The 248471-nt window shown below is 47.9% G+C and overlaps 1 protein-coding gene across 1 annotated transcript; it reads left to right on the top strand.

Moving 5' to 3' along the window:
• The first annotated feature begins 19529 nt into the window (after positions 1 to 19529).
• tmtc1 (transmembrane O-mannosyltransferase targeting cadherins 1) lies at positions 19530 to 194650 on the top strand. The gene is made up of 18 exons (XM_038780874.1): positions 19530 to 19707; positions 38598 to 38671; positions 43750 to 43926; positions 92037 to 92118; positions 96822 to 96925; positions 102103 to 102292; positions 123125 to 123246; positions 128281 to 128448; positions 136557 to 136670; positions 137711 to 137854; positions 161591 to 161699; positions 165647 to 165749; positions 168015 to 168150; positions 182753 to 182897; positions 186936 to 187073; positions 189177 to 189299; positions 189750 to 189827; positions 194062 to 194650. The coding sequence occupies exons 1-18, from the start codon at positions 19552 to 19554 to the stop codon at positions 194221 to 194223; spliced, it is 2325 nt and encodes a 774-aa protein (XP_038636802.1). The 5' UTR covers positions 19530 to 19551; the 3' UTR covers positions 194224 to 194650.
• Positions 194651 to 248471: the final 53821 nt, after the last annotated feature.

Below are 248471 nucleotides of genomic sequence, written 5' to 3'. Positions count from 1 at the left end.
CCTCGTTCCCCACTCCCCACCCGTGTCCCCCCCTCGTTCCCCACTCCCCACCCCGTGTCCCCCCTCGTTCCCCCCTCCCCACCCCGTGTCCCCCCCTCGTTCCCCACTCCCCACCCCGTGTCCCCCCTCGTTCCCCACTCCCCACCCCGTGTCCCCCCTCGTTCCCCACTCCCCACCCCGTGTCCCCCCTCGTTCCCCACTCCCCACCCCGTGTCCCCCCTCGTTCCCCACTCCCCACCCCGTGTCCCCCCTCGTTCCCCACTCTCCACCCCGTGCCCCCCCTCGTTCCCCACTCCCCACCCCGGGTCCCCCCTCGTTCCCCACTCCCCACCCCGTGTCCCCCCTCGTTCCCCACTCCCCCCTCGTGTCCCCCCTCGTTCCCCACTCCCCACCCCGTGTCCCCCCTCGTTCCCCACTCCCCACCCCGTGTCCCCCTCGTTCCCCCCTCCCCCCCCGTGTCCCCCCTCGTTCCCCACTCCCCACCCCGTGTCCCCCCTCGTTCCCCACTCCCCACCCTGTGTCCCCCCCTCGTTCCCCACTCCCCACCCGTGCCCCCCCTCGTTCCCCACTCCCCACCCCGTGTCCCCCCTCGTTCCCCACTCCCCACCCCGTGTCCCCCCTCGTTCCCCACTCCCCACCCCGTGTCCCCCCTCGTTCCCCACCTCAAGCCCCCTTCGTTCCCCAAGCCCCCTTCGTTCCCTACCTCAAGCCCCCTTCGTTCCCTACCTCAAGCCCCCTTCGTTCCCTACCTCAAGCCCCCTTCGTTCCCCACCTCAAGCCCCCTTCGTTCCCCAAGCCCCCTTCGTTCCCCAAGCCCCCTTCGTTCCCCAAGCCCCCTTCGTTCCCCAAGCCCCCTTCGTTCCCCAAGCCCCCTTCGTTCCCCAAGCCCCCTTCGTTCCCCAAGCCCCCTTCGTTCCCCAAGCCCCCTTCGTTCCCCAAGCCCCCTTCGTTCCCCAAGCCCCCTTCGTTCCCCAAGCCCCCTTCGTTCCCCAAGCCCCCTTCGTTCCCCAAGCCCCCTTCGTTCCCCAAGCCCCCTTCGTTCCCCAAGCCCCCTTCGTTCCCCAAGCCCCCTTCGTTCCCCAAGCCCCCTTCGTTCCCCAAGCCCCCTTCGTTCCCCAAGCCCCCTTCGTTCCCCAAGCCACCTTCGTTCCCCAAACCCCCTTCGTTCCCCAAGCCCCCTTCGTTCCCCACCCCCCCTTCGTTCCCCACCCCCCTTCGTTCCCCACCCCCTTCGTTCCCCACCCCCTGTATCCACCCTTCTTCCCCACCCCCCGTATCCCCCCTCCTTCCCCACCCCCCGTATCCCCCCTCCTTCCCCACCCCCCATATCCCCCCTCCTTCCCCACCCCCTGATGTCCTCCCCTCCATTCCCACCCCCTATGCCCCTCACCCCCCGATGCCCCCTCACCCCCCCAATGCCCCCTCACACCCCCCCCCCCCATGCCAAAAGGCAGATTTGAAGGGATGCCCGCAAGGAGCAGAGAGATGCGTAGAAAGGACGGAGAGGTTTGGGAAGGGAGAGGTTTGGGAAGGGAGAGGTTTGGGAAGGGTACTCCAGAGCTCGGGAACCAGGTGGCTGAAGGCATGTCCTCCAACCACAGAGTGATGGGCCTGGGGGATGCCAGCCTCGGAGGAGCGCAGCTAACTTTAGCTCACTGGGCTGGAGGAGGCCAGAGCTGGGCTGGGCTGGAGGAGGGTGGGTCAAGGGCTTGATTTGAAGATGAGGATGAGAGTTTTAAATTGGAGGCACCTTTGGATCCGAAGCTGACAAATGGCAAGGTGGACTGAATTAAAAGATTGAACTCCAGGATATTGCTTTGACGAGTACCTGGGTGAAAAATTGAAGGGGGCATTCAAAATAGCACATTAAAAATAAATGTATTTGAACCCTTTTATTTATTAGTTCCAAGAGTATTTGGGATGGGGAAGTGCAAAGGCAGTTTTTAATTGTCAGGGCTGTTAGAGATCTCTCCAGAAAGGCGAGCCAGCAGACTTGGCAGTGACGCATCCCTTCTACCAAACCTCAAATGTGGAGCTGAGACTACAGGGTCAGGACAGAAGGTCAAGCTGTTGAATAAAACATTTATTGTGAAGTAGGTTGGAGGTTTTTTTTTTCTTTCCCCGTCCGAGTTTTATTAGCTTTAAATGAAAAATAAACAAACTTCAGATTCAAAGTCCAATTCCTGTAATTCTTTTTGGAATATTTTTATAGTGTAACTTGATCCAATTAAAATCAATCTTCCTTAAACCCCCACCCGTGGCCCCTCACTTTGAAATCAATCTTGTCCGTTTGTGACGATAAATTATTATTCCAAGTGTGAATGTTGTGCTGCTTTAAAACCATTCGACCACCCTGTACTTTCATCAATGAGGGATTATTTTTGGCTAACGCTCCACTTGCTTTTAAAGAGTGAGAGACAGACGGGTAGGGGCTTCCTTGCTGTGTGCTCGGGAGGGAGCTGGGGGGAATGAAAAATGTTACGCAGCAATGAGACAGTTTGATTGTATTCGTCACCTTATTAATTATTTTCTATTGCCCAAAAGCAGCTGTGGAAATCTAGGTTGGCGATTAAATGCAGATGTTTTAACCCATGTCGGTAGGGGCTAGTTTTCCATGCTATTGTGTACGTGTGTGTCTGCGCACATAATTATACTTATACAACATCTCCAGTGAATTGTTTCAAGAAAATGTATTTGCAAAGCTAGTTCCAGTATTCTCTAGTGTCTGTGGTAAGACTCCTAGTATTCTCCCAAGTGGGCCTGCTGTTAAAGGCAGTGTGTCTCTCAATCGGCTCACAGCCTGTGGAGCTACATCAAGCGGTTCCAATCCCTGGGTAATTTGGGATTGGTTGGGGGGGGGAGAGTGGGGCGAACATAATCCAGGATTTCTACCCTTTGTTTCGGCCACATTATCGTTCAATTTCTGTTTTTAAAACTTATTTCCCAATTAAGGGGCAATTCAATGTGGCCAAGGGCAGCACGGTGGCCTAGTGGTTAGCACAACCGCCTCACGGCGCTGAGGTCCCAGGTTCGATCCCGGCTCTGGGTCACTGTCCGTGTGGAGTTTGCACATTCTCCCCGTGTCTGCGTGGGTTTCGCCCCCACAACCCAAAAATGTGCAGAGTAGGTGGATTGCCCCCGCTAAATTGCCCCTTAATAGAAAAAATAATTGGGTAATCTAAATTTATTTTTAAAAAAAATTTAACGTGGCCAATCCACCTCGCCTGCACATCTTTGGGTTGTGGGGGTCAGACCCTCGCAGACACGGGAGAATGTGCAAACTCCACACGGACAGTGACCCGGGGCCGGTATTCGAACCAGGGTCCTCGGCGCCGTGAGGCAGCAGTGCAAACCACCGTGCCGTCCCTCACATCATCATCATTCAAGTGCAGAGTCAGACTTGGCTGAGGTATCTCACAGCACTGTGGGCAGCTTGCAGCTCCTGGCTCACATTTCAAGGGGAAAGAAAAGAACCAGGTTGGCGTGAGCCTTCAGTACCAGCGGGCGTGTACATGAAGATCAGCCGATACGTCCTTTGCTTTGAGAAGGAAAGGGGTGGGGGAAAAAATGTTGGTTTTAAAATATTATTTCGTGGAACGTGGGGGCTGCTGGCTGTGCCAGAATTTATTGCCCATCCCTAATTGCCCTTGAACTGAGTGGCTTGCTGGGGTGAGGGGGAGGGGGGCAGTTATAAGTTAACCACATTGCTGTGGATCTGGAGTCACATTTAGGCCAAGTCAGATAAGGACAGCAAGTTTCCTTCCCTAAAGGACATTAGTGCCCAGGTGAGTCTTTGTGCCAATCAATGATAGTCATCCATGGAATGTAGCTCCAGAATTTTATCAAATTCAAATTTCACCATCTACCATGGTGGGATTCGAACCCGGGTCCGCAGACCCATTACCCTGGGTCCACGGATTACTGGTCCAGTGAAATATCACTCCGGTTCAGAGGAGGTATACTGGATTGAGGAAAGGTGGTACAGGCTGGGTTGGTTTCTACTGGAGTTTAGAAGAGTGCGGGGTGACTTGATTGAAGTATATAAGATCCTGAATGGTTTTGACTAGGTAGATGTTGAAAGGATGCTTCCTCTTGTGGGTGAGTACAGAACAAGGGGCCACCGTTGTAAGGTTAGCAGTCGCCCTTTGAGGACAGAGATGAGGAGAAATCTTTTCTCTCAGATGGTCGTGCAACTTTGGAACTCTCTGCCTCAGCGGGGGATGGAGGCTGGGGTCACCGAATATTTTTAAGGTGGAGGTAGATAGATTCTGTAGATGGGTCATGGGGATTCGAAGTTAACTGTTTCTCCCCCTCCATGGATGCTGCCAGGTCTGCTGAGTTCATCCAGAATTTTATGTTTCTATTTCAGAATTCCAGAATCCGCAGTATTTTGCTTTTATTTTATTAATAGATATGTTCTTGTCAGGCAAAGGAATCAATGGTTATCGGGGGGGGGGTGGTAGATGGGAATATGGAACTCAACACAAGCAGATCAGCCTTGATCTTATCAAATGGCAGAGCATGCTCGAGGGGCCGCATGGCCTATTTCGTATATCCGCACCACCTCCTTAAATAAGATAATTGTGGAGACAGTCCAAAGATCATAGAATCCCTATAGTGCAGAAGGAGGCCATTCAGCCCATCGAGTCTGCACCGAACCTCTGAAAGAGCACCCTCCCTCACCCTACCCTCTCCCCCCCCACCCTATCCCCTTAACCCCACCTAACCGTTGGGACACTAAGGAGCAGTTTAGCATGGCCAATCCATCTAACCTGCACATCTTTAGACCGTGGGAGGAAGCCAGAGCACCCGGAGGAAACCCACGCAGACACGGGGAGAATGTAAAAACTCCAATCACCCAAGGTCGCAATCGAACCCGGGTCACTGGCGCTGTGAAGCAGCACTGCTACCACTGTGCCACCGTGCTGCCCATGCAGGTTAGGAGGATTGGCCGTGCTCAATCACCCCTTGGTGTCCAAAGATCATAGAATAGAATCATAGAATACCTACCATGCCGTAATAGGCCATTCAGCCCATCGAGTTTGCACCGGCCCTCTGAAAGAACCCCGACCCTATCGACATAACCCAGTAACCCACCTAACCTCTTGGACATTAGAGGCAATTCAGTATGGACAATTCACCTAACCTAAGGACTGTGGGAGGAAACTGGAGCACCCGGGGGAAACCCACGCAGCCACGAGGCTAAAGTGCAAACACCACACAGACAGTCACCCGAGGCCGGAATTGAACCCGGGTCCCTAGCGCTGTGAGGCAGCAGTGCTACCCACTATGCCACCGTGCCGGTTAGGTGGGGTAAAGCGATTATGGGGATAGGGCAGGGAACTGGCCTAGGTGGGGTGTTCTTTCAGAGGGTTGATCCAAACTCGATGGGTATAATAGCCTCCCTGTGCACTGTAGGAATTCTATGATAGTCTAGCTTGGTTGGTATCATACTTCCTGTCCTGTTTTCATACAGTGAGGGTGGTTCTCTTTATATTGTACACTGGCCTAGTCTTTGTATTGTGGAACTGGGCCCAGTTAAAAGCAAGGCATGGTATATTTTGCCTGACCAGGCAGTTATTTGCTGGATGTGCTGTTTGTAACTGACTGCTTTTTGTATTGGTGTGTGTGTTCACGTGTACATTTGATGCCGAGTGTGTGACCACAATGGAATGTTGCAACATCTGCAAAGCTAGCGATTGAAACATTGCGTGCGTTTGAGTAACTTTGATTGTAATTTTGTGTAAAACATTACCAATGTAGAATCATAGAACCCCATTAAGTACAGAAGGAGGCCATTCTGCCCGTCGAGGCTGCACCGACCCTCCGAAAGAGCACCCAAGCCTCGGCCCACACGCTCACCCTATCCCCGTAACCCAGCAACCCCCCCCTAACCTTTTGGACACGTGAACCACTTAAATGTGAAACGTGGCACACTTTGTTTCTGTCTATGAGAGGTAGGGAATGCTTCAGCAGCACACAGCATGGGACACAAAGTGGAGACGATAAACCTATAAATACCAGAAGTTTTAAATTTTAAAACCCTAGAAATGTACAGCATTTACAGAGAGGAAAAAATAGAACGGTTATAGTTTTGGGTGGAGACCCCTCATCAGATTTTAAACTGTATTAATTTCCCCCATGTTCTATATAGTCGCTGGAACCAACATAAATTGCTGTCGATAATTACTCCTGCTTATCCATTGTTCTCTGCAATTCAATGTCAGATATCAAGTCTCTATTTTCTTGTCATGTACTCCCTAAAGAGTACTTCTCCTCAGCTGGTTTTGGCTGGTATATCACCTCAATGATGCTGAACATTAAAGGGAGTGGACACATACCCATGATTCTCGAGTGTGGATAAATTGTCCCTACTGAACAGAGACTATAGTGTTTCCTTACAGAATAGGGTGTGGAGGGGGGGGGGGGGGGGGGAAGAGATGTAATATGAGTGTGGGGGAGGAGAGGGGCGGGGAAGAGAGGAGTCAGGAGTGACACAATGAATGGGTGGCAGGGTTAGTTAAAGGATGACGTGACCACGATAAGGCTGCACCGATTTTGCTTGTGCCCTCTTACATGTGCAAGTTAAAATTCTAAATGGATTAAATGAAGCCGATGCGGAGGAACCATTTCATCCCGTGAGTGATTCCTTAATAAAGTCATAAGTAGAGTCAGTCCATGTGGGACGGTTATCGGGAAACACTTCTCCACACAAAGGGCAGTGGGGCGGCAAGGTGGCACAAGTGGTTAGCACTACTGCCTCACAGCTCCATGGACCTGGGTTCAATTCAATTCAGGTTCAATGCTTCGGGTGACTGTCTATGTCAGGGGTGGGCAAACTTTTCCGTGCAAGGGCCACATTCAGAAATTCACAATTCACAAAGGGCCGCATAGTATATTAAGTAAAATAATTACTTCACCCGGTTATGATTCTGGGCGCCTCATATAGAACATAGAACAGCACAGAACAGGCCCTTCGGCCCTCGACGTTGTGCCGAGCAATGATCACCCTACTCAAGTCAACGTATCCACCCTATACCAGTAAGTAACCCAACAGCCCCCCCGCATTAACCTTAAAAAAAAAAAAAAAATTTTTTTTAAAAAAATTTTTTTTTTTTTTTTTTAATGACTTGGTGGGCCGCAGAAATACCTTTGGCGGGCCGCATGCGGCCCGCGGGCCGTAGTTTGCCCACCCCTGGTCTATGTGGAGTTTGCACTTTCTCCCCGTGTCTGTGGGTTTCCTCCCACAGTCCAAAGATGTGCAGGTTAGGTGGGTTGGCCACGCTATGTGTCCAGAAAGGATAGGGCAGAGGTGTGGGATTAAGTAGGGTGCTCTTTCCAAGAGCTGGTGCAGATTTGATGGGCTGAATGGACTCCTTCTGCACTGTGAATTCTATGATTCAGTGGTGTCCTGAAAACCTGAATCCATTGGGCTGTGGAATAAGATGGAAATCGCTAGATTTTTCTTGGGTACAGGTGTTCAAGGGAGGGGGAGGGGTGGAGCAAATGGGGTTGAGGTACAGGTCAGTCATAATCTAACTGATGACAGTACAGGCTCGAGGAGCGGACTGTTCCGATCGGTGTGAGGCGTGGGCCAAAAATTAACTGTGTTGTATAATGGAGAGGAAACGAGGGAAAGGGAATTTGAAGAACATAGAACAAGTTACTTTTGTCATGGATACAAAGCAGCACAGCCAACTTCAAAAAAGATTGCTGTTCCAGACAACATGAACATTTCTAATCCAGTACAGATGATGTGTCTGAGGGGGTTAAAAAAAAAGACTGAATATGGAAATGAATTCTGGGATCTCTTCTTGAGTGTGATTTTCTCTCTCTTGTGGGTACACCAGGTATGAAGGTGTTTTGTTATGCTCTTGACGATCATAAGCTGCTTCCTTGATGTGCACTCTGACAAAGGAAGGTTCAGACTTGGAGATAGCTTTAACACATTTATTAAGCTGTTCTCCTACTTGGATTCAACTCTACTGCTAGTCCTTCTATAGCTACTCAGACTGACGAACCAGTCTGCTACAATCCACGCGGTGGGTGTGACGTTCAATCAACTCTGTGTCTGTACTCACTGAGTCTCTCCACTGGAAAGAGGAAGATCATGTGTGCTGTGTCCTTTATATATTGGTTGGCGTAATGCCCTCCTGTGGTGGTGTCACCTTTGTGTGTATCGTGAATGCCCATTGGTCGTGTCCTATCTTACTGACATATTGTTTGAATGTCTGTGTGTCAAGTCTCTGGTGCTACCTCTAGTGTCTAGTTAGTCTACGTTAACCCCTTGTGTATCTACAGTGATGCATATCACCACAGAAGGTAGACGTGCATCAGGAGAATTATTGAGACAGCATTTGCAATCAACAAGGGCAAAGCTTAATGTTGGATCAGTGGCCACTATATTTCTGCAGATTGTGGTTGTAATGACCTAGGAAAGAGAAGGGATGGTGTGATATTCAATACAATAAGGGAGGAATTCAGGAGCTATTTCTTCACTCCGAGTGGTTAGAGTATGGGAATGGCTACCACACATGGCGTGGCTGTGATGTTGTTTTATTCAATCATGGGATGTGGGTGTCGCCGGCTGGGGCTAGCATTTATTTCCCATCCTTAATTTCCCTTTGTTACAACACCCTGGGCTAGTGCGCAGCCAATTCCTAGCCCCACGGGCCTCAGAGTCCCAACATAATTAACCAATGAGTTTGAGATCTTTGAACCATGACTGCTCTGATGACCTATAGACACCAGATTTGGAAGTGAAACACAATAAACAGTTTATTTGTTACATCAATAGAGATAAGACATATGATGATTATCATAGAATATTTGCCAGCAAATCTTCTACTTTCTCTTCTCCCCCCCCCCCCCCCCCCCCCCCCACTACACTTTATCATCCCACCCTCTACCCAAACACCCACAAGACAGACGAGCACACAGGGGAAAGGGGTAAAATGATGGGGATTAAAATGGAAGAAAGAGAGATTAGTGTCCTTATTGCTTATATTGAGATTGTTGTAGCCCGCTGTCTTCCCAGGGTGCAGAGTGCTGAAACTACCAGCTGATTTGTAACTTCTGGCTGGAACATTCAGGCCGGACTCTCAGGCAGTGGGATCCCCTCTGAGGAGTCACTTTAACTTGTATTGGCCTGGGCCTTCACAGAGAAGATTCCCCTCAGGACTGTTCAATTCTAACTTTTTTCCAACAGAATAACTAGCAGCCCCACTGAGATAAGACTAGAGTTCTCCACATGAGAATTTTAAAAGGATTTCAAACAAACCCCTCTGTCTGCAGGGTAAAATGACTGTAGAGAGAAAAGCCTTAATACTGGACCTTCAGGAAGAATCCAGCAGGTGAGAAAGAAATCAGAGCTTTGGCCTTCTAGCTTAATCAAAATGAAACTGACTACTTGTCAACAGTCTCACAGGTTGTGCCGAGAGAGAAAGGTCTTTAATCACAGGCCATCAGATGAGAGCGAGAGATCTGGCCTGTGGCTCCTCAGCTTCTTGATTCAATGCAAAACTAACTCCTGAGAACAAGCCTGTGGAACTGCCCACACCAATCAACATCGAGAGTTAGTAAAGTCCAGGGAAATTAAAGTAGCCAATTGGCTGCCAGCCAAGTCCATCAAAATGTCATTACTGGACCAAACTAACCAACACATAGTACCAGGAGTGTCCAGAGGCCAAACCAAACAGCACATCTGGCTGGTGGGGTTTCAGTAACTGTCCAGATACAAAAATCGTAATAGCCAAGATAACAGAAAATCAAGGGAATACATAAGGGAAACAAGGTTTATTCAGAGGATGCTTACACCTTGAGCTGAGTTAGGCCATTTCAGAGCCCCTATTTTAAGAGTCAACCACACTGCTCTGGATCTGGAGTCACATGACCAGTTAAGAAAGTCAGACTTCCTTCCCTCAAGGACATCAGTGAATTACAACAATCGACAATGGTTTCATGGTCATCATTAAACATTTAATTCCAGATTTTTATTTAATTAGAATTTCACGAGCTACAGTTGTGGGATTCAAACCTGGGTTCCCAGAGATATCCTGGATCTGTATTATTAGTGCAGCATTAATACCACTGCCCCATCACCTCCCATTACAGCAGCACGGTTCGATTCCCGTACCAGCCTCCCCGGACAGGCGCCGGAATGTGGCGACTAGGGGCTTTTCACAGTAACTTCATTGAAGCCTACTCGTGACAATAAGCAATTTTTATTTTGTTTCATTTTCATATTCCCAACAGATATATCCCATTCTCAGTTGTAGGTATGTTCCTGAAAATTACAACATTGATCGAAGCTATACTTGTGTGTATATATATACAGCAAAGCAAATTTAAATATACTTAATATCAGGTGATACAATCCCAAGCCAAGAATTTCAGCTCCAATACATAAAATGAAACAAAGTGTAATGTAAATAAATCTTTTGCCTTCCCAGAGATGTGGCAAAGAAGCAAAAAGGATAGCAAAAAGCAAAAAGGTGGGGTAGCATGGTGGTTAGCATAAATGCTTCACAGCTCCAGGGTCCCAGGTTCGATTCCCGGCTGGGTCACTGTCTGTGCGGAGTCTGCACGTCTTCCCCGTGTGTGCGTGGGTTTCCTCCGGGTGCTCCGGTTTCCTCCCACAGTCCAAAGATGTGTGGGTTAGGTGGATTGGCCATGCTAAATTGCCCATAGTGTCCTAAAAAGTAAGGTTAAGGGGGGGGTTGTTGGGTTACGGGTATAGGGTGGATACGTGGGTTTGAGTAGGGTGATCATTGCTCGGCACAACATTGAGGGCCGAAGGGCCTGTTCTGTGCTGTACTGTTCTAAGTTTTGTTCTTTTTGATTACTCTATAACGAGCTAACGAGCCACGATCTTAGCCCCATTCACCTCCTGATTGTGAATACTTGTTATGTTACTAGACAGCTTCTGTATCTTAGCTGTCTTCCTTCTGCGGAGTCAGTAACCGCTCTGTAGGTGATGAGGAATGCCAGTGGTGCTTGAGGTCCTCATCGAACCCAGGCGATCCACAGTGCGGTGGTGGTGACTTGGGGTCAGAGCCAGCAGGCTTCTGTCGAACTTCCTGGGGGCCTAACTCTCCAAGCCGGAGATGTGGAGGTGAAGCTGTGGGGGCTGCTGCTGCCATGGAACATGCAGAGCACCCAGGAGGAAGAGTGTCGGCCACAAAATACTCCTCAATTTGACCGCAAGCAGCCAGCTGAGAAACCAATGGTGATCTTTCAAGTGGAAGGAGACCAAAATCTGAACCAAATGTTCCAGAGAATGGGGCAACAGCCCTTTCATTGTTTCACCCACCAGTAACTACAAGGTGCACTGCAGGAACTCACCAAGGCTCCTTAGGCAGCACCTTCCAAATTTATGACCACTACCATATAGGAGTTAAAGAGCAGCAGATACCTGGGAACACGGCCACCTGGAAGTTCCCCTCGCCATCCAGTCGTGGAAATATATATTGCCATTCATTCATGGTTGCTGGCTCAAAGTCCTATAACTCCCTCCCTAACAGCACCGTGGGTGTACCTACACCACATGGACTGCAGCCGTTTAAGAATGTGGCTCATCGCCACCTTTTCGAGGGCAATTAGGGATGGGCAATAAATGTTGGCCTAGCCAGCGGTACCCACATCCTGCAGATGAATTTTAAAATAACTATGCGGACACTTGTATTAAAAAAAAATTGGATCAGGTTTTCAAATAATTAATAACGGGATGTGTATTATGTGCAATAGATAAAAATGTCATAATTTAACTACTCAATGATGAAACTACATTGTTCAAAACTACTTGGAACGGGTTATGTGTGAGTTGAAGCTAGGTAAGTTCGTGAGGGAGAAAGGAATAATGGGTTTACTGATAGGATGTGATGCAGTAGAAGGGAGTCCATGTGGAGTATAGATTCCGGAAGAGACTAGTTGGGTTGAATGTGTTCAATTCGATGCAACGTCTGAGGGATACAGTATTCACAATCCTCAGCAAGGCCGTTATGGGCAATAGGTGAGTTGTTCCTACCTGTATTCACGGAATTTCAGCAACTTTTCGATTACTCAGACCCAGTGATCTTTTAGTTTTTTTAGGCAGCTGCACCCACTACATAGATGGACCTGTTCCAAGCCAAACAAGGGGTTTTGGTTTCTCTGGGGCTATTTTCACTCTACAGAAGATGTTAAAAGGAAAGCCGGGCTACTACTGTATAGGCACTGTAAATAATTTTAGTTTCAAAAATGTATCCAATTTGTAGGCTAGAAAGTTGTTACTTTGGTGAACAAATATTCGTCAGGGAAGGAAGGATGCCAAACCTACCCAGTCTGGCCTACACATGGCTAGTCCACTGTATGTGACCTCTGAAGTGCCCTCAATGTAACGGGATGGGCAAACATGTCTTCACAAGGCTGCTCACATCTCAAGAACAATAAAAAAAAAATTAGGGTCGGGAGGAATCTAGTATTTTTCCCAAGTTGTATTGTTAGTGTTTTATTGTCAACAATGCCATTTTGTGCTCAAGTGTTGAGTTTCACAAAAGGTTTCTTGGCATGTGAAATTTTTAAAAAAATGTTGGATTCGCATGAGTTGTCAGCATTTAGAAAATAATTAATTGAGCAGAAGTGAAGCATGAATCTTGACAATGCTGATTGTTAATTTATAAAAAAACAATGATAGAATCTTTAAAGGGGCACCAACCATAGCCAACCTTTTGGTGCTAAGAAGTCAGCGGATGGATCAAACACACTCTCGCGGTGGCAAAGAATAATTACCATTTGTGTCAATTGTGCCAATGGGACATTTCAGAGCTGCGAATGACAGAAACCTGATTGGAGAGAGTCAGACCAAGGGGTTGATGGATCTGAGAGGTGGCGACGTGGTCAAGGACCTTGGAGAGGAGAGGAACTCGGGCGTGAGCCAGTTAGAGAGGACAGAGGGAGGGAGTCTCTTGTGAGGAGAGGGGATGTTGACTACAGTTTTTCGAGGGAAGTGGGGTGTTTGAAAAGAGGGAACAGTGTACAGTGTTGACTAAAATGGTGGGTGTGAATGGGAGAGTTAAAGGTGGGCCATTTTTGTAGAAAGGGTTGCAACAGTTTTGGAAGAGAGAAGCACAAGGGAGAGAGAGATTGCGCTTGAGAGGAAGCCCTGAACAAACCAGCTCGCTTGGGGAAGTTTCATTGAACACACTGCTGGCATTCATCCTCACTGAAAATCCTCGCGGACAACGGCTCAACCCTGCGAATCTGCCGTCTAATTAAACATCGCATTGTGCTGAGGAAGATAACAGAATTCTGAAATTTGTCTTCCCTCCATAAGTTAGAGAGGACAGAGGGAGGGAGTCTCTTGTGAGTAGTCTCTTTTTGTAGTTAATTTGAATAAACAGTAATTAGTCAAATTAGAGAAGGATGGATGTATTGTAGCTTTTATTGGCAGTTTTCGGTGCCTGAGACCCTGTTTGTAGTACAGAAGTGGTTCTGTAAATGTGCAGATATCCATTGTTGTTGACTAGTCCTGCTTGTAACGCATTGAGAAGGCAAGGTTACAAGGATTTAGTTAAATGGAAAGTTGATTCATCCTTCGACTATGGACATCGGTAACAAAGCCAGCATTAATTTGGGGCGGTACGGTGGCACAGTGGTTGGCACTGTTGCTTCACAGCTCCAGCGATCCAGGTTTGATTCCCAGCTTGGGTCACTGTCTTTGCAGAATCTGCACGTTCTCCCCCTGTCTGAGTGAGTTTCCTCCGGGTGCTCCCGTTTCATCACACATGTCCCGAAAGACGTGCTTGTTAGTTGGATTGGATATTCTGAATTCTCCCTCGGTGTACCCGAACAGGCACCGTAGTGTGGCGACTAGGGTTTTTCATAATAACTTCATTGCTTACTGGTGACACTAATAAAGATTAATTTCCCTTCCCTAGTTGCCCTGGATGGCTTGCCTGCTTGAGCCTCTGTAGTTCATGTGTCGTAGATGCTCCACAATATAATTAGGTTGGGAGTCCCAGCTCTGATCAAGGAATGTCAATATATGCCCAAGTCTGGATATTGCCTGGTCTGGAGAGAGCTTGGAAATGATGATGTTACCGTTCACCCTCTCCCCTTGACGTTCTCGGAAGTCAAGGTCAGTGGTTGGGAAGCTGCTGCCAACAAGCCTACACGAGTTGCTGCAGTGCATACAAGAGGTGGTGCCAGGTAGACTGCCCATCAGGCTGACTGTTATTCGCTTTCTAGTGATTACCAAGTCATTCAGACAAGGGGGTTGATGGATCTGGAAGGTGACCACATGGTAAATGACCGGGGAGAGAAAGAGCGGAGGTCAGGCATGAGCCAGTTAGGGGAAACAGAGGATGGCCTTTCCCCTGAGAAGAAGGGATGATGACTACAGTTTTCGAAGGGAAGCATCTGAAAAGAGGGAACAGGCTACAATAATGCCTAAAATGGTGGGGCTGGTGGGTGTGAATGGGAGAGTGAAGGGTGGGCTATTTTATGGACGAGGTATTAATGGTAGTTTTGAGAGAGAAGAGAATGAGATGGTGCTTGAGGAGAGGAAAGTGTTACAGACGTCTGGTCAGCCATCAACAATGGTGAAGATGCTGAATCAGGTTCCATTAACCTTTTAAAGTTTTAATGTGGTGCGGAAAGATCAATTCCTTCCATGAGTGATAATATAAGAAATAAGGCTTGGTTATATTATAAACAAACTATTAAAACAAAAGAAAACAATATTTAAACTTTTACTTGCGCTCTTAACACTGACACATTATATGCTGTTGATTTTAACACATTAGTTCCCATCAGACAATGGGTCCAATAATCATACAGCTCTCACTCCACTTACATAGGCAGTCACAGATGATACTTGTATTTACAACGCAATTTCCTGCTGTAAGTCAGGTTCCTTTGGAACCCTTTTCAAAAGTCTTCAATCTGGAGCAGCTTCCTTCATGACCTATCTGGTGACCTCCACAGCCTTCTCCTGTAACTGTTCATTTCTCCCTCACTCCCTCTCTAAGCTCCACCTTCTCCCTCAAACAAAGGTTCTCCCCTGAGGTGGTCAGACTTGAGTCCCTTATAGTTGTCTTCGCTTAGCCCACTCCCATTTATGCAAAGGAACAGACCTATGCCATTCATATGCAACTAATCTTTCTTTGACTCACAAATAGATCATCAGACTCTGTGATGGGCTACTGGCTGGTCAAACAAGGGTATCCTGAATGACAATGGATCTTGATTGGATCATCCTGGCTGAACCGGGGCATCCTCTATATTCCCACTAATGTTAAGTCTGAATGGGACAAGTAACTCAGGCTGTGGACGTATCCCTCTAACTCTGTTGCTAGCAGTCTTTTCCTTCAGTCTGTTTAACCTCTAAATTGCCTGCTACATCTTGGACCCCATTTCTGGACCCAAGTTCCTAATATCTCCCTATTATGATAAAAGCATTAACAATGCCAACTCGCATGTAATACAGACAGTGCTGGGGGAATCAAACATACATCAGCAGTGGTAAAAATACACAGCAGGCAGCCAATATCCAGATTTGGCACAAATATGTGACTCCAAACTGTGACCTTTTGTGCCTTGCCCCAACAGCCCTTGCTATCAAAATAAACTGACCCCGTGCTTGCTGCCGTTCCAGGCAGTTACCTTGATACAGAGCCAGAAATATAATAATAATAATCTTTATTGTCACAAGTAGACTTGCATTAACACTGCAATGAAGTTACTGTGAAAATCCCCTAGTTGCCCCATTCCTGCGCCTGTTCGGGTACATGTAGAATTAAGAATGTCTAAATTACCTAATAGCATGTCTTTCGGGATTTGTGGGAGGAAACGGGAGCACCCGGACGAAACCCACACAGACACGGGGCGAAGGCGCAGACTCCGCACAGTGAACCCCAGCCGGGAATTGAACCTGGGACCCTGGTGCTATGAAGCCATAGTGCTAACCACTGTCTCATCTTTGTTTCCAAATCCCTCAATGCCCTCCGATTTTGTCTGACAACGCTCCTGTGACCCAATTGGGAAGATGCTATATAAATGCAAGGTGTTGGACGAAGGACAGAGTCCTGAGGTGCAGCAGAGAGGATCATGCGAGCCTGAGTGAAGTAAACGTTTGTGATTGGATTGCGTTGGGACAGCTGTAGAGTCGCACAGTGGTGCCAAGGATGCAGCTTGCAGATTTATTTGTCGTCTTGGAGCTTTGGAATGTCTTGCGGCATCTGCTCCAGGTTCTGTGTCTGCTGGCACTTTGCAAAGATTGGAAGACAAGCAATTGCTTCCATGTCAAACAATTGATCACATTCTCCAGCTAAGTTTTACATTGCTGGCGTCTGTCACATGGTTTTAATAATGCCAGATTTTTTGGAAAAAGAACACAAGCACCCAATAGTCAAACGCCTTTACTAAACCAGCTAATTAACGTCTGGCAGGAAACGCCGATGAACAGGCTGGAGCCACGGTGCCAACTCGCAAGATAAAACTTTCTGTTCGTCAGCTACAGATAACACGGATTTTCTTTATCTCTCGCCCTCATAAACCAGACTATCTTTGCCTTCACTGCGTTTCGAAAGTTCCACTCTGCGGCACTGAGTCTGCAGCGGTTCAAGAAGATGGCTTGCCACCACATTCTCGAGGGCAATTATGGATGGGCAATAACTGCTGGCCTCGCCCCGTTCCCCTCAATTAATTTTTTTTTAAATCTTGATTTTCGCCAAACGTATTTTGGATTCTCTCAGTTGTCACACCTGTGGGAAACTGGAGCTAGTTAATAATTCAAGAGGTTTAAAGCAATCATGTGGGTCATATTTCTCTGAAACCTCCCCGGTATAACTCAGGATCCTTTACAGTTGCAGAACGAGGCCATTTGGCCCATCGGATCTACACGCTCCAAAGGAACACCTTCTCCAGTCCACTCCTCCCATCCTATTGCCGTAACCCCCTAAGCCCATCTACCCAGCACATCTCTGGACACTGAGGGAATTTACATGGCGAATCTACCTAACCTGCATCTCTTTGGACTGTGAGGAAACCGGAGCACCCGGAGGAAACCTACACATGCATGGGGAGAACGTGCAAACTCCACGCAGATAGTTACCCGAGGTTGGAATTGAACCCGGGTCCCTGGCCCTGTGAGGCAGCAGTGCTAACCACTGTGGAATGATGATGATCCCAATTGCCTGCTCCCAAACACCAGGATTGGCAGCAGGAGCAGAATGGATCAATGCCAGTTGACATCAAGAGTTGGAATAAATATATCTCAACTACCATTGACGTTTCTGTGCCTATTACTATTTGGGGAAAAAAAACTTAGTTGAACAACAGTCCATCTTTCAACAACCACAACAGCCTGTGTTTATGTAGCACCTTTGATGCAGTAGAAATTTTCTAAGATGTTCCACCGGAGTGTTCTCGGTTTAAATGTGACACCAAGATAGTTATGGAGATATTAAGACTGGTAAGACTGGTGATCTAAAGTTTGGACAGAGAGGTAGGTCTTCAAGGAGGAGCGCGAGGTGGCGAAGTTTAAGGAGGGAATTTCTGAGCGTAGAGTCCAGTTGGTGAAGACCATTATAACTCATTTCCCATTCACTGTGTTAGGGAGGGATCTGGAGTCAGCCTTCCTTTAATATCGCTTTATTCACAAAACGCAGACACAGACTCTCTTTTTCTCCCCCTCACATAGCTGGAAACCAGTTCATACATTTACTTCAGAATAACCTATGCCCGAACATTTCCCCAATTAGCACCAGCAGCTCTGACTTGCATCAAGAGCAGGGATGGTGGGGGGGGGGGGGTTTGAGAGATCACAGCCGTGGCTATTGAATTAATTTGTGATGGTCTCGTGTTCAGTCCCGGCCACACAGATTTATTGAAAATCATTAATGTCGTCCCCGTGAGTCTGTTTCTGATGCGACCCAAAAGGACCAGCAAGAGACTAAAGCAATAGAGGGGGGCTTTAGCAGCTGCTTTTAACCAGTGGGTGATTTTCCCACGACAGTCAGTCTCCTGGGTGTTTACTCATGTCTGGGGTATTGGATGATGCAGTCCTGTCAGCTGGCCAGAGATACAGAGAGCATTGATAGACCCCCCTCTCCTCCCTCCGGATCACCAGCAGGGATAGACTCCTCCCTCCAGGATCACCAGCAGGGACAGACTCCTCCCTCCGGATCACCAGCAGGGACAGACTCCTCCCTCTGGGACCACCAGCAGGGATAGACTCCTCCCTCCGGATCACCAGCAGGGACAGACTCCTCCCTCTGGGACCACCAGCAGGGATAGACTCCTCCCTCCGGGATCACCAGCAGGGATAGACTCCTCCCTCCGGGATCACCAGCAGGGATAGACTCCTCCCTCCGGGATCACCAGCAGGGATAGACTCCTCCCTCCGGGACCACCAGCAGGGATAGACTCTGTCTCCTCCCTCCGGGATCACCAGCAGGGATAGTCTCCCTCTCCTCCCTCCGGATCACACGCAGGGATAGACTCCCTCTCCTCCCTCCGGGATCACCAGCAGGGATAGACTCCGTCTCCTCCCTCCGGGATCACCAGCAGGGATAGACTCCTCTCTCTGGGATCACCAGCAGGGATAGACTCCTCCCTCCGGATCACCAGCAGGGATAGACTCCTCTTGCCGGGATCACCAGCAGTGATAGTCCTCCCTCCGGGATCACCAGCAAGGATAGACTCCGTCTCCTCCCTCCGGGATCACCAGCAGCGATAGACTCCTCTCTCCGGGATCACCAGCAGGGAAAGACTCCTCTCTCCGGGATCACCAGCAGGGATAGACTCCTCTCTCCGGGATCACCAGCAGGAATAGACACCTCTCTCCGGGATCACCAGCAGGGAGAGACTCCTCTCTCCGGGATCACCAGCAGGAATAGACACCTCTCTCCGGGATCACCAGCAGGGAGAGACTCCTCTCTCCGGGATCACCAGCAGGGATAGACACCTCTCTTTTTCCAGAAATGAAGAACTGAGTGAGGTCATTCTGGTCACGTTGAATATGTAACAGCAGGAATGTAGTCTTATAGTGGTAGAATTATGCTGCTCCCCCCCCCCCCCCCCCCCCCCCCTCACCCCAAATAGCTAGGGTGAACGATTTGAATGCAGCTTAAAGATGAGGAAGGCTGTGAATGCTGAGAGCAGTGAAGCTTTAAAAACTGAGAGTGATAGGTATCCGCTAGCTGTGATTTTAAGTGCAGTTGCAATGCAGATCAGTTATGACGTGATTGAATAATGGAACAAGTTTGAGGACAGAATCACCTCCTCGCGTTCCCCAAAAAATTAAGAATGAGAGGGATCTGTCCGAATAAGTTAGCGGTCAGTAAACCTTTAACCAGAGAGTGGTGAAAATGGAGCACTTGCTCCCACGTGGAACAGCAGCAGCGATTGCCGCAGCTGCTTTGAAGCAGGGCGGCAGAGCATAAGCACCAGCATCGACCAGTTGGGCCGAGTAGCCTGCTATCGCGCTGTGAAAGTCAATGTGATTCTGTGGAATAAGTCTCTTTTGCTTCGCCCCTATTTTGTTCCAGGTTGAATATCTTGCTGGGTGGCATGACTCCGTTGTATTTCCACATGGTCAACCTGGGCCTACACTGTGCTGCGACGTCGCTGCTGCTCTACACGTGTGACAAGGCCGTGTTTGGAGACAGACGCCTGGCGGTCTTGGCGGCTCTTCTCTTCGCCGTGCACCCTGTTCACACCGAAGCTGTAAGTAGCTGTCTGAATCTTTGGAAGCTGCATTTGAGTGTGGGTTTAGCACAAACATTCTGTTTATTCCTGCCTTAATAGGCCTATAAAAATTTACAGCACAGACGTTGTGCCCGTGCCAGCTGCTTGTTAGAGCAATCCAAAGCCGTTCGTTCTCTCTCTCTCTCTCTCACTCTCTCTCTCTCTCTCTCTCTCTCTCTCTCTCTCTCTCTCTCTCTCTCTCTCTCTTTCTTTCTTCCCATCGCTCTCTATCTTCCTCTGCTTTGAGCATTTGTCTACAGTAATAAAGCAGTTCAGGCAAAATCTTTTTGCTCAGATTGATGAGACTATAGTGCGCACTGTCACATGAGTAGTTGAGGCGTGCAGCATGGATGCATTTAAGAGAACTTAGATAAGCACATAAATGAGAAAGAATAGGGTGATATTGTGAGATAAAGTAATGAGGGGGGGGGGGGTTGCCTGTGGAGCCTAAGCATACGCTCTTGACGTGCAGCTGAATCACATGCACTGTGAATAACCTCTCTCTTCCGTCATTCTACCAGTTTGTTGCTCAAGCTCTCAGTCTACAAGGTGGCAGCGCCCATCGAGCTGCACAAAATGTAAAATAGTCTCGGGTTTTACCGCAGGTTAAGTCAAGAAAGTAACAACAGAGGGCAGGAATTTTTTTCAGTTGCAAAGACAAGATGAATAATTCGGATGGATGTGTAGATTGAGGTGATAAATGTTTGATAAATTCTGTGTGGAATTTGGGTGGTGGTATTTAGGGAACGGCGCACACGAGGTGGCGCCCGCTAGGGATCTGTATTTTTAGGCCTTTTCGCCCAGTTTCTGGGGGTGCATTTGCTTAAAATGCCAGCTGATGGATGGTATAAGGGGCCCACATAAGGGAAATGCCCAGAAGGAGCAGGGCAGAGAAAGTCGAAGAAAGAAATTGGTTGACTGAATCGGAGGCGTCATGGGGCTCTTTGGTAGAGAAAATGGCGGAGGCTACTGCTGGGACTCCGCCCACTCCACTAACGCTCAAGATGCTTTTGGCGGTGGAATTTGAGAAGCAATGGCGGATTGTGTCAGTAAGTCGAGGCCCTGGCTCCCATTTGGTCGGTGTTGGAGAAGACCAATGAGACGGTAAAAGCGCATGGCGCTGCGATACAGAGCATGGAGGTGATTTTCTCCAGGCACAGCGACCAGATTGCCCCTCTGGCAGCTGAGGTGTCACCAATGGGCGGTGTGCATGAAGCACTGAGGGCCAAAGTGGACGATCTGGAGAATTGTTCCAGCAGGCAGAATTTCAGAATCGGGTTTGCCAATGGGATTGGTGGGCCCAACGGCCACACATTACTTTTCGAAGATATTTGGGAAGGTGGTGGGGGACGATCGATTCACGCCCGCTCTTGAACTGGGCGATCCCCCTATTACAGCGATCCCTGTGAGGGGAGGCCCCTTTCCCAGAGGTCCCTGTGGGATGGTCTCCCGATCACAGAGGTTCCTGTGGAGTGGGGGAGGAGTCTCCCTATCACAGCGGTCCCTTGGTATGGGGGTGGGTCTCCCTATCACAGAAAGTGCTGGGGGGTCCCCCCAAAATAGTCCCTGGGGGGGGGGGGTCTCCCTATCACAGAGGTCCCTGTCGGGAGGTCTCCCTATCACAGAGGTCCCTGTGGGAGTGGTCCTAATCACAGAGGTCCCTGTTGGGGACAGGGGTCTCCCTAGCACAAAGGTCCCTGTGAAGGCAGTACCCAAACTGCCACCCGAGTCCCTTATTTGCATAATCTCCCAGGGAGCAGCCTGCTGCCTCAGCTGATGAGCTGAAAGGCAACTGGTCTTCTCCCAGTGTTCCTAAAATGCCCTCCTTGACTGCCGCAGCTGGTTCAACGCCTTACCTGTTGATAGCAATTCAAATAGCGCCTGCAGCTTTGTCCTACACACAAGGGAAAGGGTAGGACCACCGCGAGGATGGAGGCCACCAGCCTCTGTCACTTCACCCTCGCTGTCCTTTCTATCTGCACTTTGTAGAAAATCATCTCCCCTCCCCCCCCCCACTGATAACCAAGACTCCCCACAACATGGAAGGTGAGATAGACTCACTGCCATTAAATTTAATGGGCTGGATTCTCTGTCCCAGGAAGCCAGAGGATTGGGGAGCCTTTAAAAGCAAGCAGAGGACCACTAAACCAGCAATAAGGAGGGAGAAGATAAAATATGAATGTAAGCTGAATGTAATATAGAAGAGAATTGCAAGAGTTTTTTTTTTGATGTATAAACGAAAAGAGAGAGGCAGGAATGGACATTGGAGCACTGGAAATGAGGATGGGGAAGTAGTAATGGGAACTGAATAGGTACTTTGCATCAATCTTCACGGTGGAAGACACCAGTGGCATATCACAACTTTGGAGGGGGGGGGGGGGGGGGGGGCAGCGGTGAGTGTAGTGGCCATCACTAAGGAGAAGGTGCTGGGGAAGCTGAAAGGTCTGAAGGTGGATAAATCACCCGGACCGGATGGACCACACCCCAGGCTCCTTTCATAGAATCATAGAGTGCAAAAGGAGGCCATTTGGCCCATCCAGTCTGCACCGGCCTTCTGAAGGGGCACCCTACTCCTGCAACCCCATTAGGAGCAGTTTAGCATAGCCAATCCACGTAACCTGCAGATTTTTGGACTGTGGAAGAAACCCACCCAGACACTCTGAAGTAGCTGAGGAAATTGTGGAGGCATTGGTGGTGGTGATCTTTCAGGAATCACTGGAGTCAGAGAGGGTTCCAGAGGACTGCAAAATGGCAAATGTAACACTCCTGTTTCGGAAGGGAGGGAGGCAGAAGACGGGAAATTATAGGCTGGTTAGCCTGACTGGTCGTTGGTAAGATTTTAGAGACCGTTATTGAGGATGAGATCGGGAGGGACTTGGAAGTGCATGATAAAATAGGGCTGAGTCAGCACAGCTTCGTCAAGGGAAGGTCATGTCTGACAACTCTGCTAGAGTTTTTTGAGTAGATAATGAGGATGTTAGACAAAGGAGAGCCAGTGGATGTGATCTATTTGGATTTCCAGAGGCCTTTGACAAGATGTCGTTCAGGAGATTGCTAAATAGGGGAAGAGCCCATGGTGTTAAGGGTAAGATCCTGGCATGGATAGAGGATTGGCTGACTGACAGAAGGCAGAGAGTGGGGATAAAGGGTTTTTTTTCAGGATGGCAGCCGGTGACTAGTGGTGTTCCGCAGGCGTCGGTGTTGGGGTCACAGATGTTCACGGTGGGCAGCATGGTAGCATAGTGGTTAGCACTGTGGCTTCACAGCGACAGGGTCCCAGGTTCGAGTCCCTGCTTGGTTACTATCTGTGCAGAGTCTGCACGTTCTCCCCGTGTCTGCCTGGGTTTCCTCATGGTGCTCCGGTTTCCTCCCACAAGACGTGTAGGTTAGGTGCATTGGCCATGATAAATTGCCCTTAGTGTCAAAAAAGGTTAGGGGGATAGGGTGGAAGTGAGGGCTTAAGTGGGTTGGTGCAGACTCGATGGGCCGAATGGCCTCCTGCACTGTATGTATGTTCTATGATGTACACTGACGATCTAGAAGAAGGAACTGAGGCCATTCTTGCTGAGTTTGCAGATGACACAAAGATATGTTGAGGAGGTGGGGAGAGCTTGGGACAGGCCGCGAAAGGCTTCGGAGACTGAAACACAAAGGGACTTTAGGATTCGTGGTTCAGGATTCTCTTCAGGTTAACATGCAGAGGACTTCCGGGGTCGACATCTGGGTGGAGGTTGCACATTGATTTTTGAACTTTTATTCTGGGCCTCGGGCAGTTTTTGAATGAGATGGAGATGTTAGCATGCATTTCAAAAGGACTAGATTACAACAGCAGGGATGTACTGTTGAGGCTGTATAAGGCTCTGGTCAGACCCCGTTTGGAATACCGTGAGCAGTTTTGGGCCCCGTATCTAAGGAAGGATGTGCTGGAGGGGTCAACAGGTGGTTCACAAGAATGATACCATGAAGAAGGGCTTGTCATATAAGAATGGTTGAGGACTCTGGCTTTCTACTATGGAGTTCAGAAGGATGAGGGGGGGAATCTCGTAGAAACTTACAGGATACTGTGAGGCCTGGATAGAGTGAATATGATGAAGATGTTTCTACTTGGGAGTGATTAGAAATTGAGGACACAGCCTCAGACTAAAGGGAGGATCCTTTAAAACTGAGATGAGGAAGAATTTCTTCAGCCAGAGGGTGGTGAATCTGTGGAACTCATTGCCGCAGAAGGCTGTGAAGGTCAAGTAACTGCGTGTCTTTAAGACAGAGATAGATAGGTTCTTGATTAATAAGGGGATCAGTGGTTCTCGGGAGAAGGCAGGAGAATGGGGATGAGAAACATATCAACCATGATCAAATAAAGGAGGAGATTCGATGGGCCGAATGGTCAAATTCTGCTCCTACATCTAATGGTCTTGTGGAGTGTTGGTTAACTGAGGAATAAAAATTGGTCCTGGAAACCAGTGGGGAGGGGGAATTGGATGTGGGGAATTAGTGGGGTATGGGGTGCAATTATAATCTTTATTATTGTCACAAGTAGGCTTACATTAACACTGCAATGAAGTTACTGTGAGAATCCCCTAGTCGCCACATTCCGGCACCTGTTCGGATACACTGAGGGAGAATTCAGAAAGTCCAAATTATCTAACAGCACATCTTTTGGGACTTGTGGGAGGAAACCGGAGCGCCCGGAGGAAACCAACGCAGACATGGGGAGAGAGTGCAGACAGTGACCCAAGCCGGGAATCGAACCTGGGACCCTGGTGCTGTGAAGCAACAGTGCAAACCACGGTGCCACTGTGCTGCCCATATGGGGAAGGAGGGTGAATTAGGGACATGGAGGGGTTGGGGGGGTGGAATGAAGCGACGGTTTAGAAAACCATTGCTGCTTTTTGAAGTAGAGCGGCAAAATCTCTTTTAGCCAACTGAGAGAGATTTAGGTTTCTGTCTCACCGGAACAACTCCAACAATGCAGCACTCCCTCAGTATCGCATCAGAGGTAAGCCTACATTTTGTCCTCGAGTCCTAAGCCTTTGACTACCTTGACGCCGAAGCACGTGTGTATCAGAGCCCGGGCTGATATGTCATTCCCACTACATGAGCTGCCGCAACACTTCCTCAAATTGTTTGCTAAAATGCCCGGGTAACAGATTTGTCACATTAATATGAAACATGCATGCGCTTCCATCTTCAGTTCTTCAATCCGAGTGTGAATCCTGTGACCACCAGATCTCCTGGGCTCTTTTCCCTTCTTTCTTCCCCCTTTGCTGTTTTGTACGAGATTGGAACCGAGCAGATTGGTTGGAATCTGCCTCAGGACCCGCAGGGAACTGGCCGCTGAGTTAACCATCAATTGTTTTGCGAGAGACTCACTCGGAGATTTGCAATGTAATATCGACGAGCTTCGACGATTCAGGTGAACCCAGATTGGAGCCTGAAACTGTACGGACTGAGCTCTGTGAAGCAGCTGACTGAGAGAAGACTTTCAGGAGTTAAGTCCTGCAACTTCAAATTGCTTGCTGAGTGCACTGTAGTGTGAAGTTTGTGCATGAAATAGGTTCACCTTCAGAGAGACGATATAAAAAAACATCCCGTGTACAAGGTGACCCTGAGGAGCTGTGACTAGCTGTGTAAGAGAGGGGGTGTGGTAGAGGCTTAGACAGACCATAAAGGGGGGGGTGGAATTTTCAGCAATTAATTTTTGACCTCCTTCTGAAGATTGAGACTGGAATAAGCTGCTGCGAAGAGAGCTTTCCCCCAGGGAGGCTACTTCCAGTTTAGATGAGAGACCGATGCTGCAGGATTTTGCAGTAAAATTGTCACGTATCTCGACATAATAGAACTTTCAAAATGGCCATTTGATCTCCCCCCCCCCCCCCCCCCCCCCACCCTCTCCGTGAGACCATGATCTCTTTCGCCCCATCCTCTCTGCATTTCTCATTTCCCCGCCCCTTCCCCACCCTCTGCCAGCTTCTCTGTGTCAAGAGGAGGCGTAGTCGTATTGCCACTGGACAAGTTATCAAGAGGCCTAGGAGACCCGGGTTCGAATCCCACCACAGCGGGTGCTGGAGTATGAATTCAGTAAAACATCTGGATTTAACGATGACCCTGAAATCTCTTAGGGAATGAAGCTTCCGTCCTTACCCCAGACCCACAGCAATGCGTTTGATTCTTAAATGCCCCCTGAAATGGCCGAACAAGCTACTCCGTTGTTTCCAACCGCTACAAAGTGTACAAAAAGGGAATGGACCACCCGGCATTAACCTAGGCACCGGGAACAACAACACCACACCAAGCTCCGCCCACCCGGCAAAGTCCTCCTCACTAACATCTTGCCAAAATTGGGAGAACTGACTCGCAGACAAGGCAAGGTACATACTGATGGAATCATACCTGACATATAACATCCCAGACACCACTACCACCATCCCTGAGTATGACTTTCCACCATCCGGACAGACCCAGCAGAGGTGGCGGCACAACTTGGAGGAAGTGCTGAGGGTGGCAAGGGTGCAGAATATGCTCCGGGTGGGGTATTTCAATGTCCATCATCAAGAGTGGCTCGGTAGTACCACCACAGATTGAGCTGGCCAGGTCCTAAAGGGCATAGCTGCTAGGCTGGGACTGCAGCAGGTGGTGAGGGAACCAACAAGAGGGAAAAACCTACTTGACCTCATCCTCACCAACCTGCCTGCTGCAGATGTATCTGTCCATGATAGTATCGGTAGAAGTGCCCACCACACAGTACTTGTGGAAACAAAGTCCAGTCTTCACATTGAGGATACTCTCCATCGCGTTGTGTGGCACTACCACCGTGCTAAATGAGGTAGATTTCGAACAGATCTAGCAACCCAAGACTGAGTAACCATCAGACACTGTGGGCCATTAGCAACACCTAATTGTCCTTAACCACAATCTGTAACCTCATTGCCTGGCATATCCCACACTACCATTACCACCAACCGGGGGATCATCCCTGATTCAATGAAGAGTGTAGGAGAGCATGCCAAGAACTACAACACAGGACCACTTACTTACTAAACAGCATAGCAGCAAGCGGCTAAGCAATCCCACAACTAATGGATCAGATCTATGTTCTGCAGTCCTGCTACATCCAGCCGCGAATTGGAGTGGACGATTAAACAACTTGCTGGCAGAGGAGGCTTTTTTTTTTTGTTCATGGACTTTGCGGATGACTGCACAATGTAGAACACCATTTGCGACTCCTCAGACTGAAGCAGTCCATGTCCAAATGCAACAAGACCTGGTCAATATCCAAGCTTGGGCTGACAAGTGGTAACATTTGAGCCACAGAAGTACCAGGCGATAGCTAACTCCAACAAGAGAGGATCTAACTATTGCCCCTTGACATTCAATGGCACAAACATTCACCCCCTCTGCCACTAATGTACAGTGGCAGCCGTGTGTACCATCTACAAGGTGGACTGCAGGAACTCACCAAGGCTCCTTAGGCAGCACCTTCATGCCCACGACTACCACCATCTGGAAGGACAATGGTAGCCGAGGAACACCAACACCTGGAGTGTCCCCTCCAAGCCACTCATCATCCTGACTTGGAAATATATCATCATTACTTTGGTACCATTGGAATTTTCTTGCTAACAGCATGGTGGTTGTACCTACACCACACTGACTGCAGTGGTTCAAGAAGGCAGCTCACCACCACCTTTTTGTGGACAATTTGGAACGGGTTATAAATGTTGGCCTAGCCAACCCAAGCCCGCATCCTTAAATGAATAAAAAATATAGATTTGTCTGAAGACCCTTGAGTAAGGTTCCCCTGCTCCCCCAATGGAAAAGTGACCTGAAATTTGAGCTTGCCTTAGAATCATCTACTGTCTGCAGGTCTTAATTGCACCCATATCTTCACTGGAAATCAGAAAGGAGTCCTTCACAATTAAGTTATGCCAGTGACAAATATGTTAGAACTTTCTTCCCCCTCACCTGTCACAAAGTGCTTGATCAATTGGAACTTTTGAAACTGGGCTTGATCTTTGTAGGTAAGGAAAACAAGGGATCTGGAACCAGGGCATGTAAATGGAGTTGAGGGGCAGAATGGCCTACGTCTGTTCCTTTGTTTTTATGTTATGTGGAGCCCTCATCTTAGCCAAGTTTTGGTGCTCCAATTACAACTCACTGCACAGGTGCGTCCCAAACAATTTTCTAATGTGACCCCCCAATTAACATTTGAAAATTAAGTGACCTCCGATGCTAGCAAGAAAACAAACAACGAGGCAGCACTGTCATTAAACTTTACTTTTTATAGATAAAAGATTGTTTCTAAAGTACTTGATAATAAATTGTTGTTTTATGTACTCACCCATCCATTACTCCCATCCGAGCTGCTCCAGCTCATGACCCTTGGCTAGGAAGCAGCCGATACAATTGATTTTCATATCTGCATTCAGTGTTACACATGTATAGGAACATCACACTGAGGTTCCCTTGAGGCCACCTTGACATTGTTGCTTTGAATGTGAGATTAGTAGAATAAATTTTTAACTTCCTACTAAGGATTTCAACTGACATGAAATAACATTCATTTTTCCCTGTCAAAGACAGAATTTTATGTATTTCCTTGCTGCCAATGATCGCAGTGTTTTGTATATGAGCTGTGTGTTTTTACCTACCCCCAGAGTGATTGTCCCACATTAAATAATTGCAGCAGCAAGTTTTTTTTATGAGTTTAAAAATAAATAAGGTTATTTATTATCCCATACTTGCCTCGAAGGTTTAAAATGCAACACGACTTCTCACAGCACGGTAGCACAGTGACTAGCACTGTGGCTTCACAGCGCCAGGGTCCCAGGTTTGATTCCCCGCTGGGTCACTGTCTGTGTGGAGTCTGCATGTTCTCCCCGTGTTCTCACTCAATCACCTCTATTATGATCCTGGAATGGACTCTCACAGTTGCTCAGATACCAGGCACAAATCTCAATATTTTAATTTGAAAGACTGCGAGGAAAAGATATTTCACTCCAGGAGTGATTTCATACACAAATAAGGATATAGTATCTTGAAACAAACTTTGTTACTAACACAGTATTACTAACTTTTAACAAAAAAAATAAATTTAGTGTACCCAATCATTTTTCCAATTAAGGGGCAATTTAGCGTGGCCAATCCACCTAGCTTGCACGTTTTTGGGTTGTGGGGGCGAAACCCACGCAGACACGGGGAGAATGTGCAGTATTACTAACTTTAACCTCATAAAGAAAATAACTTATAAGAACCAGTTAAACAATGCTTAACAAAATCATGAAACAATATCTCCTAACTGCTACCTTATTTCTTCACTCAAGCAAAACCCATTTCAGGTGTTAAATACAGTCATCCAAACCAGGAATACTTGTTGTAAAGAGGTGCCTTTAAACCTCTTTGAGAAAAAAAGATCCTTCAGGATTCTTGCCCGAGTCAACAACTGTTTAATCTACCAGAAACTGCTGTTCTGGTCACGGGAAAAATCTTCACAACTAAACTGTTTTGAGAAAAGGTGCTGATCTGTCCAGAGTCAAATCTTTAACTGAACTAAAACTTAAAACTGAAACTCAATACCTGACAGCTTCAACCCCTGGCTCATCCCATTAACTATATCAAGCACAATGTTTCTAATTATCTACTCTCCAGGGAACCTTCATATAAACAAAATTCAGTTTGCCCAACTTTTACGATGCTTTAATTATCCCTTAGCCAAAGTGCCTTTCTTTTAAAATAGGCCTTTTTAAAAAGGATTACTGCAGCAGTCATACTACCCCCAGGCTTTTAACCCTCAATAAACCAAATACATGTAATACAATATATCTGACATTCTCACATTCATCACACCTCATGCACGCCACAAAGATCAGATACAGTTGAAAGAAAAAACAATACAATTACATAATATGTATGTATCAATCTCTCTTTTCTGGGCGGCTTGTAGTTTCTTATGACTTCAGCTTCAGAACCGCCTGGAGCTAACACTGCCACCGTTGATGTATTTTTGTTCAAAATGTTAAATTGCCTGAACATTCACCATATACTGGACTGCGACAGGCATAAAGACAGCAGTTTTATTGTGGATACTGCTACACCCAATGCAGCTTAAAATAAAATAGACTTAACCCACAAGGTAAGCAACTCGCCTAATTGTGGAGCCGTTCTCCTCCCAACCCAGGGCTGGGCTTTATGAGGAAAGTGGAGTTCTTCTGAACAGGGGTAAAAAGATAAAAACTAGCCACAGATGAAGCCTTCAGCCAAGCTCTTCACGTATACAGTACCAGAAGACTCGGCAATCCCCTGTTTCTCCCCAGTCCCTACCGATGCACACCCCATTTGTTTCCCCCCCTCCCCAAACACGTGAATGGCACATGGGTCAGCTAGTTGCGGGCAGGTAGCCAGGAGGTTATCGGACCCGACAGTGTGCGACTGTGAAGCTGCAGGACGCCATTTTAAAACTATATTGAGGAGAAAAATTAAAACTGGAAAGTAAGTTACAAAAACGTTTGTTAGACTTGCAGAAGGGCAATAAAAGTCCTTGTACGGGCATGATGGGATTAATTCTCGTGATTCATTTTGTCCTTGTACATACCTGCTGCCCAAGGCACGAGAAAGGAACATCCCATTTGATCCTATCTTATCTCTGACTGCTAGGGCAGCACGGTGGCGCAGTGGGTTAGCCCTGCTGCCTCACGGCGCCGAGGTCCCAGGTTCAATCCCGGCTCTGGGTCACTGTCCGTGTGGAGGTTGCACGTTCTCCCCGTGTTTGCGTGGGTTTCACCCCCACAACCCAAAGATGTGCAGGCTAGGTGGATTGAACACGGTAATTTCCCCCTTAAATGGAAAAAAATTAATTGGGTACTCTAAATTTATAAAAAATAAATAAATAAATCTTATCTCTGACTGCTTAGGTGCAACAGTGAATTGGACGAATGGTTGAATGAGGTCCGTTGCCACCACCAGTTTTGAGTGAAACTTCCACATAAATGTTGAAGGATTCCTTCACTTTCATGAAGACTTGCATAATCAATAACAGTACTGAAGCCATGTGTTTCTAAAGAATTGCGAACCTAATCATGAATGTGCTGCTCAAATTTGCCATAAACGTTTGCGCCGCATCATGATATCGTGGCAATCTAGATTTGCCGCCATTGACGGAAACTGCAGGTATTGAACATAGCAGCTCGGGCAGGTGAATTCAGCTTTACTGACACCATGGTATATACCGAGAACACTGTTGTTCCAGGTGCTGCTCCTGGCGCTCTTCACCCACCGCAGCACCCGCTCCTTGTCCATGAACCTGTGGAACCTGATCACCATCGGACAGGGGGGGGGGGGGGGGGAGGGGAGGGTGGGGGGGGGGAGGGGCGTCCCCCCTGTCTCGCCTGCACTCTGTATGCCCCCTCCAGCTCCGGCGGTCGCGGAAAGGCTTCAGCCCCCATCAGCTGCATCAACATGTCTGCCGCAAACGCTGCAGCATCAGCTCCCTCAGCCCCCTCCGGGAGGACGATGATCCTCAGATTATTCCTGCGGGCTCTATTCTCCAACTCCTCCACTCTGTCTCGCTGTCTTCTTTGCCGCTCCTTCAGCCCGTCGACTTCTAACGCCGCAATCGTCTGCGCATCCGCGCATCTCCTCCACCGCCTCTCCCAGCTCCTTAATTTTTACATCTTGACCATCAAGCCTCTGATTCAGCTGATCCACTGCCTTCTGAAGTGGGTCCAAGTTGTCCTGCTTCAGCGACTCAAAACTGCTTTTCATCACTTGTAGCATGTTATCCAGCGCTTGCTGGATTGCTGAGACTGAGGTCCGTGTGTCCGCCATCTCAGGTTCCAGGTCAGCTTCCCCTGCTCCTTGCCTCTGTCCCTTTCTCTCTCTCTTCCTCTGCCTCCTGGACTCCCGCTGTTCCATGCACTGCAGCACGCTTCCCCCGCACTTCCGCGGAGGCCGCCTTGCCGCTCCGCAGTCCCGCTATCGTGGAGAATCAGCCCCTAAAGCCCCGCCGGAGTGAGTGCCCGCCGAATGTGCGGCTCACTCGATCATCGCCGCCACCAGAAGTCTTGCTGACACCATGAATACCCAAATAGATGGCGACACCATCGGTTCCCCTCAAGGGCCAGCTCTTGCTGACATTTCCGGCGGCTTCAGTGAAAAATATGTTTTCCATGAATGATCCTAACGTCCCAGCACTTGGATATTTCTGATGACGCGTTTACTATATTTGAATCTGCAGCTGAAATGAAAATGAAATGAAAATCGCTTGTTGTCACAAGTAGGCTTCAATGAAGTTACTGTGAAAAGCTCCTAGTCGTCACATTCCGGCGCCTGTTCGGGGAGGCTGGTACGGGAATCGAACCGTGCTGCTGGCCTGCTTGGTCTGCTTTAGCGATTTAGCCCAGTGAGCTAAACCAGCTGCATGTAAGGATTTAATTACATGCCTTCATGCACCCTATGTCACACACAAATTCACCTTTGAAGGAGTAGTCTAGGGAGCTCCCTCTCTTTGATCTTTCTTCTACTGTCTACTGCAAGCCTGGTTCATGATCCAGAGCGAGGCAAGCAGCGCAGGTTCAATTCCCATACCGGCTAAGTTTCTTCATGAAGAAACTTCTTAACCTTGCCCCTTGCCTGAGGTGTGGTGACCATCAGGTTAAATCATCACCAGTCAGCTCTCCCCCCCCCCCTCAAAGGGGAAAGCAGCCTATGGTCATCTTGAGACTACGGTGACTTTACCTTTTTACTGTAAGCCTGCCTTCCCTAGCTGATATACACGTTGGGATTCCTACAGCTCCTTATTCAATAAGATTGGCCTCATCGCTAGCCACTTGCTAACTGCAAGCTTGATGCTGAAATAGGGTGCATCAGAGCTGTCCTGTGGGCTACCCTGAACAGATGACTGCCCAGTATGCATCGTGCATACTCCTGAATGGGCCTGAGGCTGCCATTATCAGAACTGAATGTTGCCCAGTCTACCTTGTGTTACTCTGAATGTGACTATGTGAAAGCAGCTGTTTTCCGCTTCTACTATGCAGCAGCAACACAAATAGTATTTTCCACTAACGGTGCAGCCATCAAGCCAGAAAAACCTTCTGCCTATCACACAAATTATTTATGTGGTGTATGAATTGCAGTGCCAGTGTGATACCTGGTATGTAAGCCGTACTTTGCAATGACTGGCTGGCCGTATCAAGCAACGTGTCCCTTTGGCTGTTTGCAATAGGCAGAGGACTGACTGTATTCAAACAGCCTGTGCTTGCAAAACTCAAGAGCACAACATCTAACATTAGGTGTGATTCTGCGATTGGGCAGCACTTGCTGAACAACCCTGAGTGTGTTATTGATTGAACTTCAGATTATCTGTCGGGCTAGCATTGTTGCTCACTTGCTGGAAATGACATACATTCATACAGTGGGACCTAGCCTCTGCAGGCAAAATTAATTTGTTGTAATGATGTATCTTTTTGAATTAAATGAAAGCATGGGGGGGGGGGGGGCACTTACCTGCCATGTTCTCCATGGCAACATATTTACTAATCAGAGCCAACTTGCTAACCAAACAGCGACCATTTCACATGCAGTATAAATTGTTACTCCCTTTGAAATTTGGCATTCTCGCACCTGTCCAGATGAGTGCGTGATGAAAAACTTCAACAGCATGTCTCTTTTCTCAGCAGTATTCAAGTTCTGTACTACCAAATGTCTGTTAGAGAAAAAACTCCTGAGACTGAGAGACAAGCGAGGCAAAGGCAGGGTTGGGCCCTGGTGCAGGGTGCAGCCTTGGAGGAGACGAAACCCGTGATCCCAAATGCTCTTTGTGATTGTGACCTCCCCTAAGGTTGGAGGCTGCCGGCCCACACTCTATCATTCTGTGCCACTTTTTGGGGGCAAGGGCAAACCGAGGTCCTTGATTATCGGATCATCATCAAAGCTGAACACAAAAGCCATGAATAAAACCTGGTGGCCCAGTGATCAATTATTCCTGCAGCCCAGTCTAGTCGACGCTTGTTTTATCCTGACTGGTTTTGTTGCGTACCTTCACCTTCCACAAGTAGCTGCTTATCTTGTGTGAATCTCGAAGGGCTGAGAGCAATCTCCGGAATCAAGACCAACTCAACTGAACCTTTCCTCATCCAATGTCTTCTCCAAGGTGCACCTGACAGGCAGAATCCGTGGGGATTGGGAACTCCTGATAGGTTTTCCTGGCCCAGTTTTAGAGCCCCAAAGTCTGTCCCAGCACGGAAGTGATCTCCCTATGGAGTGAAAATGGAGATGATGCCTCTGGATCTATTCTTGGCTTCGATCAGTAACATTGGACGATCTAACAACTCAAACACCAAAGGCTATTATCAAAGCGGTTGTCATGAAAGTTAGCAGCAACAAGAAGGAACTGAGCTAGTTGAAGGTTTAATGACCCTACCAGGCAGTACCCACCTCACTCCGTTGGAGCAAGACCTTGAAGCTGTGGTGGAAATTGTATTATTTTTGCACGTGAGAAGTGGTGAATGTGGCCCTTCAAGTGTCAGTCATCAAACATTCCCAGGGCAGGTACAGAATACGGTTCAATTCCCGTTACAGCCTCCCCAAACAGGCGCCGGAATGTGGCGACTAGGGGCTTTTCACAGTAACTTAATTTGAAGCCTACTCATAACAATAAGCGATTTTCATTTCATTTTCATGAGTGTGGCCAAGCTTAATCAGGGACCCTCCAGGTATTGGCATTCCTCAGAAATGCTGCCTCACTGCAGGGGATCAACATAGCTCACCCCACCCAGAGAACACCTGCACCATGGCCATTGAAACCGTACCTAAATTATAATCTTTTATTGTCACAAGTATGATGTTACTGTGAAAAGCCTCTAGTTGCCCCATTCTGGCACCTGTTTGGGTAAGCTGGAACGGGAATTGAACCTGTGCTGCTGGCCTTGTTCTGCATTACAAACCAGCTGTCTAGCCCACTGAGCTAAACCGGTTATCTGCCGGTTAGCAGCACCCCCACTCCTCTGGATCGCCAGCTGCCTCCTCCTGGTGTGGCTGTTGGTGCTGACTGCCTCTGCCATCACCTCTCAGACGGTGTTCAGGGGGGCAGGCTTGAGTCTGCGGCCCACCCTGGGGAAGAGGTATCACTCCTCTCCTCACTGATATGGAGCTGTGTGTCCACCTCGGACTCCCGACCTCAGGAGGGCAGGTGGGGGATTGCAGGTCTTCTGTGAACCATCTTCGTGGCTGGTGTGAGTGTGTGGTAAGTGGAAGCGCTTAAAATTGGCTCCAGCTGTCAGGCTCTTTAGCGCTAACTCGGGCCCCAGCAGTTAGAACAACCGCTGGGCCGGGAATTGCACTGAATACGCGCCCGGCAGAGTACTGGCTTATCCTGACTCGCTTACCGAATAGTGTTCCCAACGGAAACGCAAAATTCAGTCCTGGCAGCCACACATATTTCCCCCAAATGGAGAATCCTGTACTGACTGTGCCTGCTAGTACATGGCCTTCAGTGCTAAACGGCAGTAACTTTTTAAAAATAAATTTAGAGTACCCAATTCATTTTTCCAATTAAGGAGCAATTTAGCGTTGCCAATCCACCTACCCTGCACATCTTTGGGTTGTGGGGGCGAAACCCACACAAACACGGGGAGAATGTGCAAACTCCACACGGGCAGTGACCCAGAGCTGGGATCGAACCTGGGGCCTTGGTGGCGTGAGGCTGAAGTGCTAACCACTGCGCCACCGTGCTGCCCAAACATCAGTAACTTGACTTTAATGTTCTATCAAACCTGACATTCCTACCTTTCCCTTTGTGCCTCATCATTCAGTCATTTGAATTTGGTTATCCATCTCATCCTTACCGGAGAGTTAGGGCATCATGAGTTTTATATCTTGACCATGCCTCCCTTTCTCAGACATTTGCCATCAAAATTGTTCCCCGCAAAGTACGATACACAAGAAATTTCAGAGACCTTCAGCCAGGAAAGAACCTTCTTGTGCTTTGCAAGTGCTTCGATTATAATTAATTTATTAGCTCAGTGAATAGCAGGAATGGATCAATTTTTTCCTGCAGCATTTCATGTGGCTGCTTCCCGAATGGAATTAAACTGGATGAACATGCCATGTTAAAATAGCTTAGCTACTGCAAATGCTTCCCCATGCATCTTAACACCCATCTATCTCAATTATTAGCCACGCAACTGAACATTAATTTATACAGCTTATCCCCCTGCATTTTAACATCCATTTAATGAAGCTTTCATGCATTTTCCTTGATCAGGGAGGGCTTGTGGCCATGAGGAGATGAGATAATTTGGGGAGGCAAAGAAAAAAAAAATGACGAGGGCATTTAAAAAAAAAACAGCAATATTTTCTTGAGGCTGAGTACTTAATTCTCCCTCTCAAGCCATGCCTTATTGGCTTAGTAAGAAAATGTACAGCCAGGTATGGCACTGAGTCTTACCTCAGCATCAGGTGCTTGGTATCGATCCCTAAGTCAGGCCTCAATTAACCAGAGCTGAGTCTGGAACTTTATTTGATTTGATTTATTTATTGTCACACGTACCGAGGTACAGTGAAAAGTATTCTTCTGCGTACAGTCCTGACAGATTGCTCCATACATTGCAACAATTAATAATTATACAACATATTATAATAAGGGTTATAAAAGATGTAGGAAGAGGATCTGCGGGGGAGAGCTCACAGAGAGTCACCACACTCCGGCGCCATCTTGGAAATTTAAAAAAAATGTTTTTTTAAATCCAGCTGCGGCCTGTTGTTTTTTGTGCCCGCTGTCAGTCAGGAAGAAGAAGAGTGATGGAACCATTCACCACAAAGAGCTGGTCCGATTCCCTTGTAGTTGGCTCAGTATTGGTGTTTGAACATCGCAAAATGCTGCACGGTCAATGGAAGTATTTTTAAAAAAATGTCGTCACTGTTGAGATAAACACAGCAGCCAATCTGCACACAGCAACCTTTCACCATCAGCAATGTGGTAAACCACCAGATGATGTGTTACCGATATTGAGGGTTGAGGGTTCAAGACGGGACATTGGGAAGAACTGCCCTGCTGTTCAAAATAGTGCCACTTGAGGGGAGCAGGCAGAGACTCGGGTTAATGCTTAATCCGCATCTTTGACCGTGTGGCACTCCCTTCGTACTGCACTGGGTTGTCAGCCTCGATTTTGTGCCCATGTCTCTGTGAGGCTGGATTGCAATTCCCCTGCCAGCAGTGCGTTTGAGGGTTGTTGGGGTGGGGCAGGGGTTGTGGAGGGTGGGGTGATGGTGGCGTGCGGGGGAGGGGAACCTAGTGGAGTAAGACCATAGAGTGCCCTCCGACAGGATCAGTAGGCTGTTAGGCTGGTGTTGAAGAGGGGAGGCACGTAAGATCCTGCAGGCAGCCTACCACCTCCAACGTACACCTACTGCAGTTATACTGGTGCTAGCATCTTGTTGGGCAACATGCTTGCCAAAGGGACAATAGGGGCTCTTAATTTGGTAATTAATGCCGATTTAAGGGTTTCATCCCACCCCAACGTGTTAACTAGCTGCAGGAGTGGCCCACGTCAAGTGGCCAACCCAGTTGGTTTCCCTGTGCAGGCTGGTGCAGAGGGTCCTTCTTTAAGAGGCCTACTGATCCCGTGGTCACAATTTGAGGCGATAAGAACACAAGAAATAGGATCAGGAGTAGGCCGTTTGGCCCCTCGAGTCTGCTGTGTCTTCAATAAGATCATAGCTGATCTTTATTGTGACCTCAATTCCACTTTCCCGCCAGCCCCCATAACCCTCGACTCTCCTATAGATTAGCCATTTTTCTGATTGCGCCTTGACCATATTCAGTGAACCACACCCACCGATCACTGGGGCAGTGAATTCTGATTCATGACCTTCTGAGTAAAAAGCAATTCTTTCTCGTCTCCATCTGAAATGCGAGATCTCATATTCTGCATCTATACCCCCTAGTTCTAGATCCCCTTCAGAAGGGAAATGGCCTCTCAGCGTCATCCCTGTCGAGCAGAATCTCGGAATCGCTCATTCTTAATTGCAATGAGTGTTGGCCAGACCTGCTCCACCTCTCCTTATAAGACAACTCTTCATCCCAGAATCGGCCTGGTGAACCTTCTGAACATTCTGCAAGTGTTTCCCTCCCTGAGTAAGGAGATCCAAACTGCATGTAGTACTCTGGGTGTGGTCTCATCAATGGCCTGGACAGCTGTGCTAAGACTTTCCTACCTGGGTCCTCCAAACTCAATGCGATACGGTTCAAGATTCCACTGCTTTCCCAATTACTTGCTGTGCCTGCACGCCGACCTTTATTTGAGGACACCCAGATCCCTCTGTACCGCAGCATTCTGTAATCTCTTTGTGTAAACAATATTCTGCTTTTCTATTCTTTACACCTGAGTGGACAACTTCACATTTTCTCATAAAATCACACAATCTCTGCAGTGCAGAAGGAGGCCGTTTGGCCCATCGAGCCCAAACCAACCCGCTGAAAGAACACTCCACCCAGGTCCATTCCCTCCATCTACCATGTAACCTGACCTGCACATCCCTGGACACTAAGGGCAATTTAGCGTGGGCAATCCACCCAACCTGTTCATTCACATCTGCCATATTTGTTTGCCCGCTTTCTCACTTTACCTGCCTGCGTACCTTCGGAGATTTCTTGCTTGATCCTCAGAATGGGGATTTGAGAGATGGGACTCTCACTTGGGTCGCCTAGCTCGTCCTTGCACAGGTTTACGGGGCGAAGAGGTTTTGGAGGCCCGCAGCCGATAGTGGGACGGTTCCTACTTGCCGGGAGGGATGTGGGAGGATTTGGGAGAGGAGGTGAACTCTTTTCCTGTGATTCTGTGGATGTATTCTCATGTCTGTGGTTCTTATTTTTCCAGGTGACGGGGATTGTGGGTCGAGCAGATGTGTTAGCTTGCGTCCTCTTCCTGTTGGCTTTTCTGTCCTACCTTAGGTGCGTACAAGCTATGTCATTCCTCTGTTAAGCTAGTGAACTGCTTGTAGAGTTGTAGGATTTTGTTTCAATATGAGGTGGCTTTTTGTTTTTGTTTTGCTCGTATTTGTCCATTGTGTTTCAGGTTTAATTTTTTTTTTTACCTATCCATCCTGGAAGTGATTTGGTCGTATTGAATTATATGATATTTTTGATATGAAACCGCATTCAATGTTTCGAAGATTAACCCCCAAAATCACTGGAACAAGGGCGGGATGGTGGCCCAGTGGTTAGCACTACTGCCTCACGGCACCGAGGTTCGATCCCAGCCCTGGGTCACTATCCGTGTTGAGTATGCAAATTCCTCCTGTGTCTGCGTGGGTCTCACCCCCCACAACCCAAAAAGATGTGCAGGGTAGGTGGATTGGCCATGCTAAATTGCCCCTTAATTGGGGGGGGGGGGGGGGGGGGGGAGGGGAAAGAAGTGGACACTAAATTTATTTAAAACAAAGAATCACTGGAACACCACTGCCCTCCAACAGGAGCTAGAAACATATATAGAAAATAGAAGCAGGAGCTGGCCATTCGGCCCTCTGAGCCTGCTCTGCCATTCATTACGATCATGGCTGATCATCAAATTCCTCCACCCCATATCCCTTGATACCTTTAGGCCCAAGAGCTATATCTAAATCTAGGCGAGCCATTAAAACTGCTCCTCAAATCAGTTTGAGAAATGGAAGTCATGAACAGATTTGAAAACAGTCTCGTTAGAAGGGCTCAACTGGGATTAGTTGTCCGGGAAGTACAAATGTAGGAGATAGTCAGCTCGACTGTTACCTCAACTGACTAATCCTTGGGAGCCGAGTTGTGGGTAGGCCAGAGGTCCAACCTTTTGATGTCCAGTCAGCTGAGGAAGCAGAGCACAAGTCTGTAAGAGATGGTAGAGAAGCTCTCTTTCCCATCGAATCCCGGCTGATCATTTCCCATAGAATCCCTCCAGTCAGGGTAGTGCGGTGGCGCAGTGGGACTACAGTGCTGAGGACCCCGGTTTGAATCCCGGCCCATGGTCACTGTCCGTATAGAGTTTTCACATTCTTCCTGTGTCTGCGTGGGTTTCACCCCCACAAATGTGCAGGTTAGGTGGATCGGCCAGGCCAAATTGCCTCTTAATTGTGAAAATAATAATGGGTTCTCTAAATTTATTTTAATAAAGGGGGAAAAAAATCCCCACAGTCCAGAGGGAGACCATTCGGCCCATTGAGTCTTGCAGTGCTTGCATGATTCAATTCATGGAGGGTGCTAGCCTGGAGTCGGAGTACTGATCGGGGGCAGTGTGGCGTGCAGTTACTTTTCTACATTATGAGGAATTGCATGAAATTAGTTGATTTGTGCTTGAGCTGTTAATCCGTTCACTCATTAAAAACAATTAATTGCCTTGTTGTTGTGCAATAGGTCTGATCTGGAGTTTAAGATTAGGGAGGTTATACTGCAATTGTATAAGGTGTTAGTGAGGCCACACCTGGAGTATTGTGTTCAGTTTTAGTCTCCTTACTTGAGAAAAGACGTATTGGCACTGGAGGGTGTGCAGAGGAGATTCACTAGGTTAATCCCAAAGTTGAAGGGGTTGGATTACGAGGAGAGGTTGAGTAGACTGGGACTGTACTCGTTGAAACTGGATGAGGAGTGATTTTATAGAAACATAAAATTATGAAGGGAATAGATAGGATAGATGTAGGCAGGTTGTTTCCACTGGCGGGTGAAAGCAGAACTAGGGGGCATAGCCTCAAAATTAGGGGAAGTAGATTTAGGACTGAGTTTAGGAGGAACTTCTTCACCCAAAGGGTTGTGAATCTATGGAATTCCTTGCCCAGTAAAGCAGTAAAGGCTCCTTCATTAAATGTTTTTAAGATAAAGATAGATAGTTTTTGAAGAATAAAGGGATTGAGGGTTATGGTGTTCGGGCCAGAAAGTGCAGCTGAGTCCACAAAAGATCAGCCATGATCATTGAATGGTGGAGCAGGCCCGAGGGGCCATATGGCCTACTCCTGCTCCTAGTTCTTATGTTCTCATATCTCACTACAGCGTGGAGCACTTTGTACTACTGAGTGGGAATGGGTGGAAATGTGAGATTGCAGAATGTGGTTGGTAGTTAAAAACTACCAAATCCCATCCCCACCCAATGCTCTTCCCCCACACACTCCCAGGTCAGCTAATTAGACATTGAGCAGTGAAGTTAATCATAGGGACGTCAAAGCCACTCGCAGTTGAGAGACTGCAATGCTGAACCCAATAGAAGGTTAGAGTTAACTCAGATCCGAAATCTATACCTTTTTCATTCCTTTTTTTAAAAAAATCATCAGAATTTGAAATTGTGATGAATTTGATGGCTGATGAGATGGTTGATTAGTCCTGTACGATGTCCATGTTACATCCCACTGGTTTGAGAGTTGTTGATTAAGGATTGCGTGTTTCGTCCAGGGCCTTCAGCAATTGAAAGTGTTTCTTGGATGTGCGGCACGGTGGCACAATGGTTAGCACTGCAGCTCCAGGTTCCTAGCTTCAATTGCGGCTTCTGGTGATTCTCTGTGCGGAGTCTGTACGTTCTCCCCATGTCTGCGTGGGTTTCCTCCGGGTGCTCCAGGTTCCACCCACAGGCCAAAGATGTGCAGGTTAGGTGGATTGGCCACGCTAAATTGCCCCTTAATTGGAAAAAAAGTTAATTGGGTACTGTAAATTTATTTTAAAAAGAAAAGTAGGGGGCTCTTTCCAAGGGCCAGCGCAGACTTTATGGGCCGAATAGCCTCCTTCTGCACTGTAAATTCTATGATAATTCTATGTGGGCGTCGCTGGCTGGGCCAGCATTTGTTGGCCTTCCCTAATTGCCCTTGAACTAAGTGGCTTGCTCAGAGTCAACTGCTTCACTGGTTGGGTCTGGAGTCATATGTAGGCCAGACTGGGTAAGAATGGCAGATTTCCTTACTTGAAAGATATTAGTAAACCAGATGGCGTTTTCACAACAATCAACAATGGTTGTCATTAGACTTTTAGTTCCATATTTTTGTTGAATTCATATTTCACCATCTGCCATGGTGGGATTAAAAACCCAGGACCCCGGAGCATTACCCTGGGTCTCTGGTTTATTAGTCCAGTGGCAATACCACTCCCCACCGCCTTGTGTGATCACTTGTCCTGAAATTCAAATTAACCAAATACTAAAGCAATTAGAAAGAAATCTTGTCATTGGGACAAAATTATGTAATAGAAACCAAAAATGTTAGACGTATACATGTAAAGAGAAGAGATGGGTTCATAATGCATCAGAACTGATGGCTGGAAGGACTTGCTTATTTAACAGCCTCCTGTCCATTTCTGTTGATTTCTAGCATGGTTGTAAAAGGAGACATGCTATTGAAGCTTTTTGTTTTGCACTCATCACGTGTTCGTAAGAATACTAAATGTCTTGGGAACTATAATTTATACTGAGAAGAGAGTGCTGATTGGTTGGCAAATGTACCCTTATTGATAGAGATGATGCCAGGGAACATTTAACTGCCAAGCTTCTGTTGAAATTCAAGCCAGGCCATAGAATTTACAGTGCAGAAGGAGGCCATTCGGCCCATCGAGTCTGCACTGGCTCTTGGAAAGAGCACCCTACCCAAGGTCAACACCTCCACCCTATCCCCATAACCCAGTAACCCCACCCAATACTAAGGGCAATTTAGGACACTAAGGGCAATTTATCATGTCCAATCCACCTAACCTGCACATCTTTGGACTGTGGGAGGAAACCGGAGCACCCGGAGGAAACCCACGCACACACGGGGAGGATGTGCAGACTCCGCACAGACAGTGACCCAAGCCAGAATTGAACCTGGGATCCTGGCGCTGTGAAGCAATTGTGCTATCCACAATGCTACTGTGCTGCCCTCAAGGCCGGTCAATTCTGATCAAGGCATTGGCCTGGGGAATGAACCAGGGAATGGCGATAACTCCCCCCAAAAGCTTTTGTTTAGTTGAAAAAGATGCAATATATGGACATGTTCATTCTATCTGCAAAGGATAGGGTGCTTTGTGTGAATTTATGTAACATACAGCACCCATAAGTGGAAATCTGACTGATAATCTTAAATTAGTTTTCAGTGTAATTTTTAGTACAATCAGGATTGCTTAGCAAGTGCTGTCCAGTCGCGGAATCACAGCTAATGTTGGACTCTTTTTGAGTTTGGTGAACATAGGCTGGTCGGGTACAGCCAGTACTTTGCGAGTTGTGAAATAGTCAGAATAGTGATCTGGTTCAGGCATCACGCAGGCACAGTCAGGCTTGCAGTGTGCTCACTTACGTGTACTGGAAGCTATATATATCCACATGGAAGGTCCTATCCTTTGCCGACAGAAGGAGGATGTTAATGCTTTGTGCTTTTTTCGACTCCGCTTGGGGGATGGGGGTGGGGGGGAGGGGGGGCAGCTATTCCCTGGTTCATTCCCTATGCTTTGACCAATCAGAGTTTGTTGACTCTGGTTTGAATGGAAACAAAAGCATGGCAGTTAACTGTCATCTGGTGCATTCTCCATGCTAGCATCTCAGCCTAACAGAGTCTATTTGCCACCCAGCGAAGCGGTTGACTCTTGGCAAGCCACTCAGTTCAAGGGCAATTAGGGAAGGCCAACAAATGCTGGCCCAGTCAGCAACGCCCACATAGAATTATCATAGAATTTACAGTGCAGAAGGAGGCCGTTCGGCCCACAAAGTCTGTGCTGGTCCTTGGAAAGAGCAGCCTACTTTAAAAAAAAATTTACAGTACCGAATTAATTTTTTTTCAAATTAAGGGGCAATTTAGCGTGGCCAATCCACCTAATCAGTACTCTCTTCTGGCACAGTATAAATTGTTGCCTTTATGCTTGCAAACCTATGCAGTTGAGTGCAGCACGAAAAGCTTCAACAGTGTTTTTTTTATATAGCAATTCTCGAGTTCTATATTACCAAACGGCTTCTCCAGAATCTGCAGCATTTCTTTAGCTTTATTGTAGTGCTGGAGATGATTAGATAATTGTGAATAACTGTTGCGCCTGGTGTCTGAAAATCTTTCTCTTCTTTGCAGGAGTGTGAACTGTAGCTATATTGGGAAATGTTTTCCCCCCACCAGCTCTCCATTCTTCCTGTTGTTGAGCCTTTTCCTTGGTACCTGTGCGATGCTGGTGAAAGAGACGGGGATCACCGTCTTTGGAGTGTGTCTTATCTACGACCTTCTTGTTCTGTGCTCGAACAGACTTCTCATGTAAGTTTCAACGACGTGAAGCAGGTACTTTGCATTTTTAAAAAAAGGAGATAGTTATTGACAAAGCTGAATACGCTATTGACCGAGCTACTGCAACCGAGATTGACCATCTTTGCTCAGCTCAGGAACGGTCTTTCGTTTGTTTTTGATGCAAATTCATTGTAACTGGTAATAATTGTGCATTATTTTCTGCGACACACTGCATTTGTCAAGGTGCACACCATTATTTCTGGCGGCAATATCGAGGAACCGCACGGGAATTGTTAGTTGAACAGAATCTGTACTCAGCCTCGTTCACCTTCCGCCATTCGGATAGAACAGCAGTCATGTTGTTTTTTTAAATAAATTTAAGAGTACCCAATTAATTTTTTCCAATTAAGGGGCAATTTAGTGTGGCCAATCCACCTACCCTACACATCTTTGGGTTGTGGGGGCGAAACCCACGCAAACACGGGGAGAATGTGCAAACATTCTCACTGCCTCACAGACAGTGACCTAGAGCCGGGATCGAATCTGGGACCTCGGCGCTGTGAGGCAGCAATGCTAACCACTGCGCCACCGTGCTGCCCTAGTAATCGTGTTGTTGACAATTTGTCGCAATTAATCTCTTTGTTTAATCTAGAACAGACAATTTTGAATAACTTAAAAGTGGTAAATTAGAGGACAAAGTTCATATTTCTTGCCAGAGGTGGTTGTACAACTATCGCTGTTCCTGCTCATTGCCAACGAGCAATAACTGAGGATATAATCCCTGGTCCCAGATGAGGAATGTTTAGTCGGTGTTTGCCCAGTGTGCGGTGTGATTAAACAAATGCCTATGATATAAATCCCGGTTTATTTTTCTTCCAATATCTGCAAATGCAACAATTCTTTTTTTTAAAATTTAGAGTACCCAATTCATTTTTTCCAATTAAGGGGCAATTTAGTGTGTTCAATCCACCTACCCTGCACATCTTTGGGTTGTGGGGGCAAAACCCATGCAAACATGGGGAGAATGTGCAAACTCCACACGGACAGTGACCCAGAGCCGGGATCGAACCTGGGACCTCGGCGCCGTGACAAATGCAAGAATTCTGAGTATACCACCCTTTACACTGGCATTCTTATAATTACCCTCTTGTATGCAAGCCAAAGATCTTCGACATGTCTCTTTTCCAGCGTTGCAGAATGAAAATGTTGATTCAAGGGGGTGGGTAGCTGAAAGGAATCTTGCTGCTATTGAATAATTTAGTCTCCAAGATCTGTTCTGGCTCTTTGATTATTTCTGATCAAATGTTGATGGTGATATAACCACCTTCTGTTGTCAGGAACGTGCCTTCTGTTGTCAGGAACGTGCCATCTATTGTCAGGAATGTTCCTTCTGTTGTCAGGGAACCTTTAGTGGCAAGTCTTTGTGGCCCACACACTTTGGGTTTGTGATCAAAACACTGTCTAGGACATCTCCTTTGAAGAACATCTGGGCATAATAACCCTCAGGAATGATCAAAGGTGGTCAGGTCTAACGAGCCACACTTTTGTTTTTGTTTTGCCTTTGTTCCATCCTGTACACACTTTCTGAACATATCCCTCCATCTCTCCTTTCCTGTCTCTAGAATGCTCCATCTACTTCTCCCTGACTCTGCTTCTTACTCACTCCTTTCTGTGGCGCGATTCAGCGACCACATTGCACCTGACGTGGATCCGGGTACAACGGGTTAATTGCGCGAGTGCCCCAAATTGGGTTCCGTGGCGGGCAGATCGCGAATCACCTGACTCGCCCTGCCCGGCGCGATCTGGATCTCGCCCTTGCTGGGCCCTGGGGATCAACGGTCGCGCCTGCGAGAACTCACCAGGGCCCCGTTGCGCACTGGTTTTCACAAACGTGGACCAGACGTGATGGCAACTCGGGCACGGTGGGGGAGGTCTTGCAGGCCTTTAGAGATCCCCAGGTGGTTGGTGACAAGGCAGGGTGATACCCTGGCACTCCCCCGGCACAGTGGCACTGCTAGGGGTCTTGCCCCTTGCGGGGGCGGGGGGGGGGATTCCAGGGGTCTCGACAAGGTTGGGGGGGGGGGGGTGCAGAGATCGGGCCGCCGGCCAAATTGGCGCCCCGACCTATGATGTGCTGATCCTGGTGGCGAGCTCAGCTCCAGCCGAAAATCGACTCAAGTATGGCCTCAGTGGGGGGAAAGGTCCTGAGTCCCAAACAGCCAGCAGAGTGCTGGTGAATAGCGGCATGAATCCCGTCGTTGCAGCCACCGGAAACAACACACGCAAAAGCAGACCAACCTCTCTGCGCTGAATCCCCCCCCTAACCTTAGCTCAGGTTTTTAAAAAACTACTTTTTAAAAAATAAATGTTTTTATTGGGTTTTTGAATAGGGTATAATTACCGTTATGTACACAGAATAAGAAACATATATATATATACACATATTTAGAAGAGAAGGGCACACCCTAACATAAAATACAATAAAATATGAAATAGAATAACTGGTGGGGTATTGTGCACCAGATCGACAGCGGCAGCTCTGTACATCTGGCAAAATTATTTACTCCACCAAAGTAGGCGACAGTTTGCGAAGGGGGGTGGGGGGGAGGAGAGGGGAGGGGGGAGGAGAGGGGCGGAAGAGGGTGGGGGGGAGGAGAGGAGGGGAAGAGGGTGGGAGAGGAGGGTGGGGGGGAGAGGAGGGTGGGGGGGAGAGGAGGGTGGGGGGGGAGAGGAGGGTGGGGGGGGAGAGGAGGGTGGGGGGGAGAGGAGGGTGGGGGGGAGAGGAGGGTGGGGGGGGGAGAGGAGGGTGGGGGGGGAGAGGAGGGTGGGGGAGAGGAGGGTGGGGGGGGAGAGGAGGGTGGGGGGGGGAGAGGAGGGTGGGGGGGGAGAGGAGGAGGGTGGGGGGGAGAGGAGGAGGGTGGGGGGAGGGGCTGAGGGGAGGGGAGGAGGGTGGGGGGAGGGGCTGAGGGGAGGGGGGGAGGGGAGGAGGGTGGGGGGAGGGGCTGAGGGGAGGAGAGGGGGAGGGGGGAGGAGAGGGGGAAGGAGGGGGGAAGGGGAGGGGGGGCAAGAGGGTGGGGGAGGGGGGAGGAGAGGGGGAGGAGAGGGAGGGAAGAGGGTGGGGGGAAGAGGGTGGGGGGAGAGGGGGGAAGAGGGTGGGGGGGGAGAGGGGGAGAGAGAGGGTGGGGGGGGGATTAGGGAGGCAAATATACATTTGGGTGCTGGGGAGTTAATTACAGTGTGCAATACTTTTTTAAAAACTACTTTTAACAGTATGCCTGTATCAAGTTGTGAGTTCCTTTCCCAATCGTGAGTGCTTCCAACCTTGACAACTTGACTTTTCTAAAAACAAAAGAGCTCTCAGTTGCAGCACGTGGCAACAAGATGAATTGAGCCAAGGGCCTGAAGATTCAATTATTTGATGTGAATTCCTGTTGTCCTGAATAAAACTCTGAGCACAGCATCCAAATATGATTGCATGGGTCCTTCTAGTTAGTAAAGTCATCCTGTTTGTTGTCTAGAGTCTACAACGAGTAAAATGGGTAAATTATCATGGTCGCTTCCTTGGCTGAAATTGTTTCTTGTCACCTGCCAGGACAGAGTGTCATACCCCAGTTATATTACAGAGCCACTTCCTACCAGCATAATGCCCGTTGCTGGCCTGGTAAGATCAGAATGAAAGGACAAGCCCCAAGTTGGAATATCCCACAAGCATGTCTACAGTAGCTGCTGGAAGCACTCTGAGCAAACCCCATTGGCAATGAGGTCTTCACTGTTTGCAAATCAGACCCTGGACCTTTTACTACGGGCCTACTACAATTGGGGGAGAAAATTTGGATCTCTGGTTCCCAAAGCTCTCCACCCTTAGTGTTGGGTGGGGTTATGGGGATAGGGTGGAGGTGTTAACCTTGGGTCGGGTGCTCTTTCCAGGAGCCGGTGCAGACTCGATGGGCTGAATGGCCTCCTTCTGCACTGTAAATTCTATGAAATTACCACTGGAGTTCTCCTCAGGTCATGTCTGGTCTGTTGTCGACTAATGGATAGGGACCGATCACTATGATAAGTCAATAACTTTGTTATCACTGTAACATGCTGCTAACAGAGCGATAGAAGCTGAAGTGGATGGATTGTGGTCTGAATTTCTGAAGCACTCACTTAGCAAATAACGAGACAACCGGTAACGGGCACAGTGTCTCTCGCTAGCCTCTCAGTGTTATACCCCACCAGGTTTGTGCAAACTGATACAATGCAAAATGATGACCACAGGACCATCGATTCAGCCAGCTGGGTTTTACTCCTGTATAGATCAGTACTTGATGTTCCCATAGCCAGTGCCCCATCATCTCCGTCCAGTGCTGTTGCCCAAAACAAAACTGGGGCTGAATTTTCTTCCAGTGAGTTTTGGATCAGTGTGTGGAATTTTGGTGAATGAGCGGCAGAGACACCCTATCTCAGGGGTGGGCAAACTACGGCCCGCGGGCCGCATGCAGCCCGCCAAAGGTCTTTATGCGGCCCGCCAAGTCATTCAAAAAAAAAAAAATTTTTTTTAAGGTTAATTGGGGGGGCTGTTGGGTTACTTACTGGTATAGGGTGGATACGTTGACTTGAGTAGGGTGATCATTGCTCGGCACAACATCGAGGGCCGAAGGGCCTGTTCTGTGCTGTCCTGTTCTATGTTCTATATGAGGCGCCCAGAATCATAACCGGGTGAAGTAATTATTTTACTTAATATACTATGCGGCCCTTTAAAATTGTGAATTTCTGAATGTGGCCCTTGCACGGAAAAGTTTGCCCACCCCTGCCCTATCTGCTTGCATCTCTGTTGGATAGCGTTGGATGAATGGGGGGACCTTGCGAAGAAATTCCCTATTCCCCTTTAAGGGAAATTTGAGATCGCTCCTTGCATAGTTCATGACCTCAAACATAATTGAAATATGCTTGAAATGCTGTCACTGTCATAATGTTGTTTAATAGAAGCCAGAGGTGATAGGAGGATAATACATCCACAAAATGATGGAGGAGTCCAGTCCACTCATTGCGAAAACTAACTGTAACCCTGTTCTGAGAACTGACTCTCAGCACCTCGGAATGACATTGCTTTCTTGGTAGTGCTTTAAGGCAAACTTTATCTATCTCTCTTCCTTTACCTCTCCAAAGTTTTGACTGCAGCAGTGAAGTTTGATGGTATATGATGTCTTTCTACACTTCCTGGGAAGTCAATTCCCCTTCTCCCATTGCACTGTACACGCCCAACTTCCTCCAGGTGACTGAGAACGGGTAGCCTGCATCTTGCTACACTGTTGGAGAGGTGCTGCTGAAAATATACGTGTTTTCACACACCGATAAATAAAGCCAGATGACTATACACTGTTGGTTGCAGTTACCTGGGTGATTAACACCCAGTGGTCTCCATGTCATGCATTGGACAGAATAATTATCATAGTTATTGGCTGGATGAGAACAGAGGCACTTCTTTTTATTCATTTACGGTGTTTTGCTAGGGTTTGGATCCAAAGATGTGTATTTGAACCCTGCATGCATGTACACCCAGCCCCTCGCCCTGCTACCCCGTTCCCTCATGTTCACCTTATTAAAGCAGACCAAGGCAGGCCAGCAGCGCGGGTTCAATTCCCGTACTAGCCTCCCCGAACAGGTGCCAGAATGTGGCGACTAGCGGCTTTTCACAGTAACTTCATTTGAAGCCTACGATTTTCATTTCATTTTTATTGACTTGAAGTGCAAGGAGTTGTTTTTCATACCTCTGGATTCTTCTTGGCTTGCAGAACAGTTTGATGGAGGGGGAGGATGAATGAACAGGCTGACCGGGAGCGGCAGCATCGCTCCGCATGTGGCCGGAACCATTTTAATCTCAGCCGTTCAGGTGGTTACTCCAACATGGTGTGCAGGGTATTACAGACTCCCACAACCCTCACTCACCGAATGTGAATGTCTGAGAATTTAGAGCCGCAACTCTCCTTGGAGCTGGTAACTGTCTACAGTGGGGTTAGAACCTTACTACTGCTGCTTTGGGGAATGGCCTTGGGGGTAGGTGGCACTAGGGAGTTGGGGTCGGGCGTGCATCTTACGACTTGGCCAAGTTGGTTAAAAACTTGTTTCTTGTCTCTGTCAGCCACTAGCAAGCATACAGTGAGGATCCTGTGACTTTGTTGTATGATTTAGCCTTTCGGACATGAAAATGAAAAAATGAAAATCGCTTATTGTCACAAGTAGGTTTCAAATGAAGTTACTGTGAAAAGCCCCTAGTCGCCACATTCCGGCACCTGTTCGGCGAGGCAGGAGTCGGTGTAAGCCATTCAGCGCCTTGAGCCTTTTCCGACACCGAATCAGGTCATGGCTGCACTCAACTTTGCATACCTGCTTTAATTCCATACCTGCAGTGGCTCAGTTGGTAGCGCATTCGCCTCTGAGTCAGCAGGTCGCGGGTTCAAGGCTGATACGTCCAGTGCAGTACCGAGGGAGTGCTGCACAGTTGGGAGGGGCTGTCTTTCAGATGAGAAGTTAAACTGAGGCCCTGTCCTCCACGTCGGGTGGAGAGAAAAGATCCCATGACATCTTTTCAAAGAGGGCAGCACGGTAGCATTGTGGACAGCACAATTGCTTCGCAGCTCCAGGTCCCAGGTTCGATTCCCGGCTTGGGTCACTGTCTGTGCCGAGTCTGCATATCCTCCCCGTGTGTGCGTGGGTTTCCTCCGGGTGCTCCGGTTTCCTCCCACAGTCCAAAGATGTGCAGGTTAGGTGGATTGGCCATGATAAATTGCCCTTAGTGTTGGGTGGGGTTACTGGGTTATGGGGATAGGGTGGAGGTGTTGACCATGGATATTTAGATTTAGAATTTAGAACAGTACAGCACAGCCCTTCGGCCCCCGATGCTGTGCCGAGCAATGACCACCCCACTCAAACTCACGTATCCACCCTATACCCGTAACCCAACAACTCCCCCCCCCCCCCCCCCCCCCAACCCTACTTTTTAGAACACTACGGGCAATTTAGCATGGCCAATCCACCTAACCCGCACATCTTTGGACTGTGGAAGGAAACCGGAGCACCCGGAGGAAACCCACGCACACACGGGGAGGACGTGCAGACTCCACACAGACAGTGACCCAGCCGGGAACCGAACCTGGGACCCTGGAGCTGTGAAGCATTGATGCTAACCACTATGCTACCGTGCTGCCCCAAGGTAGGGTGCTGTTTCCAAGAGCCGGTGGACTCGATGGGCCGAATGGCCTTCTGCACTGTAAATTCTATGATAATCTATGATAAAAATAGGGAGTTATATCGTGGGGAGGGGGGCAAATGACGATGCGGGTGCAAAATCCCAGGAGAGTTAGAAAACGGGAATCTTGCTGTCGAAATCTCGTGTTGTGATTTCAGTTGGACAAGTGTCCACAGATGATGGGAGAGGTCAGTGGATGGCTCAGTTCTGTTTTTTAGGTTCTGCCCCCTTGTTCTGGACAGAGAGAGAGAGCTACTTTCCTTTATTGAAGGTACTCCTGTGAACCTTGCTCTCATTCTTGGGGACCTGTGAGTGGTTGGTACATTGTGTGCTGTGCAGAGCTGCTTTGACCGATTGCCTTATTCATTCTTGCAGCAGGCAGTATTTTCAGCATGAGTGCACTGCTGAATGCTGCCTTCCTCACGGAGCCCTGTGAAGGCTGCCGAAGTGGAAATTCAACGGACAGTCTGTATCCCAGGCCGAGAGACCTCAGAATGTAGAGCTTCAGTCAACTAACCAGAGTCAAAGAAAGCCTGTCCCATTTCCAGAATGTCTTTCGAGACCACTGGACATCCCAAACTGATCTTAACCCACAAAGTTGCCATTTTGTCGAGGGCAATGCATCAGCCACTGTGTGCACAGCAAGATCCCAAAGACAACATTGAGCCGAATGATCATTGCACCTATTTTTCATGTTGTTGGTTGATTGATCAACGTTGGGCTGGGCATGCTCCCCTGCTCCCCTTTGCAGTGTCGTGGGACTTTCACCGTTGTCAGTTGAGAGGGCACTTGGGGGTCTCAGTTTGTGTCTCATTTGAAAGATGTCACTTTGGGGCCAGCACGGTGATGCAGTGGTTGGCACTGCTGCCTCACGGTGCCGAGGACCCAGGTTCGATCCCGGCCCCGGGTCACTGTCCGTGTGGTTTGCACATTCTCCTCGTGTCTGGGTTTCACTCCCATAACCCAGAAAGGTATGCAGGGTAGATAGATTGGCCACGCTGAATTGCTCCTTAATTGGAAAATAAGACGTGGGTACTTTCAATTTATTTTTAAAAATCATTTGAAAAACGTCACCCCTGACAGTGGCCAACTCCCTCAGAACTGGCGCAGGAGAGCCGCCTTCGACCTTTGTGCATTTGTGCCTCTGGTGCCTGGCTTCAACGCACAGCCTTCCGGTTCACAGACAAGAGTATCACCAACTGAGCCACTGCGAATCTGCAGAACATTGTGAGTGCAGAATCACTTGATAAGCCAGTGGTTCTCACCTCACCCTGGGCTCCCAGGTGTGAGCCCCTCACCTGGCGACTGCCCGGCTCTTGCAGAGAAATGGCGAATTGGGGAAGGTACATAAACCTGGTGAAACTCACCTGACGTAATACATGTGGTGACTGCTCTTTGGAGGGCTGGCAAGGCCCGGAAGCTCTCAGACAATTGTGTATCGCCCTGATCGGCGTGCATTCACTCTAACCCAGGCTCCAGGACCGAAGACTTCATTGCAAACTCACCAGATGTGTCTGCTCATAAAAACAAAATCAGGTGAAAGGGGTTAATGCAGAAATGCAGCAATTTGACACAGGAAACCTTCTGTCTCGTTCTCATTGGGATCAGCTGACTCGATGCAGACCCCATAAATCAGACAAGGCATCTGGTCTGTACCAGTTCGACAAGAACTTTGACGAAGCTGAAGTAATTACATTTTCAGGCTGCATGTTTTGCTTGGTTTATATTTGCATATTATATGTTTACGGGCTATGCGTTTCTGGGCTCTCTGTTTACCAGCTATACAATCTGTATTTGCAGCTTGTGTATTTTCACGGTGGAAAGGGGAGGGGAAGAAATGGGCAAAACGGAGAGAGTAGCTTCCAGACTGGACAGAGGTATACAGTGGTGTTCCTTAGGCGGGGTCTGTAATTGGACCCTTTCTGGTCTTGCTACACACTACTCTGGACTGACACAACGCATCATTCTCGAAGTCTGCCGATGTCACAAAATTTGGAAGTTTAATGAACGTTAAGGAGATTGAGAGGAACTCGGATGGATGAAACACGCCAATGCATGTTGGATGAAAATTTAACACCGGGAAGTGGGCAGCAGCATGATGGTAGGAAGAATGAGGAGGAGCAACGTGAACTAAATGGTCTGATTTTAAAGAGGATGCAGGAACAGAGAGACCTGGGGATGCATGTACGCAGGCATTCTCAGGTGACAGGGCAGCATTCAGAGGTGACACAGCAATATGCGCCTACTTTTTAAACTCATAGAATCTCTACAGTGCAGAAGAGGCCATTCGGCCCATAGCGTATGGACCGACCCTCCGAAAGAGCACCCTACGTAGGTCCGCTCCCTCGTTCTATCTCTGTAACCCCACTTAACCTAAGGGACACTAAGGGGAAATTTAGCACGGCCCATCCACCTAACCTGCACGTCTTTCGACTGTGGGAGGAAACCGGAACACCCGGAGGAAACCCATGCAGACGGGGAGAACATGCAAACTCCACACAGACAGTCACCCAAGACCGGAATTGAACCCGGGTCCTTGGCTAACGGCGTACTGTGTTCATTTCTGGTCACTGCACCGTGTCAAGACCTCAGGGAAGAATGCAAAAGAGTGGTACAGGAATGGTGCCGTGGATGAGGAACTTGAAGCTATGTATATGAAATGCAGAAGATGGGGGTTTTGGAGCAGAGCGGGTAAAGAGAAGATTTGACAGAGGCGGTGATTAATTCAGTAAGGAGTTGCTGTTTTCAGTGGCTAACTGGTGGACACAGATTTAATACGATTGGCAAAAGAACACAGGGCGAGACGAGCAAGAAGGTTTACTCAGCAGGTTGATGTGACCTAGGCTGGACTGTCTGAAAGGGTGACGGAGGGGCTGCACGGTGGTGTAGTGGTTAGCACTGCTGTCTCACGGAGCCGAGGACCCGGGTTCTATCCTGACCCCGAGTCCCTGTCCGTGTGGAGTTTGCACATCCTCCCCGTGCCTGCGTGGTTCTCAACCCCACAACCCAAAGTCGTGCAGGGTAGGTGGATTGGCCACGCTAAATTGCCTCTTAATTGGAAAAATTTAAATCTAAAACATTTTTAAAAAGGAAGTGGTGGAGGTAGATTCAATGGTAACTTTCAAAAGAAAATTGAAAAAGTAGTTGACGCACAAACGTTTTCAGGGCTATGGAGCAAGAGACTGGACTAATTGGATAGTAATGTTGGTGAATAATGGCCTTCTGTGATGCATTATTCTATGATTCTGTGATATGAAGGCTGTATATTTGCATAACGACCTGTCTTCACGTTCAGCCATCCCACTGAGTGTTAAACATATATTGAATACCACAGACGTGACATTTTATTATGATTTAATTACAGTTAATTGCCTTGCTGCAAAGCCGTGTTGCCTTTCCCCTGCTGCGCACAGCCACGTTGAGAAGGGGCGTGAGGGAAATACTAGAGATTGTTTCCCTGCAAGGGGAAAAGAGTAAGGTCAAACATTGGAAGCAGTGTTGTGATGTGTGCTGAGTCTTGTGCTGGCGAAGGCCAGGCTTGGAAATGTGCCCAGAGTTTCTGACAGGCCAGTTTGATGTTTTTGATTCTCAGCCCAGGGCCTGACAGAATCTCCTTGTGTGCAGCTACTCGAGCATCAGTTCCTAGAATTCAACATTCAAGTGGGTCTAAGAACTGTGAATGTTGGTATGACGTAGCTTGCTGGTTGTAATATAAACGTATATACATGAGCTCCAGCTGGGATTGTTTTTAGTCTTGTACCTGTTGGTCTGTTTGTGTAAAAGTTTTGCAGCACTCCACAGATCCCCTTCTTCCACCATTCCCACTTGCACTTTCCCCCCGCCCTCCCCAACAACCCTACCCCTGGACAGTTTTCCAGAACTGCCTGGCAGCTACTGCAGGTGGCCTGTTAATTGCAATTGCATTGTTGTCTGCTCATTTCTAAACTCGCAAGCTTCGCTGCAAGATTTTATGAAGGGAAGTGAGGACTGCTGAATGTGATGCGTACTCCGGCAGAGGGAAGGGAGTTGGAGACGGTGGTGGCGTTAGATGCGGAGAAGGGGATTTTGTGGCGCTGGAGAAGTTTGGGATTGGGCCTAGGTTCGTGGCAAGGGTGAAATTATTATACAAGGATCCGACAGTATGTACGCGGGCGAATGATAGGAATTTGGGGTACTTCCCACTATTTCAGGGAATGAGGCCGGGATTCCCCCATGTTCCCCATTTCTGTTTGCATTGGCAATTGAGCCCTTGCCTATTGCGCTGAATGGTTCGGATTTATGGAGGGGAATAGTGAGGGGGGTAGAACATGGGGTGTCTCTGTACGCGGATGATCTACTGCTGTACATTTCGGACGCGGGCTCATCAGTGAGGGATATAATGGAGTTGCTAAGGAAATTTGGGGCGTTTTTGCGGTGTAAATTAAATTTGAGGAAGAGTGAATATTTTGTGGTGTCTTCTCCAGCTGCAAGGGCAGGTATGGGAGGATTGCAATTTTGGGTAGTGACAACTCACTTTAGGTATTTGGGGATATAGGTGGCGTGGGACTGGGCAGGATTTGGTAAGCTAAATTTCACGAGCCTGGTGGAAAGGGTGAAGGATAGTGGGATAGTCTCCCCTTGTCGTTGCCAGGGCGGGTGCAGCAGTGAAAATTAATATTTTGTCACGGTTTCTGTTTCACTGTCTGCCGATCTTTTTGACAAAGTCATTCTTTTGTGGGTGGACAGGCTGGTCTCGTCGTTTGTGTGGGCAGGGAAGGTAGCGAGGATAAGGAAGGCGGAGCTCTAAAGGGGGCGGCAGTTGGGGGCTTGACCCTTCTGAACTTGTTGCTCTATTACTGGGCAGCGAATGCGGATCAGGTGCAGGGTAAGGAGACGGAGGCTTCGTGGGTGCGGATGGAGGTGGGTTCTTGTAAAAGGTCGGGGTTGCGGGCATTGGCAACGGCGCCGCTACTGTTCCACTCCACCGGGGAAGTATTCGGGTAATTCGGTAGTGGTAGCCACGCGGAAGATTTGGGTGCAATTTCAACAGCAAGTTGGGGGCAAGTGTTGCACGTTTTACTTGAGTGTATTACGCGTTTATTGGAGTGTATTAACACGCCTCCGTTTAAAGGCCGTGTGCTTAACACTGCTACAGCTCTGTGTGTGTATTTTCAGCTCGGAGTCGCCAGGTGCCGTATATAGACACCTCACAAGTATTTCAAGGTCAGGTTCAAAGTAATAAAACTATACACCGATTAGTAAGTTCCAACGATCAATATTTATTATACAAATATAATAAATACGCATGCACACGCTAAAGACTAATACCTATTTCTACTATTAAACGACTAAATACTTATCTAAGTGGGAACCAGCAAGGTCAGGGGACAAGGCCTTTGTTCCTTTCTGGGCTGCACCTTCTGTTCGTTACTAGTTGATTAATGTATAGGCAAGGCTGGGTTCACGTAGCGAGCATCGTTTTGGCACTTACTGAACGATGGCTGGTGCTCAACGGCTGGTGATGGAAGACAGGATCAACGGCTGGAGTCAGAGTCAGGATACAACAGCAGATCTGGGCCAGAGTCAAAACAGCAGTCCAAGCCGGAGCACAAAAACAGCGGAGCCGGAGCAAAACAGACAGAACCATGTGCGGGGTCTATCTTTATAGGGCCCCCAATGTCCGTGCCTTTTCGGGGCGGGCCTTTACCTGCCATGTATCGATTGGATCATTTCCCAATCGATGTCTTACAAATCCCCCAATCTGAGGGTCTCTTCTCGATGGGTGGGGCGGTCTCTAGGGTCTTTTGTGATGGATACTTCTGGTGCCGTTTCGTCTGGGCGTCCACTCAAAGTATCCATTCAAAACCAAATGTTGCTATTGTGTGTGCCCAGATCTGGATTGCCTCATTACTATGCAAAGCGTTTTGCTATTTACACCTTTGGTTGAGATCTTGCACCTGGCCATAAACTAGTTTTGCTACGTGCAGAATGCTAATTAGCCTTTGCAGACTGCTTGGCCTGGCTAAACTGTTTTCTCTATTTTGTTAGCCCAGTGTCCATCTTAGGTGGCTACACAAGGTCGAGGGTGATGCCGATAAGAGGGAATCATGGGTTTGAGCCAGGGAGGATGGATGCAAGGTTCCAGGGATGGGCGGAGAAAGGGGTGAAAGAGATGAAGGAGGGGCAATACGCAAGCTGGGGATGAAGTATGGGCTTCAGCATGAGCAGGACCTCCAGTGTATGCAGGTGTGGATTTCGCAAGAAAAGTTCCCCTGAGCTTCGAGGTCCATCTCGTGCACGAGCCTGGTGTTGATTCAGTTAAAAGTGGTGTACAGGGCACACTTAACGAAGGCAAGAATGAGCTGGCTGTTTGAGGGGTTGGGGAATAGTTGCGACTGGTGTGGGAGGGGCCCAGCTAATCGTGTCCATATGTCTGGTCCTGCCCGGTTGGAGAAATATTGGGAGGTTTTCAATACAATTTCCAAGGTTCTGTATGTGGAATTGGAGCCTTGTCCCCTGGAGGCCATATTCGGGGTGTCAAACCTGCAGGAGCTGCTAAGAGCAGGGGCAGACATTTTAGCCTTCACCTTGTTGATTGCCCGCAGGTGGGTCCTGTTGGGGTCAGCTTCTCCACCGCACCCCCCCTCCCAGTGCCTCGACGTGACTAGGGAGAAGATGAAATTTGCTCTGTGTGGGGCGGATGAGGAGTTCCATCAGAGATGGGGCTTATTTCCACATCGGGTGGCTCCCACCTAGAATGTGGTAAAAAGACTGAAGTCCGGTCCCAGGGAAATTCTGGAGGGATACAAAAAAGAAGAGAAAGAAATTTTAAAGAAACTTGGTGAAAGTTTTTTTTTCTTTTTATTGAAGGAAGAATTGTTTGTTTTGCTATTAAATAATAAAAAAAAGAATGAAGATGGAAAGAAGGGTGAAAAAAAAGGAAAAATAATAAGTCGTTAACAGATGCGAAAAGCAGCATCGAGGAAGGGAGGAAACGCTGGCTCGCCGTTGAATAAGAGGACCAGCAAAAGTGCTGACAAGATGGCGGATGCCAAACCGCATGGTGGGGCCGCACTACTTACGGTGGAGAAGATGACCGAGGTGATGGCGGTGGAGCTGGAGAAGCAGTTTGGGAGGCACATGGAGGCTTTGAGGAAGGAGATGGCCGTCGCATTGGAGTCATTGGTGGAGGAGGCAATCGCCCCGGTGAGGGTAGCTGTGGCAAAGACATCGGCCGAGGTGAGAGAGTAAGGGCGAGAAGATGAAGGAAGTGGAGGAGGCTGTGTCGCAGCACAGCGACCAGCTCACCTCGATGGGGGATGAGCTGCGGAGGGTGGTGCAGGTCAACAGAGGACTCCGAGCAAAGCTCGAGGACTTGGAGTATCGCTCGAGGTGGCACAATCTGAGAATTTTGGTAATTGAGGAATATGTAGGATTCAATTGTACGGTTGACGTGTCGAAGGCAGTTGTCTGGGAGGCTTGAAAGACGGTGGTGAGGTGATTTTGTTTTAAGGCCAGGGTGGACAAAGAGGAGAGGTTGGAGCAGCAAAGGGTAATAGATGAGATGTTGGAGGTTATGCAGAAGATGGGGACCCAGCGAAGCTGGAAAAGAGGAAGGAACTACAGGCGAGCTTTGACCGACTATCTACCAGGAAGGCGGTGCGCCAACTGAGATGAGCAGGGGGTGCAGTTTATGAACATGGAGATAAAGCCGTATGTTAGCAGGTCAGCTCCGGAGGGAGGCAGCGGTAAGGGAAATTCTTCAGGTGAGGGATAGGGCAGGAAAGTTGGTGGTGGTTCCGGATCTGATTAACAAGGTTTTTGAGGAATTTTATGAAAGGTTGTACAGGTCAGAGCCACCTGGGGGAGACCGTGAGATGCAGGAATTTCTAGATGGGTTGGAGTATCCGAGGTTAGGGGAGGGATTAGGGCTACATTAGAAGGAGCAATAGTGGAGCAGGAGATAAAGGATGCGATTGGGAGGATGCAGTCGGGGAAGGTGGCAGGGCCGGATGGGTTTCCGGTGGAATATTATAAAAAATTCAAGGATAAGCTGGCACCCCTGATGGTGGGGATGTTTGAAGAGGCAATAAGGGAAGGGGGTGTTGCCACAAACCTTGGGGCAGGCATCGATTTCCCTGTTACTAAAAAAAGATAAGGATCCGATGGAGTGTGGGTCGTATAGGCCCATATCACTTCTGAATGTGGACGCAAAAGTATTGGCGAAGGTACTGGCGGGTAGGCCGGAGGAGTGCCTACCGAACGTGATAGGTGAAGATCAGACGGGGTTCGTGAGAGGGAGGCAGCTCTTTTCAAATGTTAGAAGGGCATTGAACGTTGTTATGTCGCTGGCGGAGGGGAAGGGAAGGGAACAGAGGTGGTTGTGTCATTGGACGCTGAGGAGGCGTTCGACTGGGTAGAATGGGGGTACTTGATGGCAGTTCTGGAGTGGTTTGGGATTGGACCAAGATTTGTGAACTGGGTAAAGCTACTATATAAGGAGCCGAGGGGAGTGTCCGCACAAACAACATCAGGTTGAGGTACTTTTCTCTCCACCGTGGGACTAGGCAGGGATGTTCTTTGTCCCCCCTGCTGTTTGCACTTGCGATTGAGCCGTTGGGCATTGTATTAAGAAGTTTGGGGGTATGGAAAGGAATAGTTCGGGGGTGCGGGGAATAGAGCATATTGGTTTACCAGCCAAATAATGACCTGCGGCACTAAACACCCGTTAATAGAAGTGAAGCAGAGACCCATCACTACCGTGCCATTTATATTAAGCCCCTTGACAAAGTGACGCCCTATGCTGCAGAGTTTATGGTGAGACTTAGTTTATTGATCTAGCACCTGGAAGAGATAACTTGCCTGGTCGGGTTACCTTGGAACTTTATTGTCACTATGGCACCGTACGTTTGTTGGATGTGCGGCGCGGTTTGAGCCAGACATCCAACTTGGTGATGTTCGCTTAGTGGTAGAAATCCCAATATCAAGTTGTTAATCCGTGCAGTGTAGTTGATATAATCTGGTGTAAATGCTAAATATTCTGGCTCTATTTTTTTCTCTTCTGGCTTCTTGAAAAAATGTATTGGCAAAAACAATATGCACTGTACTTGACTTTCATTAAAATAATGTATAAAAGATGACGGTCCTCCCGAGATTCCTGTTTGTATTTCAGTGTCTCCCCATCTTTATTCCGCGGTCCTTTTTTAAACGAGTCAACAAAGTGATCATGGGCTTTGTATGGGCGGGCAAGACCCCGCGAGTAAGGAAGGTAATGCTTGAGAGGAGTCGGGGAGAGGGCAGGCTGGCGCTGCCAAATTTTAGTGACTATTAATGGGCAACGAATATAGCCATGATCGGGAAATGGGTGGTGGGAGAGGGGTCGGCATAGGAGCGTATAGAGATGGCTTCATGCAAGGGCACCAGTCTGGGGGCATTGATAACCGCCTCTGCCGTTCCCGCCGGCACGGTACCCCACCAGCCCCATGGTGGTGGCTGCCCTGAGAGTCTGGGGGCAATGGAGGAGACATGTGGGAGCAGAGGGAGCATCGCTCTGGTCCCCAATCTGTAATAATCACCGGTTTGCCCCAGGAAGTATGGATGGGGGGTTCCAGATATGGCGGAGAGCAGGGATTGAGAGGATATGTTTATAGAAGGGAGCTTTCCGAGTATGAGGGCGCTGGAGGAGAAGTTTGGGTTGACGAGGGGAAACAAATTCAAGTATCTGCAGGTGTGGGACTTTCTACATAAACGGGTGTCAACCTTCCCGCTCCTACCGCTAAGGGGGATTCAGGACAGCGTAGTTTCCAGAGGGTGGGTAGGAGAAGGGAGCGTCTCTGACATTTACAAGGAACTTATGGGGTCAGAGGAGACGCAGGCCGAGGAGCTGAAGCGCAAGTGGGAGGAGGAGCTGCGAGGAGAGATAGAGGATGGTCTATGGGTGGATGCGTTGAGGAGAGTCAATGCGTCCGCAACATGTGCCAGGCTCAGCCTGATACAATTCAAGGTCGTTCACCGGACTTGCGTGTCAGTGTGGGATGGGGGGGTGGGGGGGGGGGGGGGGTTTAGCTTAGCATCTGGACATGTCTGAAGCTTAGGGGATTTTGGCAGGGGTTTGCAGATGTCATGTCCACGGTGTTAAAAACAAGGGTGGCACCGAGTCCAGAGGTGGCGATTTTTGGGGTGTCGGAAGACCCGGGAATTCAGGAGGAGAAAGAGGCAGACATTCTGGCCTTTGCTTCCCTGGCAGCCCGGAGACGGATATTATTAGCTTGGAGGGACTCAAAACCACCGAAGTCGGAGACCTGGCTATCGGACATGGCTAGCTTTCTCTGTTTGGAGAAAATCAAGTTCGCCTTGGGAGGGTCACTGTTAGGGTTCGCCCGGAGGTGGCAACCATTCGTCGACTTCTTCGCGGAAAATTAATCGCCAGCAGAAGGGGGGGCGGGGTTAGTTTAGCTTGGAGTAGGGGGGTTATAAAGGTGGGACCTGTAAGGAAGGGAGACGGCTTTTGCACTATGTTTATAGCTTCATGTATATTGTTTATTTTGTTGTTGTTACAATACCAAAAATACCTCAATAAAATGTTTGTTTAAAAAAAATATATAAGTATATATAGAATTTTTAGATACAAAGTACAATTTAAGATATTTTAAACCATGTTCTCACAGACTCTGTTTGCTTTGCCTTGCTAAAATATTTTGGCATTGGGCCGTTCTCCCATAAGTAAATCCTGTGGCAGTGGGGCTGTTTCTTATCAAGTTGATGGACGTGGATAACAGGAAACAGATTCCAGGTTGGAAGTATAAGTTGAAGCATTTCAGCTGGCAAAAGGCTGATTCTTTCATGAAGGTAATCTGGAAAAGGTTATCCTCTTACGCAGGTTAATTATACACGGAAATATTTTGCCCCCCCTTTTTTTTTGCTCTTCAAACCCCTCTCATGCAATCTGTGATTTGTGACACGGGTTTCCACAGCAGCACACTTGGCCCCTGCCTGACTAAATTACTCTTTTAAGATAAGTCGGTGACGGGGGGGGGGGGGGGGGGAGGAGGAATGTGATTTACGTATCACTTCAGCAAACAGGGAGAAACCCTGATGTTTCCTTTCGCTTTGTTTTATCTTATTTGTCCAGCAGGAAGCAATCGAGTAAAAAGGAACCCATTGAGACACAATATCACATGGAGTGAAGTTGAATTCTCTTCTCATGCTCAGTGCCTCCTATTACAATTGTATGGTTAAAAATTTGGTAGTGTTTCAGAATGGTTTCTCTTGGGAGGCGGGGGGGGGGGGGGGGGGGGCAGGCAGTGAGGGGGGCGAGACGGGGCAGTGAGGTGTGCGGGACGGGCAGTGGGGCGGGGCTGGGCGGGGGGGGGCAAAAAAAAGAATGGTTTCTCTAAACATCACATCATTTCAAAATAAATTTTGATTTGATTTATTATTGTCACGTATTAGCATACAGCGAAAAGTATTGTTTCTTGCATGCTGTACAAACAATGCATACCGTACATAGGGAAGGAAGGAGAGACTGCAGAATATAATGTTACAGTTACAGCAAGGTGTAGAGAAAAGATCAACTTAATACGAGGTAGGTCCATTCAAAGGTCTGACGGCAGCAGGGAAGAAGCTGTTCTTGAGTCAGTTGGTACGTGACCTCAAACTTTGGTATTTTTTACCTGACGGAAGAAGATGGAAGAGAGTATGTCCGGGGTGCGTGGGGTCCTTAATTATGTTGGCTTCCTTTCCGAAGTAGCGGGAATTGTAGACAGAATCGATGGATGGGAGGCTGGTTTGCGTGATGGATTGGGCTACATTCGAAACCTTTTGTAATTTCCTGCCGTCTTGGGCAGAGCAGACTCCATACCAAGCTGTGATACAACCAGATAGAATGCTTTCTATGGTGCATCTGTAGAAGTTGGTGAGAGTCATAGCTGACATGCCAAATTTCCTTAGTCTTCTGAGAAAGTAGAGTTGTTGGTGGGCTTTCTTAACTATAGTGTCGGAATGGGGTCCAGGACAGGTGATCTGGACACCTCGAAGCTCTCGACCCTTTCTACTTCGTTCTCATTGATGTAGACAGGGGCATGTTCTCCACTAGGCTTCCTGAAATCGATGACCATCTCCTTCGTTTTGTTGACATTGAGGGAGAGATTATTGTCGTCGCACCAGTTCACTAGATTCTGTATCTCATTCCTGTACTCTGTCTCATCATTGTTTGAAATCCGACCCGCTACGGTGGTGTCATCAGCAAATTTCAAAATCGAGTTGGAGGGGAATTTGGCCACACAGTCATAAGTGTATAAGGAGTACAGTAGGGGGCTGAGGACACAGACTTGTGGGGCACCGGTGTTGAGGATGATCGTGGAGGAGGTGTTGTTGCCTATCTTTACTGATTGTGGCCTGTGGGTTAGAAAGTTCAGGATCCAGTCGCAGAGGGAGGAGCCAAGGCCAAGGCAATGGAGTTTGGAGATGAGTTTCGTCGGAATTATGGTGTTGAAGGCTGAACGGTAGTCGATAAGTAGGAGTCTGACATAGATGTCTTTGTTATCTAGGTGTTCCAGGCTAGAGTGCAGGGCCATGGAGATGGCATCTGCTGTGGACCTGTTGCAGCGGTAGGCAAACTGTAGTGGACGAAGGCAATCCGGGAGGCTGGAGTTGATTCGTGCCATGACTAACCTTTCTAAGCTCTTCATGGTGATGGATGTCAGAGCCACTGGACGATTTCTTAATTTGAGAAAAAAAAATCTAAAACAAACGAATGGATTTCCTCCCTGATCACAAAGCCTACCAGAATATAACCCGGGATATGTGTTATAAGACAATGGTGTAGAGATAATAGCCGCGATTTACCGGCTGCGTACCGCTGGAATCGGGGCGGGACGCAGCTGGTAGACTCCGGGAGTAGCCTTCCGCCAGATTCCTGATGGCCATTACTGTCTAACCTGAGGATTCCCTTATGGATGAGGTTGGACATTGTGGAGGGCTGGGGTGGGGTGGTGGGGGAGGTTCGGGGTGGTCAGGAGATTGAGGTGCCATTTAAAGATGGCGTCTGATCTCTTACTGCACTGAGGAGTACTGCACTGACACCAAAATTTGGGAGAGGGGGGGTGGGCTTTGGGGCTTCCCTGCTGGGGCCTGAAATAGCAACAGAGTGCCATTAGATGGCGGTAGCGGCGGGGAACGACCCCGTTAATCCCAGAACGGAGTCTGATTTTGTTTTGGTCAGATCACACCCAATGTCACTGGACTAGTAATTATTACAAATACATTCATAGGATGTGGGTATCTCTGACTGGCACTTATTGCCCATCCGTAATTGCCCTTGAACTGAGTATCTTAATAATTTCTTTCAGAGTACAGTTCAGAGTCAACCTCATGTGGGTCTGAGGGTCCCATGTAGGAAGATTTTCTTGCCTAAAGGACATCAGTGGACCAGATGGTTCTTAAACATTTTGTTTTTACAACAATTGACAGTGGTCATTAATCTTTTAATTCCGGATATTTATTGAATTTAAATTTAAATTTCACTATCTGGCATGGTGGGATTTAAACCCAGAGCATTATCCACAGAGCATTACCATGGGCCTCTGGAATAATAGCCCAGTGACAATACTTCTATACCACTGCCTCACATAAACCCAGAGGCCCGTGCTAATGCTCTGTGGAGAAGGTAAAATCAAATACTAATGTTTTGTGTTTAAACAAAGGAGATTACAATGGGATGAGAGAAGAACTATCTAAGGTAGACTGGGAGCAAAGACTTTATGGTGGAATAGTTGAGGAACAGTGGAGAACCTTCCAAGCGATTTTTCACAGTGCTCAGCAAAGGTTTATACCAACAAAAAGGAAGGACGGTAGAAAGAGGGAAAATCGACCATGGATATCTAAGGAAATAAGGGAGAGTATCAAATTGAAGGAAAAAGCATACAAAATGGCAAAGATTGGTGGGAGACTAGAGGACTGGGAAATCTTTAGGGGGCAACAGAAAGCTACTAAAAAAGCTATAAAGAAGAGTAAGATAGAGTATGAGAGTAAACTTGCTCAGAATATAAAAACAGACAGTAAAAGTTTTTACAAATATATAAAACAAAAAAGAGTGGCTAAGGTAAATATTGGTCCTTTAGAGGATGAGAAGGGAGTTTTGATAATGAGGAACTGAACAGGTTTTTTGGATCGGTCTTCACAGCGGAAGACACAAATAACATGCCAGACTGATAGAAATGATGCTATGACAGGCGAGGACCTTGAGAGGATTGTTATCACTAAGGGAGTAGTGATGGGCAAGCTAATGGGGCTAAAGGTAGACAAGTCTCCTGGCCTTGATGGAATGCACTCCAGAGTGCTAAAAGAGATTACCAAAATTCACTAGACTCTGGGGTGTTCCCGGTGGATTGGAAATTAGCAAACGTGACACCACTGTTTAAGAAAGGAGGTAGGCAGAGAGCGGGAAATTATAGGCCAGTAAGCTTAACTTCGGTAGTAGGGAAGATGCTGGAATCTATCATCAAGGAAGAAATAGCGAGGCATCTGGATAGAAATTATCCCATTGGGCAGACACAGCATGGGTTAATAAAGGGCAGGTCGTGCCTAACTAATTTAGTGGAATTTTTTGAGGACATTACCAGTGCAGTAGATAACGGGGAGCCAATAGATGTGGTATATCTGGATTTCCAGAAAGCCTTTGACAAGGTGCCACACAAAAGGTTGCTACATAAGATAAAGATGCATGGCATTTAGGGTAAAGTAGTAGCATGGATAGAAGATTGGTTAATTAATAGAAAGCAAAGAGTGGGGATTAATGGGTGTTTCTCTGGTTGGCAATCAGTAGCTAGTGGTGTCCCTTAGGGATCCGTGTTGGGCCCACAATTGTTCACAATTTACATAGATGATTTGGAGTTGGGGACCAAGGGCAATGTGTCCAAGTTTGCAGATGACACTAAGATGAGTGGTAAAGCGAGAAGTGCAGAGGATACTGGAAGTCTGCAGAGGGATTTGGATAGGTTAAGTGAATGGGCTAGGGTCTGGCAGATGGAATACAATGTTGACAAATGTGAGGTTATCCATTTTGGTAGGAATAACAGCAAACGGGATTATTATTTAAACGATAAAATATTAAAGCATGCTGCTGTGCAGAGAGACCTGGGTGTGCTAGTGCATGAGTCACAGAAAGTTGGTTTACAGGTGCAACAGGTGATTAAGAAGGCAAATGGAATTTTGTCCTTTATTGCTAGAGGAATGGAGTTTAAGACTAGGGAGGTTATGCTGTATAAGGTGTTAGTGAGGCCACACCTGGAGTATTGTGTTCAGTTTTGGTCTCCTTACTTGAGAAAGGACGTGCTGGCACTGGAGGGTATGCAGAGGAGATTCATTAGGTTAATCCCAGAGCTGAAGGGGTTGGATTACGAGGAGAGGTTGAGTAGACTGGGACTGTACTCGTTGGAATTTAGAAGGATGAGGGGGGATCTTATAGAAACATATAAAATTATGAAGGGAATAGATAGGATAGATGCGGGCAGGTTGTTTCCACTGGTGAGTGAAAGCAGAACTAGGGGGCATAGCCTCAAAATAAGGGGAAGTAGATTTAGGACTGAGTTTAGGAGGAACTTCTTCACCCAAAGGGTTGTGAATCTATGGAACTCCTTGCCCAGTGAAGCAGTAGGAGCTCCTTCATTAAATGTTTTTAAGATAGATAGTTTTTGAAGAATAAAGGGATTAAGGGTTATGGTGTTCTGGCCGTAAAGTGGAGCTGAGTCCACAAAAGATCAGCCATGATCTCGTTGAATGGTGGAGCAGGCTCGAGGGGCCAGATGGCCTACTCCTGCTCCTAGTTCTTATGTTCTTAATGCCCTGGGGACACAGGTTCAAATCTCCCCACAGTGGAAGTGAAATTTTAATTCTGTTAATAAAAGTACATAATCGAGAGCTAGTCTGGGTAATAGTGACTGTGAAACTATCATTCATTTCCTTAAAGAAACCATCTGCTTCACTAATGTCTTTCAGCGAAGGAATCTGCCGTCCTCCCCTGGTCTGGCCTACATGTGACTCCAGACCTCACAGTGATGTAATAATAATAATTGCTTATTGTCACAAGTAGGCTTCAATGAAGTTAATGTGAAAAGCCCCTAGTCGCCACATTCCGGCGTCTGTTTGGGGAGGCCGATATGGGAATTGAACCTGCGCTGCTGGCATTGTTCTGCATTGCAAGCCAGCTGTCTTATCCCACTGTGCTAAACCAGCCCCTGTGGTTGACTCTTCACAGCCCTCTGAAAATGTTCAAGGGCATTTAGGGATTGGCAATAAATGCTGGCTTTGCCACCGATGCCTAGATCCCAACAAAAGATTTTTTTAAAGACACTGGCTTCTACATGCAAGGATGTCTGGTGATTTCTTTGGATGCTCTGGTGATGATGGGAGATATAATGTCACAGAATTGTTACTGCTCAGACGAGGCTAACCAATGCACTCCTGGCTGGTTTCCCACATTTATTCTTCCGTATGCTTTGATATCCAAAGCTCTGCTGGTCATGTCCTACTTTGTACCAAGACTTGTCTAACTATCACCCCTGTTGCCCTGACCTGTAATGGCTTCCATCTTGGTAAAGCCATGATTTTAAGATTCCCATCCTTGTTCTCAAATCCCTTCATGGCCTCGCCCTCCCAATCTCAGTAATTTGCTACAAACCATACGACTCCCTGAGATCTCGGCTGTCCTCCAGTTCTGGCCACAAATATCCAAAATTTCAATCCCTCCACTAAATGGTATTCAATCTTTCGGGTGTCGAGACTCGAAGCTCTGCAGTTTGCTCCGTAAATCTCTCCCCACCTTTTTACCTTCTGTCCTCACTTAAGATGCTCCTGAAAGCCTAGCCTTTCAGCGTCTGCCCTAATATCTCCTTGCTGTGGCTAGATGCTTGAAGTGTGTTGGCACATTTTACTATGTGAATGGGGCTATCGAAATGTAAGTTGTTGTAGGTGGAGAATGAGAAAACAAGGAGCTGTGAGGTTTGCTTTGTAAACGGCCAAGTCACAAAAAAAAAGGCGAGAGTGTCCCGCAGTAAGAGAACAACCGGCAAAGGCTGAGAGAGGGAATAGGTTGAGGAGGATAGACAAAGGGCCAACTTTTAAAAGGTTGGAGAGTAGGATCTAAAAGCAGAGGGACAGTTAAAGGAGCTTCATTCTATGTGAGGAAGATCCCAGCAGATGGACTGTGACCGTGATTTAGCTAAATCTTGCGAGCAGCCAAAATTGTGATTTGTGCCGACGTGATCTTATTTTCAGATCTTCGCCGACTCCCCTGGTGACGTGATCAGGTTCTTGCCTTTTCTAGGTGTAACCTACTTCAAAATATTAACATAACTTCACACAGTATTAAGGAGCCCGGGAGCATGGAGGTGCCTGTAGGCTTCGGAGGGTTAAGGGACAAGGCTGGGCATTGCCCCAGCAGTGCCCAGGAGGCAGTGTCAGGGGTTCCGACAGGGGGTGTTACCCTCGTCCATTGGAAGGGGAATTTGAAGAGGGGAGAGTCTTCATCCCTGTCAGGGTGAGGGGATTGCCCTGATGCTGAGCTTCTGGTGGTTGGGGGTGGGGGGGGGGGGGGGGGGGGGGGGGTCCTTTTACCTTTGAAATTGGAACATCTGTTAAAAATGGTGCCCTGATTTCAGAATCCTGGCATTGTCGGTGTTTTTAGGCTCCGCCCCTCCAGCTGGCTGTGTGATCCTCTCCAACACTTTGAAATTGCAGAGTGCTGTTTAATCAGGTGAGAAAAGGTTCCACGTTTCACTCAGCATTTCCTGCCTGATCCATCACTCTGTGTAGTGTTGGGGAGATTGCAGTATTGTAATAGGCTGGGTATTATGTAACGCTACTGCCTGAGTTGGTGTACGTTTGAAGTGCTAGCGGATTTTCCGAGAAATATATGCCTCTGATGAGCATAACTGTGCAGGGCCAAGTGGCTTTTTATTATCCTGCCAGACCTGGATTGGCCAGCTAAAGGTGTCGCAGGGTTGGGCGAGGGAGAGGTGATGGTGTTGGGAAATGATTAGAGAGCGTCAACACATCGCACAGACCATGGAAGGGGGAGGGAGAGCTGACAAATGGGGTTCAGGACACTGTTTTTTAAAAAATCTGTTCATTGGATGTGGGTGTCACTGGTTATGCCAACATTTATTGCCCATCCCTCAGGGCATTTAAGAGTCAACCGCATTGCTGTGGGTCTGGAGTCACATGTAGGCCAGACCAGGGAAGGATGGCAGATTTCCTTCCCTAAAGGACATTAGTGAACCGGATACGTTTTTACGACAATGGTTCCACGGTCACCATTAGACTTTTAATTCCAGATTTTTGATTGAATTCACATTCCAGCATCTTCCCTGGTGGAATTTGAACCTGGGCCCCCAGAACATTACCCTGGGTCCCTGGATTACTAGTCCAACCACTACGCACCACCTCCCCATACCGGAACATCGGAGCATACAGGATCGTGTTTTAAACCTGCAATCTGCAAAAGAAAAAATAAGCATGGTGGGGTGAAGTAAAGAGAATCTTCTGATGTGATTAAGAAGAAGGAATACACTTCCACATTTTTCTTCTTTAAAAAAAAATAAATTTAGGGTAGCCAATTATTTTTCTTTTTCCAATCAAGGGGCAATTTAGCGTGGCCAATCCACCTAACCAGCACATCTTTGGGTTGTGGGGGTGAAACCCACGCAGACATGGGGAGAATGTGCAAACTCCACACGGACAGTGTGACCCAGATCCGGGAGTCGAGCCCGGGTCCTCAGCGCTGTAGACCCAGTGCTAACCACTGCGCCACATGCTGCCCAACTTTCACGTTTTGACTGGTAGTTACTGACTCCATACCAACTGCTTTCCACGGCAGCAGCTGACCACTTCTTAACTTCTGAGCAACATCTTCGTATTGTTGGCCATCCTCTATGTGAAGAGAGAATTCTTCAGCTTGCCAATCCTAATTGAAATCTACTTCCCCTTGACCTCATTAAAGCTGCCAACCTGGCTATTCTGTTAAATGCTTTGCACCTCTCTAAAGAAGGACGCACTTCGATCGTGCCATTTACAATCTCAGGATGTCACAAAATGCACAACAACCAACGATGCGCTCTCGTGAGGTGTATCCGCTCTCGTGAAGTCTATCCACTCTCGTGAAGCGTATCCGCGCTCGTGAAGCGTATCCACGCTCGTGAAGCGTATCCATGCTCGTGAAGTGTATCCACGCTCGTGAAGTGTATCCACGCTCGTAAAGTGTATCCACGCTCGTGAAGTGTATTCACCTCTCATAATTGCTCCTATTTCTTATGTTCTTGGATTCGTTCCTATGTAGGAAATGCAGCAGTTTGTTCACAGCAGGGTGTCTCAAACAACAATGATATAGCTGTCCGAATGAAACATAAGGTGGATTCTGTAAATCTGAAATACTCTGAGTTGCTCTGATGGATGGTCATGACTGAAATGTTAGATCTGGCTCCTCTCAGCACCGACCTGCTGAGTATTTTGTGTTTTTACATTGAGGTGGTCGTACCAGGTGAACTGTCCGGCCCTCTCTGAGAGGGCAGATAGGGCCTCGAGTTAATAACTCACCTCAGCAATGACCTCTCCAACAATGCACCACTCCCTACATGTAGTGCACTGGAGTGTTGACCTAAATTTTTTGTCCTCCGGCCTCTGGAGTGGGATTTGAACCCACGGCTTTCCAACTCGGGAGTTTCTCCCTGAGATGCCCCCCTCCCCTCCCCGTCGGATGAGCTGGCTCGGATATTGTTCATCACGCATCCCACCAACATCTGGGATTGCTCTCCTCCTCGCCACCTCGGGAACGTAGGCCTTTCTTGCGGTGGTGGGAACTGTACACAGATGTTGTCAGAGCAGAGCATTGTGTGACTGCCGGGGGATTGGAATTCCACTCATTTGGCAGTGGGACCAAGTTGCTCTGTTTGTTGGCAGCTCCCACTATTTGGACAAATCCTTTCCTCTTCTCCCTTGGCAGATTCAAGGGCCACCCATGGAGCCGTTTGGATCTGCAGATGTTATTTCGAATCTGGACAATGTGAAGTATTTTGATTAGTGTTTTAAAAACGAAAAGGTTTTGTGCAGCATGTCTATTTTTTCGGGGGCTGCGGGAGGAAATAAAAACCCCAGCATCGAACCTCGTCATGGAATGTTTCCCACCAATCAAATTTCCACTTGCTCCTCTCAGGGTACTGGTTTTTACAAAATGGTTTTAATTTAAGGTATGGGGGGCCACTGGTGGGGAGTAGATTTTTTTTCCTTATCTAATCTTATCTGCGTTCCCAGGTATAGCAGGGACTGTGTGTCGGGTAAGTCTATCTCCAGAGAAGTGCCCATTCCTCGACCCCTCCCCATGTTCACAAGAGAACGCTTGAATTTTCCACTCTCTCCTCAACCCTCCCCTCCAAACTAACGACCAACCATCCTTGCTGACCCAGCGAGGTGAGCGCTTTCTAAGAAGAATTCAAAGTTTTTCGACAACAATGCAAAAACGTTTTGATGTTCATGATCGGTATTTAAAAAAAAGGTCTTAACTCTGCCAGGAAGGTACTTTTTGCAAGAAAATCCAAAATTTAAGAGAGAAGCAACTCGAATTTTCAAACACATTGAAAGTAGTGGTACATCCGCAGAGCGTGCTGTCTGATTTAATGTCACGCTTCGCAATCCTTCGGTAATTGGCATGAGACCCCTCCAACTTGGAAAGCTTTGAATTCACACAGACAGGTGATACTGCCTCTGGTGTCTTGGCCAACACGCTTTCCCTTCGCTTCAACCGATATAATCACAGCAGCAAATTAACTCATCCATTTTACTGTTGTCTGCGGGATCTTACTGTGCGGAAGATGGACAGCGCTTTTGTCGTCATGGCGATGAGCGCTGCACTTTGAACTGTGTAATTGCAGTTGCAGCTTTGTGAGATCTACCTGAGTCCCTGTTCAGTCCCCAATAAACACGATTATTTATTTTTCTTCCAATGCTGTTATTAACGCCAGCTGAGTTGTTTTTGAGGATAATCTTTTTTTTATTATTGAAGATCAATGTTAATATACAGCCAGGAGATCCCAGAGATTGCATTTTATGATGTTCCGGCATAATTATGGGTCGCAGGAGGAGCCCGTGGAAAGACTCCCAAGAGGATGTCTTTCTCACGGTTTAAAATTAAAGGCTGCGTAGGCTGACATTCCTGCCCTTTCACTCTGTTGAGTGATTTTTGTTTAGCCTCAGGCTTCCTTCTTCAATGTGACGTTGCTGATGTAATCTGGACATAGCTGTGCTGCAGTGTTCAAAATACGTGTGGGCAGCAGGCACATTTGCCCTCGGAAGGCACCAAACCACCCGGGAAAATTGACAGCAAGATTTCACTTCACTCTACTTCCCTAATTAGAGCAATGAGGGGTCCCAGCGGCCTCAATCTATCAATTTGGGCTAGAGCTGGGCACCATTCAGGAAATGCCACGGAATGATTTGTGGGTCACACCTGTCTGGGGTCTGTTGAAACTGCAAATAGAGTAAGGACATTTTAAAAATAAATTTAAGAGTACCCAATTATTTTTTTTCCAATTAAGGGGCATTTTATCATAGATCATTGAATTTACAGTACAGAAGGAGGCCATTCGGCCTATCGGGTCTGCACCGGCTCTTGGAAAGAGCACCCTACCCAAGGTCAACACCTCCACCCTATCCCCATAACCCAGTAACCCCACCCAACACTAAGGGCAATTTATCATGGCCAATCCATCTAACCTGCACATCTTTGGACTGGGGAGGAAACCGGAGCACCCGGAGGAAACCCACGCACACACGGGAAGGATGTGCAAACTCCACACAGACAGTGACCCAAGCCGGAATCGAACCAATCGAGGCTGCTCCGCCATTCATTATGATCATGGCTGATCATCCAATTCAATAGGTTAAATCCTTTGATCTCCTTCGTCCTAAATTCGATATCCAACTGCTTCTTGGCAGGATTTACCGACCACCCCACCACATGTTTTTCAGTGGTGGAGACGGCGTGGCAGCAGGATCTACTGGCCCCGTCCTTCTCACGGAGGGTGACAGTACCCTCAGTCAGCGGGAAACCCGTGCGTCGGCATGGAACCGGAACTTCCAGCCAGTAAATCCCACCCACAATGTTTTGGCCTCTGCTTCCTGTAGTAACAGGCCGACTTCTGTCTTGGTGAAGAAGTTTCTATTCATTTCTGTCCTAAATAGTCCACCTTGTATCTTCTGACTGTGACCCCTGGTTCTGGACACTCCCACTATCGGCAACATCCTTCCTGCATTTACCCTGTCCAGTGCTGTTAGAGATGGCTCTTTGTGTGCAGAGCCAATTTAGATTGGTCATGCTAAATTGCCCGTAGTGTCCTAAAAAAAAGTAAGGTTAAGGGGGTGGGTTGTTGGGTTACGGGTATAGGGTGGATACGTGGGTTTGAGTAGGGTGATCATTGCTCGGCACAACATCGAGGGCCGAAGGGCCTGTTCTGTGCTGTACTGTTTTATGTTCTATGTATCTGTCAGTTATTTAGCAAAACACTTTTGCCTGTTGTCTTGTGCCAATTTAAATAGTGTGGTGTCTCGGAAATTAATGTTTTCCTTGTGTGTTAATTGTTGCGTTAAATTGAATGGAGGGGTGATGATAATTGAGGATAATGATGAAATTCTCTATACCTGATTCTGTACAGGTCCAAAAACCTCACATGTGAACACATGTATGGAAGGTATTGTTACTATGTGACTACATCACCCAATAAAGGAGTTAGTGAGAATGAGAAATGGTAGCCCCCGAGAAAATCTCGAGAATAGGCCTCAAAACTAAATTACTTTGACCCCCTGCCGTGTGCCGCTTCTATACAGAATTCACAGCATCGAAACAGGCCATTCAACCCAACATCTCAATGCTGGTCTTTATGCTGCAAACGAGCCTGCTGCCAGCTGTGGCTCAGTTGGTCGCATTCTCGGCTCTTGAGTCTGAAGGTTGTGGGTTCGAGTCCTGGTCCCGAGACTAAAGCACAGAATCTAAGCTGAATGTAGTGGGACGGTACCGAGGGAGTGCTGTATTGCCAGAGGCAGTATCCAGGCACTGTCTGCTGTTCTCTGAGGGGGACAGGAAGGGTCCATGGCATTATGTCAAAGAAGAGCAGCAGCGTTATCCCTAGTGTCCTGACTAATATTTACCCCTTTATCAACATCACAAATACCTTAAATTTCCTGGTCATCATTGCATTGCTCTTTGTGGGATCTTGCTGTGTGCAACTTGGCTGTTACATTTCCTACTTTCCATTACAACGGTGACTGCACTTCAAAAAGTACTTCCTTGGCTGTTACCTTGGCTGAGGTGGTCGCTTCATACTGGGGGTGCCGCGGCCAATTGCTGACCGGCGTCAGGAAGGCACTGCTGGCTGCCAACTAGGACGTGCTTTGGACCAACTCACGGGTGAAGCAGGCCTTGTCAGTGACACCTCGCAGACAGCGGGCGCCGGGGGTCTTTCATGATCAACCAGCAGCACCTGGAGGGCCAGAACTGCCTGGCCACCGCCCCCAACTCGCAAAGCCCAGGTGAGTGGCCTGCAGCAGCGGAGACCGGACGCCTGCCCCAGAGTCAAGGTGATGAGGAGCCCGGCTCGGGTGAAGAAGAAGAAGCCAGGAGGAAGAGGAGGAGGAGGCGGCGGCGGGAGGAGGTAAAGTGACTGGCTTCTGGAGGCTGGATGGGCGGCTCCGGAAAGCGGGCAAAGGAGCTGGCGCCAGGACGTGATCAGGCCGCTGGGCAGGATGGTGGAGTAGAGGCAGAAGCAACTTAGAGAGAGAAACTTAGGGAACAGTTGGGCAGCAAATGGGCAAAATGGTGAAGGAGGAAAAATAAACTAAGAAAAGAAACAAAGGCAAGTATTCCATATGCCTTCTGAACCACTTTATCTACCTGTCCTGCTGACTTCAGTGATCTTTGGACATTAACCACAAGTTCCTGTTTAAAATTATACTTTTAAGGGCAGCAGGGTAGCATGGTGGTTAGCATAAATGCTTCACAACTCCAGGGTCCCAGGTTCGATTCCCGGCTGGGTCACTGTCTGTCGCGGAGTCTGTACGTCCTCCCCGTGTGTGCGTGGGTTTCCTCCGGGTGCTCCGGTTTCCTCCCACAGTCCAAAGATGTGCGGGTTAGGTGGATTGGCCATGCTAAATTGCCCGTAGTGTCCTAAAAAGTAAGGTTAGGGAGGGGGGGGGGTTGTTGGGTTACGGGTATAGGGTGGATACGTGGGTTTGAGTAGGGTGATCATTGTTCGGCACAGCATCGAGGGCCGAAGGGCCTGTTCTGTACTGTTCTATGTTCTATGTTCCCTCTGGCCCGCTGTACTTCCTAGTGTCCTGCTGTTCATTGTATGATCCCTTGCCTTGTTAGTCCTCCAAAAATGCATCACACTTTTCAGGATTAAATTCCATTTGCCACGATTTTGCCCATCTGACCCTGTCTAGGTCATCCTCCAATCCAAGGCTCCTCCTCGGCTATTTCCCACACCACCACTGTGGTATTATGTAAATACAGGTTTGTCTGTCGTTCTCAATTTACCAGTCTGAAGGGTACAATAGTATAGTGTTTCTTTACTGGACTAGTAACCCAGAAGCCTGGACGAATAATATGCAGGTGTCAGGTCATTTATGTCTGTCTCTCTCGCTCTCTCTCTCTCTCTCATTCTCTGCTCCACTGACTAGTCAAGCAATGACTTGCCATCGGTCTGATTCTGTGAGTATGAATATTATTAGTATAGCCAGTATCCCAGACTCCTCCATCAGCATGCCTATGTATGTCTTGTCTGAATGCCAATTCCAGCCTACCGGAGGCGGCGACATAGCGGGAAGTAGTTAGGTGGAACGGAGCTTTGAGTCTCAAGAGTTCACTGCGGACCCCACAAAGCCTCATGGTATCATTGCCTGGATTCAGCAAGACCTGGCCAACATCCAGGCTCGAGCCGATGAGTGACATGTGGCTATATTTCCAAAATATTTAATGGGCTGTAAAACACTTTAAGATGTCCTGAGCTTATGAAAGGCACCATATAAATGTAAGTCCTTCCTCTAGTTCCTTTTTCTACATTCACACAGGGGCTCGGTAACTCCAGCTTCAATGATTGTGTGAAGTGAGTCTCGTTGCCAGGTAACAAACCATTAAAAATTGTGTGAAGTGCTTTATGAGGAACCCTTTGATTTCCCCCCTCATTTGCACAATTGCTAAATAGCTTCCCCCCCCCCCCCCAGCGAGTTGGCTCAAGGAAGCAACTCTGTCACTATCTTTAATTTAATAAGTTAATTACCAAGATAATTTTCATCCTCCTGAAATTAGCAATCACTGTCTCTCTCTCTTTCCCCCCCCCCCCCCCCCCCCCCCCCCAAGACATCAATATAATCATTTTCAATACAAATCCATCAATACATTGTTTTGTTTTTTTTAAATAAATTCCGAGTAACCAGTTCATTTTTTTTCCAATTAAGGGCCAATTTAGTGTGGTCAATCCACCTACCCTGCATGTCTTTGGGTTGTGGAGGTGAGACCCACACAGAGATGGGGAGAATGTGCAAAGTCCGCACAGACAGTGACCCGGGGTCAGGATTGAACCCAGCCCTCGGTGCTGTGAAACAGCAGTGCTAACCACTGCGCCACCGTGCTGTCGTAATACATTGTTTCGTGACATCATCTAGGATAGGTTTAGGTCCAGAAATTCATTTGGATATCTCCAGCTGTGATTGTATTGGATAATCCTTGTTTGCATAGATATTTTGTGTAGAACGCCATTTCAGTGAGTGCAGGGTGAATCTATGGAACTGACTCCCTCGTAATATATTAAAAAGCACACTCTAAATGTCATAAAATAAAAGCAAATTACTGCGGATGCTGGAATCTGAAACAAAAGAGAAAATGCTGGAAAATGTCAGCAAGTTGGCAGCATCTGTAGGGAGAGAAAAGAGCTAACGTTTCGAGTCCGATGACTCTTTGTCAAAGCTAAAAGACAGAGAAAATGGGAAATATTTATACTGAGGAGTGAGAATGAAAGATGAGTCATAGCCACAGAAACCCAGGGAAACCGGGTGCTGATGGCCACAGAAACCAAGGGGAAAGAGTGTTAATGGCAGTCCCCAGAGAGAACAAAAGATGTGAAAGGCCAAACAGCAGAGAAACTAACATCAGAGGGTGAACTGTGATAGATGTGGGGGGAGGGGAAGGGAGAAGCAAAAAGGAGAAAGGTTAAGGAAAGGTGGATAAAATTGGGGGGGGGGGGAATTAAATATATATTAAGAAAGAAATGGTAAATAAAAGACAGTTAAGATGAAATGAAAACAAATGGGTCGAGGTGGGGGTCGAGCTGATCATCTCTAAATGTCATATTTTGTTGTAAGCTCCAAAATAATCTTCGAAAAAGACAGAGTAACAAAACCCGTTCCTTTCGGACTGCTCCTGCCCTGATCTGAAGATGGGAAGAATTTTACAATTTGCAAACCTTGCGTGACTAAGGCATGTGTTTACCCCATGATAGGTGCGGCACTAAAGGGGCACCTTTGCTGAATTGTCCAGTATACATTGCAGGGTGAACCTGTTCCTTTATTAAGCAGCACACCCTGGGACTTAGCATGATCAATGCCATAGGAATGTTGCTGAGATGTTGTGTAAAAAATTAACCAACCCAGATTATGGCACCAAGACTGGCTCCGGATCTCAAAGAAGATCATTATTCCAATAGTAATCAAGTTGGCACTAATACAGATCTTGATTGAAAATGATAATATTCAATAATCTAGATTTTGATTGAAAATGCTAATATCATCATAGAATCATCGAACTTACAGTGCAGAAGGAGGCCATTCGGCCCATCGAGTCTGCACCGGCTCTTGGAAAGAGGACCTTAAGCCCACGCCTCCACCCTATCCCAATAACCCAGTAACCCCACCTAACCTTTTTGGACACTTAAGGGCAATTTAGCGTGGCCAATCCACCTCATCTGCACATCTTTGGTCTGTGGGAGGAAACCCACGCAGACACGGGGAGAATACGCAGGCGCCGCAAAGACATTGACTCAATCCGGGAATCGAACCTGGGACCCTGGTGCTGTGAAACAACTGTGCTAACCACTGTGCTACCGTTCTTACAAATCCAGCGTTATAATCCTGATAAAGCCAGACCTTCAGATCGTCCAGCAGGAGATGAGCAGAGTGTAAGCATATAGTGGCAGGCGGTTAAAAATGATTATAATCTCGGGGATGGTGTTGAAATGTGCAAGCAGGACCGAATCGCCGAGGATGTTAATCACTCTGAGGGTGTCCAGTACTTGCTGAGAGGGGTGGGGGCCAAGATTCTGGGTTTCAACTGTGTTTCTTCAGCTTGTGATATAACTGGGTTCGTTAGCTTCCTTCAGGGGGGGTTTAACTGTTAATCACAAAGACATGATGTGCCTTCCCATGATTGGGAGAGGAGATGATGGGCAGCAATATATATCTGCAGTGTTATGACGTTTTGATGAGTACGCTCACCGGGGGATTCTCAGATTGTGGTGAACTGGGCTATAATTAGTGTTCATGTTTCCAAATTGCATAAATGAATGAGGAGGTTTAAGTGAAATGCTACAGGCACCTGTGGATATGGTTGATGAAGGAGACGTGTGCACCGGGGAAGGTGCAGAGAAAAACAGGTTGGAGGTTTGGAGGGCCCCATCTACCTGTAAAACATTTCAGGAAGGGGAGCTCTTCTAACCCTAACCCTAACCCGATCAATATTAATAAGTAAAGCAACCATAGTCCCAGATGACCAGAAGCCGGTTTCCCCTTCGAGGGGGAGAGCTGACAGGTGGTAAAATTTAGAGTACAAAATTATTTTTTTTCCAATTATGGGCCAATTTAGTGTGGCCAATCCACCTAACCAGCACTGAGGACACGGGTTCAATCCCAGCCCCGGATCACTACGCCCGTATAGAGTTTGCACATTCTCCCCGTGTCTGCGTGGATCTCACCCCCATAATCGATAAAATGAGCAGGGTAGATGAATTGGTCACGCCAAATTGCCCCTTAATTGTAAAAAAAAGAATTGAGTACACTAAATTAAAATAAAAAAAATCTTTGGGTTGTGGGGGTGAAAACCATGCAGACACGGGGAGAATGTGCAAACTCCAGTGACCCAGGGCCGGGATTCGAACCTGGGTGCTCAGCGGCATAGTCCCAGTGCTAACCACTGCGCTACGTGCTGCTCCGACAGGTGGTGGTTTAACCTGAGGGTCACCGCACCTCAGGCGAGGGGCAAAGTTGAGAAGGCGGGCCCTTCATGAATAACCTCAGCTGATGTGGGAATTGAATCCGCGATGTTGACCTTGCTATGCATCACAAACCACTGTCCAGCCAACTGAGCTATACCGGCCTCTCCATATTATCCCTCAATCCACATCCCTCAAAAGAAAAACAATTATCTGCTCATAATCTTATTGCTTTCTGTGGGATCTTGCTGTGCACAAATTGGATGATGCGTTCGTCTGTATTACAATAGTAACTTCACTTCGATTCCATTGGCTGTGAATCATTTTGGGGCTTCCCGAGGTTGTGAAAGATGCTACATAAATGCAGGATTTTAAAAATCTTATATTAAAGCAATAGTTTATTATAGGCTTGGGCGATACTGTGTAAACTTCAACATGATACAGCAGGTTTACCCAGCGGTCAGTCAGGGGTCAGGCTGTGTTTTGCTGACGTCGGCCAAAGCAAGTGTGGGTGTGGCATTTGGCCGTTGCGTTGCTGGGTGAGGGGGCAGATGGCCAGAATTCCAATTCAAAGCTTTGACAAAGGGTCGTCCAGACTCGAAACATTAGATCTTTTCTCTTCTTACAGATCCTGCTGTGATTTTCCAGCATTTTCTCTTTTGGCTAAATGATAGCTAATCATTTGCGTTTACTTCATATTTCATGATCGTTCTTGTTATCACTGAACAGTAATCCTGTTTACATTTACAAACCTGGTGACGGTAATTAATGGTCAGCCAAGGGCTGCAGACTTTGGGTATTTTTATAAGAATTGTTGGTTAACTCACTTGCGTTGTGACTCTGGGCACGAGGGGCATGTTAATAGGGCACGTGACCACACACTAGCCCAGGAACCCCAAGATCCCCTAGAACATAGAACAGTACAGCACAGAACAGGCCCTTCAGCCCTCGATGTTGTGCCGAGCAATGATCACCCTACTCAAACCCACGTATCCACCCTATACCCGTAACCCAAACAACCCCCAGCTTAACCTTACTTTTTAGGACACTGCGGGCAATTTAGCATGGCCAATCCACCTAACCCGCACATCTTTGGACTGTGGGAGGAAACCGGAGCACCCGGAGGAAACCCACACACACACGGGGAGGACGTGCAGACTCCGCACAGACAGTGACCCAGCCGGGAACCGAACCTGGGACCCTGGAGCTGTGAAGCATTTATGCTAACCACCATGCTACCGTGCTGCCCCTGTTCCTCTTCGCTTCCTCGCTTCCTGCCACTCACTGAGTACTCTTTATCGTGTTCTTCCGACCAAAGTGCGTCCTCTCAGGGTTAAATTCCATCTGCCACTGAGCTCGTTTCCTTTCGGTGTAGTCACCGTTTCAATAGTGACCATCCAGTAGCCAACCGGAGCACAGCAAGCACCCAGAAACAGCAGTGAGGTAAATGAATGGATCATCTCTTTTTTTCCCTGTGGTGGTGATTGAGGAGCACATGTTCCTCTGGACATACACGGTGGAGATGAAAACATTGAACAGGACAGAGCAGTGGGGCTGAGCGGATGACTGTTTCGGGGAGCCCGCATTGACGCAATGGACCCAGCAGTCATTTTGCGCAGTGTGTGATTGCAGCCTGACTTTCCAGGATCACCCATGTCTCTTTACACCGTGCGGCAGATAGATTTAATAGACCCGCTGAACTGATGGAAATTATGGGGGCTGGTTTATTTTACAGATGATATGGATTTAGTGGTTCGCACACTGGGGTCTAAATTGTGTGCACGCCCAAATCACGCGAGAAGACATTGCGCACGCAGCCAACGTCACTGCGCCCTTGTGCGATATTTTGGTGGACGGGTGAGTGGCAAGTGCCACCCGCCCACAATCAAGAAGCCAATATCTATTCAGTAAAGAGCAATTGACTGGAATTTTGCTTGGCCTGTCTGCCTTTACGATTGGCGGGTGGACCGATTGGCCGGGCAGGTTTAACCTCAATCCGGGGAGAGATGAAAGATCAGGACCCAAATAAAATTAACTGTGCCGGGAAACAGAGGTCTGTGCATAGTTTAACATCGGTATTTATTTATTTTTTTTACAAGTCAGCAGCCCCCTGAGACAACTCCGCATCGGCGGCTCCCCTCCCCTTGAGGAAGCACGTTAGGCAGCCCGCACCCTCCCTTTCCTTGGCACCTGTCCTCCTCCGATCATCCCCGGTACTGCTCGGCCTTTACCAGAGCACGTTCCTTGCTGGATGGCCGTTAATTGGCCGGCCAGCGTAATATCGCGATAACAACTGCTACTAACAGCACCGGCCTCAGGCATGCCCCGAATGTTAATAATAATAATAATAATCGTTATTATTCTCACAAGTAGGGTTACATTAACACTGCAATGAAGTTACTGTGAAAATCCCCTCGTCGCCACATTCCGGCGCCTGTTTGGGTACACTGAGGGAGAATTCAGAATGTCCAAATCACCTAACAGCACGTCTTTCGGGACTTGTGGTAGGAAACTGGAGCACCCGGAGGAAACCCACGCCGACACCGGGAGAATGTGCACACTCCGCACAGACAGTGACCCAAGCCAGGAATTGAACCTGGGACCCTGGGCGTGGTGGAGCAACAATGCTAACAACTGTGCTACCGTGCTGTCCATGTAAAATTCAGCCCTGGATTTCTACACTACAGAATTGACCATGATGCCAGTGCATCCCTTGCTCGACCTCAGGACAGTGTTGTGTGAAACTTGTTTCTTTTCTGGAAGTTGTTCTGATGTTTGAGAGTTTTTGTGTTGAGGTCAAGTAATGAGCCTGCTGTAAAAGTATTCCAGCAGTACTTGCACTTTCTTGCTATACCAAGTAATTGTGCTGTGCTGGTGAAACGAAAGGCACCTTTCTATAGAGTAGCTACCCTATTGTTGCTTGGGTTTTAGACTCTTTAATCTGCTTGCGTGCTGCTTGTGGATTAATTTCTTTGTTCGGTTTCAAAGGTTCCTGGCCTGACGTTGCTTGCGAACTAAGCAAAGCTTCTAATTAAACCATTTGCTTCATCCAGGTGTGAGCATGACTTCATTTCGGAAACCCTTTGAGAAGCACGGATGAATTGTGCTTGGTGGTTTTGTTAAATTGCAGTGTGGCTGCCAATGAGGGAGGAGACGACAAAAGAATATTCGGAGCTTTGGCTATTTCGCTTGCTGTTTAGGGGGGAGGGGCGGATAATGAAGTTGTCAAATATCCTTGCCGAGTCTTGTTTGTTAATGGATTTCTGCCACTCAATTAGCAAGGTGGAATGCAAAACGTGTTCTGTTCCCAGGGAGAGTAGCTTCGCTCATCAGCAGACTGGCACTATCGATCCAGACCTTGTACCTTTTATACACCCACTTGTATAGTGGCACTCACCCCCCCATAGTGGCCCTTTTAGTCCATGATGTGGACTGGGGTGAACACAGTAAGAAGTCTTACAACACCAGGTTAAAATCCAACAGGTTTGTTTTGAATCACTAGCTGTCGGATCGTTGCTCCGTCCTCGGGTCAATGAAGAGATAGGTTCCAGAAACATTTATATAGACAAAATCAAAGTTGCAAGTGCTCCGAAAGCTAGTGATTCGAAACAAACCTGTTGCACTTTAACCTGGTGTTGTAAGACTTCTTACTATTGGTCCAGACCGTGTACCTTTTATAGACCCAGCCCCGTACTTGCACAGTCCATCCCTGGATGGCACCTTCTGCCCACACTGTGCATCTTTTTCACACCTGGCACCTTTCACCCACATGCTGGCACTCGATCCTGGCCAGGTGCTAAAAATGCTCAGGATTCTGCAGCGATGGGCCCAGTTAGTACACCGCTGCTTATCCTGTGACTTGAGTTTTGTGTGTGTGTGTGGTAAGGACGCATTATTCTGGCAGGTCAAGAACATTGTGAAGTGTAACGTATAGTGGGTGTCCCTTTACAATTACAAGTTTGCTATTTTGTTATGTAGAGCTGAATTCCTTCAGCTGTCACATGAGTGACTGCACACAATCTGGCTTTGGGTATTTTGTGCTCCTGACGGCTCCTTTGGTTTCTCCAAAGTGTGACAATGAAGTGTGTGAGAGACAGGAATTTAGACCAGTTGTATCACTTAATGATGCAATGGGTCATGAATGGATAGCTGTGGCAGCATTTTGAAGTTAAACATCTGAAACACAATCAAATCAAAACTTTCTGTTACATATTCATTAAAAAAATGTTCCAATTAAGGGGCAATTTAGCGGGGCCAATCCACCTACACTGCACATCTTTTTGGGAATCGCTGGGTTTGGTAGCAAAGAGGCAATGGCAGGGCATTTGATTCCAAGGTTTTATATCCCTTGTGACACGACAGCAAATAAAGAGATTTGCACTTGCCATTTTTCATGAACTCAAGGCCCAAGGCTCTTAGCAAACAATGAAGTGGTTCTGGGGCATGGTTTTCTTTTTGTATTGCCAATCCGACAGGGGATTTAATACCTCAATCGAAAGGCCACACCTCAGATAGTGCAGCACTCCCTCAGTATTGCCCTGGAGTGTTTGTCTAGATTTGGTGCTCAGGTTTCTGGAGTAGGTTTGTGCAACTCCACAACCTTATGGATTAGGCAATACCACAGCTCGCTGAGCTACAGCTCATTAAAAATCAACTGCAGCAGACCTTGTGCTGCAAGTGGCTGTCGTGCACTGGTAACTAGGGTTACCAAACCTCCACGATTGGCCTTCAGTCTCCAGGAATTGAAGAGTGATCTCCAGGACACTGCTGTGTGCAGCATTGGAGGAAAATCATTGGAATGTCGGGGGGGGGGGGGGGGGGGGGGGGGGGTTGGGGGGAGGCACGGTGGCGCAGTGGCTAGCACGGCGCTAAGAGGACCTGGGTTCGATCCCGGTCCCGGGTCACCGTCCTTGTGGACTTTGAACATTCTCCCCGTGTCTGCGTGGGTCGCAGCCCACAACCCAAAGATTAAAAAAATAAAAATAAATTTAGAGTACCCAATTATATATATATTTTTTCAATTAAGGAGCAATTTAGCATGGCCAATCCACCTAAACTGCACATCTTTGGGTTGTGGGGGTGAAACACACGCAGACATGGGGAGAATGTGCAAACTCCACACAGTGACCCAGGGCCGGGGATAGAACCCGGGTCCTCAGCGCTATAGTCCCAGTGCTAACCACTGCTCCAAGTGCCACCCCATCACAAACCAAATATGTGCAGGAGGTGGATTGGCCATGCTACATTGCCCCTTAATTGGAAAAAATAATTAGGTACTCTAAATGTAAAAAAAAAAGGAATATCAAAATCAGATTGATTTTTTTTGCGGTTTCCATTCTTTACCAGCTGAAGAAATATTGAAAATGGCGGATGGGGGGGAAAGACCGACAGTCGAGCATCATCCAGATGGTTAATGAGTCGTTTTGCTATCCAGTTGGCGTTGGTAGGCCGCATGTCACAAGGATGGATCTGTTGGCTGACTAGTGCCTGGAGCATGGGGGAAATTACGTGATGGAACCTCCAGGAATACAGTTGGTAACTCTACTGGTGACATCATTGATCAGTGACCATTTCTGCCATGATTGAGAGAGAGAGCGGGAGAGAGAGAGGGGCACCTGTATTTATCTACCATCTTATTATTATATCCTTCCACAGTAGGTTGAGGTGTTTCATGTGCATTTGTTCTGCTGAAAGAATGGCAGCAATGTGGCATTGTTAGTCAAGGACAGTATTATGGTGGCAGAAAGGACGTTTGATGAGGACTCGTCTACTGAGGTAGTATGGGCTGAGGTTAGAAACAGGAAAGGAGAGGTCACCCTGTTGGGGGTTTTCTACAGGCCTCCGAAAAGTTCCAGAGATGTCAAGGAAAGGATTGCAAAGATGATTCTGGATAGCAACGAAAATAACAGTAGTTGTTATGGGGGACTAACTTTCCAAATATTGACTGGAAACGCTATAGATCGAGTACTTTAGATGGGTCCGTTTTTGTCCAATGTGTGCAGGAGGGTTTCCTGACACAGTATGTAGATAGGCCAACAAGAGGCGAGGCCACATTGGATTTGGTACTGGGTAATGACCCAGAACAGGTGCTAGATTTGGAGGTAGGTGAACACTTTGGTGATAGTGACCACAATTCAGTTACGTTTACTTTAGCGATGGAAAAGGATAGGTATATACTGCAGGGCAAGAATTATAGCTGGGGGAAAGGCAATTATGATGTGATGAGGCAGGACTTGGGATGCATAGGATGGGGAAGGAAACTGCAGAGGATGGGCACAATTGTAATGTGGAGCTCGTTCAAGGAACAGCTACTGCCTGTCCTTGATAAGTTTGTACCTGTCAGGCAGGGAGGAAGTGGTCAAGAGAGGGAACCATGGTTTACTAAAGTAGTCGAATCACTTGTCAAGAGGAAGAAGGAGGCTTATGTAAAGATGAGACGTGAATGTTCAGTTAGGGTGCTCGAGAGTTACAAGTTAGCTAGGAAGGACCTAAAGAGAGAGCTAAGAAGAGCCAGGAGGGGACATGAGAAGTCTTTGGCAGGTAGGATCAAGGATAACCCTAAAGCTTTCTATAGGTATGTCAGGAATAAAAGAATGACTAGGGTAAGAGTAGGGCCAGTCAAGGGCAGTTGTGGGAAGTTGTGCATGGAGTCCGAGGAGATAGGAGAGGTGCTAAATGAATATTTTTCGTCCGTATTCACGCAGAAAAAAGACGATGTTGTCGAGGAGAATACTGAGATACAGGCTACTAGACTAGAAGGGCTTGAGGTTCATAAGGAGAAGGAGTTAGCAATTCTGGAAAGTGTGAAAATAGATAAGTCCCCTGGGCCAGATGGAATTTATCCTAGGATTCTCTGGGAAACTAGGGAGGAGATTGCTGAGCCTTTGGCTGCGATTTTTATGTCATCATTTGTCTACAGGAATAGTGCCAGAAGACTGGAGGATAGCAAATGTCCCCTTGTTCAAGAAAGGGGGTAGATACAATCCCAGTAACTATAGACCAGTGAGCCTTACTTCTGTTGTGGGCAAAGTCTTGGAAAGGTTCATGAGAGATCGGATTTATAATCATCTAGAAAGGAATAATTTGATTAGGGATAGTCAACACGGTTTTGTGACGGGTAGGTCATGCCTCACAAACCTTATTGAGTTCTTTGAGAAGGTGACCAAACAGATGGATGAGGGTAAAGCAGTTGATGTGATGTATATGGATTTCAGTAAAGCGTTTGATAAGGTTCCCCATGGTAGGCTATTGCAGAAATTACGGAAGCATGGGATTCGGGGTGATTTAGCAGTTTGGATCAGAAATTTGCTCGCTGTAAGAAGACAGAGGGTGGTGGTTGATGGGAAATGTTCAGTCTGGAGTTCAGTTACTAGTGGTGTCCCACAAGGATCTGTTTTGGGGCCACTGCTGTTTGTCATTTTTATAAATGACCTAGAGGAGGGTGTAGAAGGATGGGTGAGTAAATTTGCAGATGACACTAAAATTGGTGGAGTTGTCGACAGGGCGGAAGGACGTTGCAGGTCACAGAGGGACATAGATAAGCTGCAGAGCTGGGCTGAGAGGTGGCAAATGGAGTTTAATGCAGAAAAGTGAGAGGTGATTCATTTTGGAAGGAGTAACAGGAAGGCAGAGTACTGGGCTAATGGTGAGATTCTTGGTAGTGTGGATGAGCAGACAGATCTCGATGTCCATGTACATAGATCCCTGAAAGTTGCCACCAAAGTTGATAGGGTTGTTAAGAAGGCGTAAGTTGTGTTAGCTTTTATTGGTAAAGGGATTGAGTTTCGGAGCCATGAGGTCATGTTGCAGCTTTACAAAACTCTGGTGCGGCTGCATTTGGAGTATTGTGTGCAATTCTGGTCGCTGCATTATAGGAAGGATGTGGAAGCATTGGAAAGGGTGCAGAGGAGATTTACCAGGATGTTGCCTGGTATGGAGGGAAGATCTTATGAGGAAAGGCTGAGGGACTTGAGACTGTTTTCGTTAGAGAGAAGAAGGTTAAGAGGTGACTTAATTGAGGCATACAAGATGATCAGGGATTAGATAGGGTGGGCAGTGAGAGCCTTTTTCCTCGGATGGTGATGACTCACACGAGGGGACACAGCTTTAAATTGAGGGGAGATAGATATAGGACAGATGGCAGAGGTAGGTTCTTTACTCAGAGAGTAGTAAGGGCGTGGAATGCCCTGCCTGTAACAGTAGTGGACTCGCCAACATTAAGGGCATTTAAATGGTCATTGGATAAACATATGGATGATAAGGGAATAGTGTAGATGGGCTTTGGAGTGGTTTCACAGGTCGGCACAACATCGAGGGCCGAAGGGCCTGTACTGCGCTGTAATGTTCTATGTTCTGCACCAGGTTTATTCCATGCTGGGTGTTCTCGAAGTAGCTCAATGAGATTCTTCATTTTCATCCGAACAGCTGGAGGCAGCCGTGGCTCAGTTTGCACCGCATTTTCCTCTTGAGTCAGAAGGTCGTGGGTTCATGTCCCACTCCATGGCTTGAGCACAAAAGTCTACGCTGGTGCCCCAGATTACCGGGGGAATGCAGCACTGTTCGAGGTGCCTGTCCCCCAGATGAGCTATTGAAGCAAGGCCTCAACTGCTTGCTCAGGTGGATGTAAAAGATCCCACTATTTTTGAAGAAGAGCAGGGGAGGTATCCCCCAGTGTTCTAACCAAGATTTTAAGCGACATCACGAGGGAGCTATCTGGTGATTCTCACATTGCTATTTGTGGGATCTAGCTGTGCACAAATTGGCCGCCACATTCATTACATTGCAACACTGACTGCAACAACCTTAAAAGTAGTGCTTGGAGATGTGCAGCGATTGTGAAAAGCGTTGTAAAAATGCAAATCTTTTCTCATCTGGAAATCCAGTAGTCCCTCAGTTCCACACTGTGTAAGATTGCAAGCAAGTTTATGCAATGAGAATGGAATGAGATTGTCATTGGAATGCCCTGCAATAATCATGAATCAGATAAGATTACTGTGTTTCTGATCGGAGTGAGGGAGCCACAGTTTCATTATCAGATCCCCCGAAGTATTCCAGGCAGCTGGAGCTACTTCCTCAAGTACCGGAAAGTGTTCCTCTTTAATAATATTAGGTGGCATTTTCCTGCTAAGAATAACTTTGATGGCCACACCTTGTTCCTGTGTGATCGGAGAGAAAATTTAAAGCTTTGTCATTCAAAGGAGAGCTGTTGTCAGCTGATGCCTTTGGTAAACTGACTTGTTACTTGCGATGAGCGGCAGTGGCACATTCCTGCGAGTCCCTTTTATTTCTCTTGGGTGGCATTTTCGTGGACCTTCTGCTTGTCGCCCCAGTAGCCCAGTTGGTTTGTTTTGCTGGCTGTTGTGGAGCCACATGGGTCCCAGTGTTAACTTTAGTACCAGCATATGGTGGAGGAATAGTACAGCAGCTTGTCCTTTACTTTTAGTAAGTTTATAATAATAATAATCTTTATTAGTGTCACAAGTAGACTAACATTAACACTGCAATGAAGTTACTGTGACAATCCCCTCGTCGCCACACTCCGGGTTCGGGTACACTGACGGAGAATTTAGAATGTCCAGTTCACCTAACAGCATGTCTTTCGGGACTTGTGGGAGGAAACCGGAAGACCCGGAACAGACGCGGGGAGAACGTGCAGACTCCGCACAGATAGTGACCCAAGCCGGGAATCGAACCTGGGACCCGGGAGCAGTGAAGTGGCAGTGCTACCCACTCTGCTACCGTGCTGCCCATACTGCTCAGTCGAGTTACAAACCCAATAAACCCCCAAACCCAACTGTTCCAGCGATGCCCTCTTTCTGGAGCACCTAAATTTGGCTTTTTGGTTTAAGCATTTGGCTAAGCAATTGGCTTCACAATGTGATTTCCAAAAGATGCAATTGCTACCACATTGCACCAAGTTCCTGCGGTTCTGTATTTTTTTTATTCGCAATGTCGGGGGCAGGTTTGTGGAGGGCAGCAAAGGCCGAAGCATATGACAGGCACGTTCTCCCCGTGTCTGGGTGGGTTTCCTCCGGGTGCTCCGGCTTCCTTCCAGAGTCCAAAGATGTGCAGGTTAGGTGGATTGGCCATGCTAAATTACCCTTAGTGCCCAAAAAGGTTAGGTGGGCTTACTGGGTTACGGGGATAAAGGGGATAAGGTGGAGGCATGGGGCTTAAGTAGGGGTGCTCTTTCCAAGAGCCGGTGCAGACTCGATGGGCTGAATGGCCTCCTTCTGCACTGTAAATTCTATGAAATCGATTAAATGGTTATTCTTGTTTTCAACTCCCTCTATGGCCTGTGCTATGTTTGAAATCTTCTCCAGCCCGCCATTCCCATACCTCCTCCCAACCCCAATTCTGCATCCGCAATTTTCATCTCTCCACTATCGGCAGCTGTGCCTTCAGCCTCAAGGTCCTAAGCTTCAGAATTCCCACTTTAACCCTGTCCATCTCTCTCTTTCCCTTCTCCTTAAAACTTGATTCTTTGATTAAGCTTTGGCCATCTGTCCTGATATCGTGATTTGAAAAGCTGTTTGCTAAAGTTCCTCTGAAACATGTTGGAAGCGCCATAGAACTTGTTGTTGGCGGTGTTACTCTGACGATATCCTTACCAGTTCCTGCCCTGTTCTACAGGAAGGGCACAATCTCAGAAGGTTATAGTTCAATCAGGCCGGTTTGTTTAGAATTCTTGGTTATGTTGCACGAGCTCAGGCAACATGTGAATGGTGGCAGAGGCTTGAGATTGAAGCAGAGCCTCCAGCTCCCTGGTACCTGTACTGCTTTCCACTGCTCCCTGTTAGAGTGAGTAAATGGGTAGCCACCGAACAGTAGTGTGTTTACCTTTGAGAAACCGCAGGCACTAATGGATGTGCACGAGCAACCAGCACCTTCCAAGCGAGGAAAGGGGAAAACAACCTCCCGAAACCCAACCTGATGCTGGAATTTAAAAATCCCAAATGACCTGTTTTGCAGCGATATAATCTAGAGTTTGAACAGTGTGGTTGAAGGAAATGATTTGTGGTGTTGGGAGTGATCCCTTTGATGTGCATTTACCTAACCTAAGGCATTGTCTATTTTAAAAATGGAAGTGTACACCCCCACACACTTGACAAAAGGTTACATTTAACGGCATTTATCTTGGAGAGCTCCATACGTTGTTTTGTTTTTTTTGTTGAGAAATTTGATTCCTTCATTTCCCTCTGGAATCAATGGTCTTGTCACGCCGAATTTGGTGACTTGACAAAGCCATTGAATCTCATGAGAGGCTGGGTGAGCTCCAGATTAACATTTAAATGAGCCGTTTAGCACTGGTTTCCATAAGCCTGGGCTAGACGTAATGGCCCTGGAGCGGGGGTGGTGGGAGGGGGGGGGAGGTTCTCCCAGGCCATTAGAGACCCCCGGGGTGGACGGCCTCTGGACAGGATAGTACCTTGGTACTCCTGCGGGCACCATGGCACTGCCAGCCTGGCACCCTGGCACTTACAAGGTGCCAGAGTTGCCTGTACCAGGGACAGGCTCAGGGGTGCCTTGTCTGTAAGAAGTGAGGCGGTGGGGGGGGGTCCAGGACCCTCTAAGAAGTTGGTTGGGTGCAATGTGGTTCAGAGTTTACGGTGGGGGCAATGAGGGCGCTGAAAAGATCGGGGTTTAAAAATGGCGCTGCGGTCTGTGAGTCACCTTCGCGAGCTGAGCTCGTCACTGCAGCAAATGAGGTGATTGAAGCCTCGGCGGGGCCCAAAAAACCCGGCAAAGTCCCGTTAAATAGCGTGATGCTTCTCGACACTGCAGGTGCCGAGAAACACCCCACTAAACACGCCCAAAACGGGGCTCTGATTTGTCCCGTTCAATCTCGCACATTGAGTCCAATTAGAGTACAAGTGGATTGGCATCTAATACTGTCTTGTTAGATGAACATCAGTGAGCATAGATCAGTGTGTGTCTCTTACCACGGATTTCAGCCGTTGCTTGTATTCTTACCTCGTGAGTCAAAAGGCTGTCTGCTTAAAGATTTATTCTAGAGACTGCAGCACCAAATCCAGGCTGACGCCCTACTGCAGTACGGAGGGAACGCTGCACTGTCAGAGGTGTCGTCCTCCAGTTGAGACATTAAATTGAGACCTCATCTGCCCTTCCAACTGAATGCAAACAACCCCGTGGTACTATTTCAGACAAGGTCCAGAAGGTCTTCCTGGCTCATGGCGGGCTAACGTTCTCTGGTTAGGGCACTGCTCTGCAGGGTATGGGTCCATAGGCTACATGGAGGCCCATTGCTGTCTGATACACTCCTGCTAGTGTTGAGTTTACATGGAATTTTGCGATAGCTTTGCTCACTTTTTACTTTATCAACCGTTGAGGGACATAAAACCGTGGCCTGATCTTATCCTTAGCTGACTGTGCCAATGACCAGGAATGGACACGATGGCAGACTTCACTTTCCCAAAGCCAGGGGTGCCCAGCTGCCTCGCACACCGGCTTCCTGAACACTGACCAGGGTCCAAACCGGGCAGTGTAATCCATACGATTCAGTTACATTCAAATCAGGCACCTCAAGGGGAGCCCAGGGATCTATGGTTTAACTCCTGTCAGAAGAGATTCCTGACTTCAGTGTCTGTACTTATTTGTTTTGTCAGCCTTCCCCCACCCCGAGATTGGTTTTTATTAAAGGCTTTCTTGTTTTCCAATTTCAGGAACCTCTCGGCTGACAGGATCAGAGGACTTCTGAAACTCTCGGCCCCGTATCTAAAGAGAGCGGGTTTTGTAACTGTGTATGTAAGTATGAGAAAAACTCCAAATTAAATGCATCAAATCTTTGATCTCTTGTCTTTTGTGAGGATAATTTCTGGTGTTTTTATTAATATCTAAACAATAACAGTTTAAATGGCAATGGGAATTAATGGCATGATATCTTGGTTACCTGCCCTTAACTAACCATCTCCTGCAAGCTTGTGTCTCATAACCAGGACCTCTCCCCTTTAAAAAAAATATTTCTTTATTCTCCTCCTTTTTCTCATTTTCTCTCTCCCCTTTTATATCATCCTAGTGCGTTGCATATGTTACATGATACAGGAGGCCATTTGGTTCCTCAAGCTAATGCCCCCCCCCCCATTAGCTCATGCCCCCCCCCCATTAGCTCATGCCCCCCCCATTAGCTCATGCCCCCCCCCCCCCCATTAGCTCATGCCCCCCCCGCCAATTAGCTCATGATTGATCTGAATCTCAAACCCATCTACCACTATTGTTCCATGTCCCTTTATGCTCTTAACAGATAAGAACATGTGGATCTTAGACTTGAATATGGAGTGCCTATTGTAGAACTTATACAGGTTTTTTATAAATTCTCTCTGCATAACACAGTATCGCCCTCTTACACCTCTCTGCTTTAATAGGGAAGGTTGTTAAAATTGTAAGCAGTTCCTTGTGATATCTTTCAATGTCCATAAAGTTACAGCACATTTACACTGAAATAAATCTTTGTTCTCCTATTTAAAAATAAATTTTTTGTCAAAGGTATTTTCCGATACTTGCTCCCCATTCTGTCTCCTTAAGGATTTCCCTGTCCTGCATTATTGGGGCGGCACAGTGGTTAGCACCGCAAACTCACAGCGCCAGGGTTCAGTTCCGGCCTTGAGTGAGTGGGCAAAGTTTACAACATTCTCCCTGCGTCTGTGTGGGTTTCCTCCGGGTGCTCAGGTTTCCTCCCACAGTCCAAAGATGTGCAGATTAGGTGGATTGGCCAAGTTAAATTGCCCCTTAGTATCCAAAGATGTGCAGGTTAGCTGGATTGGCCAAGTTAAATTGCCCCTTAGTATCCAAAGATGTTTAGGTTGGGTGGATTGGTCAAGTTAAATTGCCCCTTAGTATCCAAAGATGTTTAGGTTGGGTGGATTGGTCAAGTTAAATTGCCCCTTAGTATCCTAAGATGTGAAGGTTAGGTGGTGTTACAGGGGTAGGGCTGGGGGGAGTGGGTCGAGGTAGGGTGCTCTTTCAGAGGGTCGGTGCAGACCCGATAGGCCGAATGGCCTCCCTCTGCACTGTAGGGATTCTATGATTCCCTGATTATATGAGGCCCCTGTCACCTCTCCACCATAACTCAGATGAAAGTAGCTCCCTGCTTAGTTGTGAATGTGGACATGGACCTGGCGTGGACCTCTGTGACTGTTCATTCCTGGTCATTTTTCATTGCTATGTGACGTCCATCAATGTTGGCTTTCTTACTGTTCTAATTTCCTCTCTCATTTTGCTTCTTGCTCACTGCTGTGCAGCACGAAAGGTGGGAAGATGTTAACTGCACCTTTCAGGGGCTGGTTTAGCTCACTGCGCTAAATCGCTGGCTTTTAAAGCAAACCAAGCAGGCCAGCAGCACGGTTCGATTCCCGTACTAGCCTCCCCGGACAGGCGCCGGAACGTGGCGACGGAATGTGGCGACTAGGGGCTTTTCACAGTAACTTCATTGAAGCCTACTCGTGACAATAAGCGATTCTCATTTAATTTTTTCATTTCAGTTCCATAGCCACGTGACCCCTCTTGCCATTTGGCCCAATGAGTCTGCATCGCCCCTTCGAAAGGGCACCCTACCTAGACCCACTCCCCCCTCCCCATCCCCGCAATCCTGTAACATAACCTTCATATCTTTGGACTCTTAAGGGGCATTCGATCAAGGCCAATCCACCAAACCTTCTCATCATTGGACTGTGGGAGGAAACCGGAGCACCCGGAGGAAGTCCACGCAGACACGGGGAGACAGTGCAAACTCCACACAGACAGCCGCCAATGGTTGGAGATAAACACTGAGGCAGCAGTGCATGTCTAATCAGGATGGACATCCCTTAGCTCCCATGCTGTTCAGTAACGAACTTCCATTCTGAAACTTGAGGCCGACTGGATTTGTCCTTCATTCAGTCTAATTGGATTTTGCTGCATTGTTCACGTTCACAGAAGCACAGAATGTTTACAGCTCAGAAGGAAGCCATTTGATGTAGCGTGTGTGCTGGCTCTCAAAGAGCAATATATCTAATTATATAACTTTAGTTGTATAGATTTTTATCCCCCCCCCCCCGCAAAAATTCACTTCAAGTGAAGCAGCATAATGTCCTTGAGGCCCGTTTAAAAAGAAATCTTCATGGCTGCATTTAAAAAAAAAAGTTTTACTTTAATTACTTTTCTAAAGAAATTCAGCAAGGAGATTGCTGCAGCCTACGCTAACTCTGCGCTGGGTAACCCGGTATTTCGACAATCATAGAGCCGTGCCACCCAGCGGTTCAGTGGACGAGGGAGGCGTTTACTTTGCATGGAGGGACTGTGGAATCTGGGATGTGGCGCGGTCACATTCCCTGCTCACCTGCTGTCAAAATGGAGTTAAACCCCTAAACGCTGTTTCTGAACTGATCGGGGGAGGGGCGGGAGGGGGTAAGTTCTGGAAGAAAAGGAATACTTGGAACATAAAAATACAAGAGAGAGGCGAGGCAGTAGATTGCCATTCAGTAAGATCACGACAGACCAGGTACATCAACTTCACTTCCCTCCTCTAACCTCACTTGGTACACAGCTTATCAAATCAAAATGGACATCCCTTGGCTCTCATGCTGTTCAGTAAAGAACTTCCGTTCTGAGGCTGACGTGATTTATCCTTCATTTATTTTAATTAGATTTGCAGAATGTCCCTCGACTCTCTTTGTGACCAAAAGTCCGACCAACCTCAGACTTGAACCCCCGACGATTGAGTGCCCACATCCTTCTGTTCTGGAGAATCCCAAAGATTCACAGGTTTCTCATCTCCACCCCAAATGGAAGACCCCTAATCATGAATAGTCCTGGTTCAAGACTCCCCAATCTGGGGAAAAGGTTCGAGCCATGGACTGCGGGATTCTCCGTTGGAGCGATCATCCGCACCGCCGGCAGCGAACCCACGCCCGCGTGGTTCCAGATGGCGTGGGGTGGCCCACAACAGGAAACCCTATTGGCCAGCAGCTGCGGGAACGGAGAATCCCACTTCCGGCAAGAGCGCCACGCTGGAAAACGGGGCTGGGAGGAAGGAGAATCCCGGTCAGAGTCTTCGCGTTTTACAGCGCAGAAAGAGGGCCCTTCAGCCCGTTGTATCTGTGCTGACCATCAAGCACCTATCTATTCTAATCCCATTTTCCAACACTTGTTCCATAGTTGTGCGTGCTGTTACATTTCAAGTGCTGATCTCAATGCTTCTTAAATAGTGTGAGGGTTCCCACCTCCACCCTTTCAGGCAGAGTTCCAGATTCCCACCACCCTCTGGATGAAAAAGGCATTCTTCAAATCCCCCGTAAATCTCCTGCCCCTTACCGTAAATCTATGTCCCCTGGTTATTGACCCCCCTACTAAGGAGAAAGATTTCTTCCTATCTACCCGAGCTTATCCCCTCTTAATTGTGTACACCTTGGCTTTCTCTGCTCTAAGGAAGAGAATGGCAGCCTAAGTAGCCTGTCTTTCATGGAATCATACAGTGCAGAAGGAGGCCATTTGGCCCATCGAGTTTGCACCGACCCTCTGAAAGAGCATCCTACCTAGGCCCACTCGCCCGCTCTATCCCCATAACTCTACCTAACCGTTGGACACTAAGGGGCACTTAAGCATGATCAATCCGTCTAACCTGCACATCTTTGGACTGTGGGAGGAGACTGGAGCACCCGGAGGAAACCCACGCAAACACGGGGAGAAAGTGCAAACTCCACATAAACACTCATCCAAGTGGGAATTGGACCCGAGTCCCTGGATTTGTGAGGCAGCAGTGCTAACCACTGTGCCACCATGCTGACCTTTCATTTCATCTTTCGTTCTTAATCTAAACTCTGGAGAATATGGACTCAGTCTACCCGTTATGTCCGCATAGGACAGCTCTCTAATCCCAGCAATCATTCTTGCAATTAAGCAGTGCCGTTCACAAACTCGGGATGTTCCGAAGTGCTTCACAATGGATGAAGTGTGTTTGATGTGTGGTCACATTTATATCATAATGAAACATAGCAGCCAATTTCCACTCAGCCAATTCCCACAAACAGGGATGTGATGCTGGCCTGATGTTTTCTCGTGATGTTAAGTGAGAGATAAGTGTTTGCCACGTCACTGTGGAGCACCCATCAGTTCTTTAAAATGGTGCCACATCCTCCACCCTGCTTTGGAGTGTCAGCCTTGACTTTTGTACCAAACCCCTGGAGTAGGACTTGAACCCACAACCTTCCGACCCCGATGGAAGAAAGCTGCCAACTGACCCATGACTGACAGTTGCATCATTTTGTAGACCGTTGAAAATTAAGGTGCACGCTGTTTATGTTGGGCTCCTTGACAGTGTGTGGCCTAATCTGTATTTATTTTTAGAAAAGGTATTTTATTCCAAACGCATTTAACAACTGCAAAATACACATTCCATACAAAATCACAACCCACAGTTTGTACAATGGCTAAATTATGTGGGTTCCGACCATTAATTCTGTCTTTCTTTCTAGGTTCTTCTCATCCTGTTTTTCCGAGTGTGGATCATGGCAGGCTCCATGCCCAACTTCTCAGAGCAGGACAACCCGGCTTCGTTCTCCCCATACCTCCTCACCAGGTACAATGTTGTCGTACGTCGCACCACCTTCAAGGCCCCAGCTTCTGTTAAAATTACACTTTCAAGGTTTACATGCTTGTGGTGGTATGATTCGCATAGCTGCCTGCCATTGGTGCAGAACACCGGCGTACCATTGGCCCTGGTCGGTCATGTGCCTCTCGACCGGTTGGTTGAGACCAGTCATGTGACGGCTCCCCGATTGGTCGAGAGGCTGAGTTAACCCCGCCGCCAAGGCGGGGTATAAATACCCAGTACTCCCGGCGGTCGTCCTTCGACTGTAATCGACCGCAGGGCTTAACATCTAGTATATTAAAGGATCGTCTCGCCTTCAATTGATGGTACATCAATGCTCAAGGCCCCCGATTTACATTGGTGGGCTGTAAGTTCATGTTTTGCCCTAGGCTTTCGGGATGGTAGTCTCTGGATATAAGGGTCTCATGGTCAACTGTTAGGCCCCACTTGCCATTTCATGTTCCAACTGTAACTAGTTATCTCCACAAATAGTAGAAGCTGAACCTTCACGTGTCCTTCATGATGTAACACATGGTGGATCTTCTTACTAGGCCACTGAATGATCTGATTTTTGAAGAGTCAATGCGAGTATCTGAACTCCTTCCATGGGCGGGCGGTTAAATAGGCATGCGGTATTTCCTGTCCAGTTTTCCTTTCTGTGTTGTACCCCAGTGATGCTTAACAGCCAAGATGGTAAAGACAAAAAACAACATTGCAGTGCCAATTCCCCCCCCCCCCCCCCACCCATTCACTATCCATCCACATTCTCCACCCTCCATTTCCTCTTCCTAAAATGTTAAATTGCTGGTGATGATTCCAACAGGCCCAAATTGCTTTTGGGCTAGCACAGACCAAAGGGACTGAATAGACCCCATCTGTGTCATTCATTTTCTATGTTGCTATGTAATTCTCGCGTTCCTCAGCCACGTAGACTATCTCATGCATCAGCTGCGAGGGCAAGACCCAGTCATGTGGTTTGACTGCAGGTACATCACAGCAACCCACCCCCACCCCCGACCCCTCCTCCAACATCATCTTCACAGCCAGGAAGCGTCATTTAATTGCGGGGCTCAGGAGAAATAGCCTTGTTTGAGCATTCTGTTCCTTCACGCACGTAACACCTTGTGGAACTTCACCTCCGAGTTGTTGAGCTGCGGTTTGGGCTGCAGTCATTATGGCTGTGTCAGAGAGGGGAGCATTCTGACACGGGAGGCAGTCACACCCTATGGTTTAATAAGTGGTGCAATCCTGATTAATGTTCTGTGAGTTGGGCAGATAGAGGGATTGCAACTCCATTGCTGGAGGAGCCTTTGCCTTCGCCAGTGCAGACACAGTGGGCCAAATTTCCTCCTCCTGAACCATAGCAATTCTGTGATCTACCAGTACGATGTTCTCATCTGTGGAAGTGATCATATTCACATTGAGATTGGGCAGTGATTTAGTTAAAAAATGAAACTAGGGTCCCATATCTTGAACAAAGCAACAATGAATATGAGGGCTATTAGATTAAAAGATAACGTGGTAGATATGCAATGAAAAGCATTTAAAGAATTAATTCAGAATTTGCAGCAATCTTGCATTTCCGTACGGCATGAAAATCCCACAGGAAACATGGTCAAACCGCGACTAACAAGTGAAGTTAAAGATTGGACTAGATTGGGGGCTCATAATGTCAGCAAAAGTAGTAAGCCTGAGGATTGGGAGGATTTTAGAATGCAGCAAAGGATGATCAAGGTACTGATGAAGACAGAAAAGAGAAAACAAGAGTAAACTATCCAGGAATAAAAACAGTTTGTAAAAGCTTGTGTGGGTCTGGAAAAAAGATGAGATTATGGCAGATGTAAAAGTTATCAACCATTCCGGCCAGAGGAATAACGAAAGCCATAGAATAATGCTCACGATTAGCCGAAGTTCTGCAGTAGCCAGCTCGGTTTTGTCAAAGTTTTGTTCAGCCCCGAAAAGACAATTAATGCCGGAACCCCTCGCAAAAGAGGCACAAGCAAGCTGGCCTCTTCTGCCGTGGGACAGTGCTGACGATTCGGAGTGGAGTGTTTGATCTAAGCACATTCAGATATGAAATGCTAGACCATCACTTCATTTCAAGATTTCGCTGCAAAGTGACATACAAAACGTGCGGGTATGGCGAGACCCGTGGGAAAGTTAAAAGTATTGTCGTTGGGGAGGGTGTGGAACTGATGGTGCAAGTGGAAAACCGTAGCACGAAGCGGAAGCCGGACATCGCCAAAGAGTGGGATAATCCGCCATTGGGCTTGTCGGTCAAGGAGCAGTTCAACTAACAGGCACCTTCTACATCAAGCAGGAGTATGAGAAGAATTGCCTACCCTGATGTCGAAGTAGTTCTGCTCGAGTGGTTCAAGGCAGCCAATAATAGAACGTGCCCATCTCACGTTTGAAGGCCGGGTTACATTGAGATGCGTTCCTTTGGCAAATTGGTCTCCTCGGCTATCACAGACCTCTGCCTAACCTGAATTTCAAGGTAGTTCTCCTGGGATTTGACCCAACCAAGAGTTTACTGTAATAAGAACGAAAGGAGTGTGTCCAAGATTCCTGATGATACAGGTTAACTGAGAATGAGGGTCGGGAGGAGGATACAAGGAGGCAGCAATAGGACATAGACAGGCTAAGTGAAGTGGCAAGGATAAGGAAAATGGAGAGCAATTTGGAGAACTGTTAAGTTACCCACTTTGGAAAGAAAAATAGAGAAACAATATATTTCAAATAGCGAAAGATCAGGAAATGTCAGTGTTGAGAGGGATCGGAGTGTCTTTGCACATGAATCACAAACTTAGCAAGCAAGCATTTGGGAACACACATAGTCTGTCAGCCTTTGTTACAAAGGGATTGGTGTATAAGAGTAAAGAAGTCTTACTAGAATTATACAGGTGATTGGTGAGGCCGCACTGATGTGTGCGCAGTTCTGGTCTCCTTATTGAAGGAAGGATATATTTGCTTCTAAGGCAGTGCAATGAAGATTTCACTGGAATAATTACTGGGATGAGAGGCCTGTCCGATGCAGAGTGATCAAAGGCCTACATTTAAAACAATTCGATCATAGAATGTGAGCAGCTCTGGCAAGGCCAGCCTTTGCTGCTCACCCCTAATTTGACTCCAGAAGGTGGTGGTGAACTGTTTTCTGACACCAGTGCAGTCCATGTGGAGTAGGTCAGTGACAGGGGAGGAACGGGGATATTGTTCCATGTCAGTTTGGTGTGTGGCTTGGATTGGGAACTTGAAGGTGGTGGTGCTCCAATGCGCCGGCTGCTCTTGTCCTTCTAAGTGATAGAGATTAATGGTTTGGGGGATGCTGTCAAAGGAGCCTTGGTGAGCTGCTGCAGTGTTAAGGGTATATGGCTCAAAGGTCAGTGAGTTGTCTGGCTTCAGGTTGAACTTGGCGGTTCCTCTGGGTTTGGCGAAGATTCTGCTTAAAGGTGCTGACCAATGATTTATCTGTTCTTTCAAAGTTGTATGGATAGAGAGAAAGAGAGAAAGACCCCCACAGGGGTCTAGCTTCTTCACTGTTGAAACGTTGGTTCCGTTCTTTATCCACAGCTGCTGTCGGACCTTCTGAGATTCTCCAGCATTTTCTGTTTTTGTCTTCAGCATCTCAGTTGTTTCCGTTGGCCAGTAGAGAAAACAGAGGCTTCAACACACAGAGGATTGGTTGGTTTGTCTCTCTGTCTGGCCAACTGCAGTGATCCAAATATGGTTATGGAATAGTGTATTGCAGGTGGGTGGCTGGCATGATACCCGGGACAATTCCTTTCACAGTCAAGAGTTCCGGTGTCCAAGCGATTGCTAATGGTTGGTCTCCACCCAGTTGAGTCATCAGATGATTGTGTGGATGCTTTGCTAGTGGGATAGGAGATAGACTCCATTCATACTCCCATCAGGGCAGTTGTTCCTGATGAGGCTTTGCAGACAGATTGTTTCCATTTCATTTGCTTTGGAATGTTTAAGGTGCAGTGACGCAAATGTGCCGCCATCTTTACCTGTTATTTCAAGTCATTGGAATGTGGCGTTTGTCTTTTTTTAACAATTCAATTCGTGATTTCATAGAATTATCATAGAATTTACAGTGCAGAAGGAGGCCATTCGGCCCATCGAGTCTGCACTGGCTCTTGGAAAGAGCACCCTACCCAAGGTCAACACCTCCACCCTATCCCCATAACCCAGTAACCCCACCCAACACTAAGGGCAATTTTGAACACTAAGGGCAATTTATCATGGCCAATCCACCTAACCTGCACATCTTTGGACTGTGGGAGGAAACCGGAGCACCCGGAGGAAACCCACGCACACACGGGGAGGATGTGCAGTCTCCGCACAGACAGTGGCACAAGCCAGAATCGAACCTGGGACCCTGGAGCTGTGAAGCGATTGTGCTATCCGCAATGCTAACGTGCTGCCCTTTGCCAGTAAATTCAGAAGGTCATTCTTTATATCATCTTAAATGGGTTGAATGCCCACTTGTGTTCCTATTTCTAATGTCCGAGGCTGTAGTATCTGTGCCCCTGCCTCAGGTGAGCTCTCAGCCAGCGACTAATCCTTAGAGCTTTCATTCTGCATCACCCCCCACCACTAAGCTGCTGTGCAGCCTTGATTTATTTTGTTAAAATCTGATTTATTCTTTTAAAATTTAGTTGAACTCCCTCCGAGTTGGAAGGTTGTTAGTTAACTGCCAACTCCAAAGACTTGAGTACATTATCCAGGCTGACACTCTGTCCAGTACTGAGGGAGCGCTGTATTGTCAGAGGTACAGTCTTTTGGATGACATGCAGCACAAACAGACATGTCAACCAAAGCCCCTGCCTACCCCCCTCCGGTGAATGTATGAGGGCCCTTGGCATGATTTTAGAAGAGGAGCAAGGAGTCGCCTGGTGTAACAAAAACAGAAACTGCTGGCTGATCTCAGCAGATCCGACAGCATCAATTGGAGAGAGAACAGAGCCAGCATTTCAAATCTGGACGACCCTTTGAAAAAGCCTCTTGGTGTCCTGGCCAATACTTAACCTTTAAACAAAATCACTTTTATTGCTGTTGGAGTAATCTTGATTCTATGCTGCGGACTGCCCGTCAAACATGCTTCCTTGGCTGTGAGATGCTTTGTGGTAAATGCAAGTTTTTTCTTTCTGTTGGTGCTGCAGATTTCTTACATACTCCTATCTGCTGACCTTCAATGCCTGGCTGCTGTTGGCACCAATGACCCTCTGTTACGACTGGCAAGTGGGGAGTATCCCGCTGGTGGAGTCTCTGTGGGACATGCGAAATGTGGCAACTGCAGTGTTCGGTCTCGGCATGGTCCGGTTGACTTGGAACTGCCTGCTGTCTGTACAGGTATGTGCGAAAAGGCCGGAGATGCTCAGGCCATGTCATTCTGACATGTTGTTCGATTGTGGATTTCTTACAGGGGCTGTTTTCATGTGAGAAATAATGTAGCCATCAGTACCGTCGATTCTTTTTTTCTCATTCATAATATGTGGGTATTCCTGGCAAAACCAACAGTTACAGTAAAATATCGATGAGCCAAATCCCAGCGGATCTACCTCCCAATTCATGTTAAGTAGAGTTTTGCAATAGTTGAGTCCCTATTCCCACATGAACAGATCTCTATGTAACTTGATATACAAATGCAGTCTGCGTCACAAACTACAGACAAAAGATGATTGAATCTGCCTCCACCGCCCTCTCGGGCAATGCACTCTGGATCCTAACCAGTTGCTGCCTAAAATCTCAAGTTGTTTTTGATTCTTTTCCCAGCTATTTTAAATATTCCATCAACACGGACAAGTTTCTCCCTGTCCAATCTGGCCAGACCTCGCACCAAATATCCTCTCGACCTTCTCTCCTCAAAGGACAACAGCCTTGCCTGATCAAATATCCACAGAACTGAAGTCCCCTAATTCTTGAAGCCAATGCTGTCAACTGTTTCTGCCACCTCTCTCCATTCACCACCTTGCTGAAGTGTAGTGCCCAGAACTGGACACGATACTCCAGTTCAGGCTGAAGCAGTGTTTTATCACAACTCACTGGTTTTTACACTCTTAAGGGCGAAATCCAACGACCATGCTGTGCCTGAAAAGCAGCTCGCCGTGACGCAGCGTGGCCGATAAAAGCCGGATCTACCCGGCTCGCAATGCCTCGCGAGATCCAACGTGTTTAGGTGACATTTTGTGATGTAAATCCCGTCCATTATGGGCGGAATCACTTTTTGGCAAATCTGCATATTGGAGCGAAACAGTTAGTCTCACTCTAATGTGCAGATTTCCAAGGTATCTGAAACTTTGGGATTCACCCCCTTGGCCTCGGAGACCTCTGACGAGACCTCTGTTCAGCACTGTTCCTCACAAATGGGGACCAGATGGAACAACTCGTGCGGTTTCCCCAGGAGATCGGGGGCCCCCTACAGCATGACCTTTGGGCCCTGGCCTGCTGGTGCCACCTGGCCACTCTGGCTGTGCCACCTAGATGCCAGCCTGGCACTGTCACGTTGCCCAGGTGGCTACCAGCTGCCAGATTGCACTGTCAGGGTGAAAGGTTGGCACTACGAAGGTGCCAGACTGGCATTTTGTGTGCGTGCGCGATCGAGCCGGCGTGCCCCGTGTGGGTGGTGTGGGGTGGTCGGGGACCCTCCCATTGTGTGTTCAGGCCTCTGAGATTTGGACGCCATTTTAAAATGCCGTCCTGATCTCCCATTACACTGGGGAGTTCCGGCGAGCGGAGTTCCCCAATTTACAAAACGGGGCAATGTGCGGCCTAGGGACTTTGATGGATGAATCGAGCCCTCTGCCTCTATTTATCAAGCTCAGGATCCTGTATACCTTGTTAACCACTTCCTCAACCTGCCCTGCCACCTTCGGTGCCTGAATCCAGTCCCTCTGCACCCTCTTTAGAAGTGCATTTCTTATTGATGCCGCCTCTCCTCACTGTTTCACTAGAATGTGTACTCATGTACAAATTACCGTGTATAAGTACACGGGAATGGACATGTCGGACGCACGGGAGTTCTCACCAGTGTGGCTACAGGCATAGTGTGTGAGAGCTGCTAAAGATCTTTTAGTAACTGTTCAAGTTGTCATCCATGGTCACCATTCCTACAGTCCAGGAACTTTACAGTTTCTACCAAAATGTATCGCTTCACTTGGCGGCTCTGTATGAAATTTAATCTGCTCATTCCACTCGGCTGATTCCGTCATCTTTAGGTTTATCACTTATCCTCTTCATAGTTCACAATGTATCCACATTTTGCGACAAGAGCATATTTTTGATATTGTGTCCTGTGCACGCTAGTCTTAGCCACGAATATGGTTCGGGAAAAGCAGGGACCTTTGTATTGACTGATGGGGAATTCGACACCCCTTCCTTCCCCAGTCAGAAAAAAAACCAGCTCTGTTTCCTGGCACTCGGCCAACCTCGTATCTCTACTGCGCTGTTCGTTTTATTCCACGGGCTCCACCCTTACTGATAAATCTATTATGCGGAACCCTTTGTCGACTCCTTTTGGAAATCCATGAACATCACATCAGCCTCATCAACCCTGTCTATTACCTCATCACAAAACTCAAAAGGGCAGCATGGTAGCCTTGTGGATAGCACAATTGCTTCACAGCTCCAGGGTCCCAGGTTCGATTCCAGCTTGGGTCACTGTCTGTGTGGAGTCTGCACTCCCTCCCCGTGTGTGCGTGGGTTTCCTCCGGGTTCTCCGGTTTCCTCCCACAGTCCAAAGATGTGCAGGTTAGGTGGATTGGCCATGCTAAATTGCCCTTAGTGTCCAAAATCGCCCTTAGTGTTGGGTGGGGTTACTGGGTTATGGGGATACGGTGGAGGTGTTGACCTTGGGTAGGGTGCTGTTTCCAAGAGCCGGTGCAGACTCGATGGGCCGAATGGCCTCCTTCTGCACTGCAAATTCTATGATATCAAGCAAGTTACCGAAATACGATCCTTAATTAAACTACAAATGGGTCATAGAAAACGGGCCAAATGGGCATCGCGAACGGAACATAGAACATAGAACATAGAACAGTACAGCACAGAACAGGCCCTTCGGCCCTCAATGTTGTGCCGAGCCATGATCACCCTACTCAAACCCACGTATCCACCCTATACCCGTAACCCAACAACCCCCCCCCTTAACCTTACTTTTATTAGGACACTACGGGCAATTTAGCATGGCCAATTCACCTAACCCGCACATCTTTGGACTGTGGGAGGAAACCGGAGCACCCGGAGGAAACCCACGCACACGGGGAGGACGTGCAGACTCCACACAGACAGTGATCCAGCCGGGAATCGAACCTGGGACCCTGGAGCTGTGAAGCATTTATGCTAACCACCATGCTACCCTGCTGCCCCTTAACGGAGTAGGGTTTCTTCTCCGGAAACAAACCCCCGCATTAGTTGCATTTTATTCTGGTCACTTTTGCTGGATTATTTTTGAACTGAATTCGACTTCTGAAATAATTATCGCAGGGTGTGTACCCCAGGTTATTAGCCAGGCCTCCTGGGTCACTGCTTCAATAATAAAACCACCATGATTCCCAAGCTCAGCCAGGAATGCAGGCCTCAGCATGCTCCTCACAAAGCTACTGGGAGAACATTATTTGGTATCATTTCTAACTGCTCTCTGAAATAATTTTTTTAATTTATAGAATCATTGCATAGCATCATAGAATCGCTATAGTGTGGCGGGAAGCCATTTGGCTCATCGAGTCTGCGCCGACCCTCTGAAAGAGCACATTAACTAGGCCCACCCCCGCTATATCCCCGTAACCCTGTAACCCCATCTGAACTTTGGACACTAAGGGACAATCCACCTAACCTGCACATCTTTGGACTATGGGAGGATCATAGAAATTACAGTGCAGAAGGCGACCATTCGGCCCACCGGCCCTTGGAAAGAGCATCCTACCTAGGCCCACGCTCCCACCCTATCCCCATAACCCAGTAACCCCACCTCACCTTTTGGACACAGTAAGAAGTCTTACAACACCAGGTTAAAGGTTTGTTTCAAACACGAGCTTTCGGAGCACAGCTCCTTCCTCAGATTCACCTGAGGAAGGAGCTGCGCTCCGAAAGCTCGTGTTTGAAACAAACCTGTTGGACTTTAACCTGGTGTTGTAAGACTTCTTACTGTGCTCATCCCAGTCCAACGCCGGCATCTCCACATCATACCTTTTGGACACTAAGGGGAAATTTAGCATGGCTGCTCCACCTAACCTGCACATCTTTGGACTGTGGGAGGAAAACGGAGCACCCGGAGGAAACCAATGCAGGCACGGGGAGAACGTGTAAACTCGACCCAGACAGTAACCCAAGACTGGAAGTGAACCCAGGTCTCTGGCGCTGTGAGGTAGCAGCCCAAACACTGTGCCACCATGCCACCTGTGATTTGGCTGTACTTTCCACTGAAGTTATTGCCTAAATAGTTGAAGTTGACTTGAACAATAGATGAGTTCCATTGCACTGCGCACAAACCTTTTGCATGCATTTAAGATGCATTGAGTTCTGTGGCCAATGTGCAATTTGCTGATGCCTTGGGCAGTACAGAATAAAAACATCTCAGTTTTCCGACAGTTCAGCTGCCGCAGTTTAATTGTTAGTGGAAACTGCAAGTGGAAAGTGATAAAGGAAATACACTTTGGCGAGGAAATCGGAGAAGAAAAAATAATTTAATCTTGAAAGGGGGAAAGGGAAATGTTTTTCCTGAAATAATTCCAGTGATTGTTTTCCAACTATGAATATAAAAGCAGATGTCTGGGTCATAAAGTCATCTTTCAGGTTCATGACCCAACTTCCTGGGTTTGATACGTCATTGCACTGTCTCTTGACAGAAGTGACATTCTGGATGTTTAAAGCATTCGTTGTTTGCAATTCATTTTGTTCCCACTTTGAATTTACCATCGTGATTTATGGACGATGTACAAAGCAGGGTTCATAGAATCATAGAATTTACAGTGCAGAAGGAGGCCATTCGGCCCATCGGGTCTGCACCGGCCCTTGGAACGAGCACCCTACCCAAGCCCTTACCTTCACCCTACACCCACACCTCCACCCTATCCCCGTAATCTCACTAAGAACTAACCTTTTTTTTGGGACACTGAATGGCAATCTAGCATGGCCAATCCGCCTAAACTGCATATTTTTGGACAGTGGGAGAAAACCGGAGCACCCAGAGAAAACCCACGCTGACGGGGAGAAGGTGCAGATTCCGCACAGGCATTGACCCAAGCCGGGAATCGAACCTGGAACCCTGGAGCTGTGAAGCAACTGTGCTACCCACTGTGCTACTGCGCTGCCCATTCTTCATTCTGTCTCCCATTCCTTTCCATCCTCTATAAACTTTGCTTCTTCCAAAATGACATCCTGCCCCTCACCAAGTCCTGCTCAGCACTCATGTCCTCATTGACCTACATTGGATTCTGCCCCCCACTCCATACCATTTCTGCCTTTTCAGATTTCCATCTTCATAGCCTCTTCCATCCCCCTGCTCCACCCCCCACCCTCGGCCGCGTTCCCTCCATGGATTATCTTTGTTCCTTTTATTTTGGCCCTTTCGAATACCTTCAAATCCCCCCAACCCACCATTGGTGGCCGGGCCTTCACCTGCTCGGCTGAGCCCATGCTCAAGAATTCCCTCCATCAACCTCTTTACCTCTGCATCCTACAAGGACCTCCTTAAAGCCCGCCCACTTGACCAAACTTTGGATCAACCATCCTAATAGCTCTTCCGTAGGCTCCCCATTCAGTTTTACCTGTTCCTGATCTCCTTCTCTGTGAAGTGTCGTGCATTGGCTTTCTGTGCTAAAGTTGCTGTAACAAATACAAATTGTTGATAATGTTTAAAGATTGATGTTCAGGTCGTCAGTCCCATTTGACTGTGCACCGTGCTACTGATTCTGAAATAATTGATCTTGGAGCAGGATATAAATGTTGATGCCAGATTTCTGTACTCGATCAGAAGTGATTGGCTCCCATTAAGTTTGAAGGTGGGGTTCCAACTTATCTGTTCTTCAAGTAGGATGTTGACACTCTGTTACAGCGCGGGTGTCTAAAAGAAAGGACACGCATTTGTATAACGCCTTTCACAGCCTCAGGACATCTCAGCCGTTGAAGTATTTGTTGAAGTGTCACTGGGGAAACCCGACAACCCATCTGCCCGCAAGGTGCCCCCCCCCCCCCCCCCCCCCCCCCCCCCCCCCCCCCCCCGCCCCAGCAGCAGTGAGGTAAATTATGACTAAACAAACTATTCATTTTGCTTTTGGCTAATGTTTAAATATTGACTAGAATGCTGAGGAAAGAACTCTGCTTTCCTTCCCCCAAAGTGGCAGAGCTTCGATGTCCGCTTGACAGAGCTAACAGGGCATCAGTTTTATGTCTCATTCTAAAAGGATCCAGCTGAGATGTCAGCTTAGATTTTGTACTCCAGGCTCTGGAGTGGGATTTGAACCCAGAATCTCCTGGTTCAGAGACGAGAGTGCTGCCACTGAGCCATGGCCGGCGGCAGTAGCTGGGCAGGCCTGTACCTGCCCTCATCCAGTGCCTGCAGCACACTTAGTTTGCAGTTCAAGTCACTACACAGCAGGAGCCCTGGCTGATTTCTCCTCTCCTGCACAGGGACCAATGGTCATGCTAAAACTGCTGTCCTGACTGAGATGCTGTATTGCAGAGGGAGACAGTGGTGGTCGTGGTAATGGTACTGGGCTAGTAAGCTGGAGATTCTGGGAACCTGGGTTCGAATCCTACTACGGCAGAGGGTGAAATTTGAATTCAATAAAAATCTAGAATTATAACTCAAGCCATGAAACGATTGTTGTAAAAATCCATCTGGGAAGGAAATCTGTTGTCCTTACCTGGTCTGGCCGACACGCGATGTGTAGCAATGTGTAACTGCTCTCAGAACAAGGGCAATACAGGCAGGCCTACAATAAATAAAAAAGAATATGTTCTTACAGTATCCTTCATGTAGTAAAATGACCCCAGGTTGTGTTTTGTCATATAACCGTTGTAACGATGTACACAGAACATTTGTTTAACTCTTAAAAATAATTTATTAACAAACACGTGGAAAGATAACTAAGGAACTGTAATACAGATGATGGCTGTTGAGTCACGTTGTGTCACGGTTGAGATCTTTAATGCCACCTGCTGGTCGGAGGTCGTACCGATAACTGTGCGCTGATAGACATCTATATACATTGATGCATGCATATCACCACAAAGGTGCTTCAAATGAACTAAAAAAAAAAGGTACCTAGCGGAGTTGACCAAAAACCCAGTAACTGCGAGATTTTAACAGAATCTTAAAGAAGGAGATGTAAAGAAGAAGACGGAGGATTGTGGATAGCACAATTGCTTCACAGCTCCAGGGTCCCAGGTTCGGTTCTGGCTTGGGTCACTGTCTGTGCGGAGTCTGCACATCCTCCCCATGTGTGCGTGGGTTTCCTCCGGGTGCTCCGGTTTCCTCCCACAGTCCAAAGATGTGCAGGTTAGGTGGATTGGCCATGCTAAATTGCCCTTAGTGTTGTGTGGTTACTGAAATGAAAATGAAAATCACTTATTGTCACGAGTAGGCTTCAAATGAAGTTACTGTGAAAAGCCCCTAGCCGCCACATTCCGGCGCCTGTTCGGGGAGGCTGTTACGGGAATCGAACCGTGCTGGCCTGCCTTGGTCTGCTTTCAAAGCCAGCGATTTAGCTCAGTGAGCTAAACAGCCCCCCTGGGTTATGGGGATAGGGTTGAGGTGTTGACCTTGGGGAGGGTGCTCTTTCCAGAAGCCGGTGCAGACTCGATGGGCCGAATGGCCTCCTTCTGCACTGTAAATTCTATGATGAAGGGATTCCAGAGCTCAAGGCCCAGAAAGCTGAAAGCACAACTACCAGTGGTGAGGTGAAGCAAGATGGCAGTTCGAAGATGGCAAAGGATCGTAAGGCAGGAGGAGGTTATCGAGGGAGAACAAGCCAAGGATCAAAACCTATTGCCTGTAAGTATCAGCTGCACCTTGCCTTTACCAACGGAAGCACGGTAGCATAGTGGTTAGCATAAATGCTTCACAGCTCCAGGGTCCCAGGTTCGATTCCCGGCTGGGTCACTGTTTGTGCGGAGTCTGCACGTCCTCCCCGTGTGTGCGTGGGTTTCCTCCGGGTGCTCCGGTTTCCTCCCACAGTCCAAAGATGTGCGGGTTAGGTGGATTGGCCATGCTAAATTGCCCGTAGTGTCCTAAAAAGTAAGGTTAAGGGGGGTTGTTGGGTTACGGGTATAGGGTGGATACGTGGGTTTGAGTAGGGTGATCATTGCTCGGCACAACATCGAAGGCCGGAGGGCCTGTTCTGTGCTGTACTGTTCTATGTTCTATAAGCACAGAGTTCTTGGCTGTTGGCACCAAATGTTTGGTTGAATCCACTTGTATAATACGTCATTTTTTTAAAAGGCTGTGTTATTGAAGGTGAAAAAGAATAAACAACAAAGAAACGTACAGCACAGGAACAGGCCCTTCGGCCCTCCAAGCCTGTGCCTACCATGCTGCCCGTCTAAACTAAAATCTTCTACACTTCCGGGGTCCGTTTCCCTCTATTCCCATCCTATTCATGTGTTTGTCAAGATGCCCTTAAACGTCACTATCGTCCCTGTTTCCACCACCTCCTCCGGCAGTGAGTTCCAGGGACCCACTACCCTCTGTGTAAAAAGACTTACCTCGAACATCTCCTCTAAACCTGGCCCCTCGCACCTTAAACCTCTGCCCCCTAGTAATTGACCCCTCTACTCTGGGGAAAAAGTCTCTGACTATCTGTGCCCCTCATAATTTTGCAGACCTCTATCAGGTCACCCCTCAACCTCCGTCGTTCCAGTGAGAACAAACCAAATTTATTCAATCTCTCCTTGTAGCTAATGCCCTCCATACCAGGCAACATCCTGGTAAATCCTTTCTGCACCCTCTCTAAAGCCTCCACATCCTTCTGGTAGCGTGGCAACCAGAATTGCACACTATACTCCAAGTGTGGCCTAACTAAGGTTCTACACAGCTGCAACATGACTTGCCAATTCTTATACTCAGTGCCCCGGCCAATGAAGGCAAGCATGCCGTATGCCTTCTTGATTACCTTTTCCACCTGTGTTTCCCCTTTCAGTGACCTGTGGACCTGTGCACTAAGATCTCTCTGACTGTCAATACTCTTTTTTTTTTAAATTTAGAGTTCCCAATTATTTTTTCCAATTAAGGGGCAATTTAGTGTGGCCAATCCACCTACCCTGCACATCTTTGGGTTGTGGGGGTGAAACCCACGCAAACACGGGGAGAATGTGCAAACTCCAAACGGACAGTGACCCAGAGCCGGGATTCGAACCTAGGTCCTCAGCGCCGTAGGCAGCAATGCTAACCACTGTGCCACCGTGCTGCCCGACTGTCAGTACTCTTGAGGGTTCTACCATTCACTGTCTATTCCCTACCTGTATTAGACCTTCCAAAATGCATTACCTCACATTTGTCCAGATGAAACTCCATCTGCCATCTCGCCGCCCAAGTCTCCAAATGATCTAAATCCTGCTGTATCTTCTGACAGTTCTCATCGCTATCCACAATTCCACCAACCATTGTGTCGTCCGCAGCTTACTAATCCGACCAGTTACATTTTCCTCCAAATCATTTATATATATTACGAACAGCAAAGATCCCAGCGGAACAGCTCTAGCCACAGCCCTCCAATCAGAAAAGCACCCTTCCATTGCTACTCTCTGCTTCTATGACTGAGCCAGTTCTGGATCCATCTTGCCAGCTCACCTCATATGAAAAAAATGAAAATTGCTTATTGTCACGAGTAGGCTTCAATGAAGTTACTGTGAAAAGCCCCTAGTCGCCACATTCTGGTGCCTGTTTGGGGAGGCTGGTACGGGTCCCGTGTGACTTCACCTTTTGTACCAGTCTGCCATGAGGGACCTTGTCAAAGGCCTAACTGAAGTCCATATAGACAACATCCACTGCCCTACCTGCATCAATCATCTTTGTGACCTCCTCGAAAAACTCTATCAAGATAGTGAGACAGGACCTCCCCTTCACAAAACCATGCTGCCTCTCACTAATAGCTTTGTTAATAGCTTCTGTACTGCTGTCCTCTGCAGCAACGGCAGCAGAGAGACTGCTATGCCAGAGTGGGGCTCCCGAGTCACACCTGCCTATATGTAACACAGAGTTGACCACCATCAGTTTAGGAGAGGACAGACTGCCACCACTGCCTTCATAGAAGAATGCATTCTTTCACCTCTCCTCATATTTCAATCCATATGAAAGACAAGCTCTGCGAAACTTTTTCATTACAACTAAATAATTAACTACGGGCAAAGTGAGAAGCATTTACAAAGGAGTCAGAGATGGTCTTGCATGAAAAGTGTAATTTAGTGAAGAGCTTCTCGTTAATTGGATAAGGAAACAGTGATTGGGAATAGATAGTCTGCAGGTTTTCATGGCATCCAGTTACTCACTGTCTTTCTCATTAGCTGCTGTATCACAATGTAAATGTGCGGCTTCAGTAGGAGATAATGAATCTCCATATTCCACATGTTGAGGATGCTTGTAGATTGCAAATGCTGCTTACTTATTAGAAGATTGATGATGATATTGAGCGCTGACATTCTGAATGGTGTCAAGCTTCAGATGAAAACGAATGTGAATCCTTTTCTTTTTCTGACCCTATCTTCCTCTCCTCTCAATTACATCGATTATTTGCTCAGGTACTGTTCCCAAATCCCTTTTCCAAGTGACTATTATCCACACCCGAGGCTGTACCAGAGTGTTAGCATTCCCAGCATCTGATTTGACCCTCAGACACATAACCTCTCCAACGCCAAGGTGTCCTACTTTCACCTCTATAATATTGTCCTTGCCTCAGTTCATCAGGTGTGCCTCAGGGATCGGTGCTGGGTCCACTGTTATTTGTTATATATATATATATATATATATATATTAGTGATTTGGATGAGAATATAGGAGGCATGGTTAGAAAATTTGCAGATGTCACCAAGATTGATGGCATAGTGGATAGTGAATAAGGTTATATAAGATTGCAACAGGATGTTGATTAATTGGGCCAGTAGGCCGATGAATGGCAGCTGGAGTTTAGACCATAAGACCATAAGACATAGGAGCAGAATTCGGCCACTTGGCCCATCGAGTCTGCTCCGCCATTCAATCATGGCTGATATTTTCTCATCCCCATTCTCCTGCTTTCTCCACATAACCCCTGATCCCCTTATTAATCAAGAACCTATCTATCTCTGTGTTAAAGTCACTCAGTGAATTGGCCTCCACAGCCTTCTGCAGTAAAGAGTTCCACAGATTCACCACCCTCTGGCTGAAGAAATTCCTCCTCATCTCTGTTTTAAAGGATCGTCCCTTTAGTCTGAGATGGTGTCCTCTGGTTCTAGTTTTTCCTACAAGTGGAAAGATCCTCTCCATGTCCACTATATCCAGGCCTCGCAGTACATAGAACATAGAACAGTACAGCACAGAACAGGCCCTTCGGCCCTCGATGTTGTGCCGAACAATGATCACCCCACTTAAACCCACATACCCGTAACCCAACAATCCCCCCATTAACCTTACACTACGGGCAATTTAGCATGGCCAATCCACCTAACCCGCACATCTTTTGGACTGTGGGAGGAAACCGGATCACCCGGAGGAAACCCACGCACACACGGGGAGGACGTGCAGACTCCACACAGACAGTGACCCAGCCGGGAATCGAACCTGGGACCCTGGAGCTGTGAAGCATTGATGCTAACCACCATGCTACCGTGAGGCCCCATCGTGGCAAATACAATGTGGAAAAGTATCTTGTAAGTTTCAATAAGATCCCCTCGCATACTTCTGAACTCCAACGAGTACAGACCCAGAGTCCTCAAACGTTCCTTATATTCTATGACAAGTTCTTCATTCCAGGGATCATTCTTGTGAACCTCCTCTGGACCCTTTCCAAGGCCAGCACATCCTTCCTTAAATACGGGGCCCAAAACTGCTCACAATGCTCCAAATGGGGTCTGACCAGAGCCTTATACAGCCTCAGAAATACATCCCTGGTCTTGTATTCTAGCCCTCTTGACATGAATGCTAACATTGCATTTGCCTTCTTAACTGCCGACTGAACCTGCAGATTAACCTCAAGAGAATCGTGAACAAGGACTCCCAAGTCTCTTTGTGCTTCTGAAAATAGTTTATGCCTAAATTCCTCCTTCCAAAGTTTATAACCTCACACTTTTCCACATTGTATTTGCCACGTCATTGCCCACTCTCTTAGCTTTTCCAAATCCTTCTACAGCCCCCTTGCTTCCTCAATACTACCTGGCCCTCTACAGATCTTTATATCATCTGCAAACCTAGCAACAGTGCCTTCAGTTCCTTCTTCCAGATCATTAATGTATATTGTAAAAAGTTATGGTCCCAGCACAGACCCCTGAGGCACACGACTCGTCACCGGCTGCCATCCTGAAAAAGACTCCTTTATCCCCAGTCTTTGCCTTCTGCCAGTCAGCCAATGCTCTATCCATGTCAAGATCTTACCCTGAACAACATGAACTCTTAACTTATTTAACAATCTCCTATGCGGCACCTTGCCAAAGGCCTTCTGGAAATCTAAATAAATCGCGTCCTCTAGTTCTGCTTTGTCTAACTTCCTTGTTACCTCCTCAAAGAACTCTAACAGATTTGTCAGACACAACCTCCCTTTGACAAAGCTGTGCTGACTCAGTCCTATTTTACCATGCACTTCCAAGTGCTTTGCGATCTCATCTTTAGTAACAGACTCTAAAATCTTACCAATGACCGAAGTCAGGCTAACCGGCCTATAATTTCCCATCTTCTGCCTCCCTCCCTTCTTAAAGCGTAGTGTTACATTAGTCACCTTCCAGTCCTCTGGGACCCTTCCTGCCTCCAGTGATTCCTGAAAGATCATCACTAATGCCTCCACAAGGTCCTCAGCTATCTCTTTTAGGACCCTGGAGTGTAGTCCATCCGGTCCAGGTGACTTATTCACCTTCAGACCTTTCAGTTTCCCCAGAACCTTCTCCTTAGTAATGGTCACTGCACTGACCTCTGCCCCCTGGTTCTCCTGGAGCTCTGGCATCCCACTGGTGTCTTCCACCGTGAAGACTGATGCAAAGTAACTATCCAGTTCGTCTGCAGTTTCTTTGTTTCCTATTATTACTTCTCCAGCCACATTTTCTAGTGGTCCAATGTCTATTATTGCCTGTCTCTTACCTTTTATATATTGAAAAAATCTCTTCCTATCTTCCTTTATATTACTAGCTAGCTTGCACTCATACTTCATCTTCTCCCCCCTTATTGCTTTTTAGTTGTCCTCTGCTCGCTTTTAAAGGCTTCCCAATCCGCTGGTTTCCCACTAATCCTTGCCACTTTGTATGCTTTTTCTTTAGCTTTTATGCTGTCCTTGACATCCCTCGTCGGCCACGGATGCCTTTCCCGCCCCTTAGCATGTTTCCTCCTCCTTGGGATAAATTTCTGTTGTGCCTCCCTAATAACCCCCAAAAACTCCTGCCATTGCTGTTCCACTGTCTTCCCTGCTCGGCTCCTTTTCCAATCAACTCTGGCCAGCTCCTCCCTCATGTCTTCGTAGTTACCCTTTTTTAATTGTAATACTGTTACATCTGATTCCAGCTTCTCCCTCACAAACTGCAGGGTAAATTCTATCATATTGTGGTCACTGATCCCCAAGGGTTCCTTCATCTTAAGTTCCCTAATCAAGTCTGCCTCATTACACATCGCCAAATCCAGAATTGACTGTTCTGTAGTAGGCTCTGTCACAAGCTGCTCCAAAAAACCATCTCTTAGACATTCCACAATTCCATTTCTTAGGATCCAATACCAACCTGATTTTCTCAGTCCTTTGGGGCCTCACGGTAGCATGGTGGTTAGCATAAATGCTTCACAGCTCCAGGGTCCCAGGTTCGATTCCCGGCTGGGTCACTGTCTGTGTGGAGTCTGCACGTCCTCCCCGTGTGTGCGTGGGTTTCCTCCGGGTGCTCCGGTTTCCTCCCACAGTCCAAAGATGTGCGGGTTAGGTGGATTGGCCATGCTAAATTGCCCGTAGTGTAAAGTTAATGGGGGGATTGTTGGGTTACGGGTATACGGGTTACGTGGGTTTAAGTAGGGTGATCATTGCTCGGCACAACATCGAGGGCCGAAGGGCCTGTTCTGTGCTGTACTGTTCTATGTTCTAAACCTGCACATTGAAGTCCCCATGATTATTGTAATATCGCCTTTTTTACATGTCTTTTCTATCTCCTGATTTTTTTTTTTTCTGCCCCACATCCTAACTACTGCTAGGAGGCCTGTATCAGGATCTTTTTACCTTTGCGATTCCTCAACTCTACCCACAGAGATTTTATGCCTTCTGATCCTTCTGATACGAACGCTGCCCATCTGCCTGTCCTTTCGATAGGACATATATCCTTGGATATTTAGATCCCAGCCCTGATCCCCTTGCAGCCACGTTTCTGTGATGCCCACAACATGTACCGGTCAATTTCAATGTGCGCAACAAGCTCATTTACCTTGTTCTGTATACTGCGCGCATTTAGGTACAACACCCTCAAAACACATTGGCCACCTCCATTTTCACACTCTCCTCAGTCATTGTACCCTGTACTGTGGCCCTTTTTGATTTTTGACTATGGCTTCTCTGCCTTACACTTTCCCCCTTACTGCTTTTTGTTTCTTGCCCCGTTTTATTTCCCTCCGACTTCTTGCATCGGTTCCCATCACCCTACCACGTTAGTTTATACCCTCCGCAACAGCACTAGCAAACTAGTTTAATTTGGATAAATGTGAGGTGATGCAATTTGGTAGATCAAATCAGGGCAGGACCTACTCAATTAATAGTAGGGAGTTGGGGAGAGTTACAGAAAAAAGAGATGTAGGAATACAGGCTAATAGCTTTTTGAAGGCGGAGTCGCAGGTGGACAGGGCGATGAAGAAGGCATTCAGCATGCTAGGTTTTATTGGTCAGAATATTGAATACAGGAGTTGGGACATCTTGTTGTAGTTGTACAAGACATTGGTAAGACCACACATAGAATACTGTGTTCAGTTCTGGCCATCCTATTATAGGAAGGATATTGTTAAACTAGAAAGAGTGCAGAAGACATTTACGAGGATGCGACCATGACTTGATGGTCTGAGGGGCTGGATAGGCTGAGGCTTTTTTTTCGCTGGAGTATAAAAGGCTTAGGGGTGAGCTTATAGAGGTCTATAAAATAATGAGGAGCATAGATAAGTAGATAGTCAACATTTTTTCCCAAAGGTAGAGGAGTCTAGAACTAGAGGGCATAGATTTAAGGTGAGAGGGGAGAGATACAAAAGAGATCAGAGAGGAAATTTCATCACACAGGGGGTGGTGAGCATCTGGAATGAGCTGCCAGAGGCAGTGGTAGGGGCGGGTACAATTTTTTCCTTTAAAAAAGTTAGTTACATGGGCAGGGTGGATATAGAGGGATATGGGCTAAATGAGGGCAAGTGAGACTAGATTAGTGATAGATACTGGGCGACATGGACAAGCTGGGCCGAAGGGCCTGTTTCCATGCTGTAAATATATATGACTCTATCTGCTACAGAAACTCTTCAGACTCGACTATTCTAATGCTCTCCTCACTGGTCCCCTGTGTGGGAGTTGCACCAGCTAAGTGATGGTACACAGATCCCAAGCTCTGTGCCGTCACCGTTCCGGGATTCGATCCACCTCCATAACCTTAGGTGGCAGAGTTTTGGATGAACTTGAGTCCTAACTCACACCAACTCCAGTTCATCCATTACCCCTATGCTTGCTGATCTATGCTGTATACAGGTCTTGCAGAATCTTGGTTTCAATACAGTAAAGTCGCCGTAGTCCCAGATGACCATAGGTTGCTTTCCCATTGAGGAGGGGGAAGAGCTGACTGGTGGCGATTTAACCTGAGGATCACCACATCTCGGGCAAGGGGCAGGTTCATGAATAACCTCAACCGGGTTTGGAATTGAACCCACTCTGTTGGCGTCGCTCTGCATCGCGAACCAGCCGTCCAGCCAACTGAGCTAAACCGGATACAAGGCACTGTAAAAATTCTGATAATGTCCTTTTGTTATGACCATTGACATTAAAAATTGACAGGCAATTTACTTTCTTAATCTTGTCCTTGAGCCTTTCGATAGCAAGCTGGAGCTCTGGCTAACTTTCACCTCCCTAATTTGCAATGAAGTCAAAGTTTGTTCATTTGGCAAATCACAAGCTATGAGCTCATTCTGGTTTCAAGGTCGGCTTCTGTATAATGTCAAATCTTCTTTCCTTCCACCAAATCCCCTGAAAATGCATCTTCCTCATCTGAAGAGAGGACCAGGCCATCAGCTCCCCAGCCTGCACTGAAATGCCTGACACAGGGAGGGTAGGTTGACTGTAACACAGGGCAGCATCTCTTCCCTCCTTCCCAGGGGAGAGTGCGGAGACATTAGCTTGTGCGTTCGCCTGTCAGTAAAGTGGTCAGGAAATCTATGTGAGCTCGCACACCTGGGTTACGTTTCTTCTAGCAAGATCTGATGGCAAAGCAACATAGATTATGATTGTGAAAGCTTTCGAATCTTCTACAGGTTGATGTTATAACCTGCGATCAATCATAGAATCTACACTGCAGAAGTAGGCCATTCTGCCTATTGAGTCCATACCGGCCCTTGGAAAGAGCACGCCACCCAAACCCACATCTCCACCCTTCCCTGTAACCCAATAACCCCACGTAACCTTTTTATTTGGGACACTAAGGGCAATTTCGCGTGGCCAATCCACCTAACCTGTATATCTTTCGACTGTGGGAGGAAACCGGAGCACCCGGAGGAAACCCATGCAGACACGGGGAGAACATGCAGACTCAGCACAGACTCAAGTAACCCAAGCCGGGAATTGAACCTGGGACTATGGAGCTGCGAAGCAACTGCTACTGTGCTGCCCCAATCAGTGGCAATGTCTACTGTCTGTCTTTCTCTCTTTTTCTATTGTGTCTGTCTCTATTACAATGTGCCTTAGTGTTCCTCTCTATTTATCTTTTTGTGTTTCTTTTTGCCTCACTCTTTGTGTCTATTTTGCTCTTTTTCACTGTGTATTTCTCTCTCTCTCGCGCTCTCGTTCTCTCTGTCAGCATAATTCTGCACCATAACCGAGTGTGAGTTTGGATCATTTCTGGGTCCTGACTCCACTCTACTGTCAGGACGCTTCCCTGTGATACCTTCCTTTTAAATTAATAAGAGCCGCCTCAGGGTCCCCTGAGTGGGCCTGCAGCCTTGGAAGGGTTGAGTACCACTTCCTGAGGGAGTTCTCCCAGCTGTGCCCTGCTGATCACAGTTACCTCCAGCAGGCTTGGGCCTATCAGGGTCCCATCTGCCATTGTGATAATTCCAGTGATGAGCCCATGCAGCCCGCAAAGGAGAATTTTATTCTTCTGATTAGTTACCCATCACTGCCAGGTTCTGCAGGTGATGACGCATGGGAAGAACGCCCAGAGATGGGGACACACCATCCCACTGAGCCTGATGCCTCCACCTCTGACATTCCTCCTGCTCCCAACTTCAAGCCCAACTCATGCAGGGCCAGGAGGATTCTGCTCTTTGCCTTTCTCTTTCTCTCTCTCTTTCCTGTCTCTCCCTTCTCTCGCTCCAGTCGTATTTATATGGCATCTTTCATGCGAACAGACCTACCTGGGCAATTTACAGGAAGATGTAAAAGACCTGACTGGAAATGGGAAATGGTGAATTGGGGGGCGGGGGGGGGGGGGGGGGGGGGGGGGGGGGTAGTGTTTCAGAGAGGATGGGCAACACACAACCAATGGTAGGTGGGATCTACACCAAATAGACGAGACCAGGATTCTTTTTTTACTCTTTTTGCGGGGGGGGGGGGGGGGGGGTCCTTTGGCAAGGCCAGCATTTATTGCCCACCCCTATCTGCCCTTAAGCTGACTGGCTTTCTAGGCCATTTCGGAGGGCAGTTGAGAGGCAACTGCATTGCTGGGGTTACATGTAGGCCAGACTGAGTAAGGACGACAGACTTCCTTCTCTAAAGAGTGCTGGTGAACCAGATGATTTTTTTTCCAGCATAATTACTGCGGCTCGTTTTCGATTCCAGATTTACTCAAAATCCGGCAGCTGCCTTGGCAGGGGTTGAACCCGTGTCCTCCGTGCATTAGCTTGGGTCCTGGGATTGCTGGTTCAGTGAAGTGACCAACTGCACCGCCACCATCTCCCCTGAACGAGTGCAATCTTCTCGTTAGTGTTAATGTAACCCTACTTGTGACACTAATAAATAGTTTTATTATTATTGTCAAGAGGGGTTGCCCTGCAGTAAATGTTGCGGATAGTTGAAATATCGCACGGTGGGGAAGGCTGCACTAACGTGTCTCTGGTTAATGCAGCACCCATTCGTAAATTTCCTCGACTGTATTTCTAGTGGTTTAATTGATTGCGGACAAACGCCTGTGATGGAGCGCATCTTAAATCTTCCAGCGCTCCCCAGCAAAAGTCAATATCCGCAAGTATGGAGTCTCTGGAGCTGAAATCCAATCTTCAAGCTTCAGTGCCAGCAGCACAGCAAGAGAGCTTTACGCAGTCCCTGTAATAAGAGTCGGTTTCTGGGAGCTCTACCCGCTGAAGTGACAAGTCTTTCATTGCCTCCACAAGCTACCTGCCAAGTCTGGCTTAACTGAACCTGAAGATTACAGTGCCAAGCAGATTGATAATAAAAGTGACTGATGGAGCTTGTCGCCGAGCCCAGACGTGGCTGGCGCGCGCGGGTGGCATTTCTGAGAAGGGGGGGGGTCTAAGGTGAAAGTAGTTATTCAGTAAAAATAAATATCTTTAACCTTGAGACATTTGCTGCTGCTGTTCAATGAAACTGAGCTCCGAGATGGTGAATTCCTATTGGTTTGGAATGTGTACACAGGGCAACTGGATATTGTACAAAGACTCATTAAAGTTTAACAGCACAGAAGGCTGCTCTGAGGGACAGCTAGCCTTTCGATCTCAATCTCACTCTCTATACCCAGTATACATTTTTAATTTCCATTGGTCCTCCACTTGCGTGTTTTGAATTCTGATTCCACCTCTGGTTTCTGGTAGGGGGGGGGGGGGGGTAACCACCTTCTGCGTACCTCATGTCATGACCAGGTAAAAGGCATTTCCCTGTATGTGAGCAAGAATGTGTGCATGTGTTGCCCCTTTTAATGTGTGGATGCTGAACACTTAGAAGGGGCAGCACGGTGGCGCAGTGGTGAAAACTGCTGCCTCACGGCGCTGAGGACCCGGTTTGATCCCGGCCGTGGGTCACTATCCGTGTGGCGTTTGCACATTCTCCCCGTGTCTGCGTGTCTCACCCCCACAACCCAAAAAGATGTGCAGGCTAGGTGGATTGGCCATGTTAAATTGCCCTTAATTGGGAACAAATAATTGGGTACTCTAAATTTTAAAAAAAATTTAAATTAACCAGCAGCAAAGCTTTATTCTAAAACATGATAAAGATTGCTTTCTTAAAAAACTACTGCTGAAAGCACTTCAGTAAAGAGATTACATTATTACCTAAAATGCAGATACAATGGTTAAAATGCAGATAAAGGAAACAAGATAAATTTCAAATCAGTCTCTGAACTTGTTGCTCGAATTCCTGGTTTCTGAAATGAAGTGGTTGGCATTTGAGGCTCTGTTTAGCAGCTGTGTTTAAAAAAAATAAATTTAGAGTACCCAATTATTCATCTTTTCCAATTAAAGAACAATTTAACGTGGCCAATCCACCTAACCAGCACATCTTTGGGTTGTGGGGGTAAGACCCACGCAGTCATGGGGAGACTGTGCAAACTCCACACGGACAGTGACCGTGAGCCGGGATTCGAACCGGGGTCCTCAGCGCTGTAGGCTGCAGTGCTAACCACTGTGCCGCGTGCCGCCCTTTTTAAGCAGCTGTGTTGGTCTTTGCCTTTTTAAGGTGGATTCTTCAGGTTTTGGGAGCGAGGGTGGACTTTGCGTTCATCGTTAATCCTGCGGTTACAGCACTTGCAGACTGCCTGGACTCTTTCAGCAGAACAGCAGTTAATTAGTTAATACCTTTTACTAGTTTGACTCCCAGTGACAGGGAGAAAGCCTCTCTGATCATGTCTGTCAGAGTTCTACCTGGAGGTTCTGCATACCTAGCTTTCGCAGGTTGTCTTCATCACTACCAAGAATAAAATGGCTGCTATGTTAATTCCGATGAATTGTTGTTCCACCTGGAAAAGAGGTGAATTGCGTTGAGGTTCTTTGAAGTCCCTTCCTGTCCCCGTTCTCTCTGAAGCCAAGGAGTTTTCGTACCTTTTTAAAAAAAAAAAAGTACAATAGACATCTCTGGAGGAGATGTGATTCCAGAGGATTCCAGAGTTCCAGCAATACATATTAATAAGTCGTACGAGAGGATAGTCGCACTAGAAGTAGCTCGAGGAGCATTCACTTATTCGTTACCGTTTGTATCACAGTTTGTTAGTTATCTTTCCACGTGTTCATTTTGTTAATAAACTGTGTTACTAGCCAAAGAACTAGATGTTTTGTGTGCATCCTTATTACGGCCACAACGCAGAACATAACAATTAGTACAGTGTGGTTGTCAGTAAAGCTGGGCAGGAAAATAAACCTTTGGAGACCATGCTATATTGGTGGCATTGCTCTGGGTTGGTCCAGCTCAGGGGCTTGGTTAAAGATCTTGCCTTCAAAGGGTGGGGATCTGGCAGGTTTGGCCAACGTGGACCAGTCAGACAGAGCAAAGCTTTGTTTGTCTTGCCAACGTTGGCACAGCGGGGGCTCAGAATCACAGGCTATGAGTTCATCTCTTGACTTCAAGCTGAGTACAGGACTGAGGGAGTGCTGCACCATCAGAGGGACAGTACTGAGGGAGTTCTGCATTGCCTGAGCAGCCACCGTTCAGGTGAAACATTTAAACGAGGCCCTAACCTTGATCTGGACTCTCCCACTGGAGGAAATAATAAACATATTTCATTGTGATGAGGTGACTGGGTTACAAAGAAGTGTGTGAATAAATCGATGTGTGGCGTCTTCCTTGACGTTTCCCCGCAAATCGTCAAATTTATCAATGACTTGACAGTTTTCTCCCCTCTTCCCCCTCTCCCCTGCAGAAACTGAGGCACAGAGAGGTTTTAGTGGGCTTGCTGTTCCTCGTCTTCCCATTCATTCCTGCCAGCAACCTGTTTTTCAGGGTGGGGTTCGTGGTGGCGGAGCGCGTGCTGTACATGCCCAGGTAAGGACTGCCTGATGAGCTGCTGTCGCGCTCTACGAAACGGGTCTCGAGGGAACAGGCTGGCGGTAACCTCGTGCTTCTTTGGAGTAATGTACGTGTGTGGCTTGAGCTGCGCAGGGTGGTGGGGAGATTGAGGGGGATTTAGCTCAAGTGGTGGAGAGCTTACTTTGCTTGTGAGAGGTAATAGGAATGGTGTCCCCATTCGCCACTTCGATTTGGGCAGCACAGTGGCACAGCGGTTAGCACTGCTGCCGCACAGTGCTAAGGACCTAGATTCAATTCCGGTCACTGTCTGTGTGGAGTTTACACTTTCTCCCTCTATCTGTATGGGTTTCCTACGGGTGTTCCTGTTTCCTCCCACAGTCCAAAGATGTGAGGTGGATTGGCCATACTGAATTGTCCCTTAGTGTCCAGGGGATGCGCAGTATTGATTACAGGGATGGGACAGGAGAGTGGGCTCGGGTAGGGTGCTCTTTCAGAGATCGGTGCAGACTCAATGGGCCAAATGGCCTCCTTCTGCACTGTAGGGTTCTCCAAACAGTGCATGAAATAATTTTTGGTGAAAGATTCTGAGTTCCAGCAGAGGAGGGGTCGATAGCAGGAAGATGGGGGCGGCAAGGGGGCGACAGGCAGAGGGCATTTCTACAGCTGTTTGAAGAACTGCAGGATTTGATGTACCTATTTAGCAGGCCCGGTTCCAAATGGTGCTGATGACTGAATGTTAATGTGAGTGTTTGGAATTGGTAGGAAGTGACAGCAGAGCATATGGAATTAGGTCAAACATTAGCCGTGATCCCATTAAATGGCAGAACAAAGCTCAAGAGGTTAAATGACAATCTCCTGTTCCTAAGTCCCTAAATTATAAAGGAGGGGGCCTGCCACTCAATTCCTTATGGATCTTCACACCAGAGATTGGAAACATACGAACAAGAGGAGGCCAGTGAACCTTGGAGTCTACACTGCCATTCATGTACATCATGTCCAATCTATACCACCGCTCCATTTATCCTTTTTTCAATATTCCTTACCTAACAAAAATGGATGAATCTCAGTCTTGAAAAGTTCAGTTTCCCAGCATCCAAATCCAAGTGGGGAAAAAGTTCCAGAGTCTACTGTGCTTTGTGTGAAAGAGCATTTCCCGCTTTCAGTCTCAAAGAGTCGTGCTCCAATTTTAAGATTATGCTCTTTGGATCTGTAACAGTCTTCCTTTTCAGATAATCCATAGAATCCCTATACCTCAGAAGGTGGCCATTCGGCCCATCGGATCTGCATTGACCCTCCAAAAGAGAACTCCACCGAGACCCACTCCCCCACCCTATTCCTGTAACCCTGCACATTGATCATGGCCAGCCCACCTAACCTGCACATCTGTGGACTGCGGGAGGAAACCGCAGGAAACCCATGCAATCAAACCCAGGGCCCTGGCACTGTGAGGCAGCAATTCGATCCCGGCCCGGGTCACTGTCCGTGGGGAGTTTGCACATTCTCCCCACATATGCGTGGGTTTCACCCCACAACCCAGAGATGTGCAGGCTAGGTGGATTGGCCACGCTAAATTGGGTACTCCAAATTTATAATAAAAAGTAAAAAAGATTTAAGTCTGACCCAGGAAGGTTTCTTCAAAGCTATCTATTTACACTATCTACATGATCAGTTACTACCTCAATCCATCCCATTTGTGTACAGATCATTCAATATTCTCCACAGAATCTCTAACACAATGTCACTGCTCCATCATACACATCACTATCTCATTACCATAACTATTAACCCATTGGGATACTTGGGACCGAACACTCTGATCGTTGCTTTTGGTCATCTGCCCTGGCCTCTCATGTGGCTTGGAGTCAGGAATGCTAATTTTAAATTTTGTCAGGTGTCAGGGTACTCTATGTATCGCGATGTTGTATGAAGGTAAGTTGTTGTTGGAGGAGAATAGAGAGGCAGAGGGGAGTGAGGCCATGCAGCTATGTGAGCAGGAGGATGGGAGTATTCAAATTGAAGCGTAGCTGGGTGATGAGTGGATGTGGATTGGTGAGCGGAGGACCGGTGGCTGGATGGGACTGGCTGCAAATTACAACTAGGGTGCAGAGCTTGGGAGTAATTGAATCTCGTTGGGGACAAGAGAGTGGGTTCTGGGAGAGGATAGAATAGTGGCCTGTGCAATCGTAGCTCTACAGTGCTAATGTTTACAGGTAGTCCAGGGTCTGGTGTACAGATTTTGATGTGGCCCATGTGTGATGGTGGTTCCCAGAACAGGATTATACAGCCGTTTTTCTGATTTCATGTGATTTAGCTAGAAATGTTACACAATGCTCATATAGAAATATATCATCCTCAAATTGCCCAGGAAGATCCCCCCACCCCCTCAATCCTGTAACCTCCCCTAGCCTTGTCCTTCTTTCTGATTCTTGCCTCTGGTGCACATTGGTGGTCGTGCACTTAGTTATCCAGATCCTAATGAATTCCCTCCTTACTCCTCCTCGTCTCTCGATCGTTCTCCCTCCATCTCTGACTGAACTCTTCATCACTGCTGCTAGTACCTCATTCTTTCCTCGCCATCATCCAAGTCTGATTATGCTTGTGTGAACCTCCCTGGCTTGTCTTCTTGCATTAAAGCCATGATGGCACAGTGGTTAGCACTGCTGTCTCACAGCACCAGGGACCCGGGTTCAATTTCCACCCCGGTTGACTGTGGAGTCTGCATTCTCTCCATGTCTGCGTGGGTTTCCTCCGGGTGCTCTGGTTTCCTCCCAAAGTCCAACAATGTGCAGGTGAAGTGGATTGACAGTGATAAATTGCCACTTAGTGTCTAAAGGATGTGCAGGTTAGGTGGAGTTGCAGGGATAGGGGTGGGCCAAGGTAGGATGCTCTTTCGAAGGGCCACCCCGGGAAACATGCTTCCCAACAATCAACTATACAGTCTGTACAGATTTTTCCCCTTTTTCACCCCCCCCAACCCCATCCACAACGAGCAGCCCCTCAAACACGGGCACAAACATCCCCCACCTTTCCTCAAACCCCCCCTGAAGAGCCCCTGAACTCATACTTTATCTTCTCTAATCGCAGGAAGTCGTACAGATCACCCAACCAAGCCGCTACCTCCGGTGGCGATGCCGACTGCCACTCTGGCAAAACTTAGCGTCGTGCAATCAGAGAGGCGAAGGCCAAGACATCGGCCTTCCTCCTCTCCATGAGCTGCGGCTTCTCTGAGACCCAAAATATCGTCACCTCCGGGTCCGGGTCCACTTCCTCTTCCACTATCCTGGCTAAGACCGCGAACACTCCCGCCCAGGATCTTCCCAATTTTTCGCAACCTCAACACATGTGCGTGTGATTCGCTGGCCCCCGCCCGCACCTCTCGCACTCGTCTGCTACCCCCTGAAAGAACCCACTCATTCTCGCCTGAGTCATATGCACCCTGTGCACCACCTTAAACTGTATCAGGCTCATCCTTGCACAAGAGAAGGTCCCGTTTAACCTGCGCAGTGCCTCACTCCAAACTCCCCAATTGATCTCCCCTCCCAACTCCGCTTCCCATTTCTCCTTGATCTTCACCACCCACTCGCCTCCCTGCTCCCCCAGCCACTTATATATATCCCCAATTCTTCCCTCCCCTTCCACATACGGAAGCAGCAGTCGCTCCAGCAGGGTGTATCCCGGCAATCTAGGGAATCCCTTCCAACATTTTGCGCAAAGTCCCTAACCTGCAGATACCTGAACTCTCTCCCCCTTGGCAGCTCTACCCTCTCCCTTAGCTCCTCCAGACTGACAAACCCTTCCTCCAAATACAGATCACTCATCTTGACCAGCCCCACTTCCCTCCACCTCCTGTATACACTATCCATCCTCCATCCCCCCCCCCCCCCCCCCCCCCCCCCCGGCTCAAACCCATGATTCTCACACAGCTGCATGAGCACCGACAGCCTTTCCACCCTAAAATGCCTCCTCAGCTGATTCCATATCTTCACCGTGGACTGCACCACTGGGCTCCCTGAATACCTACTCGGAGCCATTGGCAATGCTGCCATCACCATAGCCCTCAAACTAGACCCTCCTCCATCCTAACCCACTCTACCCTTTCTCATTCCTACCACCGCCGCACCTTGTCCACATTCGCCACCTAATAATAATGAAGCAAGTTTGGAACGCTAACCCCCCTTTGCTCCCTCTGCCTCTATAGCACGGTCCTTCCCACCCACGGCACCTTCCCCGCCTGTACAAAGTCAGAAATGATTGTGCCCACTTTCCGAAAAAATGCCTTTGGTATAAAGATCGGGAGAACTCGAAAGATAAACAAGAACCTCGGCAGAATTTTCAGTTTCACCGCTTGGACCGTCCCTAGCCTCCTCCACTAGCTTTGTTAAGTTCCACTTATGGATCCCGTCCATTCCCTTGCTACCTGAATCCCCAAAGACCTAAACCTATCCCTCGCTACCATAAATGCCAACCCCCCTAAATTAGCCCGCTGTGCCAGCTCATTCACTGGGAATACCTTGCTTTTTCCTACATTCAGCTTGCACCCTGAGAACCCTCCAAACCACTCCAGCAGGCCCATAATCCTTCCCACACTCTCCAACGGATCCAAAACATACAGCAGGATCAGTATGGAGCATTACCCGATGCTCCCTCTGTCCCCTCATGATCCCTCGCCACTCTGCCGACCCCCTGAGAGCCATCGCCAACAGCTCTATGGCCAGTGCAAACAGCAGTGGTAACAGCAGGAACCCCTGTGTAAGTCAAAGCTTTGTGAGCTCATATCATTCATCCTCACCCTAGCCTATGGTGCCACATACAGCTACCGCACCCATGCCACAAATCTTGACCCATGCCACAAATCTTGGCCCAAACCCAAACCTTGCACTGTAGGAAATCTATATAAATTTTATTTGTTGTTGCTGTAGGGCAAAATATAAATGCTGTGCGCCGTTGTTATATATTGGGGGTTGGGGAGGTTATATTCCAGTGTGTTAATGTGCCTCTCTCTTCCCCCCCTCACCCCCCCCACCCCACCGCTCCCCTTTTTGTCTTCAGTATGGGATACTGCATCCTTGTTGTCCATGGCTTGAACCGATTATGTGGAGTTCTGAGTAAGTGGGGAACGAGCGTCGTCACTGTGTCCACCCTGCTCGTCCTGGGACTGTTCTTCTGGAAAACCCTGAAGCAGAATGAGGTGTGGCTCTCCAGGGAATCTCTGTTCAGGTAAGAGGGGTTAGATCAGGACTGACACTGCCATGGAGCCTGGACCTCTTCACAAAGGAGATCAGCAGAGGGAAATTTGACCATTTCTTTTTTTTTTGAGTAAATGTGCTTTAAACTAAAGAGCATACTAATAACGTTTTGGTTTAAGCACAGGTTTTGTTTTTCACAATTGGAATGAGATTTGTGATCCAAAAGAGTGAACATACCCCCAAATCCATTATACTGCCCTTCTTCCTCCGGTTCCCTCTGGGAATGTGTTGGGTGGGACTTCTCTGTCAGTTGTCGTACGCCTCTGACTCCAGCAGATCCTACAGAGTTGGGCTGACTTAGATGTTGCCATTTTTGCAGCTTTCATCTTGTCCGGCTTGGCTTGTGTTGCGGGGGGTGGGGGGGGGGGGGGGGGGGGGGGGGCGGATTCCGCCTGGGCAGACGTGGGGGATATCAGCACATATCACATCGTGGCTTGGAGGAAAATTTACTTTCCTCAATTTGACCGCCACCCCTTCCCCACAATTCCTTCCTTAGCACACATTCAGAATGGAAAGCACTCGTGATGGGAAGTGGTTTACATACCCCCCCCCCCCGGCGCCAAGCCCCTTCCGCGCCGGCCGGCACGGCGCAAACCACTCCGGCGCCGGCCTAGCCCCGGAAGGTGTGGAGGATTCCGCACCTTTGGGGCGGCCCGACGCCGGAGTCGTTACGCCACTCCCCGGCCCGCCGGGTAGGGGAGAATCCTGCCCTTAGAGTCTGGAAATCTTACTATTTCCTTCTTGAATACATCCAGTGACTTGGCCTCCACAGCCTTTAGTGGTAGGGAATCCGGCAGGTTCACCAGCCCCTGAGTGAAGAAGTGTTTCCTCATCTTAGCCCTAAATGACCCATCCCAAATCCTGAGACTGCAACTCCTTGTTCTAGACCCTCAGCCAGAGGAAACATCAATCCTGCACCCAGCTTGTCCAGCCCTGACTATACGGTTCAGTTGGATCCCCTCTCATTCCTCTCATACCAGTGAATGCAGGCCCAACTTACCCAATCTCTCCTCAAACGACTCTGGCCCCTCCTATTTGATCCCAGACTGTCCCAATTCAGTCGGCTAAAGAAAATTCATGTCGGTGCATTTGGGTTTATTTCTAGGGCAGAGATGTGACCAAAAATAAGAAAGAAGTGTTTGCAAAAAGCCATGAAAAAGTGGATGAGGTTAGGCCGGAATTGGGAGTAAGATGTGGAGGCCATGACATTCACGCATGTAAAGAAACGGATGGAGTGAGTTCAGGGTCGATAAGGTTTGGATGAGAAGGTTAAGGAACGAACGGGAGGAGATTGTGAAGGATGGCAACAGCCGATGAACTGCTTCACTTAAGTTGGGGGGGCACCACTAATAACAGAGCGTGAATTTACAATCATCCCAAAAAACAGAAGCCAAGAGGGGAAAAGAAAGCATCAGGGGCTGGTGAAGCATCATTAGGGCAGCACGGTAGCATGGTGGTTAGCATCAATGCTTCACAGCTCCAGGGTTCCAGGTTCGATTCCCGGCTGGGTCACTGTCTGTGCGGAGTCTGCACGTCCTCCCCGTGTGTGCGTGGGTTTCCTCCGGGTACTCTGGTTTCCTCCCACAGTCCAAAGATGTGCGGGTTAGGTGGATTGGCCAGGCTAAATTGCCCTTAGTGTCCTAAAAAATAATGTTAATGGGGGTTGTTGGGTTACTGGTATAGGGTGGATACGTGGGCTTGAGTGGGGTGATCATTGCTCGGCACAACATTGAGGGCCGAAGGGCCTGTTCTGTGTTGTACTGTTCTAATTCTAATTCTAATTACGTAGAGGGTAATTGGATGGTGGCACTCTCCTTGTGCACCATTACTGAAGCAGAGTCTTTTTTTTAAGAAGGAAATTATACATTTGCTTGAAAAAGAGGACAGTAAAAGCAATGAGGCATGTGCAGGAGAATGGGATTGGACTGCATGGGTAATGTGGGAACAATTGGTGGCCAGATTTAATGGCCTGTTTCTATGTTAGGATTTTTTATCTTCAGGTAAGATTCTCCATTAACAGCTAAACAGTAAATTTAAGAAAGTAGCGCACACTTGAGTAGAGTCTCAGAAGCTCCTTCCCTACAGTTTTCTCCCTTTCTCATTTCTTCTGAACAGCATAGGCCAGTTCTTCATTAAAGCGTTGCCAGTGTCAGCAGAGGCTATGAGGTGTTGTAATATTCTTGCCTGGTGTTCGTGCACACAACGTAGCCTTCAAACAAGGGCGAGGGATGATATCCGCTCTCGCTTTTGTCCTTCCTAGTCCACAGGAGCTGCCGTGGGTAACTGCTCCCTCTCAACAGCAGCCCCAGATGAAATCAGGTGCCTTGGGCTCAAAGTGGGAACTAAACTCTGGGACTGTTATGGTCCGTATGGTCTGGGGTTGGAGACCTACCTCTGAACCATTGGGGCGGCTCAATTGAATTTCACCTTTGTTTTTTTGCGATGTGGACCTCATGATGTGTACTCTTCACGTTCTGTCTTATGCGCTCACCCCTAACCAGTTGGATTGTGCTTCATGTCGTCATATTGTGGCTCAACCTTCTCATAAAAAGGATAATAATTTATAATTAAAACAGAAAATGCTGGAAAAACTCAGCAGATCTGGCAGCATCTGCAGAGAGCAAACCAGAACTAACGTTCCAAGTCCGTATGACTCTTCTTTGGAGTTAAAGGTAGGAACGTGATGTATTTTGTACGGTTGAAGAGGGGGTGGAGCAGGTGGAACAAAATTGATAAGGTCAGCAATAGGTGGGAGCTAAGGAGAGATTTTTTGAAATATATATTTTTTTATTAGGATTTTCATTTTTCTTACAATAAACGGAACATAGTAACAAAACAAATCAGTGCAAAACAGGTAAAAAAACAAAACAAGAGTTATAGCAAACATAGTGATTACCAAGACACCAAGGTATGCTGAAGGGACCAGCGCCTCTAGTTTATATCATGGATTAATTCAACAACAGATTAACAAATTGAGTGGGGGGAAAGGAAGAACAGTTCAGGATGCACGCTTTTTTGCATTGCGATATCAGACTAACAAAATGAAATGAATTAGCTCGTGGAAATCCCAACAGGAGCAGGTCAGCCAAGGTGGAGCCTATGAATGTAAGATGGGGGGTCTCATACTTTACGGAATGCATCAGACTTCGAATCGATCACAGATGTCAGCAACTCCATAGGGCTGCATTCCATTATTAGCCTATGCCAGTTTTGACTTGAAGGATATTTGTCACGATTCCAGGAGCATAGATATTGCACACCCTCTTTTCGTTGAGTATCAGTAATTTTCCCATGTGGAAGACCCAGAATGAGGAACACAGGATTAGACTCCGAGGCTCTATTAAAAAATGTTTTCCAGCTCCTTGACTACACCAGACCAGTGGGATTGAATCTTAACACAGGTCCATAAATAATGTATGTAATCACGACAACCAGGCACTTTAGGCACAACGGGGATATAGCAGGATCAAGCCTTTGTCTAAGACTAGGCGTTCTGTGCAGACGATGGAGTATCTTGAACTGGATCTCCTTCATTTTATTGCAAACCAACATTTTATCGGCATAGTCCCATATATTACCCTGTGTCAGCATGGTAGCACAGTGGTTAGCACAGTTGCTTCACAGCTCCAGGGTCCCAGGTTCAATTCCCGGTTTGGGTCACCGGAGGCTGCACGTTCTCCCTGTGTCTGCGTGGGTTTCCTCCGGGTGCTCCGGTTTCCTCCCACAATCCAAAGATGTGCAGGTTAGGTGGATTGGCCATGATAAATTGCCCTTAGTGGCCGAGAAAGCTTAGGTGGGGTTACTGTTACGGGGATAGGGTGGAGGCGTGGGCTTAAGTGGCGTGCTCTTTCCAAGAGCTGGTGCAAACTCAATAGGCCGAATGGCCTCCTTCTGCACTGTAAATTCTATGATTGTGCCTATGATGTCGCTACATCAATATCGATTGCAAGACTGCATATCACCTGGTGTCCTAATGCAGGATCTAGAATTTAAGGTATCAAAGAACTTACTAATTAATTGTTTCGGCTTTCTATCAGGGAAATTGAGGAGTCAAGGCAGAAAGTTGTCTTCTGAAGGATAAAGTCTCTAAGTTGTGAATATTTTTTAAAAAGGCACATCTTGGGATGAAAACTGTTGATGTAACTGCTCAAAGGATGACACAGAAGTATCTCAGAACAAGTCTCCCAACCTACAAATGCCTCTTAGTGCTGATTCCATGGCTGATTAGACCAGGTGGAAAGTCTGGACTGCCCTGGCTAGGAGAGAGCAGAAGTCAGTTTAGATCCCCCTTCTAGTTGACGGAGAAATCTCCATGCTCTAAGAGTATTAATAATAGGATTATCACACTTAACAGAAACTGCCTTAAAGTCACCATAGAATAACAAGATCTGTAGAGGGTAAACTGACTGGTTTGATTCAATATCGAGCAAAATAGATGAAGGCTCCTTTCTAACCCAATCCCTCATAAACTTTAACTGGGAGGTCAGCTGATATTGCCTAATATTTGGGACACCCAAACCTGACTTAGCCCCTGAAGCTGGAGCTTAACACATAAAAGGTGCGGTTTCTTGTTCGAGATAATTGAACTAATCATTCTGTTACCTCAATTCCTTATCTCAATCAATAAGGGGGAAGAAGATGAAGTATGAGTGCAAGCTAGCTAGAATATAAAGGAAGGTAGGAAGAGTATTTTTCAATAAAGGAGAAGGTTATGGGGAAACTGAAAGGTCTGAAGTTGGATAGGTCACCTGGACCGGATGGACTACATAATGTATACAAAATACATGATGTATTTCATTTGCCGCTTCATTGCCCACTCTTCTAGCTTATCCAAATCCTTCTGCAGCCCTCTTGCTTCCTCAATACTACCTGTTCCTCTACAGATCTTTGTATCATCTGCAAACATAGCAACAGTGCCTTCAGTTCCTCCTTCCAGATCATTAATGTATATTGTGAAAAGTTGTTGTCCCAGCACCGACCCCTGAGGAACACCATTAGTCACCTCAGCTATCTCTACATAAAAGAGACAGCTGAGGAGATTGTGGAGGCACTGGTGATGATCTTTCAGGTATCACTGGAGCAGGAAGGGTCCCAGAGGACTGGAAAGTGGCTAATGTAACACCACTGTTTAAGGAGGGAGGGAGGCAGAAAACGGGAAATTATAGGTCAGTTAGCCTGACTTCGGTCATTGGTAAGATTGTAGAGTCTGTTATTAAAGATGAGATCGCAAAGTACTTGGAAGTACATTGTAAAGTAGGACTGAGTCAAAGGGAGGTCATGTCTGACAAATCTGTTCGAGTTCTTTGAGGAGGTAACAAGGAGGTTAGATAAAGGACAACCAGTGGATGTGATTTATTTACATTTCCAGAAGGCCTTTAATAAGGTGCCACATAGGAGACTGTGAAATAAGTTAAAAGACCATGGTCTTTAAGGGTAAGATCCTGGCATGGATAGAGGATTGGCTGACTGGCAGAAGGCATAGTGGGGATAAAGGGGTCTTTTTCAAGATGGCAGCCGGTGACTAATGGTGTTCCTCAGGGGTCGGTGCTGGGACAACAACTTTTCACAATATACATTAATGATCTGGAAGGAGGAACTGAAGGCACTGTTGCTATGTTTGCAGATGATACGAAGATCTGTAGAGGGACAGGTAGTATTGAGGAAGCAAGAGGGCTGCAGAAGGATTTGGATAAGCTAGAAGAGTGGGCAATGAAGCGGCAAATGAAATACAATGTGGAAAAATGTGAGGTTTGGCAGGTGGAATTTAGGCATAGACTATTTTCTAAATGAGGAAATGATTAGGAAATCAGAAGCACAATGGGACTTGGGAGTCCTTGTTCACGATTTTCTTAAGGTTAATGTGCAGGTTCATTCGGCAGTTAAGAAGGCAAATGCAATGTTAGCATTCATGTCAAGAGACTAGAATACAAAGCCAGGGCCTGTACTTCTGAGGCTGTATAAGGCTCTGGGCAGACTCCATTTGGAGTATTGTGAGCAGTTTTGGGCCCCATATCTAAGGAAGGATGTGCTGGCCTTGGAAAGGGTCCAGAGGATGTTCACAAGAATGATCATTGGAATGAAGAACTTGACGTATGAAGAATGGTTGAGGACTCTGGGTCTGTACTCGTTGGAGTTTAGAAGGATGAGGAGGGGGATCTTATTGAAACTTCCAGGATACTGCGAGGCCTGGAGAGAGTGGACGTGGAGAGGATGTTTCCACTTGTAGGAAAAGCTAGAACCAGAGGACGCCATCTCAGACTAAAGGGACGATCCTTTAAAATAGATGAGCAGAAATTTCTTCAGCCAGAGGGTGGTGAATCTGTGGAACTCTTTGCCGCAGAAGGCTGTGGAGGCCAAATCACTGTGTGTCTTTTATGACCGAAATAGATAGGTTCTTGATTAATAAGGGAATCAGGGGTTATGGGGAGAAGGCAGGAGAATGGGGATGAGAAAATATCAGCCATGATTGAATGCAGAGCAGATTCGATGGGCCGAGTGGCCTAATTCTGCTCCTTCTGTCTTATGGTCTTATGTTGATTTCCTTAACAGCTCTAGCCGACAGTAGTATCGGCAGCATCTTCAGGGACTACATAATCCAGAAAACACGTTCATTTTTTCAGGGCATTCCTTCCCAGCTAAGAAACCGGCAGGGCCGACCAATAAGTTAAATCCCACCCAATAGATGCAATCAACTGAGGGAAATAGGCCCCATGTAACTGCCCGAAGGAAGGGATACTTGTGCTGCCTCCCCCACGTTCTAGTCCCACTATTACGAGATCTTTTCTGATGGCCTCCGCCAGTGGTTCAATAACCAATGCAAAGAACAAGGTGGATAGAGGATACCAGTGTCTAATTCCTCTCTGGAGCGCAAAACCCTTTGACCTTAAACCATTTGTGAGCACAGCCACCCACAAGGCCTTTGATATAAAACTTGAATCCACTTTAATGTAATCCTCTCTCAACCCGAATCTCCGTAACGTATACACCAAATAATTCCAGTCAACCTGGTCAAAAGGCTTTTCCGCATCCAGGGAGATCAGCAGTCCATCCAATGCCCGTTTCTGAAAAGCCTGAATCACATTCAGGAGTCTTTGAACATTGTTACTGGCGAATCTGCCCGAAGGAGAGATTTGACAACAATGTCATGGGCACAAGACAAAGGGAGTGTTACTGGTTAAAGTGTTAAAGACTAAAGAAGGTACTGATAGTGGCAAAAAAGGGAGATAGCAGAATGTGTTGATACCAGAACAAGGACCTCGGCTCCCTGAAAGCAAAACGTAAGAACAAGTGACAAATGGCCTTGGGAAGGTGGGGTTGGGACCAAAAGGAATGGATTACAAAAGGGCCTCAAGATGGGGAAAAGAGTTCATTGTCTGAGGTTGTTGAGCTCAACATTAAACCCAGAAGGCTGTAAAGTGCCTAATCGGAAGGGTCCCCTGTTCACTACCATTTGGTTGCTGCTGTTACCTTTTCTGGATAAGGTTTTTCATTGGTGCACACTGGTGTTAACATGCGGTAGTAATGTGTGGTGTACGATAGCACAGTGGTTAGCACAGTTACTTCACAGTGCCAGGTTCGATTCCGGCTTGGGTCACTGTCTGTGCGGAGTCTGCACCTTCTCCCCGTGTCTGCGTGGGTTTCCTCCGGGTGCTCCGGTTTCCTCCCACAATTCCCGAAAGACATGCTTGTTAGATGAATTGGACATTCTGAATTCTCCTCTGTGTACCTGAACAGGTGCCGGAGTGTGGCAACTAGGGGATTTTCACAATAACTTGATTGCAGTGTTAATGTAAGCCTACTTGTGACAATAATAAAGATTATTATTATGTATAATGTGAAAGGGAGAACAGTGAAAGTGTCCCTGATGTCGTCTTTGAACCATAAGAAAATCTTGATTTTGCTCTCCGAATTAATTCCTGGTGTTAACATGTAATTGTGGACACTTGTGTTAAGAGTCAGTTTGTTGAATAGTTTGGAATATCCATTGTAATTATGGAATGTAATGAGGTTGATAATTTCCAATAAAACGCACCCTGAGACAGTAATTCAAGTTGGTTATTTCCCGGACTGTGTCTACAGATCTGGAGTTCAGACTTTGCCCCTTAACGCCAAGGTGCACTACAACTATGCCAACTTTCTGAAAGACTATGGTCGCCATGACGAAGCCGTTTACCATTACAAAACAGCTCTGAGGTAAGCAGCAAAGTCCATGTTTTCCTTGCTCTATTTGCCTAACCCTTGGTCTTCAGACTTGAAACACTTCCTGCAACAAAAGGGCTGAAGGGGCTTGGCTCAGTGTTCAAAGTTTGTCGTCTGGAGCGACTGTGCTTGGCTCGACTCCAACTCCTTTGTTGCTTCCTGATGCAGGGCAGTACAAAAAAAAGTTACCATAGCTACACCTTTATTCCGTTTAGAATGAGGTGGCCCGCTGCCGTTCTGAGCAGAGTTTTATGTACTCTTGTGCCTTGTTTTCTGCTTTGTGGCTGCTTGTCAAGAGATTGGTTTTCGGTCTGGCATACCAGACAAGACAGTGTAACCCAGGCCTGATGGTCTGCAAGAAGCCGAAAGGGAAGGCACATAGCACCGTATCAAGGCCTCAGGATGTCCAAAAGCATTTAGCAACCAGTGAATTATTCTTGCAGCGGCATCACTCTTAATTTGTAGGCCAGGCACTGCAGCTATGTGCACATTGCAGCCCCGGAAATCGCGCTAATGATGGCTGGAATTTTCCGGCCATACGCTGGTGGCGGGATTCTCCAGTCTTCCCAGCAGCCCCCCCCCCCACCAACGTCCATGGGTTTCCTGGCAGTGTGAGGTGGCTTCAATCCCACCACCAGCGAATGGCGCGCTGCCGAGAATCCCGCCCAGTGACTGTGCAGTTAATCTGGCTTTGGTGGTTTTGATGAGGAAGAAATATTAGTCAGACCGCCTGGGAATAGGTGTAATCTTCTTTGAATAGTGCCAGGGGATCCTATTCTCATACGCAAGTTTACATACGGTTAAATACAGTTGAAAATTGTTGTATTTACATAGGATGTACAGCATAGGAGCATAGACTAGTGAAAAGAGCCTTCGCTTGTTCAGTTCTTCCTGATGGGCAATCATACAGATTAAATGTCTCGACAGCATGCTCTCAATCCCTTGACATTGTTGTGTTGTGTCTGATGACGGATTTACAGGACTAATATTCCTTCTTTTCTCTGTTGGGGCTCTTCAATCTGTGGCCCTGCTAGGTTGTATCCGCGTCATGCCAGTGCGCTGAACAATCTTGGCACGTTGACCAAGGATGTTTCCGAGGCAGAAGTCCACTATAGCCAGGCCTTGGAGTTGAACCCGCAGCATAACCGTGCGCTCTTCAACCTGGGGAATCTGTTAAAGTAAGTGCAAAGATTTGACCTGCGCTTTGGAGAGTTTTGGGAAGTTGGGGTGTAAAATGTTTTGGTCTGCATTAAAATGTTGTTATCACGACTGCAAGTGGTCTCGCTAAATGGTGATTTATTAACTGTTCCAACCTCTCATTAAACAATGGTATGGTTGTGGTGAATGTATTACGGCAACCATTCACCACTGTATTACATTACATTGCATTGTATCATGTTGATGCCCTTGTGGGCTCTGCCCCCTCGGGGGAGGTATGTAGATCTGCTGCCCTGTAGACGGCTCTCAGTACAGAGCAGTCGCAGGCAGGCACAGTTCTAGCTGATTAAAACCACTGTTCACTTCAACTCTCCGTCTCGTGTGAATTGATGGTCGCATCAATGGTCTAGGGGTTGTCAGATGAATGTTCATTATTAACTGATAACTTTGCCTGATGATTCAACCAGCAGTTTGAATAAACATCTCGTATAACCTGTGCCTCTGAGCGTTGTGAACTGAATTTAAGTTCGCAGCAATGCCCGAATATAAATTGAACCTTAATGTTTTCCGAGTCAGACAAGCCATGAGAATTGCTCTTTGTCCCAGTTGAGTCCCCTGGTGCTTCTTCAATGAGCAGCTTCCACTATACTGGCCCCAAAACCTGCTTGTGCTCAGCAACAGTGAACTCCTGCGAGTGTAAAACCCAGTATTGTGAATCCAGATATCCTAGTTTGTTGCCAAGGCAATGGAATAAGGCATGGCTATGGAGGAGCAATCTGACCACTTCCTCCAACACTGAAATAGGTCAACTTTAAACAGGCTGGTGTGAAGTGTGCCAACCATTCGCACTTCAACCATGCAGTAGTCAGCCGAACTCAGGCCCTTAAGTGTGCCTTACCGCTCACACAGCATCAAACAGGGTTTATCTTCCCATGCACTAGAGCACTTCAGTAGTGGCAGCTTACGTGTGCAGGCAAAGTTACACGTTGCCAGCGAGACTCAGACTACTTGCTACAGGGAGTCTGGCGGTCAAACGATAGACTCAGAGCAGAAACAGGACTGGTTTCAGATGGTGAGTTGTCTTGGTATGAAAGAAGCCTCCATTGATGTCTTCATTCCTGTGCCTCTGCCCACTGATGCTGACGCTTTCACTCTTCAATTTGTATTTTCAGCTGGTTGCGCAATGTCACTGAGGTGTTCACAATGAGTTCATTTCAATTTGCTGTCCAATTCCTACTGTAACACTGTCAATATAGCTCTAGTGCAGCCCCACGCATAACACTACATCACGTTTTCAGATGTTGTCGCTGGTCTATAGAATATAATCCTAACAGTGCAGAAGGAGGCCATTCGGCCCATCAAGACTGCACCGAACCTCTGAAAGAGCACCCTACCTAGGGTCAGGCCCTGCCCTATCCACATAGCCTAGTTTGGATACTAAGGGGCAATTTATCACGGCCAATCTGCACAATTTTGGACTATGGGAGGAAACCGGAGCACCTGTAGGAAACCCACGCGGACATGGGGAGAACATGCAGACTCTGCACAGACAGTGACCTAAGCCGAGAATCGAATCCGGGTTCCTGGCGCTGTAAAGCAACATTGCTAACAGCTGTGCTACCGTGCTGCCCTTAACTAGGAATCTAGAGACCCAGGGTAATGCTCTGGGCACCCAGGTTCGAGTCCCATCATGGTAGATGGTGAAATCTGAATTCAGTAAACAATCTGGAATAAAAAGTCTAATGATGACCATGAAACCAATAAGCTGATTGTCTGAAAAACCCATCTTGGTTCACAAATGTCTCTTTGGGAAGGACGTATGGTGTCCTTACCTGCCCTCCAAAATGGCTGAGCAAACCAGTCAGTTCGAGGGAAATTAGGGACGGACCATAAATGCTGGCCCAACCTGAGACACCCGCATCACCATTAATATATTTTTTAAAAGCCTGGAATTGAGTTTTTTTGTATTGATGGGGAGATTTAATCGAGGTGTTCAAGGTTATGAGAGACTTTGATAGAGTAGGAGGCGAGAAATGATTCCTGCTGGTTGGAGCATCAGTAAGCCAGGGGATAAAGATAAATTGCACAGAGTGCATGAATCACAGATCAGTATACAGATACAGCAAGTCATTGGGAAAGCTAATCGAATGTGATCATTTATTGTGAGGGGAATTGACTACAAAAGTAGGGATGTTACACTTCAGTCGTATAGGGCATTGGTGAGACCACATCTGGGGTGTGTACAGGTCTCCTTAAAGGGCGGCATGGTGCTGCAGTGATTAGCACCGCTGCCCCACAGCGCCGAGGACCCAGGTTCGATTCCGAGTCACTGTCCGTGTGGAGTTTGCACATTCTCCTCAGGTTTGCGTCGGTCTCGCCCCCACAACCCAAAGGTGTGCTGGGTAGGTGGATTGGCCGTGGTAAATTGCCCCTTAATTGGAAACAGTTTATTAAAAAAAATATTGGCCTCCTTATTTAAGGAAAGATATAAATGCAATAGGAACAGTTCAGAGAAGGTTTACCAGACTAATTCCAGGAATGGGCGGGTTGTCTTAGGAGGAAAGGCTGGAGAGGTTAGTTTTGTATCCAATGTGTAATGAAAATGAAAATCGCTTATTGTCACGAGTAGGCTTCAATGAAGTTACTGTGAAAAGCCCCTAGTCGCCACATTCCAGCGCCTGTTCGGGGAGGCTGTTACGGGAATCGAACCGTGCTACTGGCCTGCCTTGGTCTGCTTTCAAAGCCAGCAGTTTAGCCCAGTGTGCTAAACAGCCCCTAAGAGGCGACTTGATTGAAACCTTTAAGAACCTGAGGTGTATTGACAGGGTGGATGTGGTGAGCATGTGTCCTCGTGACGGAGAATCTAGAACTAGGGGGTCACTGAAAAAAATAAAGGGGTCATTCATTGAAGACAGAGATGAGGAGAAATGTCTTCTCTCAGATGGTTGTCTCATAGAATTTACAGTGCAGAAGGAGGCCATTCGGCCCTTCGAGTCTGCACCGGCTCTTGGAAAGAGCACCCTACCCAAGGTCAACACCTCCACCCTATCCCCATAACCCAGTAACCCCACCCAACACTAAGGGCAATTTTGGACAGTAAGGGCAATTTAGCATGGCCAATCCAACTAACCTGCACATCTTTGGACTGTGGGAGGAAACCGGAGCACCCGGGGGAAACCCACGCGCACACGGGGAGGATGTGCAGACTCCGCACAGACAGTGACCCAAGTCGGAATCTAACCTGGGACCCTGGAGCTGTGAAGCAATTGTGCTAACCACTGTGCTGCCCGTGAGTCTCTGGAACTCTCTTTTTCAAAAGGCAGTGGAAGCAGAACCTTCGATAATATTTATGGCAGAGCTGGATAGATTATTGATTAAAGAGGGGGTGAAGGGAATTGCAGACACAATTGGACAAAGAGAACGTAGGAATAGGAAACAGGAGTAAGCCATTCAGCCCCTCGAACCTGCTTCACCATTCAACTAAGTCGTGTGGCGGAAATGCGGGGTTGAGTTTACAGTCAGTTTAGCCGTGATCTTATTGAATGGCAGAGTAGGGGGGCCGAGTGGCCTACTCCTGCTCCTAATCCATATGTTTGTATCTACGTTTTTTAAATTAAAAGTGGGGCGTTGTTATGGTCTGGAATGCACTATTTGAAAGGGTGAATAACTTTCAAAAGAGAATTTATTTACTTGAGCAGGAGGAGTGGGTTAATTGGATAGCTCTTTCAAGGAATGAATGGCCTGAGCGAGCCTCGTGTGGGACTTGCATTGTGTGGACCAAAGCACATGCCCCCAAGCACAGTGAGATCTCAGGACATTTGGCAGCAGTTTGGATTGGAGAGTCTGGTGGGATCGTTAGCATAGATCTTACCGCCTTTGGGCCTATCGTTGTTGCTAATGGAATGTCTGTTTTGTGTCAGAGATCTCACTCGTGCAATACATACTGGAACCAAGGCTGTGTTTGCCTCACCACTCCAGTTGCTTTTTCACAGTTGTGTTCATTTTTTTCTGACTGACTGAATACAAACGACCTTGTCTTATCAACCTTCAGAGTGCAGTAGCCATGACAGAAAACATTCTGGAGCCTTTCTGTCAAATTCCATTTAATTGAGAAGGGAAAATTGAATTCCTTCGGTGTGGGAGGGGGCGGGGACCTCTCTCTCGGCAGCTACTCACTAACAAAGGCGCCCATTGTCCAGAAGGCTAATAAGATGGAGTTGAAGTACAGTTTAGCCGCGATCTAATCAAATGGCAGAGCAGCCACGAGGTTGTTGACTGGCCTCCTTTTTCTGATGTAAACGCAGGTCTGCGGAGGTTTGGCATGGGTGGATGAGGAGGGTGGAGAGAGCAAGGACGCTGGGAGAGGGAGTGAAGAACAGCTGAAGGAGGAGGGCACTGCGCAGGATGAGTAAATAGAGGATCTTCGGGGGCATTGTTCCTCACTGCGGTCCAATAGCTCGGGCACTTTGGCTTCACAAGCAGCTAGTGGCTGTGCTGAGCCGGCGTCCGCTGCTGGTTTCCGGCTCTGCTCTGCTCACTCGAGCTGGGTTCGGTTCCCGGGACACCCAATCTGCATTGATGGTGAGCTGTGGTGCGAAGCATGACTGAGTCTATTTTTTGCCTCACCGATCTTGCACTGGGGCCAAAGGCCAACGACTCAGAAATCATGGTTGTTTTACAGATATGGCACTCCCCGGCCTCATTTGATGTTATTGAGCTTGAAGGGTGTTTAAAGAGTGTCACCAGTCATCCAATATAAATTTGAGGAAGCTGTGCATGGGGATTTTTATACCGTTAATAGGTTGAGAGCAGGAGTGTGTGAGACATAAGAACGTTTGCCTGTTTTGCCTATCCATTTACAGCATCAGCTCATCGCATTTCGATCTTTTTTTCAGCTTGCCTGAAGGAGAAACTGTGTGCAATTTTGCTGATTTTGCCATTTAATTTTCATAGTGCGATTGTTTTTCTGTTCTGTCACTCATTTCTCTCTGAACTGTGAGTAGCTGAACTGTGAGCAGCTTTGACAAAGAATCATCCAGGCTCGAATCGTTTGCTCCGTTCTCTCTCCACAGGTGCTGTCCCACCTGCTGAGATGGTCCAGCTTTTCCTCTTTGCGTGAGCAGCAGCTGTGAGGCACGAGGATATGGGAAATTAAAATTCCCATCCTGATGGGATGGTGTTGAAATATCAAAGCTCAGCAGAGTTGGAGACACAATTGGACAAAGAGAACGTAGGAATAGGAAACAGGAGCAGGAGTAGGCCATTCAGCCCCTCGGGCCTGCTTCACCATTCACCTAAGTCACGGCTAAACTTTCTATGTCAATGCCATTTCCCCGCATCCCCTCAATATCTTTAATATCTAGAAATCCATCGATCACTGCCATGAATATACTACATGACTGAGCCTCCACGGCCCTTTCGGCTGGAGAATTCCAAAGATTTATTCCCCTCTGGATGAAGAAATTCCTCCTCATCTCAGACACTCATACTGAGACTGTCCCCTGGTTCCAGAACCCGCCCATCGATCTGGTAAGAATTCTGTATGCTTCAATGGGATCACCACTTATTCTTCCAGAGAATTATATGCTGAGCCTCCCAAACTGGAACATAGAAACATGGATAGGCCATTCAGCCTCTCGAGTCTGTTCTGCGATTCATTTAGATCGGGGTTGACCTATGCTTAACCCCATTATCATAGGATTTACAGTGCAGATGGAGGCCATTTGGCCCATCGAGTCTGCACCGGCTCTTGGAAAGAGCATCCCACTTAGGCCCACGCCTCCACTCTATGCCAAGAACCCAATAACCACACCTAAGCTTTTTAGACACTAAGGGCAATTTATCATGGCCAATCCACCTAACCCGCATATCTTTGGACTGTGGGAGGAAACTGGAGCAACCGGAGGAAACCCACGCACACACGGGGTGAACGTGCAGACTCCGCACAGACAGTGACCCAAGCCGGGAATCGAACCTGGGACCCTGGAGCTGTGAAGCAACTGTGCTAACCACTGTGCTACCTTGCTGCCCCCGCTGTGCTACCATTCAGTTGCCTTGGTTGAAAGTCCCTCAGTGCTGAACAAACATTTATCAATCTCATTTTTGGTGCGTTACCATTTCCAGATTTTAGGGTATTGACCGTCCATTGACCTTTTCTGTGAGGTGCTGGAGAGTAGCATTTCAGCTAAAGTGAGGGGGCTGGGGGAGGGGGGAAGCATTGGCCTCCGCCAGGCAAGGTAAGAAAAGCCCAAAATTTATTCTGCTTCAGGAACATGTTTAAGGCCAGAGATGTTCTGCTTTAAGGTTGTGCCCAAGTTATAGATCACCTTTTTCTTCCCTCAGATGGAGGGGGGGGTTTTCATACCCTCACTATTCTTTCCACCGTTACTGCTCATTTTGGGGGTCTTTTTAATCAGGGATTCGAAAAGATGAACAGCGACTAGAAACAGAAGGAGCGGCACGGTGGCGGAGTGGCTAGCACTTCTGACTCACGCTGCCAAGTTTCGGTCCTAGCCCCGGGTCACTGTCCATGTGGAGTTTACACATTCTCCCCATGTCTGTGTGAGTCTCGCCCCCACAACCCAAAGATGTTCAGGGTAGGTGGATTGGCCACGCTAAAATTTCCCCTTAATTGAAAAAAAGGATTTGGGTACTCTAAATTTATTTTAAAAGAAGTGACTAGAAATGGATTCTCTAACCCACGCAGCCTGGCTGAACTACTCTGATACCGTATTCTCTGGCGCCATTTTCGGGCGGGGGCGGGATTACTACATCCGCAGCTGCCCCCCCCCCCCCCCCCCCCCCCCCGGCGATTCTCCGGGCCCTGATGGGCCGAACGGCCATCCATTTTTTGGCCATTCACGCCGGCGTGAAACACTCAACTCGCGCTCCGGCGGGACCTGGCAGGTGAGTATGCGTGGGCGGGGGGATCCAACCGTGGGGGGGGGCCCCGCACCGATCTGCGGGCGGGCTTGTTCCGCGGGGCACTTCTTTCTTTCGCGCTGACCCCTGTAGGGCTCCGCCATGGCCGGCGCTGAGAAGAGAACCTCCCGCGCATGCGCCAAAATAAGCCGGCCGGTCTGCGCATGCGCGGAATCACGCCGGCCGTTCTGCGCATGCGCGAGATCAGGACGGTCATTCGCTGCATGCGCGAACTCGCACCGCCCCTTCGGCGCCGGCTGGAGCAGCACCAACTCTTCCGGCGTCCACCTAGCCCCCGAAAATGCGGAGAATTCTCGCCGGCGTGGGGACTTAGTCCCCACAAGGGAGAATCCGGCCCATGTGTATCACAATGTGTACCCCACCCAAGAACCACGGGATCTATTGGGAAATGCCAGAGAAAGGAAACAGATTAAAGCCTAGAAAATTAGAGAAAATAATGTGCGAAATTCCTTCCTGACCCCTCTAGGCAATCTAAACCAGTCGAGCAGATCACTCTGCTCCTGATCGGTGACAGATGCCACTTAATTTTCATATGAGCTGATCTCTGTCCCAGTATATTGTGGTGTTTCAGCACAGGCCAAAATTCCTTTGAAGATAGAAGTTAAAAATAAAACGAGCAGTCTGAGAGAAAAGCCATCTGCCTTTAAATGATTAGTTATCTTAATCAGGTCAATGGCATTTCATTACTGTTCACCTCCAACACATCTCTGATGGCGCAGTGAATAGCACTGGGACTGCGGCGTTGAGGACCCGGGTTCAAATCCCGGCCCTGGGTCACTGTCCGTGTGGACTTTGCACATTCTCCCCATGTCTGCATGTGTTTCACCCCCACAACCCAGAGATGTGCAGGTTAGGTGGATTGGCCACACTAAATTTCCCCTTAACTGAAAAGAAATAATTGGGTACTCTAAAATTAAAAAAAAACATATCTCTGATGAAATACCATTGACCTGAAATGCAAATTCAGCTTCCATCTCCACAGACACATTGAGTACTTTCTACTTTTCTGTCAACTTTCCAATATTCACAGTATTTTACTTTTATTTTAATTATTAGTGACTGACGAGAATATTTGAATTTGCTCTTAATTATCTTCAGTTCCTGGGACTGGGACATCCTACCCGTGGTCTCAAATCATTAAAATAACTTGCTGTTGTTTTAGACTTTATTCTTACACATAAAATAACTTTACCACTCCCTGGCACCTCTCCCTCTTTTTTTTACATCCAAACATCTCGGATTCATTTTTGGTCTGTGGGTCAGACAACCTTCGGATAAGTAATGAGCTACTTTCAGGATTCAGAAGCATCAAGAGAGAGAAAGAGCAATACAGGCGGCACGGTGGTTAGTACTGCTGCCTCACAGCATCAGGGTTTAATTCCGGCCTTGGGTGACTGTCTGCGTGGAGTTTGCACATTTTCTCTGTGTCTGTGTGGGTTTCCTCCCACAGTCCAAGCATGTGCAGGTTAGATGGATTGGCCGTGGATTAGGTAAATTGTCCCTTAGTTTCCAGGAATGTGCAGGTTAACTGGGGTTACAGGGATAGGGTGGGGGAGTGGGTATAGGTCGGGCCTTCTTTTGGAGGGGGTCAGTGCAGGTGTCAAATGGCCTCCTTCTGCACTGTCGGGGTTCAATGGTCTCTCTAACTATCTGCTTCAATTCTCTAGATGGATCATTGGATTTGAAATGTTAGCTTTGTTTCTCTCTCCACAGAGGCTGCCAGATCTCTTGGGTTTATGCAGTATTTTCTGATCTTTTTTCAGATTTCCAGCATAGCGCAGTATTTTTCTTTTATTACTGAACTTATCAGCAGCTGATCAGCAATGTGGGGACAGCAGTGTGGCACAGTGGTTAGCACTGCTGCCGAGGAACTGGGTTCGATCCTGCCCCGAGTCGCTGCCCGCATGCAATGTGCACATTTTCCCCGTGTCGCATGGATCTCACCCCCACAAGCCAAAAAGATGTGCAGGTGGATTGGCCACACTATATTGCCCCCTAATTGGGAAAAAAAAATAGGGTACTCTAAAAAAAAATTTTTTTTATAAATCTGATCAGCAATGTGATGCATGTTGACAGCAAAAATAATGTTGCATATACAGTTGCAGATGCTGGATATAAAGGTTGACCCCTGACTAATTTACTTCAACAAATTCACTGACTTCCTTTAGAGAAGGAAATCTGCTGTCCATACCTGATCTGGCCTACACGTGACTCCAGAGTCACAGTAATGAGGTTGACCATTAAATGTCCTCGAAATGGCCCAGCAGCCACTCAGTTGTATCAAACCCACTAGAGTAAAAGTCACCATGCGTGTACTGCTATGATCCCAGTTGCTGTTATAACTGGACGGGAAGATCACAGAAAGAACCCCTGGCTCAAAAGATTGTAACTTTTAGTTTTTATATAATAAAATGTGGAGGAACAGAGTCACATGACTGTTAATTAGTTTTAAAAACAAGAAGAAAACATTTATTAAATATGAAAGAAAATTGGATTATGATACAGTATGTCTTTACTCCCCCCTTAGCTTGAGCAATTTCACACTGGTTTTGGGATAAACATGGATTACAAAGCTCATCTTAATCTTAGTTGTCTCATTAACACAAAACCCCTTTAAACACACAAGGTGACTGTGGCCAAATGCACTCTCCACGCTGAATCCTAAGTGAACATTTGAAAAATGAAATGAAAATGACTTATTGTCACGAGTAGGCTTCAATGAAGTTACTGTGAAAAGCCCCTAGTCGCCACATTCCGGTGCCTGTCCGGGGAGGCTGGTACAAGAATCAAACCGGCTGTTGGCCTGCTTGGTCTGCTTTAAAAGCCTGCAATTTAGCCCAGTGAGCTAAACCAGCTCCTCAATATCCCTCCAGATGATTGTCACATGAGAGTTTACAAACTTCACTCCCAAAACATGCTTTAAATTCTTCTCTCATAATTATGTTTAATAATATTAATAATATTATTATAATCTTTATTGTCGCAAGTAGGCTTACATTAACACTGCAATGAAGGTACTCTGAAAAGCCCCTAGTCGCCACATTCTGGCGCCCGTCCGGGTACACTGAAGGAGAATTCAGAATGTCCAAATTACCCAACAGCATGTCTTTCGGGTCTTGTGGGAGGAAACCGGAGCACCCGGAGGAAACCCACGCAGACCCGGGGAGAACGTACAGACTCCACACAGACAGTGACTCAAGCTGGGATTCGAACCTGGGACCCTGGAGCTGTGAAGCAACATTGCTACCCACTGTGCTACCGTGCTGCCCACCTTTGGTACTACTTTCCTTTGGTGGCTTCCATTCTGAAATCCAGACCAGGATTTTACACTTTTAAACAACATTTCTGCTCCATGTGTAACAGCAAATCCAGTCCAGGGTTTTCACCACTGCATTTTAGGTTTCCTTTTCTTTACTGTTCCACAGGCTGCAGTGAAATCTCACGAACCTGAAAACCATTTCAGACATCTTTCTGGCATCTCCGTATTCTCAGCTCTGTCTGCCTTTACTGAGCAGTGCTCTGTTCCAGTACCTTTATCCTCAGACTTCCTGGAACTTTCTCTTCATTTCTCTAGTTTCTTTTACTGCCTGCTCTTCAGATTTCTGCACTTGTTTTCTTAGCCAGTACTCCACAGAATGACTTCTAGCGAAGCTGAGAGCGATATTCCCTGTATAGCCATCTAAAACCAGCTGCTCCTAGCAGAGCGGTGATAGCTGCCTTCTCTCTCGCTACCTATCTCCAACTGAAAATGAAATGAAATGAAAATCGTTTATTGTCACAAGTAGCTTCAAATGAAGTTACTGTGAAAAGCCCCGAGTCGCCACATTCCGGCAGGGTAGCATGGTGGTTAGCATAAATGCTTCACAGCTCCAGGGTCCCAGGTTCGATTCCCGGCTGGGTCACTGTCTGTGTGGAGTCTGCACGTCCTCCCCCTGTGTGCGTGGGTTTCCTCCGGGTGCTCCGGTTTCCTCCCACAGTCCAAAGATGTGCGGGTTAGGTGGATTGGCCGTGGTAAATTGCCCGTAGTGTCCTAATAAAAGTAAGGTTAAGGGGGGGATTGTTGGGTTACAGGTATAGGGTGGATACGTGGGTTTGAGTAGGGTGATCATGGCTCGGCACAACATTGAGGGCCGAAGGGCCTGTTCTGTGCTGTACTGTTCTATGTTCTATGTCCGGGGAGGCTGGTACGGGAATTGAACCGCGCTGCTGGCCTGCCTTGGTCTGCTTTAAAAGCCAGCTATTTAGCCCTGTGCTAAACTGCCAACAAACACCTAAAAGCTTCTTTACCGTGCAAGGCCCCAGTTGCTAAGCAACGACTTACCCTTCTCTCGAGTTTTATTTTCTCTTCACGCTGTACCCTTTACATGCACAATAGAATCACAGTTGGAACTTAACCAACCTCCACACATACAAACGCCTTTAACCAGCATGAATCAAACTACAGGTTTTACCTTTTCTTCCACAGAAACATTAGATTAAACCCACTTTAAACTATACCCCATTTCTAATGTTTGCGAATACAAAACTTAAAACTACCTTTGTTTTCCTAACTGTACCAGCACCACAGGGACTGCGACGGTCCAAGAAGGCAGTTCACCACCTCACCTTCTCAAGGGCAATTAGACATGGGCAAGTAATGCTGGCTGAGCCAGCGAAGCCCACAGCCCTTGACTGAATTTAAATAGTAAATATTGGATTCAAAATAAATAACAGCACAGAGCAGAACAATCCCAAACACTGCAGTGCTTAAATAGCCAGGGTGACATGGGCCTGCTTCATGGGCTGTTAGCCATGTTTCGTTAAACAGAATGGTCCGATGCTGGGTGTACTGTTTGGGGTAGCAGCTGACTGCAGTTGATCTCAGTGCCTGCGCAGACAGAGAGGGCAAAATTGGTAAAGTTGCTGCTTCTGATTGCTCCCCACTGGTCCATACCAGAGACGCGCATTGGGCTGTGCTGCCATCCAAAGCCAAATTAGCAGCTCAATATCACTATTGGGACTCGCCTTGCACACTGGCCACCTCGTGAATGGTAACCCGGAGCAGAAGGGGCAGAGCTGGCAAGAGAAGGAAACAGCCTGGAAGAAGGAGCTTTGCATTTGAAGCTCTCTCACTTTGCGGAGACTCGAGGCTGACGTTTTATTTAGCAGAGACTCCAGGCTGTCTGTTTTATTCCCAGCTTCAGTTAATTATTTGAGCGTGGCGCATGGCAGATTTTTCTGGTTTCCGTTGCCTCTTCAGCTACTTGAGTCGATTCCAACAGCCTTCAGTCACTCATTCGTATTATTCACTGAAAGGCTGCTAACCGCCCATGAAGCAGTCCCTTCTCACCCTGGTTATTGGAACAGTATCTTCACAGAAGGACGGCAGATGTTGGAGACTGAACGTCCTGTGCTTTTAAGTTTTAAGAGTACCCAATTATTGTTTTCCAATTAAGGCCCAATTTAGCGTGGCCAATCCACCTACCCTACCCATAGCACAGTGGGCTAAACAGCTGGCTTGTAATGCAGAACAAGGCCAGCAGCGCGGGTTCAATTCCCGTACCAGCCTCCCCGAACAGGCACCGGAATGTGGTGACTAAGGGCTTTTCACAGTAACTTCATTAAAGCCTACTTGTAACAATAAGTGATTTTTATCATCTTTGGGTTGTGGTGTGAGACCCACGCAGTCACGGGGAGACTGTGCAAACTCCACACGGACAGGGACCCGGGACCAGGATTGAACCCGGGTCCTCAGCGGCGTGAGGAAGTAGTGCAAACCTCTGTGCCACCATGCCGCCCTTAGTGTCCTTTGCTAACAACGTATTTAAACCGCCCATGAATGTTCATCACCCCCCCCCCCCCCCCCCCCCCCCCCCTCCGCCAGCGCCTCAGGCATCACCCGTGACTCTGGGTAAAATGTCCACCCTTTGAGTCAATAGATCACAGGTTTGAATCCCACTCTAGCCACTTTTTAAAAACATTTAGAGTGCCCAATTCATTTTTTCCAATTAAGGGGCAATTTAGCGTGGCCAATCCACCTACCCTGCACATCCTTTGGGTTGTGGGGGCGAAACCCACGCAAACAGGGGGAGAATGTGCAAACTCCACATGGACAGTGACCCAGAGCTGGAATCGAACCTGGGACCTGGGCACCATGTGGCAGCAGTGCTAACCACTGCACCACCATGCTGCCCACCCCCCACTCTTGACACTTAAACACATAATCCAGACTGACATTGCAGTGCCGTTCTGGGGGAATGCTGCACTTCCAGGGGCGCTGACTTTTGGATGGGTCATATTAACCCAAGACCTCGCCAACTCTCTCACGCGGATGTTAAATATCCCACACCACTAAAGAGGAAAAGCAGCGGTGTTCTGGCCAGTAAATATATGAGCTTATTGTGATAGAATTGACTGCTGTGCTTCCTACATTAAAACCCTGACTGCACTTCAAAAGCCACAATTAATCGGCCGTCAAGCGCTGTGGGACAACTTGAGGTTGTGAAAACATGATATAAATGCAAAATCTTTTTTTAATTGTCAGATGTGAGCAATATCTCTGTAAAGTAGGAAGAAATACAATCAGCACAAGAAACCCTTGTGCAAATAGTTCGGGGATCGAGGAGTACTATAGCCGTGACAATCGGCATGGCCAGTCATTGACAAGCAGCAGATAACAGGGGCACCTCGAGTGATGATCTACAGGTCAGCAGAGCAGAATACAGGTTCGGACACACTTTTAGCAATGTGTCCACACTGGTCACTCAGAAATATTCAGGCCCTTAGGTGGTTGAAAAGAAAGACCAATCTGTTACTGTCGGACATGGTTTTTACACCGATGGAGGAGAAACATTTTCTCTTGTTTTTCTGCACTGCAGACGGCTATGGAGGCAGGCTCACCCCAGCATCCATTGCACTGTATCAAAATCTTTGGTACAAGCTGATGATGCTGAGTTGGAAAAGTGGAGTACATTCCCCCCCACCCACGCCACATCACTCCCCACCCCTTCACCCCCTCCCCTGAATGCAGGTGCTGTGGCAGATCTGCAGGCTGGATGTCTGCATTCACTGGTTCACTTAAGGCTGATGTTTTGAAGCTGCCTCGTTTGTGTTGAAGTCCGATGTAACAGGCACAGTGTGGAATTGAATGTACAATAGTGGAGGGCTGTCGGTGAGGGTCTCGTGGGCCCATTGTTCCGGTACTATTTCAGTCAGGGTCTCATTGGCGGCGCCCACATCCCATGAACAAATTTTTAAAATTTGGACAGGATGACGCAGCGGATTAAACTCTGGCTTTATGTTACTAAGGCCAAGCTTTATTAAAATCTAGATTAACCAGGCTGTGCTGGAACTAGATGAATGAAGCTGTTGCGTCAGAACCTGTAGCTGAGAACTTGGCACACCATCGCGGTTCTCGTCAGATATTTGAGCTTGGGTTTCCCACAATGATGTTTGGCAGGGGGACAGGGTTAGCAGGTGATGCAACTGGAAGGGAGTGTTTTTATGATAATCCCTAATTAATTGCAATGAGAGCACCTCCAACAATAGCTTCCCTTCCAGCTTCACGGTAGCACAGTAGTTAGCACAGTTGCTTCACCGCTCCAGGGTCCCAGGTTCGATTTTCGCTTGGGTCACTGTGCGGAGTCTGCACATTCTCCCCGTGTCTGCGTGGGTTTCCTCCGGGTGCTCAGGTTTCCTCCCACATTCCAAAGACGTGCAGGTTAGGTAGATTGGTCATGATAAATTGCCCTCAGTGACTAAAAAGTTTAGTAGGGCTAATTGAGTTACGGGGATAGTGTGGAAGTGAGGGCTTAAGTGGATCGATGCAGACTCGATGGGCCGAATGGCCTCCTTCTGCACTGTATGTTCTATGTGCAGGTTAGGTGAATTAATCCATGATAAATTGTCCTTAGTGTCCAAAACATTTAGGTGGGGTTTACTGGGTTACGGGGATGGGGATGTGTGAGCTTAAGTGGGGAGCTCTTTCCAAGGGCCGGTACAGACTCCATGGGCCAAATGGCCTCTTTCTGCACTATAAATTCTATGATTCTCAATGTAATGTCGAGAGCTCCCCCAACCAACCATCCTTGGCCCCTCCTCCTTTTCCTCATTGACATGCTGCTGTGCGGTGACATTTCCTTTGACAAACGCAATAGCACATGACACCCAGCTCTCCTGCTCCACCACCTCTCCCGCTCCACCACCTCTCCTAGCTGCCAAGTGGCCCTATGCAGTATGACCGGTTGACCAACCAAAGCCTTTTACTTCCGGCTCAATTTTGAAACGACTGAAGCCCTAACCACAAACCCCACGCCCTTAAATTGGTTTCCTCCCGAACCCAGCCTTTGTTTCAGGTTCTTGCAGATGGTATACACTCTCTGCATCCTAATCCACCCCCAAGCTGAACTCCTGGTCACCTCTCCACTCTCAACTCAATGTCCACCTATAACGTCAATAATTCCAACATTACTTTGCAGTATCGTACACTGAAACCCTCCTTCGGGGACAGTTTTCTGTACCTTCATGGCACTATATAAATGTGTTGCCACATACCAAATGAAACTGAAGCAGTGGAAACACCCGCTCCCCTTTGTCTAGCTATGCATCTTGGCCTAGCTCGCTGTAGGCATGTGCCTAAATTGGAAAATATGGTAGGCCTCAGGATGGAAAAAAACAGAGGGGTGATACACCAGAGTTACGGCACCCATTGGGGGCTGAGTTTGTGGGAGCTTATCCCTTTGGTTGGCCATGATATCAGGCCTAAGAGCGGTTGATGATGACACTGCGGTACTAAAATGGAAAAGTGTTTCAATCCTGAGCACTAACATCCCTCGCCTCCCCAAGCAACAACAAAAACCCATCATAATAGATCGACTCTACCGTCCATCTGTCGGGTCTCATTGCTTTCTTGCTATAAAAATATAACATCCCTAAAAGCTCATCCTTAAGCCTGCAGTACAGTCTTGATTGCTTTATGTTTGCACAGTTTGTCATCAGCTCAAGCACACAACTGGCCAGATCAATTGGTTGCTGGGAGACACAAAACATTTGTGGCAAGCTTCGCCTTGGGAAGTATGAACTTGTGAAAAGCAGATGTGTTGCAAACTATTACTATACCAGAGGAGATGGCAGCAAGACAGTGAACACAATTGTTCTAAATCTGTGCAGTAAGTAAAATCGCCATAGTCCCAGATAACCATAGGCTGCTTTCCCCTTTTGTCATAATATCCACTCATGTATATAATGAGGTGCAGACAGGCAGTGATTGACACACAGGATGAGCAGTAAGCACACAACACAGCGCAGCCAATCACCAGACAGGACACTACCACTATAAAGCCAGAGGGCACTAGGTTTCCCGCTGTCTCTGGACCCAGCCACTGAGACAGTCAGAGTCCACGAGCTAGTAAGTACAAACACCATGCGGTAGCTAGTAAGTCTGGTCAGGCTACGACTAGGTCTCCAGTGAAGTCAGCATAGTGTCGACCCACAGCTGAATATGTTTATCAGTTTGATCATTGAATAAAACAGCGTTGGATCTTCTCCAGTGTTAGACGTCTGTTTCTAGTTTCCCTGCATCGAGTGCAGGCCACATTGAACCAACCTGCCTAACACATCACCTTTGAGGGGGAGAAGAGCTGACTGGTGGTGATTCAACTTGAGAGTCACCACGCCTCGGGCGAGGGGCATGATTGCGAAGGAGAGGCCTTCATGATTAGCCTCTGCCGGTACGGGAAATGACGCTAATTGTGATGTGGCGGCTTCTTTGCTGCATGTTTGTATAATTTGCGATTGTACATGAAATAGCCGGTTCCCAAGGACCCCCCATCTCCAATATCTTCATTCTTAATAAACAAAAGTATTCAGAGAAAATGAGAAGAAAACGTTTTTGTTTTCAGTTACCTTTTTCTCGATGTGTTGCCAGATGTAAGTCAGGAGATTCCTGGTGAGCTGGCAACTCGAGCTTCATAAGAGGAGGGGAAGAGGGGAGTCAAGAGGATCAAGTTAGAACAGGGTGCAAAATAAACTCAACATTTAGCCCATGAGGGATCAGACAGCGCTCCAAATTTCAGGAATTCTGTCTCCCCGATGAGGCCAGGTTTGCTGATTATTCAAAGCGACTCCTGTAGAAAATATGCTGCAAAAATCTGATTTGGGGCAATTGGAGAGGGGAAATACTTCATTTGTGAATCCCGTGTTGCTGCCTGAGGCGGTTCCCCCTCACCAGGATCGAAGGTCACTTCCTTCCACCGTTTCGACAGTCTCTGAGGTGGCTGATAAGTCGGATAATAAGATGATGTGCGATCTGCGGACTCTGTCGCATATGGGGCAGGGGGTGTTTGAAGGTTTGGGTGCTTGCTTCGACACTCCTGCACAATGCCGTCGACGTGTTGGATGCCCTCCCTCCCGAGCCTCCTCCATTTTGATGAGTCACAAAAGCCAGGACCTCCCATGAGTCAGCGATTATGTTTGGCCCCTTCAGGGATGTTTTTTTTTAAATATAATTTTTATTGGAATTTTTTACAGAAAATATAAAACATAACGACAAACAATGAAATGCAACAAAATAACCCATAATAACCGTGCCACCCCCAGACCGTATCGACGCATGTATCCCATCCCCCACCCCCCCAACCCCAATGAACAACAAAAGAACTTCAAAATATATTTAAATTAAATAAACAAACATGGTCATCGTCCGCCCCCCCCCCACCTTTTCCCTCCCCCTTCCCCCCCTCCCCCTCCCCCCCCGGGTTGCTGCTGCTACTGTCCCCGTACCCTATAGTTGAGCCAGAAAGTCGAGAAAAGGTTGCCACCGCCTAAAGAACCCTTGTACCGATCCTCTCAGGGCGAATTTGACCTTCTCTAGCTTAATGAAACCCGCCATGTCATTGATCCAGGTCTCCACGCTTGGGGGCCTCGCATCCTTCCATTGTAGCAAGATCCTTCGCCGGGCTACTAGGGACGCAAAGGCCAGCACACCGGCCTCTTTTGCCTCCTGCACTCCCGGCTCCACCCCAACCCCAAAACCGCGAGTCCCCATCCTGGCTTAACCCTGGATCCCACCACCCTCGACACTGTCCTCACCACCCCCTTCCAGAACTGCTCCAGCGCCGGGCATGCCCAGAACATATGGGCATGGTTCGCTGGACTCCCCGAGCACCTGACACACCTGTCTCCCTTCAGGGATGTTTTGGGTACATCTCCAAAGTGTTTGCTGGAGTCACCAGGAGTTCCGAGTAGAACGGTTCTTTCAGGGCTCCGGTGCCAGGCACACTGATGACATGTAGTGTCCAGTGCAGCTGGTTTTGAGCCCCTTGATGCTAGTCAAGTTGGCTTGGGAGAGGACACTTGTGTTGGACGGTCTTTCTTGCCAATGGATTTGGTGGATATGGTGAAGGCGTCACTCGTGGTACATCTCCAGTGTACTCATGCTATGAATGTATCGGGTCGTGTGAGAGTTTTGAATGGGTGCCGGGGATTGGTTAGCTCAGTTGTTTGGACGGCTGGTTTGTGATGCGGAGAGACGCTGACAGCGCGGGTTCAGTTCCCGTACCAGCTGAGGTTATTTATGAAGGCCCGGCCTTCTGAATCTTGGCCTTCACCTGACACGTGGTGACCCTCGGGTTAAATTATCACCAGTCAGTTCTCTTTCAACAGGGGGGAATAGCAGCCTTTAGTCCTCGGGACTATGGCGACTTTCATTCTCTTTTCATTTGAGTGACCAGAGAACATAAAATCCCTATAGTGCAGAAGCAGGCCATTTGGCCCATCAGGTTTGCACTGGCCCTCCGAAAGATCACCCTACCGAGATGCACACCCCCACCCTATCCCCGTAACCCCACCTACTGCACATATTTGGACATTCAGGGGCAATTTAACATGGCCAATCCACCTAACATGGCCAATCCACCTAACTTTGGACTGTGGGAGGAAACCGGAGCACCCAGAGGAAACCCGTGCAGGCACGGGATTTTCGATTTTCTTCCCGGATAAGGAGAAATGAATGCTACAGGCATGAGTTGTGCAACCCTTCCCTCCTAGCTTCATGTCAGTTTCGCACATCTGTGGGACTCTGATCCGAGCTGGGAATGGGTCCAATTGTCGAGTCGGACTCTGCAGGTGCAAACCTGGCTCCTTTCCATGAGGTGTGGTTGAGTTGAGTGTACAGCTTGCCAACTCTTCTCCCCCCCCCCCCCCCCCCCACTCGCCCTCCTGAGAAAATAAAACCTATCCCTTTCGGCAAAAAATAATCAGCGCGGAGCTGAATTAGAGTCTTTCCCAGTTTTAGCCTGGAGCGTTGAGCAGGAGAGCAGGCATTGCAGATATTAAAGCTGTTACCGAGTTTAAAAAAATATTCATCTTGCGATGGCCAGATTGGTGTAAAAACCCAACTGGTCCTTGAGGAAGGAAATCCCAGGTGTCTTTGCCAGGTTTGACCTGTATGTGATGCCGATTGATTGATTGATTGATTGACATTTATTGTCACAGCTACCGAAGTACAGTGAAAAGTATTTTTCTGCGGCCGAGGGAACGTACGCAGTACGTACATAGCAGACAAAAGAATAATTGACAGAGAACGTTGACAATGGTAAATCAACAAATAGTGATTGGTTACAGTGCGGAACAAGGCCAAACGAGCAGCATAGGGCGTCGTGAGTAGTGTTCTTACAGGGAACAGTTCAGTCCAAAGGAGAGTCGCTGGGGAGTCTAGTAGCTGTGGGGAAGAAGCCGGTGCCCACACAACGTGATTGAATCTGAACTGCTGTCTATCGATGCCGTACCAGCCTCTCTAACTGTTTGCAAAGAATAACAATAAAGGCGGCAGTGGTTAAAGAGGGTGATCCACTACCTCAGGGCCTTTAGTGTTGAGCAATAAATACAGGCCACGCCAGCACCTGAGAAAGAGCTGAGAAATAAAATGTAGAAATATATGTCTGGCTGGGAGTGTTTCAATATTAGCTGCTTAATGATCCTGCTCCAGCTGCTGACAGCGCAAAGGAAAATTCCCTATTTCTCCTCCAGCTGGTGGTGCAACCTGGCTAGGGAAACACTAATGATTTGCCGCGACTCAGGACAACTCGAGAGCGGAAAGCGAAATACTTTGGATGCTGGAAGTCTGAGCTAAAGTCAGAAAGTGCTGGAAATACTCAGCAGGCGTCTGTGGAGAGAGCGTTAACATTGTCAGGCCTGTGACCTTCTATCAGAGCAGTACTTCTGAAACGTTAACTCTCCGAGACGGAAATTCCGTGGGAGGAGGTGATGGGTTTGGGATTGCAGTTCCTGACGCGGAGGGGGACGATCTAGCCGCGTCTTTCCATTTGTGACCTTGGCTTCTGAAATGGATAGAATATGGTGGTTAGCATAAATGCTTCACAGCTCCAGGGTCCCAGGTTCGATTCCCGGCTGGGTCACTGTCTGTGCGGAGTCTGCACGTCCTCCCCGTGTGTGCGTGGGTTTCCTCCGGGTGCTCCGGTTTCCTCCCACAGTCCAAAGATGTGCAGGTTAGGTGGATTGGCCATGCTAAATTGCCCGTAGTGTCCTAAAAAGTAAGGTTAAGGGGGGGTTGTTGGGTTACGGGTATAGGGTGGATACGTGGGTTTGAGTAGGGTGATCATGGCTCGGCACAACATCGAGGGCCGAAGGGCCTGTTCTGTGCTGTACTGTTCTAAAAAGCACCGCACACCAGATGAGGTGGGCGCCCAAAGGGGGACGAATTGGTGGAGGGACAGGCAAGGTGTGACCTCGAGATGAGGGCCATGTCCCCACCAGAGGGGTTGAAGTGGGCAAATGGTGGAAGACATAGCCAGGCGAGGAAGCTTGATTCGGGGGAAAGCTGCCATCACTAATCCACCACATTTCTGTCAAGGCCATGGTGTCGACGTCCACAAACTGATCGATGACAGATGAATGTACGTTTTGGAGGAAGATGCGACTTCTGGGTATGAGGGCCGATGTACTGGCTGAGCCTACAGGGTCGGCTGGAAATGATTCCAAAGAGAAGGGAGTGAGATGGCCAAGATGAGCCTGGGAAGAAATGGAGGGAATGGCAGGGGGCAGTTAGATTGGGTGATCTTTGGGAAGCAGTGACGCCTGCCTCAACGGGACTTTGAGAAGATGTCGAGACGGACAGGGAACGGTTATTCAAGAGGAACCTAAGCCTGGGACAGCAGAATGAGAATAGGAATGATGATAACTAGTGAATAAGGGATTATGTGGCTTGATTACCCAAGGGTAGATAAATGAAAAGAGGCCTGGTGGTAGAGAAGGGTAAAGTGAAAATTGTCAACAGGAGAAAAAAGGGGAAGTAGAAGAGATCAGCTAGGGTCAGGAGTAAGGGTTAAAATGTGCTGGTGAATGACCATGGAACTGAAGCTGCATATGCAGCGAAACTACATAATAGATCAAGATTGTTACACTTAACCATATATGTGTAATAGAGAGGAGTTAAAATTGGTTTTCAGTCAAAGGCTGATAAATTGAAGTTGTGAAATCTGCATTTAATTAATGACCAGATGAGTGAGGCTGTGGGGCATTTTTTTAATGTTTCCAATTAAGGGCAATTAGTCAATCCACCTACCCTGCACATCTTTGGGTTGTGGGGGTGTGAGACCCACGCAGACACCTGGAGAATGTGCAAACTCCACATGGACAGTGACCCAGGGCCAGGATTCAAACCCGGGTCCTCAGCGCTGTGAGGCAGCAATGCTAATCACTGGGCCATGTGCTACCCCCTACCATGGGGCTTTTTGATGTGCTGAATAACGTGTATTTCCAAAAAGAAAATTTTTGTGTTCTAATGGCTGTTGTGGAGGGGGTCCTCTGGCGTAGTCTGAGTCTGAAGCTCTGGGTTCAAATCCCTCTCCAGGACCTAATGGTGAAGGAAGGTTGGTTCGTCACGCAGCCAAAACAAGTCGAGTGTCAATCTGAAAAACCCTTCCCACAAACCAATGGCAGGTGGGAAGAGTGGGCAAGATTACTGGTCAGCTTATAATGAATAGAAAGTTGGAGCCTCTACCATCACTACCGATAGCTGTGGCAACAACATGCATGTCAAAGTGTCTGTTGCCACAGTGACTCAAGCCTCCTTGCCAGGGCCAAGTAGGCTTACATTAACACTGCAATGAAGTTACTGTGAAAAGCCGCTAGTCGCCACATTCCGGCGCCTGTGTGGGTACACGGATGGAGAATTCAGAATGTCCAATTCACCTAACAGCACGTCTTTCAGTTCGTGGGAGGAAACCGGAGCACCCGGAGGAAACCCACGCAGACACGGGGAGAAAGTGCAGACTCCGCACAGACAGTGACCCAAGCCGGGAATCGAACCTGGCGCTGTGAAGCCATAGTGCTAGCCACTATGCTACCGTGCTGCCCACCGTTAGGCCGGCGTGGTGCCAGCAGCAAAGGGTTCGTTCTCCATTCCAGTGGGGTGGATTTGGGATCTGACCTTTGCTCCCTAAACATGATGGAGGTCACGGTGCTGTTGGTCGGACCAGCCTTTGCAAAAGAACCCAAGACGAAGAAGGACGTAGCTGTTGATTGAGCTATTGGGCCTACACTGGCGAGTGTGGCTGACTCTCCCAGTAATCATTGCTGCTAAATCTACCAGTCAACATAACAAGGTGCTATATCTTCAAGCGTTTAAATGATAGATCGAAGCCTTTGCTCAAATTGCCGGTTGAGATTTTAAAGGGAAGTGCTCGGAGATTCCGAAACAATTTCTTCACTGAGTCTATAATACATGAGAAAAATAATGACTGTTGCCTGAAATTGACTGGAGCTGCAGGGTGGATCAATGTCAGTATCATTATTGTTAATTTCAGTTATTGGGCTGGTTGAGGTGATTAATTGACAGTGACATTTCAGCTGAAGGAGGTGTGTGGACTAACAGTTTGTTATTAATGATGATGATCTTGCTGGACAGTCCTCTCCCTAGTCCTGCTTAAACAAACTCCAGTTCAGCTGAAATGACCGAGGATACAGCTTTAGCGTAAGAGAGGCACCTCTATCGATTGCTGTTATGGTTGCCAAATCAACAGTAAATGTATCAGTAATTAAACAGTAACAAATGGGCGGCACGTGGCACAGCGGTTAGCACTGCTGCCTCACAGTGCCAGGGACACGGGTTCAATTCTGTTCTTGGGTGACTGTGTGGAGTTTGCACGTTCTCCCCGTGTCTGCGTGGGTTTCACCCGGGAGCTCCGGTTTCCTACCACAGTGCAAAATGTGCAGGTTAGGTGGATTGACCATGCTAAAATTGTCCCTTAATGTCTAGGGAAGCACAGATTAGGTTACAGGGATAGGGCGGGGGAGTGGGTGTAGGGGAGGGGGGGTGCTTTTTCAGAGGAACGGTGCAGACTCGATGGGCCAAATGGCCTCCTTCTCCACTGCAGGAATTCTATGAAAGAGAAATATCAAACTTAAGGTAACTTTTAGGGCTTAAACATTCCCCATTCATGATAAAAGACCAAGAGCCATGACTTCTAGGTCAATACTTAAAAGAGGGTTTGTTTGTGGGAATCAAGGAGATTAATTTTTATCCTCCTCCTCCTCCTCCTCCTCCATCCCTCGTCCCCTCTAGCCCTTCTCCGCTTTCTCTCCCTCTCTCTATTTCCTATACATTCTCTTACTACTCATGGTTTTAGATTTGAATTGCGACTCTTAAGAAGGGCACTATGGGCATGTAAGTGGTTTTGCGCCTGGCAGCATGGTACCTACATGAAACTGAGTCCGGTGGTCTGGCATTAACCCGGACTGGTGCTCGCACCACTTGCCAAAGGGACAAATAGGCCTGACTGACACTGATGAAGCCTGGTGCATTTCCTATCTTACAGATCCCAGAAGAAACTGGCCGAGGCCGAACAGTTACTGCGTGATTCGGTGAGGTTTGGTCCCCAGTTTGCAGATGCCTACTCCAGCCTTGCAGCTCTGCTGGCTGAACAGGTGGGTCATGGTGTAGTTGAAGCAGTGAGACCATTCATTAAGTTGTTTGATGATTTATTGAGAAATGCGACCAGCCTGGCTACCAGCCTAATGTGCAAATGAGTCTCCTCTCGCTTGTCCAATCTGTTGGGATGTAGATTTGTTGGTTCGTCGTCAACAATGTTACCTGGCTCAGGGCTTCAATTAGCGAGCCTACCAGATTGGCGTAACTTTGGGTGTCAATCATTGGCCGTCAGATGTAGAATCTTTCGACCTTCACAACTCCAGAGACACTCTGCTTACTTCCCCTTTCCCCCCTGCTCCCACCACACACACTCCTCATGTTACTGAAGGAGGACGGTGTGTCGCTTCAAATTGATGCACTTCTCCATTTTTGTCCAGCATCATCGCTTTCTCTACAAAACTGTATCAAGGCAAAACTTCTCTCAAACTTCGAGAGGCTCTTGTTATCGCGGGAGTCACTGCATTTGTGTTGGAGGATAGATCCCACAGAGCAGAAATCAGGCTATAATGAGTGAGACTCAGTTCATTCATTCGAGAAAAAAATAACAAGTTCTCACAACATATTGTCTAATTGGTTCGAATTAAATTTAGGATGTTCTCTTTGTGGAACCCGGAAGAACTTTCCAAAGGTCAAATACTCCAGGAGATACTCCAGGAGCCTTTATTCTGTTTCAGAGCAGCACTTTACACTTAATTGTGGCCATTTATAGACCTTTTGACTATGCCATGAAAAATATAGTGGCTTCTGTTTGCAGGGTTTCTCTTTGCCTTTTGAGTCATCGAGGTGAAGCACTTCTTCAGTGGCTCCAAAGACAGGAGCCCAGAATGAGTTACCACATGGTACACCTATATTGGCAATCTGCAGATAGCCCATTGGCTCCTGTCGACCTGCCTTAATAACATAGCTGTTGTGGATACATAAATGTATTTCAGTGTCCACGTGTGTGTTTAGTGTGATCTTACTCTGGAATTACAGCAAACCACGCTTTCAATGACGTGTGATACACTGACACTAAATTATTTTTGTACGTCAGCAAAGTCCAACACTCACATTCTGTGGGTCAACCATATGCCATGTACAATGTTTTTACAGACTGCGCTCCATCACTTGGGGAAATCAGTACCAAGATTGGCTGTTTTCCCATCAAAACTTGGTGAGTCTGGAGGTTTGGGAAGCATTATTTCAGTGGCTAAATCCAAAACCAAAACCAGCAGCACTGCTGTCTCACAGCGCCAGGGACCCAAGTTCAATTCCGACCTCGGGTGACTGTCTGTGTGGAGTTTGCACTTTCTCCCTGTGCCTGCTGCCTCACAGCGCCAGGGTCCAGGATCCAATTCCGACCTCTGGTGGCTGTGCGGAGTCTGCACGTTCTCTCCGTGTCTGCGTGGATTTGCTCCGGTTTGCTCCCACAGTCCAAAGACGTGCATGTCAGGTGGATTGGCCATGCTAAATTACCCCACAGTGTCCAAAGATGTGCCGGTTAGGTGGATTGGCTTTGATTAATGTGCGAGGATATGGGGGATAGGGCAGAGGAGTGGGACGAGGTAGGGCGCTCTTTTGGAGGGTCGGTGCAGACTCGATGGGCCGAATGGGCTCCTTCTGCACGGTCGGGATTGTATGGAAGATGTGTTAGAATCAACAACCCATGAGACAAGTCAATGGAATATGCATTTAAACATCGTGCATGGCCCTTGAAGTTACAGTGTTTTTGAACACATACCCAACAGGCCCCAGCCCCAGGTAAATTTGATGTTTTGTAGCACTCAGTGAGGTACTTGGGGTTAAGTGCCGCTGACTGAAGTCTGTTGTTTTCCCCTTGAGAGCTGCATTTTAGTCGAGTGCTCGAATGCTGGCACCACTATTTATTTGCGGAGAGGCTGGGATCGTTTTCATTTAAACAGAGAAGGTTAACTGGAGGTTTACACGAGTTGTTTAAAATTATGTGGCGTTTTGATAGATTAAATAAGGAGAAGTCCAGGGGCTGCTGGGTATATAATCAGAGGGCATATATTAAAATAATTGATCACAGAACCAGATAACCTTTTGATGTGCAGCGACTATTACGCTTGTGATTTGTGTTGCCTGAAAGGGCGGAAGGAGATTCAATGTTAACCAAAAGGGCAGCCTTACAATGTCAGACTTTTAGACTCCAGGACGTTCAAATAGTTTATGCCAAGAATATGGAACATGGCTCCACCTATTGGCCAAATGGGGTAATACACCATTGGTGCTGTACTGAACCAGACAACAATTTACATTTTTAGAACACCTTTGGCAGGATAGGCACTTCAGAGGCGTGTCGTCAGATAAGTGTCAGCACCATACGAAAAGAAGTGACACCAGGGCCACATGCTTGGTCAAAGATATGGGTAAAAGGAAGAGAAAGAGAGTGACAGAGGAGAGATTTGGGGGAAGGAGTTCGCAAGCTTACGGCCTGGGTACCTCAAGTCATGGTTGCCACTGGTAGATGCAGGAAATTGAGGGATGCATTAGAGGCTGGAATTGGAGGAGCACAAGAGTTCTTTTGTGGTTTAGGGCTGCAGGAGGTTAAGATATAAGGAGCGGGAATTGGGGGTGTGGGCGGTGTTGAACGATACAATTAATTGGAAGATCTCACCTCACATTCCCAGTCTGTGCTGACCTTGGGCGAGTCTGCCATAATTAGTCTCGATGTTCATGGGTTTGCCGTTCGGTGACTCTCTGCCCACTCCCCCCCACCCCCCCCCTCGTGGGCAATACGGCAGCACAGTGGTTAGCACAGTTGCTTCACGGTTCGATTACCGGCTTGGGTCACTGTCTGTGCGGAGTTCTCCCCGTGTCTGCGTGGGTTTCCTTCCACAGTCCAAAGATGTGCAGGTTAGGTGGATTGGCCATGATAAATTGCCCTTAGTGTTCAAAAGAGTTAGGTGGGGTTACTGGGATAGGGTGGAGGTATGGGCATAAGTAGGACATTCTTTCCAAGGGCTGGTGCAGACTCGATGGGCCGAATAGCCTTCTGTATTGTAAATTCTCTGATTCTATGACCCCCCCCCCCCGAAGTTGGAGGGAGAGTATAATGTACTGATGGATGGCTTTCAAACTCCAGCCATCATATTCAACAGTCTCATTAACAACAACAGCAGCTATTAGGCTGGGGGGCCCTTTTGAATCTAACTTGACACATAGGATGCATGTTTGTACGAGAGGCGGGTGGAGGAGTATTGGCAATCCTCCAAGATTAGTCTGGAATCTCCAAGAAATTAAACATTAAATCCCCAGGATACTGCTTTGAGAATCCTGCTAGAAAGATCATAGGGTTTTCAAAAAAAAATGGTGCTTGTTCAATGGCAAAAATGTGGGGGAGGGGGGGTGGGGGGACGCGGGTCGGTCAGAAGAGGGAGGTCATGTGATGACATCTGCAGGAATATGTCCAGCCGCAGTTAGTGAGTCTGGCTTGTAAGGGTCTCATGTGTAGTGAGTTTGGTGAGTTTCCGAAACTTAATCTGTGACTAGATTTGGCAGTTTCACCCACACAGCAAGGACATGGTGAAATTGGTGCTCTTTTCTTTTGAGGTTACAGCCTAATGGAGCTATTTCATCATGTGGGTGGTCACAGTCTCTGGTGATTGTTCCTTTAAGGGCAACACAGCAGAGTAATAGTCACTTGCTTGGGAGTCCAATTGGGACTCAGGAGTGGGTAATCACCCCAAGGGGTGGAGTCCTCTTAGGCAGGAGACGTGCAGGGAGCCAACTGCAGCCACGTGATTGCTATTTTCTTATTAATAAATCTTTTTTGTATTCACAAAGGAAGTCTGTGAAAGTGCATCATTGCGCAGTCACATCCAATCTTATTCCCATTAGCTATCTGGTGCTCTTTCAATGGGATCAAGAGTACGAATTTCCCATGTTAAGGCTTATAAAATAATAGACTTTCTTCACACACCCCATCCCCATCTTTTCAAAGGAGCGATTCGGAGAGGCTGATGATGTATATGTGAGCGGCATTGAACATTGTCCCGAGAACTCCGACCTCCACAACAACTACGGCGTCTTCCTAGTTGACCGAGGTAAGCAATGGAAGCATTATTATCTGACGCTCATGAATGACATACTATCGTCTGGACTTGTCTTCACTCGTTCGGCTAATGCAGGAGTATTGTCCTCGAGGCCGGGCTTCAGTATCTTACCTGGGTTTCCATTCTGCCTGTGGGAAACTGGAGAGTGAGTGTCTTTTGAAAGCTCTCGGTCCTCTATCCCAACATTGCCTTGGTCATACCTTTTAGAGAATGGTGTTTAGTGTGCCAGAGTGTTGATGTTCCAATTTCCACATCCCTAATCCTCGAGTAAGATTGTCCAGTTGATGCTAATTGGAAGCATTTTTGGGCTGAGGACCCATGCCAACTTGATGTTAGTTTGACATTGGCCACAGAACCATGTCACATTCAACCCTTCCTGCCAAAAGATAGGGAAACTTTCATCCAGCTGGCCTGAGCTTGATTTTGAACCCAAGTCCAAGTGGTGAAAGGCATGACTTTCTACTTCTTACTTTCTCCTTTATTAACTCCTGCGACATGTACCTGAGGGGAGAGGTTGGCAACCTGCTACCAGATCCTTGAGTGAATGCTCCTGTTTCAGACATGCCACTTGGAAATGAGTGTGTGTCCCGGGTAGACTTGCCAACCAATTCTCTTAGAACCCCTACAGTGCAGAAGGAGGCCATTCAGCCCATTGGGTCTGCACTGAACCTCTGAAAGAGTCCCCTACTTAGGCTCAAACCCCACACAATCCCCGTAATCCTATCTAGGGTCAATTTATCAAGGCCAATCCACCTAACCTGCACATCTTTGGACTGCGGGAGGAAACCGGAGCACCCGGAAGAAACCCGCTCAGACACGGGGAGAAAGTGCAAACTCCATACAGACAGTCACCCAAGGTAGGAATTGAGCCCAGGTCCCTGCGTTGTCAGGCAGCAGTGTTAACCACTGTGGAAAAAATGAAATGAAAATCGCTTATTGTCCCAAGTAGGATATTGTATATCGCTTTATTATAGGATATCGCTTATTGTCCCAACTTCAAATGAAGTTACTGTGGAAAGCCCCTAGTCGCCACATTCCAGCTCCTGTTCGGGGAGGCTGGTACGGAGGCTGTGCCACCGTGCCCCCCTCTCCCCCCCCCCCCCCCCCCCCCCCCGCCTCCCCCAGTGACCCAACAATAACGAAGAATTCATTGAGCAAAGAACCTCTGATCGTTAAGTCAAATTCAGCGCTCTGCTGGTACATGCGAGTCTATAGGGTGCAATCCTTTGGGCTGGGAGAATGGCCACAAACTGAACCAGAGGTCCCTGTGACCGATCTGTTGGCGGTCCTTGGCAATGCCAGATTGGCATTCAGCTCGAGAAGGATTGCAGACCTCCCGCAACACCCATCATCTCCTGGAAAACACCTCAGCAGCTCTGGCAGCAACTGTGGAGGGGAAAAACAGCGAACGTTTTTCAGGTTGTTGATTTCCTGAAGAAAGGATATTAACCCTATTCCAAAAGAGCTTGGCTGAATCGCCTCAGTGGTCAGCACAGATAGGTGTCATTCCGCTCATTGTGCCTTTGAAAAAGTTGGCTGACTAGTCCTGATCCCCTTGCTCTTTCCCCTTCGCAAACTTCTTTTTCTTGGTCTTTTTCAAGAATTGATCCAGTTCCATATTGACAGTCGCTACTGACTTTGCTTCCTCCACCCTCCCCATAAAACCATAAGAGGTAGGCACAGAAGTAGGCCATTCGACTCCCACATTACATGGATAGGATGGATATAGAGGGATACGGCACTAGGAAGTGCTGAGGGTTTTGGCCAAGGGTGGTGTCATGACCGGTACAGGTTTGGAGGGCAGAAGGGCCTGTTCCTGTGCTGTATTATTTGTCCTTTGTCGATTCCATGAGATCATGACTGATCTGATGTGATAATCTTCAACTCCACATTTCTGCTTTATCCCCATAACTCTTGATTCTCTTACTGATTAAAAATCTATCTCCACCTTGAATATACCTAGGGGCATAAACAGGGGCTGGTTTAGCACACTGGGCTAAAGAGCTGGCTTTTAAAGCAGACCAAGGCAGGCCAGCAGCACGGTTCAATTCCCGTACCAGCCTCCCCGAACAGGCGCCGGAATGTGGCGACTAGGGGCTTTTCACAGTAACTTCATTTGAAGCCTACTTGTGACGATAAGCGATTTTCATTTCATTTCATTTTCACCTAGCCAGCCAGCCTCTACAGCCCGCTGCCCAGTCAGAGCAACTTGTCTTTACCGTTCTACTGATCTTTGGAATTTGTTGATTTTTGCAGGAGATGCGAACGGAGCCTCGGCTCATTATCTGCACGCCATTCAGCTGAACCCCAAACATTACGTTGCCATGGTGAATCTCGGTCGACTGCTGCGTTCGGCTAACAAGAACAAGCAGGCCGAAACCTGGTACAAACGGTAAGTGTGCCAACAGGCTACGAATTTGGTGAAACTCCGCAAGGAATTCTGTCCATTTGGTCTTGTGAATGGGCTTTTCATCAACGTTTCATTTTGTGTGGTCTGTTTACTTTCCTTCGGATCAGTGGGTGGGGTGAAAGATCTCCTCGTGTTGGCTGGGGGTAAGGGTCAGGCGTGAAATTTGAACAGCCTCTGGGGGGGGGATCGGGGACCATAGCACAAGTCTGCCCCTTAATTGGCACTAAATTGTCATTCGGAGGAAGAGAATGGGTTGTGGGAAATGGAAATGGCGCACGAGATTAGTGATCCAGTGAGTGAGATGTTCGACCAAAACTCTGACCTGGATTTTCTGACCCTGCTGTGGTTAGACCCCCGTTCGCAGAGGATGCAGCGGGTCGGCCAAAGGTCCATTGACTTTTGGAGGGGCTGGAAAATCCTGTCCTCTGTCTGCCCTCTCCCACAGCACAATTCAAAAGAGAACTTGGGGGTGTTCTCTCAGACGACCGTATTTATTCCTCAACCAACATCACTAACAAACGGATCATCTCATCATTATTGCTGTTGATGGGAATTAACCATGTGCAAATTAACTGCAGAGTTTTCTAGATTGCACACCTGGCTACAGTTTGAAGGTACTTCATTGGCTGTAAATCAATATTTTGAGGTCACGGGAGGTGCTAGATAAATGCAAATTCTATCGAGTACGTTGGTGTTCTTCTCATAGAGGGTTGTCACGGAGGGATCTGACCTGAGGCTAGCGGGGATCGGCAGTGAGGCTGGGGTGTGGCCTGGCATCAGGGCAGAGAGAGCTCAACTCTGAATCTAACCCTGACTTGGGAGTGTCTGTTACGAAAGGCTGAAGTGCAAAGTGTTCCACGAACCTCCCTTGCCCGGATGAATGTGACTTGTTTTTGCGGCGAGCCCAGAATTAACAGGGCGATTGCACCTCCGGTAACTGGAACCCAAAACTGAAGTACAGTAAAGCCTCACGGAGGAGGCCTCCTACCAGGAAATCTGAGGGCCCTGTGCCCAGAAACTCCAAGCCCTGAAACAGTAAAAATGTTGGAAAGGACGATGTTGGTCACTCAGCATCCGTACAGAGAGAAGTTACGCTGCAGCTATACAAAACCTTGGTTAGACCCCAATTGTAGTGCTCCGAGTGGTTCTGGGCACCATACGTTGGCTTTGGAGGTATTGCAACCTAAGTTTACAAAAATGATACCTGGAGTACAGGGGTTAAGTTTCGCGGAGCGATTACTCAAATGTTACCTGTTTCCGCTAGAATTTAGAAGGTTAAGGAGTGATCTATCGAAGTATTTAAGAGATTAACAGGGAAAGACAGATTAGATAAAGATAAACTATGTCCAATGGTTGGAGATTGTAAAACTAGTGGACATGGCCTAAAGATTAGGGCCAGACGGTTCAGGAGAGATGCTGGGATGTTAGGAAGCCCTTCTTCACTTAAAGGGTGGTCGAGGTTTAGAGCTCTCTCCCCCAAACAGCAGGTGAAGCTACAACAGTTGTTCAATTTAAATCCAAGATAGATTTTTGTGAAGTAAAAATATTAAAACATATGGGCCAGTGGCAGATATATGGAGTTAGGCCACAGATCAACCATGATCTCATTGAATGGCGGGACAGGTTCGAGGGGCTGGACCCAACTGGAATATTTAGTCCAATTCTGGACAACACACTCGTTGCGGAGAAGTTTGATGAGAATAATTCCAAGGCTGAGCATGTTCAGTTAGGTGGTTAGCATTCCCAAGGGAGAAAAAAGCCCGGCTCAGCTCAACTGCACGTGGTGTAGACGAGGAATTGAACCAGGGACCTAGTGGTCCAAGGGCCTCAATTCTTGACAGAGCCATTTTTAGTCTGTGCAGCTGTGGTAATACAACATCATGAGAGAGCCCGAGGTAAGAAAGCTCTTAAAACAAAGAAGGAAAACGCAGCACCACCCGAGACTCAAACAATTGTTGACAAAAAATGGAAAGGTTCCTTCCAACCACATTGCCAGCAAGCCTGACAGAATCTGGGATACCTTCCATACACTGACACTCAACCAGTGTGTGTCCCTGTTAAACACTTCAACCCATCATGGGGTATAAATATCTGGCAAGTGTTTGAGTAGCTGCTGTACTTGGTCGGAAGTGTTTGTCAAAACTCCAGTTAGTCTTTGTATTTGTCCAACACTGACACAATTCTGCTTCTCTGCCTCCACGATGTCTTATTGCCTTAGTCTGATCCTTTTAATCTTTGAGGACAAAATTGCGCAGAGTTCCTTCCCATCCTCCAACAGCAGTAAAGAACCCCATTAGCTAGCCTCGTTCACATTCTAGGACCAGCCTACCATGGCCTGGTTCCCCAGTGCTCCTCTCAAATGGAGCACCGGTCTCACATGTAACTCCATTGTCTCCATCTGTGTACAGAACTCAATTCCATTTGTGTGGTGAATGTAATATATGTTAATATATATGTTAATTCACACTGTTGTAAGCACAGTAGCGCAGTCCTACCACTAGTAGCGCTGGGAGCACTTAGGAACTTGTACTGGGGTCCACCCTTGGTTCCGCCCTCGACTCCTCCCCCTAGTGCAGCTGTATAAGTACCCGTGTCCAGAGTCAGCCTGGGTTCATCGACAGGTAACAGGCTGGCTCTGAAGTAAGTCGATTAAAGCCTAGATTCACATCGGAAACACGTGTCTGGTGAATTGATGGTTCCATCAATTTGTAACTATCTCTTTCTCTCTTCCTCCTTCTTTCTCTACTTTTCTGCCCCCTGATGGTGCGTAGGTCAGACTTTCATCTGTTTCTGTCGTTAATCATTCCTGGAAAAGGTCGTCAGTCTGTCGGCAAGAGCTTATAGCTCGAGGGGGCATTGCACCACATCTCATGCTCACAGGTAGTCTCAGGCCAATTTTTCGACAATAAAGGGCAATTTTAGCAGACCAATCCACCTAGCCTGCACATCTTTGGATTGTGGGAGGAAACCGGAGCTCCCGGAGGAAACCCACGCAGACACTGGGAGAAAGTGCAAACTCCACAAAGATAATCGTAGAATTTTCAGTGCAGAAGGAGACCATTCAGCCCATCGAGTCTGCACTGGCCCTTAGAAAGAGCACCCTACCCAAGCCCATACCTCCATTCTATACCCACACCTCCACCCTATCCCCGTAACCCCACCTAACCTTTTTGGACACTTAAGGGCAATTTAGCATGGCCAATCCACCTAACACGCACATCTTTGGACTGTGGGAGGAAACCAGAGCACCTGGACGAAACCCACACAGACACGGGAAGAACTTGCAGACTCTGCACAGACAGTGACCCAAGCTGGAAATCGAACCTGAGACCCTGGAGCTGTGAAGCAACTGTGCTAACCACTGTGCTATCAAGGTCAGAAGGGAATTCGAGTCCTTGGCGCTATGAGGCAGTATTGCTAACCACCATGTCACTGTGTCGCCCTTCGTAATTATATATTTATACAATTCTTTCCAAAAGGAGTTACTTAAAAGTGCGTTACCCATTCCATTTCTCTTTGGAGTAGTGCCTGATAATGAGTTCCACTTTGTTAACCACAGTGTAATTTTAAGAAACACAACGGGCCCCACTCCCTCCCTCTCTGTGGCGCAAACAGACCAGAAAAGTTACAGCATCAGACCTCTGACTGTGCAGGTTTTACTGACCTCTGTCAGGGAATTGATAGGGCTGCTACGATCGCCTTGGTGCAGGGATAATACTGGCCGGGGCCCAGGCTCAGAGAGACAACAGGATCAGACCGCATGGCAGGCACTCTTTATCAAAGTATAAACATCTAGTTGGCCAAGGTACTTGGGTGTGGCGGTACAGGAGAGGGAGGCAGGAAATGAGAGAGATTTAAGAGAAAAACAGCAATGAATAAATATGGAAAAATTAATGGTACTGTTTTGAAGGGGTGTTGGTTTAGACAACTCCCTCTGGGTCTATACTGACAAGTGGGAAGAGAAACGAGTAGGAAAACAGATCAATACAAATGCTGCAATTGCTGGAAAACAAAAGTTCTGGAAAAACTGGGCAGGTCAGTCAGCAACTGAGGGGCATTAAACTCCTCGTGCAGACACTAAAGATCAGCTGGGCACCCTCCCACAGGATGGGAAGAAATGGCAAGTGAACAGCAATAAAGAAAGGAACTGAACACGCCACACCCACCACAGGTTCACCACACCCACCGCGTGATCATGGCACATAACCCGCACATCTGCCACACACCCTCCACATGCCTACAACATGCTCACCCCACATGCCCATCAAACGCTCCCCACACACTTATCATATCCGTGCGCTAAACTCCCCACGCAGACGCTAAACTCCCCGCGCAGACGCTAAACTCCCCGCGCAGACGCTAAACTCCCCACGCAGACGCTAAACTCCCCACGCAGACGCTAAACTCCCCGCGCAGACGCTAAACTCCCCACGCAGACGCTAAACTCCCCGCGCAGACGCTAAACTCCCCACGCAGACGCTAAACTCCCCACGCAGACGCTAAACTCTCCACGCAGACGCTAAACTCTCCCCGCAGACGCTAAACTCCCCACGCATCCGCTAAACTCTCCCCGCAGACGCTAAACTCCCCACGCAGACGCTAAACTCTCCCCGCAGACGCTAAACTCTCCGCGCAGACCTAAACTCCCCACGCAGACGCTAAACTCTCCCCGCAGACGCTAAACTCTCCCAGCAGACGCTAAACTCTCCGCGCAGACGCTAAACTCCCCGCGCAGACGCTAAACTCTCCCCGCAGTCGCTAAACTCCCCACGCAGACGCTAAACACTCCCCGCAGACGCTAAACTCTCCGCGCAGACGCTAAACTCCCCGCGCAGACGCTAAACTCCCCGCGCAGACGCTAAACTCTCAACGCAGACGCTAAACTCTCCGCGCAGACGCTAAACTCCCCACGCAGACGCTAAACTCCCCGCGCAGACGCTAAACTCTCCGCGCAGACGCTAAACTCCCCACGCAGACGCTAAACTCCCCGCGCAGATGCTAAACTCCCCGCCCAGACGCTAAACTCCCCACGCAGACGCTAAACTCCCCACGCAGACGCTAAACTCCCCACGCAGACGCTACACTCTCCGCGCAGACGCTAAACTCCCCGCGCAGACGCTAAACTCCCCGCGCAGACGCTAAACTCCCCGCGCAGACGCTAAACTCCCCGCGCAGACGCTAAACTCCCCGCGCAGACGCTAAACTCCCCAAGCAGACGCTAAACTCTCCGCGTAGACGCTAAACTCCCCGCGCAGACGCTAAACTCCCCGCCCAGACGCTAAACTCCCCGCGCAGACGCTAAACTCCCCACGCAGACGCTAAACTCCCCGCCCAGACGCTAAACTCCCCGCCCAGACGCTAAACCCCCCACGCAGATGCTAAACCCCCCACGCAGATGCTAAACCCCCCACGCAGATGCTAAACCCCCCACGCAGACGCTAAACTCCCCACGCAGACGCTAAACTCCCCACACAGACGCTAAACTCCCCACGCAGACGCTAAACTCTCCCCGCGCTGACGCTAAACTTTCCCATGCATCCGCTAAACTCCCCACACAGACGCTAAACTCCCCCTGCAGACGCTAAACTCCACCCGCAGGCGCTAAACTCCCCCTGCATCTGCTAAACTCCCCCCGCAGACGCTAAACTCCCCCCCGCAGACGATAAACTGCCCCTGCATCTGCTAAACTCCCCCTGCGGACGCTAAACTCCCCCTGCATCTGCTAAACTCCCCCTGCAGACGCTAAACTCCCCCCGCAGACGCTAAACTCCCCCCGCAGACGCTAAACTCCCCCCGCAGACGCTAAACCCCCTCCGCAGACACTAAACTCCCCCCGCAGACGCTAAACTCCCCCCGCAGACGCTAAACTCCCCCCGCAGACGCTAAACAGTCCCTGCATCTCCTAAACTCCCCTCCCCCCACCCACAGACGCTAAACTGCCCCCGCAGGTGCTAAACTCCCCCCGCAGACGCTAAACTCCCCACGCAGATGCTAAACTGCCCCCGCAGGTGCTAAACACCCCCCGCTGACGCTAAACTCCCCCCGCAGACGCTAAACTCCCCTCGCTGACGCTAATCTCCCCCCGCAGACGCTAATCTCCCCCCGCAGACGCTAATCTCCCCCCGCAGATGCTAATCTCCCCCCGCAGACGCTAATCTCCCCCCGCAGACGCTAATCTCCCCCCGCAGACGCTAAACTCCCCCCGCAGACGCTAAACTGTCCCTGCATCTCCTAAACTCCCCTCCCCCCACCCACAGACGCTAAACTGCCCCCGCAGGTGCTAAACTCCCCCTGCAGATGCTAAACTCCCCCCGTGGGCACTAAACTCTCCCCGCAGACGCTGAATTCTCACCGCAGATGCTAGACTCTCCCCGCAGACGCTAGACTCTCCCCGCAGACGCTAGACTCTCCCCGCAGATGCTAGACTCTCCCCGCAGATGCTAGACTCTCCCCGCAGACGCTAAGCTCTCCCCGCAGACGCTAAACTCTCCCCGCATCTGCTAAATTCCCCCTGCATCTGCTAAACTCCCCCCGCAGACTCTAAACTCCCCCCCGCAGACGCTAAACTCCCCCTGCATCTGCTAAACTCTCCCCGCAGACGCTAAACTCTCCCTGTAGATGCTAAACTCCCCCTGCAGGTGCTAACTCCCCCCGCAGGTGCTAACTCCCCCTGCAGGTGCTAACTCCCCCCCGCAGATGCTAAACTCCCCACGCTGATGCTAAACCCCCCGCGCAGACCATGAACTCCCCCCGCAGACACCAAACTCCCCCTGTAGATGCTAAACCCGCCCGCAGGTGCTAACTCCCCCCGCAGGTGCTAACTCCCCCCGCAGGTGCTAACTCCCCCCGCAGGTGCTAACTCCCCCCGCAGGTGCTAACTCCCCCCGCAGGTGCTAACTCCCTCCCGCAGGTGCTAACTCCCCCCGCAGGTGCTAACTCCCCCCGCAGGTGCTAACTCCCTCCCGCAGGTGCTAAACTCTCCCCGCAGACGCTGAATTCTCACCGCAGATGCTAGACTCTCCCCGCAGACGCTAGACTCTCCCCGCAGACGCTAGACTCTCCCCGCAGATGCTAGACTCTCCCCGCAGACGCTAGACTCTCCCCGCAGACGCTAAACTCTCCCCGCAGACGCTAAACTCCCCCTGCATCTGCTAAACTCCCCCCGCAGACGCTAAACTCCCCCCCCGCAGACGATAAACTGCCCCTGCATCTGCTAAACTCCCCCTGCGGACGCTAAACTCCCCCCGCAGACGCTAAACTCCCCCTCCGCAGACACTAAACTCCCCCCGCAGACGCTAAACTCCCCCCGCAGACGCTAAACTCCCCCCGCAGACGCTAAACAGTCCCTGCATCTCCTAAACTGCCCTCCCCCCACCCACAGACGCTAAACTGCCCCCGCAGGTGCTAAACTCCCCCCGCAGACGCTAAACTCCCCACGCAGATGCTAAACTGCCCCCGCAGATGCTAAACACCCCCCGCAGATGCTAAACTCCCCCCGCAGACGCTAAACTCCCCTCGCTGACACTAATCTCCCCCCGCAGACGCTAATCTCCCCCCGCAGACGCTAATCTCCCCCCGCAGACGCTAAACTCCCCCCGCAGACGCTAAACTCCCCCCGCAGACGCTAAACAGTCCCTGCATCTCCTAAACTCCCCTCCCCCCACCCACAGACGCTAAACTGCCCCCGCAGGTGCTAAACTCCCCCCGCAGATGCTAAACTTCCCACGCAGATGCTAAACTGCCCCCGCAGGTGCTAAACACCCCCCGCAGATGCTAAACTCCCCCCGCAGACGCTAAACTCCCCCCGCAGGTGCTAAACTCCCCCTGCAGATGCTAAACTCCCCCCGTGGGCACTAAACTCTCCCCACAGACGCTGAAGTCTCACCGCAGATGCTAAACACCCCCCGCAGACGCTAAACACCCCCCGCTGACGCTAAACTCCCCCCGCAGACGCTAAACTCCCCTCGCTGATGCTAATCTCCCCCCGCAGACGCTAATCTCCCCCCCGCAGACGCTAATCTCCCCCCCGCAGACGCTAATCTCCCCCCGCAGACGCTAATCTCCCCCCGCAGACGCTAAACTCCCCCCGCAGACGCTAAACTCCCCCCGCAGACGCTAAACTCCCCCCGCAGATGCTAAACTGTCCCTGCATCTCCTAAACTCCCCTCCCCCCACCCACAGATGCTAAACTGCCCCCGCAGGTGCTAAACTGCCCCCTGCAGATGCTAAACTCCCCCCGTGGGCACTAAACTCTCCCCGCAGACGCTGAATTCTCACCGCAGATGCTAGACTCTCCCCGCAGACGCTAGACTCTCCCCGCAGACGCTAGACTCTCCCCGCAGACGCTAGACTCTCCCCGCAGACGCTAGACTCTCCCCGCAGACGCTAAGCTCTCCCCGCAGACGCTAAACTCTCCCCGCATCTGCTAAATTCCCCCTGCATCTGCTAAACTCCCCCCGCAGACTCTAAACTCCCCCCGCAGACGCTAAACTCCCCCTGCATCTGCTAAACTCTCCCCGCAGACGCTAAACTCTCCCTGTAGATGCTAAACTCCCCCTGCAGGTGCTAACTCCCCCCGCAGGTGCTAACTCCCCCTGCAGGTGCTAACTCCCCCCCGCAGATGCTAAACTCCCCACGCTGATGCTAAACCCCCCGCGCAGACCATGAACTCCCCCCGCAGACACCAAACTCCCCCTGTAGATGCTAACTCCCCCCGCAGGTGCTAACTCCCCCCGCAGGTGCTAACTCCCCCCGCAGGTGCTAACTCCCCCCGCAGGTGCTAACTCCCCCCGCAGACGCTAACTCCCCCCGCAGACGCTAAACTCCCCCCGCAGATGCTAAACTATCCCTGCATCTCCTAAACTCCCCTCCCCCCACCCACAGACGCTAAACTGCCCCCGCAGGTGCTAAACTCCCCCTGCAGATGCTAAACTCCCCCCGTGGGCACTAAACTCTCCCCGCAGACGCTGAATTCTCACCGCAGATGCTAGACTCTCCCCGCAGACGCTAGACTCTCCCCGCAGACGCTAGACTCTCCCCGCAGATGCTAGACTCTCCCCGCAGATGCTAGACTCTCCCCGCTGACGCTAAGCTCTCCCCGCAGACGCTAAACTCTCCCCGCATCTGCTAAATTCCCCCTGCATCTGCTAAACTCCCCCCGCAGACTCTAAACTGCCCCCGCAGACGCTAAACTCCCCCTGCATCTGCTAAACTCTCCCCGCAGACGCTAAACTCTCCCTGTAGATGCTAAACTCCCCCTGCAGGTGCTAACTCCCCCCGCAGGTGCTAACTCCCCTTGCAGGTGCTAACTCCCCCCCGCAGATGCTAAACTCCCCACGCTGATGCTGAACTCCCCCCGCAGACACCAAACTCCCCCTGTAGATGCTAACTCCCCCCGCAGGTGCTAACTCACCCCGCAGGTGCTAACTCCCCCCGCAGGTGCTTACTCCCCCCGCAGGTGCTAACTCCCCCCGCAGGTGCTAACTCCCCCCGCAGGTGCTAACTCCCCCCGCAGGTGCTAACTCCCCCCGCAGGTGCTAACTCCCCCCGCAGGTGCTAACTCCCCCCGCAGGTGCTAACTCCCTCCCGCAGGTGCTAACTCCCTCCCGCAGGTGCTAACTCCCCCCGCAGGTGCTAACTCCCCCTGCAGGTGCTAACTCCCCCTGCAGGTGCTAACTCCCTCCCGCAGGTGCTAAACTCTCCCCGCAGACGCTGAATTCTCACCGCAGATGCTAGACTCTCCCCGCAGACGCTAGACTCTCCCCGCAGACGCTAGACTCTCCCCGCAGACGCTAGACTCTCCCCGCAGACGCTAGACTCTCCCCGCAGACGCTAAACTCTCCCCGCAGACGCTAAACTCCCCCCGCAGACGCTAAACTCCCCCTGCATCTGCTAAACTCTCCCCGCAGACGCTAAACTCCCCCCGCAGACGCTAAACAGTCCCTGCATCTCCTAAACTCCCCTCCCCCCACCCACAGACGCTAAACTGCCCCCGCAGGTGCTAAACTCCCCCCGCAGATGCTAAACTTCCCACGCAGATGCTAAACTGCCCCTGCAGGTGCTAAACACCCCCCCGCAGACGCTAAACTCCCCCCCGCAGACGCTAAACTCCTCCCCGCAGACGCTAAACTCCCCCCGCAGACGCTAAACTCCCCCCGCTGACGCTAATCTCCCCCCGCAGACGCTAATCTCCCCCCGCAGACGCTAATCTCCCCCCGCAGACGCTAATCTCCCCCCGCAGACGCTAATCTCCCCCCGCAGACGCTAAACTCCCCCCGCAGATGCTAAACTCCCCTCGCAGACGCTAAACTCCCCCCGCAGACGCTAAACTGTCCCTGCATCTCCTAAACTCCCCTCCCCCCACCCACAGACGCTAAACTGCCCCCGCAGGTGCTAAACTCCCCCTGTAGATGCTAAACTCCCCCCGTGGGCACTAAACTCTCCCCGCAGACGCTGAATTCTCACCGCAGATGCTAGACTCTCCCCGCAGACGCTAGACTCTCCCCGCAGACGCTAGACTCTCCCCGCAGACGCTAGACTCTCCCCGCAGACGCTAGACTCTCCCCGCAGACGCTAGACTCTCCCCGCAGACGCTAAACTCTCCCCGCATCTGCTAAATTCCCCCTGCATCTGCTAAACTCCCCCCGCAGACTCTAAACTCCCCCCGCAGACGCTAAACTCCCCCTGCATCTGCTAAACTCTCCCCGCAGACGCTAAACTCTCCCTGTAGATGCTAAACTCCCCCTGCAGGTGCTAACTCCCCCCGCAGGTGCTAACTCCCCTTGCAGGTGCTAACTCCCCCCCGCAGATGCTAAACTCCCCACGCTGATGCTAAACCCCCCGCGCAGACCATGAACTCCCCCGCAGACGCCAAACTCCCCTTTAGATGCTAAACCCCCCCGCAGGTGCTAACTCCCCCCGCAGGTGCTAACTCCCTCCCGAAGGTGCTAAACTCCCCACGCAGATGCATGAACTCCCCCCACAGATGCTAAACTCCCTCTGCAGATGCTAAACTCCCCCCGTGGGCACTAAACTCTCCCCGCAGACGCTGAATTCTCACCGCAGATGCTAGACTCTCCCCGCAGACGCTAGACTCTCCCCGCAGACGCTAGACTCTCCCCGCAGATGCTAGACTCTCCCCCGCAGATGCTAGACTCTCCCCGCAGACGCTAGACTCTCCCCGCAGACGCTAAACTCTCCCCGCAGACGCTAAACTCTCCCCGCATCTGCTAAATTCCCCCTGCATCTGCTAAACTCCCCCCGCAGACTCTAAACTCCCCCCGCAGACTCTAAACTCCCCCCGCAGACGCTAAACTCCCCCTGCATCTGCTAAACTCTCCCCGCAGACGCTAAACTCCCCCTCCGCAGACGCTAAACTCCCCCTCCGCAGACGCTAAACTCCCCCCGCAGACGCTAAACTCCCCCCGCAGACGCTAAACTCCCCCTGCATCTGCTAAACTCTCCCCGCAGACGCTAAACTCTCCCTGTAGATGCTAAACTCCCCCTGCAGGTGCTAACTCCCCCCGCAGGTGCTAACTCCCCCTGCAGGTGCTAACTCCCCCCCGCAGATGCTAAACTCCCCACGCTGATGCTAAACCCCCCGCGCAGACCATGAACTCCCCCCGCAGACACCAAACTCCCCCTGTAGATGCTAACTCCCCCCGCAGATGCTAAACTCCCCCCGCAGATGCTAAACTCCCCCCGTGGGCACTAAACTCTCCCCGCAGACGCTGAATTCTCACCGCAGACGCTAGACTCTCCCCGCAGACGCTAGACTCTCCCCGCAGATGCTAAACTCACCCCGCAGACGCTAAACTCTCCCCGCAGACGCCAAACTCCCCCTGTAGATGCTAAACTCCCCCCGCAGGTGCTAACTCCCTCCGGCAGATGCTAAACTCCCCACGCAGACGCATGAACTCCCCCCACAGACGCTAAACTCCTCCTGTAGATGCTAAACTCCCCCCGCAGGTGCTAACTGCCCCCGCAGGTGCTAACTCCCAACGCAGATGCTAAACTCCCCACGCTGATGCTAAACCCCCCCCCACGCAGACGAATTAACTCCCCCCACAGACGCTAAACTCCCCCCGTAGATGCTAAACTCCCCCTGTAGATGCTAAACTCCCCCCGCAGGTGCTAACTCTCAATGAAGAAGCTAAACTTCCCACGCTAATGCTAACCCCCCGCGCAGACGCTAAACTCCCCCCGCAGATGCTAAACTCTCCGCGCAAACGCTAAACTGCCCCTGCATCCGCTAAACCCCCTGCACACTTGCTCACACGCTCCCTGCACACTTGCTCACACACTCCCTGCACACTTGCTCACACGCTCCCTGAACACTTGCTCACACGCTCCCTGCACACTTGCTCACACGCTCGCTGCACACTTGCTCACACGCTCCCTGCACACTTGCTCACACGTTCCCTGCACACTTGCTCACACGTTCCCTGCACACTTGCTCACACGCTCCCTGCACACTTGCTCACACGCTCCCTGCACACTTGCTCACACGCTCCCTGCACACTTGCTCACACGCTCCCTGCACACTTGCTCACACGCTCCCTGCACACTTGCTCACACGCTCCCTGCACACTTGCTCACACGCTTGCTGCACAATTGCTCACACGCTCCCTGCACACTTACTCACACGCTCACTGCACACTTGCTCACACGCTCAAATCACACACTGTCTCTCACACACACACATACACACACACACACACACACACACACACACCTTAAGTGGAGAACTGAAGACAGTTTAATGACAGAAGTGAAATCATCATAAGAGGCGTAAAGTATGAAAGTGTAGAATAAATTGCTCTGTGAGGGAATGCTACCCTCCCTCATCTTTTTGATGGGACATCAAACTGAGGCCCCACCAGCCTTCTCCAGGGACAGAAAAGATCCCATGGCAACCTTCCCAGTGTGAACAATGATGTTATCGCCTGTAGTTCTGGCCAATATTTATCCCTCAATCAACATGGTTAAAAACTGGTTGTCTGGTGATTCTCACATTGCTCTTTGTGTGATTTGCTGTGTGAAATTGGCTGCATTACAGCAGTGACTACATTTCAGAAGTTCTTCTGTGGCTGTGAAGTGCTTTAGGATATCTGTGTTTGTGAAAGGTGCGATACAATAACCTTTTCCTGCCTGCCCCCATCCTGTTTGAGATGTCTTCTCACTCACCTTTTCTGGTCTATGGACAGGATTTTCCAAACCCCCCCCCCCCCCCCCCCCCCCAAACTACCTCACCCCCCACCACCTCACCACCTCACCTCCACCGATGCCTGCGGCGTTTTGCCTGGCTTCCCCGCCCCGCCACCATCTCATCCGCCCCAGAGGGGTCACCTTTGACCGGACCGCCGGGGAGAAGGGCCTCCCTCAGTCTTTGGTTGTCTCCTTGTCCTTTGTGTGTGCTCGTTTACCCCACCCCCATCATAGATTTCATCATAGAATTTACAGTACAGAAGGAGGCCATTCGGACCATCGAGTCTGTACTAGCTCTTGGAAAGAGCAGCCCACTTAAGCCCACACCTTCCTATCCCCGTAAATCGGTAACCCCACCTTAGCGCAGGGCAATTTAGCATGGCCAATCCACCTAACCTGCACATCTTTGGACTGTGGGAGGAAACCGGAGCACCCAGAGGAAAACCACGCAGACACGGGGAGAAAGTGCAGACTCTGCACAGGCAGTGATTCAAGCTGGGAATCGAACCTGGGACCCTGGAGCTGTGAAGCAACTGTGCTAACCACTATGCTACCATGCTGCCCTTGTCCTGTTCCCATTCCTTTTTAAATGCCGTCATCTCTCCGGTTTGAATGATGGGCCTCTACCTCGGAGGTTAATCTGTCTGCTTTCTCTACAGCTATTGCCTCGCCTGCTGACCATTTCTCTTTTGAATTGAGCAGGAAAAAGGCGGATTGGACTCCAGTTTTCCTCTTCAGAAATCTTGCAATTAAGAGCATTTGGAAAAAATGGACCCTTTCGATGTGGCGAATGATGTTCCGAACACTGACGCCCATCACTGTTAGGCCCCAAATCGGCAGTGGTTGAACTGGCTATTCCCAGTCACTGCATTGCCTCACAGTGACTCCCGTATTAAGACCACTTGAACTGCTTGTGGTGAATGTCACTTAGTAATTCACACTGTATTTGCCAATACCATTGTAAGCGCAGTAGCGTTATCCGACCACTAGGGGGAGTAGCTCTGGGAATGCTCAGGAGTTTGTACAGGGCTCCACCCTCGGCTCCGCCCACGACTCCTCCCCTAGACTGCTGTATAAATAACCGTGTCCAGAGCCAGCCTGAGATCGTCGAGAGTTCAACGGGTAACAGGTTGGCTCTGAAGTAAGTAGATTAAAACCACTGTTCATATCTGAAAGCACGTGTCGCGTGAATTGATGGTTCCATCACTGCTTGACCCTTGAACACTGGGGTGGACCTGGGAGTCGGCCATATCGGCAGTTTACTGTGCTTTTGTCCCTCATCTACAGACTGTAATCCAGAGATTGGTGCCTCAGATAAAAGGGACGTATCGGAGAGCTTGTCCACTTGTTCAAGGCGTTCTGTTGTTACTGTTTGCAGAGCACTTGAGGTAACCAGGACGGTGGAAGTTCTGTCTCCCCTGGGGGCTCTGTTCTACAACACTGGGAGGTACGAGGAAGCCCTGCGCATCTACAAAGAGGCCATCGCAATGCAGCCCGCAAACAGCGAACTACAACTGGCGGTGGTATGTACACGGCTGAAGGAAACTTGAAATGTTACGGGTGGTTGGCGTGAGACATTGACTCTCTATTTCGCTCTCCACGGATGCTGCCAGACGTGCTGAGAACATCCAGCATTTTCTGTTTTTATCTCAGATTTCCAGAATCCATGCCACTTTGCTTTTGTATTAAGATCTTAATTAACGTGACTTGTGCTAGTTGATGGTTAGAAACTGAAAAGATTACAATTACTTGTAGTTGTATCATACCTACCCAGGAATGTTGTTTGAGGGAAAATCATAGAACTTACAGTGCAGAAGGAGGCCATTCGGCCCATCGAATCTGCACTAGCCAGTAGAACGAGCACCCTATTTAAGCCCACACCTCCACCCTATCCCGTAACCCAGTAACCCCACCTACCCTTTTTGACACCAAGGGGCAATTTATCACGGCCAATCCACCTAACCTTGTTACTCCTCCCCTCACTCTACAATGCCCACTGCACCTTAACGCCTATCTCTGGAAAAACTCACCCCTCCCAAGTATCTCTGCCTCCCTTCCACCCACTCATTCACCCCTTTACCCCCTCAACAGCTTAGTTTGCATCTACCACCCTTCAACCACTCCTTGCTCCAAACTCACTATCCTCGTTCTATGTACTATAATTAATCACACTCCAGAAACTCAATATCAGCACTGTTGCTTCATGGTTCCAGGGTCATTGTTTCGATTCTGGCTTGGGTCATGGTCACTGTCTGTGCAGAGTCTGCACGTTCTATGTGTGTCTACGTGGGTTTCCTCCGGTTTCCTCCCACAAGTCCCGAAAGATGTGCTTGTTAGGTGAATTGGACATTCTGAATTCTCCCTCAGTGTACCTGAACAGGCGCCGGAATGTGGTGACTAGGGGCTTTTCACAGTAACTTGATTGTCGTGCTAATGTAAGCCTACTTGTGACAATAATAAAGATTATTATGAATGGTCACTTGGCCTGCCCAATTCACGGTCTTAATTCTCACTTCCCCCTCAGATCTTCGCCAGCTCTCACATTCTATATCTCTCCTGACGCCGCACTGTCTCCTCTCATGCCGTTACCCCGAAGCTCACAACTTTACTTCCTCAGTTGTGTGTTCCAACCTATTCACTACCCTCTCAACCATCCAGCCCCATTAACTGATTAATACTCACTTCGTTCTATGAATCCGTAACTCCTCTTTCTGTCAGCTCCTGTTCTCAAGAACTATGAGCAATGCCACCAAAGATCAAAGTCAATGCGCCCTCTGACTGTCCAATAACTGGACCAAGGGACAACCACTCAGTACAAAATGGTGGCATTTCCTGCTTCTCATGCCAGGCTTTAGCCATTGCTCAATGCTGATTGCTTCCTACTTTGGACATTACGTCTTTTTGATTTGCGTCCAGTTCATCTTCATCAAACGGCAACAAAACAGCAGCAAAACCTCAAGCGGACAGATGAGAAAGCCTGAACCCAATCAAACAAGACCGGCAAACATGATGACCATAGCTCGATAGGATTGGGAGGGACTCGAATTGGACAGAGGGGTAGCAGCTGGGAATTCAGTGGAAATAAATGCAAAATGCCTCACATGGGGATCAAACCTCCCACAAGGGACCAAAACTCTCTTGGAAAGAAAATAATGTGTCTGGATTTGGGGTCCTGACTGTCGATGAATCGCTAACAATGCAGTTAATAAAGCAACCCTGATGATGGGACCTTTTAAAAAGAAGTCAATAGATGAGTTGAAATAATTATGTAATCATGTCACTTTGTAAATCATTGATGCGACTGCACATGGAACTGTCATAGAATCGGAGACTTTACAATGCAGAAGGAGACCCTTCGACCCATCGAGTCTGCACCGGCCCTTTTGAAAGAGCATCCCACTTAAGCCCACACCACCCTATCCCCGTAACCCAGTAACCCCACCTGACTGTTTTTGGACACTAAGCACCATTTATCATGGCCAATCCAGCTAACCTGCACACCTTTGGACTGTGGGAGGAAACCGGAGCACCCGGAGGAAACCCACGCAATGGGGAGAACGCGCAAACACCGCACAGACAGTGACCCAAGCCGGGAATTGAACCTGGGACCCTGGAGCTGTGAAGCAACTGTGCTAACCGCTGTGCCACTGTGCTGTCCTGGGCACCATGATACAAAAAAGGATATTGCAGCTAGTGAACAGATACAGAACAACCAGAATGATTGATGGGATGGCAAGATTAGCCTGTGTGGAGCAATTCTATATGTAGAATATATTCTCACTGAATAACAGAAGGTTGAGTGCTGACACTTGGCTATTTTTGCAATCTAAAGGAATAAGATGTAGATCATGATGCAGCACTCTAGTATAGAACCCGAGGAGACGCTGTCTGCGATCGACAGAGGCGTAAATTGAGGACAAATCTGGGGAAACGTTGGTTGAGATTTTAACTCATTCGAAACCGATTCACTTCTACCAAGTGGGAATGGGTCCCATTTGAGATGGAGTGGTCAAGCTGCGAAATGGCTCCTGAGGGAGACGGCAGAAGCAGGAAGTAGATACCTTTTAAGCAAATACCATTCTGGGATCCCTCATGTGAATAATTTAAAACATGCCATGAGATCATGCCACACGCGAGCAGGCACCAAGCGACTTTGGATCTGAGGGTAGCAAAGCTCTCCATAGCTGGGGGTTTTCCTCACGTCATGTCTGGGTCTGCTGTAGATGAATTGATACAGGTTGATTTCTGTCATTAGTCAACCACCCCATATTATTATGGTGGAAAAAGATCACTTGGTGGACCTCAGACTTCATTCAACGATTCCTACATACCAATAAAACTAGAAACTGAAGAAATCAAGTCAGGAAATGCACATCAAAATTCCATCTGTTGTAATAAATCAGAGCTCTTTAGTTATAAAGGGGGGGGGGGGGGGTGAAAACCTCCTAATTTAAAAATCTTGGGACCACCTTTCATTTCCCAAATTCCGAGATACAAAATGGATCCTCGGTTCTGGAATTCCTTCACTCAACATTTCTCCCGTTACATTGCTGCTTAAAACCTTTATCCAAGTTCACATCCTCGCATCCCTGTGCGGCCGGGTGTCAAATCCTGTCCGACGCTGCTCCAGGGAAGTGGCTTGGGATGTCTCACTACATTCAGGTGCCGATTAAATGTAAATGCGAGGCTTGCTTTTATCTTGCAAGTTGTACCGAGTGTGTGTGTTGTGAAATGTTTAGTCCTGAGCACAGGCGTCTCCCAGGGCGAATAGTTGCCGCCTGGCTTCACCAAAGACCCTGGCCTGTTGGCGATTTTCTTTCCCTGTTCTCCAAGACAGGAATGTTGCACATTAGCTCCCGCCCCTGTCTACATCAATGGGAACGAAGTAGAAAGGGTCGGGAGCTTCAAGTTTTTAGGTGTACAGATCACCAACAACCTGTTCTGGACACCCCATGCCAACACTATAGTTAACAAAGCCCACCAATGACTCCACTTTCTCAGAAGACTAAGAAAATGTGGAATGTCAGCTATGACTCTCACCAACTTCTACAGGTGCACCATAGAAAGCATTCTTTCTGGTTGTATCACAGCTTGGTATGGAGCCTGCTCTGCCCAAGACCGCAGGAAACTACAAAAGGTCGTGAATATAGCTCAATCCATCACGGAAACCAGTGTCCCATCCATTGACTCTATCTATAATTCCCGCTGCCTCAGAAAGGCAGCCAGCATAATTAAGGACCCCATGCACCCCGGACATACTCTCTTCCACCTTCTTCCGTCAGGAAAAAGATACCAAAGTTTGAGTCACGTACCAACCGACTCAAGAACAGCTCCTTCCCTACTGCCATCAGACTTTTGAATGGACCTACCTCGTATTAAGTTGATCTTTTCTCTACACCTTGCTATAACTGTAACATTATATTCTGCAGTCTCTCCTTCCTTCCCTATGTACGGTATGCATTGTTTGTACAGCATGCAAGAAACAATACTTTTCGCTGTATACTAATACATGTGACAATAATAAATCAAATCAAATCAAGCCGACTCCTCTTGTTTGCTAGGCCCAAGTGCTGTCCGTGGCTGGCAGAGCCAGAGAAGCTGAGAGACTCATTAATCAAGTAGCGAATGAAAGGAGTGACTGCCTGGAATGTCAACGCCTCTTGTCTGTTATTTACAGCAAGAGGGGCAACCACAAAGAGGTAAGGGTCAATCCTTATTAAAACATCCCTGAGGGTATTGTAGCAAACACCTGCTCACCAGCTTATGAATGAGGTGAACAACTATTGTAATGGTCTCTTCGGGAAACGTAATGCGATCCTGCATTTTACATAAAATTTACATTGACCTGGATTTTTCAGGAGCCCTGCTATCCGGTGTCAGTGGGGGTCACATCCCCAGCCACTCCAGCAGCCCCATTGCTAATTTACGCGCTAACGAATGTTGATTGTTACAAGTGGGACTTCTGCCCTCACTCGGGAGTCTGTCCCGCCTTGGAGAGCTGATTGTCCGGCAGCTCCACAGTCCCTCCTGGCACAGTGTTGCAGTGGCCGGAAGATGTTCCACTGCCTGGGACCAAGTCCTGGGAACTGGTGGACAGGGAAGTGGCAGGGATCCCTGGGCAGGGAGGGTAGGGAATGTCTGGGGGATGTTGTGGTGGTGGTGGGGCGGCAGGGAGTGGGGGGAAGGGGGACGGTAGGGGTTTCCCAGGGTATTGAGGGCTAGGTGGGGGAGGGAAGTCTGGAGGTCACCGGGTCATAAGGCGAGGACCCCCCCCCCCAGCCCTGTCAAAAGGTGGTTTCTGATGGAGCCTCTTGCCCCACCCTTCCCGCCTCAGACCGAACTTTGTTTATTTCTCCCCTGAAGTGTCATCCAAAGCTGGGTGGGTAAAGGCCTTGAGTGGGTAAAGTATGGGCTTCCTGTCTGAGGCCCTTCTTGTCCCAGTGTAAAATCATTACCAGGTCAGGAAGGACCCAAATCCGGAGGGAAACTCCTCCATTCAATTTCACATCCGCCCCCTCCCAGCACCACCACCTCAGAACTCACCATAGCATAAAATTCTGGCCATTGGGCTGGTGTTTAAGCTCCACATGAGCCTCCTCCCATTCTACCCACCCTGTCAATGTATCCATTTTGAAAGGGTGCCCCGATCTCCAATTGAGCTGGAGGGTCCCTCACAGAGCCCCCCCCCATGGGCAATGTCACCCCACCCCCTTCCCCACATAGTTGGGCACTGCCCCACACCCACACAAGTGAGGACACCCCACTATGGGGTTACTGAGTGTTCCGTCTTTTCAGGCCTCCCCCAATCCCCTTCCCCACCCCCCCCAAACCCTTTCAGGACACCCACCTTCACCGTGCCCATGATCTTTGAGGCCCCTTAATACCCCTCCACCCCCACACCCTTGATACCTCCTTCACCACCCTTTCATCGACATCCGCCCTTCAAGCCTTGACCCTTGGCAGGGCCATCCTGACTCCTGGACACTGCCGTCCAGGCACTCCTGGCAGTGCCCCATGTCAGCCTGAAAGAACCAGGCTGGCGGTGCACAGGTGCCAGAGGGAGAGCAAGATTGCCACTCTACCCTGTCCCCGACTGCCCAGCAGTCTCCAATAGCCTGGGACACCCCCCCTCAATTGCCATTATGCCTGGTCCGTGTTTGTCTGGATCGGTGCCAAACGGAGCCCGGTCGAGACCTCACTGGGGAGGCCGTTGGTGCCGGGAATCTGGCGCATGCCTGAACATTGGATCTCAACCAGCTCGGGCGAGATCCAGCTCACGACGTCCCGCAAAAGTTCAGTTGAATCTAGCGAGCGGCCTCTCACAAGATCCAACGACCTCGTCGCAGAACCAGGTTGGGTGCGACCAGACTGGTATCTGTGTGTGTGTATGTATGTATGTATGTATGTGTGTGTGTGTGTGTGTGTGTGTGTGTGTGTGTGTGTATATGTATGTATGTATGTATGTGTGTGTGTGTGTGTGTCTGTTTATGCAAGTGTATCTGTTCTTGCACATGTTTGCACCTGTGTCTTTGTCATTCCATGTATCACTGTGCGTCTGTTTATGCTTGTGTGTGTCTGTTCACATGTGCTTTTGTGTGTGTTTATTCACACATGTTCATGCGCATGTGTGCCTATTTTATATATATATGTGTGTGTGTGTCTGTTTATGCTTGTGCTTTTTTAATGCATGTGCACTTGTGTGCTTAGAATTTGGATACTTTATTGTGTAGTTGTTTGTATTTTCTAAAAGATTCGATGGCAAATGGATGAGTACTCACAACCTGTCCCTCTCTCACACCCAGGCACTTGACGCTGTAAAAAGGGCCTTGAATATGAAGCCCAAAGACCCAAAAATCCTTGCGGAACTTTATTTTTCAGAAGGAAATCTTTTGAGGGAGCTGAATCGGCTGGATGTAGCATTTGAGGTGACTGTTTATCTAGCAATGAAAGGCAGTTCACACACACAATATCATTTGGATCTCGATATGTCATACAATGTTCAGAAATGGCACGCGAAATCCCTGCAATTTTAGATTTTGTTCGTGTATGTGTGGGGGAGGGTGGGTGGGGCAGGGGGATGGGAAGTTGGTGGGGGGGCAGTTTGGAGGGAGGGGTAGTGGGGACATTGGAGGGGGGTGGAGGGTGGGAGGATGTCAGGCAGTTGGGAGTGGTTGAGAGATTGGAGGGAGTATGGAGGAGGGTGAGTGACATTGGGGTGGGTGGATGGGGGGTTTTGGGGTGAGCATTGGTGGGGAGGGGTTGTGGGGATTTTCCATATCCTATGAAATGATTTTGGAATGTTTCTTTGCGGTGAACATTTTGCTCTGCTTCTGAAATATGTGTTTTGTTTTGTTTTTCTTGTTTGAAACATCCAGAGCTATAAGCAGGCGGTGGAGTTGACTCCAGATCTGTCGCAGGCTTGGATGAACATGGGAGGGATCCGGCACATCAAGGTCAGCATAAAAAGGGTCCTTTACTTCAACTTGGCAAAGCTACTTAAATCAACTGAATAAAGCTGCATCAAATATATACACTTTACACTCCACAAGTGTTCCATCGGTCATTCTCTTGTCGTGGGTGTGGTGATTGTGTATCAGTGTAGATGCAATACAACTGAGCAAGCACTAGAGGGAGCACGGGAGAGCTATAAATACAGAGGGACAGGAAGTGAGGACACACTTCACAGAAGGGAGAACTGGGAGCAGGACAAGCAGGCAGCATTTAAGGTAGCTGTAAGTTAAGCTCTGAAGACAGAACAAATTCACAATAAAGCATCTTCTCCACCTTTGAGACTACGAGCTTTATTAAGACACAAGGAACAACACATGGTACCAGCAGTGGCTTCAGACGCTTACTACAAGACAACTCAGCTGCAGACACAGAAAGACCAAAATGGCATGGAAACCTCCTACTGGACATTCGACTTGGGAAGACCTTGCTTATTCGAGGATGTGGGTTGGAAGCCCACCTCAGCTGAACATGACCGGTAATGTAAGAAATGTCTGGAAAATATTTAAACAAATGTTCGATTTTTATATCATAGCACCAGCCTCAGACGAAATGAAAATAGCACTGCTCATCGCAGGACATGAAGCTAGAAAAGTATATAATGGATTTAAATACTCAAAAGCTGAAGACAGCAACAACTTACAAGATCGTCGATACATTGGATGACAGAAATACCCAAGATGAAGACGATGCCACACAGAGAGCACAGAAAGACCACAGAGAGCGTGATGACAGGCTCCACAGTGAGAGTGATGAAAGACTCCAAAAGGGAAGCAAGCAAACACTCTCTGGCGAACACCATGCATGAACAAGACCATGAAGGTCAACCCGCCGTATCTGAGCAACCGCAAGCAGACTATGAAAGTCTACCAAGCTCACATAATCAAGAAGAAGTCAATGTACATCTACCCACTGCATGCGAAAACAGTGACAAGATGATCACACTCGACATACAGGAGGTACAGGATCACAGCGAGACTGACAGTTCTCAGCTTGTCTGTACAGAAGCACAGAGTCGGGCCACCCAAGAGTCCAGAGAGACCACATCAATAGAAACCATGAAGATTTTGACTCCGGAAGAGGAGCACCAAGAGTCCAGAGAGACCGCGTTAAATGAAATCGTGAAGAATTTGACTCCAGAAGAGGAGCACCAAGAAAGCAAAGATGAGGAATCAAATCCACCACAAATGACTGATGTCACCAGCATCAATGCAACATCAGATCATTCTCACCATTCTCGAGACGAAACATTCATTGCAACAGATTCCACAAAGGACACTCGCACCAATAACTGTGACAATGACTCAAATTATCCACAAGGGACACTCATTGAGCATAACAAGAAAAACAAAAGCCACAAGAAGCACAGCAGAAACGAGAACAACAGCAAGAACAAAAGCAACATGAAGCGTGATAAGAACAACAAAAATCACAAGAAGCACTGCAGAAACAAGAACAACAACTGCACCAACAAAAACTACAAGCACAACGACAAAAACTACAAGAAGAACAACAAAACCAACAAGAAGCATAACAAAGATAAAGACAGAAACGACAAAAACAGCAACAAGAACGGCTACGAAAACAACAAAGACAGGAACGACAGAAACAACAGCAATGAAACAATGACTTGTACAAAATGGTACAACTCTGCACATGAAGGACAATGCCACAGCACACTGCAAAGCAATGACAAGACTACAAAAATGCCATGGGATGACAACGAATCGCACAAACTCACATCTGCTCCAGAACAAGCAAGCACACCAGCTTTCAAGGTAGATGACATACTAAATCGATACCACAAGCACAGAAAAAAAAGTCCATGTCAACATCAGTGGTTCGACCATGCAAACACCATGGGATGACGTATTGGTTACTTAAAATAACAAGAATACCGACAACATTCACAACGGAGTTGCAATATCAATATTACCACGTCAACAACAAAAAAAAGAAAAAACAGTGAACAAATTCATCAAGTTTGGACTCATAAATGTTTTTATTAAGACTGGACTCACAAATATAAATTGGCTTCGTAAAATATGCAATAGCACCATCACTTTTATAGATACACACATCATAAGTAACTGTTTTTTACAATTTTCTTTTTCGATGTACAGAAAATATGTAAAGAAAAAAGGGGGGATGTGGTGATTGTGTATCAGTGTAGGTGCAATACAACTGAGCAAGCACTAAAGGGAGCACAGGAGAGCTATAAATATAGAGGGACAGGAAATGAGGACACACCACAGAAGGGAGAACTGGGAGCAGGACAAGCAGGCAGCATTTGAGGTAGCTGTAAGTTAAGCTCTGAAGACAGAACAAATTCACAATAAAGCATCTCCACCTTTGAGACTACGAGCTTTATTAAGACCAAGGAACAACACAGTGGGCAACCAGGTGAATTCCAATGTGGGGAAGTGTGAGGTTATTAACTTTGGCTGTAAGAATAAAAAAGCCGATCCTTTCCTTCAAAAGCTGAAGGCCTTGGGTGTGCTCGTAGAAGGAACACAGGAAGTTAGCCTGCAGGTACAGAAAGCAATTAGGGAGGCAAGAGGCATGTTAGCCTTTATTTCAAGCTGACTGGAGTACAAGAATAAAGCTGTCTTGCTTTAGCCGCATAGGACTTTGGTGAGACCACATCTGGAATACTGTGCGCAGTTATGGTCTCCATATTTAAGGAAGGATATACTTGCATTGGTGGTGGTACAGCGAAGGCTGACTCGATCGGTTCCTGGGGTGATGGGGGTTTTCCTATGTTGAGAGACTGAGGGAATTGGGCCTATATTCTCTGGAGTTTAGAAGAATGATCTCAGTGAAGCTTATAAAATTCTGAAGCGGCTTGATGGGGTGGACACTGAGAGATTGTTTCCCCCAGGCTGCAAAAACCTAACTATCGCCTCAGAATAAGGGGACGATCATTTGGGACTGAAACGGGAAGAATTGTTTCCACTCAAGGGATGTTGGCATTCTCTACCCTAGAGGGCTGTGGATTATCCATCATGGAAATATATTTAAGACCGGGGTGGACAGTCTCTCTCCAGGAAGGGACCCGGGGGGCGTGTAAGTGGAGTTGGGCGAAGATCAGACATGGTCTTGTTGAATGACGGTGGGCTGACTGATCTATTTCTACTCCTATTACTTAGGTTTTCACATGCTTAATGAATAGTGAATTCACATTTTACACAGGGCAGTGGTGAGACCACATCTGGGAGTACTGTGCACAGTATTGGTCTCCTTATTTGAGGAAGGATGTAAATGCATTGGAAGCAGTTCAGGGAAGCACCATTAGACTATTACCTGGAATGGGCGAGTTGCCTTAGGATGTTAGACAGGCCAGGCTTGCATCCACTGGCATTTAGAAGAGTTAAGAGGTGACTTGGCTGAAACATATAAAGTCCTGAGGGGATTGACAGGCTGAATGTGGAGAGGATGTTGCCTCTGGTGAGGGAATCCAGAACGATGGGTCTCTGTTTAAAAATCCGGGCTCGCTCATTTAAGACAGGGGTGCGGAGATTTCTTTTTCTCTCTGAGGGGTCGTGAGTCTCAGAAAACAGAGCCTCTGAACATTTGTACGGCAGAGATAGATTCTTGATGAGCAAGGTTGTTGGGGACAGGTAGGAATGCGGGTTGGAAGTTACAGTCCCATCAGCCATGATCTTATTGAATGGCCAAGCAGGCTCGAAGGGCGGAGTGGCCAACTCTTGCGCCTAATTCGTACGTTGGTACATTTCTGGGTGACTGTGGCTGTGTGCGTGTGTGCGCGCGAATATGGATCCTCATATAACATGAGGTACAACCTGACGAGATACTGAGTACATCTTCTAGTTTGACTAATCGTTTCAGTCTTATCCTTCGGAGAGAGAGACCCCCCCACCCAAATCTGCACAATGTCTGGTAGTTTTCGCACCTGTAGACTCTGGGTGACATTTTATCAGGGGAGAATTTTAGTTAATGACGTTGAAATTTAGTTAACGACGTTGAATTTTAGTTAATGACGTTGAATTTTAGTTAATGATGTTGAACCAACTGCTGCTCTGTGCAGTAAGTTAAATATGTAGGATCGCAGTTTATTTACATTTGGGACATGACATCTGATGTGTGTGTGTGTGTGTAAACACTTGGTTTCTAATTGTGGCTTCATTTAATGCCCAACTTGCTGTTCTACTCTCGCAGGGTGACTACAAAGCAGCACGTGAGTACTATGAGAAAGCCCTAGAGCTTGTACCAAATAGCAGGATTCTGCGGGAAAACCTTGGCAAACTGGACCGTCTGGAGAAGAGGTTGCACGGAGAAAGGAGGGATGAGCAGAGCCCGCTTGAGCCAAACATGAGGTGACGGAGGAATGGCTTGCTCTCCACTTTCACAGAGAAAGAGGGCAAAGTACTTTGTTCCCGTAGAGTCCTGGACGTCCAGACTGCCGAAACAATCTTTCTACTGTCAAGTAAAGCAGGAAATGTAGATCGTGAGGGTAGTTTGACGGCTGGAAACTGTTGCGACTCATCCAAGCTCAAACATCTGCATTGCGATTGGGAATTGCAACTTTTCCATCCTCCTGGCTTCATTCATTGAACTCCTTCCTTCATTTGGTGTTATCCAAAGTGACTAGAAGCAGCCAGTTCCGAGGACAAGTAACTGCAAACCCTACGGCCCACCTTAGCTCTTCCTGCAGTGATGCCCAGTGATTGCACGAGGCAAGTTCTGACAAAACGTAATCATTCACCTCCATGCTTACCAAAAAATAAAATTATTTACCAAATAGTCATGAACTAGTTACAGTAAAGAATTCCACAGTGTGTCGCTTCGCGCCCGTCTATATCATAGAATCCCTACAGTGCTGAAGGAGGCCATTCAGCCCAGTGAGTCTGCACCGACCCTCTGAAAGAGCACTCAATCGAGGCCCACTCCCCCCCGCCCTATCCCCGTAACGTGAGTTAAACATCTTTGGGCACTAAGGGGGCAATTCAGCATTGCCAATCCACTTAACCTGCGCATCTTTGGACTGTGGTTTCTGTGGGAGGAAACCGGAGCACCCGGAGGAAACCTATGCAGACACGAGGAGAACGTGCAAACTCCACACAGTCACTCAAGACCGGAATTGAACCCGAGACACTGGTGTTGTGAGGCTACAGTGCTAACCCGCTGTGCCATCATGCAAGCTAATCGATGAGAGGGTGTGACTTCCTACTCTTGGGGTAGGCTACCCTTACTGGACCTATGGGCATGTATGAAAATGAGTAGCATGCAGCATTGAAGCATGTCACAAGTACAACCTTATTTACAAGTCACTCGGTAAAATCACAATGTCGAGCGTGTCAGTAATAATCACGATTGTTTCTTTTCTGCACAAGCCAACACAGTGGAGGGATTAGGAGTAAAACTCATCATCGAATAGTGGGGCAGACATCGTCCATGGAAGCAGAAAGGGGCATGTTTCGTCTTAAGAGCAAAATGAGTGTAAATTACAAGACTCGTAGGGTTTGCCTCCTGTGCAGGTTCTGTGAAGATCTTACCTGTGGGCTGACGTGCGATTACGTGAGAACAAGAGTCTTTGGACGATGAGGACAGCTGACTCTTCGAGTAATTGAACGGATTGAGTTTCCTGACACAGGAAGAGATCGATAGCAGGAACAAGAGAGTGTTGTATTTCCAAATAGGATACTGAAAGAGAAGACTCTGGAATTGTTGAGGAAATGATTGGATATGGGGGAGTCATAAAGTGTTTCTAGATGAATGAGCAACGTGAAGCGGAAGAGTCTTTCTGCTCTGTCCGTCTTGTGACAAATGAGACAGTGGTCCTGATGACGCACTCTTGCCGTGGGGCACTGTTATTGGTCTCAGTACTCGTACTGATTCCACACACGTTAACCCGCCATTTTGCGTTCTCTGTGATAAAACATGTGCACAGAAATATGAGTTCATATTTTAAAGAGAGAATTGACAACATCCTCATTTGTGGGTTAAATTTCCCTCCAGGTACTTAAAATTAAAGGGAAAAAAATATTATGCATCAAGGCAGTGATGAGGTCAGTGTCTGGAGCTTCGGTAGCCGTGGACAAAATGGAAATGACTACCTTTTACTGTCCTCTGTTGAACCTGCTGGCACCTGGGTAGGATTTGTCCTTGATGGTCCAAGTGGACTAATGGTTAACCATTGCCTGCATTATGAATAACTGCAGATTTGGCAAGGATCTTGGAAGGCCCCAGTAGAACTGGCAAAGGGGTCAACAGCTTCACGCGGAGGGGAGCAGTGAAGAAAATTATCAGAATTTTGTTTTTAAAAGGGGGTAAAGATCAATGCTGAAACTGAATTTGAAAATTTGTTTTCCAATTAAGGGCAATTTAGGGTGGCCAATCCATCTACCCAGCTCACCTTGGGTTGTGGGGGTGAGGCCGACGCAAACACGGGGAGAATGTACAAACGCCACACGTACATTGGCCCGGGGCCAGGATTGAACCTGGGTCCTCAGCACTGTGAGGCAGTGGTGCTAACCACTGTGCCACCTCAAGATCAAATCTAATAGACTCCTTTAGACAGTGTTAAAAACATCCCGGGCTGAATTCTTCGTCGGCGGGATCCTCCGCTTCGCCAGCAGTGCAGTCACGCCCGCGGATTTCCCGACGGCGCGGGGTGCCCACAATGGGAATCGTCATTGGCCGGCTGCCAGGACGGAGGATTCCGCTGCGGGTGGGGTGGGGTGGGGGGGGGGGGGGGGGGGGGGGCCTCACCATAAAACGGGTGTGGACGGACAGAGAATTCCCCCCCCCCCCCCCAGCATAATTAACAAGGTTTTGTTTCCCCATCTCACCAAACTGCTGTCGATATAAAAATGAAGCTCTGCCATGATGTTGCACAACTTCACTTGTCGCTGTCCTTCGCCTGTAAACATCCCTTTTAAATCTGGCTGGCCCCTCTTGTCATTGGCCACCTTGGTGCAGCTTCATTGTGGCACTGTGACACTGCGGAAATCCATTCCCGGAGAGGTGGGCCTCCTCAACCCTGCCACATCTCTGTCATCCCATTGCGGCTCTCAGCCCGCCTGCCCATCCGGTTGCCACAGGCTCCCCGCTCAGTCCTCTAAACCCACGCCAGTCTTTCAGAAATCATAATTGGGACATTTGGACAAAAGCACAAGTCTTAAGAAATCTTAACATTGTGACAAGATCAAAGTAGCAGTGCTTGAAACATTTGGCGGGCGAACAAATGACTATTGTCGGGTCATGCAAGGTTTAGATTTTTCATTTAATCTAAACGTTGTTACCCATGATTCCTGCCATCCAAACTGCAGTTCTATTGCAAACATGTTTTTAAGTATCTCTATTTTTACATTAAATCTATAATTTATTTATGAATAATAAGCATCAAAGCTATAATATATGTCATTATTGCTATATGTGTGGAAGGTGATGAAGTGTTGGCGTGCATTATATGCATTGTGTGTACACTCAGACTGTTCATTATAAATGTAAAGATTATATAAAATTGAAGTGAGACACGTCACAAAGCTTGGGACTTTAACGTAGTATCGTGTGATGGTTCTCTGGGCATGCGACTGGAAACGCTTGTTCTTATTTCAGGTGAAACCTGCTGTGCATGACAAAGACGAGGACATTTTACCTCCCATTCACCTGGGCATTTGCACCTGATTCACAGAAGAATTTTACAGGAACGTGACTGTTTCTGTCCATCAACTGGGAGTGAGATGCACTGAAAGCTTGCACTTAAACCCATTGAGTGAAAAGGTTTTGGAAAATAAAGCGATGAGAACACAATGCAAAGTTAAGGCATGTGGGATAGGGTGGTAATGTGGAGTTGATACAGAAATTTAGCTATGATCCAATTGAATGACGCAGAATTCCTTTCCATGTTTTAATAATCGCTTATTGTCACAAGTAGGCTTCAAAGAGGTTACTGTGAAAAGCCCCTAGTCGCCACATTCCGGCACCTGTTCGGGGAGGCCGATACGGGAATTGAACCCGCACTGCTGGCCTTGTTCTGCATTAGCCCACTGTGCTAAACCACACCCATAGCCAGTTTTTACGTCCGTTCTGACTGTTTAACCATTGGACCCTATCCTACTGTTCAACCTCTGGACTCTTGCGATCATAGAATCCCTACAGTGCATAAGGAGGCTATTCGGCCAATCGGGTCTGCACTCCCCTGCGAAAGAGCACCCTACATGTAGAACCCGAATGGGAGAGACAACAGGAATACATGCTGGGGTAGAAATGAATGACTTTTTTTTACAGCATACACAGAATCACAAAAACTGCTACTCCTCCCCCCTCCCCCCTGCCCCTCCCTCTCCCCATCCCACCCTTCCCTCTCCCCATCCCACCCTTCCCTCTCCCCTTCCCCCTCCCCCTTCCCTTCCCCCTCCCCCCTTCCTCCCTCCCCCCTTCCTCCCTCCCCTCCCCCCTCCCCCCTTCCTCCCTCCCCTCCCTCCCTCCCCCTTCCTCCCTCCCCCTCCCTCCCTCCCCCTTCCTCCCTCCCCCTCCCCCTTCCTCCCTCCCCCTCCCCTTCCTCCCTCCCCCTCCCCCCTTCCTCCCTCCCCCTCCCCCCCTTCCTCCCTCCTCCCTCCTCCCTCCCCCCTCCCCCCTTCCTCCCTCCCCCCTTCCTCCCTCCTCCCTCCCCCCTTCCTCCCTCCCCCCTTCCTCCCTCCCCCCTTCCTCCCTCCCCCCTTCCTCCCTCCCCCTTCCTCCCTCCCCCTCTGCCTCCCTCCCCCTCTGCCTCCCTCCCCTTCCCCCTCCTGCCCCTCCCCCCCTTCCCCCTCCTGCCCCTCCCTCCCCTTCCCCCTCCTGCCCCTCCCCCCCTTCCCCCTCCTGCCCCTTCCCCCTCCTGCCCCTCCCCCTTCCCCCTTCTGCCCCCCCTTCCCCCTCCTGCCCCCCCTTCCCCCTCCTGCCCCCCCTTCCCCCTCCTGCCCCTCCCCTTCCCCCTCCTGCCCCTCCCCTTCCCCCTCCTGCCCCTCCCCTTCCCCCTCCTCCTCCCCCCTCCCCCCGAAGGACCATCCGCCCTGACCTGCACCAAGTTCCAGGGGTTTTATACACAGTTGTTCCTCCTTATTAAGGGAGGAATTACCAGGGGGAGTTCATTCCCACCTCTGTAAGGGGGAAAACGAATGGAGCACAGTCCTTGGCCCCCAAGGGGGTTATAACACTACCTAGGCCCACTTTCCCGCTCCATCCCCGTAACCCCGGTACCCCACCTAACCTTTGGACACTAGGGGGCAATTTAGCATGGCCAATCCGCCTAACCTGTACATCTTTGTCCTGTGAGAGGAAACCGGAGCATCTGGTGGAAGCCCACACATATACTGGGACTATTTCACTGTGCACAACCTGGATCCTTTCTCACAGCTGACAACAATTTACTGACATTTATTGATATGCCGCCAGAGTTGAAAGAGACAAGAGATTGCACAGGGCATTCTATATAAACTGCTTTGACCTTGGTACATTGGTACAGTTCTCCATTTTCCGACACAGTTGTGTTTATTGCATATTATTAATTTACAAAGTGTTTGCCTTTAATCTCAAAAATGAATCTCGAACAATATAACTGTTCAGTTGTCTGTCTACCGCCATCGTGCGCCGATTTGAATGAAGGATAACTTCAGTTCCACAGTTCTCGTCTGATGTGCTGTGAAGATTCATCATCAGGTACCAATCTGTGGAATTGCTTTCTGGGGGGTTTTTTCTCTCTCAAAATGGTATGCAGGCAGACACAAAACCTTTTTGTAGTTACGTTTATGCATATACAATGTCTTATGAATAAACACCAAAACAAAAAGCAGTGCACTGCGCTCAGGAAGAGCCCAGCAAGTTGAATCATTTTGGCAAATTGGTATGAATTCAATTGCATGTGTAATTATTGAAGTTTCCTCTCTGACATCACACATGTACATGACTGCTGTTAACCTTGTTCTGATGGTTTGCAAAATAGTAAAGCAGAGTAAAATCCTTGACACACACACTGGCATTTTTTTTTTCCAAAATAAAATGTCGAATCAACCTCTAAGTCAATTTGTTTCATGTTGAGATCCTGAGGAGGAGCTGAGTCCTTAGCTGGGTTAGACTGGAGTTAGCAAGTTCCAGATTCCGGCATGAAATCGATGGGCAGAATGGCCTCCTTATGTGCGGCACAGGGCCAGTTCCCGGATCCATGACGACCTCAGGACAGCCCCGAGGTGCTTTCCAGCCATTTAAGTACTTTGTGGAATCATGGGAAATGCGGCAACAATTGGTGCACAGCAAGGTTCCACAAACAGCGATGACAACAACATGTATCTCTATGGCACATTGAACATAATAAAACATGCCAAGGTGCTTCACTGCAAGGTGAAGCAAAATTTGACAATGAACCAAGATAGACAAATGGTCAACGAGAGAGAAATTAAGAGGGCTGAAAAGGTTATTTTGCTAAATTTCTGAAAGGAGCAAATCGAGATGGAGAGGTGAAATGTTTTATGGAGGAAGTTCTAGAGCTTAAGACAATTAAAGTCGGGGATGCTCAATAGGCCAGAATTAGAGAAGTGGAGATATGGGGTTGGAGATTACAACGGTCAAGGTCATAGTAGGGCTTGAAAACAAGGATGAGAATTTTAAAATCGAGGTGTGGCTTGAGTTTGAGCCAGTGTAGGTCAGTTAACACAAATTGATGAATGGGACTTGGCACCACGAAGGACTCCAGCTGTAGAGTTTTGAATGAGCCCCAGTATAAACAATTTTATGTACCAAACATGCATTTTACATGTAGCAATGCTTCGGGGGCTGCAGCGGTTCAAGAAGGCAGCTGGACCCTATCTTCACAAGGGCAACTTAGGGATGGGCAATAAATGCCGGCCTCGTCTGCGACACTCGCATCCTGTGAATGAATAATTTAAAAAACAGTTGCAGGATAAATGGGAGAACTCCAGTCCTCAGTTCCAGAACAGCACAGGGGAATTCTTTATGTCCACCTGAGAGGGCAGATCGACCTAGGTTTAATGTCTCACCAGAAAGATAGCACTTCTGACAGTGCAGTAATGACCCACTCAGTTTTGCTGACCTGGATTGTGCGCTCACGTTTCTAGAACGAGGATTGAATGCGAAATCTTCTGACTCGGGCAAGAATGGTACCACTCTAAACTATGGCTGACACTTGTTAAATGAGGGCGCACATGCGAGCACTGTTTCCTTTGCACTCAGTCTACGCTTTGAATGTGTACATTACATCAATGTTTTTCAAGCTTTTTTGCCCAGGACCCATTTTCACCACCCGGCTATCCTTCTGGACACACACTGCACGAACTTTCACCATTTTCACTTGCCTTGAATATGACAAGTGAGCCTGCTTGGTCCTCACGATCTCACTTGCTTTGTTATCCAAGTCACATTTCTGATAATGATAACGGTAGCATTGTGGATAGCACAATTGCTTCACGGCTCCAGGGTCCCAGGTTCGATTCCGGCTTGGGTCACTGTCTGTGTGGAGTCTGCACATCCTCCCCGTGCGTGCGTGGGTTTCCTCCGGGTGCTCCGGTTTCCTCCCACAAGATGTGCACGTTAGGTGGATTGGCCATGATAAATTGCCCTTAGAGTCCAAAATTGCCCTTAGTGTTGGGTGGGTTATGGGGATAGGGTGGAGGTGTTGACCTTGGGTGGGGTGCTCTTTCCAAGAGCCGGTGCAGACCCGATGGGCCGAATGGTCTCCTTCTGCACTGTAAATTCTATGATGACTTCCACTGATGATCTAAGAACTCACAGCATCCGTTGAAAGAGGTTTGTCCTCGAACTTGCCGTGCAAACTGGTCTTTGAAGTTTTGAGAGTTTTAAACTTTCATTTGCCAGTGCTTCCCTGCATATAGCACACATGAACTTTGAATCCTAATTTGCATTGGCACAATTAGTAACCCACACCTCGAGTAATCATCTGTCTGCTGCTTTGTTCCTGTTTTCAGCTTCTTCATCATGGGTTGCTCACCAGAGGCCCTGGAGTTCACACCAGCATTGCTGGCAGCTGTAAAATGGAGGATTCACTCTCGCGCCCAGAGCATGTGACATCAGCGTACGGGGCATGTGACCTGCTCTCTGCCGCCGCGCCAGGCTGGAAGACTCAGGCGATTATAAAAATAAAATTGGCTCCGAGGTCAGCGCTGACGTCAGGAGGAGGCATTCTGCCTCGCTGGGCTCTAGGACTGATCACTGCTGAGGGGGTATGCATGTGCGGAATGGCCAGCATGATGAAAGCCAATCCCGGACGACATTTTCAAAAGCCGGTTGCGCTATTGTGCACTACTTCCAGCAATTGGGAACGCTGTGACAAATGGCCCCGCGATCGGGAAAGCCGCAATGCATTGGCCCCACCACCCTCCCGACACCCATCCGCGGGTCACGAACCTGGGTTTGAAATAACTGCGATACGTCACTGTGAGCAGCGGAGGGGAAGAGATTTGCAATTGTTGCTTAAGAAGCCTTTTCTCACGATTAGTTCCAAAGCCCATTTCTATTAGTCCTCCCTCTAAACTGGAATGTGTCTATTGGTGACAGTTCCATCGCTTTACTGATCGAGAGTAGGCGGATGGGGCGGTAATTGGTTGGATTTGTCCTGTTTGTGTACAGGACATACGTGCGCAATTGTCCACATTGCTGGGTAGATGCCAGTGTTGTAGTTGTACTGGAACAGCCTGGCTGGGGGGCCGACACAAGCCTTCAGTACAGTACAGTTGCTGGAATAGTGTCACAGCCACTCCGGTGTTTACGCCGGCACCAACACTTGCCCGGCCCGAACCTTTGCAACATTTTTACCAAGTGATAGTTTAAACCCAATTTCTGAACTCTTTCAACAAAGGTTCGTGGTAGAGAATTACTTATTCTAACCAACCTTCCTGCAGTTAAAAAAAAAAAATCATATACTTTCACTAATTCTTAAATTGAACCGCTGCCAGACCTTTTAGATTTTGTTAATGTTAAGTCTCAGGAGTTGCGGAAACCTGGCTTCAGTGCACGAAAGCTGTACTGATCATCAACATGAATGAAAGCAAAACTGTGATCATTCTGAACACAGTCATGCTCACAGTATACAGGAGCATAGGATGCAATGTTCCCATATTAATGTCTTCACTCTGCAGTTAATTCAATGTGCCAAGGAACAGTTCTATTTCCAAAGATGTCAGTCTTTTGTACACTGGCTTTGAATTACAAGAGAATAAATAATCACACCCAAAGCTTCATGTGGTTAATAAGCAAATTATTAACCACAGGGGGCTGTTTAGCACACTGGGCTAAATCGCTGGCTTTGAAAGCAGACCAAGGCAAGCCAGCAGCATGGTTCGATTCCCGTAACAGCCTCCCCGAACAGGCGCCGGAATGTGGCTTTTCACAGTAACTTCATTGAAGCCTACTCGTGACAATAAGCGATTTTCATTTCATTTTCAAATTACTGCGGAAGCGGGATTCTGAAACAAAAACAGAAAATACTGGAAAATTGCAGCAGATTTGACAGCATCTGTGGAGAGAGAAAGGAGCTAACGTTTCGAATGTGGAGAGAACTGGAAATAGCGTCAGCTTTATACTGTTGTGGGGTGGCGGAGCAGTGGGGCTGGATAGAGGGCCAGCGATGGGTGGAGATTGACAAAGCTGTCGAGGACAGGAAGAAAAGGGAATGTAAATGGGGGTGTTTAAGCTTAGAAGGGTGCTGATAGTGGCACGTAAAGAGATTAGAATGTGTTAATTCAGAACAAAGGTGAGCTGTGTGTCAAAGGCCAACGAAGAACAGGGAACAGAAGTAGGGTGGGAGCGGGGGAAGGGGGGGGGGCAATGGTGAGGGAAAAACAGGTCAATGGAAGAAATGAAAATTAATTTATAGAAATAAAAATGGGGTGAAGGTGGATGAGAGGCTCCACAGTCTGAACTTGTTGAACTCAAAGTTAAGTACGGAAGCATATGATTAATAAGATTTATTTGTTCGAACTGTAACTCAATTCTCTTACTGCTCTACTGCTAGCTCTATAATGCTCCAGCATTATACAACAACAGAGTAATTCAGCACTACTGTTATACTATCACCCCAAAATGGCCAGCTACTGATAATTGATAATCTCTAATACCCGCCCAGGTGGGGTTTTCTCCCGACTACAGTACAGAAATCACCTTCCGATGATCATTTGGCATCGGCTTTCTTGGCTGAATTCTTGAGAAATCAGTGTCCAAATCACCTAATAGCACATCTTTCGGGACTTGTGGGAGGAAACTGGAGCACCTGGAGGAAACCCATGCAGACACAAGTACATGCAGGCTCCGCACAGACAGTCACGCAAGCCGAGAATCAAACCCGGGGCCCTGGTGCTGTGCAGCAACAGTGCTGACCACTGTGCTACCTTGCCGCCCTAAGACAGGCATAGATAGATTCTTGATTCATAAGGTGATCAGGGGTTATGGGGAGAAGGCAGGAGAATTGGAAGGAGAAACATGTCAGCCGTGATAGAATGGCGGAGCAGACTCGATGGGCTGAATGGCCTAATTCGGCTCCTATGTCTTACGGTCTAATGGTCTTTGAACTGTGGTGCAAGTGGGCTGAGTTGGCACTCTGCCAGATGGGAAAGCCCAAACTATTTCAAGCACTGATGTGTCTGTCTGAGCGAATGGCCTTGCTACCTCTGAAAGTGCCTCACATCTCAGCAACCTATAGATGAAGGAAAAACGGGCAGTGTTGCCTCCACCTCTGCAATTTTCCCAAAAGCACGCTGGTTAAATAATGTCAGGCTGATGAGTTCAATTTGCTTCCCCTGTACCCCCCCCCCCCCCCCCCCCCTCCAATAATTGGTTATCTTCCACCATCTGCAGGTGTGACTCGAACAGGCGCCGGAATATGACAACTAGGGGCTTTTCACAGTAACTACATTTGAAGCCTACTTGTGACAATAAGCGATTTGCATTTCATTTTATTTCATTACCACCTGCTCTGCCATCCCTGTCTAACCATGCCTTATCATTTATTTAATTGTTCAAATAAAATCAAGCTAATATTAGGAACTCCTTTTAAAAATGTTACATTCCATTTTTTCTATCAGTGCCTTTCATTTATTCATTACTTCACCATTATTTATATCTGTCAGAAATTAATGAAAATTTTGAACCCTTCACTGTGAGTATCACTATTTGGTTAGTTTTAGCTAAATCCACAAGAACTGATTAATTAAACATATCTTAATTAAAATTATCCCCTGGGACTTAGAATATAGATTAATCCATTCTCCCCGTGTCTGGGTGGGTCTCACCCCCACCTCAACCCAAAGGTGGGATTGACCACGTTAAATTGCCCCATAATTGGAATTTTTAAAAAAAATAATTTAAAAATATATAGATAAATCAATTTGCTCTATTTCCTTAGGCTCCAACATTTTTCAGATTTAAAATATATTTCCACAGATTATCGCTGGGTTTCTCTAAAAACGAGGCTAAGTGTTGACGCTGGCCTAAACACCGGAGTGTTTCACGCCGGCATCAACGGGTCTCTTCGCTCAGCAATTCTGTAGCCCACAGGGGGCCAGCACGGCGCTGGAGTTCTCCGCGCTGCTCCAGCTGCCGTACACGGCCCTGCACTGCTCGCGGCCACATGTGTGGGGCGGCCACTTCTGTGCCGACGCCATGCAACATGGCAGCGGCACGCAACATGGCAGCGGCACGCAACATGCCGGACCCACACAGCGGGCCGACGCGGAAGAAGGTAGGGCCCCCCCCAGATTGCGAATGCCTGTCGATCGGTGCCCCCCCGATTGCAGGCCAGGCTGTCGTGGAGCCCCCCCCCCCCCACCGGAGACTGATCCCCCCCTCCCCCTCTGGCCCCTTCACCAGGTCGGCCATCGCAGCCGCTACGCCGAGCTCCCGCCGGATGGAACCAAACGTGAACCACGCCAGTGGGAACTCGGCCGGTCGACCGCGGAGAATCGCCGCGGGGGCCTCTTTCACCGGCCCCCCCACCTGGTGCCGCATCGACCGCGCGCGCGTGACTGGCGTCGATTCTCCAGTCGCCAGAGAATCGAGTCCCGGCCTTGGACCCGACCCCGGGTCTGAGGCCCCATTCTCCGTCCTGGCGCTGAGCGCCATTCCGGCGCGGAGAATCCCGGCCTATATCTCTCTTGTCCAGAGTTGTCAAGCCTCCAGGATTTTTCTGGTGGCTCCAAGGGTTAAAGACCAATCTCTAGGACCTCTGTATGCAACCATGGAGAAAAAATAAATTCGCAACTTAAATTAGATAGTTCTTTTTGTAACTTCCTTCGAACATTTCTCTTTACCAAGCATAAAAATAGTGAAAATTGGGGGGAAAAAGGGCAGTTTGTCTGACATTAATATATCAGCCAATTGGGTAATGAGTCTTTTGTTCAACTTTCCAATGAATGTGGGAAAGTGATGCGCCGCAAGGGTGAATGTGTTGGCCGATTAATGGCTGGCATTGTGAAGGAATACAGCTATAACTATGAAGCTCAAAGAGAATCCAGCTATAAATAAGATGTTAGAAGATTAAAAAGTGATTTTCCTCTGAAGTAGGGATTAAAAATTAAAAGCAGAGTTCATCTGCTGTGCAAAGGTTTGAAAATTTATAAACATGCGGGGGCGTAATTGTTCGTTCAAGGACTACAATATCCAATGGCATATTCTCTAACATGAGGCAATTCTGAAGAAAAAAACCCAGTAACTCACCTTTATGTCACCTCAGCAAGGCTTTGTTAAATTGTAAGATACCCCACTCTAACAATGGATAATCTTATGCATAACCCAAAATAACTTGTCAGCTGAATCCTGGAAACTGGCTGTTGCTGTTGCAATGAAGTGACCACTGTCTCCACCTTCTGACTGGAATTGTTGTTTGCAATTAGCCCCAGTTGTAAATCAACTCACCTGCTGCAAGACTGGACGATGTGGCAAGAATAAATAGTTAATTAAGAAGACTTATTAACCATTAAAAGGTGGAAAGGTACCAAGTCAGAGCGATTAAAAAGCAGCATTTAAATTACTGACAATTAACAGTAAAAGGAGAAAGCCTAACTTTAACAATTGAACAGACTTCTCACAACTCCCCTGGGATGACGAGGCCAAAATGAAGAAGTGATCATCCCAAAACATGGATAACAGGCTAGAAAAAATAGCTCCTCAAAATCTTTATTTTATACCTAAAAGATATTGTAAGTGCACCTTAGCCAAGTTGTTGGAAATAGCTACTGGTCCATAATTTGTCAATAATGAGGTAAGAGCTAACCCTATTGGTTTTAGCTGCATATGCACATTGTCTTAACCTGAAGGTAGTGGCTTCTCTTAAGATATATTTCTTATCTTGAGGTAGCCTAAGTGTCGAATAATAATTGGTTAACATGACCGTCTACTAATTTATAATTGGCTCCTAACACCTGCTAGCATCTCCAGATATTTTAACACGAAACATTGCTGAAACAAAAGTTTTTTTAAAAGATCCACGTAAGTGCTTTATACAAAAATAATGCAGGTGTTCACTGATCATCAGAATTAATCTCCATAAATTAACCGACACCAATCCTGACCTGACACATGGAATATCCCAGTGAGAATAGTCAGTCCAAAGTCACCTGTTCTCCCAAACCTGCTGCACTTGCCACATGTCATAATTGTGTACTCTTAAAAAAAATTTTTTTAAAGCACAGGACGCTCAGTCTCCAACATCCGCTGTCCTTCTGTGAAGATGCTGTTCCAATAGCCAGGGTGACAACGAACCACTTCATGGGCGGTTAGCAGCCTTTCAGTGAAATGTTCCAAAATGGTGTCCGTGACCTGCAGGTACATAGCCTGACATGAGGTGCACCATTTTCCCTCATGCCATAGCATCTGTGGGCCGAACATCCGCTGACAGTGCATAGAACAGGCAGATTAAGACACCACGGATTTGACACTAAAATGACAATTAGTCCGAGCTCCGCCATTTTACCTGTATAGTAATTGTGGCCGGAATTCTCCGGTTGTCCGGATTCACTTTTCCTGCTGGTAATGGACCCCGCTAACGGGTTTCGCGATGGTGTAGGGTGGTTTCAATGGAAAATCTCATTGACAAGCAGTGGGAGGATAGAATCCAGCCACTAGTGAACAGCACGTGGCCAAGTAACACGCGACATAGACTTTACAGTGCAGAAGGAGGCCATTTGGCCCATCGAGTCCGCACCAGAAAGACCAACCCACCTAAGCCCACACGTCCACCGTATCGCCATAACCCAGTAACCCTACCTAACCTTTTTTGAACGCTATGGGCAATTTAGTAGGGCCAATCCACCTAACCTGCACATCTTTGGACTGTGGGAGGAAAGCGGAGCACCTAGAAGAAACCCATGCATACACTGGGAGAACGTGCAGACTCCGCAGAGACAGTGACACAGCAGGGAATCGAACCTGGGATCCTGGGGCTCAGAAGCAACTGTGCTAACCACTGTGCTACCATGCTCCCGCGACTGGGGGTCCAGATAATCCCATCCTGTGTGTTTAATTGTGTGCTGGTAGTAGGCATTGCTTGGGGATTCACTTGAGCACATTTAAAGAGACGCTTATTGTGACTGTGGTGTGGTTGAACTAGGAGGCGTACGCTTGCAATGTTTCACTCTGTAAATAAATATAATAGTGTGCAAAGATTGGCTCCAGTTCTATCCTTCACCAATTTCTTTTTGTAACAGAATAGAGAAGGCTTGCTTAAAAGTAAAGGGTGGAAAACTACTGTGGGAAATGGCAGAAAGGAAGTGTAAATTGTTGGGGGAATCATAACTTTCTGACATTCTCGGAGTCTGAACCATAGGACTAGTGGAAAAATGATGTGGATGCGTGGACATGGATTCTGTCCCTATCAAACATGAAACAAGGCATGCCCTTGGTCTGTGATGGAACCATCAATTCACCAGACACGTGTTTCCGATATGAATATAGGCTTTAATCGACTTACTACAGAGCCAGCCTGTTACCCGTTGATGAACTCTCAGTGAACTGCAGGCTGACTCTGGACAAGGGTATTTATACAGCAGCACTAGGGGGAGGAGTCATGGGCGGAGACAAGGGTGGAGCCCTGTACAAGCTCCTGAGCATTCCCAGAGCTACTCCCCCTAGTGGTCGGATAACGCTACTGCGCTTACAAAGACAGTGTGAATTATCATATTACATTCACCACAGTCTGATGTCACCTTCTACCAGAAGTAAGATCAGAAATAAAATATTTTGTGAGCTAGATTCCTATCAGTTGGATACTGATGAAGGATTAGATCTTCTATTAGAGCAGTTGGGTGAGTTTTGCGAGCAAGGTGGTCTATTGAACTACTTTGATGGATTTGAAAAAGAGTGGAATTGTTCACCGATGTATCAAGGATTTCAACAGATTGTATAAAAGACTGAACAAAATTGAATTTAGAGAGCCCTGGATCAGTCCTAGTATTTAGCTAGCTGGATTATGCTAAAGTATTTCATGTGGTCAGGTTCCTGATTCGATCTGGTGTTCAGTTCTTGGACAGGCAGACACCGTTGGATCGATTGACTGCTACCTTGGGGGGGAAAAACCCCAAGGGAAAACAGTCATTAGGGTGAAGGTTAGTGCAGCTAAGCAGACAAAATGAGGATGAAATGAACCATTAGCGGATTCCGTTATTACAGCAGAAGACGGAATTGGAACAGCAATAACAGGATTATCCAAGGAAATGGTTAATGGGGGCTTCAGGTGCGGCTTAAATGGATCATTATGTAATGAGTAGCCCAATGCGGAACAGTGGGTTCCTTGAACTGACACATGGCACAGAGAACACTGAGGCAGAAAATGAAGGTAATAATCAATCCAAACAAATTGTACTAACCACAATTGAGTTTTCGTCCTGCGATGAATGTGTTAGTCACAGACTCGACATTATTTTCAGGAGTAAGGACAAAAAGGTGATTTTCGCCAAAGGCATGGAGAAATGCACAGGGAGCAGAGTTGAGTCACAGGCTGGATTTCTGACTTATAAAGAAGGGACATTTTGCCAATGATGAGTTCAGAGACATGTCTGAAAGCACGAACAACATGGTCATGAGTATTGCAGCTGGACGCCCTTTCAGCAATGGACTCTGTGATAGGAATCACAGTTTGATGAACACAGAGTGGCCATGGGCAATAATGGTTTACCTTGTATTGGAGTGCGGACTCAGGATAGCATTGAAGTCGCAGCTGCTCAACCAGCCTGCAAGTTGACAACTGCCATAACGTGAGGTGTTCACGCAAAGAAATCACTTCTGATGGATGAAGAGAGCGGAATTTTCCTCTTTCTTTCCACAGCGAGGTGAGAAAAGTGACGTTCGGGCCGTAGGCCTCAACAGCGACCTTCTCTGCCAGATTGTTAGGAACTTAGAGAAAATAAATCCAAGGGGCGGATCCCATGATGCCACGCTCCGGTTGAGCCCTTCCCGCCGTCAACTTAGTTTTTCAAAGATCGGGTGGCCATTTGTAAAGGCCGTCCCGGTACACAAAAGTGAAAATAGAAGATTCCCCCCACCCCGTGCTCCACACTCCCCGCTCTCCCACCCTGCGAACTGCACCCTACCACTGCTGAATCACCCCCCATTGTCACTGCCCACTGGCACAACTCAGGCAAAGCCAGGTGGCAGTGCCAAGGGGGAAGTGCCTGGGTAATGCCCAGGCACGACCCTCCCACCCCCGAGGGAGGCAGCAGGTGCACGCTGTGGGAAACCAGTAACAATGGATGATGCAACAACGTCACTGGTCCGGAGAGAATTGCATCACACCTTTAAGTCGGAGGGAAACGCAATTTGCTCCTCCCACGGGACGTTCCGCTCCCGTCGGCATTCACGCCCAATAAGAACGGGAGCCGGAAACCCCAGTCTTTTCACTGTCGCTAAGTCAAATCGTGGAACTCCCCCTCTAACAGCACTGTGGGTGTACCTACACCACATGGACTGCAGCCGTTCGGAAGGCAACTCACCACCACCTTCTCAAGGTATGGGCAATAAATGCTGGCAAAGCCAGCCACGCCTACTTTAATTTTTAAAGATTGTTTTATGGACAAAATTTGCCTTCTGCGCTGTGTGATCGTCCACCTGTCCTTGAAGATATCACAATTAGTGCCATTTTTTTCTGAACAATTAAATGTTTCGCATCTCGAGCACCCCTCCTCACCCTCACCCCCCCCCCCCCCCTCAACAAGGCCCCCACAACAGTTTCTGAAAATCTGGATGCCCACTTTGCCTTTCTGCATGTTTTACCAGGTCAGATTTACTTATAGACAGGTCCCCAACAACTGCTGTAGCTGCACTGCGATTCTCCTTTGAGAGGTGCAGGTAAGTTTTAAGTAGCGCAAGTTATTAATAACTTTTAGGCTCCCTTTCGATGCAGAGTTGGCTGCATGCAGCAGTCATTAGAATAAGCCGGAGGTTAATATGCTGCCCACAATCCACTCCGTGGAATTAATCGGGCCTCCTGATTCCCACATCTCTTTTTGGGGATGAACCCAGTTCCCCCAAAGAATGTACAGCAAATAACCTCACAGCTTCGGGGTATCGCAAAACGCTCTACATTCAATGACATCTTTCGAGGTTCAGTCACTGATGCAGGAAACGCAGCAGGCATTTGTGCACACAGCAAGATCCCACAGACAGCCATGAAAGAAAGACAATCCGTTTTGCCGCTGTTAGTTAAGGCATAACTTTCAGCCAAGAAAACAGGGAGAACTCCTCTGCTCTTCGGTAGCATGGTGGTTAGCATAAATGCTTCACAGCTCCAGGGTCCCAGGTTCGATTCCCGGCTGGGTCACTGTCTGTGCGGAGTCTGCACGTCCTCCCCGTGTGTGCGTGGGTTTCCTCCGGGTGCTCCGGTTTCCTCCCACAGTCCAAAGATGTGCGGGTTAGGTGGATTGGCCATGCTAAATTGCCCGTAATGTCCTAAAAAGTAAGGTTTGGGGGGGGGGGGGGGGGGTTGTTGGGTTGCGGGTATAGGGTGGATACGTGGGTTTGAGTAGGGTGATCATTGCTCGGCACAACATCGAGGGCCGAAGGGCCTGTTCTGTGCTGTACTGTTCTATGTTCTTCAAACAGGGCCGTATGGTATTATTTTGTCTTCTGGAGGGAGCAGATCACGCCTTGGGTTCACAGTCTCATCTGAACTGCAGTACCATGTCAGTGCAGAGCTCCCTCGGTAATCCACTGAAGATTCAGCATGGATTTCCTGTTCAAGTTCTTTGTTGGACTTTAATCCACGATCCACTTCCTCTGAGTTGCAAGTGCTCCCAAATGAACCACAGTTGACAACTAAGTGAAGTTACACACAAGAACGTCTTCACAATAAAGCTGAAACGGTATATATCTAGTTCCGTCACATTGGTGAATGTCCTGTAGCTTTCCGCTGTAAAGTCAGATCGAAGCAGATTTCAGTCAGATTTCAGCTGTAGTTTTTCGAAGTGAAATCCGGGGCTCAAATGTCTCCATCTAGTGGTAGAAGTGTGTAGCTGCAGGTGACAGAATGATGATGCATCAATAAGGAGTGAGTGTCCCAAGCAAGGTTCTGGTTGGGGCACAAACAGTTGTATTGAGTGTCCTTCAGTTGGCGGAGTGGCGAACGTGAGGTGTGAATGGTCTGGTTTCCCATTTCTGATCATTGCTGGAATTTATTGTTATGAATGCTGGATGTTATAAGATAATTATGCTTTAAAATGTCTCCTTTAACTGAAGGTGAAACATTATGGGGCAGAATTCTCTGATAATGAGGCTATGTCCCCACGCCCGCAAGAAAATGGGCGCAAATCACTCTGGACTTTCGTGGAGAAAGTCCAGAGTGATTCTCCATTTTGAAGGGGGTTAGCAGGGCCCTGGAGTAGATCTCGTAGCTCCGGCTGAAATATGGGGCCTTGCACTTCTGCCCACGGGTCCGTACAACATGGCTGACCCACACAGTGGCTGGCCCCAACAATATAGGCCCCCCCCCCCCAGATTGCGTGCGCCTGCTGATTGGTGGCCCCCAATCGCAAGCCTGTCCGTCCTGGAAGCCCCCCCTCCGGTGTCGGATTCCCCCCCCCCCAACCAGGACTGTGTCAGCAGCCGCCACTGCGTGCTCCGCCGGGTGGAACCATGAGTGAACTACGCCGACGGGAACTTGGCCAGTTGTCCGCATAGATTCGGCAAAGGGGGTCCTCTTTCAATGGCCCCCGACTGGCGGCGCATCGAACGTACGCTCCCGCGCGATTGGTGCCGATTATCCGGTCCCCGGAAAATTGCGGGAAGGCGTCGGACCCAATCGCGGGTCTGACGCCCGATTCTCCACCCCGGCGCCGAGCACAATTTCAGCACGGAGGCTCGGAGAATCCTGCCCGATGTTCTGGAAATGGAGATGATAAGGTTATACTGTACACCTTTGAATAGAGACAGGCCAAGGTAATCTGATTGCCATGGGGAAAACTCAAACAGAAAACTATTGAAATCAAGTGACAGTTTTCCCACACTTTACAGAAACACAGTAAAGGGACATTTTCGACATAGGCAGAGGGAGACATGGCAGAGTATACTGTGGAGAAGCAGGATGCTTGCTGTAAACAGACTGTGGTAGTCACCACTGATTGTATAATAGTTGTTATTAGAGGTAATACGGTAAGGCTCCTGTACTACAGGTAATGGGGTAGATCCCTGCCTGCTGGCTCCGTCACTAGGCGGAATGTAAATGTGTCTGCACACTGAGCTGCTCCCATTCTGGTAGCAGCTGCAGGAGGCCACCCATCTCTGCTTAATAAAGCCTCGATTACTCTCTACTCTCGTCTCATCGTAATTGATAGTGTATGAATTTATTAAGCAGAGTTATTACAGCGATGGAACTACACATCAAGCCAGATCGCCTGCAGCTGCACCCTCAAGTAGCCAACGCCACGTCGGCCTTCGACCACTGGCCAGCTTGCTTCGAAAGCTACCTCGGATCAGCAACTCAACAACCCTCGGACGCACCAGATCCTGTACTCACGTGTGAGCTCCGAGATTTGTCCCCTTATCTGGGATGCGCCCACTTATCCTGAAGCTATGGAGCTTCTGTAAGGACACTATATCCGGCCGATCAACAAACTCTATGACAGGCACCTCCTGTCCACGAGGCAGCAACTCCCCGGTGTGTCATTAGACGATTTATAACGTGCCCTGCACATCCCGGCGAGGAACTGCGATCGCCAGTGTAATTGAAAATATGGAAAGATGTGTCATTTGAAACATGGAAGTCTGGCAATATCTGGTCTGAGAGAAACATGAGAGGATACAGGGAAATATCCCACGAAGGGTTAACAGCAGCTGCAAAGAGCAGGATTGTAAAATGCAGATAGCCTTAGTCAAGCAGGCTTAGCAAACACACAGGATTTTTGTATGAAGCTAAAAACAATGGTTCACACCTTCATTGAAATTAACCATCTTAGTAAGCATCTGGAAAAGCATGGATGAGGGTTTCAGTTGAGCTCGGTGATAAATGCAAACCTTTCAAGTTATAACCAAGTGGATTACGCTAAAAGCAATGATTCACACCTTCATTGAAGTAAAATCAGCAGATAGAAAAAAGAATGACTAGGGAGGCAAATATATAGGTGTGAAATTCTACTAACATCAGGTAAATTAAAGAAAACTGGAGACTATCAGTCCACGAGAAACATAATTTAAAGCCAAAATTAAAAACTCGAACAGAGAAGATTATACCTTCACAAAGGCAAGGGGCCGTTGACACTGACTAACAAGTGAAGTACTTCCTGGCAAACAAACCCCCAAAACCTGATCGCTGTTGTTCTCCTCAACGTGGATTTCTGTGATCTGTATGTGATGCACGGTGTCTGTCTGTTCCCTCCTGTAGCTAGCCTGAGTTTGTTATGTGCTGTGGAGCAAAGTGAATGAAGACTAACAGTGGCTTATTGTTCAAGAAAGTTGGAGAGATTTTTAGCACAAAACTGACTTGGAATTTTCACGTTAGGATTGAGTACAGGAGCATTCTAAGCGACAATATCATACAACACCGGGGGCGAGTGAAGTTACACTTGATGCAATGTGCAAAAGGAGCCTGCGACTCACTGAGGAATTCCATTCACTTGTACCCACTCTTAATTCAAAGGGTGAAGGTAGAAACTAGCACAAGGGCACTTTACCTGAATGCCCCTACCATTCGAAACAAGGTAAATGAGTTGACAGCACAAATCTTCACACATGAGTGTGATTTAGTGGCCATTACAGAGACATGGGGCGGCATTCTCCAATAATGCGGCTATGTCCCCACGCCAGCGGGCGTTTCACTCTGGGCTTTCCTTAAGCTCTGGCTGCGGATACGGAACCCTGCGCTTCCGGTCAGGAGTCCGCGCATGCGCACGGCGGCGGTCTGTGGCGGCCGTCCCGTACGACATGGCGGACTCAGCCCATGGAGCGGCACCAGTAATGTATGTCCCCCCAGATTGCGCGCGCCTGCAGATCGGGGCGGCCCGATCACGTGCATGGCCGTCTGTGGGGTCTCCCCGCCCCCGGTGAAGGATTCCTCCACCCCCCCCCCCCCATCAGGGCAGCTGCGGACTGAGTCCGCAGCCACCAGCTGTTGTTCCCGACAGGCAAAACGTTGTTAGGACCTCGACCAGTTGTCCTTGGAGAAACGCCGCGGGGGCCTCTGTCAATGGCCCTCTACCCACGCCGCGTAAACCGCGTGTGCGCGATTAACGGCAATTCTACGGGGACCACCCATTCAACACCTGTTCTCCACCCCTCACCGATCGCGACTTCATCGCGGAGGCTCGGAGGATCCGGCCAATGGTTGCAGGGTGGTCACGACTGGGAGTTAAATATCCAGGGGTATCAGACTATTTGGAAGGACAGACAGGAAGGTAAGGGAGGCGGTGTAGCCCTGATATTTAAGAATGACTTTAATAATGACGGTGGTGAGAGATGATACAGGTTATATGGAGAAAAATGTTGAATCCATTTGGGTGGAAATTAGAAATAGTAAGGAGAAAAGTCACTGATAGGAGTAGTCTATAGGCCACAAAATAATAACATCACGGTGGGGCAGGCAATAAACAAAGAAATAACTCATGCATGTAAAAATCATGCGTAGTTACCATGGGGGATTTTAAACTACATGTCGATTGGCCAAAACAGGTTGGTCATGGCAGCCTTGAGGATGAGTTCACAGAATGTATCCACAGCAGTTTCCTCGAACAGTTTGTAATCAAACCTACGAGGGAGCAAGCTATCCTAGATCTAGTCCTTTCTAATGAGACAGGAATAATTAATGATTGTGGTGAATGTAATACAGTAGTCCCCCTTTATAACGCGGGTGTTGGGGTCCAAGACAGCCACCCGCGTTGCAACCGAGCCGTGGATATCCACGATGGGGGTTTAAATTTATTTAAAAATCTATGCTAGCGCTTCCCATTGAGAGTCTACGGGGTGGCGGGGGTGGCGGGGTGAAGCGCTAGCATAGATTTTAAAATAAATTTAAAACCCCCATCGTGGATCCAATTAAAATTTCAGCGGCCGGCTCACTTTAATCCGGAGAGGGAAGCTGCTCTCACTGAAGCAATCAGCCGGCCGCTGAAATTGACACTGCCCGCTGCTCTCTCCCTCCAATCCAACTTTTAAGTTTTAATGTTTCTGATTGGAGGGAGAGAGCAGCCGGCAGTGTCAATTTCTTTTTTTTTCCTCCGGCTTGCCCCCTCTCCCCCCACATCCTCCAACTAGACCCCTCTCCCCCCACACCCTCCGACTCGCCCCCTCTCCCCCAACACCCTCCGGCTCGCCCCCTCTTCCCCCACACCCTCCGGCTCGCCCCCTCTCCCCCCACACCCTCCGGCTCGCCCCCTCTCCCCCCACATCCTCCGGCCCACCCCCTCTCCCCCCACACCCTCCAGCTCGCCCCCTCCCCACACCCTCCGGCTCGCCCCCTCCCCCCACAGCGTCCAGCTCGCCCCCTCTCCCCCCACACCTTCCGGCTCGCTCCCTCTCCGCCTCTCCCCCACACCCCCCGGCTCGCTCCCTCTCCCCCTCTCCCCCACACCCTCCTGCTCTCCCCCACAGCGTCCAGCTCGCCTCCTCTCCCCCCACACCTTCCGGCTCGCTCCCTCTCCCCCTCTCCCCCACACCCTCCTGCTCCCCCCCCCAGCGTCCAGCTTGCCCCCTGCCCCCCCACACCCTCCGGCTCACCCCCTCCCCACACCCTCCGGCTCGCCCCCTCCCCCCCTCTCCTCCTCCGTCCCCCAACACCCACAGGGCCCCCCTCTCTCCCCCAACACCCGCAGGGCCCCCCTCTCTCCCCCAACACCCGCAGGGCCCTCCTCTCTCCCCCAACACCCGCAGGTCCACCCTCTCTCCCCTACACCCCCAGGGGGGTCTTCCCCATACCCACAGGGGGGTCTCCCCCACCCACACCCGCTCCCCCCCAACACCCGCCCCCCCACCTCTCCCCCCCCAACACCCGCAGGACCCCCCTCTCTCCCGCAACACCCGCAGGGCCCCCCTCTCTCCCCCACACCCCCAGGGGGGTCTCCCCCACACCCACAGGGGGGTCTCCCCCACACCCGCCCCCCTCCTCTCCCCCCCAACACCCGCCCCCTCCTCTCCCCCCAACACCCGCCCCCTCCTCTCCCCCCCCAACACCCGCCCCCCTCCTCTCCCCCCAACACCCGCCCCCCTCCTCCCCCCCAACACCCGCCCCCCCTCCTCTCCCCCCAACACCCGCCCCCCCTCTCCCCCCCAACACCCGCCCCCCCTCTTCTCCCCCCCAACACCCGCCCCCCCTCTTCCCCCCCCCAACACCCACCCCCCCTCTTCTCCCCCCCCAACACCCGCCCCCCCTCTTCTCCCCCCCAACACCCGCCCCCCCTCTTCTCCCCGCCCAACACCCGCCCCCCCTCTTCTCCCCCCCAACACCCGCCCCCCCCTCGGCAGTGTCAATTTCAGCGGCCGGCTGATTATTTCAGTTTCCCTCTCCGGATCAAAGTGAGCCGGCCGCTGAAATTGACACTGCCGGCTGCTCTCTCCCTCCAATCCAACTTTTAAGTTTTAATGTTTCTGATTGGAGGGAGAGAGCAGCGGGCAGTGTCAATTTCAGCGGCCGGCTCACTTTGATCCAGAGAGGGAAGCTGCTCTCACTGAAATAATCAGCCGGCCGCTGAAATTGACACAACTGACAGTTGGGGTCCATAATCCCCCCCGCGGTATATCGCGAACCGCGGTATTGCGGAGCGCGGTATAACGGGGGACTACTGTATATGTTAATTCACACTGTTGTTGTAAGCACAGTAGTGCTGTCCTACCACTAGGGGGAGTAGCGCTGGGAGCACCTAGGAACTTGTTCTGGGCTCCACCCTTGGTTCCGCCCATGACTCCTCCCCCTAGTGCAGCTGTATAAGTACCCATGTCCAGAGTCAGCCTGGGTCACTACGAGTTCATCGACAGGTAACAGGCTGGTTCTGAAGTAAGTCGATTAAAGCCTAGATTCACATCAGAAACACGTGTCTGGTGAATTGATGGTTCCATAAATGATCGCATAGTTAGGGATCTTCTCGGAAGGAGCGATCACATTATGGTTGTATTTAAAATGCAGATGTAGGGTGAGAAGGTAATATTCAATCCGCGTCTTGTTCTTAAACAAAGGAGACTACGGTGGGATGAGGGAGGAGTTGGCGAAGGTAGACTGTGAGCAAAGACTTTATGGTGGGACAATTGAGGAAGTGTGGAGGACTTTCAAACTGATTTTTCACAGTGCTCAGCCAAAGTATATACCAGTAAAAAGGAAGGACTGTAGGAAAAGGAATAATCAGCCATGGACATCTAATGAAATAATGGAGAGTATCAAATTGAAAGAAAATGCATATAAAGTGGCAAGGATTAGTGGAAAACTAGAGGATGGGGAAATCTTTAAAGGTTAACAAAAAGCCATGAGAAAAGCTATAAAGAAAAGTAATTAAGAGAGTAAACTTGCTCAGACTATAAAAACAGATCGCAAACGTTTCTACAAATATATAAAATGAAAAAGAGTGGCTAAGGTAAACATAGGTCCTTTAGAGGATGAGAAGTAACATTTAATAATGGAAATGAGGAAATGGCCGAGGCATTGAACAGGTATTTTGTGTCAGTCTTCACAGTGTAGGACATAAATAACATGCCAATAATTAATGGCAAGGAGGCTATGGCAGGTGAGGACCTAGAAACAATCATTATGACTAAGGAGGTAGTGTTGGGCAAGCTAATGGAGCTAAAGGTAGTCAGGACTCCTGGCCCTGATGGAATGCATCCCAGAGTGCTAAAAGAGATGGCAAGGGAAATAGAAACGCGCTCGTGGTAATTTACCAAAATTCACTGGACTCTGGGACGGTTCCGGCAGATTGGAAAATAGCAAATGTGACGCCACTGTTTAAAAAAGGAGGTAGACAAAAGTCGGGAAACTATAGGCCAGTTACCATGGGATTGGAGGCCCCCAGGTGGATGCATCTCTGGGCAGAGTGGCACCCTGGCAATGTCAGCTTGGCACCCTGGCAGTGCCAGCTTGGCACCCTGGCAGTGCCACATGGGTGCCCTGGCACTGCCAAGATGCCCAGGTGGCACTGCCAGCTGGTGGGGCATTGCCAGGCTGGCACTACCAAGGTAGCATTTTCTGCACAGCGGTGATCAGGCTGTGGGTACCCGGACAGTGAGTTGGGGCTTCGAGGGGTGTTCAGGAGTCAGATCGTGGGCTCGAGAGATTGGGGATGCTATTTAAAAATGGCTTCCTGATTTCTCCCTGCACTGAGGAATTCCAGCAAGCAGGGAATGGGATTAAGTGCGGCTTCGGCAGCGCATTCCCCACTGAGGCCCTGTATCTAGCCGGAGCTGTGTTAGATGGTGTTGTGTTTCTCGGCGCTGTGAGCCCATTGGGTCCCATTTGGTTCGATAGCACCCAGTGTCCATGTGTCCAATTTCCTTTTTGAAGGTTCCTATTGAATCTGCATCCACCATCCTTCAAGTAACACCTTCCAGATCATCATTATTCACCCCATGTTAAAAAAAGAAACAATTCTTTTGTCTGTCCTCTGGTTTTCTTTTGTGGGTTATTTAAAATCTGTGTCCTTCAGTTACTGACTCAATCATTGTATTTTATCCTTGTTTAGTCAGTCAAAGCCTTCCAGAATTTTGAGCACTTCTATTCAATCCTCCCTTATTCTTTGTTCTGAGGAGAATAATCAGTGTCTCTAGTCCTTAAATATAATCAAAGTCTTTCATTCTTTTTTTAAAAATCGAAATCTTTCACTCTCAGAAACATTGGTTAGTACTTCTGGCAGGTTTCAAATCTAACAGCTGTGTTTCGGGTTCTGGGAAATATTAAGATGACACTAGACCATCGATGAACAGCCAGGAGCACGAGTTAACGGTGCCAGGAATAAATGAGAAATTTAATGTGTGTAGTACTTCTGTAGTTTTGAGTTTGTGGCAGGTGATAAGAACATGTGCTCCAAAAGCCATTGAAGTATCACTTTGCAAATCTGTGATGAGTTGAATAACACTTGATGAACACTCGAGAAGGAGAGATGTTTTATAGAGCACCTTTCACAGCCTCCAGCTGTCCTGAGGCGCTTTACAGGCAGTGAAGTACTTGCTTTTTAAGTTAGTCACTGTTGTAATGCAGGCACATTGACAGCTAACGTAAGTGCACCATTTTAAAACTAACCACAAACCTGAATTTACTGGACAGGGCAGTTGAAGGAAAGTCAAACCTCGCAAATCTCCATGGTGTCAATGAAGCTAAGTGGGGAAGAAATAATGAGGCCACAGAGCTGAACCATTCCCTCCCACCACCTCAACTCCTTGTTCCTTGAGAGCAATATTATGGGCGCCATTCAACGGAAAAAACCTGGGCGGGATTCTCCGATCCTGGGGATAAATGTTGACGCCGGCAGAGCATTTTACGATGGCGTCATCTGGCCCGTAGGGTCAGCGATCCTGCGCCGCACGTGGGACCAGCACGGCACTGGAGAGCCTCGCGCTGCTCCAGCTGCCGATACGGGCGTCAGCACTTCCGGTTCCGAGTCCGCGCATGCGCACGGCGGCGGTCTCCAGCGGCCGTGCCGAGCGCCATGGTGTACTCGGACTGCGGATCATCAGCAAGAAACAAGGTTCCCCCCAATCGGCCTTGCGCCCTACATTGGACCTGCCCGGCCGCCCATAAGACCCCCTCCCCGGTGCTGGATCCCCCCCACCCGGACGGCCACGGACTGAGTCCCAATCGGCCATACGTGGTTAGAGCCACGCCGTCGGGAAATCGGCCTGCTGGGAGAGGAGTATCGCTGGGAGGCCTCTGGAAATGGCCACCCAGCCGCGTGGCGCGACTGACGGACGAGGAGAATCGCCGGAACGGCGCTGGCCACGATCCAGTCGGGAATGTCGATTCTACGTCCCCGCACCAAACACAATTTCAGCGCGGGGCTGCGGAGAATCCAGCCCCTGGTTTTGGGCGCGTTTAGTGGGCTGTCACTATTCAACGGCACTTCGCCATTTCTTTCGGACTCAGGGAGCTTCTCTCTGCTCAGGCTGCACTGGAGTCATTTCCTGCTGGCAAGCTCAGCAGGAAAAGCTCTTTGCAGATCAGGGCAACATTTTGGCTTCTTTCTCCTGATCCTTCCTCCCCCTTTCAACAACACCCCCCCCTCCCCCCCCCCCCCCCCACTGTTTTCGACCGCCACCCCCACCCCCAATCTCGGGGAGGCCCCAGGACCACCCCCTCACCCCACCACCTGGTAAAGCTCCCTTCCGGCATCCGATCCCTGGCAGCGCCAACCTGGTAACCCAAGCAAGTGCCAGGATGGTGGGGTGGCACTGCCGATGTGCCAGGCAGGCAGTGTCAAGGCGCCCAGATGCCAGAGGGAATGCCAGGGTGCCACCCTGACCACCTGGCGGTCTCTAATGGCCTAGAAGACCGCCCCCCCACGGCGTTTGTGGAAACCAATACTAAACGGCGCCCTGACGAAGTCTCCCATATGGGCGCCAGGAGAATTTCGCAAACGCATATTTAAATGAGCTGTAAATATGCAGCTTTGGACCATGCCCAGTGAGGGCGAGGTCCAGGTCACAACGTCACAGGAGAATTTCTTAAATCTCCTAAGTCATTTCTAGCACCGCAAATCTCGCAAAAGGCCTCTCGCAAGATTCAGCGACATGACAAAGCTGCTGAATCGCGCCCTATACCTTCATGGTGCATAGCTCGTCACTCTTGATCACACTGTGCAATTGTCCAGTGTTGCAGGTCCTGATCTGCAACTTCAATGAATGCCAATTATCATCAGAATATTAAATACCCAGCTGGGGCAGTTGAGTCAAAAGTGCGGAGGCAGTACGGTGGCGCAGTGGTTAGCACTGCTGCCTCACGCCACTGAGGTCCCAGGTTCAATCCCAGCTCTGGGTCACTGTCCATGTGGAATTTGCACATTCTCCCCGTGTTTGCGTGGGTCTCACACCCCACACCCCACAAGATGTGCAGGTTGGTGGATTGGCCACGCTAAATTGCCCCTTAATGGGAAAAAATGAATCGGGAACTCTAAATTTATAGAAAAAAAAAGTGCAGAGTGGCAATCAGACCTGGGTCCTGTAATACCTGTTGACACACACGTGCCAGCCAACCTGATAAAGCAACTCTGCCCTGATGCCAGGCTTGGCATTCATTGAAGGCTTTAACCCGAGTCACAACTAGATCAGACCAGCTTGTTATTTGAGAAGGAAAGGATGGTTGTGTCTTGACAGTAGGATTACTTTGATCAGTCCCTGAGACATCAACAAAAGGTTGTCACCATTGTAAATGACAAATCAAATCATCTTGTTTCCTGCGGCATTGTGAAGTTTTGGAAGTGAGCTCCTCAGGTCAGGCACTTTCATGAGAATGCCAAGCTTCCTCTGAGAAACGTCTTGGCTTGCTGTTCATTTAGTCAGGCTGAATCATGATCTATCCTCATGCATTTGCATAACTTAATTGCTTCAGGTGAAAGATATTATAGGGCCCTTTTATACTTGCATGTGCATCACTGACTGGGCCAACATTTTTTTGCTCATAGTGTTATTGAATCCCTACACTGCAGAAAGATGCCATTCGGCCCATTGGGTCTGCACCGACCCTCTGACAGACTACTTCACCCAAGCTCACTCCCCTGCCCTATCACATTAACTAATCCCTTAATCTAACCTGCACATTACTTTGGACACTAAGGAGTAATTTATCATGGCCAATCCACCTAACTTGCATATCTTTGGTCTATGGGAGGAAACCGGAGCACCCGGAGAAAGCCCACGCAGAGGCAGGGAGAATGTGCAGACTCCACACATTCTGCAAAATGAGTGGTGATAGCTACTAGAGTCCCCTCGGGCTTGTGAGGCCCCCTTGAATGGGCAGCAAAAATATTTCATTTATTTTGCAGTGTTATTGACCATGAAATTGGGGTGCGCTGAATATTGGTGCTGCAAAGGAAGTGTGCCATTAGCCATGCGACTTGTAAATTTAGATTTCAGGGACAGTTTGGCTAGGCTCAGTATTGACTTGGAGAAAGTGACCACACATGCAATTATATTTGGCTAGCAGCTCTTAGCTACCTGTCCCTAGAGCATTTAATGCTTAAAACTCCAATGCAATAATTTTGTGCCATTTAATGGAAAAGGTTGCAAGGGTTAGAATACAGACATTTGTAAAAGTGTATTTAGCTGAAATCAGTTGACCCCGCCTCCAATTTCACAGCTATTAATGACTCAACTCTCATTTTGGAAGTGGGCACTATCACTATTCAGATGAGTAATTATTCATGCATTGTGTATGATGTGCCAACGCTGAAAGATAGTTCAAAATGAGTTTCAGTTCTTGATGGGGTGTTATCAGTTGAGGAATTTCTTTGAATTGCTCCTGTTCAGTGCAAACTGGCTAGGAGTGGAGTGTAAACTTCATTTAAGCTTGCAAATAGGAGGGAGGATTTCTTTTTCAAAATACTCAGCAGGTCAGGAAGCAACGGTGGAGCGATTTTAAAAATAACAAGAGTGAACATTTCAGATCTGTGACTTTTCTCACGGCTGAGAAATGTTAGAAGTGTGAAATGCAAATAATAATAATAATTGTCACAAGTAGGCTTACATTGCAATGAAGTTACTGTGAAAAGCCCCTAGTCGCCACATTCCGGCACCTGTTCGGGTACACAGAGGGAGAATTCGGGACTTGTGGGAGGAAACCGAAGCCCCCAGAGGAAACCCACGCAGACACGGGGGGAACGTGTAGGCTCCACACAGACAGTGACCCAAGTGGGAATCGAACCTGGGACCCTGGAGCTGTGAAACAACAGTGCTACCCACTGTGCTACCGTGCCGCCCATGAAAGGAGTGGGGGTGGAAGTGGAAAGGTAGGAGAAGAACAAAATGGAACATCTGTTCCAAAGATGCTATCTTCCAAAACTGTAATTTTGACATGTCCTCCTTTTTAACTGAGCAGAAGTTTCACCCCCACTGTGGTTGACTGGGCCTACACTATCCCCCGCACTTCTGCCCTCAACCCTTCCGCTCCCTCTCAGAACCACAATAGGGTTTTTCCTTGTCCTCACCTTTCACCCCACCAGCCTCCGCATTCAAAAGATCATCCTCTGGCCGTTTGCCAAATCCAGCTTGGTGCCACCACAAAACACATCATCCCTTCACTCCATCCCTGTCAGCATTCCGCAGGAACCATTCCCTATGTGATTCCCCTGGTCCACTCCTCCATCCCCTTCCCATACAATCACAGGAAGTGTAAATCCTGCCCCATTACCTTCTTCCCCTTAGAATCATAGAATCGTAGAATTTATAATGCAGAAGGAGGCCGTTCGGCCCACTGAGTCTGCACCGGCCCCGGAAAGAGCACCCCACCGAAGCCATCACCTCCCCTCTAGCGCCGTAACCCAGTAACCCCCCTCCCCCCTCCCCCCTCCCCCCTCCCCCAACCTTTTTTATTTTTGGACACTAAGGGCAATTTATCATGGCCAACACCTAACCTGTACATCTTTGGACTGTGGGAGGAAACCGGAGCACCCGGAGGAAACCCACGCAGATTCCGCACAGACAGTGACCCAAGCCGGGAATCGAACCTGGGACCCTGGAGCTGTGAAGCAACATTGCTAACCATTGTGCTACCGAGCTACCCACACTGCTACTGTTCCTCCTCACTGTCCAGGACCCCAAAATACTCCTTTCAGGTGAAGCAGCGTTTCACTTGCACTGCTTTCAATTTAGTTTACTGTATTTGCTGATCACAATGCGGCCTCCTCTACAGTGGGAAGATTAACCACAGAATGGTTGACTGCTTTGCGGAACAGCTTCGCTCTGTTTGCAAGCAAGCCCCTGACCTTCCTGTCGCTTGCCATTTCAATTCACCATCTTGCTCTCCTGCCCACATTTCTGTCCTTGGCCTATTGCAATATCCCAGTCAAGGCCAATGTAAACTGGAAGAACATCACCTCATCATCCAGTTGGGCAATTTATAGCCGTCTGGACTCAACATTGAGTTCAATAACTGCGACCATAAACATTCTCCTGCATTTTAATTAGTTTTAAAGAACATCTTCCTGATTCCAAAGGGGCCCTCACCAACTTGTTCTTATATTTTGCTATTAACACCTCGTATTATCTGACATTTGGCAAACTATTAGTGCCTTTCTTAGTCTTTAGCACGATCAATAACATGGGTTTTGTCCTGTGTCCATGACATCTTTGTCAAATCTCTCCTGAACACCCACTTATCCCTGACTGTCTATTTTGCTCCACCCCCTCTCTCTTTAACAACATAAAACTCATCACATTTCCAGCTCTCTACAACTCTGAAGATGAGTCATATGGACTCCTATAAGGGCAACACAGCAGAGTGAGGGTCACATGGCCTGATTGACAAATCGGTACTCAGTGTGGAATCATTCCATGGTGAGACGGGCTCCGAGGCAAAGTCATTTTGGGAGCTCGCTACAGCCATGCGACTTCTTTACAATTTGTATTAATAAATACTCTTTATGTTCGCTAATAAAGTCTTGAAAATGCACTTTCACAGACTTATAGAATCATAGAATTTACAGTGCAGAAGGAGGCCATTCGGCCCATCATGTTTGCACTGGCCTTGTAAAGAGCAGCCCACTCAAGCCCACACCTCCACCCTATCCCCGTAACCCAGTAACCCCACCCAACGTTTTTGGACGCTAAGGGCAATTTAGCATGGCCAACTCCACCTAACCTGCACATCTTTGGACTGTGGGAGAAAACCGGAGCACCCAGAGGAAACCCACGCAGAACGTGCAGATTCCGCACAGACAGTGACCCAAGCCGGGACTCGAACTCGGGACCCTGGAGCTGTGAAGCAACAGTGCTAACCACTGTTATACTGTGCTGCCCGTGATTCAAAATTCTATTTCTCTCCAGACCCACTGAGTTTTTCCAACATTTTCTGTTTTTGTATAGAAGGAAAGGTCTGATTGGGTCAGACTGAACCATGAACAACTGAAGCTGTTGAAGGCAGCTGATTCGGGTAATCCAATGCTTTTCGCATTGGAGACAATGGTTTAAAACCAAGAAGGCAAGACTTTAATTCCTCCTCCTGCTGTGTGTTAAATCTCCTTTGTATGGCTGTAATGGCCTTTAACTATCTGGCTCATTGGAGTTCAAGTTAGTGAGCAGGTCAATGGTTGTTGGAAGTAGCAGTGGTTTTAGAACAAACAAAATGGATTAAGTACCTAAACACTTGAGGGAAGAAGGATGAAATCAGTCTCCTTGCACAATAGGCCTTGAAAGGAAAGGACTAATCGACCAAAAGTGTGTGAGGAACCATAAAGACCTAGGCTTCAATCTCACACCCTCAATTAGCTCAGTAATCCATTGTGGTTCTCCACATGAAATGAAATGAAAATTGCCAAGTTGCAGAGACTGCGCTCTCTTTTTTGAGGCAGAGCTGACTTGTGGTGATTTAACCTGAGGGTCACCACATCTCAGACGAGGGGCCACGTTGAGATGGCGGCGACTTCATGGATAACACTCAGCCAGTAAAGGAAGGCCTTTTTTTTTTGTTTTTAAAAATAAATTTAGAATACCCAATTCTTTTTTTCTAATGAAGGGGAAATTTAGTGTGGCCAATCCACCTACCCTGCACAACTTTTTGGGTTGTGGGGCTGAGACCCACGCAGACACAGGAGAAGATGCAAACTCCACACGGAGAGTGACCCAGGGCCGGGATTGAGGGGAAGGTCTTTCTGCTGCGGTTCTTTGTCTGACAGGACAGTTATTTATTTATTTGCTTTTTAAAATAAATTTAGAATACCCAATTCATTTTTTCTAATTAAAGAGCAATTTAGCGTGGCCAATCCACCTACCCTGCGCATCTTTGGGTTGTGGGGGCAACACGGGGAGAACGTGCAAACTCCACACGGACAGTGACCCAGAGCCGGGATCGAACCTGGGACCTCGGTGCCGTGAGGCAGCAGTGCTATCCACTGCGTCACCATGCTGCCCTCCTGACAGGACAGTTATACTAGCAGCCGAATCTACTTTAAAATTTGTTAGATAACTTTTGAACCAGGGTATCCGCATTTCAAAATGAAGAACCACATTCTCTGATGATTCCCCAAGAAGAATGACAGGGGGTCCTCGGTCCCGACCTTGTGGATTATCTGTGAGGTGCTGGGGTTTTGACTTGCACAGTTTACTGGGGTGTTCCTGTCGCTCGCGATAGGTGGCATTGAGCTGTGCTCTTCTGTGAAGGTACTTCTCACCGCAGAGCTGGTATGAGCGGTTCAGGTGTTGCTTTCTCTGACTTGGGAGATCCCTGCCTTTTTGACCCCCTGATATAGTGGACTGAGGGTTGGTTTCTGCCCTATGAAGAGTTCTCTCCCCTTGGGTTGTTCCTGTGTTGTTGACGTAGCTCAGGCCGTCTAACTCACTGGATTGCCTTGTCGAGAGTAAGATCGTTGTTCGCTTGTGGGAGGTCAGAGAATGAATCGTCTGCAAACCCACCACCACTCTGCCTTGGATGAGCTCAGACTTTGATTCATCATATTTACATCCATCCGCCACCCTATAAGCATCTTTAATGAAGGAATTGACAGGTTCCCCAGGGGGCGGGGGTGTCAGGAGCAGAATAGAGACTGGGAGGCATTATATGGATTGGAGGGGGAGTGGTGGGGAAGACGGACTTGCGACAGGTGGGCAACCCGCAAGGTGGCTGGGTGAGAGATTACCTTGGAGGTGCGAGGGGTGGGTGAGGAGGTGCAGCAAGAGACTGGAGGTACCACTTGCCCTGGTCGGGCAGAGTAGGTCATTCATTTTTAAATTTGGCACTGCTGCCCCATCCTCTTCAGGAGGGAGCTGGCACTTACTAAAGAGGCCACAACCTCCTAGGCGGAGGGGGTGGGGGGGGGTTGTTTGTCACTTTCCTGGAGGGCTGACTTCTGGAATGCGGGTACAGGAGGTCCCGCCACCACTGGACTCCATCCAGGAGTTTGGTGAAGGTCCCTCCGAGAACCTTGGAGCTGACCTCCTGGCTGCCATTCCCTCTAATTGATCTGGCACAAGAATGAGGGAGCTGTTTATATGGAGCTCTCCATTGGTTGCAGTGATTGAATTTACCCGGGGCAGGCGCATCAGCGAGAGGTCGTCAAGAGCGTGATTCACGTGAAGAAAAATCTTTTGCTTGAGAGGGTTAAAATTCTGTGAGAGGTCCCGCCGCCAGTGCGTTTCGCACCGTTGTTCTTGTGATAATATAGACACAGGTATATGATGGTGCACGGACAGGCAGTGATTGACACACAGGACGACCAATGAACACACAGAACACAGCAGCCAATCACGACCACTATAAAGCCAGAGGGCACTAGTTTTCCCGCTCTCTCGGGATCCAGCCTCTGAGACAGTCAGAGCCCATGAGCAACAACTAGAACATATACCATGTGGTAGTAAGATAGTCTGGTCAGGTTAGCCTCAGATCTCCAGTCAAGTCAGCATAGTGTCAACCCACAGTTAAAGTATGTATGACAGTTAAAAGTTCAATAAAATCGAGTTGCATTTCTTCAAGTGTTGGAAGCCTGTCTCTCTCACTACTGCAGTAAACGCAGTCCTCGCAGACCCAGCTTACCCAACACATCAGTTCTCACCGGAACTGACACTTTGCCAATTTTCCTGGTAAGATTCCGCCCTCTGCCCATGAGCAGCAGAGGGAAGAATGAAGTTCTGTGGCTGAAGTCACTTAAAAACTCAGGTTGTCAATCACAGGATGTCTCAAAACACATGCAGTTTATCACCTTCTCACTAAAGTACTTCGGAGCAATAAAAGAAATAGACGGATAGCTCACAATGCAGTTGGATTTGCAGAAGCATGCTCCCAGTTTTACCACCATTAATATCTTTCGATAGACATCTCGTGGTGGTGGTGGGGGTGGAGGGGGGGGGGGGGGCATAATGAGCACACAAATGCTTTAGTGCACAACCCATACAATTTGATTGAGAAGGTAAGCTTTAAATTGTGTGAGTGCTTTGCTAATGGAAATGCAGTTGCAAGGTTTAAATTCCCAAACTGATCTTTTCGCTCGGAGCTATTTATTGACTTGCAAAGCCAGTCGGCATTTTACATGACTCCAAGGTTGAAGCACATTAAGAATAAGTGAAATAAAAGCAACCCAGCTTAGATCTGACTGCCACTCAACTTGCAGACATGTTACAAGCTAAGCCACCTCGAACACAGTTTGTCACAGCATCTGTATGTTTTAACCGCCCCACCCTCCCCATGACCCCTATCAAATAATTTTCCAAAATTCTAGTTAGAACATATGTGTCTTTGGACTGTGAGAGGAAACCGGAGGAAACCCATGCAGACACGGGGAGAACGTGCAGACTCCACACAGACAGTGACCCAGCGGGGAATCAAACCTGGTGTTCTTGAAAATACAGAAAAATGTGTCATTTGAAACATGGAAGTCTGGCAATATCTGGTTTGAGAGGGTACAGAGAAAGATCCCACAAAAGTTTAAGAGCAGCTTCAAAGAGCAGGGTTATAAAATGAAGATTCTTGCTCACAAGCAGGCTTAGCAAACACATAGATTTCATGTGGTAAGCTAAAACAATGGCTCACACCTTCATGGAATGTAACTATCTCAGGAAGCATCTGGAAAAGCATGGATGAGAGTTTCAATTGCATTAAGTGACAAATGTTTAAAACAGGCAAGTCTTTCAAGTCATAACCAAGTTAAATTTTAGCATACAGCTAAAAGCAAAGTTTCACACCTTAATTGAAATAAACTCTCTTAGTAAACAGCTGGAAAGGATGGAAGATGCCCAGTCGAATTTGGTGTCAATTTTAAAGTGTAAAATTCTACGAACATCAAGTCAATTAAAAGAAATTGGAGACGACCTGTCTACGAGAAACATCATTTAAGTCAAAATCAAAGGCAAAGTTATGAGCTGGGGACAATTGGAAAATTAAACGATTCGAAATCACAGAAATAAAAGTTAACTATTGAAACCAAAGCATTTTTTAATCAGATCTGAGAGGAGACGATATGCCCAAAATGAATAATTAGTTGTAGTAAAATGTTTACATCAAAGATACTTTTAACAATCAAAGGGAAATAAGCTAATTTACAATAAGGCTCTAAAAACTTAATAATTATTAGAAAGAGAATATAAACCCAGGGAGCAGAAGCAGAACAGCAAAAGCAACAGCAACAGGAGAGAAGGGGAGGAGAACTCAGAGAGAGAGAGAGAGAGAGAGAGCTCGGTCATGGGAAAGACAAGGCAAGCAGCCAAGTTTAAACAGTTATACATCTAAGGAAGACTAGAATTTGAGCAGAGCCAGAGCCAGCTCTCACAGCTCGGTGCATGGGAAGGACAGGACACAGCAACCGAGTTCACCAGCGAATACAACTCAAGAAGACCAGATTTTAAGAAGATCGATTGTCAAGGTGGGACTGAAGGTCTGTACAACCAACCAGCAGCAGCCAGAAGCAAGATCTTTTTTCCTTTCTGTAAAGAAAGTGTTTGCAGCTTTTAAAAGAAAAAATATAATAATAAAAATAACTTAACCTGAAAAAGTGGTTATTAGCTTACTTCACTTCCTTAATAACGCAGGACCCAGGATATCAATGCTATTAAGGGGTAAGTAGGTAAAATTCTTCGGTGAAGGTATGGGTTATACCGGGGGATAACTTGAAACGATAGTTTGACCTGAATAGCACCCACAGAAGCCTGCATCGGAGTCAGGGAGTGAGAATCCCTGTTCACCATTTAGAATATCGACCTTTTTTTGGTATAGGGGAATTCTAAGAATAGTGGTGAGTTTTAACTTCACTGGGATCGTGGTGCTGTGAAGCCACAGTGCTAACCACTTGTGCTACCATGCTGCCTATTGATCAGTTGCAGTTGCAAGTCACATATCGCTCCCTTTATTTGAGGAAGGGCACTTGATCTCGTGAAGGGGGTGGGCCATCCGTCATAGCTCTTATTTCCGAGGAACAGACTGAGAGTCTATTTTTTCTCTTGCCACCACTGTTTATCTCTCAAGTCTCCTCCCCATCGTATCTGGAGAATCAACTCTGCAAAGCCAGAAAAAGTGGACCATTGAGGGAATACTACACTGAAATGAAAATTGCTTATTGTCACAAGTAGGCTTCAAATGAAGTTACTGTGAAAAGCCCCTAGTCACCACATTCCGGCACCCTGTCAGAGGTGCCAACATTCGGATGAGATGTGAGACCAAATCCTGCTTCTCGCCTTGGTTGGACGAGAAAGATTCCAAAGCACTATCAGAAGAAAAGCAGCAAAGATCCCTCTGGTATTCTGGTCAATATTTATCGCTCACCCTCAAGATCTGGGGGCAGTGGAGGCGACACAGGGGGGAAATGGGGGGTTTGATGGGGGCGCCACTAAGAGGGAACCACAGATTTGCACCGGGAAATACAGGAGGGGGATTTCTGAGCTGGCAGAGGGTGGGCATTAGGCAACTGAAGGACTTGTTTGTAGAGGGGAGGTTTGCGAGCTTGGGAGAGCTGGAGGAGAAATTTAGGCTCCCCCCGGGGAACACGTTCAGGTACCTCCAAGTGAAGGCATTTGCCAGACGACAGGTAGAGGGGTTTCCCGTGCTTCCCGACAGGGGGGGCGAGTGATAGGGTGCTGTCGGGGGTCTGGGTCGGGGAGGGGAAGATCTCGGACATTTATAAGATTATGCAGGAGGTGGAGGAGGTACCAGTAGAGGAGTTGAAAGACAAGTGGGAGGTAGAGCTGGGGGAACAGATAGAGGATGGGACATGGGCAGACGCCCTAGAGAGGGTCAACTCGTCGTCGTCATGTGCGAGACTGAGTCTCATTCAATTTAAGGTACTGCATAGAGCCCACATGACGGGGACAAGGATGAGTCGGTTTTTCGGGGGTGAAGACAGGTGTGTCAGATGTTCGGGAAGCCCTGCGAATCATGCACACATGTTTTGGGCATGTCCGGCACTGGAGGAGTTCTGGAAGGGGGTGGCAGGGACGGTGTCGAGAGTGGTGGGGTCCAGGGTCAAGCCAGGATGGGGACTTGCGATCTTCGGGGTTGGGGTGGAGCCGGGGGTACAGGAGGCGAGGGAGGCTGGAATATTAGCCTTTGCGTCCTTGGTGGCTCGGAGGAGGATCTTGATTCAGTGGAGGGACGCAAGGCCGCCAAGTGTTAACACCTGGTTAAACGACATGGCAAACTTCATCCAATTGGAAAGAATCAAATTCGCCCTGAGAGGGTCGGTGCAGGGGTTTTTCAGGCGGTGGCAACCCTTCCTGGACCTCTTAGATCAGAGATAAAAACTGAGGTCGTGACAGCAGCAACCCGGGAGGGGAGGGGAGGGCGGGAGGGAGGGGGGGGGAGGGTGTGGGGGAGGGGAAGGGGGGGGGAGGGGGCGCGCGGGTAGGGGGTGGGGGGGATTCTTGTTAAGTAGGGGGGTTTGACTTTGTGTTGATATAATTCAAATGTAGGGGGGGTTAAAATGTTTGTACTCTGAAAAATTTCTTCAATAAAAAGTATTTAAAAAAAAAAATATTTATCGCTCAATTGAAACCACTAAAAGCAGATGGTCTGGTAGTATTCTCATTATTTGTATGTGGAAGCTTACTGTGTGCAAATTGGTTGCTGTGTTTCCTATATTCCAACAGGGACAACTCATCAACAACTTTATTGGGTAAAAGCAAAGGTAATGTAGAAATTCATAGAATCGCCGCAATACAGAAGGAGACCATTCAGCCCATTGAGTCTGTACTGACCCCTGAAACAGCACCTGTACCTAGGTCCACTGCCCATGCCCTTCCATAACCACATTGAGTTTGCTTCCCGTGTCCACATAACCTGCCCATGACCACATTGAGTTTTTTTCATCTTTTTTTCCCAATTAAGGGGCAATTTAGCATGGCCAGTCAACCTACCCTGCACATCATTTTGGGCTGTGTGGGTGAGAGCCATGCAAACATGGGGAGAATGTACAAACGCCACATGGACAGTGACCTGGGGCTGTTATCGAACCAGGCACTGTGAGGCAGTAGTGCTAGCCACTATGCCACCCCTAATGCCAGCCCTTTCTTCCTCTGGCAGTTGAACAAGGTATGTCTGTTATTTTATTCCTGGTTATAGCAAAAGAACCAAATGTGTGTGGTTGCCTGAAGTCTTTAACCAGAAAAGCCCCTTATGCTCAGGGTGGGTTGGGGGCTGGGAACAAGTGCTCTCTTGCCTTGCATCTACGGATTGCGAAAGTTTTAAGTTATAAAATATCTTGATTACCCTGGCTTCAGCACTTCAGGTTTTGAGCTTGCTGTATATAATTATAAGTTATGTTGCAAAATATCTAGCAAATGTCATATTTTGAGGTGGGAAAGCATTGTAAACTATAGGGTAATAAGGGTAAGCAGATAATCAACCAACAGACTCATTTTGAAGCATGCCTCACATGTCCCAGAGTCACAATACAAATGAATTAACCATTAATTCTTTTTTCTAAACTTAGAGTACCCAATTCATTTTTTCCAATTAAGTTGCAATTTAGCATTGCCAATCCACCTATCCTACACATCATTGGGTTGTGGGGCAAAACCCACGCAAACACGTGGAGAATGTGCAAACTCCACACGGACAGTGACCCAGAGCCGGGATCGAACCTGGGACCTCGGCAACGTGAGGCAGCAGTGCTAACCACAGCATCACCGTGCTGCCCAATTAACCAATAATTCTTATAAATTCCCAAAGTCCTTGGCCCTTGGCTTCCTAATAATTAGAGTCACCAGGTTTGTAAATTTAAACCCGATTACTGTTTATTTATACCAAGAATTATCACATAATATGCAGTAAATACAGCTGGATAACAACAAGCCAATACCTATGACCCACTTTAACTGTCTCACCCTCTACCCACACACACACACACACACAAGACAGCCAAACACAGAGGGTTGGAAAGGGGGAAAAATAATAAGGATGAAGGTCAATAGATAAGAGTCTTACAGCCTTTGTGGTGGGAAAAAGGAAAACTCAGAAACAATCAGTCATTGATATGAGCAAGTCGTTTATTTCTAACTCTGCAGAGGACGCATTCCTCTAACCACAGGAGAGAGAGGAAGGCGCCCCGAATGCAGCAACCTTCAGTCTTTATACATTCAAAAGATAAGCAGGTCAAACACAGGCACTCATGTAGACAATGGCTGGCTTTGCTTCTTACTAGTATTTCTCCATTCCATATAAGGAGTTGTTTTTCTCCTGGCTTTACTATCTCGTCCTTCATACAGCTGGCATATCAGTTTTGCAGTTCCTCTCTCTAACCTTGCACACACACACAAGCAAACACCTGCAGCTTTGGTTAATCACACTATTAAGCAGTTATTCAATATTAAGTATTAAAATTGTCCATTACACCTTTCAGGGGAGAGTTGGTTGTTTCTGAACTCTGCCTGTACATTGATTCATCCAGGCTCTCTGCCAGTTTAGAACCACAACATTTTTGGAGAAAAGCAGAAAGGAGAGGATAGCAAGTCCCTGGAGCTCTGAAAAACATTGCAGTGGGATCAAAACCAATTACCACTGTTACAGGTCAGAGCACAGCCCTTCAGGCCTATTCATCAGCCATCAGTCAAATCAACAAAACCAAGTCTCAGCTCATGTCTGTCATTGGTGCCAGTCAGTCACAAACTCCAGTATGAACCAGTACAGACTAGCACAGTGATTGCTGCTGTTGCTTAAACTAAAGGCAGAGGCTACTCACTACAAGACTCATGTCGATTAATGATCCATGAGTCAAAAATGTATCGGCAAAAATAATAGAAAGGGGCAATAAGGCAATAGACAGGGAGGACCCTTACATTACAGGGCCCTGCAGTTAATGGTTCCCTGTTCATAACTCCTTACCTCACTGCAGAACTAAATAAAGTTCAAGACATGGAAGTAGGCTATTTGCCCTTATTTGATCTAAGCTAGTTTCATAAACCCCAGGACCCTCCTTCCCACTTCTTCTCACCTCGTTGGCTCACGCATTAATCATTTCTTCTTCACCTATTTGTTTAGCTTCCCCTGAACAGCATTTATACTATTCTCCTCAACTGGACTATATAGTAGTGAGTTCCACCTTCTAATCACTCACTGGATAAAGAGGCATTTTCTCTCAGCCTGCTGGACAAAACCTCTTCATAATTTTAAGGACCTCCATGAGGCCAGGGCCCCAACCTTCTCTTTTGAGATTAAAAATCCTCAAACCTATTCAATCTTTTAAGGCAGGTATAACTTTCAGTTCTGCTGTTCTTATATTATGTTTAGTAATATCTTGTTATTCATTTGCTTTCTGTCAAGAGGGTCGTATGCTTGATGTTCAGTCACACTCAAAGTCTTCAAATAAAGCAAATACTGTTTATTGAGCAACGATTATAAATTAATTATGAGTTTGTTCACTCTTCAATAACTATAAGATTAATAAGATTAAATTGATATATAATGATTAACTACACCTGTACACTAAGCTATCTCTCTCTAACTCTGTTCACGAGTCACGCCTGATACGAAGAGGCGGGAACTCTCTGAGTGTACTGTATATACATATATTTGCTGCTGCCATCTAGTGTTTATCTAGCACTTGCTTATGGATGTTAACCCTTTATATACATTCAGATATAAAGATCACTCCAGCTGTCATCCATGTTTAAACAAGAACACTTCCAGTGCCTTTTTTGGGAGATATGGAGACCAGAGCTGGATTAGCATGTGCCCAATTTTCTGTTCTGTCAGAATCTACCACTTCAATATAAAAGGTGGGATTCTCCCATCCCCCAGCCGTGTGTTTCTCTGGCGCCCCACGGAGGGGGTGTGCTGCCGGCGGGAATAGAGAATCCTCGTGGTCGGAGAATTCCGCGCAAAAAGTTGTCGCGCCAGAATATAATAGATCCATTCATTCCAAGACACCGCACATTGCTGTAACAATGGTTGTTAAAGAAATACATACAGAGTGAATAAAATAAATTGGCACGTGTTTACGGAAGTAATATTAGCAGTGTTACGGTCATATAAGGAGAAGTAAAAACTGTTCCCCTATCCTGCCACTTCAAGTCTGTAACAGGGTTTCTTGTGAATAAGGTATTTATTTAATATCAGTGCTTACCACTTGTGCTAATTGCAAAGAAAATATTCCGGCAGGATTTCTTGAGTTAAAACAAAGGGGTTAGTTTTTATTAAGTTAAAAACCACCCAGGTAAAGATATCAAAATATTTCAAAACAAAATCCATTGCCCAACCTTGCAATAAACACACAAGCATGCATAATTACAACATATGCAGTAGGAAATTATTTTCTTGGCCAAATTAAAGTTGAATGCAAAAAGGAAAAATAAAGAGAGTTCACTGTTTATGAATTATTTCCCGGTACCTGTGGCGGATTTTTCTCCACAGTGATCTTGAAGTTTCAGAGATTGAAGGCCATGCAATTGTGAGAGACAATTTATTTTTAAAATGTAATCTGTCTTTTCTAATAGTCAATGATTTTTGCCTCCATGCAATTAAAAATTCTCTATCTCGGTGTTGGATTTTTAAAACTGTAAGAGATTGGGCCTTCATTTGTGAGCGAAGGCAATGGAGCTTGCGAGGCATCATTGATAGCTTTTTCAGACCAATACTGTTTTAGCAGCTTCTATGCTGTAATAAAATATTTCAAAAATGGTCACGACGGTTATATGGCCTCTCTTCCCATAATGGTTTCGCAAGGTATATGTTTAGCTGATGTCTGAGGCAACTGAGGCTTTGCCCTATGGCTCATAATGTGTCGCCCATTAGTTTCTGAATGATTCATTATCCATCTTGATGATGTAGGAAAAATACCTTTCCATGTAGCTATTGTCCCAGGAGACTTTCTGTCTCTGCTTAAGAGCTGGCCTTGTAGAAATGCAAGTATGAGCTCCAGTGTAGTTTTCATCAAATCCCCTTGAAATAGTTCTTGACATCAACAAGGTGTGAAATTCAATGAGAGGGTTGTGCCATGTCTGAATTTAACTTTCCATTAATTGTCCAGCTGACAATAAGAGATATGAGGTGAAATGTGGTGGCCATCTTAAGTCAGTGTCTTTTCTTATTTTCAAAAAGTCCTTTTTGAACAGTTCAGTATATGTTTGATCAGCCAATGAAATTGCAGATTGATGTCACTCACGCACAAGGCACAGTATTGTGGTTTTGTTATGCTATGAGGAAATTAAAATAATAGATCACCTAGAAGGGAGCTTGAATAGTTAGGGCAGCACAGTAGCACTGTGGTTAGCACTGTTGCTTCACAGTGCCATGGACCTGGATTCAATTCCCGGCTTGGGTCACTATCTGTTGTTCTATATGTTCTCCCCGTGTCTGCGTGGGTTTCCTCCGGGTGCTCCGGTTTCCTCCCACAGGTCCTGAAAGACGTGCATGTTAGGTGAATTGGACGTTCTGAATTCTCCCTCTGTGTACCCGAACAGGCGCCGGAGTGTGGCGACCAGGGTATTTCCACAGTAACTTCATTGCAGTGTTAATGTAAGCCTAATGTAACATGACATTAATAAAGATTATTATTCTGACCACTAGAAAGGCGGAGGCACAGCGGACGAAGGCACAAGGGGCAGTGTACGAACATGGTGAAAAGGCGAGTAGGATGCTGGCTCATCAGCTCCGCAAGCAGGATGCGGCTAAGGAAATTGCTGGAGTGAGAGACAAGAGTGGGAATGTGGTGCGGAGGGGGGTAGAGGTGAATGAGGTCTTCAAGGATTTTTATGGGGAACTGTACCGGTCGGAGCCAACGGGGGAGAGGAGGGGAATGGAGAGGTTCCTCGACGAGCTTTCTTTCCCGAAGGTGCAGGAGGAGCAGGTGGAGGGGTTGGGTGCGCCGATTGAGCTGGAGGAGCTAGTTAAGGGGATCGGGCAGATGCAGTCAGGGAAGGCACTGGGGCCGGATGGGTTCCCGGTGGAATTTAATAAAAAGTTTGTGGACCTAGTGGGCCCCTTGAAGGGGGGATTTTGCCCCCGACGATGTCGCGGGCGCTGATCTCGTTAATTTTAAAGAGGGACAAGGACCCCCAGCAGTGTGGTTCATACAGGCCCATATCTCTCCTTAATGTAGATGCCAAGGTGCTGGCAAAAATCCTGGCCACCAGGATAGAGGACTGTGTTTGCCTGGGGTTGTGCACGAGGACCAGACAGGTTTTGTGAAGGGAAGGCAGCTGAACACGAATGTGCGGAGATTGTTGAATGTCATCATGATGCCGGCGATTGAGGGGGAGGCAGAGATAGTGGTGGTACTGGATGCGGAGAAGGCCTTCGATAGAGTGGAGTGGGGGTACTTATGGGAGGTGGGAGGTGTTGGGAGGTTTGGATTTGGTGAAGGGTTTATTAGATGGGTAAGGCTGCTATATGAGGCCCCGATGGCGTGCGTGGCCACGAATGGGAGGAGGTCGGAGTACTTCCGGCTTTACCGAGGGACCAAGCAGGGTTTCCCCCTATCCCCCTTGTTGTTTGCATTGGCAATCGAGCCGCTGGCGATGGCGTTGAGGGATTCAGAGAGGTGGAGATGTTTGGTGCGAGATGGGGAGGAACATAGGGTGTCGTTGTATGCCGATGACCTGTTACTGTATGGGGCGGACCTGGTGGGAGGGATGCCGGGGGTGATGGAGCTGCTAGCTGAGTTTGGGACCTTTTCAGGTTATAAACTAAATTTAGGCAAGACTGAGGTGTTTGTGGTGCACCCTGGAGACCAGGAGGAAGGAATTGGTAGGCTCCCGCTTAGGTAGGCAGGGGAGAGCTTTAGGTACCTGGGGGTGCAGGTGGCCAGGGACTGGGGGACACTTCACAAACATAATTTCACCAGACTTGTAGATCAGATGGAGGAGGAGTTCAAGAGGTGGGGCATGCTGCCATTGTCGTTGGCGGGGAGCGAGCAGTCCGTCAAAATGACGGTGCTTCCGAGGTTCTTGTTCCTCTTTCAGTGCCTGCCCATCTTTATCCCCAGGGCCTTCTTTAGGAGAGTGACTAGCAGTATTTTGAGCTTTGTGTGGGCACATGGGACTCCGAGAGTGAAGAGGGTGTTCCTGGAGCAAGGGAGGGATATAGGCGGGCTGGGGCTGCCCAACCTTCTGGGGTACTATTGGGCGTCCAATGTATCAATGGTGCGTAAATGGGTGATGGAGGGGGGAGGGACGGCGTGGAAAAGAATGGAGATGGCGTCATGTAGAGGTACGTGCCTGGGTGCCATGGTAACGGCGCCGTTGCCGCTCTCCCCATGAGCTCGGTGGTGGCGGCGACCCTAAGAATCTGGGGACAGTGGAGACGGCATAGGGGGGAAACAGGGGGCTCGATGGAGGCTCCATTGGGTGGCAATCATCGGTTCATCCCAGGGAACAGGGATGGGGGATTTAGGGGGTGGCAAAGGGTGGGCATCAGTAAATTGAGGGACCTGTTTATTGGCGGGAGGTTTGTGGGCCTGGGGGAACTGGAAGATAAATTTGGGCTTCCCCAAGGGAACATGTTCAGATACTTGCAGGTAAAGGTGTTTGCTAGGCAACAGGTAGTGTGTCTAGTTTTCACACACACCGCTAGAAGGGAAGGTATGTAAAAGAATAGTGCTTTTCAATAAGGGGTTTTCAAACTTTTAAATATGAAGGGTTTTGATAGAGAAATCTTTTCCAATACTGAAGGCCCAGTAACCACTGGCTTAAGATGATTTACAAAAGCAATAAAGGCACATTCTTTTACAACAAAGCTGCGGTGATCTGGAAATTAATGCCTGAAAGGATTGTGGGAGAATTTGAAAGTGAATAATATTTGATGGGAGAAAGGCACCAAGACTATCGGGGGGAAAATATGGAAGCGAATTAATTGGATATCTCCATAAACGAACCAGCAAGGGTCTGAGAAGCCAAAGGTCTCTCCTTATTCGACATCGTGATCCCAATTTTAACCAACATGATTCCAAGTTTTGTATACTTCTCTTAACCTGTCAAACAGTGAAGACGGTTTCTAGCTTGTTACCATGGCAACTATTTGTGTAGGCAGCACACTGCTCCACCGATCAGCAATTTAATGAGAACTCTAATTGTGAACCATGGTATTGAAATGAGTCCTTGCTGAATATACTGCTACTTTTGGGGTAATCAGTCAATGTAGGATAGGCTGAGGGAGGCATGGGAGTTTCAAAATATGGCTGATGAAAATTCACAAGATCATCCTACATGAGGAAGGCTGTTTGCCTTATCCAGGAATATCTTGGTGGGGCGGCACGGTGGCACAGTGGTTCGCACTGCTGCCTCACTGCATCAAGGACCTGGGTTCAATTCCGACCTTGGGTGACCGTCCGTGTGGTGTTTGTACGTTCACCCCATACAAAGAACAAAGAAAAGTACAGCACAGGAACAGGCCCTTCGGCCCTCCAAGCCTGCGCCCACCATGCTGCCCATCCAAACTAAAATCTTCTACACTTCCGGGGTCTGTTTCCCTCTACTCCCATCCTATTCATGTATTTATCAAGATGCCCCTTAAATGTCACTATCGTCCCTGCTTCCACCACCTCCTCCGGCAGCGAGTTCCATGTCCCACTACCCTCTTTGTAAAAAACTTACCTTGTGCATCTCCTCTAAACATTGCCCCTTGTACCTTAAACCTATGCCTCCTAGTAATTGACACCCCTACCCGGGGAAAAAGCCTCTGACTATCCACTCTATCTATCCCCCTCATAATTTCGTAAAACTCTATCAGGTCGCCTCAACCTCTGACGTTCCAGTGAGAACAAACCAAGTTTATTCAACCTTTCCTCATAGCTAATGCCCTCCATTCCAGGCACCATCCTGCTAAATCTCTTCTGCACCCTCTCTAAAGCCTCCACATCCTTCTGGTAGTGTGGCGACCAGAATTGAATACTATACTCCAAGTGTGGCCTAACTAAGGTTCTATACAGCTGCAACATGACTAGCCAATTTTTATACTCATTACCCCGGCCAATGAAGGCAAGCATGCCATATCCTTTCTTGACTGCTTTCTCCATCTGTGTTGCCCCTTTTAGTGACCTGTGGACCTGTACACCAAGATCTCTCAGACCAGTGGTGGACTGGGTCTAAAAATATTGGTTGCCAGGAGACAAAGGGGGCCCACCCACAACTACAATGCTATCAGTTGATTTTCATAACGAATAAATAAAATTTTCAAAAAATACATATGGAAAAAAGGGTACAATTAAAATTTTTGTGGAAAAAATGTGTATTTCTTAGTAATTACAGTGTACATGTACTGTACATATTACTGGCAGTAGATACCAAATGTAAATACAGAATGTTATAATTGAATTTTTTATTTATTTTTTTAAATTTTAAGTAATTGGTTGATATTTTTAAATAGTTTACAGATAGTTCAAAAGCACAATAGAGCATTGCATGCAGTCCACTATATTAAGAGCAATCGTTTGTGTTCGCTAGATGATTGTGCGAATCTGCCAATAATTGCTTCTGCATCCAATTCATCTAACAATTCCTTTTCAATGGATAGCAACATGTATGATTCCAAATTCTCCTCAGACAGTGAATTTTTTAACCTTGTCTTTATGATCTTTAGCTTTGAAAATATCCTCTCACATTGGACTTGAGTAACTGATAGTGTGCAGATGACTTTATAAAGTTCATAAAGGTTATCATATGCCTTGTCATGAAGTCTTATGGATGCCAGAATTTTTAGTACACACGATGGGCAAGTGCTGCAAATTGTACAATTCTTGCAACTGCAATCCATATTCTCACCATCATTAAGCAATAGCTTTAATACATCAAAGTTTGAAGCAAAAGAAAACAATTCCAATATTACTTGATCTTTGCTGATTTGTGGAAACAGCTTAATAATACCTTCCAATGCTTCATCTTCAAGGCCCTTCTCTGCAATAGATTTAAACTTTGCTGGGTCCAAGCAGGACAAATCTTTATACAACTGTTTGTGTTGTACAAAGTGTGATTCTAATGACTGGACAATGCGATCCATTATTAGGTTAAACACATTTACTCGAAAATCAGCTAGAGAATCTGAGGAATTTCTTTCATCATCAATAAGCTCATCTGCCATTCTTTTCTTCTTCCTCTGCCTCTTAACTGGCAATGCTGTTTCCAATGCATCAATTTTGATTTTCATCCATATTCATCTGTAAAATCCTGACATTACGTTTATTTACAAATTCCAAAGCCTTGCTGTGAACGTTATCAAATGTTCTTGTCTGTTCCTTCAACTTTGTTGTAGCTGAATCTACCAAACTCCATGCAGTAAACATATCTCAACCACTTGACTGCAGATAACTTGATAACGGGGTTGTAGTTTCAAATATATACAAGTAAGTAAATGCTGTCAATATGGTTTCAAAGTTTAGAAGACTTTGAAGTAAAACATTTGCTTCATGTTTTGTTTTTGCATCAAACTTTTCTGAATCTTGTATCATTGATAAGCATGTCAATAGATTTACGAAAGTACTGGCAGCGGCATCATCAAAACGTCCAAATATAGTTGTTGCTGCATTGGATTTTCCTGACCATCTGGTCTCACCAATTAGCTTTAATCGTTTCATTTTTTCTTGTCCTAGATGTTTTCCAACAACTTCTATCCATACAGCCATTCTCTTGTATGATGCTTTCACAAAAGTTGCTATATTCTGGAGCAAATTGAAAAAAGATACTGCAGGCAAACAACATTTTGTTGTTTCAGTTATCACCAAATTCAAGACATGGGCATAGCACCATATATGAACATGTTGATCAGCCACATCAGCAATTTTACTTTTTAAACCATTATACTGGCCATGGTAGCTTGCAGCGCCATCTGTGCTATCAGATAAACATTTTTGGGGGTCAATTTTAAGATGCTGTAATGTTTCAATCAATAGATCAAAAAGTCCCTGTCCTGTACCATCACTACTTGGCACAACTGAAAGTAGTCGCTCACAGATAATACCTTTAAGCACATACCGAATAATAATGCTAAACTGATCGATGGATAAATTATCTTGTGTTGAATCAGCCTGAATAGAATAATATTTTGCTTGAGAAACTTCATGACTAATTCTTTCTTGTATCATATTCTTCATAATTTTGATTAACATCTTTATAATTGTTTTACTCAGGTATGTAACAAGTCCACCACAGCCTTTACTTTGAGCCTTTCCTTGTTGCTCTAATCGTTTGATTCTTTGTTTAGACTTGTTTTGCACTGCAGAAACGTGAGCTGCCATAATGGGGTCATATTTTGCCATCAACTGCACTGTAGCTAAAAAATTGCCATGATTCAGAACCTCATTATCTAGAGGGTAGGCCGATTCATTTCTGTGACTTCGAAAAGGAAGTGCTTGCTTGCCTAACATCTTTATGATGTCTATAATCCTCATGACAATACTTCTCTGCTTCAATTCTTCTTCTTTCCTTTTAATTCGTGATGCTGCAAAAAATTTATCTCAGGTGCCATCATTAACCACACTGATATATTGCTGAGCATTTCTGACATGTGCTCTTGTCGATTCATGTAAAGTCAAGCTCTGGCTAATACGCCTGTAGTCACTAAAGCCACGTACAAAGGGTGATGGGTTACAAGTGTTGGGAAACTCAAAGGCTAAGCAGTATGAACAATATAAGCATCTATTGTATTCTTTGATATATGTTAGCCATTTTCTTGGGACTGAGTCATTCATAATTTTCCTCTCATACAAACGAGCATCAAATGGCAGATCATCAAATGGCTGAAGTGGATGTTCAGCAAAAAACTGTTTTAGCTTTGCTCGTGATGGATATTGGAAGATTCCAGTAATTGATCTTTCATTTTCTTGCGTAGGTTCATTTACAGGATGTGCTCCAGAAGCCAAGTCGTTTATGCTTGAAGGAATATCTGACTCCCTGTCACTAGTTGAAGCTATGTGTTCAGATGTTGCAACTACAGGCAGTACAGATACCGGAACAAGGAAGCCAGAAGAAATATTGGGCAGGGTTGATTAGTAATGGATGCACTTGTATTTGTCTCTACATTCAAAGTAGCTCTTCTCTGTTCTTGTAACTCGCATGTCATTGCATCATCACCGTGAGCATTGTTTCTTGCTTCCTGATTATTTGTTGCAGAACTGGATATTGATGTGGATTGTGCTTGTGGTATTATAAACTCTGTAATAGGCCTGCATCACTTGGCTGATTCCTTCCTTTCTGCTTCTTTTTGTTCTTTGCGTTTTAGTGACCCAGATTTATGCTTTTTCTTTTCCATGCTGGTAGGGGTAATATTCCTGAAATAAAAACTTAATTAAAAATAGCCCACATTGGGAAAAATGAATATTGATGATTGCAAGAATAACTTGAAGGAACGCCAGATAAACCCCTACTTGATAAAAAATATAAAATAACTTACTTACACTTAAATAGGCTATGTTCATTAATCAATACTACTGTGGCCTATACAGCTTCAGAAGAGGAGACAATCCACTGTCCAGTGTTCATACCAGCAAGCAACTGAGACAACTGTTGAAACTTAGAAGTTTGGTCCAACTATAGTAAGACGTTAAGAATGGTCCCACGACCAAAGTTAACATGTCCAGTTTGATACCAGTGTAGTGTTACAAATCGCAACCCTTTGAGTTTACCGATCATGGCTTATCACTTCAATATCTTTGACCTCATGATTCACGGCCAAAGGTACCGCTTCTCCTTTTCGGTGACCTCACGACCCTATGTACTGCTTGATAACCTTACAAGTTGCCGACCATCTCAAATCACGAACTGTAACTTTATCTTTAAATTCACACACTCTTGCTGAAAACGTGGATTTCCAACTATGTCAGACCCGGGTGAACCAGCCCACCCCCCTCCCCCCTCCACTCCTTTTCACATCCGTTTAACACTGCTTCGTTCCTTTATACACTGAGTGATTATTTGTTTGTTTCTTTATTGCATTTTTATTTGGTATTGCTCTTTTTAAAAACAATTATATTTTAATAAGTTAGAATACAAATCTCAGGAAAGAAGTTGGAGATTAATTTATCTAATTAATTATAATTTTTAAGGGCCCTTCCGAGATTCATGGGCCCCTTCTTGGCTCTCCGGGCCCCGGACCGATGTACCGGCTGAACCAAGACTACTGCTTGATATCCTTTGAAGTTGCCGACCATCTCAAATCACGAATTGTAACTTTATGTTTAAATTCACACACTCTTGCTGAAAACATGGAATTTCCTTAATTATGCCCGACCACTGCCCTATCTGCATCAATATTCTTCGTGACCTCCTCGAAAAACTCACTATCAAGTTAGTGAGACACGACCTCCCCTTCACAAAACCGTGCTGCCTCTCGCTAATACGACCACTTGCTTCCAAATGGGAGTAGATCCTGTCTCGAAGAATTCTCTCCAGTAATTTCCTACCACTGACGTAAGGCTCACCGGCCTGTAGTTCCCTGGATTATCCTTGCTACTCTTGTTAAACAAAGGTACAACATTGGTTATTCACCAGTCTTCCAGGACATCACCTGAAGACAGTAAGGATACAAAGATTTCTGTCAAGGTCTCAGCAATTTCCTCTCTTGCCTCCTTCAGTATTATGTGGTATACCCCATCAGGCCCTGGGGACTTACCCACCTTAATATTTTTCAAGACACCCGACACCTCGTCCTTTTGGATCTCAATGTGGCCCTGGCTATCTACACACCCTTCTCCAAACCCAACATCCACCAATTGCTTCTCTTTGGTGGATACTGATGCAAAGTATTAATTTACTACCTCTACCCATTTCCTCTGGCTCCACACATAGATTCCCTTCCCTGTCCTTCAGTGGGCCAACCCTTTGCCTGGCTACCCTCTTGCTTTTTATGTATCTGTAAAAAGCCTTGGGATTTTCCTCAACCATATTTGCCAATTAATTTTCGTGACCCCTTTTAGCCCTCCTGACTCCTTGCTTAAGTCCCTTCCTACTTTCCTTATATTCCACACAGGCTTTGTCTGTTCCCAGCCTTCTAGCCCACGTCTGTGTGTGTTTCCTCCGGGTGCTCCAGTTTCCTTCCACAGTCCAAAGATGTGCAGGTTAGGTGGATTGGCCATGCTAAATTGCCCCTTAGTGTTCAAATGTTTAGTGGGACTGCGGGCATAGGGCGAGGGATCGGGCCCAGGTAGGGTGGTCTTTCGTAGAGTCAGAGCTGACTTGATGGACTGAATGGCCTCCTTCTGCACTGTAAGGATTCTATCCGATCTACCAGGACTTCCACTCCTGTCTTTCAGCAACCAATAGTTTATTGAATAATTGTTGAGATTTTACTTTGTCTAATCTATCTGCAAGCTAGCAGGGAAATTGACCTTTACCAGTTTTGGGCTTGCTCTCTGAATTGTGAAATAATATTACAGGATTACCTTTTCAATATTCTTGCGCATACCTCCTTTTTGAAATCTGTTTTTCCAAGCTGAAAAACTTCCATTGTAGCTCTGATGGATTAGCAATCCATCGTTGGCCTTTCTGTTTTTCAGTGACAAATACTCAACACTACTCTTGGGTTAGTCTGAGCTCTTTGATCACAACTTTCTCTGACCTACATTCTCTCGCTACTGAAATGCAACATTCTTTTGGATTTGATGGTTTCTGGGTTTCTTTGAGCCTCTGCTTTGGCTATTTTAGTACCATTCATGGATTTACCCTCGTTGCCGATATTTCTTTTACATTGTGCCGTACTTCGTACTTGCAGCAACAGTAAAAGATCCCACGGCATTACTTGAAGACAAGCGAGATGAGCTTTCTCTGGCAACCGACTTTCATTCAATTTGAATGCAAGTTATTGCTCTAGATTTAGGAATCGTTCTGTTACCAATATTAATCATTAATTAGTTGTCCTCGCCACTGACTGACTCCTAACAAGTAGCCATCCATTTCCACCCTTTGCTCAGTTCCAAACACAATCCATTCCCATGATTTTCTTCACCTGCCTGCGGAGTTGCGTTTAATGTTTAGCCATTCATGTGAAACTTTGTCAAATATCTTCTGGAGGTTGAGGTACACAGTGCCATAAAGTTCCCCATAATCCACTTGAGTTGTCACCTCTCAATTCGATGTAGAAAGTTTGTTGTAGGGGCTTCCTTCAGACTTCAAGCTGATTGCCGATGACCAAATTACTACTGATACGTCACCTTGGGTCTTGCGCAGTCAATTCCATCCCCGCTTGACCCAGAGTCACAAGACGGTTTTGAATTGCTTCAGCAGAGGAGCGCAGAAACTGAAGTAGGCCATTCAGCCCCTTGAACTCTGACGCATACTTCAACTCTTTTAGTTTTCACCTCACCTCAATATGATTGTCATTCCATGGCCTCATACTGCAGCTACGAAAGCAGGTGGAGGCTGGGAATTCTGCAGCAAGTCATTTGCCTTCTAATTCCCCAAAGCATTGTGTCCACCATCTACAAGGTACACGTCAGGAGTTTGAGAGGATACTTTCCACTTGCCCGGATGAGTGCAACTCTGACAACACTCACAAGTTCCAAACCATCCAGGCGGCTTGATTGGCACCCCCATCTACCACCTTCAACATTCACTCTCTTCATTACTGACACACAGTGGCAGCCATGTGTACCATCCAAAAGATGCCCTACAGCAACTCACCTTCCAAGGCACCTTCCAAAGCCACAACCTCTACCACATAGATTGACAAAGGCAGCAGATTCATGGGAACACCAGCGCTTTCAGGTTTCCTTCCAAGCCACACACCATCCTAACTTGGAAAAATATATGTTCCTTCACAGTCTCTGGGACAAAATCCTGGAATTTCACCACCCCTCCCAGCTCCTATTAGCACAGTGGGTCTATCTACCCCACATGGACTACAGCAGTGCAAGAAGGCAGCTTACCACCACAGTGAGTATTATTTCGAGGGTAACTCGAGGTGGGCAATAAATGCTGGCCCAGCCAGTGAAGTCCACTTCCCCTGAATGAATAATCATTTAAAAAAAACAACACTGTCACAATAGACCAGAGGCTTCCTTTTCTACTTTAGACTTTGTATAATTTATGGTCACTGATCCCAGAGGTGCTACAATTACTTTTATCTGTACTTTGTCTGAAACGATGAATAAAAGCCATGTTGACAATTATTTCCCTTGGTGTCCTTG

This window comes from Scyliorhinus canicula, chromosome 20 (genome assembly GCF_902713615.1).
Source record: "Scyliorhinus canicula chromosome 20, sScyCan1.1, whole genome shotgun sequence".
NCBI classification, from domain to species: Eukaryota; Metazoa; Chordata; class Chondrichthyes; order Carcharhiniformes; family Scyliorhinidae; genus Scyliorhinus; species Scyliorhinus canicula.
This window is presented reverse-complemented; position numbering and strand designations above follow the sequence as displayed.

Bases quoted from the DNA above. Each gene is read 5' to 3' on its own strand.
- tmtc1 (XM_038780874.1), top strand. From the start codon at position 19,552: ATGACTCCGTTGTATTTCCACATGGTCAACCTGGGCCTACACTGTGCT. The intron at 136,671-137,710 runs GTAAGCAGCAAA...TGGCCCTGCTAG, and splicing joins CATTACAAAACAGCTCTGAG to GTTGTATCCGCGTCATGCCA. The intron at 189,300-189,749 runs GTGACTGTTTAT...TGAAACATCCAG, and splicing joins GGCTGGATGTAGCATTTGAG to AGCTATAAGCAGGCGGTGGA.